Here is a 259983-nt window from a genome sequence, read left to right as displayed (position 1 = left end):
CAACATTTACATAATACAGCGTTTTTAAACGGCAAACAACAAAAGTGTGATCAGAAAAATCAGACTCTGAAGCAAATGACCAGTGCTTTTCGAGATGTTGCAGATGACTGCACAGATAAAGAACTCAGCAGCTACTAGTCATTTATACTATATGCAGTACGTCAACTCAGATATAACACATTATCAACCAATAACAATAAAAATTTCCGTATTATTGATCACATGACCTTTTTTTTAATTATGTTGTCCTCAGAGCAGGTGCGCAAAAGCATGTCCAGATGTGCGACCCTCTGTATCATACAGCTCGAGACTCTTTGCGACCTGGCTGCATTCACAGTTACAAAAGCAGCATGAATACACCCTATCTGTTAATCCAGGTGAGTTAAGTCAGGTGAATGCAGAGGCTATACAACTGGATCCATACATCTGAACCATCTCCCTGGAAAAGTTCTGTCTAAATACCATCATATATTAATTCTAAAGTGTACAGGCATACCATCGTATTGAAACCATAACCCCTGCCGAACATGAAGTTGAACAGCTTCCAATGTGTTAGCCAAATAGTTTGAGAGGAATGTATGATACATTCGTACAGTCAACTGGTCAGGCAACAAGTACGAACCCAGACTCCTGTCTCCAAATATTCCGACCCAGACGTTGATGCCACAGTGAACTTGATATCCATGGTATATTCCGATCCAGACGTTGATGCCAAAGTGAACTTGATATCCATGGCTGTTAGTGATGTGAGAGTTAACATCCAATAGTGGCCATTATGCACATTGAAGACGACTTACATCCGCAGACAGCAGTCTATAGGATGCAGGCGTTGCATTAAAGGATAATGATAGGGGTACAGCCCATGCTTGTGAAGCAAGTGCATTGCAAGACATGCAGGTGCCTTGATACACTACATGTACTGTGCCGAAATTCTTGGTATATGATCTCCAGAATAGCCTCCTCAGTACCTGTACCTCAGTGAGTACGTGGACGACCTTTGTCATGCAGTGGTGAAAGGCGAGAATCTGTCTCCCGAAGGCAAAACTTCACATGATGGAACATATTTTTATATGGATTACATCAACCAGGATATTTAGCATGAGCAGCAACACCAGCTCCGTTATCAGATGCACCAACGACCAGAAGCATATCCACATATATATTGTTTGTGTATGACATACATCTCCAACATTGGTTCAGGATGACACAAGAAGAAAATGCGATGTATGTGCAAATGTACATCGAGTCTGTTATGGGCACATTACTCCGCTCGCAACGATTTCCTGTATAATGAACAGCTAATACAATATAAACACATCATTAGTTGTAGATGACTGTTTCATCTCACACACATTACCTGTCTTACAGCTTTTGCTCTGCATAATTCATCCCAACACTACTAATTGTGAGATGTTCATGTTCGAATTACTCAATTTCCCTAACGGTAATGGACGTGATGTTTCCACATTTCCATCGATGATAATAATAATAATACATAGAGACAATTATTAAACAGCATACACTTATCAGTCTCAATGTTGAAAGGCATAATTAATGGTTCCATGATAATAATACATACAAATGTTAACGGAGTTTGAAAATTACTTGCAAAGCATGTTGCTATCAGGGGAGGGCATACAGAAAACAGGTTTCGAGTGTAGTAGGTGCAGCAACAGTTCATCCCCACAATTTGCAAAAGGCTGCTTTAAAAGCTGACCAGTGAAAACGATTGTACTTCCATTTCGGTATTCACAGTATGTCAGTGCAAATGTTTTGTAGAAGATCAGCTGGAATGGGCGTATGACGATTAAGACACCAGGAACTGTACCACGCAGACTACATTTAGCAAATAAAAACAGGTACACCTCGATCCAGGATTGAACCCTCGACATCTTGCATGCTAATCCAAAAAGCTGTCCACTGCACCAACTGCGCAGAACTTCTGTTCTCTCCTGATGGAGGTAGATAACATACATGTAATCACAGTGTTGCCAGATTACCAATCTTTCATGTTCATTTTATTGGAGGAAATATATGCAGGACCAAATTTTGTGAGAGACATTTTTGTGTTGCTAGTATGTGAGGAATCGCACTGCAAAATCCGAGTGTGCGAATTTTTCTTAATCCTATACACATATAGATATATATACAGTAAGTGTGTGTGTTTGTTTGTGTGTGTGTGTGTGTGTGTGTGTGTGTGTGTGTGTGTGTGTGTGTGTGTGTGTGTGTGTGTGTGTGTGTGTGAAAGAGAGAGATAATTGAAAGTAACCAAGAGGTTAAATATGTACCAATACGAACATGAAATGATGATCTGTGAATTATATAAAAGGAAGGTATGACGATCTGTACTGAGCGAGATTTCATTATTTATCTTAAATACATTTTTTGCACAAATCTTGCGCAGAACTTACAAGACTGGCATCCTCACATGTTTCAAAGTAAAAATTCAGATGCCTTTTTGAAATTAATTTCAAGTTATCATCTTTACTTTTTGATTAACAGGCATAAAATGTTAGTACGTAAGAGACCATCAAACTCCTTCATGTGTGTCACTGTCCACTTCCATTCATCCTGTTACATGATCTATGCTTCAGCAGATGACACCGAGGAGATAAAATGAATGTTATGGAGGCAACTGTATTGTAAATTCATGCAATATTCAATATTGAGGGCGGTGGGACGAGAAATGTGTCATACATATTTTTAACCAACGATGGAACATTTTTTTTCAGTTCTACTTAGTCTACGATGTAGGAGGAGTATATACATTAAAGGCAATAAAAAATATGTGAAATTGCTACCAGTAAGCCAAAGTGTGCTCTAGCCTACAAGAAAGAGGAAAATAAATATACAAAAACTGGAGAATAAACGACGAAAAGCAGATGGTAACTACTAAGCCGTTTTGGAGTGTTATGATAGCAAAAATGTACCTCAAAAATTAGGCAATATGATGAAGTTCAATAAAAAAAACCAAAGATAGTGATGACTGTTCCATATACCAAAACATGATTGCATTTGGTCTGTCACACTTTTTGCAAAGAAGCAAACATACCTCTTCAGAGATAGAGAGTCCACACGACCATAGTTTCTAGCTTAGCTGCATATGGTCCAGATAATGTTCCTGTAATTCCTGCATTTGAGCCTGCAGTGGCTTGAAAACTAGTTTATGTTACAGAAAATAGATCCTGTCAAAAATTTAAGAAATCTATATCAAAATAAATCGCTAAAATAAACGAATATCGAGGATTGTATTTCAGATCTGTCAACAAAATATTTTTCACTATATTCATTTGCTTTTTAATGTAATATATTTTCTTTTTATTCTATTTGTTGGTACGTGGTTCATGCCCTGACCCGGCAGTGAAACATCTGTCACTATGAGGTGGCAGTCAGCATGTTAAATAAGTTGTTATAAATACAAAGGATTTGTAATTTTTGTGCCTGAGGAATGATCACGTCTCTCTAAATTTATCAGATTATGTGCACAAAGCAGTGTAGATTTACAGGTTACAGGACATGTAATTTGACCCCCACTCTCTCTCTCTTTCTCTCTCTCTCTCTCTCTCTCTCTCTCTCTCTCTCTCTATCTATCTATCTATCTATCTATCTATCTCTCTCTGCTTCTCTCCCTATGTATAGTAGACACAATCTCTCTACTGATCATGACTGATGAGGAAGAGAAATATAATATTCTGATGTTCACTGAAAACAATATTGGTAAATAGAAATTTGCGATTGAGGTTCTTATAAGATTTTATAAATGAGATAGATCTGCTGGAATTTATTAGAATGAAATATTCTTAAGTGAGTAAGGAAAAATTGTATGGTAGAATTATGTTCAAAGAAAGACATAGTATTATTAACTTCAAAGAAACATGACAACAAATGAAATTCTCAAACCATACAAACAATTGGAGATAATCGCCTGTGGAATGCTAAAGACAAAATTATCTCCTTTGATCTGTGGTTGTAGTTGTGTGATGGTTTCAAGTGAGGAGGAATGGTGAGTCAGTTGTTACTTCGGAAAACTTCGCTAATGGTTAAATTTGACTCACTGAATAACTTGTTTATTGATCATCTTCTGCAGTTAGAGAGATTAATTCGAGAGGTACAATCATGTGAAGCAAGAATAGAAGAAACTGATGTTGTGTTCCATCTGTCATGGACAATGCAGCCTGATTATGATAACCTAGTCGCAACGCTAGATACAGTGTCGCCAGATACAGTAACTTTAGATTTCGCGAAGAATCGAATTATCGATGGAGAGATGACGAAGAAATATTTTGTCAAGAGCGATCACATGAAGCCATCAGCAGTTTTCTTTGTCACTATCAGGACAGAAATCGAAGTCTGACAGCAACATTAAATCAAATAACAGAGGTACTAATTGTTTTATTTTTCAGTTTTATAACTGTAAGATGAAAGATCATAAAAAGTCAGACTGACAAAAACAAACAAACAAACAAAAATCTCAGCACAAAAACTAAAACACAATTCTGTAGGTGCAGCCTCTGATGATCAAGATGGAAAAGAGAATAATTACTCTTTCCCTCCACATAGTGATGAAAATTAGGATATGTCAACTGGAGTTAAATGGTATTTGGATTCCAGAGCTACAGACCATTTTATAAATAGTAATATACAGTTAAAACCGTGAAAAGATTATCGGTGTTAATTAATGCTGTGAAGTCTGAAACTTTTATATTCGCTCAATGTGTTGGTGAAACTGAACTTGTGTAAGTGCCGAGAAAATTACTGTTTTGAGTGTAGATATTCTTAGATTCCAGGTCTCAGCAATAACCTGCTATCAATAGGTAAACTAAAATCAAAAGGTTTCAGAGTAGTTTTGAGAACAGTAAAGCTATTACTCAAAAGACAACATAAATCTTTCTGTTGCACAGAGAAGTGAGGCAAACATGTACACACTAAATTTTATGTTTAAGGAACTTCATTGTCATGGAACTTCACTGACACAGATGACTGAAGTGTGCTGCATAAGGTTGGTTCACAAGAGCTACGATAACACTCGTAAGTTGTTGATGCAAACTGATGGAATGAACCTCAAATCTAGCAAGTCAGATTATGATACTTGTAATACATGTTTTGAAGGGAAACCGACGTCACAGTCCCATAAAACACGAAGAGTAGAAACAACCAGACCACTAGAACTTAGTCATAGTGATATAATTGGACCAATTACTTCAAATTAATAAATGATAATAAAATATATGTTTTAATATTTACTGATGATTTTATGTTTTTTCTTGTGTGTATTTCCTAGAAACAAAGTCAGATGTGCCAAAGTTATTCAAAATTTTTGAAGCAATGTTTATAGTTCAGTTTAATTTGGAAATGAGCCACCTTTGTTGTAGAACTGGATGAGAGTATGTATCAAACGAGCTGAAGACTATCTGTGAACACGTGGGCATTCCGATGGTGTTTACAATGTGATACACACCACAGCAGAATGGAGTTTCTGAATGTGTAAATAGGACTATTTTCGATAAATGTGTTGTATGCATCTAAAAGGAAAACTTGACAAGAGGTTCTGGACAGAAGCAGCGTTCATTGCAGTCTATACCACAAAAAGGACTCCAACTGCAGCCTTGAGAGGAAAAGTTCCAATGGCTCAAATTGGGGCAAGTTAAGGTTTTTGGTTGCCTTTTTAACAATTCCAGGGGAAGTTGTAGTTGGACAGTTTTATTCTCACTCACTTAAATGTATTTTAATGGCTGATTACCAAATGGATTCAGATTTTGGGTCCAGAGATGAAGCAAATACACTCCTGAAAATTGAAATAAGAACACCGTGAATTCATTGTCCCAGGAAGGGGAAACTTTATTGACACATTCCTGGGGTCAGATACATCACATGATCACACTGACAGAACCACAGGCACATAGACACAGGCAACAGAGCATGCACAAGGTCGGCACTAGCACAGTGTATATCCACCTTTCGCAGCAATGCAGGCTGCTATTCTCCCATGGAGACGATCGTAGAGATGCTGGATGTAGTCCTGTGGAACGGCTTGCCATGCCATTTCCACCTGGCACCTCAGTGGGACCAGCGTTCGTGCTGGACGTGCAGACCGCGTGAGATGACGCTTCATCCAGTCCCAAACATGCTCAATGGGGGACAGATCCGGAGATCTTGCTGGCCAGGATAGTTGACTTATACCTTCTAGAGCACGTTGGGTGGCACGGGATACATGTGGACATGCATTGTCCTGTTGGAACAGCAAGTTTCCTTGCCAGTCTAGGAATGGTAGAAAGATGGGTTCGATGACGGTTTGGATGTACCGTGCACTATTCAGTGTCCCCTCGACGATCACCAGAGGTGTACGGCCAGTGTAGGAGATCGCTCCCCACGCCTTGATGCCGGGTGTTGGCCCTGTGTGCCTCGGTCTTATGCAGTCCTGATTGTGGCGCTCACCTGCACGGCGCCAAACACGCATACGACCATCATTGGCACCAAGGCAGAAGCGACTCTCATCGCTGAAGACGACACATCTCCATTCGTCCCTCCATTCATGCCTGTCGCGACACCACTGGAGGCGGGCTGCACGATGTTGGGGCGTGAACGGAAGACGGGCTAACGGTGTGCGGGACCGTAGCCCAGCTTCATGGAGACGGTTGCGAATGGTCCTCGCCGATACCCCAAGAGCAACAGTGTCCCTAATTTGCTGGGAAGTGGCGGTGCGGTCCCCTACGGCACTGCGTAGGATCCTACGGTCTTGGCGTGCATCCGTGCGTCGCTGTGGTCTGGTCCCAGGTCGACGGGCACATGCATCTTCCGCCGACCACTGGCGACAACATCGATGTACTGTGGAGACCTCACGCCCCACGTGTTGAGCAATTCGGCGGTACGTCCACCCGGCCTCCCGCATGCCCACTATACGCCCTCGCTCAAAGTCCGTCAACCGCACATACGGTTCACGTCCACGCTGTCGCGGCATGCTACCAGTGTTAAAGACTGCGATGGAGCTCCGTATGCCACAGCAAACTGGCTGACACTGACGGCGGCGGTGCACAAATGCTGCGCAGCTAGCGCCATTCGACGGCCAACACCGCGGTTCCTGGTGTGTCTGCTGTGCCGTGCGTGTGATCATTGCTTGTACAGCCATCTCGCAGTGTCTGGAGCAAGTATGGTGGGTCGGACACACCGGTGTCAATGTGTTCTTTTTTCCATTTCCAGGAGAGTAGCTTCAGGAAATTTTAGAAGAAAAGAAATTCACTTTCGATGGGACAACTAGTGAACAATATTTTCAAGAAGTATAAGAAAACAGTATAGACGAATACAAGACAGATGAAATCAAGAAATCAGAAAAGAAAACAGTAAATTCAAGAAAATTGGTCAGGAAGCCTGAGAAGGTACAAACTCTTCGATAAAGCGACAAGGAATGAAGAATACCTGCATTATTTTCCAATTCTGCAGTATTGGCTTTGAATGCTGCATCATTTGGTGATGAAATTTCCGAATGTTATGAAGGTATACAAGGGCGAGACGAACAGGAATCGAGGGAAGTAATCAATGAAGAAATAAAGTAATTGGAACTTAATGAGACATGGCAGTTGACTGAATGCCATTCAGGTGGTCATCGACAGCATTGATGTTCTGACACTTCAGCAGGTCATGCAAAATTTCGCTATTCGTCTACGCCACATAATCGACAATGATGGCAGGCATATTGAACACGTCATAACCTAAACTCAAATATCTGTGTTGAAGTTTACATGTTGAATAAAGTCTGTGCACCCCACAGTTTGTGAGTAACTCATGTCTTTTTTCATATAGTTCAATAACTGTCACCCTGTACATGCCAAATGGATAACAAAAATGCTTTTCTACATTGGGAACTATAAGAAGATGTCTGCATGAAGACACCTCAAGTGATACAAATCAAAAGAATCAAATCTTCGAATTAAAAATGGCATTCTATGGACTGAAACAGGTTCCTCATATGTAGAGTGAACATTTGATAGTTTTCTCAAAAGTATTGGACTCTGGCGTCAAATATGGACACATACTCATATTTATGCAATTTGGAAGACATTAGAGTCTATCTTCTATTATATGAGGATTATGATATAATTGCTTCAATTTGCTTTGATGAGATCCACTGAGATATAAAGGGCTTCGCAAAATCAATTTTTCATGCAAAATATGGGAAAAGTTACAAAATTTCTTGGCATTTATTTCGAAAGGTCGAATGATGGAATGATTATAAGTCAAGGTATGTACTTGCAAAAAATACTAAAAAGTTAAACAAGAACAGCTGTGACCCAGTTAAGACACCAGGGTCGAACAAACACACGATGGAGAGCAAAGCAGAGCTGAATAATGATCAGGTATAAACAGCAAATGCAAACCGTTTTGTCAAATTGTATGCTATGTTTGCAAAAAAACTGGAACTGTGTATAGTAGTAAGTTATTTCAGCAGATACCAGTCAGAACCAACGAAGTACCATTGGAAGGGACTTTAATAAATACTAAGATTCATTAAATATGAATTAAAGAAATGCTAGATATTGATTTGCATTGTGGAAGAGGAGGAGTGGAGATGGTTTTCTACTACACAAAAGTACGTTTTTGGCAGTGGAGAAGATAGGAAGTCTACAATAGCATTCCTTTTGCAAATGCCTGAAAATACTGTGTAACAGTTTCGGCGACAAGAGAAGTGGTGCAAAACTGGATTGTGAACTTCACACTTCTCTTACTACAGTTGACTTACCTGAAACGTTTAGCCGATCCCCTTCTATGGATATGCGGGCTGTGTCGATCTCCATAACTTTTCTCCAAAGAAGTAATGCTGGTTAAAGGAACCAAAAAAATACTGTCTCTCTCACTTGAAATAACTCGGTACTCTCATACTTCCAGTTCAGCTCAGGTGTATTTTCCTTTCCACAAATTTCATATAAGCATACAAACTCTTACAAGTCAACTACATCGATACCCATTAGATACAATTAAATATAATCACAATTGCCTGGTTTTAACAACCAAATAACTTATAGACGTTCCACACCTTGCTTCATTCAGAGCTAAGATATGAAGTAAGTTAAAAGTCTATAGTCAAATGTTTGTTTTTCTTTTTTTTCAACAATCACATTCACTAACATAACAAAGAATAGCATTTAATTACTCTGTGTCCTCTCACACAGCGTCTGTGGCTCTTGCAGCAAACACTTGTCGTCGTCTATTGACTGCCCTGCTTATCGTCTTCTGATTACAAATTTCCAACCTGCACACAGAAACCGGCGGCGCAGTAGATATGTTTCCAATCTCTTACTTACTTTTAAAATATCGGGTGTTCGAGATGGTGGAAGGCTAAGTGTTTCTAGAATTTATACCGAAATTGTCGAGTCACTACATATCCATTCCCTTAGGCCGGACACTCGAAATTTTATACATATTCATTAAGTACTTTAATATCTCACATAGCGCTAATTTATATTTTAATCAGTATACATTACATTTCTTTTAGTTATCATGAACTTAATATCTAGCATTTCTTTTTGTGTTTTGATAATAACCATCTGAATATTTCACCTAATGTTGGATTTAGTAATTTTATATCTAGGGATCGTGCTCACAACGTTCTTAATATTCAGTCACAAGCTCCGGGTGTCATATACACTTAATTATTTCTTTCTTCATTCTAATTCTCTGTACTAGTTTTTCTTTTGTACATAATAGCTTCATTAGCTACAGTAACTCGCAGTCTGGAGGAACTCTGGGCAAATGAAATTGTTCTTTCTGACACTCATGAACATAAAATATAATAATGCTAGTGGAATACAGAATTCAAATTTACCAGAAAATTCCCACAAAATGTGTGACTTCTGCCACAATACTGTCCTTTTCTGTTTAGGAACAATACCTATACCTTACATACGGGTTGACCCTATAAGCACACATTCCTCCTTCTGTTTCAGTAGATACGCCCCTCTTAATTCCTATTTTCCTATGGCACAGGTCAATCTCCTTCTGCGTGCCCCTGTCTCCACAGTATAGGTCAGCCTTTCTCAGGTCTTCCTATCTGCCCTTTATGTTCATTAAATGCAGGGTGCGCCCCTGCTTAGCCTTCCTTAGTAGGACTCATGGTTCATTCCCCAAGTATACATCTTTATGTAGTCTATAATTAAATATCCTCTGGAAAAGAAAACCTATTTCACACTTAACACTCACTTCCTAAATCTTCACTTAATCCCCTAGAGTCCTTCACTATTCTTCCACTTCTATGTTTCCAGTAGACACCACATTTATATACACTATTCAATGTATCATAATTTACTTATGCTACACTTGTCCCAATATCCTACAAATCATCAGAACAGATTTTAGACTGACATTCCTTCATCATTATTACAATTAGTTCCTCCTTAGCTTATGCTCTCCTTAGTTACTCACCCTTCCTTCTTATGTATACTCGATGTAAAATTAGCATACTTCTTCTATTCTTATGCACATAGGCGATATGGAATGATCATTGTTCTTATATATATAAATATAAACATACATGTCCACTGTAGAAAGGTCATAATAAACGATAATATGTGCATATTTCCCCAATGTGTCCCTGTATAACCATGTGTGCGATGTAGAACCGTCACAGTAAACGACAATGTGAGCATCCTTTCCTGATGTATACATTCCTTTCCCCCTACAACACTTGATAGTTCTCCACTTTTGATGTGTAAGATCATTGTGCCTAATCGTATTTTTTGTGTGTATGTGTAAGTGTGTTTGTGTAGCCTGATTTTCGGCCTACTTTTATAAAATAAGTTGAAGGTTACTGGAAAACACGGGAAATGAGGACATCTGCGATAGAAATATATAAATATGTAAAGAGGGAAATAGACAGGTACTCAAATGAGAAGTAAGAAGAGAAAAAGTAGAAATGGTTGCTAAGATCGAAGAAGAGGAAGAAGCTAGCCCCAAAGAAAATAAAACCTCCCTGTCCCCTTCCCCAGGATCCCTACCTCGCCGGAACTTAAGGGAGGAGCAGGAGGAGGTATGGTGTTAATCGTCTCTAACAGAATGGACATACTCACTGTCACCCTTGAAGTCCCCAAAGAAAAATCTTAGCAACACCTATAGAACGGCAAATGGTGAAGAATGAGTCACACTTGTTTGCAATGGTCGTTTGGGAGGTGTGGTGTGTGTTCTGTGTTAGCCATGTTTGTACTTACACTATCCACCCCTCCAAAAAGTAATATAAAGCGTCCAATATACATCAAATCTCATAAAAGATTAAAAAAAACATTCTGCATTTCGTATAAAATTATGTATCATATTATCACAATTAGTTAATGATTCATACAAAATCATATTTTCTATTAATCTAATATTCTTTGCAGTTTATTAATCTGCGCCCAGGTTTGAATAGACCAACTAGATAAGAGATTACTTTCAAAGAATAGCTTGGGCAAAAGTAAGACTTAACTATTCGTGGATGGCGGGAGAGACTGGCTGGCTAGGCAAAAAGTAGACCTAACTATATGCAAATGGTGGGAGAGACTGGCTGGCTAGGCAAAAATAAGAGCTAACTATGCATGGAGAGCATCGACTGCTGTCGACATAACCATCGAGACCACCGCTGACTAGAGTGGAGCATGAAGGCGACTTAACAGGCACAATCCTCTATCAACCAAGGATGACTTGTCCTAATGTTGGATGATAGGATAGCATAAGAAGTAGAGTGATAGCGTAAGAAGAAGGGAGATAGTGTAAGAAGTTGGAGGAATTCGGTGCAGCTAAATTTTATTGCAGAAGAAACACCGGAAACAACTAGGGATCAGACGGTCGTCAATCCACCAATTAAACAGAATGTTAACGTCCTCGGGAGATATACAATTTTATATCCTTAACATTGTGTTTTCCTTTTTCTGATCCTATTATAGGATTTACTAAAAATAAGGCTTTGGGATGTATTACCGCTTGTACTCGGTAAGGTCCTTCATACTTCTGAAAAATATATGTGTTTCCTTCTTCAGGGCAGAGCTTTGAGGATGCTGTTTTAGGAGAACTAGGTATCGACCTTGTACTGTGGTTCGATAGCCTTCTCATTATGTCCACTCACTCGTTGTTGTGCCTTGTCAACTAGATTATTTGAGGCTATGTCCTGTTTAAGTTGGTAATTGTCAGTAGGTTGTTCAGGCCAAATGAAACATTTAATAATAGCTTCCCCTATAAAAGGTTTGCCTACTACTTATAAAGGTGTGAATCCAGTTGATAAATGTGGTAGTTCATTTAAAATAAGTTCAAAGTCTTTGATCTTCACTGCCCGTTTGTAAGTAGGCTGTTTAGGTTTTTTTATTGGTAACGCCGCCGCCACGTAGCGCTCTGTATAAAAATCACTGGCTGTGCCGTGTGCAGTCTGTGGCTGGTTTGCATTGTTGTCTGCCATTGTAGTGTTGGGCAGCGGCAGCTGGATGCTAACAGCGCGTAGCGTTGCGCAGTTGGAGGTGAGCCGCCAGCAGTGGTGGACGTGGGGAGAGAGATGGCGGAGTTTTGAAATTTGTAAGAATTGGTGTCACGAACTGATATATATATATTATGACTATTAAGGTAAATACATTGTTTGTTCAGTATTAAAATCTTTCATTTGCTAACTATGCCCATCAGTAGTTAGTACCTTCAGTAGTTTGAATCTTTTATTTAGCTGGCAGTAGTGGCGCTCGCTGTATTGCAGTAGCTTGAGTAACGAAGATTTTTGTGAGGTAAGTGATTTGTGAAACGTATAGGTTAATGTTAGTCAGGGCCATTCTTTCGTAGGGATTTTTGAAAGTCAGATTGCGTTGAGCTAAAAACTATCGTGTGTCAGCTTAAGCACAGTCTTGTATAAATTTTTCTAAGGGGACGTTTCATACGTTGTATGTTTTTCATGGCGAAGGGCCAGCATAATTTCCCAATCTCTTTCATTACTCGTTGACATGGATTTGACTATGGGTTATAGTTGGATATTAATACTTGACGAATATACTCCCATGCCAGAAATTTTTTAAATTAATTACTGACAAATTGTGGCCCATTATTGGAGAGAAATCGTTTTGATTTACCTACCTTAAGAAAGTATTGTTGCAGACAATGTATCATGGTTGGTACATTTGCTAATAGGATCAACCTAACATACTTCGACCAACACTCTATGAGGACAAATATGTACGACAATCCTCCCTTTCCTTTCGGAAGTGGTCCAAAGAAATCTGCTGCTGTAAAATCGTGTAATGTCTTAGGAATGACTGAAGACATTTTGTATTTAATATGAGTGTTACTCTCTTTCACCTTCTGACAGATTTCACAACTCCTAATTAAAGATGCTACCATATGTCCTAGCTTCTTAAAATAATAGAACTTATTCATATGAACTATATATATGTTTATCCTGAAATGTCCATATCCAGTATGAACATACCACCCAATCTCATCCTCCATTAACTTCGGGATGCATAAACGCCAATGTTGGGATGTTATACTGTCTCTCCAAAACAAATTATTCCCTATAACCTTCCGTTTCTCTGCTTGATTAGATGGTACAGCCATTCTAAAACACATAGCAAATATTTCTGTAAAGTAGTGTTCATGATGGATGTTTTTTGTTATTCTTCGAGCCATTTCTTGTAGCTTGTTATGTGGATATCCTACTGTCAAAAAGTTAATCGCAAAAATCACGCCGGGCCCTTCCATACATTTTAACTCTTTCATGCCTGCAGGTAACCTAGACAAAGCATCAGGTACAATATTTTCAGAACCTTTTATATACTGTATTCTAATGTCATATTCCTGTACGAACAACATTCACTGCATTAATCTACTATGTAATATCCAACTATCAATTAAAAAGATAGAGCTTGGTGATCCGTATAAAAGTGACCTCCATACTAGGGTTTGGAATTTTTGGATACCCCATACTATTGCTAATAGTTTTTTTCTGTGGCTGTATAGTTTAATTTATGTTTGTTGAGGCCCCCGCTAGCAAAAGCTACAGATCTGTGATTTGTACTTTACAGCCCCCATTCTCCTTGGTTAAGTTCTGGTGCTGTACCATAGTTGGATGCATCTATTAAAATTTTGAGTGGCTCACCCATAAGCAGATGGTGTAATATGGGTGATTCGACCAGTGCTCTGTTTATATTTTCAAACACATCATTGGCTTCCTGGTCCCAAAACCCATAGTATTCCCTTTCTTTTATGTATCGTCTATAGTACCCGGCCATTCCAATAAATCCATTCAATTGTCACCCATAATCAGATGGTGTAATATGGGTGATTCAACCAGTGCTCTATTTATATTTTCAAACACATCATTGGCCTCTTGGTCCCAAAACTCACAGTATTCCCTTCCTTGTATATATCGTCTATAGTCCGGTCATTCCATTGAATCCCTTCAATTGTCTTATGTTTTTAGGGGATGGACACTCCTTAATGGCCTTTATACGTTCCGGATCTGGTCTGATTCCTTGCACTCCTACACTATGCCCTAAAAAGTTAAGCTATTGCCTCGCAAAAGGCGATTTAGACAATTTTACTATAATAATTTTTTCTTTAAAGCCATTCAGAGTTTTACTCAAGATCAGGCAATGCTCTTCCCAGGTACATGAGACTACTAGTATATCATCTACATATATTTTTAGGTCCTTTAACAATTCCCTTTCTAATGCCTCATCCAGTGCATGTTTAAACACAGATACTGAGATATTTGGTCCGAACGGTAACACATTAAAATGATACTATTTCCCGTCAAATAGAAACACTGTATACTTCTTTGATCAGGATGTAACCAAATTTGTCAAAATCCAGCAGTCAGGTCCATCTTGCTAAAATACTGTGCTTTCTCAAATTGGTACAATAATTCATTGATGTTAATGTGTCTGTGTCTTTCCGTACCTATATGCTTATTCAAAGTATGGGTGTCCAGTACTAACTGCACTTGTCCTGTAGCCTTTTTTACTACTGCCAAGGTGTTATTCATGACGCTAGAGCTATGTTCTATTATGTTATTGACAATCATTTTGTCAATTTCTTCCTAACTGCTTCTTTTAAACTTACTGGTATTGTATAAGGCTTACAGAAAAATAGAGTAGTAACTTTGATTTTAAACTTACGTACATAGTCACTAATACTACCTGGACCATCAGAAAATACCATTTTATCTATCAGTAGAATTTTAGATGAATCAAATTTTTGGTCATTAGTTAATATTGGAGATTCATTTACTTTGGGTTCTATGTCAGCGCGGTGTGATATGTGACTTACATTATCAATAACTGGTGACAATCTTGCTGTATCAATTAATCTCAGACATCGACTCTCAGTTGTTTGTTTACCAATATAGCTGTCTGTCACAAACTTTACACAATATTTGTAGTCACCTTTTCCAAAATAAAGAAAACTCTCCTCAAAATTCAATATGACGTTAAATTCTGATAGCCATTCTAGGCCAAATAACTCATCCCTATTGATATTTTCTCCTACTAAAAGTGTCTGACGAAATGGGATATTCTCAATGTTGCAGTTCATCTGGGTCTCGTGTTTTACAACTTTGCTCTTTGTTCCAGTAATACCGACTATGTACACTCCTGTTACTGGTAATATCGGTAAGTGATATTTCGTTCGTAATGTGTTAAAGAAAGTGCTAGAAATAAGTGACACTTCACTCCCCGAATCTATAAATATGTTAACTTCACAATCCTCCACATTTCCTATTATTATTGGTTGTCGATTAATGGTAATTAAGCTCGGTTCTTCCAGTAACAACCATTCTTTGGTTGGTATTTTAAGCATGAAATTAACAGACCTATTATAAGCCAGGCCTCCTAATGTATTTCTACGAACTGGACCCAGGGCCTGGATCCAGATCACACTATGTTTTCCTCATTATTGGAGATCACTGGTTGGTTACCAAATCGGGGTATTACATTACCATTTTGTACTCTATTACTACTTGATTGAAGTTCTTGTGAAGTAAATGGATCTAAATTCGGGGAGGATGCTTCTTATGGTAATCTTCGTTACCCTTATTCTGGTTACACTGATATACTCTAGTTAAGTTGGCCTCATGTCTCTTAAAATTGCTATTACCGTTATTACTACCACTTCTGAAATTATGATTTTCATTTTGACGTACATTCTCATTGCGGTCTTTGAATAAGGCAGCAAGTGCGTCTTCAAAGGATAATAATTCTTCTACGGTTTTTCACCCACTACATAATATATAACTCATTGCATACGTGGATAAATGTCTTATTTAAAATTCGCACCAACCCTTCTTCCTCCATGAGCTTATCTAAGTACTTCGGTCTCGTTAAATGCCAGTCAAAATACTTTGGGTACCGCAGGTCGGATATTAGTTTCTCCTGGGCTCTTGCTGACCAATACATCTCCTTAAACTTTTTCTGGAAGTCTGCCCAAGACGAAAAATTCTCTATGTTCATTGTGCCCCACTCTGAAGCTTCTCCTAAAAGGTCCCCCACCGCAAATTCAATCTTTTTTTTAATCTTCCCAAGTCTTGGGCAAGGCTTGATTGAGTCTTCGCAAAAAATGAGTAGGATGTACGTCCGAATCTGGCTTAAACTTAGAGAACTGTCTAGATAACCCTGAATTTGCTCCCCATTGTAAATCTGTCATTTCTTCACTAGTTAATACTACATTGGGAGAAGTCACTCTATTATCTATGTTGTCCTGCATAAGTTTGAATTCTTTCCACGTTTAATCTACATATCTCTTGGTATTACTAAGTTCAGAAGATAAAATTGGAGACATGTTGTTGGACGATACTTTTCGGTCTATCATCACTTCTACTTGTTCCTCCAGACTGCTTAAATTTATTGTGTTTGATGTTGCTAGTTTCTCTTTAAAATTCCTATCCACGTTATCAACACAAGTGTTAACGCCTGCAGTTTGCGATTGGACTACACGAAATAGCTTATCCTGTTTCTCAGATTCTACATTATTACATTTATCACCAATATCAAATTCTAGTTTTCTAGCTGCGTCCTGAAATTGGTTACTCTGGGTCTGACTAAAGGCAGTGAAAAGTTCGTTTAGATGGAAAGTCAGGGAATTACTTAATTCATTTTTTAAATCTAATTGCAAATTCTCCATTTTATCATTTAAGGCACTGAACTTAGCATTTAAAACCTCATCCTGTGCTTCTAGTTTTTCACTTAACGTACCACTAAGTTCCTTTCTTATAGCAGCTGATTATGCCTTCTGTATATCTAATCTATCATTTACCCGAGTATTTACTGAATCTAACTTAAGACTTAGTTCTTGTCTTAAAGTAGCTGAATTTGCACTCTGTGACCCTAATATTTCACTTAAAGTTGCGATTTGAGCATTTGCAACTGCACTTTGGTCATCTAATCTAGCATTTATTTGAGTATCCACTGAGTCTAATTTACGACATAGTGATTTAATTAAATTTGATGCTTCAGTCCACTCTGGCATTTCTTTTGTCACTGTCATGGCCAAGGCTGGTTCTGATTTTCCTCAGTTTCTCGAGTATTATCCATATTTTTCTTACTTTTATATCGAGTTATCATTAAAAAATTCACCTCTGAGTACAATAACTATACTAACAGTCTATTATTGAATAGTTTCCTTAACTTCACACTCAATTAATTGTCTTCCGCTCACCCGGCATAGAGTTTTAGGCTGTGTCGGTGAGCAGGTGTGGAATCAGCGCCGGTGAACTGCACGGGCGCTGGCAGCATCAAAGGTTGGTTTCAGCGTCTGTGTTGGTGAACGGATCCGTAGTCAGCACCGGTGAACAGCAGCTGGCGTCGGCGGCGTTCGTTGCTGGTTGCAGGGTCCATGCCCCCGCAGTGTGTGTGAGGGCTGCTTACTCTCCACATTGGATCTTCGTCGTCGAATAGATCGTCGTAATTCTTCTTAGTCTAAACTGTTGAGATTTTCCTTGCGCCTTTTCTTGTATGGTATTTATTAATTTTCACCCCTTTTTTAGCATTTATGAAGAATCCAACTCTGCGAAACAATTTCCCTGGTTTGTTACTATTGGGTGCTATAGCAACTCACAGTATCTTTTTATTTTGGTTTCGTTTGAAAATTCCTCTTTCTTTGAGTCCTGATCACTGCGGTCGCCACGTTCCAACGGTTTTGGCGACAAGAGAAGCGGTGCAAAGCTGGATTGCGAACTTCAAACTTCTCTTACTACAGATATAATTAAATATAATCACAACTGCCTGGTTTTAAAAACCAAATAATTTATAGACGTCCCACACATCTTGCTTCATTCAGAGCTAAGACTTGAAGTAAGTGAAAAGTCTATAGTCACATGTTCGTTTTTCTTTTTTTCAACAATCACATCACTAACACAACAAAGAATAGCATTTAGTTACTCTGTGTCGTCTCACACAGCGTCTGTGGCTCTTGTGGCAAACGCTTGTCGGCGTCGTTCGACTGCCCCCCTTATCGTCTTCTCATTACAAACTTCCAACCTGCACACAGGAGCCGGCGGCGCAATGGATACTATTCCGCTCTCGTACTTACTTGTAAGATATCAGGTGTTCGAGACGGCGGAACGCCGAGTGTCTCTAGAATTTACACCGAAATTCTCGAGTCACTACTACTTACTATCTGTTGAATGACACTGTCAAAGTTGGGTTTCCTTATCTTTAACTGAAGCTGAATATGTAGTCTTGGCCACAGCAGCAGCTGAACTTCTGTGGTTAGCTCAACTGTTGACTGAGATACGTCTCAAGGTCAGTTACGCAGCAAGGATTCTTGAAGATACAGTTCTTGAGATTCATGGCAGCACTGGAATATGAAACAAATTTATATTAAATACAGTTTTGTCATGGATTACAATTTGGAAAGGGTCTACAATCTGGAAAGTCATAAGATATTCTAAATGTTATCAGAGCAGGTCGAGATTTACTTGAATAGCGGAGGAGTGTCAGTGGCAGTTGCAGTTTAAATCTCTCATCGTAATTTTTTTGAGTCAGCTTCTTTCCTTCTCGATGGTAGCTGTGTGATATATTACCTTTTTATCCTGCTTGTTGATATGTGATTGCTATGTGATTCAATATCTTCTTGCTCATTCAGAAGCTACTAAATGTAATTAAAATATTGTCATTACATGTGACATAATTAGATTGCCTGAGAAATGTCCACAACTCTAAATTTATCGGAAGTTAACAGAACAGAAACAGGGCAATATGTAGATGTGTGGACATCCCATAGACACATATAAAGCCAACGAATTTTAGTAATAGGTCACACACTTAGTTGATCTCTTTGACACACGGAGACAGTGTGAGAATAGACTTTAGAATGTTGCAAGAACTATGTTAGTGCTAAAATGAGTCAAAGCAGTGGCATAACTAAGGTTTTGCCCCCTCCCACTCTGCAAATAAATTTTGGGACTCTTGTTCACTAATACACCTTCAAAGAACAATTCACATACCGTAAATCAGGTTAAAAGGCAAACAAAATCATCTATTGATGTACTCATTAATTTGTCCATCACGCCAATCATTTTTTCCATCTCTGAATAATCAACACACTACACATCACACTGCCTTAAAGAAGGGAATTTCATTGCCCCAGTTTTCTGATCTGTTTGGAACAATTATAATAATAATCGCAGTTAAACGATCTTTTGCTATTAGGGTGTCTAGGGAAAGGACACTGTTGCTTGTAGGACCTGCTACTTATAATTTTTAATTTAATCTCTCTATCAGTTTCTCTTGAAATAATCAGTGCTAATAGGTGCATTTGACAGATTATCTAGTAGTTGAGAAGAACTGCCTGTTTGTGGTGAATCGGCATCTGTTGCTGATGGTCCAGTTTCAAATTGCAGATTAACAGATTTCACACCCAATTAATTTTTGTAGCTGGTATCATGTCCTCTACAAACATGCAATATGTTACAAACTTCCCCTGTTTCGTTTTTGCAACTTTACTGACTTCCAGTTTCAACTTTTAAATTGTCACACTTTCTCCAACTTCAGTTTCATTACTAAGTTTAGTACTTGTCTGTTCTGGACGTGTAGCTGATCGCTGCAAGATTGTGTATGTCTTGATTGACCTTTCAACTTCTTCATCTCATTAGGTATTAATTTTCTCTTTTGAGCAACACTTAAATAAGACCTATTTCTAGACATTGTGGTTTTAACTTAATGCAGACATATAAGAGCAGGCCTTTTAAGAAAAACCAGCAAGACGTTTTACATTAATGCAAATACAACTTAGATGAAGAGGAAATAAACTTCATTACAGATATACACAGTTGTAATGTCCGAGTTACATTGTATTAGCAGTTTACTTGCTCTGTAACACTATATCCGCCAAAAGCATAAAAAAACTTGAGAGATTGTTAGTATGGTGAGCTTGTTGTTGTCAACATCAATTGAAGGAAATGTACACTGAAGGATGTATCACACCTTAGAGTGTTATCTCTTATGATATCCAATGCCTGTGAAAGATGGCAAGTCATGAAGGGTTGCTTCGTTTCATTTTTATTAATTCACTTACAAGTTTATATGTATTTAATGCACAATTAACTAACTAGAAAGGCACTTGGACAGTATGACATTTAATAAATTGGCTCATCAGTGAGTATGTAGTGCTTACCTCGGCACTGGCTAATTAGAGGTGATGAGTCTTTCTTTCTGCGAATAATTTTGATAACTGCTCTTGTTGGCACCGTGTGAAGAGAAAGACGCTGCTCAGTGAGGATGCCTTAATAGGCCGCAGTTCTGGGAACATGGAAGTGCTAGGATGCAAATGCAGTGTCAGGGTTAGTGAAGGAGCCGTACACTGCTTTCACATCATGGGTGTGGCTAGCAGAAGATCCATGCTGACAGGGAGTCAGTCAGCCTCTGAGGAACGTCCTGTCATTAATACACTAAAGTGCATTGTTCCCAGCGATAGCCGCAGCGCATCTTTTAACACTTTCAGTCCCAACAGAAAGAACTTCTTCAGAATTTCCAGACTTTTCTCCTCAGAGTCTGAAATAGTCCCACACTACTGGCTGCCCAACACTGAGTAGCCAATACAGCATGTGTATTTTTGGGTCTCTTTAGTTTCACACACAAAGCAATTTTCTAGATGTCATGATCGGAAATCAGACGGCGATGTCAGAAGACGTACTGTGAGCGTCTGTAATTTTTGGCGGCAAGCCACTCTATTGGGGGGAGTGATTCTGCCTGTTTCATGGAGGAAGGCTGTTCATTGGAACATGTTTTCGTGATTGGTGCAGAGAGGGACTGTCGTGTGTATATTGGTAGTGTGTCTATGCCGTGTTGCTCCAGGTGGAGCGTATTTTGGGTGAGTAAGTTTTTTGAGAGAATTTTGGAGAGTTTGTGTGGCTATGCGAATCAGAGGAGTTCGACTGAGGATGGCATGGAGAGGGCATCGAAATTTACAGCAGTCACCCAGGGTGCAGCGATCGCAGTGGGGTCCATCGTTCAAATGTGATCAGGCACACGCTAGTTACACACTTGCCAATTTGCGTGGCGAGCATGGTACTACTCATGAGGGGCAGTTGTGTACGGTGAGCTTTGTTGTAGCCTAGCATGTTGGAAATTTTCCAGTTGTTCTATTACACTGTATAGCATGTTCTTTCCGCCTGCAACTGCAGCCGCTTAGTTAGCGCATGTACTATACACTTACAGCTAAATATAGAAACAATAAGATAGAGTTAACACTGATATTCTAAAATGGGAAAGTGTTATACATGCCAACTTGGTCGATCTCATAGGTACTTATTTGATTTTGATATACAGGTGTTTCAAATCTACATTGTGTTTTTGTTGTTGTGTTTAAATGTCAAGTTGGTCCATGATTTATTCATTAAATCCATTTTAATAACAAATAAGCTTTCATTTTAAGTCAATTATTATACCTTGATAACTTAACAAATTTTAGTCTTTTTCTGTGAGATATTTGATGTTATTTATTGTTTTATCACAAGTTTGCCAACTTAAAATTCGGTGCTAGGCCCATACATTTGTTTATTTCTACATCTACATTTATACTAGGTATGCCACCCAACGGTGTGTGGCGGAGGGCACTTTACGTGCCACTGTCATTACCTCCCTTTTCTGTTCCAGTCGCGTATGGTTCGCGGGAAGAACGACTGTCTGAAAGCCTCCCTGCGCGCTCAAATCTCTCTAATTTTACATTCGTGATCTCCTTGGGAGGTATAAGTAGGGGGAAGCAATATATTCGATACCTCATCCAGAAACGCACCCACTCGAAACCTGGCGAGCAAGCTACACCGCGATGCACAGTGCCTCTCTTGCCGAGTCTGCCACTTGAGTTTGATAAACATCTCCGTAACGCTATCACGGTTACCAAATAACCCTGTGATGAAACGCGTCGCTCTTTGGATCTTCTCTATCTTCTCCGTCAACCCGATCTGGTACAGATCCAACACTGATGAGCAATACTCAAGTATAGGTCGAACGAATGTTTTGTAAGTCACCTCCTTTGTTGATGGACACATTTTCTAGGGGCTCTCCCAATGAATCTCAACCTTGTACCCGCCTTACCAACAATTAATTTTATATGATCATTCCACTTCAAATAGTTCCGCACACATACTCCCAGATATTTTACAGAAGTAACTGCTACCAGTGTTTGTTCCGCTATCATATAATCATACAATAAAGGATCCTTCTTTCTATATATTCGCAATACATTACATTTGTCTATTTTAAGGGTACGTTGCTACTCCCTGCACCAAGTGTCTATCCGCTGCAGATCTTCCTGCATTTCGCTACAATTTTCTAATGCTGCAACTTCTCTGTATACTACAGCATCATCCACGAAAAGCCACATGGAACTTCCCACACTATCTACTAGGGCATTTATATATATTGTGAAAAGCAATGGTCCCATAACACTCCCCTGTGGCACGCCAGAGGTTACTTTAACGTCTGGAGACGTCTCTCCATTGATAACAACATGCTGTGTTCTGTTTGCTAAAAACTCTTCAATCTAGCCACATAGCTGGTCTGATATTCCGTAGGCTCTTACTTTGTTTATCAGGCGACAGTGTGGATTTGTATCAAACGCCTTCCAGAAGTCAAGGAAAATAGCATCTACCTGAGAGCCTGTATATATTTTCTGGGTCTCATGAACAAATAAAGCGAGTTGGGCCTCACACGATCGCTGTTTCCGGAATCCATGTTGATTCCTACTGAGTTGATTCTGGGTTTCCAAAAGCGACATGATACTCGAGCAAAAAACATGTTCTAAAGTTCTACAACAGATCTATGTCAGAGATATAGGTCTATAGTTTTGCGCATCTGCTCGACAACCCTTCTTGAAAACTGGAACTACCTATGCTCTTTTCAATTATTTGGAACCTTCCGTTCCTCTAGAGACTTGCGGTACATGGCTGTTAGAAGGGGGGCAAGTTCTTTCGCGTGCTCTGTGTAGAATCGAATTGGTATCCCGTCAGGTCCAGTGGACTTGCCTCTGTTGAGTGATTCCAGTTGCTTTTCTATTCCTTGGACACTTATTTCGATGTCAGCCATGTTTTCGTTTGTGCGAGGATTTAGAGAAGGAAGTGCAGTGCGGTCTTCCTCTGTGAAACAGTTTTGGAAAAAGGTGTTTAGTATTTCAGCTTTACGCGTGTCATCCTTTGTTCCAATGCCATCATCATCCCAGAGTGTCTGGATATGCTGTTTCGAGCCTTTTACTGATTTAACATAAGACCAGAACTTCCTAGGATTTTCTGTCAAGTCGGTACATAGAATTTTACTTTCGAATTCACTGAATGCTTCACGCATAGCCCTCCTTACGCTAACTTTGACATCGTTTAGCTTCTGTTTGTCTGAGAGGTTTTGGCTGGGTTTGCACTTGGAGTGAAGCTCTCTTTGCTTTCGCAGTAGTTTCCTAACTTTGTTGTTGAACCACGGTGGGTTTTTCCCGTTCCTCACAGTTTTACTCTGCACGTGCCTGTCTAAAACCTATTTTACGATTGCCTTGATCTTTTTCCATAAACACTCAACATTGTCAGTGTTGGAATAGAAGTTTTCGTTTTGATCTGTTAGGTAGTCTGAAATCTGCCTTCTATTACTCTTGCTAAACAGATAAACCTTCCTCCCTTTTTTTATATTCTTATTAACTTCCATATTCAGGGATGTTGCAACGAGATAATATAATCCATTGTGCACATATTACAGTAGTGTTTGTTAGGGGGGGGGGGTTCTGGGTTGAGGGTCATTCCAGGGCAGGGATTAGGGCAGACCACGTGCCGGGATTGTTCACAAATCGAAACTTTCTCTGATTTGCAATCAGATAAAACTTTTGCCACAATAATAATTAATATTTTAAAGACATTAAAGGTTTAGTTTTAGATCTGCAATAGTTTTAGTAAGACACCTTGTGCATCATAACTAATACATACATTTATTTCAGAATTCTTCCTCTGGTTTCGTGCATTCTGTTCTATGACTATTTGATATAACTGTGTCGAGATCGGCAATCGATTTCCTAAACGTTTCAGCAGTGGATTACGATGGGTTGGTCACGACACTTGAGTGCTGTTCCACAGAGCATTCATGTGCCTTGTCACCAGAATAGACTATGGGGGGAAATGCTCAGAAGGACACTGTCCATGTATTCTTTAAGCATTTAAAGGAGGCAGAAAGAAACTAAGGTCTCAGAACATCTACATCATACTCTGCAAGCCACCTAATGGTGCGCGATAGAGGGAATTTTTAGTACCACTGATCGATCTCCCCTAACCTTTTCCACTCGCGAATGGCGCATGGGAAGAATGATTGTCAGTAATCCTTTGTGTTGGATCTAGTTTTTCGAATGTTCTCGTTGTGGTCATAAAAGAAACTAAGGACTTTGAAACGAGACTGTCAGAAAAAAGTGGTAGAAAGAATTACACCTAGATAATTTAAAGAAGTCATAGGAAGATTGGCACAAGACATGAACAAAATCAAAAGAGAGATGATGCGAGTTAAGAGGACGGAAGTTAAGATGATGTCAGCTGAGGCGAAACAAGTAGCGAAACATGCAAAGCGATCTGACAGTGCTGCAAGTCAGACTAAGAAAGTTACAGCTAAATTACAAGAATGGGGTCAGAAGATAGTGGAAGAAACTCTGGAAGAAACATCAAACAACATGGAGAGAGTAGACAAGATAGATACACAGCAAATAGAAGCACATAACAATGTTATAGAAACGAGAGGTCGACTAGAGTATGTGTAAGATGAAGTGGGAAAAAGATCCAAAGAGAATGTCGCCTGACTGAAGCGTACGGAGCAGGAAACTAGAAAGAGAGGATCGCAGCCCGATGCAATAGAGCAGTTGCAAAGGTAGGGTCCCTGGTAGGTCGATCTATATAATACGTATCTCCCACAAGTCAGCGCACCACAAGCTCTAACCGGTCGCACAATTGTGTACCACTCACAGTCAGACGATGTGACAGCCATGTCAGCTACGAAAACAGTGCAAGATAATGTTGTATCAACCCAAGTCACAAGGTTGCACACCATCTGGAGGAGACAAGAGCATCCGAAATGGGAGTGAGAATGAGTGCAAGAGAGGACATGGCATTCGACGACAAACACTTTATATCAGTGCACAACTTCTAAAATTAATAGGATAGTGGGCAAACACTACATCCAAAGGTTTGAATCACTCGATTTGTTAGATCAGTACCAGCATCCTGGCCACTGGAATATAACTTAGAATTTATTTGCAGATACAAGGAATGGTCGGTAGCGGAGAAGATGGGAAGTATCATGGTCACCTCCAAGTCACACAATGTGTTCCTAGTAGTTTTCCTCAACAGCTATTGGTTGTGTGAGATGCAGGATCGAATTAAACAAGAAATTATGATGTGTAGAGATTTGGAATCGTCAGGATTCAGAAGCCCAGAGAAACTTCTAGAGTCTTTGGTTAAGAAGAATAAGTTCCTGGACGCACTGTGTAGCGCAAGTGAAATTATCAGGTTTTGCTGTAAGAAGCTACCCATTAACCACCGAGAGGTAATCGCAGGCAGATGGGGAGAAAATAGAAGCTTTCTAGTGTGTTCTCCATGAGTCACAGTTCGCGCATATTTCAAATAATGCGAGAAAGAAGGGGAGAAAGATGAAGAAAACTTTAGCGAACCATCACACAGAAATATGGCAGATGGAATGACAGGAATGGGCCACCGGGAGCATATAACCACGTCCGACCGCAGTCAGAGAGGACACGCCACTTTAACAATTTTCACAGGAAAAACTACAATCGTCAATTTGGAGGTCACTGATGAGAACCTGACAGGATCAATCAACTGGCATAAATCGGAGAGATTCCACCACCAAATTCAACAAGGGAGTGATGCAGTGATAGCCCTTCTTGTAGTTGACAGAATGTAGATGCAGATAAGGGTCACAATACACCCATGACAGTAATTGGGATGAGTATAATCAACATTCTGGATTATGAAGATATATGCTGCAGTGCCTATACTGGTTTGCGTGTTATGATCTTTCAAGAGTATGAAGAAAATGGAAGCATTATAGATAAATGATTTCTTTGGGCATCCGAATTTTAACTGTGTATGGGAAGAATTATTCATTCACCGAGCTGGAGGCTCTGACTGTGGTCTGGGGGTTTCAGAAGTTTAGTATTTTTTTGTTTGGTAGAAAGATGACAACATTCATAGAACATAAAGTACTGAAGATCCTATTAACAGCAAAACTGACACATAATACATACTCAGCTGGGTACTTTACCTACATGAATTTGAGCTTACTATCACACTTATATCAGCAAATACTAACATAGAAGATATCTTGTCAGATTGGTAGAGGAAGAGATTGTGAGGAATCATTTCAGCGTATTTTATATGAATAAGGCCATGACAATTATATGACCACCAGTGTGGAAGAAATTGGTGAAGAGAAGGACAGGGATGCAGCAATTCTTGCATTAAAGCTTAAGTGGAAAGACGGAAGCAAAGTAGCCATTAGACAGTTTTATCTATTGCACAAAGGAATTTTATTGCACTGGAGCTTTGTGAAGATTCGTCTTTGCACCTGCGTATAGCTGAAGATCTGCTGAACAAAGTCATCTGGTACCCACATCTTAGTTATGGTCGTTTCAGACCCAGAGACTTTCTTAAAGCTCAGGACGCTTAGTTATTTTAATAATATGGAGAGAATAATTCAGAGATCTTTTCTGTTTGTAAATCCTGCCAGAAGGTGAATTATTCGACGAATAACACTACAAGTACCATTGTAAACAAGAAACTAAAACAATTAGCCATGACTGACTTAATGGAACGTCTCCCATGCACACCCAGAGGATTCTGCTACATGATAGTAGTTGAGGAGCTAACACCTAAATTCGTCACTCTCATGCAACTGAAGGAGGCCATGGCTTTGACTGTGTCAAGAGTTTTACACAAGTACTTCTTGCCACAAGTAGAATACGTGGATAACATGAGTTCAGAGAACAATCCTCAATTTCGTTCAGAGAGACGGAAGGCTACATCGAAGAGGCACAGCACAGAACTTATGTACATAGCTTCACGTCAGCCGTCCTTGTAGAGCAGAGTGAATAATGAAAGGACTAGGGTATTTATGTAGAATATATCGTGCAAAGTTGCACACTGTGTTGGATATGTTCTTGAGATATTTCTGTGTTATTTTGAATGAGGTGCCCCATGATGATGCTGGCACAAGTTAAAGAATTAAGGAACCATTACCTGAGAGATCTTATCAGAGCAATATTAGGCTAAACCATGTTTACTTTAAGTGGTAATAACATAGCATGCAATGCTCTCTTTGCAGGTAATGGTTGTAATTAAACATAAGGTATCTTGTGACCATGTATAAACGCTGCTTCAAAGACAGTAGTTTGACCCAGAAGGATTATTTGCGTCTGTTAAGATATTGACTTACATTAACATGTCACACACTAACTGCAACACTTAATGCATACTCTCTTTGAACTTGTGGCCACAGATTTACATGTAGTAATCAATATACGTTACATACGAGGATCATTTCAAAAGTTTTGTGCGCTGTAGGATAAAACTTAAAAAATGATTTATTTTACAAGATACCTTTACAAACTTTCAATATAATCTTCATTCTTGCCTATGACTGCTTCCACCCGTTTGGCACTTCTGTATTCCGGATAGGGTACCTTCATTGTTAAGCTGTCTGATTACTTGGTCACCTCACTGGAAGCTTCATTAAAACGTTTTCCACATAGTCGTTTCTTCAATTTAGGAAACAAATTACAGTGTGATAGGCTAATAATGGAACTGTATGGTGGGTGGGGTCGTATTTTCCATCCACTATTATCAAGCTTTCTGCCACTGTGAGTGCAGTATGCGGCCTTGCATTACCGTGCGCAATTAGGACTCCAGCTACAAGCAGGTTAGTCTTCTTTGACGAATCTTCAGTAGCAGAAACAGCTTGTATTATGCACGTGTTACAGATGGCAACTGGACACTTTATTTGGAGCTACGACTCCACTCATGTCATATGCAAAGATCATCATCAGTTTCACCTGAGAGGTGGAGTCTGTTACAGCTCTTACCCAACCTGGTCACTACATATAATCCGACCTGACTCGATTTCAGCTTCCGTCTAAAAACTGAATTACTCACGCCACAGCAAGGCAAACTAGCAAACACATATATGACCATCACCCTTAAAGTCTCTCTCAGAACTGACATGAATTTCTACACGATCATGCCACTATAATGGTAGCACATGCACAGTCCAGGACTTTTGAAATGACATTCATATAACACAGGAAAAATTTTGTAGAGTGACTTGTATCTATGTATATTAGAAAATATGTTATTGTTCATGTCGATTATGTGTGTTGTTATCTTACCATACTTCATGTGCCTCTTGTACAGAGTTTTGGACGATCATTGATTTGGCACATATGAGGCATATGGAGAGATAACGACCTATATTCTAATTGGGTTACGGAAACCGTCGGAGCAGCGGGAGTCCCCTGGGGTGGGGGCTCGCCGACCTGGCTGGTTTCACAGAGGAATGACCAAATGATGGAGAACACCAAGTCATGGCGACTGGGTGTTTGTAAACATGAAAGGCGGCAGATAGCCTGACATCTGGATGGGTGCTCATTCAATGCACCACTCCAAGCTTCACCAGCAAATAGGAAATACAAACGAGGTTTGACTCCTCTTTGACATTAGCTACCACTAACGGTCCTCTGGGGGAACATTTCCCAAGCAGCTCTCGCGTGTAATCGGTTTGAATAGACACCCTATGGTGATCCAACTACTACACGGAATTTTTGGAGTAAATAATGACAATGGCGCGTAACAAACTTATTTTTACGTCTATATTTGATTATTAGTAGCACTGATAATTTCTTTGAGGTGACGGAACAGGGAGCACTTAATTCTGTATCTTTGATATTGCCTATCAGGAGGACATTATTCATTTAAAACAATACCACAGCCTGAAATCGTTTCACAATACAGAAACACACATGATAAACACTTGAACTTGTTTTAGGTTAGTGTAAACTACACAAACTGTAATAACTGAATTTAATGTTATTGAGCTTGCATTGTGCTGCAGGCACAACGTGTACTCTGGTGGCAGTAATTTCCTTGAACGCTTAATTAAAGAACTATATAGATCTGCTTGTCAATATACACTCCTAGAAATGGAAAAAAGAACACATTGACACCGGTGTGTCAGACCCCCCATACTTGCTCCGGCACTGCGAGAGGGCTGTACAAGCAATGATCACACGTACGGCACAGCGGACACACCAGGAACAGCGGTGTTGGCCGTCGAATGGCGCTAGCTGCGCAGCATTTGTACACCGCCGCCGTCAGTGTCAGCCAGTTTGCCGTGGCATACGGAGCTCCATCGCAGTCTTTAACACTGGTAGCATGTCGTGACAGCGTGGACGTGAACCGTATGTGCAGTTGACGGACTTTGAGCGAGGGCGTATAGTGGACATGCGGGAGGCCGGGTGGACGTACCGCCGAATTGCTCAACACGTGGGGCGTGAGGTCTCCACAGTTCATCGATGTTGTCGCCAGTGGTCGGCGGAAGGTGCACGTGCCCATCGACCTGGGACCGGACCGCAGCGACGCATGGATGCACGCCAAGACCGTAGGATCCTACGCAGTGCCGTAGGGGACCGCACCGCCACTTCCCAGCAAATTAGGGACACTGTTGCTCTTGGGGTATCGGCGAGGACCATTCGCAACCGTCTCCATGAAGCTGGGCTATGGTCCCACACACCGTTAGGCCGTCTTCCGCTCACGCCCCAAAATCGTGCAGCCCGCCTCCAGTGGTGTCGCGACAGGCGTGAATGGAGGGACGAATGGAGACGTGTCGTCTTCAGCGATGAGAGTCGCTTCTGCCTTGGTGCCAATGATGGTCGTATGCGTGTTTGGCGCCGTGCAGGTGAGTGCCACAATCAGGACTGCATACGACCGAGGCACACAGGGCCAACACCCGGCATCATGGTGTGGGGAGCGATCTCCTACACTGGCCGTAAACCTCTGGTGATCGTCGAGGGGACACTGAATAGTGCACGGTACATCCAAACCGTCATCGAACCCATCTTTCTACCATTCCTAGACCGGCAAGGGAACTTGCTGTTCCAACAGGACAATGCACGTCTGCATGTATCCCGTGCCACCCAACGTGCTCTAGAAGGAGTAAGTCAACTACCCTGGCCAGCAAGATCTCCGGATCTGTCCCCCATTGAGCATGTTTGGAACTGGATGAAGCGTCGTCTCACGCGGTCTGCACGTCCAGCACGAACGCTGGTCCAACTGAGGCGCCAGGTGGAAATGGCATGGCAAGCCGTTCCACAGGACTACATCCAGCATCTCTACGATCGTCTCCATGGGAGAATAGCAGCCTGCATTGCTGCGAAAGGTGGATATACACTGTACTAGTGCCGACATTGTGCATGTTCTGTTGCCTGTGTCTATGTGCCTGTGGTTCTGTCAGTGTGATCATGTGATGTATCTGACCCCAGGAATGTGTCAATAAAGTTTCCCCTTCTTGGGACAATGAATTGATGGTGCTCTTAATTCAATTTTCGGAGTGTAGTTACTGAAATCACTAATTGAGAATCACTTTGCTCGGACGGAACCGAGTAATTTTTGACTATGGCAATGTACTGAAAAGCTACCACATCGAGCTGGACATTAATTAAGGTGGCACAGTACCTGGCATCCGTTGCATGAAGCGGCGTCTGCTGGCAATTTCGGCGTTAATTACGATTATTTTCTCTTGTAATATAGCTACGCCGACTCTCAAGCACCATAACTTTTCACTGATGTTGCAGCACATAGATATCACTGGATGTGGGGTAATAATGAGCTATTTCCTTTAAATAATTGATTACACTCAGGGAATGCAATTTAAACCACAAAATTATTATTGCCGTCAAACTTTACGCACTGTAGAGAACATGGTTTGACTATTACACAAATGGAGTCACAAAATATAAATGTACTAGTCATGGCGTTGGTGTAACAACCACTGTTCATAATACTACTCTTGTAAGAAAACTTCTAGTTCGTTGCTACCGAAGTGAGCTCACCAATGGACCTCATCAGTTATTAAGAACACAATACGCCGTTGGATGCGGCTACTGGTCCCTTCAGACCACATTGTTGGCACAGGCAACTCGTCGCAATTAACACAACATTGCACCATGCCATGCCATGTACCTCAGAGCGGGAAACCGTACTATTTTGCCGCTCACAGCCCATCTCCGACGAAACACCGCGTCTTACAAGCCTTAGTGTCCATTTAGCTTGTAGCCATACGATAAACGAAGTCCATATATGTTTTCAGCTCACTTCTAAATGGTCTGTTAGCAACACTTTTACGCCACTTAACACTTGTTACACTTGTTCTGTCTCAGAGCTACACCAACTTACTTCTACTGCCAATATTACGTGCCAGGCTGTACACTGTTCTCATTCTTGGGGATTCCCCCTACACCTAAACATTATTTTACATTACGCCAAGTTCTCTATTTACAATTAAACATACCATAGCATTACAATATTCAATTACAGTCATTTTCATATATTAAAGTAATATTACACTTATATTTTTACTACATGTAACAATATAATTTAGTTTAATTCTTTTGTTATTTCGCTGTCAGAGTGAAGCACAAGCCAGACACTGTCTCCCACATAGTGTTCTTTAATTTAGCTGCCACCAGGCGGAAGCACTTCCGCTTTGCCTTTGCTTCCAGCCCACAAATGGCATAAGGGTCCATGTTCCCTACCATTGCGCCTTGACTATGCCTGACATTCACTAGACAGCACATTGTCACATTACAAGTGACACTTTGCGATGCACTGTAATACCTTCTTGATTCTCGAGTTCACATTACTCGACCATTTGGTCTGACTGTTGCCATACAGTTTTTTACTGTGGAATCATCTATCAAATTTACCTCTTTTTCTTCTCCTCCTGAAAATGACAATCCGCTGTTGTCCATAATCACAATATTGATCAACATTTCCTGATCTTCAATCAGCCTGTTGATGGTACGACAGACCAGTTGTGCTATTCCATTTTCCACCTCCACTTCGTCACAATAAAGCCACACACATCTCACTGTCTCCAGACAGTTGAGCAACAATATTGCTATGTAAAACCAGAGTCAATGGTGCCCTCATTAACAACATCACCTCCAAATAGCTTATGAGTCATGCAACCCCTGCTGTCCACCAGGTTCTTAGTATCATGTTCCTTTCTTCACTGATTCTCTGTAGAACCTCCTTATTCCTTACCTTACTAGTCTATCTAATTTTTAACATTCTTTTGCAGCGCCACATTCCAAATGCTTCCATTCTCTTCTTTTCCGACTTTCCCACCGTTCATGTTTCATTATCATACAATACTGTGCACCAAACACACGTTCTTAGAAATTTCTTCCTCAAATTAAGGCCTATATGTGATACTAGTAGACTTCTTGGTAAGGCATGGACTTTTTGCCAGTGTTAGTTTGCTTTTGATGTCCTCCTTGCTCTGGACATCATGAGTTATTTTGCTGCTTAAGTAGCAGAATACCTTAATTCATCTACTTCATGATCATCAAGCCTGATGTTAATTTTCTCACTATTCTCATTTCTGCCTGTTTTCATTAATTTTGTCTTTCTTCGATTTACACTTAATCTATATTCTGTGCTCATTAGACTGTAATTCTTCTTAACTTTCACTGAGGATAGCAATGTCATCAGCACACCTTATCATTGATATCCTTTCACATTGAATTTTAATTCCAGTCTTGAACATGTCTTTTACTGCCATCATTGCTTCTTGAGTGTATGGATTTAACGGGAGGGGTGAAAGACAACAGCCCTGTCTTATACCATTTTTAATCTGAGTGCTTTGTTCTTGGTCATTCACTCTTATTATTTCCTCTGGGTTTTGCACATATTGTCTATTGCTTGTCTCTCCCTATAGCATACTCCTATTTGTCTCAGAATTTCGAACATTGTGCAACATTTGAAATTATCAAACGCTTTTTCCAGGTCAACAAAACCAATCAACGTCTCTTGATTTTTCTTGTCTCAGTTGTGTATAATACTATTTGTGATTATGTAGCAATTTGTCTTTATATGTCATTCTTCTTTCAATAAACACTAAGTAAGTTTTCATATTTGGTAACTCATCTGACACATGGTATATTTTTATGTTTACATTTTGTCCACACAGAATCTGCATCCAAGACACTTTACTGATAAATTATTTTATATTCTTGTGGTTTCTGACTAGCCTTGGGGACCAAAGAATTAATAAGTTTCATAACTTGTCACTGTTGTCACACAATTAAAAATATACTTTTATTCTGTTGTCACAGTGTATTGAAAACAAGTAATACATATTTTGGTCTGTTGAAGATATTCAAAAATTTCATAACTTGTCACAATTATTCCTTTTTTGTTGATACAATGTATCTTCACACATATCTCAGTCTGTTGTAGATTATTAACAAATTTCTTGACTTGACACTCTTGTCACATAATTAAAATTATTCTTTCGTTCTGTTGACACAATGTACCTTCACACGTGTAGCACATGTTTTTGTCTGTTGAAGATTATTCACAAATTTCATACATTGTCACTGTTGCCACATAGCTGAAATTACTCTTTTTTCTATTTAAAGAATGTGTCTTCACACATGTAACACATATGTTTGTCTGTTGAAGTTTATTTGCAGATTTCTTAACTTGTCACTGTTTCCACACTATTAAATGTATTCTTTTGACACCACGTACTATCACACATATAAATAATATTTTTGCTGCTGTAGATCATTCGCAAATTCCATATCTTGTCCCTGTTGCCACACATTTAAAATTATTTTTATGTTTGTTCCTTGTATGTACCTTCACTCATGTTACACATATTTTTGTCTGTTTCAGATTATCTGCGAATTTCATATCTTGTCACTGTTGCCATACAGTTATAAGTATTCTTTTTTCTGATAAAATGTAACTTCACACTTATACCACATATTTGTTGTGATAGTAATTTATTCGCATGTTCATTCTTGTCCCACCACATACTTTGGCTCCATTTTTTTTTTCACAGTCACTTGTTCATTTGTGTTTTATTGCCACAGTCGGCAATGAGCGGTGTTTGGAATGGTCCCCAAGAGTAATAGCATAACCAACTCGACCAGCAACCATCGAACCGTCGGTATAGGCCACTCAGAGCCGTGAAGCGCAGCAAGGACGGAAAGAAAGCGTCGGCGGATGGCCTCAGGAGGGACTGAGTCCTTCGGGCCCTGTGCCAAGTCCAGCCAAAGGCATGGGCGAGGCACACGCCATGAGGGTATATGTATACGGGCCCAGAAAAGAGGTGGGAGAGGGAAAAACTTAAGCCCAGAGAAGAGCCCAAACACGAACCGTGATCATTCACCCTGACCTGGGCCGCCGTTCTGGAAGATGGACGACCGAGTTGGGGAACAGCAGACAGTAATTTGGATGCCCGAGCAAGCTACAAACATGAGCAGCATAAGCGGCCACTAAATGTAGGCGCTGGATCCGCAATGGAGGGACATTAGCCTCCATAAGTATGCTGTTTAAGGGCTTGTGTGGACAGCTCCAGATAACGAGACAGGACTAAATCAACGCCTGATACAGTTGTAGAAGGGTAGGCTGATCGGCACCCCAGCTGGTGTGACTCAAGCACCGAAGACTGTTAAGCTGGCGCCATCACGTTTGTTTAAGCTGCCGAGCCAAGTCAACCGGGTATCAAAAAGCAAACCCAAAAAACGGTGCATCTACTCTACAGTAAGAGGTTCACTTCCAAGATAAATCCATGGCTCAGGGTGAACAGTGTGATACTAGCAGAAATGCATGAGGTAGGTCTTGATGGCTGAGAATTGGAAGCCGTGTTTGGTGGCCCAAGACTGCACCCACTGGATAGCGTCCTGTAGCTGCTGTTCAGCAACCGCAAATGCCAGTGGAGCTATAGTACAGGCAAAAATCATCAGCATACAAAGAAGCCGATATGGACGTTCCCACAGCTGGAGCTAGCCCATTGATAGCAACTAATAAGATGCAGACACTCAAGACATAGCCTTGTGGGACCCAATTCTCCTGGACTTGGGAGGAACTATGGGAGGAACTTGCATTTGGAAGGAATGAAGCAACAGAAAAGTTTGAATAAAAATCGAGAGTTTGCCCAAAGACCCCACCCATGAAGCGTGGTGAGCATGTGATGTTGCTGTGTGGTAACGTATGCCTTCCACATGTCAAAAAATATGGCAACCAAATGTTAACGGTGGGCAAATGCTGTATGGACGGCAGTCTCCAGGCAAAGCACATTATCGGTGGCAGAGTGGCCCTTATGAAATCCACTCTGAGACGGAGCCAGAAGGCCCCGAGTCTCAAGTAGCCAACTCAGCCTCCTTCTCACCATGTGTTTGAGCAACTTGCACAGAACGTTGATGAGGCTAATGGGATGGTAGCTGTCCACCTCCAGTGTGTTCTTGCCAGGCTTCAACGCTGGTGTGGTAATTCTTTCCTGCCACTGAGACAGGAACTCACCCTCAACCCGGATACAGTTGAAAAGGTCTATGAGGTGTCGCTGGCAGTTCACCAAGAGGTGGGCATCAGATAGTGGATGCGATCTGGCCTGGCCTGGGAGCTGTATCAGGACAAGTGGCTAGGGCACTTTGGAATTCCCACTCACTGAATGGAGCATTGTACGATACCCCATCGGGTAATTCATAGAAGCAGAACTCTGAGCATAATGCTCCACTGAGCGTTTTGCAATTGTGTTGGAGTCAGTAAACACTGCTCCATTCAGGGAAAGCCCAGGTAAGCTGATGATGAGGGTCCAATAGCCATAGAGTCACCTAATCTTAGCCCAAACCTGCGATAGAGAGGTATGGAGGCCAATGGTAGAGACATACCTATCCCAGCACTCCTGCTTGCATTGGCGAATAAGGCAGCTGGCTCAGGCACAGAGTCATTTAAAGGCGATGAGGTATTCCAATGATTGGTGCCGCTTATGACGTTGGAGGGCCCACCTGCAATCTCTAATCGTCTCAGCGCTCTCGGGTGACCACCAAGGCACAGTCCACCACTGAGGGGACCCAGAAGAACAGGGAATTGTAGATTCCGCGGCAGAAACGATGCTGATGGTGATAGTGTGAACCATTACATCAATACCATCATTAGGAAGAGGCTCAATTGTGGCAATGGAAGCGACCAAGTCCAAGTCAGCCTTATACATAGCCCACCTGGAGGGGTACACAGAAGAGTGACGCTGTGGCAGTGACAGAAAGATCGGAAAGTGATCATACAGCACAAGACATCATGCATCCTCCATTGGACGATGGTAGAAGGCTAGGACCGCAGACAGAAAGATCGATGGCTGAGTACATGCCATGTGCCACATTGAAATGTGTGGAGGCACCATTATTTAAGAGGGAAAGTTCGAGCTGTGCCAACACTTGCTCAACATCAGTGCCTTGAAGCCACCCCACAAAGGGTTATGGGCGTTAAAATCGCCCAGTAACAGAAAAGGTGTCGGTAGTTGGTCTACCAGCACAACCAATACATGCTGTGGGACATCACCATCCAGTGGAAGATATATACTGCAGACAGTAATAGCCTGAGGCGTCCACACCCAAACAGCGACAGCCTCTAAAGCTGTTTGAAGAGGTACACATTCGCTGTAAAGAGAGTTAAGGATGTAGATGCAAACATCACCAGATACCCTCTCATATGCTACCTAATTCTTATAATAACTATGATAGCCATGGAGGGCGGGGGTTCATATCGCCAGAAACCAAGTTTCCTGGAGAGCAATGCAGAAGAAAGGATGTAGTCTGAGAAGTAGTTGGCGCTCAGCAAGTTGATGGAAAAAAACCTGCAATTCCACAGGAGAATGACATTGTCCGTGGCCGAAAAAGGCGTGAAGGGACCAAGGAGGCAGATTACGCTTCTGGGTCACCTGCTGCCACCAACTGAGTATGTGTGCAACTGACATCCTTTGTGTCTGAGGGTCCGGCGAGATCTATGTCCTCAGCAGATGCCAAAATGTCCCCCTCATCCCCAGATGCACAGCCTGTAGCGAGTGGTGGGGTGGGTGCCACTGTAAGTTCCTTGGTCTTAGAGGTCTTCTTCTTGGACTTGTCTCGCTGCTCCTTGGGTTTCATTGGATGGGAGGGCTTCACTGATTCAGTCTCCATGATGGAGGAGGATGGTGAAGCTCTACGACCAGCTGCTTGTGGGCACTTCAGCCACTGGTGGCTGTCATCTTCCCCACTGGTGGAAACCTGGGAAGGGAGGAGGAATACAAAAAGCAAGCAAGAAGAGCCAAAGAAATTGGACGCTTCTCCAGCTTAGAAGTGGGGATGGGTGTCCCAGATGGGAGGGGTGGAGTTGCTCCTGAAGTATGTGGTGCAGGATCAACTTCCGCTTAGCCTCGGTGTAGTTCAGTTGGTCCAGGATCTTATATTCCATTATTTTCCGCTCTTTCTGTAAAATCCTGCAGCCTGGTGAGCAAGGTGAATGATGCTCTCCGCAGTTGACACAGATGGGAAGCGAGGCACATGGAGTATTGGGATGTGATGGGCATCCACAATCTCGTTATGTGGAGCTGGAAGTACAGTGGGAAGACATATGGCCAAACTTCCGGCACTTTAAAGCACCGCATCAGGGGAGGGATATATGGCTTGATGACACAGCGGTAGACCATCACCTTGACCTTCTCAGGCAATGTATCACCCTTGAAGGCCAAGATGAAGGCACTGGTGGCAACCTGATTATCCCTCGGACTTCAATGAACGCGCGGACAAAATGAAAGCCTCGCGGATCTCCAAATTGGCGTGCAGCACGTCATCAGACTGCAAAAGAAGGTCCCTGGAGAATATAATACTCTGGACCATTTTTAAACTCTTATGGGGCGTGATGGTAACAGAAACATCCCCTGACTTGTCAGAGGCGAGTAATGCCCATGGGCAGAGGATGCTGTTTTTATTAAGACTGGCCCAGAGCGCATTTTGGACAAGCCCTCCACCTCCCCAAACTTGTCTTCTAAATGCTCGACAAAGAACTGGAGCTTTATCATGGTGAAAGACTCCCCGTCAGCTCTCGCACGTACTAGGTACCAGGGTGAATAAGCTTCACTGCCAACCTTAGCCTTTTGATACTGCCATGGTGTGGCCAGGGAGAGGAACGATTTGGGATCATATGTGTTTGCATTAAATTGAGCTCTCGAACGCTTAGAGACTACTGGTGGCGAACCACCAGCAAGATATGATGCACCACGCTTCATTACGTGTCATCTGCCCTGATGTCACCCACTGTGACCAAGGACCCTTCCCACAGGTGCCAACCAGCAGCAGCGAGGACCACCTGGCAGGATGGTCATTGCCAGGAGTCCCAATGCCCCAGTGAGATAGGCATCTACTCCTTGGCATACTTGGGGAGTTAATGTCGCAGGCATCAGCAGAGCGATCCCCATGTTGTCAGGGGGCTACAACCAACAGGGTACATGGCGGCCCCACCACAACAGACTGGCTACAGTGCTGGATATCAGGTGCAAAGAAGTACATGGTCGTCATCGGCGCAGAAACCGACACTGCATAGTGCACAGCTTATCCTCACTCAAGAGATGGAGAATGGGCGGGACTGGAATGTGACGAAGAGAAAGGGGGCTAAAGATTTCAATACACGATGGACACAATGCACCAAGTAAGGCACCCTTCCCAATTGGCTCGCTCTTCAGAATAACTTTGAAGGTCAAACCCGAGAAGGGACCATCACGTAAGTGCCGAAACGTCTGAGACTCCTCTTAGTCGCCTCTTACGACAGGCAGGAATACCGTGGGCCAATTCTAACATCCGAACTCGCAAGGGGGTTTGTACAGATATGAAAGAAATGGCTCTGAGCGCTATGGGACTTAACATCTGTGGTCATCAGTTCCCTAGAACTTAGAACTACTTAAACCTAACTAACCTAAGGACATCACATACATCCATGCCCCGGCAGGATTCGAACCTGCGACCGTAGCAGTCCCGTGGTTCCGGACTGTAGCGCATAGAACCGCAAGACCACCGCGGCCGGCTACAGTTATGAGGTAATGGGAAGACGGGGTAGTAATATTGACGAGTTATTAACTACAAACTGCAAATTAGATAACTTACAAAATAACGTGGAACATGTAGTAACAGAAGGATTAAATGGAGAGAACGTTACAGTGTCACAGGCAATGGTTGATTCCGTATCTGCTGACCTTGAAAACGGTACACAAGGTGTCGTGATAACGTTCTAAAGTCACCTTCACTGGCGTCGACGACATACTGCCATTATTTCTTGCAGAGTCGGATGAGATGGGCAAAAAGGTGGGTGAGTGAGACATGAAGACATACTTGAAAAATGTGTGGCGCACTTTAAAAATATTGAAGATCAATTTAAGAATACAGTTATCAGCATAAGACTAGAACAACAGTTTAGCGGTCATGTACAAGAGTGTGCTGAACGGATGGAAAAACTAGACAAAAAGATCTGGGAAGAAATCAGGAGACAGGGAGAAATGAGCCTTTGAGGATCAGGTTAGCTGTTTCGGGGATAAATTAAGTATGGCAACTCTAGGGGTGAAGAAACGATCGTTGAGTTACTTACGCAGGTTGACATCATTAAAGAATGAAAGGATGTAATCATATGTTTCACAAGTTAGAAGCAGAGTAGTCATCATGTGATAATGCGATTACAGATGAATTCCAGTTAGTCTAAAAGATTAAGGAGATATTGAAATTCTGTTCCAATTCAAAGAAATTCAAGCCGACTTCAACCGCTGTAATCGTGAAGCGTTGGTGTAATTATTTAAGCAGATTCAGTGTAACAGTGGTTCGGTCAACAGTGCGTATATCGGAGAAGCATTAATGAGCGAAGAAAACAAGTCCAAAGAGGAACAAGTGTTTCAGGATTTAACTGAGAAGCTCTGTCGCACTCGCAATGATCTGGTACCACCTCCAGAGAACATGGAATCATCGCCAACCATATGCATAAATTATCGAGACATGTACGAGTATGGAATACAAAACCTTTTCCGCTCAGTTCAGAATTATGCATTGTTTCCAGACTGATCGAATAGTCTACATCCCAAAATTTGAACTGAACAGTTCCAAGAACTTCTGCCCAGATCCTGATGCGAAGGCTAACATCAATTTCACTTGCACACACTTACGCGAAAAAGTAGCTGCGACTATGCTTGTGATTGCGCCGAATTGCAAAACGTTTCAGAAATTTACAGATGCGTGTAAATATGCTTTTATGGTCATAGATCCCAAGTCATATTTGAGCATAATTTAAAAAAAGTCATATTTAAAAGCCTAAGAATCCCATTTCTTAATATATTGTAAATTGTTGAAGTATGTAATGTATCTTATTATTATTATTTTCTCTCTCGTTCTTTTGTACTATAGATAAAATAAGCGTAGAAACAAAACATGTAGAGATATGCTCTTCAATTTTTAATATTCATCTGTTCATCTCTATAACTGATAGCGGGCGGTTGTATGAAGAGTTCCGCCGCATTAAAATTGTTCAAAAATATGTATTCTCGTGGTATATTAAAGAAGTGTTCTGTTCATCATTCCGGGACGCAGCGAGAATCCTGCCTCAAGAGGAAAGAAGCAAACAAGAGGAATTTGCGTGAGCAGCGGAGAGGTAATCGTCATAACCAGCTCTATGCACAATCTCGGTAATGAGAAGTACGTAATTTTAAATGGTGAAAGTTGATCTTAAATGTATTGAATTTTGAAGGTCTGTTGATATTAGTGCCAGTTAAACTTCACTCAGGATATGTGTATCTTCCAATTTCTTTCAATTATTCTTAAAACTTCCCTTTAATTATTTAAGCAGAAATCAGTTTTCCATTATATATTACATTTTACCCCCACCCCCAGTCACTATTCAAGTCACAAAGCCATCAACTGAACTTCATTTCCAAATCTGTTTATGATTAGAAGCTCTTGCAAGGCTATGGGACCCAGAGTCGTACTGTAGATATTTTGTCAATTGTTAGACTATTCATAGGCCATAGGCCAACTTCAGAGTTTTATCGCCAAAGTACTTTTTTATTTTTAAGTTTTGTGGGTTTTGAGACCACCTAACCATAATTGGTGCTGTTGTGTCACGCCTGTGATTAAAATTATCTTTTTCTGCATTCTTATTCAAATGTAAAATTATTGCTGGCCACAGAGCCATTATTAGCATCACATCCAATTTGTTTGTTAGGATTGAGGGCACATGGTTTTTCTGTGCAATGGGGTTATATAAACATTCTATACTGTATATGTAATATTAAGTTGCACAACTCTTCAAAGCCGATTGTACCCAACGCCAGGATACGGAGACTAGAGGCTTGAGTTGGGTCAGCGAATGCTAATGGAAGCATGCAGCTCTGAGAAAGTGGTGGAGGACGCCCTGCTGAGAGAATTTCATTGGGCACACTATGCGCTGGCACCAGCCCCTCCTTAGACTGGAAAGACTTTTCCTTAGCCTATACGTGCTAGAACCAGGTAGAGATGAGCCACTGGAACGACCAGTTTTTCTCCACTCCAAGGGATGACTCCTCCACTCAAGGTGACACCAGACTCCATGGAATGTATGGGCACTTGATTAGTTTATGGCCACCGCCATGCCTTTCTGTCCTGCATGCTCGTCGCTACAGAGGTCATCAACCCCAAAACCATTTGACAATGTCTTTCACGATGTTCTGCTACAGGTGATCTTTAGCACAAATTCATCAACGTTCAGTTTCATTCCCGACAAGGGTGTGATGTAACATGACCATTTTTCTCTGAAACTGTCCACTACCATATTTCGGAGGGTGATATACAAATTCCCCTCATCACGTAATAGTTCAATTACACTGCTCTGTGACTGCAGACACTAACAGAGATTAGTGTCCTGAGATGCTGTTTTCATTTCACTGATTGTTTTTTTCTGCTTTCACTATGTAGTTTGGTGGAGGTTTCGAATACTTGAAAGCTTACAGCTGGATGTACAAGGCAGGAATTGTTTCAAGAGGAGACTGCTCGCATGAAAACGTTGAGCTCTGGGCGGAAACGCTGCCACAGGTGGCCAGATTGGCATTCCTATCCTTTGTCGTCGTCGTCCCACTCCCCCCCCCCCCCCCCATTCCCTGGCTCGCTCTCCAGGAGGATTACAGAACATACCTTTTTCTGTTGAAAGGAACATGGGATTCTTCACAGTAGACTTTTTAGTAAGATAAAGACCTTTAGCCAGATATTTCCGTCAGGCTGTTCGAATTTTCGTTGAGACCTCTCGGTTTAATATTCGGTTTAAGCTTTCAGTATCCATCTCTCTGAACAGGTTACACTTTTAAATTTGGAAGAGACCGCTCTTTTTCGTTTTGCTTACATGGAGAGATTTGGCTCCGTTTTATAGCACTGTGCCATGGAATGGGGGCTATTTTCTGCCTTCCTCCACACTGTTGGTTCAACCCAGAGAAAATATACGAAAGTGGGAACTGTTTAACATCTTCGCTGGAGTTTTACTGGCAAGCACTCGCCATCTTTGCCAACACTAGCCACCGAGTTCCTGGTTGCAAGCTTTTGTAGAGTAAAGACTTCACATTAGATTTCCAGAGAGTTACAAACATTGGTACCACAAGAAAGAGTCTGTACTTAAGCACTAAGTACAAAGATAGAATGGAAACTATATTCTCCAATTACTGTAGCAGCTATCTACTTTGTTCACAATCTGCAAGTTTTGGTAAGATGAGTGATTAATGTACATGAAGTCGTCGTTCAGATGTGAAGTTATTTAATGCCTTTCAGGAGCTGAATACGCAATGTTAAAGTCACACATCCACATTGATGTTCTCAAGGCACATTTTGGCAATCTTATAGTGTTCATATTTGTTTTCTAAATAAAACTGCCTTTTCCTGCTGCTAGTTACTTTATTTATCCCATACACGTTTCGCCTTCTACTGTTCTAAGCATCAGTGGGGTTTATAACGATACAGTTTTGTTAGTTATAGATTATCAAACAGTTCACTTCTCGATTTTTTGTAAAAAAAATTTGCTGATCTGCGTTTCCTCACATCTGGTCTGGAGGTCGCACTACCACTTTTATCACTGCCATATAATCACATCTTTATGTTCTCGCCTTCCACACACTGTTCACCATGTTTCCCACACTTTTTTGTGGTGGACTCTTGTTCTTTTGTCAGTCGATGCAACTATTTCGTCGTACACTGCTTTTCACAATGTAAATATTGCAACTCCATGACGTGTTTCATCTTCTTTGGTACGTTTACCTATTTGTTGCCAATCTAACGTAGTATATGTTCGATACTAACTTCTATTTATGATGTTTATAATGTGTGTGTGTGTGTGTGTGTGTGTGTGTGTGTGTGTGTGTGTGTGTGTGTGTGTGTGTGAGTGAGAGAGAGAGGGGGGGATAGAGCCGATGTTTTTTTTTTGGGGGGGGGGGGGGGCAGGTTGTTGCCTGTGTACTAGCTGTTAGCGAGCGGCTGAAAACTTTAGTGACAGCTGTTTTGAGTTTTCTTTTCAATATTCTGTGCAGGGGTCCATGGATGAGTGAGCGTAAAAATGTTGGGTTCTATTATTATTACTACATTGGACAGTAATATTATATTAATATTTCTTGTGAACATTATTCTATTATTTTATCTATTAGTGTAAACAATGAATTGCTTGGCAAGTGTACTTGGTCACTCAACAGATTTTTCCCTTCTGCTTTGGTTTTATATATGTGATAATTTTTTATTGTTGATTCTAATTATTTTCATGTCATATTCTGTATTTGTTGGTTTGTGGTCATTTTCTCTTAGGTGTTCAGCAAATGTGGAGTGATTTGTCCCATATTTCCAGCCTCTCATGTGTTCCTTGTATCTGACATCAAATGTTCTCCCTGTTTGCCCTATGTATGTGGCTTCACAAGAGCTTCACTGTAGCTGATATATACCTGCTTTCTGATATATTTCTCTGTTTTTTTGTCAGTTTTGGGGTATATTTTTGTATAGAATTGTTTGTTGTGTATGCTGTGTTTATTACCTGTCTTATGAAAATGTTGGTGATTTTATGGGTGAGTTTGTGTTTTATGTCATTGTTTACCATCTCGTGTTTTCTTTCATCTTTTTCTGATTATCCTGTGTAGTTGTTATGGGACTGCGTGTTTGTGTTTGATTCTGTTGTGTTGTTCTTCTTATGGTGTACACTCCTATCTTTCTGTATTCTTTTTACATCTAACTGACAACATATGCGTACACTGGCACTACACACTAATTATCAATGTAACTGTATTTCATCTTCCCTACCCTCCAGTGTCATGGATATTCTTTAGAGCTATAATTCCTCCCTATTTGTCAATTGTTCTCTATGAATATCAGTAGGCAATTCTCATGTTTCAAGAGAATAAATCCGTTTGTTATAGTGGCCTCTTGTTTGCATTTATAGCTAGAAGCTCCCACCTACCATTAATACGTCTATTTGAGTCTTGTGGTACCCTGTTGTTTCATACTTAATTGGGTCATTCCTATTAATATTCATTTAAACAAGATGTTTTTCGCTGCATGATAGTATCCTTACTATAAATTAAATTGCACGATCGTTTGAGGTGGTTCCTCACTCTGTTGGTCACCAGAATTTGGTTGTGTACGTCATAGGGATGTACTCCAACCACAACTGACACACCACGTAAGGTTCTGGCGCCCGGTGCTAGGATTAATTACAGAAATCACGCGGTTTTCTGATTTTCGTAATCAAATTTCCTTCTAACTGATTTTAACTGGATAAGTAAGACAAACTTCCAATAATAACTGAACATCGTCAAATCCAAACTAATTTTATATGCATGCAAGTTTTCTAATTTGGATTTCCTCCCAGCTGACAACAAAATGCTGATGAGTAAATGTCCATCATTGTCCTGAGTTCTCATCGTTGAAATTTTGGGGGATTTAGCTTTATATGTTTATGGTTAGGAGCTGCATTGTGTTTTGTGAAGTGTAGGGTAGAATTTTGGTTACTTGGAGAAAAGAGTGAGATCTCCATGTCAACATTTGGTAACGCCAACTTCAACGCGTGCGTGTCCACACAGTTTAGGAAGAATGGGCTCAGTAGATAGACAGTAAACGAGTGATTCTGTATATCTCGAACTTAACATTTATATCGAACAAAGCAGTTTGTAGATTTATGAGGCAATGGGAAGTCAGGATAGTAATACTGACGAGTCATTAGCGAAAAACCGCGAATCAGATAACTTACAGAATAACTCGATGGCATACTGTCATTATCACTTGCAAGGTTGGATGAGATGGACAGAAAGGTGGTTGAGTGAGACAAGAAGGCAGACAAGAAAAATGAGGCTTGTTTTAAAAATATTGGAGATCAATATAAGGAATACAGTGATCACGTTAAGAGTTTAGAACAACATGTTACTGTTCATGTGCAAAGGTGTGTCGAACGGATGGAAAAACAACAAAAAGATCGGGGAAGCAGTTAAGAAATCGGAAGAGAGGACGAAATCGGTCATTGTGCATCAGTTTTACAGTTGCGAGAATAAATAAAGCCCCGCAACTCGAGAGGTAAAGAAACAACAGTTGAGTTACGTAAGACTGTTGACAGCAGGAAGGAATGGAAAGTCTCAGCCTATGTTACACAAGTTAAGGAGCAGGAAGAATGGCACAAGTTCAGGTGGAAACATTCCAGTTAGTCTAGAAGATCGAGGAGAAATTAAAGTTATGTTCCAAGTGAAGGAAGTTCAAGCCGATACGAATCGTGGCAATCGTGAAGCATTGGTGAAGGTATTTAAGCAGTTGGCGAATCAGTGGATCGGCTATCAGTACGTGAATCGGAGAAATATTAATGAGCGAAGAAAGCAGGTGCAAGGAAGAACAAGAATTGCAGGATTTAACTGAAGAACAAGAATTGCAGGATTTAACTGATAGACTCTGTCACATTTAGTACCACCTCCAGTGAACCTGGAATCGTCGGTGATCGTAGGCATAAATTATCAGCACATCTTAGTTTAAAGTTCTGCGCTGTTTCCGGACAGATCGAATAGTCTATATCCCAACATTTGGACTGAGCAGCTACAAGACGTTCTGCTCAGTATATAGTGTGAATGTTACAACATTTTTTAACAAAAAAAAACCTGTCTGTAAAAGCGAATCTAGGAATCGATTTTCTCAAATTCTACAATGTGGTGTTTACATGAAACGGAGATGTGCACTAGTACATGCAGGCGGAAAAGAATGCAAGTTAAAATTCAAGGATAATCAGAATTATTAGTGGATTGGAAAATTTGAACTACTAGAATCAGTTTAACTTATGAGGGAACGACTTTACTACGAAATGCAGGCATTTGGATAAATGAAATAAACGAAGATAAAAGAGTGGTGGAAGGCAGAAACACGACCTGTAAAGAAACTTCCTTGCCCCAAAGCGTAGACGCTAAATTAGTAGAAATGAAGGATTTAAGACCGGAAGAAGAAAGGAATGAGCTGCATGTGGCAGCTGGCGTACATTTTTTCTGATGGACTTCCCTCCTGATCCCTTCCTTCTCGCCCTGCCACTACCTCTCTTGGTCGCGGTTCCTATTTTCATTTTCTTCTATGCATTCCCCTTGTTCGTAGCGATCTTCAAACAGCTCGCTGGTGTCTGCACTTGAATCGCCTGTTACTCGAAAAGAACGACTATTTTATTTCCTTTTTCTAGAATGACCTCTTCTGTGCCAACATCCAATATGTTTGGTTACTATTCAAGACGTCCACTGTGATAATTAGGTCGGTGGCTGATTTAGGTATCACCAAGAAATTCCCTGTTAACATGTGTCCCTGACAAACAAAATCTAGCCTAATCTGGCGATTTACTTTGGTGAATTTACCCGCTGTTGTTCCTTTTATTCCGGTTTTCTTTTACAACAGCACTGGCCAATGAACCCTCCTGATGCATCTTTGAAATTCTGTGTCCTCTACTGCAGAAATTTTGTTTCCACCGTTAAATATTCCTTTCAACTGTACATCTCCTACAGTGACCTTAATTACTGGATGCAAATCATGTTCCATGATGGCTTCCTTTTCCTCCAATAGGAACTTTATGTCGTCATACCTGAGTAAATTTACTCAGCTGATTCCGACTTGTCAGTGTTGTGCTGTGCTACTACCACTATACTCACTCACTCCTTGGATTTGATGGGATGATTTCGGCGATTTTTGCTCCTTCTCTCTTTTGTAGTGGAGTGGGCCCATTACGTATAAAAACGGTGGGCATTGTTATGACTCTGACAGTTGTAGCAATCTCTTCTTAGGTTGTGTGATTACGGTAACGATTTCGTCCTACTGGCGGACCAATGAAATTACACTACAGCCCATTAAAATTGCTACACCACGAAGATGACGTGCTACAGACGCGAAATTTAACCGACAGGAAGATGATGCTGTGATATGCAAATGAGTAGCTTTTCGGAGCATTCACACAAGGTTGGCGCCGGTGGCGACACCTACAACGTGCTGACATGAGGAAAATTTCCAATCAATTTCTCATACACAAACAGCAGTTGACCGGCGTTGCCTGGTGAAACGTTGCCGTGAAGGAAGAGAAATGCGTAGCATTACGTTTCGGACTTTGATAAAGGTCGGATTGTAGCCTATCGCGAATGCGGTTTATCGTATCGCGACATTGCTGCTCGCGTTGGTCAAGATCCAATGACTGTTAGCAGAATATGGAATCGGTGGGTTCAGGAGGGTAATACGGAACACCGTGCTGGATCTCACTAGCAGTCGAGATGAGAGGCATTTTATCCATATGGCTGTAACGGATCTTGCACCCACGTCTCGATCCCTGAGTCAATAGATGGGGACGTTTGAAAGCCAACAACCATCTGCACGAACAGTTCGACGACGTTTGCAGCAGCATGGACTATCAGCTCGGAGACCATGGCTGCGGTTACCCTTGACGCTGCATCACAGATAGGAGCGCGTGAGATGGTGTACTCGACGAAAACTGGGTCCACGAGTGGCAAATCGTCATTTTTTCGGATGAATCCAGGTTTTGTTTCAGCATCATGATGGTCGCATCCGTGTTTGGCACCAACGCGGTGAACGCATATTGGAAGCGTTTATTTGTCATCGCCATACTGGCGTATCACCCGATGTGATGGTATGGGGTGCCATTGGTTACACGTCTCGGTCACCTCTAGTTCGCATTGACGGCGCTTTGAACAGTGGACGTTACATTTCAGATGTGTTACGACCCGTGGCTCTACCCTTCATTCGATCCCTGCGAAAACCTACATTTGAGCAGGATAATGCACGACCGCATGTTGCAGGTCCTGTACGGTCTTTTCTGGGTACAGAAAATGTTCGATGGCAGCCCTGGCCAGCACATTCTCCAGATCTCTCACCAATTGAAATCCTCACAATACACCAGTCACTACTCTTGATGAACTGTAGTATCGTGTTGAAGCTGCATAGGCAGCTGTACCTGTACACGCCATCCAAGCTCTGTTTGACTCAATGCGCAGGCATATCAAGGCCGTTATTACGGCCAGAGGTGGTTCTTCTGGATCTATGCACCCAATCGAGTGAAAATATAACCACATGTCAGTTGTAGTATAATATATTTGTTCTATGAATACCCGTTTACCATCTGCATGTCTTATTGGTTCAGCAATTTTAATGGCCAGTAGTGTTATTTCCTTCTCTGGGCGCTGTCTTTCTGTTATTGTTCCTATTATTATTAAAGCATCACAGAGGTCCGTTCAAGTTATTTTCGTGCCCTCTGTTTCGTTACCTAGCATTACTTTCATCAAAAGCGAATCCACGTTCATGCAGTATGTTCTTAAATGCTTCGATATCTTCATTGCATCGACCTGCTGGGTCCTGTTGGTAATTTATCGACAGTTTCCTATAGCAGTACTGAATGATTACACTTTGGCTACAAGAAATGTTTAAGAATTGATTCTTTCTAACCATAGCTTCGTAAAACTTCCTGGACTTCTGCATGCTATGCTACTAAATTCTTGCACATGACCATCCTGTGCTTAACATGTTCTTCCATTTCTTGTGACCAGTAATTTGTGAGGAAAGCGTCTCTAAATTCCTGAAATGTAATGCAAGTCGCAGCTATTCCCTTCATTCTTCCTGCTGTTGCCCCTTCATGGTGTGCACAGACAAATCAAAATTTATATGACAAAGGTCAAAAAGGTAGTAAATTGCATAAGCCAAGTTTCAGGGTGAAGTGTTTTCTCATTATTATTATTATAGTTTTGGAACTTCTGGACTGATATTAAGTGTTTGAAACTGAAGGAGCTTTTCTCTCTTATAGACGAGCTAACAGCTGTTTCTGCTTTTCTCGTTGTTCCCCTCGTCGGCGCTCTGCGTGAAAGTTTTCACTGTTGCTGTGTTGAGACTTTCATTCGCTTTCGCCAGGTGCATGACTTTTGCTCAGGGGCATCCAGTTACTGAATTTTGCTAGAGTCTGTTTCTATTCCTATCACCCGCGAACGTTTCCTTAAAGTCATCTGCGAACGCTATTGAACTTCTCGTTCCTTCTCTGCTTCCTTTCGTTTATCTTTTCCTGTACTTCCTGGCATACATATCAGTAACATGCTAGCCTAAACCCCTTGTCGTATTTCCTCCTTGATTATCTCATTATGTGAACTTTTAATTGACTTGTAGTGGCTTCTTCTATAGGCTTTTTGATCTGTATTTCGATCCTTTCAAACCGCTCTTCTGTCTTGTCTAATTACTTCTCTACTTTTTCTTGATGCTCATGCTACTTCGTTTCATTTTGTCACAGACTCATAAACTCATTTTGCACCTACTCTAGATCTGCTTCATCTGTTGATTTTTTCTAGCTTCCTGTCCTTCTTTCTGTATTTCAGCTGTCTATTTCTGCATTTCATCTGTTGGTTTTTTCTAGCTTCCTGTCCTTCTTTCTGTATTTCAGCTGTCCATTTCTGCATTTCTTTGATTTCTTTCCTAATCTGAACTGTCATCCTACGTGCATCGTCATTCCTTTTCTTTGAAAATTCAAGAATTTCGAAATTATCTCCACTATTTACTGTCTGTTAATTTGTAGAAGTCGTTTGTGAATTCATCTGAACATCCCATCTCACTGGCCGCTTCTGGCCTATTGCTTTCTTATACCTCATAACTGTGAGTAATTGCTACTACCTCAGCATGTCAGGAAAAGACCTCGTCTTCCTCCTTGTAATTCTTGCCATGCGCACTGTTTAACTCATCACTCTAGTATAAGTGATCTAAGTCAACTTCTTCATTATCACTGATGTTCGAACTTGTCTGTTCCATGGGAAAGATCAACTTTTCCGCTCCTAAATCACCATCTTCCGTATCTTACCTGTGCTCCATGATATTAACCGTTTTATCTTTGTCTTGTATTGTACTTTTTGCACTTAACTCCACGTTATCATTCACATGATGTACTGTACAAGTTATCATTCACATTATGTACTGTACTCTACTGTTAACAAGAAAAAGAACTAAACCTAATTACAGTTAATCTCTCTACCTACCACATTAGTTAACAAATCCTGTGTACATATATCAGCATTATTGCCATTCAAAAATTTTTGATGCTGATATTACAACTCAGGTAACCATTCAGACATGGAACAAAATTCACGAAATATATAGGCAGAAAGCAGAAATAAATACTGTTAACAAGAAAAAGAACTAAACCTAATTACAGTTAATCTCTCTACCTACCACATTAGTTAACAAATCCTGTGTACATATATCAGCATTATTGCCATTCAAAAATTTTTGATGCTGATATTACAACTCAGGTAACCATTCAGACATGGAACAAAATTCACGAAATATATAGGCAGAAAGCAGAAATAAATACATGTATTATTTATTCGCATCAGCAAAATGTCCTATAGACCACCACACTTTTGAATGATCCTCATTAATGAACCATTAAAACAAAAGACGTTTGCTACCTGATTACTTCCTAGAATATCCTATTTTAAAGCGAGTCTCTGAATGGCAATCCAATTTATGCAAAATTCCTGAATTCCGGTGTTGAATTTAATGCAAACAACAAAATTAATAAAGCTTTAATTAATTGGCCTTTGCAGTGAATCTGCAGGTGGGGAACTGACACAATATTTATCATTTAGAGGACTATGTTTATTATAAAAGACACATTAATAATATTACAGAAAAATACAATTGTATGGACAAAAACTTTGAAGAGCTGTAGAGCTGCAAACTAAAGGTTGGCAAAGTTACCTAAAAGGATGGAGGTGCATAAAATTCTAATTGTGTAAGCTAGGTACAGTAAGCTGACTATGACAATCACAATGACTGTTTGTCTGTAAACAACATCCAAGAATGCTAAAGGTCTGAGGAAGCATTGAAAGATCTGAGCCAGGGATTGCTACCTTGCAACTGAACTGCAATTCTCTCACTTGTCCTAATATACTGGAGTTGTAAAAGATGTTTACCACAATATTCAATGTACTGTGTGCACAGGGAGACACAGCGACTCTTGTGACTTGACTGTGCAGCCGCAACGTACCTTCCGTCACCAGTCTGCAACTCCTGCCCAGAATCCCTCCAACTTCCCCGTGTCTTCACCCTCTGTTACTGACTATATGTATTTATTTTTTTCAAGTCTTCTCCCAACAGATTGTTGCTGTCTTTCCTCCAACAAAACACGACCACTAATCGTCTTAAAATATGCTACAGTCTGCTAATGGCGTGATTGTTTCTTTGACAATATTTCGTGTCCAAAATCAATGAAACGTCAAGAAGCCAATGAATCGAATTTCTTCCCGTCTTTTATAAAAAGCTTTCCGCCTAGTGTTACGTCTTCATGACATCACTACTAACACACCAATTAGTGCTAATTCAGCCACCAGCTAGCCACACATTACAGGTCCAACTAAATGTTAAAAAATTTTCTACAAGGATAGTAGCTAACCCTTCTCCATTATCCGACCATTAAGTAGGTCATGTTGCTTTGATAAGGGGAAAAACACATTAGGAGGTTCAAAAAAAATCTTTTTTTGCATAAATCGTTAGCTTAACTATCCAAGAACACGCTATCAAAATTTCAAAGCGAAATTCGCATTCGTTTGGATTTTATGAGTATAGCACTGAGTGCACATCATTCTTCAAATATATGAAGATTTACCAAGGGATGAATTATTGAAGAGATGTTTAGGTGGCCACACACAAATTGCGAATGAAAGTTTGAATTCCACTATTTGGCGATTAGCTCCTAAACACTTACACTCCGGACTAAAAGTCGTTGACTTGGCATCGTATGAGCAGCTGGCTTATTCAGTGAAGGAAATTCATCCCTTCTGATGGTCATAAACAAGGGAGGAATTGTAGCAGGCACGCAAAGCTTCAATTATGGCGAACAAATGGATAACCAGGGCGTGAGCTGGCAGAATCGACGTAGTTCATTGGAATCAAAGGAAGGTCGGACAGCTCGGAAAGCACTGCAGCAAGCGCGAAATGTAGCCTATGAGGAAGAAGAATTATTATATGGTGCTGGAATCGCAGATTAATCGGTAGGCATTTTACATTATTATTCATTGAATTTCTAGTTTCCGAAAATTTATTTTTCAGACGCTTTTATCTCGAAATGACTTTTTCCACATTTGCATACAGTTTAATTCAAAAAGCATAGAACCGATCATTATGAAAACTGATAATACGATTCTTTATAAAATTACGGATTTATGAATCAACTTGTGAGATGGTATCATGATTTTAAGGGTATTTTTCTTTGCATAATTAGAGAAAAATCGTGAAAGACGAAGTTAATTGTTCCAACGTCTGCAAAAGTTTTAATTTTCATTATTTTCTCCTGCATTGAGGTTCATATTCTAAGAAAATTAGTTATTAATGTAAAATCAAAACCTTTTTGATTTCAGATGAAAATCAGAATGGCTACACTGTACGCAATTGGAAAACTATACTCACAACCTTCAGCGGACATCACAGTATAACTTTGAAATTATTCAAGAAAATTCACGAAAACTATTCGAAATATGAATGCAATTATTTCAAAATTTGATTAAATTCTAATTATTTCTTCTCACCCAAAAAAGTCCGTGTCTAACAGCTGGTTTCCCCCTTAAGTTATTAGGACAGCCAGGAGGTGTTTATCTTCCCAAGTATGCCACATAACAAGCTCCTACCTCGTACCTACTACTGACAGAATTCCATCTTCTAGGACGAAAGTTTTTTCTTTGTCATCAGTCTTTTGACTGCTTTGGTGTGGCCCGCCACTAATCCACCTGCTGTGCCAACCTGAACATATCAGAGTAGTACTTACAACCTGCGTTCTCAATTATTTGCTTGATGTATTCCAATCTCTGTCTTCCTCTACCGTTTTTCCCTCTGCAGCTCCCTCTAGTACCATGGAAGTCATTCCCTGATGTCTTAACAGAAGCCATATCATCCTGTCCCTTCTCCTTGTCAGTGTTTTCCACATATTCCTTTCCTCTCCAATTCTTCACAGAGCCTCCTCACTCCTTACCCTATCAGTCCACCTAATTTTCAACATTCTTCTGTTGCACCACATATCAAATGCTTCGATATTCTTCTGTTCCGGTTTTCCCACAGTCCATACTTCAGTACCATACAGTGATGTGCTACAGATGTACATTCTCAGAAATTTCTTCCTCAAATTACATCTACATCTACATCTACATGACTACTCTGCAATTCACATTTAAGTGCTTGGCAGAGGGTTCATCGAACCACAATCATACTATCTCTCTACTATTCCACTCCCGAACAGCGAGCGGGAAAAACGAACACCTAAACCTTTCTGTTCGAGCTCTGATTTCTCTTATTTTATTTTGATGATCATTCCTACCTATGTAGGTTGGGCTCAACAAAATATTTTCGCATTCGGAAGAGAAAGTTGGTGACTGAAATTTTGTAAAAAGCTCTCGCCGTGACGAAAAACGTCTATGCTGTAATGACTTCCATCCCAACTCGTGTATCATATCTGCCACACTCTCTCCTCTATAACGCGATAATACAAAACGAGCTGCCCTTCTTTGCACCCTCTCGATGTCCTCCGTCAATCCCACCTGGTAAGGATCCCACACCGCGCAGCAATATTCTAACAGAGGACGAACGAGTGTAGTGTAAGCTGTCTCTTTAGTGGACTTGTTGCATCTTCTAAGTGTCCTGCCAATGAAACGCAACCTTTGGCTCGCCTTCCCGACAATATTATCTATGTGGTCCTTCCAAATGAAGTTGTTCGTAATTTTAACACCCAGGTACTTAGTTGAATTGACAGCCTTGAGAATTGTACTATTTATCGAGTAATCGAATTCCAACGGATTTCTTTTGGAACTCATGTGGATCATCTCACACTTTTCGTTATTTAGCGTCAACTGCCACCTGACACACCATACAGCAATCTTTTCTAAATCGCTTTGCAGCTGATACTGGTCTTCGGATGACCTTACTAGACGGTAAATTACAGCATCATCTGCGAACAGTCTAAGAGAACTGCTCAGATTGTCACCCAGGTCATTTATATAGATCAGGAACAGTAGATTAAGGGATATCTTTGATACTAGTAGACTTCTCTTAGCCAGGAGTGCCCTTTCTGCGAGTGCTGGTCTGCTTCTGATGTCCTCCTTCATCCATCCGTCATTGGTTGATGCCTAGGTAGCAGGAATCCTTAAGTTCATCTACTTCGTGACAATCAATCCTGAAGTTAAGTATCTCGCTGTTCTCATCCTTGATGCTTCTCATTACTTTCGTCTTTCTTCGACCTACTGTCCATCCATATTCTGTACTTATTAGACTGTTCATTCCATTCAACAGATCATGTAATTCTGCCGGCCGTAGTGGCCGAGCGGTTCTAGGCGCTTCAGTCTGGAACCGTGTGACCGCTACAGTAGCAGGTTCGAATCCTGCCTCGGGCAAGAATGTGTGTGGTGTCCTTAGGTTACTTAGGTTTAAGTAGTTCTAAGGTCTAGGGGACTAATGACCTCAGATGTTAAGTCCCATAGTGCTCAGAGCCATTTGAACCATGTAATTCTTCTTCAGTTTACTCAGGACAGCAATGTCATCAGCGATCCGTATCATTGATATCCTTCCACCTTGAATTTGAATTCCACTCCTGAAGCTTTCTTTTATTTGCATCATTGCTTCTTCAGTCTGCAGATTGAACAGTAGGGGCGAAAGACTACATCCCTAGCTTACACCCTTTTTAATCCCAGCACTTTGTTCTTGCCCGTCCACTCTTGTTACTACCTCTTGTCTCTAGTACAAATTGTATACATCACTGGCCATTAAAATTGCTACACCAAGAAGAACTGCAGATGATAAACGGGTATTCATTGGACAAATATATTATACTAGACATGTGATTACATTTTCACGCAATTTGGGTGCATATATCCTGAGAAATCAGTACCCAAAACAACCACCTCTGGCCGTAATAACGGCCTTGATACGCCTGCGCATTGAGTCAAACAGAGCTTGGATGGCGTGTACAGGTACAGCTGCCTATGCAGCTTCAACACGATACCACAGTTCATCAAGAATAGTGACTGGTGTTTTGATGTGAACCAGTTGCTCGGCCACCATTGACCAGACGATTTCAATTGGTGAGAGATCTGGAGAATGTGCTGGCCATAGCATCAGTCGAACATTTTCTGTACCCAGAAAGGCCCGTACAGGACCTGCAACATGCGATAGTGCATTATCCTGCTCAAATGTAGGCTTTCGCAGGGATCGAATGAAGGGTAGAGCCACGGGTCGTAACACATCTGAAATGTAACTTCCATTGTTCAAAGCGCCGTCAATGCGAACTAGAGTTGACAGAGACGTGTAACCAATGGCACCCCATACCATCACGCCGGGTGATGCGCCAGTATGGCGATGACGAATACACGCTTCCAATGTGCGTTCACCGCGATGTAGCCAAACACGGATGCGACCATCATGATGCTCAAACAGAACCTGGATTCATCCGGGAAAATGACGATTTGCCATTCGTGCACCCAGTTTCGTCGTCGAGTACACCATCGCAGGCGCTCCTGTCTGTGATGCAGCGTCAAGGGTAACCGCAGCCATGGTCTCCGAGCTGATAGTCCATGCTGCTGCAAACGTCGTTGAATTGTTCGTGCAGAAGGTTGTTGTATTTCAAACGTCCCCATCTGTTTGACTCAGGGATCGAGACGTGGGTGCAAGATCCTTACAGTCGTGCGGATAAGATGCCTGTCATCTCGACTGTTAGTGATACGAGGCCGATGGGATCCAGCACGGCGTTCCGCATTACCCTCCTGAACTCACCGATTCCATATTCTGCTAAGTCATTGGATCTTGACCAACGCGAGCAGCAATGTCGCGATGCGATAAACCGCAATCGCGATAGGCTACAATCCGATCTTTATCGAAATTCGAAACGTGATGGTGCGCATTTCTCCTCCTTACACAAGGCATCACAATAACGTTTTATCAGGCAACTCCGGTCAACTGCTGTTTGTGTATGATAAATCGGTTGGAAACTTTCCTCATGGCAGCACGTTGTAGGTGTCGCCACCGGCGCCAGCCTTGCGTGAATGGCCTGAAAAGCTACTCATTTGCATATCACAGCATCTTTTTCCTGTCGGTTAAATTTCGCGTCTGTAGTACATCTTCGTGGTGTAGCAATTTTAATAACCAGTAGTGTATTACCAGTCCCTCCCTAAAGCTTACCACTATTGTTCTCAGAATTATGAACTTCTTGCACCATTTAACAATATTGAATGCTTTTTGCAGCTCGACGAAACCTATAAATGTGTCTTGATTTTTTTTTTAGTGTTGCTTCCACTATCATCCACAACGTTAGTATTGCCTCTCTGGTCCCTTTACCTTTCCTAAAGCCAAACTGATCATCATCTAACACATCCTCAATATTCTTTTCCATTCTTCTGTATATTACTTCCCCTAACGATTTTAGTAATTCTGATGGAACTTTATCTGTCCCTTTTGCCTTATTTGATCTTAAGTCCTCATAAGCTCTCTTAAATTCTGATCCTGATACTAGACCACCTATCTCTTCTATATCGGCTCGTTCTTCTTCTGTCACATCAGACAAGTCTTCCCCCTGATAGAGACTTTCAGATACCTTCAGTGTACTCTTTCCACCTATCAGCTCTCTCCTCTGCATTTAACAGTGGAATTGCCGTTGCATCGTCCTGTAAATGGTCAATGGCCTATCGCCTGCTCTACATGTGACATCTGGCCTACATCCCTGGTAAACAGGCAGGCGTCCTACATGCTACATCCCCTCCGTTTCTGCGAAGGCCATTGTGGCCATGGCCCTGTATGGCACATTCCACAGGGCCTCACATTGTGTTACCTGTCTCATATTCACAGCACTCCTCACTTACAAAGTCAGACCATGAAGCAAATGAATGTACCCAGAGCTGTGTTAGACTGTAACAGGTTAAGAAGAGGAAATGAAATCATTTCATACAATCACTGTGAATATGATAACTCCCATCAAACTAATTCAAATCCCCTCATTTGGTTTCATTAAAGTTGAACAAACATGGAAAGAGGCTATCTGAAAGGCTTGCCACGTTTCTCAGTGAATGTATATAACCTGTTGTGTGTTGTGGGCATTGCAATAAACTTCATGTTGCGCTAGCTTATATCTGACGATCTCCACTGCAGACATTTGCGACATAAGAAACGAAAAATATGAAGTCACATTTGCAATAACTGATTAATAATGAAGCAAACATTTATTTGGAAACAATACATACAAGTGAGCTTTCAGTTGATTTCAATACACACTTTGACCTCAGGAATGTCATAAGAAAAATCTACGACATAATATAATATTTTATTGACTTTAACACTCCACTTTCTTTCTTGGAACTACCATCGAAAAAAATGATGTTTCTGTAACCGAGCCAAATTCTTCTCCTCCTCTTCTCGGCATACACATTTCCTTTTTTCTTCTGGATTATACCTTGTTGAAGACTGTGCCTTTCCTAAATATGATGGAAAACCAGGAATTAATTTTGGCACAACTTCTGGTAAAAGCAGTGGTATTTGATGAAGGAACATTTGATAATTCCAGTCAGAGCTTATAAGGGCAGCAGTGGCAGATTATGCAGGTACCAAAGCAGAGATAAGAGGCTTGAACTTTCACTCATGACACATCATGTTCCTCATGTTCAATATAAATAACTTTTCTGTTGAATTGATTCCAGTCACTTCTGTGGATGTTTTTGTCCTGCGTTTTCTGTTTTTCTCTTGTGCAGGGAATGTAAACGCTGATACATTACCCTCTGCCTTGCTGGATTTGTAATTGCTGTAGCAACCAGAAACACAACATCTTTCTGGCATCTGCAAATAGAATAATGCATTAATTGATAATATTTTAAATCAGACTGCTATCACATATGAAGAGCAACTGAGAATTTCAATAGACGTTTCTGTTGTACTACCTGGGCATCACAAAACTAAGTCTATGAATCAAGGCGCATGTTCATAATATTAATGCAGAATCGCTTATGATAGGATCAAGATACTGACTTTATGAATCCAAATTATTATTTTCAGATTCCATGCAAAGTTTAGTATCAATTCTGCAGCTGAAAGTCGTTTAATAGTACAGCTGCAAGTATATGTGTAAAACGACTATAATATTTGCAGAATTCTATTCTTAGATTTGTGTTTAATCTTCGGCTGTAGTCACAACTGCCCGCATCTAGTGGTCGTGCGGTAGCGTTCTCGCTTCCCACGCCCGGGTTCCTGGGTTCGATTCCCGGCGGGGTCAGGGATTTTCTCTGCCTCGTGATGGCTGGGTGTTGTGTGATGTCCTTAGGTTAGTTAGGTTTAAGTAGTTCTAAGTTCTAGGGGACTGATGACCATAGATGTTAAGTCCCATAGTGCTCAGAGCCTTTTTTTTTTTTGTAGTCACAACTATACGCTACAATTTTAGCAGAGTCGAGTATGCCACAGTTACACTCTAAAGTTGGGTTAAACAGAAGACAAAAAAGTACACAAACAGTTCAGTACACTACCACATGGCCGCATCCATGCGTCTGGGCTCACAAGCCCTCTTATCTCTGCTTTGGTACCTGTATAATCTGCCACTGCTGCCCTTATAAGACTACGATCCTTGTGGGTGTCTGTGGTGTATGGGCATCCAGAATCACAGCTACAAGTGTGAGAATGTTCACCTGGCTGCTGATACCAGTATCATTGCACAGCTGACATAGTGCATCCAACTCACGTGGCAGTTCTCTGAAAGGACTAGCCCACCTCTCTGAAGAACATAAATTTACCCCTTTCAAATCCGCTCATTTGGCTGCAGAAAGCACGAGTGTGTCTCCATGGCATGGTTGCCTGCTTGCTTCACATGCTTGCTCCACACTGAGCCTTCTGGCTGTAAGTATACCCTATTAAAGAGTGGACAAAGATGGCCCTTTGGTGGCTATGCCACAGCGCTATCTGTTGGCAAATGACGTTGAAACGATTAACAGTATATCTGCTGTCCCCCATGTGGTATATACCACCATGGGATCAGAATCGATGTTGTCTTTCCAGGTGCACTGATTTTTTCGGCTCCATCAGCAGTTGACCTTCAGTAGAGGAGGACTGTCCCCACACTAGTACTGTTCTCTTTTGTGATGTCGCAGTAGGCAGCAACAGCAGACCACAGCTGTGGTTTGTGTCTGGCCGGCTGTGTCTTTGTGTTGAAGTTAACAAGTGACCAAGAAATACACCATCTTCGATCAGCTTGTCATGGTTTCACTGAAACTCAGTAGACCATAATTCTATCTAGTTCTAGGGATATGGACAGAATGGCGGCACAAATGGATGTGTCTTTGAGCTCAGAAAGTCCTGTGATTTACAGAGATGAGCCCATGTCTAGGACGAGGTTTGTCCACATTTTTTGTCCGTTGCTTTACTGTTGTGATTCAATAATTATTCTCAGGCACTGAACTCAATTATTTCTACTCTGTCTGGCTATTACAGTGGCGCTCTGGCGCTGAAGTTATGGAGTGTTACTCCATACTCTCCTGTCATGTAGCACTCCAGTACTGGTATTTCTGCTTCTCTTATTCGGGTACTGTGTGCCAATTCTTGCCTGCTGACTTGCCATCCGCTACATAGACGGTACACCTGGTTGACGTTCCAATCTGCTCACCAGCTCTGACTTAGCCTCCTTGGCTCTGAGCTCCCAGAGCAGGATTAGAAAAAATTAAGCATGTACAACAAACTCATTCAGCAGCTTTAAACTATTATAGCTTGCAAATTAATTGTCTGACACATGTTCCCCTTAAATTTCTAGATAAACGCAATTTCTTGGCTGTTCTACTAAACTGATGAACTAAGTTCAAAAATGGTTCAAATGGCTCTGAGCATTATGGGACTTAACTTCTGGGGTCATCAGTCCCCTAGGACCTAGAACTACTTAAACCTAACTCACCTAGGGACACCACACACATCCATGGCCGAGGCAGGATTCAGCAGTACGACCGCAGTGGTCCCATGGTTCCAGACTGTGGTGCCTAGAACCGCTCAGCCACTCTGGCCGGCGATGAACTAAGTCTTGACATAAACAAATTACTATTATATTACAACATTTTTAAAATTTTATTATTAACATTATTAAAATCGTAGTCAGCTGTGGCATGTTAGAACAGTGGGTGACTGCAAGTAATACTTGTGGAAAAGTGGGGGAGGGAGGGACAGTAATAAACTCTGATGCCCCCTTCCGCCCCCCCTTCCCCCTGCAGAACCGAAATCTGGATCTGCTCCTCCTCAGTACTATACACATATTAAACGTATATACTCAATCACAATCTGTGACATGATCTCAATGTTAAAATGGAACAGTGATCCTGAAAGTGTAGAATAAATTTCTTTACCTACATCTATGATACAAAATCTTGTTAGGTCCTCATACTAACAGTTTTGGTCAGCAATGACTATCTTCAGATCTGTTTTAACAAACAACGTGTTTAATATAATGGAACCACAACAGCACCGCCAAAAGATAAACACAAAATCATTTATGTGTGATGATGCTGAACTGAATTTGTGTTTATCTTTTAGCACTGCCACTATGGCTCCATTATATTAGGACATGTTGTTAATACAAATCTGAAGATCGTCATTGATAACTGAAACGGGTAGTCTGAGGACCTAACAAGTTTGTAATCAAAGATGGAAATACATAAAGGTGTACTGCAACACATGAGAGAAAGTCTTAAGTACACAAGGAGTGGTAAGGTTAAAGGAGGTTTGATAAACATATCGATTAATTATGAAGGACTTTGTGGCAGTTTATTAGGAAGTTAGAATTAGTTAATGTTGCTATTGCAAGTAAACAAAATAACGCTAAAGAAATTTGATATGAAGAATAACAATACCAAAATAAACTTCTTCACAGTAAACAATCCCACTAAAAAGTTAAACCTAAGATACATAGAGTACACAATAGAGAAGTTTACCTATTTTGGATGCTGATTAATGCTACAATGTACAATAGATTATTTGTTATTTAATTCTACGTGGGGTGAAATCCTTACTGGTGTAATTTAGAGCCTAATCAGGAAACGATATTTCACTAATAAGAATGGTGCTATTGGTTGATGGCCGGCCGCGGTGGTCTCGCGGTTCTAGGCGCTCAGTCCGGAACCGCGCGACTGCTACGGTAGCAGGTTCGAATCCTGCCGTGAGCATGGATGTGTGTGATGTCCTTAGGTTAGTTAGGTTTAATTAGTTCTAAGTTCTAGGTGACTGATGACCAAAGATGTTAAGTCGCATAGTGCTCAGAGCCATTTGAAGCATTATTGGTTGATGTGTGCATCTATATAGAGTATATTCTGTGTAAAAGCCGATTCATGCCAGACAACAACAGAACTGAATGGAACAGTAGGCAATGTCATCGTGAAATGGTGGAGTGTTCACAGTAGATGAAGTATCAACAGGATATCAATTCTCTTAGCCCAGCACTGAATGGTGAAAAGTAAGGTTATGAGGCACCGTTTGTGACACAAAAAGTTGGAGTGTACAATCGAAATTAAGCAACTAATATCCATTAAGTGTATTGATGGCCAAAGGGCACTACGTAATGGATTTTATCGATCATTTTTGTGTCGTAAATTACTGAAAATTGAAACAACATTTCAAGCCATCGACATTTATTTGCTAGAGAACATTTGTACATAGAAACACATCAAACAATATTCATAAGAGAATGGGTAGAACCTGTCCACTTTATCCATTACTTTTTTGTTCCTGTGTAGCAAATAACACCATAAACCACCACTTTATTTTTCTTCTTCAGTAGAACGTACTTTTTCGCTTAGTAAAAAAAAATTACTTAATGAAAATTGTTTTATCAGTTTATATTCTCATTCGTACACAGTGTAGGTGTCAGCTTTGTTCAGTTATTGCAAAACTCAGGTAATTTTTCCTTCTCAGATAGCTAGCTTCTCTTACAGAAGAACACTCGTTGTAAAAAATATCCAAATCGTCATGGAACAGTTGCAGTTTGTCACGAAAACAAAGCAAAATTATAAAGTGAAGACTAAGAATATACAAAAGAACGAAATATATTACTATGTTATAACTTATGTGAGTGCGGCGAAAACAGATTAACTTTCGATGTTAGTAGACGACGAAATGGTTCCCTCACTAATGTCAATGTCAAAACCTTCTTATCAAGAAACCTTGACAGTAACTTTTCATTCTTTCCCACCCTGTTCCATTCCATTGATGGTCTGTGTAAATGCCACCATCTTAAATTCATTATGGAATGTTTTGATGTTTAGTGCTGTCCCACTCCATCAAGTGTGAATCAGCCTCGACTGACGTGTTTCATTTAAGAATGTTTCTTCTGTTAATTTTCTCAACTGGTATCAGTTACTTTCAAGTATAGAAAAGACTGCTGAAGCAAGTGTAACAAAGAAAGAATCGAAGTGAATAAGGTGGAGCGGATGCAGAGAAAGAGGCGGTGTTCAAATTTACATGTGTGTGTTTGGGTATGATTTAGATACATTTTGTAATATATAAATACAAAAAGTACCTGTCAATATCATAAATTATTTTCTTTGTGTTGGTAGTTATCAGTTTTGATTACAATGACCATCAATAGATGACAATTAATTTCCCAAGACTACATGGAGTATCGATGCTCAGAGTTGCTGAGTATTACCATGAGTATATATAATTATGTGTGACTTTTCACATCGAAATTTGTTTTGTAAAAAGGTCTAGAGTCAAATAAATGCTACTAATGAAACTTTCTGACAGATTAAAGCTGAGTGCTAGACCAGGCTTTGAACTTCTTGAGTAGTTTAAAACTTAGTGATATGAAGCCTAGGCAATTACTAAGAAGAATGCTGCACTATGCCTGTAGTAATATATCAGACAAGATCTTAAAAACACTTTGGCTTGAGAAACTTCCTAGTAGCAGTCGAAGTATTTTAGTTATATCTGACAAAACGGTGGATAAGATTTCTTAAATGGCATATAGTATGGATAGTATGGTCTAAATGTACTCAGCTGAAGAGGTTCAAATTTCATCAGTTTAATTCATTCCATCAAAACCATTGGCCATGACAGCCCTAGATCTTCTCTTAATAATTGAAGAATTGGAAAATGAGATTAAGATGCTTCGAAAACCAAGTAGGCAAAGGAGATACAGTAGAACTGGAAGCAGAGGAAAATTCGATAAGAACAGAAAATATTGTTATCACTTTAAATTTGGGGCTTGATATAAGCCTGAAAAGTTTGTCCAGCCTTGCTGTGGCCAAATAAGAAAAACTAGAAAGGGTAGACACAGCAGCGACTGAGTGTTCTACCCCAGTACCCACCTCAAGCCGCCATTATAACCTTGTTTATTAAAAATCGGAATTGTGGAAGACCTTTCTGTTAGATAGCGATGCAGAATATCTGTTAGAACAGTTCAAAAGACAAGAAAGTTAAACTCACCGATTCAGTCTTCATGTAGCAAACAGGTCAGAGATAAAAACTTATGTTTCAAAGCTGTTAACCATTTGTGGCGTCTATCGATAAATGAAAAGTGTGTTTCATCGATGAATACCTTTCTTTGGACTAATCCGATGCCTGCTTTCTTACGTGCTGTAACACTTATGTTTTCTGCCACACTGTGTCTGGTCATTCAGTGTTTAATAAATGTAATGGGTGATCAAAAAGTCAGTATAAATTTGAAAACTGAATAAATCACAGAATAATGTAGATAGAGAGGTACAAATTGACACACATGCTTGGAATGACATGGAGTTTTATTAGAACCAAAAAGATACAAAAGTTCAAAAAATGTTCGACAGATGGCGCTTCATCTGATCTGAATAGCAATAATTAGCATAGCAAAGTAAGACAAAGCAAATATGATGTTATTTGCAGGAAATGCTCAATATGTCCACCATCATTCCTCAACAATAGCTGTAGTCGAAGAATAATGTTGTGAACAGCACTGTAAAGCATGTCCGGAGCTATGGTGAGGCACTGGCGTCGGATGTTGTCTTTCAGCATCCCTAGCGATGTTGGTCGATCACGATATACTTGCGACTTCAGGTAACCCTAAAGCCAATAATCGCACGGACTGACGTCTGGGGACCTGGGAGGCCAAGCATGACGATAGTGGTGGCTGAGCACATGATCATCACCAAACGACGCGCGCAAGAGATTTTTCACATGTCTAGCAATATGGGGTGGAGCGCCATCCTGCATAAACATCATACGTTCTGGCAGGTGTTTGTCAGCCAGGCTGGGGATGATGCAATTCTGTAACATATCGGCCTACCTCTCACCCATCATGGTAGCACTTACAAAACCAGAATCACGCATTTCCTTGAAGAAAAAAGGCTCGATAACGGTAGATGTGGTAAATCCAACCCATACCTTGACTTTCTCGTGGTGCAGTGGAGTTTCCACGACAGTTCTAGGATTTTTAGTAGCCCAAGTTCTGCAGTTGTGGGCATTGACAGGCCCTCAGAGCGTGAAATGAGCTTCGTCGGTCCATAGCATGTTACTCAACCAATCGTCATCTTCCGCCATCTTTTGAGACGCCCACACCGCAAATGCCCTACACTTCACTAAATCGCCCGGTAACAGTTCATGATGCCGATGGAGTTTGTACAGATAGCTTTGGATGGTACGCCTAAGTGCCAATCAAACAGTAGTGTATGGAATGCCAGTGCGATGTGTGACTGGACGAGTGCTGACTTCCCCATGCATAGATGAACCCGCTACAGTCTCCATTTCTTCCTGAACTGTCTCAGCAGCATTATGCCTTGTGCTCGGTCGGCCACTACGGGGTCTATCGTCCAAACTTCGAAATCATTCTCGCCACATCTGCATTTTTCAATGGACCTTTACCTGTTCGAACCCCCTTCCTATAGCGATAGGATCGTAAGGCTGAACTAGCACATTCCCTATTCTGATAATACAGCTTCACTAAAAGCGCCTTTTTAGGTAAAGTAAACATTCTGCGACTGCTGGCGCATCTGATTCTCTCTCTCATTACAGCTCCTTTTATACATGATTGTCACGCGCAGTCACTGACATTTTGCTGTCCAGTGCCATCTGTCAGACATTTTGTGAACTTTGTTTTTTTTTTTTGTTCTATTAAAACCCCATGTCATTCCAAGCATGTGTGTCAATTTTTACCTCTCAATCTACATTATTCCGTGGTTTATTAAGTTTTCAAATTTATACTGACTTTTTGATCACCCAGTATTTCCATCAAAATGTATATTATTAGTGATGCACATTACCTTAACTGCATTAATAACCACAGTGGTAGTAACATTAAAAACTGCCAGTGCCTATCACCTTTGTTTCATGTGCTTTGGTTAGCATTGTTCATCACCAACATGGATCGTATCATTCCTTTGTGTTAGGTCTTCTCCATGCCTGCAGTCAAGTTCGAATGTGAATCTGCTATTGTACCTACCTCGTCACTCATGGCTAAGGCAGAATTATGTGATTTTCTATCGGAGGTTTTGAATACGACCAAGCCAGCCTCGCATGACACAATATGGCTGAATTAGCATGCTGACCATACTGTGTCGAGTGGCCTGCTCACCAACCGCATCCCTGTACAGGATGTCGCCTCGCCATTCAATGCCACATGGACAAGGTTGGAGCTACACGGCCCATTCAGTGAGTCTGCAGCATGCTGCCTCATTCCAATCGGCTACTCATTTTGCAGTGTTCTCACCGTTTACATCGACGACTCTCGCCCATTCCCTCCCCCCTCTCTACCGCGACTGTTTAATTTTCGCACTCTTATTCGACGATGCCAGTCGCCTCCAATACATCTGTTCGCTTTCGTGCACACCTGGTATTGCATTTCGCCTCTTCCATGTCTCCTATACCGTGCGCTTTATCGTCGACGTCGGTCGCCTCTGCCGCGTCGGATGCCCGCACCTCAGCGCATCTGACCTCCAACTATCAAGGATTTTTGGTGGTGCTGGTCGCTCCTACCACGCCAGACGACTTCGCTCTCGTGCCTTCTGTGCATCTTGCTCCCCTCCCGCACAGATTTTTGGCGACGCCGTTCGCTTCTGCTGCGCCAGACACCTTCGCTCTTGCGCGTTCCGCGCCATTTCCTGTGGCACTAACCTACAGCACCCATACTCTGCTAGTGCCCACTCCAAGCGGACTAGCTCATAGTGCTGCAGCATCTTTCCATCCATTTCACTCGCGCTCACTACTGCTGCTATGGACCACAATGTCCTTTCCTTGTTCGTACCTGCTGCCTCCAAGTACAGCGCCACTGCCTCACCCACGTCAGCTCGCCTCTCCAGTGTTGTCCACGCGCCTGGTCCTACTGTTGTGGACATCACCCATGCCCTGCCCACGCCTGCTCCTCCTGTGCCACCCTCTGAAGCCTCCATCGCTAGCACACCTGTTCTGACCGCCCCCATTCTGGACATCAGCAGATTTCAACACGTGCCTGACTACAAGAAAGGCCAGGCTTCTGCTGCTTCAGTCACCAGACCAATAACGACCATTGGCCGCTCAATCACTATTTCACACCACAGGCCAGTACAGCTTCCCTGCCTTAGTGCACATCGACTGTTCCCACTCATAATACTACCCCTCTGAGGTTTCCCAAGCTGCCATGCCTGCAAAAAGACAATCCTAAGATGTAGTATACTGTAGTGGACAATAACCTCGATTTCCATTGTATCTCAGATGATAGCACAAAGTTCATTTTATGTAAGTCTGCAGGCTTTAACTTCAAAGTTCATTTGCTTAATCAGTTATCTGCATGAACGCATCGACATCACCAGTGATCTGCTGCTTTCGCTGCCTATGGACTGCAGACATACATTGACTGGAAGTTGCCTCATCGAGCGCCCCTTCTGCCCATCCACTGAGACCATACACAACATTATTCACAACGAACTATTAGCCGAGCACACGCTTCCTAGCTCTGGCAACACCTTCACTCCCCAAATCGACAGTGAAGTAATGCCTGACATCGCTTTCTGAACCCTTTGGTTTGTCAAACATCCTTACAAGCTATAGCTGCAATTACTTCCACACTTCATGGCCCCTCTAGAGTCAAACCTCTGTTTCACTGACCAAGGATTCCTTATTATTCACCACTGCCACCTCATGTCTCGAGCACTGGCGCCAACCGCACTGGTGAGGCAAACTCTCACGTGCGGCCACCACTGTGGCCACCAAGCCCAGCGCCAACTGCACTGGTGAGGCAAACTCTCACGTGCGGCCATCACTGTGGCCACCAAGCCCAGTCTTCTGTTGTTACGCTGCTGCTGCCGGGTGGCCTCCAGCCTGCACTGCCTGCGTCAACAACCTGACACGCACCATCTTCAGCTGAAGCTTCGCCTGACCATCCCTCAAGCACTCAGCAACGACCCATCCCATCTTCCGAACTGCCTCCCTGCCAGCTCTCCCTACCTATTTGCATTGTTGTTTCACACAGCGTTCGGCTACGCTACTCGCAACTGCAGGCCTCCGTACAGTCTCCCAAATGCCAATGGTGGACACGTTTGGGCTCCATATCCCGCCTTAATGAGACATGGCGCCTACCAGCCCAGGTCTCACAGTGTCTGCCTTGGGCCCACACTCATCTCTTCTGGCCTCTGCTTCCTCATGGGCACAAAAGCCGACGTCACTGTTGTCCCAGCCACTGTGATGTCTATTGATCCCTCTCCAGCTTCTTTACCTCTCGCCGCTGCAAACAGGGCACATGTGCTGTTCACAACTCCGTCAGCTTATCACTCTGCCTTTCCCACAACAAGCTTTTTGTATGGACTTTTTATGTGGCAGAAATCGATGAACGCGTTAGGGTTGGACTCCTGCGCCACTGTAACTTTTCGCCTTACCTTCAACCCACCACAGTTCGTCACTGTTCAGGTGCCTTCATCTCCTGTGACGACAGCTACGTGCCGCACCCAATGCCTGTTCCTTCAGCTCCGCAACTGTCAATCCTCACAAAAAGTGCATCACCAGCCTCACATGTCGTGACCATGTTCTCTGAGCTCTCAAAAGCACTCTACGACATCAGAGCTCTGCGTACAAAAGTCGTAACTGCCCTCACACATAATGGTTACGTCCTTTGAATTGTCACATGTACAGGCCTCTCTACCGATGCATGGGTTTCTGAGTGCGATCTCGACCCACAGTTACGACTCAGGCTGGCACTTCACTCCCTCCACCCACAGTAACTGCACAGACGCCACAACACGAAGCCCAGCAAGTGCACCCACTTCTACCTATACATCTACAAAGTTATTCCACAAGCCACCATATGGGGCGTGGTGGAGGGTACCCTGTACAGCTACTCGTCATTTCTCAGAGCTAGGTAGAAACTACTGCCTGTACACCTACATATGAGCCCTAGTTTCTCGTATCTTATCTTTGTGGTCATTACGCATTATGTATGTTGGCGGCAGGAGGATCATTCGGCAGTCAGCTTCAAAGGACAGGTCTCTAAATTTTCTCAACAGTGTTTCCCTCCAGGGAATTCCATATGGGTTCCCAAAGCATGTTCGTAATGCGTACATGTTGTTTGAACCTACTGGGACCAAATCTACCAGCCCTCCTCTGAATTGCTTCGGTCTTCCTTCAATCCGACCTGCTACAGACCCAAAACACTCATACAGTATTCAAGAATATGTCGCACCAGCGTCCTATATGCGGCCTTCTTTACATGTGAACCGCTCTTTCCTAAAATTCTCCCTATAAACCGAAGTCGACCATTTGCCCTCCCAATCACAGTTTTTACATGCTTGTTCCACCTCATGTCGCTTTGTAAAGTAATGCTCAGATACTTCAACGACTTCACTGTGTCAAGAAGCTCTCTAGTAATACTGTATCCAATCATTACAGGTTTGCTCTTCCTACTCATCCGCATTAACTTACATTTTTCTATACTTAGGGCTAGCTACCATTCATCACACCAACTGGAAATTTTGTCCAAGTCGTCTTGTATCTTCCTATAGTCATTCAACTTCTACACCTAACCGTACGCCATGGCATAATCAGCAAATTATTGCAGATTGCTGTCCACCCTGCCTCCAAGTCATTTATGTATATAGAGAACAACAGTCGTCCTATCTTACTTCCCTGGGGCACACGTAACAATATTGTTGTCTCTGATGAACACTCGCCATTAACGGCAACAAACTAGGTTCTATTATTTAAGAAGTCTTCGAGCACTCACATATCTGTGAACTTATTCCATACGCTCATACCTTCATTAACAGCCTGCAATGTGGCAGCGTGTCAAATGCATTCCAGAAATCTAGAAATATGGAATGTGCCTCTTGCCTTTCATCCATAGTTCTCAGTATATCATACCAGAAAAGGACAAGCTGAGTTTCGCGCTAGTGATGCTTTCTAAAACGATGTTTATTTGTGGACATAAGTTTCTTAGTCTCTCAAGGAAGTTCATTATATTCGAACTGAGAATGTGTTCAAGGATTCTGCAGCAAACAGAATTTAGGGATATTGGTCTGTAATTTTGCTGGTCCATTCTTTTACCTTTCTTATATACTGGATTCACCTGCACATTTTCCATTCGCTTGGGACTTTGTACTGAACGAGAGATTCACGATAAGTGCAAGCTACATAAGGGGATAACGTCATACAGTACTCGTTGTAAGATCAAACTACGATTTCATCTGGACCTGGTGACTTATTTGTTTTCAAATGTTTCAGTTGTTTCTCTAAGCCAAGTATGCTTGTTTCTATGTCGTCCATAAGGGAGTCTGCCTGACGGTCGAATGATGGTACATTTGTACTGTTCTCCTGTGTGAACGATTTCTTGAATGTGAAATTTGGTTATCTTCAACTGCCTCACCAGACTGGTCAACAAGGGACTGAATAGAAGCCTCAGGCCAACTTAGCGATTTTACATGCAACCAAAATTTTCTCAGCTTCTGTACCAGATCTTTTGCTACCCAAATAGCTGCTTCCTTTGTATACAGCACCACTGACTTATCAAAGGGAGTGATACAAATCCCCACACTATAACGCAGGTCTATAAATCAGCTGTCAAGACCGCCACAGAGCCAATGAAGCCTTTGTTTGAGATCTCCACTCTGCTCCAAACCTAAGGACCCCAATCAACTCTGGGAACGATGCTGCAAATTGCAAGCTCTGCTTCCAGGTTGCATGCAAGGCCAACAGTCTTCACCACCTACGCCAGCTGCCAGTACAAACTGAGGATTGCCTCAGAATCCACATGACAGGTGTCGTTGGTGCCAACATGAACCACAACTAGCAGGTGACTGCACACTCTATAGCAAGGCCACCTCCATATATCAGATAAGGCCCCCCTGGCAGACATACCAAGTGCATATTGGATTTCTTTCCAGCCCTGAAAGCCATGTACCTAAGGTGCTTAAGAAGCTCCATAAAGCGCCTAACTTTGGAGCTCCCAATAACTAATAAACCCCTCCATTGAGGTGTCTCATGCGACGCACCAGATTCTCCACCAGAGCTACACCCTGAGGCAGCAGCCTGCAACATCACTTTCAACTGTTGCGAACTGCCGCCAGCTCCTCCTGTGTCTGTACACAGCATGCGCACATCATACCCATCCAAGCAAGACTAACTGAAGAAGTGAACTGTTGTTGTTGTTGTGGTCTTCAGTCCTGAGACTGGTTTGATGCAGCTCTCCATGCTACTCTATTCTGTGCAAGCTTCTTCATCTCCCAGTACCTACTGCAACATACATCCTTCTGAATCTGCTTAGTGTATTCGTCTCTTGGTCTCCCTCTACGATTGTCACCCTCCACGCTACCCTCCAATACTAAATTGGTGATCCCTTGATGCCTCAGAACATGTCCTACCAACCGATCTCTTCTTCTGGTCAAGTTGTGCCACAAACTTCTCTTCTCCCCAATCCTATTCAATACTTCCTCATTAGTTATGTGATCTACCCATCTAATCTTCAGCATTCTTCTGTAGCACCACAATTCGAAAGCTTCTATTTTCTTCTTGTCCAAAATATTTATCGTCCACGTTTCACTTCCATACATGGCTACACTCCATACTTCCTGACACTTAAATCTATACTCGATGTTAACAAATTTCTCTTCTTCAGAAACGCTTTCCTTGCCATTGCCAGTCTACATTTTATATCCCCTCTACTTCGACCATCATCAGTTAGCCGGGCACGGTGGTCTAGTGGTTCTAGGCGCTCAGTCCAGAACCGCGCGACTGCTACGGTTCCAGGTTCGAATCCTGCCTCGGGCATGGATGTGTGTGATGTCCTTATGTTAGTTAGGTTTACGTATTTCTAAGTTCTAGGGGACTGATGACCACAGATATTAAGTCCCATAGTGCTCAGAGACATTTGAACCATCATCAGTTATTTTGCTCCCCAAATTGCAAAACTCTTTTACTACTTTAAGTGTCTCGTTTCCTAATCTAATTCCCTCAGCATCACCTGACTTAATTCGACTACATTCCATTATACTTATTTTGCTTTTGTTGATGTTCATCTTATATCCTCCTTTCAAAACTGCTCTTCCAAGTCCTTTGCTGTCTCTGACAGAATTACAATGTCATCGGCGAAACTCAAAGTTTCTATTTCTTCTCCCTGGATTTTAATACCTACTCCAAATTTTTCTTTTGTTTCCTTTACTGCTTGCTCAATATACAGATTGAATAACATCGGGGACAGGCTACAACCCTATCTCAATCCCTTCCCAACCACTGCTTCCCCTTCATGCCCCTCGAGTCTTATAACTGCCATCTGGTTTCTGTACAAATTGTAAACAGCCTTTCGCTCCCTGTATTTTACCCCTGCCACCTTTAGAATTTGAAAGAGAGTATTCCAGTCAACATTGTCAAAAGCTTTCTCAAAGTCTACAAATGCTAGAAACGTAGGTTTGCCTTTCCTTAATCTTTCTTCTAAGATAAGTCGTAGGGTGAGTATTGCCTCACGTGTTGCAATATTTCTACAGAGTCCAAACTGATCTTCCCCGTGGTCGGCTTCTACTAGTTTTTCCATTCGTCTGTAAAGAATTCGTGTTAGTATTTTGCAGCTGTGGCTTATTAAACCGATAGTTCGGTAATTTTCACATCTGTCAACACCTGCTTTCTTTGGGATTGGATTTATTATATTGTTCTTGAAGTCTGAGGGTATTTCGCCCGTTTCGTACATCTTGCTCACCATATGGTAGAGTTTTGTCAGGACTGGCTCTCCCAAGGCCGTCAGTAGTTCCAATGGAATGTTGTCTACTCCGGGGGCCTTGTTTCGACTCAGGTCTTTCAGTGCTCTGTCAAACTCTTCACGCAGTATCGTATCTCCCATTTCATCTTCATCTACATCCTCTTCCATTTCCATAATACTGTCCTGAAGTGCATCACCCTTGTATAGACCCTCTGTATACTCCTTTCACCTTTCTGCTTTCCCTTCTTTGCTTATCCAGGTCCCATCTCCTTAAATTCCCACATTTTTGCAGTTTCTTCAGTTTTAACCTACAAGTCATAACCAATAGATTGTGGCCAGAGTCCACATCTGCCCCTGGAAACGTCTTACAATTTAAAACCTGGTTCCTAAATCTCTGTCTTACCATTATATAATCTATCTGATACCTTTTAGTATCTCCAGGGTTCTTCCATGTATACAACCTTCTTTCATGATTCTTAAACCAAGTGTTAGCTATGATTAAGTTGTGCTCTGTGCAAAATTCTACGAGGCGGCTTCCTCTTTCATTTCTTAGCCCCAATCCATATTCACCTACTACGTTTCCTTCTCTTCCTTTTCCTACACTCGAATTCCAGTCACCCATGACTATTAAATTTTCGTCTCCCTTCACTATCTGAATAATTTCTTTTATCTCATCATACATTTCTTCAATTTCATCATCATCTGCAGAGCTAGTTGGCATATTACTTGTACTACTGTAGTAGTCATGGGCTTTGTGTCTATCTTGGCCACAATAATGCGTTCACTATGCTGTTTGTAGTAGCTTACCCGCATTCCTATTTTCCTATTCATTATTAAACCTACTCCTGCATTACCCCTATTTGATTTTGTGTTTATAACCCTGTAGTCACCTGACCAAACTTCACTAATTCCCACTATGTCTAACTTTAACCTATCCATTTCCTTTTTAAATTTTCTAACCTACCTGCCCGATTAAGGGATCTGACATTCCACGCTCCAATCTGTAGAATGCCAGTTTTCTTTCTCCTGATAACGACATCCTCTTGAGTAGTCCCCGCCCGGAGATCCGAATGGGGGACTATTTTACTTCCTGAATATTTTACCCAGGAGGACGCCATCATCATTTAATCATACAGTAAAGCTGCATGCCCTCGGGAAAAATTACGGCCGTAGTTTCCTCTTGCTTTCAGCCTTTCGCAGTACCAACACAGCAAAGCCGTTTTGGTTATTGTTCAAGGCCAGATCAGTCAATCATCCACACTGTTGCCCTTGCAACTACTGAAAAGGCTGCTGTCCTGCTGCCCCTCTTCAGGAACCAGACGTTTGTCTGGCCTCTCAACAGATACCCCTTCGTTGTGGTTGTACCTACGGTACGGCTATCTGTATCACTGAGGCACGCAAGCCTCCCCACCAACGGCAAGGTCCATGGTTCATGGGGGGGGGGGGGTAGAAGTGAACTATGAAAGCAGAAAATCTTAGGTATTCGACTTGCTACTCTCCTGATGTGTCACCAATGGACGCTGTTGCATTACAGAGCTACGTAGCTGGCTGTTCAATGAGCAGCTATTAGGATAAAGACTGAATGAGTTTACACTTACCAAAACCCGAGATCAACACTCTTGAACAGGGAAAAGTGCACGAAATTTAATAAATATACTATGTGAAAAACACAGAAGAGGATAAGCACTTAACTTGCCACTCTGTCGACGCACTCGTATCGCAATTGAAACCTGGTGCCTGCTGGGGAAAATGATTGCAAAATCGCCCTTGCTCTTATCAAGCCACCAACCTCACCGCCCACTGTCGCAGTAAGCCTCTCCTGGAATCTCCCAGTAGCAGCTGACGCACCACTCGCATCACCTGCAGACCCACCCCGCCGTTTCCCGTCAGTGCTATGTTTCAACGGCTACCAGCGACCCCCCCCCCCCCCGACCCCTCCTCCCGCCCCACCTGCTGCTTAGGAGCCAACACCAGTGGCACCTATCCTAAAAGAAATACCATGGACGGGGGTTCCAGTTCGACACAAGGCTTGGCACCTTAAAACGTTCATGCTATGTCGCTCTAAAGACATTGCCAAAGACTTACTCAATGTGGGTGTCCTATGGTCCTCGCTAATACACATCGTGTTAAAGAAAGATGGCACGTTCCATATGTGCAGTGATTACAGAACCTAAATTCCTGCACAATCATCGAAACCTACCCTATTCTCCACACAGTTGCTGCATGGCACCCAATTGTTTACAGTCCTCAATTGCCGTAAGGCATACCTCCAAATTCTCACCCGACGTATCATTACTGCTATCATTGCAGTGTTTGGGCTTTTTGAATACCAATTCATGCCTTACCACCTTAAAAACGCGGCCGAAATGTGGCAACGTTTTATCGACTTAGTATTGTTTAACTTTCCCTTTATCTATGCATACCTTGGCAATATTAACGTGTTCTTATCGTCTGTCAGCACGCATCAGCAGACCTTGAACAAGTTTGCACAGCAGTGGACTCGAATGGCACTGAGATGAATCATGAAAAATCGCAGCTTAGTAGCACCACCATCACATTTCTGACTCATACAATTTCGTCTGATGGCGTGCACCCAACTTTGGATCGGGTAGACCTCATTCGCAGCCTGCCTCCCCTGGAATATTATTCTGAACTAAGATGCATGGTCAGTTTTTTTCGCCGACACCTCCCACACACAGCTTCCACGCAGAAAGCTTTGACCAAGGCAAGAGCCAGGGAGAATATGTAAGGAAAACGATGTCTCCATTGGCCAAACGACATGATCGTCACGTTCAACAGTCTGAAGACTGTACTTTTCAAGGCCATTACCCTGCCTGCAGGTTTCGCCTCCTTGACCTCATCTGTCAATATGCTACAGTCACAAGGTACATCCATGGAGCAGGGAACACGGTGGCGGACTACCTCTGACAGGTCAGTATCATCGCCACACCTATTGACCTCAAAGATATCGCATACTGGCAGGACGCCATCACATCAATCCGACAGCTAATCACCGACCGATAGAGTTCACTGACGCTTGAAATGCGCCACTTTCCTGGAGCAATGACACCAGTGCTCTGTGACATGTCGACAGACAGGATCTGACCAGTCATCTTGACAGAACGACTACGTGACATCTTTGATGCCATGCACAATTTGGCCCTCCTGGGGATAAAAGCAACTACCATACTGGTAACCGAACATCACGTGTGGCCGGGAGCCAAGCACAACTGCTGCACATAGGCAAGAGTGTGCACCCCTTGCCAATGCAGCAAGGTTGGCAGGCATGCATGACACGCCTCCCCTGTCAGCCCTTTCCCTATTCCCCCCGAATGGTTGAGGCAAGTCCACATTGATCTTATGGGTCCGCTCACTTTATTTGAGGGTTTCAGATACCTACTGTCTGCGGTATACTGGTGCACCCGGTGGTTCGAGGTTGTTCCTCCGGAGGTCATTATGCTTGACATCATTGCCCGCACGTTTGTCAACATGTGGATCTCCTGATTTGGCTGTACTTCATACCTGACAATGGACCAAGTCCACCAGTTCAAGTCTAACCTGTTCGACTGGCTGTGAGCTCTGAATGGTGTGTCATAGTTCCACATTATGCCCTAACACCTGAAGAGCAACGACCTGGTTGAACACTGGCACAGGACACTCACTATAGGTTGTGCACATTTGTCATGGCAGGCTCTGGTCCGAGACACTTCCCTTGATACTTCTAGGCATACGTGCAGTGCACAAGGAGGGCCTGCACATCACTAGCATAATTCCTGTACGTTAAGACATAAATGCTGCCCACTGAGTTTGTGAACGACATCCCACCACCCTCCCAAGACTCACTACTTATCCTGGTCCATGTGCACATCTCTAAAATTCGGACAGCACCACCTAAGGCTCACACCACTCCATGTGTGTTGCTCCATAAGGACTTGGAAGCATGTTGCTTCATTATGTTACAGGACGATTCTGTACATGTGGCTCTTCAAGCCACCTACTCAGAGCCACATAAAGTGCTCGTGTGCGACACCAGTACTATGAGCATCAGTTTCAATGGCAAGCTTCAAACAGTATCAGGGCACTGTGTAAAACCCACTTGGGCTCTAGAAGACTCCCTGAGGCACTGGTTCCCCCATCTCTCCAAGATGACACCTCTCCACTATGCTTTGCACTTCCAGGGGAGGAGGAGGGGGAGTGCTCTGTGGCTCCTATCGATAAATGAAAAGTGTGTTTTATCTGTGAATTACTTTCTATAGACCAGTCCAATGCCATCTTTCTCATGTGCTGTAACACTTATGTTTTCTGATGCATTGTGTCTGGTTATTCAGTGTTTAATAAATGTATTTCTATTGAAAAGTGTATTATTAGTGATGTACATTACCTTAACTGCATTAATAACCACTCATTAATATAGGGCTCAAACACAATTTTGAATGGTCATCATTGTAGAAGGTGTATCAAAAGTGGTACTGGGGGCTGACTTCCTTCATCATTATCGTTTACTTGTTGATCTCAAAACTAAAAAGTTGATGGACAAAATCACTAAATCAAAAATTTCGGTACAGGTAATCACTGTGAATACTAATAATTCAGTAAGTTCACTCTATGCAACATGCCAGATTTCCAAACTTTTGGAGAAATTTTCTGAACTAACAAAACCATTCATAGTAAAAAAGATGTTGAAGCACACAATGCAACACTACATTACTGTGTCTGGTGGGCCACCAGTAGACAGTAAAGTCATGGTCACACACGCAACTAATGTGGAGCCACAGCTTGTGTCTATCTGCATTGGAGTCGTTAGCTACCGTTCACACAGGACACCACAAATTCTGTGTGTGTTGCACAACTTTCAGCATGGTGTGGGCGGGTGTGAATGTTGTAGTGCAGGTTGTGGCATTAGAGCTGTGATAAGAGTTGTACAAAGAAGACGAAACCCAGATGTTGGATCCTAAAACAGATGTCGCTCACAGATAAATCAAAAGGCCACAAACACATTTATAATACAAATAACACTTAAAGAAGAAAATTCTATCTGCAACAGCAAACTAACCGAAAACTGGCATGTAAATATCATCACACCCCTCTTCCAAGATTTTAGGGTCCTATTGTATTCGTTGATATAGACATTTCGAATAACTAATTTCTAGTTTAACAGCTGCCACATCACACCTAGGAGCTGTTTTCTGCATACAATCCACAATTTATACTATGCTGGTCTCACAAATCACGAAGTATAATCGACTAACTTTTTTGCTTACTTATACTAAGTTTATTTATTTATTCATTCAAAAACCTTTTAAGATAGTGGGATATGTCATTGGTTCCCACAAACACACACACACACACACACACACACACACACACACACACACACACACACACACACACGCACGCACACATGCACAGCTGCAGAAAATCAAACGTGGGTTGCTGTTCTTGTAGTTCTAGAAGTTGTGAAAATGTACCTGCTGAACACTGGTTTCGTTTTTATTTTGCAATAAAATGAAAACACAGTGAAATCTAATGAAGTACAGGAGCAATTACTTCAAGATAAATGCGACAGAATTCTCGTGTTTCGACATACTGCCATCAGGGAGCACTGGTTGAAGGAAAGTGGCATTATAATTAAGTTGAACTTGTTGTGGCGCTCCCAAGTAGCGCCACTAAAAACTGGGAGTTCACACATGCAACTGCAGTATGCCACTAGCTGTGGCGACACTTTTGTTACGTGCGTGAACCCGGCTTAAGGGTTGTAGACTGGACCCATGTAAATCGCAAACTATCGCCAACTACAAGAAAGAATTTTAGTTTCTGTTAAATAATTGCATTATACATAAATCACAATAACAATGGGCTTGTCCACTACACCTTGTTATGAAGCCTAATGGTGAGTGGTAGAGTTTTTGGAGATTATCGTCATCTGAATGACCGAATGCTACCAGACTGGTATCTAATTCCATGAGCTGACGATGTAAATTTTATGCTTCAAAATAAAAAGATTTTCTTAAAGATTGACTACTGATAGCACATTGCCAAATTCCGTTAGCTGACAAAGACAAATCAAAAGTAGCTATTATTACATCTTTTGTTCTTTATTAATTTAATTATATGTTCTTTAGACTTCGTAACGCAATTATCACATTTCATATATTTCTACATGTAGTGTAAGAGAACTAGATTTCCGTTTTCCGCGGTTTGATGATATTTTAATAGCATCGGACTCTGAAGGGTAACATGTCAAGCGTCTAAATTTACTCTTTAAACAGTTAAATAATTATGGTCTCGTAATAAATGTTAGATAATCGGTATCTGATGTACAATAGCTAACATTCTTAGAGCATTTAATTACATCTGCAGGAACAAAGGCAGATTCAGAAAGGGATACGACAATAATGAACTACAAATTACTCAAAACTGTTTGTGAACCTAGAGTTTACTTAGGGACCATCAGTTTCTATCATCAGCATTTGTAACATGCTGCTGAACACCAAGCTTTGCTGAATAGTTACCTAAAAAAAAAGCACTCAGTCTTCAGGTCATGAGTGGACTACTGGGCCCATGCGACCGCCGTGTCATCCTCAGGGGAGGATGCGGATAGGAGGGGCGTGGGGTCAGCACACCATTCTCCCGGTCACTATGATGGTATTCTTGACCGAAGCCGCTACTATTCGGTCGAGTAACTCCTCAATTGCCATCACAAGGCTGATTGCAAACCCGAAAACAGTTCTGGATGAATATCTTTGTTCTTGTTCAAGATTGTCCCAGCAGCTTTTTTGCAATGTAAATATTCTTTTTTTTTATTTTTGCTGGTCCCCAAACAGTAATTCCCTGTTGTGGGTATGGCTCAAATAGAGCATGGTACCCGGTACATAGAAGCTACTTGTTGGCATAATGTGCAAGATGTTTTATAACAAATATTGAATTCTTATTTTACAGCAAACATTATCTATATGCTGACCACTGGAGCTAATTGTAAACTGTAATCCCCCAAAATTTAATAGTTTTAACTTCTTCCAGTCTTGCGTCAGCTACAAATATATCTATATGTTCTTCCTTTTCTATATTTGTGAACACCATGAACATTGTCTTTTTTAGATTTTGTATAGGCCACTGTTCTGTGTTATTTGTTGACATAAAAGCACATATTTCCCGTGTTTCCAGATTTTTTCTACTTTCATTAGTGTTATGTCATCTGCATATAATGTTTTTTTTTATCTTGCTCATGGACATCAATATTGTTTTCAAATAGGTTGAACAGAAGATCCTTGAGGCATTCCATACTTAATATTTCTGATTTCAGATCTGCATGCCGTTTCTGTTTGTACATACTGCTTTAGGCTGCTGATGTATTATTTTAGCCACTTGGCTGCATGTCCACGAATACCATAGCTTTCACGTTTTTCCATAAGTGTAGTATGGGTGATTGTGTCAAACATGACAAATTCAGAAACATAGCAGACACAGAGTTTCTTTTATCTAATCCATCTATAACGGATTCTGTGAGGCTTGAGATGGCGGTTTCTGTAGATTTCCCTTTTTTGGAAACCATGTTGTGCTGGAAGTAGAATACTTTGTTTCTCTGGGAATGTGGACAACTTATTATGCATGAGCATCTGTAGCATTTTTCAGAAACTAGAGATTAAAGACACTGGGCTGTAGTTATCTGGATCATTTTTGTCTCCTTTCTTAAATATTGGTACTACTTTGCTTACTTTTAATTTTTCTGGGAAAACACCTTCTCTCAATGAGCAATTTGCAATATACAGAAGAGGTTTGATTATTTTTTCGTTCACATGTTTTATTAAATAATTTCATACTTCATCATATCCTGCAGACTTTTTGTGTTTCAATTTCTGGATTATTTTTATGTGTTCTGTTTTTGTCACTAGTTCCAGGAACGTTGAGTGGGATGGTTGACCAAGTGTTTATGCATCCTTCGACCATTGATGGTTTGTTTTTCCTTTCGGACTTTTGTAGAGCATCTATAAAGTTATTGTTTAGTATATTAGCTATTTCTGTTCCATCTGTAACTATGTTGTCATCAACCTATATAGAAAAAACGAAATGTATTAATTCATACATGCGCCAGTTGTATGCGCAAAATAAATATTAATTCATATTATGCCGCATTAATGTAATCTGAGGGGGCGATGGAAATATTAAAAACAATGAAACTTCACATTTTTTGCACCATCTTTCTTGTTCTAATGCATGCACCATAGTTCTTCTGTTCTCATCCACTGTGGTGTACAGACGTGTCTTCTTCTGAATGTGCTTAACAAATAAGAAATGAGTAGCTCGTGAAAGGAGAGTATTTTATTTCTACAAGTTTCAAGTGCACCTGTTCCCCTCTATGCGCATCAACAACCATTAAGTCAACCTTCAGATGCACGAATAATCTTCAAGTGACGACCGCCGTATCGTCATCGGCGTTGTCGTGCTGCAAGAGAGAAGAGGTAATTATCATTAATAGGGAAAAAAGCTTTCGAATTTTATTCTTCTTAGCGCGTGTTACAGAAGATTGAAAGCGGCACCTACCGTCACGTTCTGTATGGTGCTTACATAAAGAAGAAAACTATCGACAGGCGTTGTGAATGTGATGTCATATCTCTCTCTCTCGCCAAATTAATTGTACTTTTATACATACTCTAAAATTTGCATTTAAGTAAAGGACTGAGAAAGTAATGCCAATCAAAGTACGTATTTCGCAGTTTTCTACTGATTTGTGACATATATCTCGTGAAGAAAATGTTACTGCTGGTAGCTTATCAAGGCTTGAGTAAATAATTAAATAAAATTGCAGAAATGGTTTATGGCCCGTCCATCAGGATACCAGTTGATTCTTTTTCAAGAGTATGGCACACAAAGGTGTGCAGAGTTACCTCAATTTGTGTCACAGTAGATACAGTACATGACTCATCTGAAACCTGTATAATATTCCCAAAAAGCAAAGGAAACACTATTCGTACACAAGGACCTAATCAACTCAACACATGTGTTGATAAGCTGCCTGAAGACACTCGAGTTCTGCCGTCAGCCCGAGACCAACAACTAGACTCTTCAGAGGGTGAAAAACCAAGAGCAACAAGCAACAAGATCTGGAAGTGAAATTCTATTTTCAGCTCAGTTAACGTCCTAAACTAAATATGCTACTGAGAAAAGGGTCATGAGGGAACATGACAAATTATTATTTGTATTTGTATGTGTTTGTAAAATGTTTGCAGAGATTATGCTAAAATAATAGCCTCATTATTCTTTGGGATTTAACATAAAAAGAAGTTTGTTACTATCGTTTTGTTGTAATCAAGATTCATTGTGTGATCGATAAGAGAATAAAATAAATGAAGAAGTCCAGATTAAATTGAGTCCTTAATGAACTTAGGTTGCAACATTGATTTAGACATTGTATGTATGGAGCTATTTTACGACGGACTGAGTTAAAAAAATAAAAGAAGAGGCCATTTCCGTATGTTCGAAAATATTAACGACGAACCATGTTTGGCGTGTAATGTTAAGAAACAAGAATCTGCTAAATAAGCCATGAGTGCCCGCGTTTGAATGAGTCGGTGAGGTAAAGGCCGAGAAGGAAATAAGGTGGAAAATTTTATGGGATCTCAGGCGTAGAAGTCACATTGAACTCAAGTAACTTCCCAGAACTTACTCATACTTCCATGCCTCAAGACGGACGTCTTGTCATTACCATGAGGCAAGTTCATAAATGTTTATTTCCAAATATGTTGACTATTTTTTAGGGTTCTATGAGACCATCGAGACTTCTTTCTGAGTTTACATAATACACGGCGGTTGACTCACAAATAACATGGACTCGTTGGGGCAAAGAGCCTAAATGATTGTATTTTACCCCCATGTCATATGGGATACGTTGTCATGGTGACGTTGCGGGCGAAGTAGGGGTTTCTGAATGTTGTTTCGTCTCCTTCATCACTAACAAGGTAGCAAAATATGACAATTGGTAGGATCGCCAATGCCTGGATCAGTTGGTGTCGTCAGACTCTGCTGTTTCAAAAAACAAATATAAATGTTGAGGGTTAATACCACTAACTTCCAGTTAGAAATTTTAATAATATATTATTCCTACCATTCTACTGCAGCAAAGTAACGAGAAGCCAATGAATCTTAGAAGATGTGTGTTGATTGTCGTGTTGTTTTGTGTGAGTGTTGGATGTTGGGACACGGAGGAGCTGGAGATATTCGATTTAGTGGAGGAAGTTGACACGAATTTCTATTCTTTATTAGATGTTCCACAGGTACGTATATTTTAAAATGTCAGAGACGCTTTTGACTTTTATATGTTAGATGACAGTGAAATTGCAAGTGTGTAGGGTATGATTGCAGGATGCAGACGCCGCGGTCATACGTAAGGCTTACAGAAGATTGTCGCTACAGATTCACCCAGATAAGAATGATGCACCAGACGCAGAAATTAAGTTTCGGCAGGTACGTATTCCATACAGTCCTATAAAATATACGCATAAAAAAAACATAAAGGTACACGTAACAACTACGAACAGTTCCTGCTTCATATGCTGTATGTGAGATTTCTGTCACAAAAAACGGTGATTGTTGGTACGCTCGCAGATGTATTATTTGCAAGGCATAATACTTGTTAAGAAATTGCGAAAATTTATTCTTGGATTACGGATAGAAGGGAAAGTGTCAATGCAGTTCAGTTGAACCTCAAAGTTTCCACTAAGTTTTCTACACATCTATGTTTCCTGATTCTGAAGAACTCATAAATGTAAATTAACTGTGTTGTGACAATAATTTGATTCCATGAAAATCCAAAAATACAGATGATGTTAGTTGGTCATAGTTATTTCCACAGTTGTGGGCTATTAACGCATATAGTGGTAATACTTGCACTGCTATATGCCAGTTATTCCATTTAAACAATGTAAAATCCAAAAATTATTGAAGGTTTGGTAAGAAGCAATATTATTTTATTTACAGCTTGTGGCAGTTTATGAAGTTCTTCGTGATCAAAGGAAGCGTGCATTGTACGATCGAGTGCTGGAGAATGGGCTTCCAGATTGGAAGCATGCAGTGTATTATTACAGACGTGTACGGAAGATGGGCCTTGCTGAAATGTCATTCATACTGTTTGTGATAGTAACAGTTGGACAGTACATTGTGGCATGGGCTGCATATCTGGAGAAGAAGTATACAGCAGTGAGTGATACTATAGATGTTTAACCTATAGTGTTACTAAAATATTGAAGCTTTGTATTAATACAGAAGCATTTAATGGCGACTTGTGATCGGTGACTAATCTACTAGTAGAGAAACAGCAATATGCTTTGCTAAAGTTAACAATATTTTATTCAACCATAATTACACTGTAGGGTTTTTAAGGTCCATTGTATCATATATATTCAAACAAACCTCTTGTAGGTAGTTGTGGGCGCATGAGGAGTTGATTGGGTGTCATAGCTTAAGCTGAGTTCCTACAGTATACTAGTCCCACCCAGTGTTCTTTCATCTTAGCTGGAATACTGACATCCCAGAAAACAAATGAAATTTTTTATAGATTTAAAGAATTTCTGCCGATGAGTATTTATTTTGCATTTCCTTAAAATCCTTCTGGAGAACTGTTCCATCCATGAAATGAGTATGTTTAACAATAGAAGTGCTCTGTTTTTGTTTTGTTGTAGATTCATATTCGCACTTATCAACATGTAAAGTATAGATTTTTATTCAGTGGAATGTGTTAGGTTCTTGTAATGTGTTTTATACTGTCATAAATTTTCACAAGATCCCAGGAATTCATTACTGGATATTTGTTTTGTGAGACTGAGTAGAACCCTATGTCTGTGGTGGACCCTTAATGAATTATAGCAATTAGCTAACAAATTCTTTGTTGTAATGAGGCAAAAGGAGTGTCAGAAGAGGGTCAGTCATGTTTCAAGAACAATAATGTTTTGGTTCATATCCAAATTCCAATAAAGAAATGTAATAGCAGCTCCCAATCTAACTCATTGTTCTTTGTTTCGATGAGTTGTACCTTACTTCTAATACTTGACACAAGCTGCTCATTTCATTTTTTATGTTGGTAATGATCCATCGATGATGGGACAAGGGCAACTGTCCTCAGAGCTGTAAAGAAACTGCTTTAAAAAGATACTGAATTCATCATTTGTTTATTTGTTGAACACAATTTCAGTTTCATTATTTCTTATACATAAGGGTTCACAATAGGATGGCATGAACTTTTGTGCACTTTGCGTACCTAATTTGAGTGGTGTGACTCAAATATTATATTGGAAAGTTGTAAAGCTCCACTGAACATAATGATGAGACGATTCAATATTAATGTGTGTGTTTGTGTAGACTCTTACTCATGCTAGAACCAGTTGCACTAATAGTTACCAGATTATGAAAATAGACATGATGTGGGCAGTCTCTGTGAGGAGATGACTCTGACTTCTTGGGTGTTCTGAATTTTATGTTATTTCAATGACTGGAGTTCTGCACAGTTAACCTTAATAATTTATTACATATTTGGGTGTACATGAGTGAATAGAAACAGTGAATCTGCTCTTCCGCAAGTACTCTTTTACTGCCAGTGCCAGTGTGCAGGGCACATCATGAACTGGCACACAAGATGCCTTTAGGAAGCCCAAATTGTGGCAAGGTGATATCACTGAAAAAGATCGTGTGTAATTGAAAGGTAATGTGACGTGGTTGAAGTTAGATCTTAACATTTCAGTCAGTGTTCTGCTATCACAGACCAGTGTAAGTTGCACGGTCCAAACAGTGTGGATAGAGTGTTTAAAACATTTGGTTATTACAGTGAATGTGCTACCATGGTGCAAATGATGTCAGTACTATGTAAGGACCAATGGTGATTGGAACTGAATAAAAAATCCATTGAGTCAACCTTCATTAATTGTTTGCACTAAACTGAGCAACGTGAACAATAAGACACTGGACTTGCACTTGGGAGTAAGACAGTTCAGGTCTCTACCCAGCTCTCTGAAATATCAGGAAAGTTCCTTTAAAAGGGACGTGGCCAATTTCCTTAGTCATTGTCCTCCTGTCAGAGATTGTGCCCCATCTTTTAATGATCTTGTCAATAATGGGATCTTATATCCTAATCTTTCTTCATCTTTTAATGAATTCAGCAATGATGAATGTTAAAACACAATCTTCCATTTTTTTCCAATATCGTTTCGACACCGTATTGTGTGTGTGCCTGTAGACATGAAGGTGGATGTGTGAAAATGTGGTCTGTCAAGACTGCTTCCAATTTACAATGCTAACTTTGTTTGCATGTAGTACCACAAACTTGCATATCATTTTCAGTGTGAGGCCTGTCCGATCTGATCTGGATGTTTTTTAGCTTTGTACTATGTAAGTCATCATAGACTGTGTGGTGGAGGTTACGTAGTGTAGTAATACAATTTCATTCCATTAATATTGGAAATGTATTGAAGCTGTCTGCAGATTATGCTGTTTTCTTTCTATAGAGAGTTTAATGAAAAGGATAGCTTGCTACTCGCCATGTAGGGTAGATACTATAAGATATTGCATTGCCTGTGTTATTCCGAATTATGATGCAATGTTCCTTTGGACATGCTTGCATGTTCGAAGGAACAGGCACTGCAGCAACTACGGCAGTGCGAAATACATGACACAATTGCAAATATGGACATAATGGCTGTAGTCGCTGCAGTGCCTGTTCTTTGCATTGCATCGTAATTCAGAATAACATAGGCGCTGCAATATTGTATTTATCCACCGAAACTGGACAAGTGACTTCCCTGTAGGGAGTGTACTTAATGGATGTACAAAAACAGGTTGTAGGTACATGGTAGACAACATATGGACGTTTGGGTCTGACGGTCATCATCGGATAGCCAGATGGTAAGGTGACCACTTGTGATAAGCAGGAAATCCAGTTTCAGGTCCCAGTCCGGCACAAATTTTAATTGTTGTCATTCCATTATACAACTGATGATTGTCCATATTCACAACTGAGAATAATGTCATGTATATAGAGAAGCTGTTGAGTCACAGACAGGCACAACAAAAAAACTGCTAAACATTTGAACATTTGGCCAAAAGGCCCTCTTCTAAAGCAGAATACACAAGCACAACCCACACACGACTGATATCTCTGGCCACAGACACTTAGCCGAAAGTGGAAGTCACAGATGCCCAAGCATTTAGAAAAAAAAATAGCATTTTTGACATGGGTCAAATATGGCCAAAACCATTTATATTGGCATAGTATCCAGGTAGCAGTTGGTGCGGCATAGCATAATGAGTGCATAACTGTGATCCAAAAGCCTTGGGGTTGAATCACTCATTGGAAACTTATTTATTTTCAGTTTTTGCAGTGCTTGCACTGCAAATAAACTGAACTAATGCTCAAAATGTCGCTTTTATTAATATTTTCGTAAGAGGTACCAAAAGGAAAGGCAAAGGAAAATTAGGTTTGCAAGTAAACATCCAAGGAAAGATAGTACTTGCATTGTCCTTGAGAACTCTGCAAATAACTTTCCAAGAAAGGATTGTAATTGAAATGCACAGTCTTTCATATCCTGTTAATGTCATTTTGACCTTCGAGCAGCCCTTAGTGGCCGCACATGAAGAATAGTTTACTGATACAGGTAGAATTGGTCGATTGAGAGGGAAAAGAAACTACATCCCCAGGAGAATGCACCAATATGTATTTCATTGTACATCACCATCTATCCTTGTTAATATTTGGTGAAATAGTGAATTAAGCAGGGATTGATGTCAAGTCGTGTGAGGAGAGAGAACCTTTTATGAATATAAACAAAGTTGTTTTTCTATAGCAATTTTGAAACAATAACATAATTGTAAAATGTGCACCACTTATAATGTGTGGAAGACGCCAAGACAATTACTGCTTCCCCTGTTGTTGTTGTTGGTTTTTTTTTTAATGTCCCTGTGAAACAAGGCTCTGGAAGTAGACGACATTCCATTAGAACGACTGATACTGTAGGGAGACAGATCTCTTCCATCTGGTGTATAAGAGAAGCAAAATACCCTCACACTTCAAGAAGAATGTTATTATTCCAGTTCCAAAGAAAGCAGGTGCTGCCGGTCTAATAAATCATGGGTAGAAAAATACTAATATGAATTCTTTACAGAAGAATGGATGAAGTTGTAGAAGTGGACCTCAAAGATCAGTGTGGATTTTGGAGAAATGAAGGAACATGCAAGGCAATTCTGTTCCTATAACTCGTAAAAAATATGTTAAGGGAAGGCAAACCTAAGTTTGTAGCATTTGTAGACTTAGAAAAAGCTTTTGGCAATGTTGATTGCAATACTTTCATTAAAATTCTAGTGATAGGTGGGGTAAAGTGCAGGAGCAAAAGGACATGTACAACTTGTACAGAAACGAGGTGGCAGTTAAGAGTTTAGGCGCATGAAAGGGAAGCAGCAGTTGAGAAGTGTGTGATGCAGGGTTGTAGCCTGTCACTGATGTTATTCAATCGTACTAAGCAGTAAAGGAAACAAATGAAAATTTTTGAGGAGGAATTAAAGTACAGGGAGAAGAAATGAAAACCTTGAAGTTTCCCAATGACATTTTAATTCAGTTGGAGATGGCAAACTAGTTGGAAGAGTGGGATACTGTATTGAAAGAAGGATGTAAAATGAACTTCAACAAGGGAATGAGACTCACAAGTAAATCACATACAGTAGTAGATGAGTTTAGTTGCTTGAGCAGCAAAATAACTGATGATGTCTGAAGTAGAGAGGATATAAAATGTAGACTGGCAATGGCAAGGATAGCATTTATGTGGAAGAGAAATTTATTAGCATTGTATATAGATTTAAGTATGAGGAAGTCTTTTCTAGAAGTATTTGTAAGGAGTGTAGCTATGTATGCAAATGAAACATGGATGATAAACAGTTTAGACAAGAAGAGAATGGAGACATTTGAAATATGGTGCTACAGAAGAATGCAGATTATTAGGTAGGCAGATAACGTAACTAATTAGGAGGTATTGGATAGAATTGGGGAGAAAAGGAATTTGTGGTACAATGTGAGTAGAAGAAGGGATCAGTTGGTAATACACATTGAGACGTCAAGGGATCACCAGTTTAGTGTTGAGGAGCAAAAATTGTAGGAGGAGGCCAAGAGGTGAATACAGTAAGCAGATTCAGAAGGTGTAAATTGCAGTAGTTACTCACACGTGAAGAGGCTCGCACATGATAGAATAGCAAGAAGAGCTGCATCAAACCAGTCTTTTGCCTGAAGACCACAACAATAACATTCTTTCTGCTGTACGAACCACTGCCTGGCAGCTACACTAGCTCAGATGGTTCATTTCTCATCTGACCTGCACCAGAATTTCTATTTTTTTCTAATTGGTTAGCCATCTGGACCTTCTATTTCTGTAACTTATATTTCAGGCCAAGCCCTACATGCACTGTAAATGTGGAGGAAACTGGTGATAAGTAGATGCAGTCCACTTGTTACTCAAATATTCACAGTTCTTTGACATTGAGAGTAAAACCAAGAATTCTTTGCTTAAGAAATATAATCTTACCTTTTGTTCATTATGCCAGCAGATATTTGCCCCATTATTAGAGGCATACCTGTCCATTATACACAGTCTATATAGCAAACAATATGAGGACCAAATTGTATATCCCAAGCAAGGTACTTTATAATGCAAAGACTAGCTTATGTTTGTGATATTTTTATTTATCTAAACTTGTAATTTTTTTCAAGTATTGTAATATTCTATTTTCAGCAACAGTTTTTAGAAGCAAAACTAAAGAGACTACAGAAAAAACAGAAGAAAGGAAAATATGATGGGCCTGCTCTTCCAGATACAATAGTTTTAGAGATTCCTTCACCAAGGTTTGTACTATCTATTATCAATCTCTTAAATGTATTCATCATTATTTCTTCACAATTAATAATAAAAAAAAAGATTTGTGCAACATGTGAGATGAATGCAAGAATAAGCCTTACATGGAAGGACTAAATAATAATGAAGTAACATTATTTAGACTTGCACTCTCAATGTTACATTAGTTGCAGGGTATTTGACTAGGCGATTTTACCAGGTTCCAGTTATAACGCATGTTTATCTTTTTCTGTTACCTTATATGCAAAAGTGGCATATTGGAATTTTGTTGGTAGTGGCTTGGTCAGCGAGACCCTTTATACATTATAAAGGGAAAAAAGTGAAAATCTATCATGGAGTGGAACACTGTGCTGAATAAAGATTTAGAGTAGTGATGGCGACCAGTCGCCTTTAAGATGGTACAACTTTTATTTTCCCACTACTGGTTTCAAGTCACCTAGCGACTCATCAGTTGGTACTGTTTCTGTATATGTTTGTAACAGTGTGGGGGACGTTGTTCAGAGCAATTAGATCCTGTAGGGCTATATGTGATGCATGTATCACTTTGGAACCCAATGTTTCACCAGCTATGTTAATTACACAACACACACTTTGTCATAGGTTACAAACTCCTTAGTGTGTAGCATGTGAGAGGACATTTTTTGTTTCAGTGGTGAGGGACCATTTCGTAACTGCAATCAAATCTAACCATGTGTGTCCATACACTGATGGGTCAGAAAATTATGAGCTCTAGCTTAATAGTATGTTGGTCCCTCTTTCAAATGCAGTGTAGCATAAGTTCAGCCTGGTATGGATTCAACAAGTCTTTGATAGGTTTCCAGTGGTATGTGGCAACACGTATCAATGTGCAGGTCACGCATTTCCCATAAATATCGGGCCAGTCTTCGTAGATGCGGAGCATACCAGATGGATTCCATCGGGTTCAGATCAGGTGAATTTTTTGGCCAAGACATCAACATTAGTTCACTATTCTGCTCCTCAAACCAATGTTGCATAATTCTGGTCTTTTGACGTAGACAGTAATGTTAGAAAATGCCATTACCACCAGGGAAGACATCATCTGTGAAGGGATTCAGATGACCTGCAACAATGTTAATGGAGTCCACAGCTCTCATACTGCCTTCTAGTACTGAACAGGTCTCATGAAAGCCCTGGTAAATGCCCCCACTCACCAAATGACATAATGCTGCCCTCCACCACCTGCATCCATGGCGTAGTGCATGTTTTGAGCAGCTGTTCGCCTGCATCATGCCTATCCAGGTACAACCATGTTCATCTGGCCAAGTGACATATTTCTGCTGATTAGTGGTCCAACCTTGACATTCTCATGCTCACTGCTGTCGTAATTGATGATTCCTTTGGGTGAACGTGGAAACACGTTGGGTCATCTGCTGCAGAGCTCCATGCTCAGTAATATACAGGGTGTACAAAAAGTCCGGGAACACTTTTAATTATTTATTGCTCCAGAACTAAACATTGTACAGATATCATACATATTGCATTTTGAAGTTTTTTTTACAAACATTTGTTATGGGAGCCATGAGTGGCCTGGCAGAAGTCAATACGGTAATCAAATTCTGGACATACCCGTCCCAGCATGGCATTGTCGACTTTGGCAGTCACTTCCCGTATTCTCTCCTGGAGCTGTGCTACATCACGTGATAGAGGTGCTACATATACCAGATCTTTAACATGTCCCCACAGAAAAAAGTAACACGGAGAATGAGATCTGGTGATCGGGCAGACCATTTCATGAAATAGCTTTCCCCTTGATGTGGCAGCTCCATGTTTGCGAGTAGTGCTGGCTATTGGCAAATTACCAAACTCCGCTGTGGCAGTATACATGGGGAAAAAAAGCTTTCAGGGTTTTTCTTCAAAATGACATATGTATGATATCTGTACAGTGCTTGGTTCTTATGCAGTAAATAATTGAAAGTGTTCCCGAACTTTATGTACACCCTGTACTTCAAAACATGGTCCCCCACCACCTTTGTACTCTGTTATCAGATCTGCCACAGACCGTTGCCTATCTCGTTTTACTTTCTCCCTTAATTTAATTGACAAGTCAAAATTGTGCATCATTACAACAGAAACAAACTTTCAAATGAGCCAGCATTCCTTGCTTCATGCTTAGTACTTCACAAGACTGTCTGTACCCTCAGCAATGAATACTGAGGCACATAAAAAATTTGAACACTTACATCCTGTCGATACGACATCCAATCATCCAGAAGTTACAGCCATTAATTTCCACCGCATCAAATTTTTCTAAACCAGTTCTCCCACTGACCACCTCTCTTGTGGGGCCCATGGTACTGTTTTTGAGAATAACTTCCCACACCTGGTTGGAGGAGCAGCAGCTTCCTCCTCCAGTGTCCACCCATGGCACTTGGGACATGTCTACCCAGAAACCCGCAGATCAAAGGGCCAGTGCCAGCCAAGGGCTGTAGGAACTGAGATATGTCAGTACTCTCTTCATCTGGCCCCACACTTGTCAAGGATGGGCTCTCACAAGAATCCCAGCCACCAAAGGCTGCGGAGGAGAAAGAGGAGAAGAATCAGAATGAGGACAAGGCTATTCTGGTGACCTGGAGGAGCTAGATCCCCCCGTGCCATCGGATTTTGAACCAATGCTCATTGATGTGGTCAGATTCCTATTGGTTACACACAGTGATCTTGGGACATGACGAGTCCTCGTAAGCCCTTGACACCTAATCTGAACATGTGTAACATGATCATTGGAAATGTAGTGGATATTACCATCACCTGTACCTGTTGGAATTACACACCTTATTTCCCTCTCTTCTGCCATTTGCATTGCCCTACAAGAAATGCACTTCACAGATGACTATTCTCCAATGCATCATGGTTATCATACATTCTGTCAGTCCTGTTGGCCATGACAGGGTTGCTGCAGGAGTCTGTAATTGGTTTGCATAGATGTGATCAGTGAGTAGGTTCTCTTTGTATCACATAGGAAGCAATAGCGATGATAGTGCAAGAGACATCAGCGATCACCATTTGCAACATTTACATACCTTCACACAGGACTTTATTTACCTTTGACCATCTTAATCCAACAACACCCCCTCCTTTTCTCCTACTTGGGCATTTCAGTGCACACCACCAATGGACTCCCTGTGGGGAAGTACCACTTTGTCTGGTAGAAGCCTTCTAGTTGGCCAGTTTCTTACGGACCAGTAATTGTACCGCCTCAATGATGGAACTCCTATCCCCTTCAACACCCCCCAGGGCATCCTTCAGCTATCGATCTTCCTTAATTTGTTAACATTGCCTAGTGTGCCTTAGATTCAAAGAAGTAGTATCGATGGCAGTTGTGAGTTTTATACACATATAGAGAGAAATGACTGTCATAATAAAATAAGAGATTGCACAAAAAATTGAGGTGTTTACTGTTCCTAAATGCATTTTGAGAGTGGAACAGTAGGGCAATACTCGGATAGTGGTTGTATGCGCCCTCCGCCAAACACTTAAGTGTAAATTGCAGAGTAGTCGATTACATGTAGTTGTTTTCTCACTTCCCTTGCAGTACAAACCACTAGTTTCTGATGCTCAGAGTTTAGCTTCCTATTCCACTTGGCAATGGTTTTGCTTTCTTTTCTTCATTTACTCTCTACGTTTCTAGATGGAGATGTCATAAATGATACAGAAATGTATCATGAGACCTCATTAGCGAGCTCACAGAACTACTTTTGTGGATATGGTGTTTTGTTTTAAATATTATGTACTAGTTATTTAGGGTTAGAAGCATAATTGAAGTTAACTATAAAAATATTTTTTAAAAATTTGCAAAGAAGCAGATAAACTGTCCAAGTAGTTGTCTTTGCCAATTTAACACTTGTTTTTGAATTGGTTTTCCATTTTTATTTATTATTAGTGTACTAGCTAAAAGTAATGTCTTGTTTTGATGACAGGGTTTGGGACACCTTGCCATTCCAGTTACCAAGGATGCTGTGGTTCGTCCTGACATTGTGTCCACAGAGTGTGCTGCTAATAAAGAACATGCTCGCAAGACGGCAGCAGAGGAAAGAGGAAGACACAGCTGAGTGAGTAACAATATTTTAATAGAGAGTCAAAAAATCATGCAAAGTGTGGTAGGGGTGGGAAAAACTTACTGGTTAAAACTGATACTGGTATTTTGGTTCTGAATAACTGCTATTTTTTGTATTTCTTTGGCCTTGGTTGTAACAGGTCTTTCAATTTTTTTACTAATATCCATGTAAAAACAGGCACATAAGTTTCATGTAACAGCGTGCAAAATTCTTTGTTTTTTAAATCAAACTTTTTGTAAAAAGAGCAATGTTTGTTTGTAAAATTTCCATTGCTTTGAAATATTTGGTTATTGTAGAAAATGGGAATAGCAATTAGTGTTATTTTAATAGTCACACCTAAACGAGAAACAAACATATGTCATAAGAATTGGTACTCCACTGGTGAGACAATAATGTACCTAGTGCCATGTGGTGAAGCCTGGCCTATTAGGTGGCATGCATATACATGCATTGTTAAAGGCTTGCCCACACTTGGTCTGTATGATAATTCCTCACCTTTGTCGTTGGACATTGGTTGTATTGCAGAATAGCATCATTCTTAATTTGGGAGTATTTGATGAAGAATGGTAGGAATGAAGTGCAGTGTTCCATTTGTGTTAAAAGATTGAAAATGGGGTGCACAAATGAAACAGTGGCACTTTACAAGGAGAGCAGGTAAATTTGATTGACATACATATAATTCTGTTGACGTACTGTAAACTTGGCATAATAACTGAATCCTTAATTTTGTGATTGCTTTGGGCTGAAAAATTGATTCCATCAAAGAGTGATGATGCAGGAAAATAATCGGCATGTGACCTTTTGCACTCTGTTACCACACCTGTCTCCTTCACTTTTGCCATCTTTGCTAGAGATACTGAGGCAGATTTCTGCTACAGCCTCAACCCCGTATCAATTGAGATCTTATACTCTTCACCTGAATTTTAATTTTTTAATCTTTGTTTGACATCGTCATTGATTATGGAAATAACAGCTATAAAGAAAGGCTATTTCAGAAACTGGTTATTCTGATCTGTTTTAACTGTCAGGTTAAACTGCAGATGAAAATATTGATATAACTGAAAACTGGTTGTTACAGTGACAGACCACCACCCCAAAAGTGTTGCCCAGTACATAGCTGCAGCGCCTCACATGTAGTGAGACTTGTCTATCTGCAATCACATAGTCACTGTTCATTCCTTACTGCAGTACAAGTGTTAGCAAACTTCCATGTGAAAATAGTCAATTAAATGCTTGCTAGGAGCTTCCAAGTGGAAAGACATTCAGATGTGTTCTATGGACTATGAGTTTATTAACGTTTGTAATGTGTTACCTCCATCATGTGTAGTTATATGAGTATATGTTTCTACAGTTTTATGAGTATTTGCCTTGTACGTTGTGAAAGTATCAGTAGTACATTATTCCAGATAATGCAGTATGAGCAGTCAAAAATTGTAAGGGGAACAGTGAATGTACAGACTCAGGAGTCCATGAAGGTACTATGGAGAGATATAGTATAACCCTGCTTTTACATTCCTGGAATTAATGTTTTCTCGCCGTTTGACATTTTTTTCTCATTGCCACCAAATTTCATATTTCCACAATGCTAATTAACATCTGATTTTGTGTCAACATATTAATAATTTTCCCCTGATTTACGCATTGTGAAAACAGGTTCATGAAGACAGAATATGATGCTGGCTTGATGTTGGCCATCCAGTAGAGATTACAAATATTACATGGCTAAGTTTTTTGGTACCAGAGCACTCTACTCCGCCAATTTGAAATGGTAAACATGTAAGAGTTGGAACAATTCGTGCCGTATCTCCTGCCGCCACTAAGCTCTACTTGGCACGGTGGCTCATGGGTGTAACTAGGTTCGTTTGAATAAAGATGTCATGACCAATCATAACCATTTCCAAACTCTCTCTACTGTGCAATTTCCTGATTGTTGACACACCTTTGTCGAACCATTTTAACACGTTTTGGCATTTGACCACTTGGAACACTAGTAGACACTGTTATTCACTTTGCATTCCTCAAATGTTTTTACTTTAACACAGCACTGGTTATGTGTTGTTTGCATGATGAGTAAAAAGTGTTTCAAGAATTTATTCTTGTTGTCAAGTGCAGTATTTACATATGTATTTTTTTGTGATCTTGCACAAACAGAGTGTAGTTTGTATGTGTGTGGTGTGCGACATTAGCAAGGAGGCACAGTACCTGATAACATCAAAAAGATGACTACAGTGCAAGAGATGCAGACTAACACGTATTCAAGTAACTAGTGCAGTATTTTTATTATTTAAATAATGAATGACAGTTGCAGGCTTTCAAAATCATCGATTATGGCTTATGTAATTGAGGCAAACATTCCTACTTCCCAAACAGTTGTCAGTTACAGTTACATCAGCGGTTTTCATTAGATAATAAACAAGACACTGAAAGCCTTTTGATGCCTGTTATGTGTACATATCATACATAAAGTGTGAAAATGCAAGGGGGTAAACCTATACCTAAATTTCGTAGCTTAAAATGTTATTTCCCACATTTTACACTTTCCTGCATTTTACACAATTTTTTTGAAGTCTCTTGAAACGTGTAAAAACGGGGTTTCACTGTATGTGCTTAAATATGCCTGCCATCGTAAAATACTGTTTGTGACAAAATTATTTTCGTTCTTCATTCCATAGCTTATTGGTTACAATATTGTGCTCATATATTTCACATTTATGTATCATAGTAACATTTTATTTCACATTTATTTAAAGCTGTAAAGCTATGTTACATCATTTACAAGCCTTAGTTAACATGTTCATTTTGCTAATAGCACCTGCTCCATGCAGTAATAAACTAAAACTCTAGCAGGACATATGTGTATAATGCTTTTAAGAACTTTCTAATTAACAGCAGTGGGAACAGAATCTCCTCGTGTGTCTACAATTCTGGCAACTAATTACACATGTCCCCTGCAGTTTCATAAATAGGGACCTGAAAAGTCTGTAATTTGTGATAAATGTGAATACAGATGTGAATTTTACTTCAAAATAAGAAAATGCTAAATTACCTTATAAATACTGTTTCATAGTGAGTTCAACCCAGATGAACTGTTTTATCAGAGATAGTTCGCAATAGCTTTATTTTCTGCATATAAATACCGAAAAATTACTTAGTTTTCAGTCACTAGTAGTGAAGATCATCTAGTGAAGCCCAATTTCTAAAGATAAACATGTAAGACCATGATTGCAAAATAAAAAGTGCACAAATGTGATGCTGTATTGGTGCACTTGATGCTCTGCTCTCATGCGAGTTGTGGGCAGTGGAATGGTCTGTATAGGGTAAAAGTGCTGTAATGCAACACAAGGACTCGAGTGTTGAGCGTAGTATCTTAGAGGAAAGAAACTCGCGTTTTTTGTTTTTTTTTCTCCTAGCAAAAGTTTAGAAGTTAATAAATGGCGACAGTTTAATGTGGCAGTTCTAGGTGACAGATGTTTTATACTGTGGTTGCATCAAGTACTGGTTGAGGTTGACCTGGACTACCTTGTTTACCACACTGTCAGCATCAGGAAACAATTGTGTGGTAGCCATTACTTATTGCTTTGTGTTGCGCATTGCTCAACATTTTCTTAATTTGAAATGAGTGAAGGAACTAATCTTGGCCCATCACATTTTCAGTAATGTCCATTGAAACACCAGAAGCGATTGGCATTTCGTTATAGGGCCGTGTGTCAAGTTCTGGCTTTGTAGAAACCCAGAACACAGGTATAGGCTGGCTGCCCTGCAAGAGGGCTTGTTTCCCTGCACCACTCGTCCCCTCTACCAGTCAAAATTCTTGTTTGTGTATACTCACGGCTGACAGCTAGTTCATAGCGCTCACATCCAGCACTATAGTGTTTTGACTGGAAAACAAACCTTGTTAACATATTTTGACCATATCAAAGCTCTTCTGCTAATGTGCAAATAGTTATTTTTTGTTTTACTTCTGCACAATTCATCCCTCATTTCCTGTGTCGAATTCCAGTCTGAAAAAGCACCTGCCCTATGGTAGTTTTTGTTTGTCCAAATGTTTTGTGAAGCATCCTGCGGAAGTGAGATAGTCTACCTCCAGCCTCGGTTTCCTTCAGCAGAATTATAGCATGCTTTCCGGAATTGCATTATGGGACTACAGATCATGATAAAAACTGAATGAAAGTCCGTTGCTTTTAAAATCCTGCAGTGGAGACGGGTGTGAGGTTAAGCGTCCGTGCCTTTGCAAACCCAGGGTCCCTATCTGAAAATGTTTGCTAGATCTCATAAATTGTTTTTATTTGTACTTACCTTCAGGAGCCAAATGTATAATGCTGCTGATAGACATATACAAAAGTAAAGTTGATGCACTATCCTACTAGCTTTCAGAACTAACAGCTCCTTCGTCACGGAGGAGGACACGTTGGGGAACATAAAAAAGGAATGGCTGGCCACTCGAACTGCAGGATGAGAGGGGCCTTCTGATAAGGACAAGGGTAGACAAAGATGGGGAGGGGGGGGGGGGGGGGAGAGAGAGAGAGAGAGAGAGAGAGAGAGAGAGAGAGAGAGAGAGAGAGATGATTCACTAGATTATGTCTCATTTAATTTTTACTTGCTTTGACAGAATCAAACTTTTTATAGTAGTGGGGTTACTTATAATTCTTCTTCATAATATAATAAGAACTCGTATATATATTTGATTGTAGGATTCATAGTACCATCACAGCTACATGTACTTTAGAGCATCACTACACAGTTACACTTAGTCCAAGATCATTTTTCCGCCTCTGTGGGCTATATTTTTTCATGTCACTATTCGGAAATAATGGATTTTCTTTGCATTCTCACATATGGATTATCAGATTGACATTACTACAGATGATGTCCGCCCACGGTAGCTGAGTGGTGAGCGCAACAGAATGTCAATCCTAAGGGCCTGGGTTTGATTCCCGGCTGGGTCGGAGATTTTTTCCACTCAGGGACTGGGTGTTGTGTTGTCCTAATCATAGTCATTTCACCCCCATGGATGCACAAGTCGTCGAAGTGACATCAAATCGAAAGACTTGCCCCCCCCCCCCCCCCCCCCCCCTGCGAACAGTCTATCCAACGGGAGGCCCTAGTCACATGACATTATACATTTCCTATACAAGATGTTGCTGGCAGCCCCCCATACCACCTGTGCCTCTCTCTCTCTCTCTCTCTCTCTCTCTCTCTCTCTCTCTCTCTCTCTCTCTCTCTCTCTCTCTGTGTGTGTGTGTGTGTGTGTGTGTGTGTGTGTGTGTGTGTGTGTGTGTGTGTGTGTGTGTGTGTGTCACCCACTATATATCTGCATATGTGTGATTAAGTGCCTTCATTTACGTATACTGTATGATTTTTATATTTGTTGGCTGTCTGCATCAAGTCTATACTAATTTAAAGAATGGTAAAATGTTGGCTGCATTTGAATGCCTTGAGAGATAGGTGTCCACAAATGGGAATCGGACACACATTGGTCTGGATATGAAACAATTGAAAGGAATTATTGGAGCATATATTTTACTGAGATTTTACCGAGTAACACAGTCAGAAAAAAAATTTCACTGTAGTGTCGTTGTGAATGATGTTAATTTTCACAGTTCACCAGATTTTAATACTATTCTCCAGTGCAACATTTTGTCTTTGTTTCAAAAAGATCTGAGGAAGAGGACGAAGAACCTGTTATGCAAGTACGTGAAGTTGCTGCGAGGGGCCCACGTCGCCGCAAGCCCAAATTTGCCCCGCCTGAGGTACTGGCTGCTGAAAATGAACTGCCACATGATTTGAGCACAGCTCAATCTTCTGGGTCAGTTGATGACTTGTCAGCCCCGGAAGAAGATACAGTAGCTCCTTACATATCAGGTGGCCTGTGGACAGATGACGATCTAGCTGAGCTGTCTCGTCAGCTTAAACGATATCCACAAGGCACTCCACAGCGTTGGGAAAAAGTGGCCGCTGCGATGCACAGGCCGGCAGCAGAGGTAAGCTTCAACGAGGTACTTGTTTAGTGAAAAAGAAGGGTGCATAATCTATAACTCTTCTTAAAATGTTTTATAAAGACCTGAATAACAGCTCAGTATTTTCAGACATTCATGAACCAATATCATTTCATTTGTAAGTGACTGAGGTAAGAGAGACTGCTTGTTGCCTGCAAGAGGTGATTTTTGTACACAGTGACCCTACAGAGCAACACACCTGTGGCTGATTTTATAAAATCTGTTCTTAGGAGGATGGCATGGTGCTTCGTTTTCTTGCCAGTCTGATCTCCTCTTAGAAAAAGTTTTCTATTATTGATGTAAACTGGCTCATTATTATGACTCAAATTACTTACTTTATTTTAAAACCCTAAGAGCCAAACAATAGTGTATCACTTACAAGGGAACAATCACAGCGTGTTGGATAGCTGGCGAAATGGCGGCTAGATATCTGGTCTTTGTTAAGGATAAGTTGTAAAATTTAAGAATAAGTCCAAAAGAGATTTCATAGCATGGACGTACATTGTACAGATATTTGATACTAAAATGTAGACAAAAATTGTCATAGTAGGAAATAAAATTGAAATCATAATTTCAGAATAAGCAGCTGACAGAGATCTGCTGCAACTGCACTGCTTAGTGGTTTGAATGCGTCATTACTGTCTCTTTAACACTTGTCCTTGGCAACAGAGAGTTATAGTGAAAATTTATTTCATTATTGTTTAATAAAACAATAGTTTAGCTCATATTATGAAAGTTTATTTTCTTCTTGTTTAAATAAACTAAGATTAAACTGTGATTTTGACCATACATGACTTACCTTGGTAACATAAGGAAACCTTTTCTTTTCATGTGTACAAGGTGCACCGCACTCCCGCTCATGTTATGAGGCAATTCTGTACATGTCCTGCTGGAATTGCCCAAGTCTGTCAGAATGCACAATGAACAGGAATGGGTGCAGTTGATCAGACTGAATGCTTGCGTATGTGTCACCTGTCAGTCATATCTAGACGTATCAGGGGTCCCACACCACTCCAACTGCACATGCCCCACACCATTACCGAGTCTCCACCAGCTTTAACAGTCCCCTGCTGACATGCGGTGTCCATGGATTCATGAGGTTGTCTCTGTACACTTACATGTCCGTCCGCTTGATAAAATTTGAAACAAGTCTTGTCCAACCAGGCAACATGTTTCCTGTTACTAAGAGTCATATGTTGGTGTTGGAGGCCCCAGCATAAAGCTTTGTGTTGTGCAGTCATTAAGGGTACCTGAGTGAGTCTTTGGCTCCAAAAGCCCACATTGATGATGTTTCGTTGAATAGTTTGCACCTGATACATGGAACAATTCTCTTCAGTCGTTGTTGGACGTGTCCTTGCAGGATTTGTTTCGGGCCACAGCAATGTTGGAGATTTGATGTTTTACCAGATTTCTGATATTCACGGTATACTCGTGAAATGATCGTACAGGAAAATCCCCACTTCATCACTATCTCGCGGATGCTGTGTCCCATTCCTCGGGTGCCAACTAAAACACCACGTTCAAACTCATTTAAATCTTGATAATCTGACATCACAGCAGCAGTAACAGATCTAACAACTGCGCAAGACACTTGTTGTCTTATATAGGCATTGCCCACTACAGTGCCATATTCTGCCTGTTTACATATGTCTGTATTTGAATATGCATGCCTGTACCAGTTTCTTTGGAACTTCAGTGTCTAATGCTGTAGCATGTAAAGCAGGAGGGATAATACAGAATAAAGTGAAACATATGGAACCTCTAGCCACTCAATATTTTCTGAATGAGTGCTTGAATTTTTTTAGTAATTATCCACACTTCTTCTCATGGTATTGTGATCCTAGGGTTTGTCAACTAACAAAGTAACTATTAGCTTTCAATCTGACATAGATTTCAGGCTTCCTTACGGATCAATCTGCACACATACCTACACATGCATGGCAGTGTGGCGGTGGGGGGAGGGGGGGGGGGGGGAGGGTGGATGACGTCTGTCCGTACGTCTGAAGATCTCTGTCTGATGGCTTATTATTTCTAACAGACTTCTTTCAATGTGCTTTTCTGCTTCTTCACACCTCCTCCGTGTTAAGTAATCTATCCATTTCTTATTGTTGTTAAACAAGGGCTAGCCATGGTTTGCCAAACTTCACACATGCAGCCTGTGCAGGCTGTAGGTGGGCCCTGCCTGTCACTTGGCATTGCTCGGTCCTTCTTGGAAGTACGCAGAACAATGTGACATTTCATTTAGCCATGTTGTGCATCATTTTTCGGTCGGTGCAACTCTTTTGAGTTTGACAGAATCGTACTGTCAGTGCTGTTTAATCTTAGCTATTTGTTGATGGTGTGAAGGTCCAGTGGCTGTTTGCCCGAGGAGGCGGCAGTCTAGTGATCGACTTTGCAATTGTTTAAAATGAGTGGGAATGACAGAAGGGAGGGATGAGAATTCTTGATTTGTACAAGTGTCAGGTACTATATATTTGCTAAGAAATAGCATTACAATACTATGCAGAAAGAATTTAAAGATTTAGTTGGCAATGAAAGAGCAAACAATTACAATGACCGACAATCCGGATTGCTTGTTCTATAGATCAAAAAGCACTTTGTGCTAAATTTGCAAACTTGGAGTACATGGAGTAATCAATGATACAAATAGTAAAATTCCTCCAGTCTCGTGCATTGCTCCATTGTTAGTTGCAACAGTTTTCAGTGGAACTGAACAGAGAGTATGGAGACGTTATATGTTACTGCAAAGTATGTTGGTTAAGTTATGGGGGATGCCTGAAATGTTCTTTTGATTTAAAACTTGTAATTGTTGAATATATGAAGGACAAAGGTAGCTGACAATGAAAATTAGAACACCTGGAAAGAGTGTAGACTTTGCATTTTAAGTGGACTTGATTGCACACTGCCCACAGTAAGACACTGCAAGATAACTTCTTTATGATATGATAGGGATGCATTTAAAAAGAAAATTGCCTTGTAGATGGTTTTGAAGAACACATTGTTGCCTTGAAAGAATTACAAGAGTAGTTTTATAAAGGTTTTGAGGACTCTGTCAATCTCAAATCCTTTTCCAAGCTATTTTTGAGACTGCCGTTTGTTGAGATTGTCACTGTGCATGTGCAGATGTAACTGATTGGCCTACAAGGTAACTCCAATTATATTGACAAATCTTTTTACATTAAAACTGTCCCGGGTTCTCTACATTGCTTTCCTCAAGTGGAGTTTCCAAGTCTCCATAGTGAGGTTACAAAAGTGATACTATATTTCAATAGAAATATTCACGTGAAAAATCGTTTTTCATTTATGAAACTATGTAAGTCAAGATTACATGGCAACTTGTGTGCAAAACTCTGTGAAATTGTCTGTGTCTGTCTGTATGCCTACTGTTTGTACCAGATAAAAATTATGTCTTCAGCACACCAAAAATAATTAATTAATCTTAATAATTTGTTTTGTTTTGTGACCTGTGTTACAGAGAAACGTAAAATATAAAACTAAGTGGTATGCAGTGCGACTGTACTGCGATTTAAATGGTGTGCGTTTGCAGTTCTTCCTTTCCTGCTCCTTGAGATCAGACGGTGTGGTGTGGTGTGGTGTGGCAGTGGAAGAAAAGATGAAGCAAGGCTCAGTGCTGTGGCACTTGTGCCCATGAGCCAAAAGCTTGACCCCTGTGTTAAGCCATCCTGGATTTTCCATTGTTTGATTTTATGAGGGATGTTCGTTCATAGTGATTCTCCACACCTGCACCCCACACCAAGCCCGGCCTCAAATTCCTCGTATGTAAATGTTTCATTTACCCCTTTACACCTTCTTTGCTTTCTGTCTAATCATATTAATGTGACAGTGTTTATGGCAAAGGACTCGTTTCAAGTCCGAGGAAAAGGTATTTCATATGTTAGGACTGACTATGATGATGGTAGCCCAGAAGTTATTGTGTAGTGCTGCCTGAAAAATGGCATTATTGGACCTTTCTGTATTGAATTCACAGTGATCTGTGTGCCACATTCTTAAAGTACTTAAATAAGTTGGAAAATTAAGGTATTGCACAATTGTGTTCCAACTATCCATGATGGGAAAAGAACATAGCAAAATGCCAATTTATATAATATTACCTTTGTTACAGTTACACTGTTACACGGTAGTTTATCAGGGTCAGGGTGGTTTGAGTTAGGACCTGTCCCATTGCCAGCTAGGGTTGGAGCAGCCTCGACCCTACCTCCTTTGCCAATTGCCTTGGTCATCTGTCTTTTACACTGTTCTAATTGCTTTTAAATGTAACTAGCCCCATTTTCTGCCACACCCTATTTTCCATTTTTTTTGCTTGGCATTCTGATTTAGTACTTGAGCTCAGACAGTGTGGCGTGGCATCTTCTTCAACTGGGAGGGGGAGGGGGGGGGTTGGTTGGATGTAGGTGGGATCTTTGTTGTCATGAATGAGCCCTGGGAGATCTCTTATCTGCTCTGTCCTAATTACTGGCCCAAACCACATACTTTCACTTCTCCTTAGATTATTGTTCAGCTCAGTACCTCGATTTCATAGTTATAATTAGTTTTGCCCAGCTGCTGCATATATGATTTCTGAGACTGTATTAGTTATCAAACCAGGGATGTGCAAGAACTGCAAAATCACTTCTGTCTAATTGAACCTGGTTTTTTGTTATAATAATCATCTGTCTGGCATCCACTGTTGAATTAAAGCCTCTTATACATTTTTCCATTGATTATAATCATCAGCTGTAAGCATCAAACCACTCCTATATATTTTTGAATCTCATGTACTCAACTTCCATTATGTTATTGCCTCAGTCTTTTCTTACCTTTCGAAATCCAACAAAGAATTACTTGCAGAAAAACTGCAGTGAGCTGCTTTTTGTATAGTTTGATGTATGACAAGACGTGTTTCTGAGCTTTCACCCATCTTCAACTGACAAAGTATATCTTCATAAATACAGTATTTAAAAGTCTGCATTTTGAACGCTGCAGCTGCCTTTTGTTCTCTGACTTGTAGATCTTCTTTCAGCCTCTATATGTGTAGCACAAACAGTTTTTGTTATTTTAATTGATTAAATTGTGGATTCTTGTTCAAACATAGTATATTGTGTTCACATCCCACTACAGGAACCAAAGCAAAATGACCCAGCCCATTGGTAAAGTGGAGCAGTGTGCTATAATTCATTTTCGGCAGCAATGGAAAACAAATAACATCACGGTATGCTGCTGTATCAGTAAGGTGCACCAATTTGTTGTGGCTGCTCCAGCAGTGTGCCATGGTATGGTGCCACAGGGATTTCATTGTGCACAACCAACTGCATACACGTACCTTAAATTTATCAAAAAATAAATTACATAATTTGTTCTGCCAAGTTCTTCCATTCTCTCATCCTGGGGCCTTTCCTTTTTAACCTTCCCCAATGTAAATCTCTTGCAATCCTGAGAAGGAAACTATTAGTGCTGAAAAGAACAGTTGCTACCCACCGTATAGCAGAGATGCTTAGTCGCAGATACGCACAACAAAAAGACTGTCAGAAAATGAGTTTCGGCCAACAAGGCCTTTATCGGAAACAGAAAACACAAATGCAATCTCTGCTGAAAACTCAATTTTCGGGCAGTCTTGTTGTTGTGCCTCTCTCCAATTCAACATCTCTGCTATATGGCAAGTAGCAACTATCATTTTCATAATATTGTTAAATTCCATCCTGAATTTTTCCATTGTTGAAACTATTACTTCTGAAAGCTAGGACAGTAGATATACTTTCATGGGGGCCTGTTGGCAGTACTGACTTTTCTCCTGGCTGGCAAGTCAAGGCCAGCGTGTCTGCCCCGTAATTTGATAGTTTTACGAAGAGAATTTTTCTTTTTTGTTTAGGTTATGTTCTGGTTCAGAATGAAGTTAAAAAAAGATGTTCGGCATACATTATACAGGCTGTTTGATTTATATCCCTTCTATTTCAGGTGGCACATATGGCAAAGAAGGTGAAAGAAGAGGGTTATCGTCCTCCACAGGTCACAACAGAAGAGCTCCCTCGGAAAACAAAAACGCGTGCTGCAGAATCAGCACTGCCAGCTGCCTCAGAGTGGAGTCAGCCACAACAAAAAGCTCTTGAAAATGCTCTTACAAAATTCCCTAAAGGAGGATCAGGAGATCGTTGGGAGAAAATTGCGAAATGTGTTCCAGGAAAGACGAAAGTGAGTCTTTTAATGTTTGAGCAGTAGGTTACACAATCTTTCTGACTTTTTATTTATTTATTTATTTATTTTCAGAAAAATGTCTCTCTAGGTAGCTGTTGGCACATAGGACTTAATTGATTACTACTCCTGGTTGTTTTGTTTGTTGTCATAGTCATACAATTCCATATTTGGTTTAGCATTACCTTGAAAAATTTTACATTTTATTTTAAAACAGTTTCTTTAAGACTTGTATTTTGATGGCTTTTCACTCCCTGTTTTTACTCTTATTTGGGAAAAACTGATTACTCTGTTTTTGCAGATTTCCTGTCTATATTGTTAACCACGTGATAAATTACTAATGCTGAATTTTTATTTACTCTTGTTGCACTGTTTTTCGACATTGATGGGGAAAAAGCCTTGAAGGATGCTACTAATTTCATTGCTGATACTTATGTCTTCACCTGACGTTTTCTTATTTTTGGGGGTTGAGATTGTGTTCAGAAATTGCAATTTCCTAAAAAGGTGTCTATACTACCATTACGTGCTCAGTATGAGAGGATTGCCTTTAAAGTTCCTACAAAAATTGGGAAAGGAAAATATCCTTTTATAAATTGTTTTATTATTTTTCAAAATGTTCACCTTCAAAATTTACACACTTATGAATGCATTTGAATGAGTTTTAGAAACCTTCTTTCTACTGATGTTGGTAACTTGAACACATGGTTTCGGAAGGATTCTTCATATTTTTTAGGTGATGAAAATTGCTATCCACTAAATTTTGTTAGACATAAGAAAACAAAAAGATGTCATTAGGCAATGAATCAAGTGAATAGGGCAGTGATACGTTAATTCAGTATTATCTTCTTAGATAATCAGTTCTTTGACAAGAGTGGCAGCTGGCACTGTCATGATGTTGAGCGATTTTTTGTTGTTGTTGTTTTTCCTGATTTCATTAGTAACTTGTGGCAAACAAACTGTACACTATTTGGCATTAACTGTCCTTTGATCCTCCAAAGCTGTGGTCACATGTCTGGTGTATGCAAACAAACAGGTAGTCTTCTGTTAGAACTCCCAAACAAACGGTTATTGATTAGTTTCCAGTGTATACAATCACATCAAAATTCTATGTCCTGTTACACTGTTGCATACGGATTTTGCATTGCCTCTGTCATTACCTTATATCAATTGACAAGAGCCTGTTTTTGAGCATCGGTCAGATAGTGTGGCACCAATCGGGAACAGATACAAGCATCTTTCATAGCGAAATGTTTGTGCAAAGTCTGTGTCCTGCTGTTAATAACATGCGTTAGGATGTTCCTAGCTCAAGGAAAATCACATGTTGATCCTCTTCAGTCACATTGTGCACAGCTTCATGATTTTTAGACAACAGAATTTGGTCAAGCTTTTCGAAATTTGTCACTGATGGAAGCATGACCAAATAAAATTCTGCAAAACAATTGTAAACAGTTTTTTCTGAAGCTACATGAAACGGTTTTAGGCATTGATATTAAGGAGTGACAAAAATCACAAAAAAGAACAAAACTCTTAATTTGAAACTTCCACCAAAGGTCATTTTAAGTAAATTACTTAACTAATCGCTGAGCTGTCATTGCTTTTACAGTAACACATGGTAACAAACAGGCAGTTGTAAAACAGTAGTCAACGCCATCTAGTGGTCATTTGTAGAAACTTACGATATTGCTAATGCAAAAGATCCTTTATGATGATTTGAGTTCAGTGTCTGATATTTCAAAATATTTACCATCATTAACTATAGTAATGCCATCCCTTACTTTAAACTATGTTCAACAATATGTATTACAACCTGTCCAGATAGCGAAGCACTTAACATGCCACTTTAGCGAGATGGAGAGGTGGGCCTGACCCAGATGGAATCCATCTCACAGATTAATGATGAGGGCGGGTGAGCTGGCCAGCCTCGTTTGGTTTTTAGGTGGTTTCTCACACACGTTGTACAACCTAGTACTGCATCATCAAAATGGCACGTGAACTGGGCAAATACAGTTAATGTTGAAAACTAAGATGGCTTTTTGTAATTCTTGACTATGTTGAGCCTTATAAGAATAAGTTCTATTAAATCTCTTCTCATCTTATTCTATCAGACAACAAAGAAAGATTGAAGGGAGATGGTGTTCACATTTGTGTGTTGTATGATGTGTAGCCAAATGATCTTCAGTTCAACCATTCACCCAGTTCTCAGTGCATTTTGGATTGTATCTGGCAAGAAATTATGTTGTAGAATTGCTTAGTGCTAAAGTTCAAGATAAGCTAATTCTTTCTCAGTTTTGGCACACCTAATGTGATTTTAGCTCACTATTTTCTTTCCCTGTTTATCTAATTGGCAAATATTCTGTAAGGCATTGCTTATTCTCCCACATTAATACATGTTAGTTGCTCTAATACTGAAATGGAGAGAAAATACTCAGAATTGAGACCCACCTCAATTTAGGTGATGTGTGAAGCATATGGTGCAGCAGCTGGAGGGCTACTAACATAATGAAGCTGTTGTGTGATGGCTTTTACTTCACTTCACTGCATGTACATTTGTAATTTGTGTTATACTGAACTTTGTGGTATAATTCTTTAGTGGCCTTTTTTCTCTTAAGACTGTGGTGTGATTGTGATTAGTATTTGTGGAATGATGAAAAGAGGAGAGATAAGCAAAGCAAGTTAGTAGGGATGGAGGATGTGGTGGGTGGGAAACTCTAAGAAGAGGTGTCAAAGACAGACTAGAAAGAACCCTTGACAGCTAGAAAGTATAATATATGGTGTTTACTAGATCATACTTTATCATACAGTGTAAGCTTTCACAGCTGATGCTGACTGTATTTGAAACTTCCGGGCTGTTGAAAATGAGGAAGTAAGTTCTGTTTATAGGAGAGAGAAAATAACATTTGATTTTACATTTTCTCAATACACAACGATTTTTTTTAACTGCTCGTGGGTATGTGCTAGATGGCTTCATTCAGATGGTGCAATATTTTGGCAAGTCTTCTGTGCCGGCAAGATGAAAGCTGAAGTGGGCATTCAATGTCAAAATATAGCAAAGTTGCCCAGTTCTGAACGTCTATACTGGCTCCTTTATCATGGATGTTGTGATGTTGCTGGTTGTGACAAGGATGGTCATAATTAGAACACTTTCTTGGGGACAAGAACCATTCTGTTAGCACTTTTTTGACTGTGTCCGAAACATCACCAAAACAGGATGGGCCACACAAATACTGCTTAACATCCCCGGAAGCTCTTTTGGTGGGGCTATGTGATAATATTATGTCCCCTAATGGTATTATAGGCTTCCTCAAGCTAGTAAAGAAGGTAGTTTTTTGTGTATTAAAGCCTGTTGAATTTTCAACTTCAGTAAGGTTCAGTAATCAGTTGGGTCTGTCATCTCCTCAACCAGTACTAGAGTTGAATCTGCTGAAGGGCATACAATATTTACCAGATTATAAGGCAAGTTTGTTTTCCCAAATCCATCATTCAAAAAATACAAGGTTGCTTTATATTAGCAGATTAAACTATTGCTGCTGAGGTTATCGTGTTTAAATTGTTTAATAGAGTATATAGGGGTCTTCCTATATGTATAGATGAAGCTTTGTATATTGAAGTTGTGTGCAGATTTATTTTGAAGCATTCAAAAGGGCAGGGACCAACAAGTGAAACTGGCATATGAACAGGCCAAGGTTTCCCTATATGACGAAGCGCTTGATATATTACCAATGTTGCTTGAACAATCACGTGATATTTGAAGCTAATGACAGTAGTGCAAGGGATACATGAGAAATTATGAAACAGCCGCTACAACAATCTATTACTCTGCTTAAAAATCGACAATTTGTGAAATACAGGAGGAAATGGCACTAAATTCTAACTTACAAACTCTTGATATATTTGAAAAGGTTTGCAATAAAAGTTCTCATACACGTATGGATACCATTTATAAACATTATTGCTGCTCTTTAAGTGAAGGTAACATAAAAAAGTGGAAATGTTGTTCTTCAGGAAACATTACAAGATTCACAACTGAGATCAATATTTTATTTGATTATGAGAGACTAATGTTTTACTAAGTGGGTCTCAGGCAAGAAATTTGGTTACTTTCATGTATTGGAACACTGACTAAAATTGTTACCAAATTTTAATCAACATTATGATGGTGACATGCAGCTGAAACGAGAGCGTAAATTAATCCAGAGTTAAATGTCTAAAAAACAAATAAATGATATTAAACTGACTGACTTCTTGTCACAAGAAAAAATACAGCAGCAAGACCTGTCTGGAGATAGTCCAAAAGACATCACTAGATAGTGGAATGAGGGAAAATTTGGCAATTAGACTGAATTGTGATTGCGATCTTTTATTTGTGCATTAATTGCTGTTGCGATGTATGATTTCTATGGGAGAAGATATTGCAGCCAGTGTTTCACATTTGCACAAGTAAATACTACGGAAGTGTGGAGGGGCAGCAGTGATACCAGATTGGCTGAGAACTAGATGAGTGCACACTTCATACGTGACTGGAACAGGAAGAAACCTTAATAACTGCTATAATGGGGGGGGGGGTAGCTTCTGCCATGCACCTCACAATGCAGATGTAGACTGAGCTAGTAGCAAAGTGTGTCATGTTGCCAGTCTTGGGAATCTACACTGCTTGCTTTGATTTTTAGGAACATCTACCATGTTTATATTGCAGTGTGCCTTTATTGATTGTTGTTGAAACTGAATTGACTTTAAAATTGAACAAATACTCAACAATAGTATTCCTGTCTGCAGGATGCGGTAAAAGTCTAGATCAGGGCCGCACAAGGTGCATGCACCGGTGCATCGCACAGTGCAGAGTGCAGAAGACGTCTGCGCTATGTTGACGACAGTGGAGACTCCCCACTCCGCGGCTTTGCGCAAAAGCGCTGCCTCTCACTCCATTAGCTTGTGTCGCTCGCGCCGCCTGTCTCGACCTGTTTCAAAGCTTTTACCCTGTTGTCTTCGTCATTGCCAAATACTAATGTACGCTAGGGGGAGAGCTTAGTTTGGTGTTCTGGTACAAAAGAGATTTATATAATAACTGTAATGGTAACAATTTTAAATTTGGTTTCAACACAAATGTATCGTCTTATGAACTCTTTATTTTGTTTGCAATTATGCTACTAAGATCTGGAACAAGAGATTGGCTAACAGCAATTCTGAGCGAATTTTTTTAAATTACAATTAGAAATACTCGCACGCAATCTAGTTTGTGTACAAGACAAAACAGAAAAAAACCTTTCACATACACAAGTGGAACCAAACATAGAAATAATCTTCGCTGCTTCCTTCGACAAATTCTGGTAGAATTGGAGCAAACCTTTTGTATTGTAAAACACATCCTTTCGGTGAACATCGCTTTGAAAATCAATTAGTTCGAAATGTAAATCTGAAGGCGCACCTTCAATATCCATCGAAAAAGGTTTCACAAAAACATCTAGAATTGGCTGCAGGTAGGTAATATCCTGAAACAATAACAAAGCCAATGTTAATAAATTAAAGACATGTAAGCCGTTGTTTCGAAGTACTAAAATGCGATAGATTTTAATAAACGTGTAATGTGTACTATTGGTTTCAATGTAATGTTACACTTGCATACATAACGCAATCTCCTTTATTTACCTATGTCATATACCGGCACATTACCTGGAATCGGTTTTTAAACGCATTTTCAAGGGATTGTAGCACCTCGACGTATATTTTTCAAAGTGCGCTCCTTCCTGCACAGATGCTGTCAAACAAAAACATAGTACCATTTTGATTAGAGCGGTTATAAAAATCAGGCTGTTTTAATAAAGGTACAATTTATATCTCGCTTACCTAGTTCAGGAAAGTCTTGCGTATTTTTCTCTGAGAGGTTGTTTTTTAGGAGCTTCAGTTTATACTGGAAAACGTTTATTTTGCTGATCATATCGTTGATGAAATTGTTTTCTTTTTGGAGTTTCAGACTTAAATCATTTAGGAGAGCCATAATGTTTGCTAGAAATCGTAAATCAGCTACCCATTCAGGGTCATGAAAAATTGGCTCCTGACGTCCTTTGCTCTCCAAAAACTGAGCCACAGTGTGGCGTAGTCGAAAAATTCGGGAAATCACTTACCCTCTGCTCAGCCAGCGCAGCTCAGCATGGTACCGAATATCTGGATACACCTCTTCAAAGGCAATCAAAAATTCTTTGGATTGATGATGAATGAGTCCATGAGAACGAATGTAGTTCACAATACGCACCACTACTTTCATCACATCTTTAAGAACGATAACTTTCACACAAAGAGCCTAGCCTTTTGGTGTGCAAAACAATGAACGGAAGGTAAATTCGGCATGTTAAGTTTTTTCCGCAGTAGGCCAATAAACCCTTTTGCTTGACCGCACATTGCTGGTGCTCCGTCTGCGGTTATGGAAAACAGCTTTTCCCAAGGGAGTCCTATTCCTTCAGCTGCCATTTCAACAGCTGCTGAAATATCTGCCCCTGTAACAGTGTCCTTCAACGAAATCATATCCAGGAGCTCTTTCGTTACATGTAGGTCGTCGTCCATGCCACACAAAAATATCACTAACTGAGCTGTGTCGTTAATATCCGTGGACTCATCAAGTGCGATGGAGTACGCTAGGAGGTTTTAAATTTTGGCTGCCAGTTGTTCATGCAAATTCTCAGCAATGTTGTTCATTCCCCGATGTATTGTCATTTTGGAAAGTGGTATTCTGCTGTATGTGGGAGCTAATGTGGGATTCATTCTCTCTACTACGTCCAACATAATGGTTTTTATTAATGGCCCGTCCATAAATGGCCTACCAGCTCTTGCTAAACGTAGAGCAACTTTGTAACTAGCTCTGAGATTCCTTTTGCAACACCCCTCATCTTCTTCACCCTAAAGTAGAGAAAAAAAAGATTTGTTACAAATAATTTATGTGAAAACAAAAACTAAGGAAACTAAACAAATGTTATTTCGTTTCACATGATCTTTAACCAAAATATACATGCTAAAGTACTTGCAACAAACCTCGTTTGTAGATACAGAATTCTCTTCTCAAGAGTTTGCAACTTCCGTAATTCTTCCTCTCTGGCATCCCGTTATATCACTATACTTTTCTGAATGCAATTTGCTGTAGGTGCCTTTCAATAGATGAATTTCTGACACACGTAATTAGTGTACCGCAGATTAGACATTTAGCTTTATCGTCACACTGCACAAAAAAGTAGGAGAGTTCCCATTTCAGTTTAAATTGCGTTTTGGCAGTTTTCCCTTTTTTTTGGAGCAGATGGTTCCATTATTCCGGTAATTGTCTTGCGCTTACGTATTCCAATGTTGACTAAGCCGTCTGGCAGCGCATTCGGCAGCGCACAGCATCGGCCTCACGCAGCAAGCAGAGTTGAGGCGAAATATGCCGAGTTGAACCGATGCACTGTGCAGGCACTCGCTGCACCTCGCTTTGCACACGTGATGATTTCCGTGTTTGTGCGGCCCTGGTCTAGATAGTCACCAGTGGCGTTCTCACATGTTTTATGCTGCAATGTTGTCAACGCTCACTGTGAATGAAAGGGGTGAGTCCGCTGCTGATTCTACGCAGCCAATGGGCCGCCAATATGTTTGGAAGCAAGAAACATTGTAACATTCTCACATTAGTATAGAAGTGAAATCCGACATGTATTTGGATAAAATCAGCTGTGTTTCCAGGTCCCACAGTTAACCACGACATCAAAAATCGCAACATATTTGGAGAAAACATCCAAATGTTTGTGACAACGAGGATACTTCTTTCACGGCTGTGCTATTAGGCTGATGGTTAAAAATGGTGATACCACATATGACAGGATTAATAAGAGAAAAATGTGGAAAAGAAAATGGTGTGCAAATTAATGTAAACAATTTATTTTTGTTTACTTTATTTCTCCTCATGTTATCAAAATGAATAAATGGCATAAATTTAGAATACATATAATGTTAAGTGTTTTGGCAGATACTTTGTCAGTAAAACAGTTTGTAATTTTGATTAATCAGAATATGATAAAAATAAATTTTCTCAAGAAGCTTCTTGAAAACAGGGGGTTTGTCTTGTATGTGGGTAAATATGGTAGATGACGTGGGATTATCATCTACTCCAAGATATTGTATGCAAGCTATGAAGATAGGACCATGATGTTGACTTGGGCAAGTACTATCCTCTCTTTCTTCAGAATGACTGTTACAATGTCTTCCCTCCAGGAGTCAGGGAAGTAGTCCTATTTTGATTGGATTGAGGAAATCTTTTGCTACTTCTGGGAGCACTAGAAACATGCTGTAACTCACTTTCTCACGTATAGGTGGTGCATCACAAATAGCAGTCAATGCTGAATTGAGCTCTAGCATTGAGGATTTGCAGTTAAAAAACTATATCACATAGTTGGAAAAAGGCATATATTCAACAGTCAAGTCACTGTTGAAGTATATCATCTGGATGCAGGCTAAAAGTAGAAACATGTGCAATACATGTGATCATTGTCACTAGTCAGGTTACATCCTTAACAAATAAGTTAGCCAGCCATCCAGAAAAACCGAAACCTGTTTCATATTTTAATGTTCTGTCCGATACTTAAGAGAAATTGAAGAAAAATCTTGGAGCTCCTACAGCCTGAGAAAGGCTTAAGGCATGGGCTGTTCATATATGTAAGCAGCAGTAGGAATCTTAACTTGGATTGCTTATTCCTGTTTTCCAATGGTGCATCAATTATATGTCTAGAATCTGTTGTGTGTCTTTAAAAACAGTGTACAGTCTTCTTATTTTTCTGTATTGCTGTCAGTGTAGGATTCTTTATCTCCAGATGTGTAAATCATTTGCCCCTCCTCCACACCAGGTGAGTCGCACACCAGCATTGTGGACACAGGATGGACAGCAGGAGAGAGGGGTATAAAAGACAGAGCCCAGTGGAAGATAGTCATCATGATCACCTGAGAATGGTGACAAGTTAGCTTGTAGAAATATGACACCATCTTGTGACACCACCTAGCTGAATATCTGACAGCAGTTTATATCTTGTTAAATAGTATTTTATGAAAATCAATAGCATTACAGAGATAAAAGAATAATAATGAGCTCCATTGATAAATTAAGGTTATTCCCTTTTGGGTCACACTCTTCGAAATTTTGTGTGATAACTATTATTTAAAATTTCACCTTTTTGTTTTTACAGGAAGAATGCATGTATCGTTATAGACAACTGGTGGAGTTAGTAAAGAAGAAAAAGGAGAATACTGCAGAATGTGTGCCAATGGCAGAGCCTTAGGTTGCATCCATGGAGGCAGCCTATTGTTTAAGTATTATTTCAGGTGCTTCCTGTTTTGCGGGCATTTACATTTCTTTGTAAACTACAAAACAAAGTTAAGTTATACACAAATGATTGAATACTGTTTTATATTGTAGTACACCTTGAACTACGTTTGTATCACGTTTTATGAATGCTCTATTGAAAAAGTGTATCATTGTTCCTAATGTGTGGATGTATGTTGTGAACTTGCTGTCTGTGAAATTTTTCAAAGGTCAGAGATGTGTACATTTTAAGTGTGACTTTACTGCAAACTCCTAACAAAGAATAGTTAGGCTATGTACATAATGAACAAGGTGTAATTACCATTTATTTGTGTTAACTATTGAATGATTTGTTTTGAGGAAAGACCAAAAAGAAATAGCATATTTATAAAAAACTATGAATACATATATGAATTTATGATTGTTACTATTTTGCAGCATCAAAGAATAGTGAAAATGTAATGTGCTTGGGCTGCATGAAGAACTGTCAGATGTTTATACTTGTACAGAACAAAGATACACGTCACTAATGAACATGTAAACACTTTACATACCATATAGTGTTACTATTTGTTTTTGAAGTTTTCCCATTGCTCCACTGCAAAAATCTTCTTCTTAAACTTGATTTCTCAGCAATTGATATATCCATGTCCAGTTTGAAATTCCATCAGCTGTTGTTTCCTACTGCAGTGAAAGTCTGCTCATTTTAATGATCACAAAATTTCAGTTTTCACATTGTCCATAACCAGCTTTTGTCAACTGAACTGGAAATTTTTATGTTGTTTTCTATAAACAGAATCTGAGAGTTTAGTATAAAAGTATGCCAACATACTTTTGGAATAGCATTTTTTATTTAATACTATTTAATGATTTTTCTTGTGTGCTCCAAATAAAAAATAACAACATAAGTAGAAACCTGTGTACAAGAATTTTTTCAACAATACCTGACAACTATTTCTTAGTTTCTGAATTCAAAAGAAATCCAGCCCAGGCAACAGGCATCAATTTTCTTACATAACAATTAATATTTTATAGGAATTTAACTGGGATGGCTGCACTCACTGAAGATATTTTTCAGTGTCCCTGCTTACTGGAAGGTATGGTCAGAGTTTAAATCCAAACTACTACAGTACATACTTACGTGATATGTCTGATTGTGTGTAAACCACACTTGGAAGTTGATAAATCATTCATCATTATCAAATACAGAATCATCTTCTAAAAGCAGTACCACTGAAATGTCCAAACAATTGAATTCTTACTTTAACAGAGATCATGGTATATTAATGGATTTAAACACCAAACAGTAAAGTCAAAGAGCTCCCATATGTAAATCATAACCCTAAGAAATGATTTTATTCAGAACACTGGCTGCATTTTGTTGGTGCTAGGTGTGGACCTCTACAAGTGGCAGTGAATCTGAGAAGAATGTGGCATAAAATGTGTCCTCTTGCACACACGCGCGCACACACACACACACACACACACACACACACACACACACACACACACACACACACGTTTGCATCATGACCTCGATTCTCAAGTATGTGTTAGAGGATTGCCCCCTTATAATGTTGTCTGTAGCACTTAGAATGTTTGTGCCATCCTCATCTTCATAAGAGGAAAAGGTATCACAACAATAGGAAAAGGTATCATAACAATATCGACCTGTTTGTGAAAATGTGCAATATTAAATTTAGGTCTTAAATCTTGTAAAAGAAAGGTGCTAAAGTACTGAATGTGTGTGGAATTCCTATGATTTAAGGAACTGTTGGGTGAATTAATCCATTTGCATTTTGTGTCTGGCTGTTTGCTGCACTTCCCCATAGCCAGTCTTTTATTATATCTGCAAGTAGCATATGGTTAAATCATATTTAGAATTTCACACAAAGTTGTAGCCCCTATTGCAGCAGCTTCATCGTTTGTGGCCAAAAATTAAATTACTAGTGATCCTAAGTGAAGCTAACATTTGCCATCTCACATAGTTTCCAGCACTTCAGTAATCCTACATGCATAATGTTTTCAATCCTCCTGGCACTAGGTATAATGTATGCAGTCACTCTCGTTCAGCTGGAATGTAACACAACTTGTATGACCGTAAGTTCTACATTCATGTATGTATGCCTGAGCCTGACATAGTTTGTAACTGAAATGTTGTGTGTTTCTGACAGGAACTGGTTTTAGAGCCACCCATGTTGATAGATCTTCTTTTTGGATGCTACCTCAAAAACACCACCAAAATTCCTCATTGATTTGGCCATTGTTCTCAAAAAGAATGTCAATTATTGCCTTCACGTGGATTAATTTAAATGAGTATCATACATCAAAACTGTTTATAGGGATAGCCAATAGTTACACTTCCACAGATTATGTGATAACAATACTTGCGTTTGTAGTGCACGTTAATGCATTTAATCTATTGACAAATAGATCTGTATCATATCATTTGGTCAAATGTTGTTATAGTCTGTTAAAGTACCAAAACATACATAACAAATATTTGATTACTGTGACTATCATTGAAGAATAACAATTATGTATTCTATTTTGAAGGTGCCCTTGAAATGAACATTATTAATGAATAATACTATTTCATACCTTAGGCATGGGCCAGCATTGATGAAACAGACCCACTGAGTCTATCACCCCCCACCCCCACTCCGGGGACTCGCTGCTCTTTGACGGGTTCGTGCATGGCTATCATGGGACACCAGTGTTTGCAGCATTTTTTCCCCTTCCGTGCTGCATGTCTATCCTCTTCTGTTCTTTTTCCCGTCTTGTGGAACATGTCTGGGGTGTTCTTCAGAATTTGTTCAGCATTTTCAGCAGCTGACATGGGAACAGTCTTGTCATTGTTTTTCAGTCCTTTTTTTCTTCCTTCTTTCACCTTCTTTCATCTTCTCCTCCACTTCCTCCACTTTGGTGTTTGAGGTTCCCCTTTTTCTTCTTCTTCTTCCTCCCTGTGTGCTCTTGAAGGCTGACCCACGCGTCTGACGCATAACAGGTGACTGGGTAATGTGTAATTCCCAGCCCCAGTCGACAGGTAGGGTTTGCATTTACTTCCTGGTACAGGCCAGGCTTAGAGATGGGTGATTGCCTGAGCTGCTACCTTCCCAAATTGCTGATTGGTCCCCCAGTCAGGTGTTCGGTAGGTGTGACCAATCACCTAAGGCAGGTGCGCCTGTTTCTGAATGAGGCCCCCCCAGTTGGAAGGAGCGCGCCATCAGAGACGAGGGCAATTTTCTCACGAGCCAATCATCTTCTCAATCAATGGCTATGAAACGTAAATGGAATGAGGCTACTGATTCAAAGAGCCTCCCAGCTGCACCACTGTTCCTCATGGTTCCCCGTATGGAAGGAGGTCAGTCCTTTGCAACGGTAAATCCATTTATTAATCAGAAACGTGTTGATGCAATTGCTGCCCCTGTAAAATCCTGCTCTTGCTTACACAATGATGCTTTGCTTTTGGAGACTACTTCTGATTCTGAAGCACGACGACTGCTTGCAGCTTTGCTCTTCCACGGTTATCCTGTTTGTGTCAAGGCCCATTGAACATTAATTCTCTCCATGGTGGTATTTACACTAGGATTTTTGATTGTTTGACCGAGGCAGAAATCCAAACGTACTCTCTGATGAGGGAGTTATTGCCATCCATCGGGAGATGAAAAAAGTAGGTGCCTCCTTAGTGCCCACACGCCCTCTCTTTCTCAGTTTGAGTGGTTCTTTGCGGGCTGTCCAGGAGATTCAGGTAAAGGAAAAAGTGCGTTACCTGGTACCTCACAAGTCTTTTACTAGTCCGAAACCCTGTGTTCTACCACCTGGCACCTACAGTAACTGTCTTGCTACCTATCACTCCACGAAGGACATGGCCACACAGACATGCGATCTTAAATTTAGCACCACGATTGTGAAATCGCCAGTGTCGTAGTAGTGTCCCCATCTCCTCCTTCAGCTGTGCAACACACCACCAAGCTTTCTCCTCATGGGGCGAACACAAGCTACACAACCAGCAGTCTGGAAAGAATAGAAGGAATGCTCTTGTGAAGAAGTCCTATGTCCCTCTAGCCAACCAACATCTGAGTCTTCTGCTAACCGGAAAGGCTCGAAGAAGTCAAACAATGGCAAACGGTTTTCTCCTTCAATGACTTGAAGATCCTCTTTAACAGTGTCGCCATCTGATATCCTTGCCCAGCTGCCCTCTGTGTCACCGGTGTGCACTACCTACTGTTTTGCTGCACTGGACTCCGCAGGCTGACAGCAGAAAAATGGCAATGCCTCTGTAGACCTCATGGAGCAGGATCCTCCTGCTTCTGTGCCCTGTAGCAGCAAGTCTTTGTAGGCTGGCACCTGCCGTGCCGAGGCGACACCCCTACATTTTCTTCTTGTCATGACTCTCTTCCAGTGGAATGTTTACGGTCTTCGATCCAACAATGAGGATTTACAGCTGCTCTTAGCAACGCTGTGTCGACTTGTTTTCTGCTTCCAGGAAACAAAACTGCATCCTCATGACCACTTTGAGCTCTCATGTTTCTTCCCAGTCTCTTTTGACCTTGCCCCCGAGGTTGGCATTCGATCTTGTGGGAAAGTCATATGACATTCATCGTCAACCCACCTGCCTTCCCTGACTACCTGCCTTCAAGCTGTTGCAGTTCACATTTTCCTTCCTCACTTGACCTTTTCCTTTTTTACCGTTTACATCCTTCCATCATTCGATGTCACCAGGGCAGACTTTCTCCAGCTTATTGGGCAGCTGTCTCACCCCTTTCTGCTGCTCAGTGATGTTGATGCTTACCATCCACTTTGGGGTTCTCCTAGAACCTGTCGGAGAGGTGTCCTCTTTGCTGACCTTCTTAATCAAATTGACCTCTTCTGCCTTAACACTCTAACATTTTGATGACACATGGAGCGGAGTGAAACTGGATTGCACTCACAATTCACATCTCTTTCTCTCTCTCATCAGTTGACTTACATGATGGGTCTAGCCAACCCTTTTCTCTGGATAATCAGCTACGTCGATCTCCCAAAAGCTTCTTCTCTGAAGACTATGATTATAGGAATTTAAAAAACTCTACTTTTGGAATAATTGGGTACTCATAGAAAACTTTCAGTTCAATTGTGGAATATTTTGACTTCAACAGGAAACCACTTTACCCTTTCTTGTATAAACATTTAAACTCTTTTAAGCCAACTGAGTCATCAAACATTAGACTCCATTAATATACATTTATGTCATGGTTTAATAACCACCACAAATTATTAACATGTCTCGCCTCTAGCAAATCCCATACATGTAGTAAGAAAGAGTCTCTATTCAATCCATGCTTCATCTGTCTCATTAACAGTTATCACAGTACCATAAACCACAGAATATTACACAAACACTCCTTGTCCTTTGAATACAGCTTGCAAGGCGCGGCCGGCAAACACTTGTCGGTGCTCCTCGTCTGATGCAACTCCTGTCCTCTCATGAAAAACCTCAATCCTGCACGCACAGACATGTGTTGCGCAGTAAATAGGCTTTCTCACACTTATCTTTAAAACATCGCGTGTTCAAGGTGGCAGAAGGTCGAGTGGTTCCAGAATTTACATGGAAATTCTTGAACCACTACAACACATGAGCTCTCATTTTCCTTTCAGACTCTACAAACACCTATTTCTATTTGAACCTATCCTTCTGAACTGCCCAACTTGTCCGTCATCTCGGGTGGTCCGTTCTGTCTGACACACACTCAAGCGACTATTTCCCATGTGCTGTCATTTTACTGTCTCTTACCTCACCTATGTGCACACCCAAATGGCAGCTTGCTAAGGCTGACTGGAAGCTTTACTCCTCCCTGGTGACCTTCAACGAACAACATTTTCCCAGTTGTGATGACCAGGTAGAATACCTTACAAATGTTATCCTTACTGCCACAGAATGTTCCATTCCTTGCACTTTCTCTTTACTACACCATGTCTCAGTCCCTTGGTGGACTGAGGCATGCTGCAGCACAATTCGCTCACAGAGACGTCCTCTCTGTTTTTTCAACCATCATCCTACAATGGCAAACTGCATTCAATACAAACAGATGCATGCACAATGCCGTCGCTTCTTCGGTGTAGCAAAAAAGCTAGTTTGATTTAATTCACTAGTTCTTTTAACAGTTCCACTCCCTCTTACATTGTGTGGGCCAACCTCCAGTGGCTATCTGGGACCAAGATCTATTCCCCAATTTATGGCCTAAAGTGGCAGACAATGTCATTGAGGACCCTATTGCTATCTTCAACACCTTGGGCTGCAATTTTGTGGAGATTTCAAGCTCCTCTCACTATCACCCGGCCTTCTTGCATAGGAAACTAGCGGAGGAGGCTCGTGCAATACACTTCGCTTCTTTGAATTGTGAGTGCTACAATGCCTCCTTTACTATGAGGAAGCTAGATCATCCTCTCACTTCATCCTGATTCTCCACCCCAGGGCCAGACAGTGTTCACGTTCAGATGTTGCAGCACCTTTCTCTTGAGGGCAAGCACTTTCTGCTTAATACATACAACTGCATCTGGGTGCAGGGCACATTTCCCAGATGCTGGTGTGAAGCCACTTTCATAGCGCTACTTAAGTCCAGTAAGGACAAACACCTTCCTTCTAGCTACTGCCCCATTCCTCTCACCAGCTTTCTTTGCTGGGTGATGGAACATACGATTCATGTCCGGCTAGTATGGTGGCTTGAGTCTTGCAGTTTACTAACCAGTGCCCGGTGTGGCTTTAGAGTGCACCGTTCTGCAGTTGACCATTTTGTCACTTTATCCACCCTTGTCATGAATGGTTTTCTGCCGAAATCCCAGACTGTGGCCCTGTTAGCCAGCCGTAGTGGTGGAGCGATTCTAGATGCTGCAGTCTGGAACCGCGCGACCACTACTGGCTCAATTTTGAATCATGCCTCGGGCATGGATTTGTGTGATGTCCTTAGGTTAGTTAGGTTTAAGTAGTTCTAAGTTGTAGGGGACTGATGACCTCAGAAGTTAAGTCCCATGGTGCTCGGAGCCATTTGAACCATTTTGTGGCCATGTACAACATGGGGCTTCCATGGCCTCCTGCCCCTTTCCCTTAAGGAATTTTTAAATGACCTAGTTTTCAAGGTGTTCTGCCTTGTCAGACACCTTTATCCAGGAAAACAGTGTACCTCAAGGTTCCATGCTGAGCGTTATCCTTTCTGCTATCACTATTATCCTTATAATGGCATGTCTCCTGCCTGGCATCTCCGGCTCCATTTTCATTGATGATTTTGCCATCTAATGCAGTTCTCCATGGACTTGCCTCATTGAGCAGCGTCTTCAGCGATGTCTTGATCATTTTTACTCATGGAACATTGACAAGGGCTTTCGTTTTTCCACTGACAAAACTGTTTTTATGAATTTCTGGTGCGACAACTGGTTTTTTCCATCGTCCTTACATCTTGGGCCTGTTGCTCTTCCGTTCATTGAAACTACAAAATTCCTGGGTATCATGCTCAATAGGAATCTCTCTTGGTCCTCCCACGTGTCTTAGCTGGCCACTTGCTGTATGTGGTCCCTCAGCTTCCTACATGTCCACAATGGTACTTGGGTGCAGATCGAACCACAATCCTCCGCTTGTACTGATCCCTTGTCCATTCGAAAGTAGACTATGGGTGTTTCATTTATGCATCTGCATGTCTGTCCCTCTTACGCCGTCTCCATACTATCCACTATCATGGCATCCGTTTGGCCACTGGCACCTTTTACACTAGCCTGGTTGAGAGTCTGTATGCAGAAGCTTCTGAATTACTGCAGATATGTATGCCATTTGTTTCCGATGTGTTGCTATCCATCCTGTGTCTCCTTATTCAATGACTCCTTGATCATCAGTATGGGGTGCGTCCCTCTTCTCTGTTACCTCCTGGAATTTGCTTTCGGCTCTTGCTCCGGCAGCTTAACTCCATGGTACCTGCAACTTTCACGGTGGGTGTGAACCCCTTACCACCTTGGCTTCATGCTGCAGACTGTGTTCACCTTTACCTTCATTTGCTTCCTAAGGACACTACTCAAGCCTGGCTCTATCACCTTCAGTTTCACTAGCTTCGCCCAGAATTTGGCGCTAGTACTTTTATGTGTACTGATGGCTCTTGTACTGACCATGGTATCGAGTGTCCTCGTTATTGGCACCGAAATTTTTTGGTATTGGCTTGTGGAACACTGTTCAGTATTTACTGCAGAGCTCTTTGCCCTGTATCAGGCCACCCACTACTTCCTGCGACACCGGATTTTCAATTGTGTCATCTACTTGGCTCTCTCAGTGCCCTTCAAAGCTTGTGTGTGCTACACGCTGTCTATCCCTTAGTGCAACGGGTCCAGGAAAGCTGTCACTTGCTTATTCTAATGGGGCCACTGTGATGTTTATGTGGGTTCCTGGTCACATCGGTCTGACAGGAAATGAGGCTGATGATGCTGCTGCCAAGGTTGGTTTCCTTGTACCTCAGCCCCCTAGTTCTCACATTCCCTCAGATAGTCTGTGTGTTCCTGGGTGTCAGCAGGTTCTGTCACCACTGGTCCTCCCTTCATGGAAGCAAGCTTTGGGCTATTAAGCCTCTGCCAGCAGCTTGGACAACCTCCTCTGAGCTATCTTGCCATGAGGAGATCATCTGTGCACATTGCACCCAACTTTTAACTGTCTACCATTTCCTGATGGAATGCGCTTTTTATAGTTGCTTACCTTCCTGTTTTTATTTGCCATCTGAATTATCGAACAGAGTGTGGACTGTCAATCACGTTTCACTTTTTATATTTTGTAGCAATATCTCGAAGGAAATTTAACTTTTAGTTCTGGACCTCCACTTCTCTACGGTGTATTTTATAGACCTTTCTCCACTTCCCAGTTTCAGATGTCTTCTCTTAGGTTGTTTGAGGTTAATGTCTAGTCATTTTTAACTCCTCTCTGTCTTTGTGTTCTATGGTTTTGACATGGGAACATATGGCCCTAGTTGTTTTTGTGCCCTAAAACAAAACAAAACTGAGTCTTTCTGCCACTGTTAACCTACATTATCTCTACGTGCTGCCATGGTCCTCACCAGGAGAGGATATCAAGCTGATTTGTGTTTGGAGCAGTGACTATTGCTCTTCATCCTGAAACTTCATCTGTGATTGACTGCTTCCAGGTCACTCTAGCAGTGCAGTTGTCAGAGAAATGATTTCTTGCACTTCTACAACTCCATCTACATCCACACTTTGCAAACCACTATCAAGTGCATGGCAGTGGATACTTCTTATTGTGCCACAAATTAAAGTTTATTCACATTTAGATTGCGTATGGAACACTGGAAATATGATTTCTTATATGCCATGAGTTGGCTTCCACATCTGACAACTCTTAATATTTCAAAATGTTTTATATTTATTTTTATTTTTTAACCAGGATTAGGATTGTAATCCCATATTGGTGTCAGGAGGAGCAACACAGAATGTGAACTGAGTGAATTATATATATATAAACACAGATGATGAAACTTACCAAATGAAAGCATTGGTATGTTGATAGAGACACTAACAAACACCAACACACACACAAAATTCAAGCTTTCGCAACCCACAGTTGCATCATCAGGAAAGAGGGAAGGAAAGGGAAAGACGAAAGGATGGGGGTTTTAAGGGAGAGGGTAAGGAGTCATTCCAATCCCGGGGGCGGAAAGACTTACCTTAGGGGGAAAAAAGGACAGGTATACATACACTCACATACACACACATATCCGTCTGCACATACACACACACAAGCAGACGTTTGTAAAGGCAAAGAGTTTGGCAAAGAAGTCATTTGAGGCGGAAGTACAAAGGCAAAGATGTTGTTGAATGACAGGTGAGGTATGAGCAGTGGCAGCTTGAAATTAGCGGAGGTAGGGGCCTGGCGGGTAACGAGAAGAGAGGATATACTGAATGGCAAGTTCCCATCTCTGGAGTTCTGACAGGTTGGTGTTAGTGGGATGTATCCAGATAACCCGGACGGTGTAACACTGTGCCAAGATGTGCTGGCTGTCCACCAAGGCATGTTTAGCCACAGGGTGATCCTCATTACCAACAAACACTGTCTGCCTGTGTCCATTCATGCGAATGTACAGTTTGTTGCTGGTCATTCCCACATAGAAAGCTTCACAGTGTAGGCAGGTCAGTTGGTAAATCACGTGGGTGCTTTCACACGTGGCTCTGCCTTTGATCATGTACACCTTCTGGGTTACAGGACTGGAGTAGGTGGTGGTGGGAGGGTGCATGGGACAGGTTTTACACCAGGGGCGGCTACAAGGGTAGGAGCCAAAGGGTAGGGAAGGTGGTTTGGGGATTTCATAGGGATGAACTAAGAGGTTACGAAGGTTAGGTGGATGGCGGAAAGACACTCTTGGTGGAGTGGGAGGATTTCATGAAGGATGGATCTCATTTCAGGGCAGGATTTGAGGAAGTCGTATCCCTGCTGGAGAGCCACATTCAGAGTGAGATCCAGTCCTGGAATTTGGCTCTCCAGCAAAATAAGGTACAAAAGTTATGACTGAAGGATGTTGGCTATATCTGGTACTGAACTTCCTGTTTCAGCTTTAGGGGCTCTTGAATGGCCCATAGTTCCCACATTTTTGGCAGCTCTTGCTCAACAGTCTCGAGTTATCACGTTAAACCATTCTGTAGCTCTATTTTTTCAAGTGACAGGATACCTACCTATTGTCGCAATAAAGTAATGCGATCAGGCTTGTTTGTGGTCGCAGTTGCAGCATACAGAGCCGATTCCGTCCTCTCTGCTGATTGGTGAGGACATAAATCAGGCATGGTTACAAAATTGGGACTGAGACTGAACAGATGTATAAAAAAAAGAAGGTCTCACTCTATTCTAGGTAATGGAAAGATCCCTCAGCAGAAGTTCTCTGGAGATGTTAACTAGCAGAATTCATTGAAGCACCACTTACATCACATGGTGGTGAAGGCAGCAGCAGGATACACGAAGGCACTTGTGGCGAGGGCATCTGAATCGGGGGCGGCAAAAATGGCGGTGTCCAAGGTGGCAGAAGCAACTTTCCCATTACATTACATAGTGATGGTGCAGGATGCAGTGTGGCCTGCAGTCACCCTACTAATGCTGGCGGCTTGCCCCGGCGTGGGATGTGATGTAGTGGCGCATGGCCATTTAGTGTGCTCGAATCCTTAATTGGACTGTCATGGCCTAACACATTGTGGTGCATGCCCGAAGGCGCGTCTAGCGCAAACGGCTAAGCAGCCCGTGGTGGCAAACCAATAGGCATCACTATGATTGTCGACACATAGGATTGGCATAAAATTATTGATTTGGATTGAATGAAACTTTCTGGCAGATTAAAACTGTGTGCCGGACCGAGACTTGAACTCGAGACCTTTGCCTTTCGCGGGCAAGTGCTCTACCATTGAGCTACCCAAGCACGACTCACGCCCCCCCCCCCCCCCCCCTCTTACAGCTTTACTTCTGCCAGTATCTCGTCTCCTACCTTCCAAACTTTACAGAAGCTCTCCTGCGATCCGTGCAGAACTAGCACTCCTGAAAGAAAGGATATTGCGGAGACATGGCTTAGCCACAGCCTGGGGGAGTCATGCTTGGTTAGCTCAGTGGCAGAGCATTTGCCCGCGAAAGGCAAAGGTCCCGAGTTCGAGTCTCAGTCCGGCACACAGTTTTAATCTGCCAGGAAGTTCCGTATCAGCACACACTCCCCTGCAGAGCAAAAATCTCATTTTGGATTGAATGGTGAGAAAGAACCCATTCTCGGACACAAGTTTGTTCCAAGAACAGTTATAGCTTTCTACGTAGTGGTGCTCATGTGAAAAATAACATACTTGATGTCTGTGGCCAAGTACACCAAAATTTGCATCAGAAATTGAAAAAATGATGGAAACACTTTAATATTTTCATAAATGCACAATCTAAATTAGTTAACTCAATAACATCTGGGCTAGAAGAGCCATTATTACCAAAAATAGTTGTGCCAACTGTAGCGGTGGATAACAATAGGGTAAGATTGTAACTAATAAAAACTTTAATAGCTGCAGGAAAGTACACAATTATTCTATAAATAAAAGATGATTTCTATAGTAACATATAACATTTTATATTCTAATAATGATTTAGATCAATTAACAATTATTATTTTTATTACAGACCTCTTAATATGGAACATAGGAAGAGTGTATCTTTGTAGGTCAGTGGTACTACACTCTTTTATCAGACAAATGAAAATTAACAAAATCTATATTGTCTTTTTTAATCATTGTCTACAATAATAAATCATGCTTATTTTCTTTGTCCTTTTTACTCAATGCACTTCACATGAAAAAATATCGATGTTTTTTTTAAATGTTACAAACGAATATTAAGTCTTTTTTTTTTTTTTTTCTCCCAAGTATGTTGACAGGGAAAAAACATACCGAAATGGCACAGTTACTTTCTTTGACATCCAATATCAAATCTATAGGAGTGTGTTATGCATCACAAATAGGAAGATGGCATACTACCTGCTCAAACAAATCAAGATACTGCACCCAATGTGTGTTTTGATTATAGATAGAAGTATGTATTAACCTTATGGGTTAAAGTGTGATATTTAAATTGTATGTATCTTGCAAAAATTGTCTTCACTTACAGCCATTGAAGTAAGACGCGTTGTCTGTGAGCACTGACTTGCATTTTTCTACTATGGAAATATAATCATTTGCAATTCTTTTGACTATTACTGCAGACATAGCAGACTAAGCAGCGTATAGCTTTACAAACTTGGAAAAATGTCATACATTGTAACAATATATTGAATACCTTGATGGGATGTCGGGTGTGGACCAACAATATCAAGAGCTATGATTTCAAGTGGCTTACTAGACAAAATAGAGTGCATTTCAGTCTTACTAGTTTTCTTGATGGGATTTACTTTTTGACAAATGTCACAAGTGCATAGTAATCAATGTACTTTTCGTCGGATATAGGGAAAGTAGCAAAACAGGTTAAGTTTTTGTACACATTTTGTGGTACCATAATGTCCCTAGGCATGATTTGTATACCATATAAGTCTATCTACTTTCAGACACAATGCATACACACCAAATATTAGGATGTCTCCTGTGGAGCTACATCCCATGGTGTAAGATGTAATTGCTTCAAACTATCTGTGTTGTCCTATTTTAACTGTGTTCTCACCTTGTGCAAATGTGGACATGCTTCTTGTAATTCTTGCATGTTTCTTCACATGTCAGTGTAGTAATGTTTGTACTCTTTGTCTTTCAAGAGTAATGTGTGATAGTCTGTTACTTGTTTTAACATTTCTGCATTTTTGGTAAGACCTAGTGGCAGTTTAGCCAGTGGATCAGCTACAATGTTTTGTTGTCCTGCTATGTGAATGACTTCAAATGAATATTTTTATGAAAACAATGCCCAACATGCTAAGCATGGGTGTAATAGTTTACATGACATCAGAAAACTCAATGCTTGGTCATCAGTACATACCTTTACGTTTTTATCATAAATGTAATAATTGAACTTTTTGAATACCTACACAGTAGCTAGTGTTTCTAATTCTGCCGCTGAATAAAAATGCTTGCATTCTGTGAGTGCTCTACTTGCAAAATTAATCACTTTTACTTCATACTTACCTTGGTCTCAATCAATTTGAAACAGACATGAGCCCAAATCTGTGTTTCAAACACCTGTAGTGACACAAAAATCCTTGCTCATTACAGAATGATGTAAAATATCTGAATTAAGTTAATTCTTCTTTAACTTTAAAATTATTGGTGCATTTCTGTACCCAAAGCCATAGAGAATTCTTTTTAAGTGAACTTAGAAATGCTGTTCCATTTAATAATTGGTTTGGAACAAAATGTTAGAAGAATGAGCAGAGTCTAAAGAATTCCTTTGCTTACTTCTTGGTGTTTGGATATGGGAAATTCTTGATTGTGCTAATTTTATCAGGGTATGGTCATATTCCTTGTATCCCAAAAATTGGATCTCCTCTCTTGCAAACTTAGATTTTTGTAAATTTGTCATTACTCCAGCTTGAAAAAAACTTCTCTGTGCTCCTTCTAGAATGTGGAAGAATACTTCCAAGTGTCTCTCGCTATTAGAATGTTGTCAACATAGAGTGTTACATTTTTTAATAGATCTGGTACTAGTATTGTGTCTAAAGCAGTGGTGAACACTCCTGAACTAACATTAAGTCTGGAAGGTTGTGCACAAAACTTGTAACTACTACTGCCAAAAATAAAGGCTGTACACTTTCTAGAGTCTGGTGTTAGTTTAACTGGCTAGTATAAACTTTTGAAATCAACACTTGTAAGGTATTTGGCACCATGGAATTCTTGTAACTGCTCATCAAGGTTTTCAGGTCTTGTGCACACAGGTACAATTACTTAATTTCTACATCTACATAAAAAATAAAATAAAATAAAAAAAAACAAAAAAATGAAAAGATTGTATGGCATTTATTGACCAGGATATCGTTTTGGGGTTCAGCTGCCATATTGCAAGTCTTTTTAGTTGACACCACTTCGGCAACTTGGGTAACAATTGTAATAAAAATGATGATGGGCACACAACACCCAGTCCCCTGCTGGAAATCAAACCCGGGCCCCCTTGCCGGTAACACTACCACTGCACTATGGAGGTTGACTCTAAATCTACATAGATACTCTGCAAGCCGCTGTATGGTGCATTGTGAAGTGTACCCTCTACCCCAACTTGTCGTTTCCTTTCCTGTTCCTGTCACAAACAGAGCGAGGGAAAAATTACTATCTATGTAACTCCATACGAGCCCTAATTTCTTGTTTCTTATGTCTGTGGTCCTTATTTGCAGTGTATGTTGGGGACAGTAGACTCATTTAGCAGTCAGCTTGAAATGCTAGTTCTCTAAATTTTTTTTAGTGTTTCTTGAACAGAATGTTGCCTTCCCTTCAGAGATTCCCATTTGAGTTCCTGAACACTTACATGTTGTTTGTACCTACCAGTAACAAATCTAGCAGCCCACCTCTGAATTGCTTCCATGTCATGCTTCAATCCAGTCTGGTAAGAATCCTAAACACTTGAGTAGTACTCAAGAATAGGTTGCTCCAGTGTCCTATATGCTGTCTCCTTTACAGGTGAACCACTCTTTCCTAAAATCCCCCAATAAACCGAAGTTGACCAGTCACCTTTCCTACCACAGTTCTCACATGCTCATTGCACCTCATATCACTTTGCGAAGTTATGCCCAGATATTTAAAAGACTTGACTGTGTGAAGCAGGGCATTAGTAACAATGTATCTGAACATTACAGGTTTGTTCTTCCCATTAACTTACATTTTTCCACATTTAGGGCTAGCTGCCATTCATCACACCAACTGGAAATTTTGTCTAACTCATCTTGGATCTTCCTACAGTCACTCAACCTCGACACCTTACTGAATGGCTTGTGCATCCAAAACAAGACAAGTACTTCCATTAGGCTTGGTTATTGTTAACAGTGAACTACAGTATGGTGATATGTACTGAATATTGTGTAGGGCCCCATGGGAGCACACTGAAGTGCCGCAACACTATGTGCCATGAACTCAACTAATGTCTGAAGTAATGCTGGAGCGACTTGACACCACAAATCCTGCAGGGCTGTCCATAAAACTGTAAGAGTGTAAGTGGAGGTCTCTTCTGAACAGCACATTGCAAGGCATTTCAGACATGCTCAATAATGTTCACATCTGGGAAGTTTGGTGGCCAGCGGAAGTGTTTAAAGTAAGAAGAGTGTTCCTGGAATCACTCCATAGCAATTCTGTACATGTGGGGTGTCCCATTATCCTGCTGGAACTGCCCAAGTCTATCGGAATGCACAATGGACATGATCAGGTGATCAGACAGGATGCTTACCTATGTGTCACCTGTCAGAGTCATATCTAGATGTATCAGGAGTCCCATATCACTCCAACTGCACTTGCCCCACACCATTACGGAGCCTCCACAAACTTGAACAGCCTCTGCTGACATGCAGGGTCCATGGATTTGTGAAGTTCTCTCCATACACGTTCATGTCCATCTGCTCGATGCAATTTGAGATTAGACTTGTCTGACCAAGCAATATGTTTCCAGTCATCAACAGTCCAATGTCAGTGTTGACGGGACCAGGCAAAGCATAAAGCTTGGTGTCATGAAGTCCTCAAGGGTACACGAGTGGGCCCTCTGGTCCGAAAGCCCATATTGATAATGTTTCATTGAATTGTTTGCACCCTGACACTTGTCAATTGTTGATGGCCCATCACTTAAACCTGCAGCAATTTGTGGAAGGATTGCACTTCTGTCATGAGAATGATTCTCTTCAGTTGTCATTGGTCCCATTCATGCAAGATCGTTTTCCGGTCACTGCGATATCGGAGATTTGATGTTTTACTGAATTCCTGATATTCACGGTACACTTGTGAAGTGGTTGTATGGGAAAACCCCACTTCATCACTAACTCAGAGATGCTGTGTCCCATCGCTCATGCACCAACTGTAACACCACGTTCAAACTCACTTAAATCTTGATAACCTGCCGTTCTAGTAGTAGTAACCAATCTAACAGTTGTGCCAGACAGTTGTTGTCTTACACAGATGTTGCTGCCTGCAGTGCCATATTCTGTCTGTTTAGATATCTCTGTATTTGAATATGCATGCCTATACCAGATTCTCTGCTGCTTCACTGTAGATGGTTCAATTATGTTAAAACCAGTGATTCATGATCTGCTAGAACTCAAGCAGTCTGATATCATACATACAATTTGAGAAGATAACTGCTTATTCAAGCAATCATTATTCCTTGTGGAGCTGTGGTCTGTACAATGTAAATTCAGTGATCTTAAAACAGTAAACAAATTTTCTTGTGACATGTTCACCAGGCCAGATCTGGCGTCGGCAGCCAAGGACTGTAGTTGCATGTGTGCATATTGCATTTGTGTGTGTGTGTGTGTGTGTGTGTGTGTGTGTGTGTGTGTGTGTGTGTGTCTCTCTCTCTCTGCACGCATGCACATACTTGTGTTAGTTGTCTTATTCAGATGAAGACCTTCCTGGCTCAAAACATACGGGTTTGACTGTCTTTTTGTTGTGCATATCTGCGATTCAAGATCTCCACCATATGGTGAGTAGCTATCAATCCTTTTCATAATTCCACCCCGTATTTTCCAGTGCTTGAGTTCCTCAGTGTTTGTTATTTCTTCGTTGATATCTCCATGGATAATGACTTCTGTTTCAGTTTTTAGTATCTATGTCATAAGTAGCTCAAATACATCATCTGGAGATCTGTATAAGCTAACAGCCATGAAAGCAGAGGCTTTCAGTTTTATACATCTAAATTCTCTGGCCAGTTGTGCACAGTAAAAATAACATCCATACTTTTATCGTAGAAAATATGACATCATTTCTAGCAAATATTAAAGAACCTCCATTCTTCTGTTCATTTATACACCTGTTTTTTTCCATCAGAATGATTGTGAGGAACAAAAAATTCTACCAGATCTTCTGACAGCCAGTGTTGTACATATTTTTGACATGCTGTTTGTTGGAACAGCAATATGATCAGAAAGTGTTTTTAGCTCTAGTCTGTATTTACACGTTTAGTTTGTATACTGACTCAGTTTTGGTACCAGATACCAACATAAGGCCATCCTCTGGCATGCAGTCATCAAGGCTGCTTACCCAAGTAGGTGTGTCACATACACACATGTCTGAATGAGTGACCCAGCTTGATGACTGCATGCCAGGGGATGGCCTGATGACAGTACTTGGTCCAAAACCAATAGTCAGCAGGTAAAGTAAAAATGTGATTACAGACTACATCAAATAATTTTTTCTGGTTTTTCAGAAAATATAAAAATTCTAGTATCTTGTTTGTAATGTAGTGTATGTTCATTTTCATTATAATAAGGATTTTATTTTTATTGTTTATTGTCTGTAAACTGACTTCTATTATAAACATATTTAAATTCTTGTTAATACTCTGATTACTGTTTCCATAGACAGTTAATTTTGTTCAAGTCTTTCTTTGATTACTTTGTTGAGACAATCAAGCATAAACTTCTTTCATAATTTGAGTGGACCCATATTTGACATGCGGATTATGAGGCAGTTTACTTTCATCCAATACAGCATAATTAATGTACTCAGAACAAATTTTCTTTATTTTAGTATTAGCTGTTCAAATTTATTTATTCAAAAATGCTTCAAATGGCTCGAAGCACTATGCGACTTAACATCTGAGATCATCAGTCCCCATTTATTTATTGCCATGAATTATATATTAGAATATGTGTATGAGGCACTCTACCAACTACGGTATTTCTTAATTTGTTCTATTCTATCAAATTCAGCTTCAGGTTTTGGAACTTCATTCAAGCACACGGTAAATGATTTTCCGGGAGTAAATTATTTGTTTTATTTTCAGTTGAAAGTCAGCATCTACAATGTGTGTAGTTCCTACTCCTTGTTTTTTGACACTATTCACTGCTGTGTCTTTATTTCTCTCTCAGAACATGCTAGATAGTTTTCTGCTGTGGTTGTCTTTTAGAAAAACACACTGCTCTTCCTACTTGATGGTCCCACACCTTTTTCAAAATATGTATTTTTGTTCATAGATGTACCTGCTTTTACAAATTTTGGTGTAATTTTTGCTGCTTAAGTCCTACTTTCATACCTCATTTGCTTCCACTCAGAGAATTTATGACTTTTGTGTCATTTTGGATGATTTTTGTTTGAGTCATACTTTCCGGTTTTCATTCTTATATGTGTTACACAAAAGGTCAGTTCAGAAAACAAGAAACTCTGATTGCAGGCTGTAGAAAAGTAGGTGTTAAATATGGATCTTGCATTAATAAGCTATATGTTGAAAATAATTTATTGTCTGACACAGTCACAGTAATTTCAAGACAAGCAATAATAATTTCAGAATAAAATCCTTGTATTTTCTTGTACTGGTTTCAACAGATTAATCTGTCATTTTCAGAACCCTACTAAATTTGGAGCATTATAAACTATTAGACAATTACCATACAGTTATGTGAAGTATAAAAAAAAATATATTATAAAAATACCTTCTTTGCAGAAGCATAATGCCATGACATATCCAAAAATTTACTTGTTGTATGTGGTAATTATAAACACAGATTGAAAGATACTGATAATTTATGGTAAATGAATCACATTTATGTATATAGTCAAGTTGTGCTAGCAGCATGGGGGTTATATATTGCATTTGAAAAATATGGGCATGTATTCACATCTTTTGGTATTATAAATCTTAACACTGACAATCCAAAAGATGAAATGATCTGTATTATTGAAGACAATTTCACAATAAGCTGAACTTAGACAAAATAAAAGAATTCATAACATTTTTGAGAATCTGTTTTAAGAACAATCATTTCATTTCAGTGGTCAGCTGTAAGAAAAAGATGAAGGCTTTGATATCAGGAACTGCCTCGTGAGATATCTAGCTGACACCTTCATTACTAATTTTGAAATATATTTCTTAATTCCCACCTCACTCTGGATAATACATTTCTTTCTACAGATGATATGTTGATGATACTACCATTCTGTTGAAAGGAGATGTGAATTACATTATTTCACTTAATGAGTCCTTGAACAGCTTCCACTGGAAAATTAAATTTGCATATGAGACAGAAAATCAACTTGGTGAACTTAACTTTCTGGGCCTGAAGCTGCATATAATAGATGGTAAATTAACTTTGACATTTACAGGAAACCCACCACAACAAATAACAGCATCATTGCTGTTTCTTGTCAACCCTTGAAGCATGAACTGGCATTCTTTCGTGCTATGAAAAACTATATTGTTGAGGTCCCCTAACCTCTTCCTGTTATTGATACTAAACTTAATAACTTGAAGTATATAGCAGTGAAAATTAAATATCAAGCAAGCCTTGTAGAAAAACTTGATACAAATAAATCCAGTAAGAATAAAGTGACCTTACTGATTAGAAATACACTACAATCTCATTTTTAGGTGACATTTCATATCACATAACTAATTTGTTTTAAAATATGGCATCACTGTTCCTGTACCACCAATAATGTACTGGTAGCCAAGTTGCTCTTTATATATAGTGAGAAGCTTCCATTAGACAAATTTCTCAAATCTGGGTTATCGGTAATATGTGCCCAAGTTTTTTTATGTAGGACAGACAGGGAGGCCATTTAAGACCACTTTCATGAGTACCTGCTCAACAAAGATGGTGAAAATTTATATGTCAACTTTTGAAGAACATTTCAAAATCAAGAAGCATAGTCTTCCCCCTCCATTCTTGCTTAACATGCAAATTTTCCATATACTTGGCAAGGGATGCAAAATGAACCTTTTAAATGAGTTTGAAGCATATAAATGTTCCTACCTAAATTAAAAAGAGTTGTTGAAGAATCAGCTTACATTGAAAAAATAAGCACTGTTTTGACTGTGTAGCATCTCTTGTAAAATATTAATGTTAGCGCAATAGCTTTTGTGAAACTGTGCCATGTTTTGCAAATGTATGATACACTCTAAGACAAAAAAGAACACACCATTAAGGAATTATCTGAATGAGACAGAAATCAGTAGATGTGATGTGCTTGTACAGACATAGAAATGGTTACAATTAGAAAAATTGGATGATTTATTCAAAAGAGCTTCACAAATTGAGCAAGTCAATAATATGTTGGTCCATCTCTGGCACTCATGCAACCAGTTATTTACTTGTCATTGATTGATATAGTTGTTGGATGTCTTCCTGAGGAATATCTACATCTATTCTCTGAAAACCACTATGGGAGAGCGTATGTCCCATTGTATCATTTATTAGGGTTTCTTCCTGAATGCAGGAAGAACAATTGTATGAATGTCTTTGTTCATGCAGTAATTATTCTAATCTTATCCTCATGATTACTATGTGAGCAACATGTAAAGGGGTTGTAGTATATTCCTGGAGTAATCATTTAAAGCCAGTTCTTGAAAATCTTTTAATAGACTTTCTTGGGATAGTTTACATCTATCTTCAAGAGTCTTGCAGTTCAGTTCGTTCATTATCTTTGTGACACTCTTCCACAGATTAAACAACCCTGTGATCAATTAATCAACCCTGTGAACATTTGAGCTATTCTTGTCTGTATATGTTCAATATCTACTGTTAGTCCTGTCTGGTATGGGTCCCACACACTTAAGGAATATTCTAAAACTGGTCACAAGAGTGATTTGTAAGCAATCTCCTTTGTAGATTGATTGCACTTTCCCAGTAGTCTACTAATAAACCAAAGTCTGTCTTATCCATGACTGAATCTATGCAATCATTTCATTTCATATCCCTACAAAGTATTGCAGCCAGGTGTTTGTATGAGGTGGCCAATTACAACAGTAATTCACTGATGTTATAACCATAGGATACTACATTTTTAATTTTTTAAAGTGTAAAATTTTACATTTATGAACATTTAAAGCAAGTTGTCAATCTCTGCACCACTTTGAAATCTTATTAAGATCTGACTGAATCTTTATGCAGATTCTTTCAGACAGTACTTCATTACAGATAACAGCATCATCTGCAAAAAGCCTGATTTTACTATTAATATTGTCTGCAATGCAAGAGGATGTAGATGAAGATGAAATGGGAGATGTGATACTGCGTGAAGAGTTTGACAGAGCACTGAAAGACCTGATTCGAAACAATGCCCCGGGAGTAGACAACATTCCATTAGAACTACTGACGGCCTTGGGAGAGCCAGTCCTGACAAAACTCTACCATGTGGTGAGCAAGATGTATGAGACAGGCGAAATACCCTCAGACTTCAAGAAGAATATAATAATTCCAATCCCAAAGAACGCAGGTGTTGACAGGTGTGACAATTACCGAACTATTAGTTTAATAAGTCACAGCTGCAAAATACTTAAGTGATTTCTTTACAGACGAATGGAAAAACTAGCAGAAGCCGACCATGGGGAAGATCAGTTTGGATTCCATAGAAATATTGAAACACGTGAGGCAATACTGACCCTACGACTTATTTTAGAAGCTAGATTAAGAAAAGGCAAGCCTACATTTCTAGCATTTGTAGACTTAGAGAAAGTTTTTGACAATGTTGACTGGAATACTCTCTTTAAAATTTGGAAGGTGGCAGGGGTAAAATAGAGGGAGCGAAAGGCATTTACAATTTGTATAGAAACCAGATGGCAGTTATAACAGTTGAGGGGCATGAAAGGGAAGCAGTGGTTGGGAAGGGAGTGAGACAGGGTTGTAGCCTCTCCCTGATGTTATTCAATCTGTATATTGAGCAAGCAGTGAAGGAAACAAAAGAAAAATTTGGAGTAGGTATTAAAATCCGTGGAGAAGAAATAAAAACTTTGAGGTTCGCTGATGACATTGTAATTCTGTCAGAGACAGCAAAGAACTTGGAAGAGCAGTTGAACAGAATGGATAGTGTCTCGAAAGGAGGATATAAGATGAACATCAACAAAAGCAATACGAGGATAATGGAATGTAGCCAAATTAAGTCGGATGATGCCGAGGGAATTAGATTAGGAAATGAGACACTTGAAGAAGTAAAGGAGTTTTGCTATTTGGGGAGCAAAATAACTGACGATGGTCGAAGTAGAGAGGATATAAAATGTAGACTGGCAATGGGAAGGAAAGCGTTTCTGAAGAAGAGAAATTTGTTAACAATGAGTATAGATTTAAGTGTCAGGAAGTTGTTTCTGAAAATATTTGTATGGAGTATAGCCAATTATGGAAGCGAAACATGGATGATAAATAGTTTGGACAAGAAGAGAATTGAAGCTTTCAAAATGTGGTGCTACAGAAGAATGTTGAAGATTAGATGGGTAGATCATACAACTAATGATGAGGTGTTGAATAGGATTGGGGAGTAGAGAAGTTTCTGGCACAACTTGGCTAGAAGAATGGATCGGTTGGTAGGACATGTTCTGAGACATCGAGGGATCACCAATTTAGTATTGGAGGGCAGCGTGGAGGGTAAAAATCATAGAGGGAGACAAAGAGATGAATACACTAAGCAGATTCAGAAGGATGTAGGTTGCAGTAGGTACTTGGAGATGAAGAAGTTTGCAAAGGATAGAGTAGCATGAGTAGCATGGAGAGCTGCATCAAACCAGTCTCAGGACTGAAGACAACAACAACAACAACAACAACATTGTCTGCAAGATAATTAATATACAACATTGACAGCAAGGGTCCCAACACACTTCCCTGGAATACACGTGATGTTATTTCTATGTTTGATGATTCTGCATCCTCCCTAACAAAAAGTCCTCAACCCAGTCACAAATTTGCTTAATATCCCATGTGATCACACTTTTAACAATAAGCATAGGTGTGGTACTGATTCAAATGCTTTTTGGAAATCAAGAAATACTGCACCTACCTGACTGCCTTGATCCAAAGCTTTCAGTATGTCATATGAGTAAAGTGTGAGTTTGGTTTCACATGATCAATGTTTTTGAAATTCATGCTGGTTGGCATTGAAGAGGTCATTCTGTTCAAGATACCTCATTTTGTTTCAGCTCAGAATATGTTCTAAAATTCTACAACAAACCTAAGTCAGGGATATTGGATGGCAGTTTTGTGGATCACTTTTACTACCCTTCTTGTAGATGGGTGTGACTGTGCCATTTTCCATGCCAATTTCTGTCCAACTGGCGAGTTAATCATCAAAATCCTGAGATAGTTGGAGGGCCCTACCCATAATGCTTTTGTCTTAGACTGCAATGACATTCTTTATTTGTTTTTATTTACTGGATCTGTATGCAAAATACATTGTATGGATCAGGTACAGTTGGGCCTATATTATGTTCACTGATAAATATGGATTGATTATGAAGTAATCAGCAAGTATTGATTTTTTACAATAATATTCTACTTCTATTTCATGGTAAACTATGATTTTTGTTTACAACATCTGTGCTACCTGTACATATAATTGATATTTCTTTTTGATACAGTATTTGTATTGCAGTTTGTCTTACAGTTTAACTGTGGTGCACATAAAATCATTATGCTACAATAACAGATAAGTTTTGAGAGAGTTTTAAAAAATGTTTTTATTGTTTATTTCTCTCAAGTTTAAAGGTAGTTTTTCTAGGGGTTTCAGTCCTGCATATTTTACATTTCATGATGTTGTGTATGGATTCATGGAAGAAGTCCTATTTCCTTGTGTCATGGCTGTTTTCTGTCTTGTTATCTTGAGCGTCGGGAGCATATGAGAATCTTGTCCAATACACGAGCCTGTGTAGGTATATGTTTGGTAGTGTTAGGATCTTAATAGCTTTAAATGCTGGCCTACATGATAATCTCCATTTAAGGTTGGCAATCATTCTTATTCAGGGTGTATACAAGGAGAAGAAAAAAAAAATTCTTGGATTTTTCCCGACTAAAAAATATAATTTTATTTTTTCTTGGTGAAAATACACTTCCTCCATGTTAAGTGACAATATACTTTCCCATGGAAATGTAAAACTTATCAGTCCTTGAAATGGTTAACATTTTATACATTGGCATAGAACTTCCTGGCACTTTAGAAAACAAAATCCAGCAAAAAAAGTCTGGGAAAGATCTTTGATTTGCAGCAACATATGTTACATATTTTTGTATTATGATTCACTGCATATTTTTGTAATTACAAAAGTATAAATTCGATTTCCACTAAACACAGAATGTTAGTTTTCAAAGCATTGAAATCAAGATTGCAATGCCCTTTTGTGAGATAATCACAATTCACATCACATGATCTTGCCAGCTGATGACAGCATGTATCAGAGCATAGGACAATTAATGTAGTCAACTAGTAGCAACATCATTGTTAAGTAGAACAAACACATGAATAGGAAAAGTTAATTGTTTAAATTAATAAACATACTGTATCTGCAAGAAAAGCTAAGCTTTCTCATAGAGTGTAGATATTGAAGATTAATAAACTACAAGAGAAGCTAAGTCTTCACATGTAATATTGATCTTTTTTGGATGTGTTGCTCTTTAATATACATCATGCCAGTAAAATTTAAATTAATAACATAAATGTCTGGTCTTCTGGACTCGAAATCTTCTAACAAGGGGAACTCCCCATCACATTACCCCCCCCCCCCCCCCCCCCTCAGATTTGGAGATAAGGTGGCCCAATGGACAACCCATCAAAAACTGAACACAGATCAAGCATGAAAACACAAAGAAGGAGTACTTAATTCAGAAAAAAGCAAAATAGATAGAGTGAATGATTCAAGCTTAACAAGTACAATATTAAGTGCAGATAGACAGGTGCACATCATGGTAAAGTGGTCACAGTGTTGGACTGTGAAGTAGATGAGCTGTTTTCAAAACTCTCTCATGCCATTTGTTCTTATTTTACTTTTCCCAACTTTATGAACTGTCTGCTCGGCCATTGAAATGTTTATTCTCTCTCTGCAGTTTTGGTAGTTGTCATACTATTCATTGGTTATAAAATATGAGTCATGTGGTAAAAATACATAACTTTTGTAAGTAAATGTGATGAATAGTGAGAGGGGGTGAGATACCACAGAAATGGAAACAACAAATAAATGGGTGTGATTTATGTTACAACAAAGAAATTCAAGAGTCAAAACTTCCAAGCTGGAAAGTAACTACAGAAGCGTTAAGAACCTATGTTCTGATGGTGCACAGAGGAACTGTGTAATTGTGAAACAGTTGCAGTCATTTGTTTCAGCTTATGTGATAAACAATTATGTTTTCATCATATCTTTGGGAGTGATCACATTCACATTCATACGATCACCTAAACTGGGCAAGGAGGCATATCTCACTCACCAACTATGAGTACAAATTAGGTGTGTCACTGTGTCAGAAAGAGATTCCTATCATATGATACATGTGTTGTCACTAATGCCATGTATGACACACCAGATGTGCTTACCAGTGGAGGATTTGGTTGACCTGTCACCTTGTCATAAAAAGTTCGTGGTCCCCATTCAAAAGTCACTTCCTTCCGGCTGGTAGCAGAGTAGTTGTGCAGAATCAACTGTCATTATACGTCCTTTTATTACACCTCACTTTTGTAAGCAGACATTAGACCACAATACAGACACAAATTTCAATACAGTGAGCAGTAGGAAAAATAAATAAATAAATAAATCGGCATGTGAGAGGTCTGAACACGGCTCGCCTCTTTGATAGTCCAGCACCGTGACCACTTAACGATGACATGTTTAAAGTCATCTATATTGCATTTCTTTTCCTTGGACTGTTCACCCTATTTTGCTTTTTTCACAGTTCAGTACACCTTCTTCCTGTCTTCATGTTCATCTTTATTCAAGTTTTGACGGGCTGTCAGCTGGGCCACATTACCACAAAATCAGAGGGGATGGGATGGGGAGTAAGTGGCCGGTCGTCAATGTGTTACATTTTAAATGAGAGACAAACATTCTGTGCTTTAAGAACTTCATCGCATAATCTCACACACAATATAATTCATCTTGGGTAAAAGGAAATTTACTTTGAAAGTAACAGTTTTGAAACCACCATTTGCAATATTTTTCCGAGATCTGTCAGAAATGGGTTGGTTTCAACAGTTGCCAGAGAGCAACCAAAAACAGGCATTACAGTGTGTGCGCAGCTATGATGGCATAGGAAGCCTGTATGTTCCTACGTATAAAGCAGTAGGAGATGTTACATTAAGTCATAAGAGAAACAGGACATCAGAGGATGCTCCAAGAGCACTGGAATTTCATAAACCATACTAAAACGTATAATTTGGCTTGAAGTGCACATTTGTATGTCCAGATTCACAATTAAGTAGATCCCAACCTGATATTAAGCTTTTCAGTGTGGTTTTAGGGATGTATATTTTCTTGGAGTACCAGTACTGTACTATCTCATGTTTGGTTCTTTATTATGGCATAATGCCACACCTACCAGAAGATGAAATGTGCACTTGAAATTCAGGGAATAGTTGGAACTAGCCTATACCATGGAATGAAATGCTTCATTTCAAATCAATTGACTGCCTCAATGAAGAAGATTAATAAAAGCCAAATTTCTTTAGCAAACTGACAAAAAGAAGTTCATTGTTCCACAAGGCAAGTATTGCTTGACTGCCAAAAATTTGGAAATAAAATCAAATCAGAAAACTGAAAATAATAACATTTTTCAGCCTTTCATAATTATGTGAATGTATTTTAATTTGCTTGAGAGCACCCAGCTACAGAAATCCGTTTTGTTTTCATGTGACTTGGGAGTTGTGAGCAAAGAGGCAAAATCACTAAACGTAAACATGGATCACACGGAAACTACCCCTCTCGCCACTACACCTTGCAATGCTCTGTCCACGTGTTAATCTGGCAGCTTGGGAGTGCCAGAAAATTTTTTTCTGGTTAGCATCTAGTTTCAACTAGCCAGAAGCGTGAAGCTCATATGTGACTGAATTGTGCATGCACATGAGACTGCTGGCAACTGCTCGAACAAACAAGTACAAACAGTCATGATGTCACACTCATCAGAAGCAGTTTGTTATTACTATGTATTGCAGTTTCTTGTTACTATGTATTGCATAGCCTTCGTCCTAAGGCCTTTGACACATTTTGGTGTTGCCAGATGCTAACGTGTGCATGGTGTTATGTTGTTGTAAATGACACAATTACAGAAATGTAACTGAAAACTAATGCAATGAAAAATTCCCAGAATTCTGAAAAATTCCTTTTATTTTATTTTTTTTATTTATTTTTTATTTTTTTATTTTCTCTCAGATGAAAAAATTCCCTCGTTTTCCTGAATTTCTCTGTTGTCCTGTGGCACATACACCCTGTTATTGTTCTTTTTTGTGGTATAAATGTTCTGTTAATGTTTGTTTTGGAGGTGCCTCCCCATAAAACTATACCATAACTTAATGTTGTTGCGTAGTATATTATTTTCATAATATTTGTGTCTTTTGGTAGCTGTGTTCATATGATACATGCAAGTTTGAGCTGATTTTACCTCTTATATATTCAATGTGTTTATCCCAATTTACATTTTTATCAGTTAATATTCCAAGCAATTTAGTGTATTTGATGATTCCTGCTAAGAACTCTGCTCTGTCTACATTCTTTATTGACGACCTTTACGTACACAAAATTATGCTGGCTGATAACTGCATGCCAGATAATGACAAGGTTAGAGAAACGTTAACAACTATTAACTGTCCAAGTATAGAGTCCTGTCACTGACAATTACATGGACATTGGCAAGGAGGCGGTCTGACTCAAGAACTTTTGCATAGGAGGGTGAAAATATAAGTGGCCGAGGCGACACTTGCAGTTGCCTGACACTTTTACTTTTTCCAGTTGGGATGCTGGCTGGGGGCAACAGGGTGTGCTTGCTTTGTCCAGCCACTGCTGACATCAGATACAAATACTGTGGTGACGGATTGCACGGGTGTGCACCACATCCCACCTGTCTTCCGTGGAGCTGGCCCCATAGGCACCAGCATGTGTAAAAGCAGGACCATGCAGGCTCGATTGAGTGCTGGTGGAAGGTCAGCAGGGATGAGGGAGCCATCAAATCTTCCCAGGCGATCCAACAAAAATGGCAGCAGTAATGAAGGTGTCGCAACAGCACCTACACAGCAATGCCAGTGGCTTCCATTGGCTCATCAGTATCCAAAGTCATGTTGTCTCCGCAGGGATTGGCTGTCATTTGTCTCCAGCCCTGGCAGAGTGTGCAGACAGAAGTGGCCCAGATTAAGTTGCATTTGCTGTGGTCACACATCTGCACATGGGGGCTCTTTGGAGATGGAGGTAGCTACAACAGGAGAATGTTGCCCAGGGCTGTGATGCTTGGCAGAGCAGGTGTAGCAATGTCTGGGGTTGTTGGCCATGCAGAAACTCCGTTGGGATGCGGCCATTCAATGGGATGGTCCTGTAAGTGCTTAGGAACAGAGACATCGCTGTATTGGCACACAACTTCACCAAGCACTTTTCCAATTGCATCTTAAATTTACACACCATACATTCTGCTTCACCATTCAGTTGGGTGTGAAATGGTGCAGATGAGAGGTGGGTAATAAAGATCCAGATGCAGAAATCATGGAACAATGCTGTGGCAAACTGTGGGCCATTATTATCAGAGATGATCATCTGTGGTAATCCTTGGATTGCAAAAATTTGCATTAGAGCCTGCACAGTAGTGTCTGCCAAGGTGGAGACCATGTGCATGACACATGGATAATTTGACAGTGTATCCAACACTATTAGCCACATGGAACGACAGACAGGATCTGCAAAATTGATGTGGATGCAGTCACGTGGCTTGGAGTGGGACACAGAGTGAAAGTGGGCCTGGCTGCATGGGAAGCTATGAAAGACTGTAGCCACATGGCCATAGTTTCTGCAAGCAACACAGCTGTATACCTATGTGGATTGCAGCACTAGCATGTAAATGGAAGCAGGCATGACACAACAGGAAACCACATCAGAAAACAGCAACATCCGATTGTCACATGGCTGAATTAGAGGAACAAATTGAAAGCATCAGGGAATGCTGCCAATGTGGCAACATGCACAACAGACCTCACTGTCCACTGCAGAACAAACAACAATTTCATGAATCAGAGAAGTGGCATAGGAGTGTAGGCACTGGGCACACATAAATTTATATTTCCTACTTAGCCCACAGAGGGTGGCTGCCCATGCTTCATAGGACTGGTGTGGTTTCTTTTGCTGCTGGTGGAGCTCTATACAGGAAACACCACATTTGTTTGCTTAAGATAATAAACATAACCAAATAATACATTTCAGAAAATAACAATGCTGATGTGTTTTCAAGGGGGCAAGTTTTTGAAGCAAGTGAAACATTTCAATCACAGCCCATGAAAAGAAAAAAAAAGCTTTTTGTCACAATGGATCCTCTACCTGAAATGCTGCTACAGATGTCACACGTGTGTGTTCCAATATTCATCTGCTTATTGGAATGGTGGAAAAGCTTGGATGGGGGAGAGGGAGCAGTGAAGGGGACTACATCCATGAAATTATGTCAGCTGATAACTGCCCACCAAATAATAACAAGGTTAGAGAAACATTAACACAACTATTAACGGTCCAAGTACATAGCCCTGTCACTGACAACTGAATGCACACTGGCATGAAGCTAGTCTGATGTGAGAACATTTGCATGTGGCAGAGAAAATGCAAGTGACCAAGACCCTGCTGGCAACAGCCTTAGGTGTTGACATTTGTTGGCCAGGGCACTGGCTGTGGGCGATGATGGTGCACTTGTTTTTCCCAATCGCCACTGGCATGAGATAGAAATGCTGATGTGGCAGATTGCGCAAACACTCATCTATGTAATGGTGCTACGCAAATTTAATTCAGTAAATCTTTGGCCTTTATTTCTATAATTTCTTTGTTTTTATCCATAAACAGTAGAGTTGGGTTATCTGCTTAACTAACTGGATACCCTGGTTCTTTCGTTGTGGTTTTTCTATGTTCTGTTTCATTGGTTCTGTTAATTGTACACATCAGGTTTACTAGTCTTTCAAGCCCCCTCCCCCTCCTGCCCCACCTTCATGCCATATTAGTTTCCCTTATTTCTGATGATGTTTCATACATCTGTGAACATTCTAATGAATGTTAAAGGTCCAAATCTACTTAAATGTTTGCCATCCTTTCCCAGGCAGTTTTTAAATAGAAATTTGTTTGGGCCTATGTAGGTAACCCTAAGATGATCACATTGCTCTTTGATAGCAAAGTTTATTTTTGAGATATATATATCATTTGCTGACCTTATTTTCACAATTTTGCCTGGATACCTCATAGACACTTCTTGTGCATGAATCATGTTTATTCTTTCATTTCTCAATTCTTCTTCGCTACTGCTTCTTAATGAATTTGTTTCAACAGGTACAAAACCACCTTTGTAATTCCATGTTGTTCAGGATGCCAGTATTTAGACATTTGTTTTGAATTTTCAATATTTTTAAAATGTTTGCCGAGATGTCGTATTCTGATTCCATAGTTCTAAGTTTTATATACTTTTATATATATGTCCCTCACTACTAACACAACAATGTGACCCTAGATAAATGTGATTCATATGCTGTAAATTATGAGTTTCTGTCAATCTGCATTTATCATTACCACTTACAATGTGTACATTTTTGGACATCTCATGGCATTATTCTTCTGTGAAGATAATATTGACATCTATTAGGCCAATATGGTGCTAAGTATAAGTTTTTATGATATACTTCTTAAACTTCACAGAAAGATAAGGCCAATCTCTAATGATTTATAATGTCCCACATTTTTTAGGCTTCTGAAGGTGATAGATTAGTCTGCTGAAACTGGTAAAGTGAAATAAAAAAAATTGTGCAACTGATGAGTGAATTTTATTCTGAAATGTCTACTATAATTGTTGGGAAAATAACATTTATTAGTAAAATCATAAATCACTGTGTCTGCAGTTTCTCTGAAATGTCATTTTTCCATAAATAAAATATCTTTTGCACTTTGTGACTGATGCACTCTGAAATTGCTGTCACCACATTTTGATTTTTTCTTTAAAGCAAGTATGGATATTTAGGGACATGTTCTATGATCACATGTCAAACACAAGAATCCATCAAAATAAAAATAAATGAATCACTAATGTAATTAAACATAACAATGGTCTCACTTTCAATTAAAAAACTTTTCTTTTTAAAAATTGCTGTTCAGTAAATGTATTTTGTCACTAAGTGTTTATTTAATACTTTAAAAAAAAAATGAGATGAATATGAATTCAACAGTGGTTAGATCACAGGCTTCCAGAAAATTTCACAAGGGGCATATCTTGTTCTAGTGAAGGATTCTCCAACAGCAGTTCAGAATTCTTGATATCTTACACGAGGTATACAAGGAAATCTCTCATGACAATAAGTTGTGCAAATTGTGCTGTTGACAGCCTCATTATCTAAACCTAAGGGGTGACACCAACACAGTCCATAGGAGTGACCCTGACCCAGTCCACACCAAATGCATCATTTTTTTTTGATGTCTGAGTACCTCTTGTAAAGACTGAATCCATTGTAGCCAAAGGGACACACACAATACATATGCTCAAACAGATTGCCAGTTTAAGGTTTACAGGAACAAAAGTTGAGTTAATGTCAGTGTGAATCTAAAGCTTGTTCATTTCTTTCGAGACTGATGCTTCTGAATGTATGTAATACAATAATGTTAATCAATGAATTTGTTAATGCAGTTATATTTATCCCTATTTTACTTATAGGTGTGAATGTGGATTTAAACGCAAAGTAGGAAATACAGTTTATTTTCCAAAATGAAGACATGATGTGTTTTTTCTTTAAAGAGCTGTCTACTGATACATTGGAGATTAAATCATAATTATATAAGAGAAGCAACAACTCACCTTTTTATTACTAGCATGTGTCTATATTGTAGCATATATGGTAACACATTATATGCCAGGAAAGAATGTTTCAAATGACAGTAACTATTGTTAATAAAAATAAAATGTCAAAATTACACAGAGACAGAACATCTGGGAAACACTTTTCTTCAAGAAGTGAAATTCTTAGTATTACCTACTTACTGTATAGCAACACCAATGTGTGAAGCTACTGCATCTTCAGAAAGGAAAGAGGGTTCTCTCAAGGAAAGTTAGAAAGAGTGAATGGTTAAGTTATTTAGAACTTGGTGTGATGATTCTCGAATGCAAAAATGAAGGAGAAAGTGTAATACGCCAGCTTCAGTTTAGAGATGACAGAAGGCAGAGATTGAGAGGTATAGGTGTATTAAAAGAGGAAAAGAATGATGCAGTTAAAAAATAGGAAGAAAGGGAGAGAGGAAACTAGGGAAAATTAAAAAGAGAGGTAGAAAGTTTTTTCCCAATTTTTTTGGTGGGGAGGAGGGGGTAGGGGGGGGGGGGAGGGTGGAAGTTCATTGTTGGAGAGCAAGTTTCCATTTCAAAAGTTCCTCTTTAGTCATTATGTCTTGTAATTTTAACGGTGTTCTCAACTGTAACTTGTCTTTTAAACTGAATAACAATGCCTCATTTTAGGACATTATATATTTAAAACAATGTACAAACTTTTTTTAAATGTCATATTTTTTCTTAAGACATATTTTTTGTTCCATATACATAATTTTTTAGAACAGAAATTTTTCCACAGAAGTGCATTGATTTATATGACTATTCATGTGTGATAATATTTTATGCACTAAACTGCATCTCCAGCATCAATGTCTACCTGTCTTGTGGTCCTGTATTGCAGCAACCAATTCCTGTTCTTTGGATATGTTGTGCTCATCCTAATAAACCAAGACCATATGGTGATGAACTGGCAGTTTTCATGAAGTATACCCCTTTGGTATTGCTGTAACAAAGTATGTTTCCAACTAGTAGTATAGCACTGAGTTAGGGACTTACAAGTTAGTTAGTTATTTACTTGTGCTACAGATGATGTGGAACATGTCATCAGAACAAACACAGAATACGTACACTGTTGATACATAAGGAAAGGTCCAAGATAAAATAACAACAATATGGAAAGGATAAATTGCTACTCTCCACATAGAGGAGGCACTGTGTCCCAGAGAGGCACAATGTATAAGTCTGCTAAAATATTAAAAATTTTGGACAAAATCTTACTTCTGCAGTAGAAAACACATATACTAGCTCTGACCATATGACCTGATGACAGAGGCTTCACTGCTGTCTTTATGAACTGAAGTGATATCAGGTGTTCCCCAGGGAAGCATCCTGGGACCTCTGCTGTTCCTGATCTATATAAATGACCTGGGTGACAATCTGAGCAGTTCTCTTAGGTTGTTCGCAGATGATGCAGTAACTTACAATCTAGTAAGGTCAACCGAAGACCAGTATCAGTTGCAAAGTGATTTAGAACAGATTGCTGTACAGTGTGGCAGGTGACAGTTGACTTTAAGTAACGAAAAGTGTGAGGTGATCCACACGAGTTCCAAAAGAAATCTGTTGAAATTCGATTACTCGATAAATAGTACAATTCTCCAGGCTGTCAATTCAACTAAGTACCTGGGTGTTAACATTACAAACAACTTCAATTGGAAGGACCACATAGACAATATTGTGGGGAAGGTGAGCCAAAGGTTCCATTTCATTGGCAGGACACTTAGAAGATGCAACAATTCCACTAAAGAGACAGCTTACACTACACTCGTTTGTCATCTGTTAGAATATTGCTGTGCAATGTGGGATCTTTACCAGGAGGGGTTGATGGAGGACATCGAAAGGGTGCAAAAAAGGGCAGCTCGTTTTGTATTATCACGTAATAGGGGAGAGAGTGTGGCATCTACATCTACATCTACATCTACATCTACATGACTACTCTGCAATTCACATTTAAGTGCTTGGCAGAGGGTTCATCGAACCACAATCATACTATCTCTCTACTATTCCACTCCCGAACAGCGAGCGGGAAAAACGAACACCTAAACCTTTCTGTTCGAGCTCTGATTTCTCTTATTTTATTTTGATGATCATTCCTACCTATGTAGGTTGGGCTCAACAAAATATTTTCGCATTCGGAAGAGAAAGTTGGTGACTGAAATTTCGTAAAAAGGTCTCGCCGCGACGAAAAACGTCTATGCTGTAATGACTTCCATCCCAACTCGTGTATCATATCTGCCACACTCTCTCCCCTATAACGCGATAATACAAAACGAGCTGCCCTTCTTTGCACCCTCTCGATGTCCTCCGTCAATCCCACCTGGTAAGGATCCCACACCGCGCAGCAATATTCTAACAGAGGACGAACGAGTGTAGTGTAAGCTGTCTCTTTAGTGGACTTGTTGCATCTTCTAAGTGTCCTGCCAATGAAACGCAACCTTTGGCTCGCCTTCCCGACAATATTATCTATGTGGTCCTTCCAACTGAAGTTGTTTGTAATTTTAACACCCAGGTACTTAGTTGAATTGACAGCCTTGAGAATTGTACTATTTATCGAGTAATCGAATTCCAACGGATTTCTTTTGGAACTCATGTGGATCATCTCACACTTTTCGTTATTTAGCGTCAACTGCCACCTGACACACCATACAGCAATCTTTTCTAAATCGCTTTGCAGCTGATACTGGTCTTCGGATGACCTTACTAGACGGTAAATTACAGCATCATCTGCGAACAACCTAAGAGAACTGCTCAGATTGTCACCCAGGTCATTTATATAGATCAGGAACAGTAGAGGTCCCAGGACGCTTCCCTGGGGAACACCTGATATCACTTCAGTTTTACTCGATGATTTACCGTCTATTACTACGAACTGCGACCTTCCTGACAGGAAATCACGAATCCAGTCGCACAACTGAGACGATACCCCATAGCTCCGCAGCTTGATTAGAAGTCGCTTGTGAGGAACGGTGTCAAAAGCTTTCCGGAAATCTAGAAATACGGAATCAACTTGAGATCCCCTGTCGATAGCGGCCATTACTTCGTGCGAATAAAGAGCTAGCTGCGTTGCACAAGAGCGATGTTTTCTGAAGCCATGCTGATTACGTGTCAATAGATATGATACGCGAGTTGGGATGGAAGTCATTAAAGCAAAGACTTTTTTCGTAGTGGTGAGATCTATTTACGAAATTTCAGTCACCAACTTTCTCTTCTGAATGCAAAAATATTTTGTTGAGCCCAACCTACACAGGTAGGAATGATTATCAAAATAAAATAAGAGAAATCAGAGCTTGAACAGAAAGGTTTAGGTGTTCGTTTTTCCAGCACGCTGTTTGGGAGTGGAATGGTAACGAGATAGTACAATTGTGGTTTGATGAACCCTCTGCCAAGCACTTGAATGTGAATTGCAGAGTAGTCATGTAGATGTAGATGTAGAATATCCTGGTGGAGGGCTCCTGTTACAGTGACTCCATTCCAGAAACCCAACATGATCTCCAGCCCCTCCTCCAATCCTTAGGCCTATCCCAAAACTTCTCCATGAGTCTGTTCTCACTTCCACCATTCCCTGCAGTCCTACCCTCTACATGCTTCCTAAATTTCATAAGCCCAATCATCCAAGATGCCCCACTGAGGCTGACTACTGTACTCCCACAGAGGGAACCTCTGACTCTTCACAGTTCCTGTTTCTTTACCACCTGGTGCCTTGCTCATAACTATTGATGTCACCTCCCTCTTCACTAACTTCTCCAGCATTCCTGGCCGGATGGCTATTGAATACTACCTTTTCAAATGCCTGACTGACTCTAAACATACTATCTTATTCCTGATCACTATGACCAACTATATCCTCACCCACAATTACTTCTTCTTGCAGGCGTTATCTACAAACAAAACCGTGGGAAAGCAATGGATGGCCACATGGCACCATCCTATACCAACCTATTCATAGAGCATCTAGAGGAATTCTTCGTGTCTGCCCAGAATCCCAAACCACTCACCTCGTTCGGATCCCTTGACGATATCTTCGTGATCGTATGAGGACAACCTATCTGTATTACTGCAGAACTGCAACATCCACTCCAGCATTCACACTGCCTGACCCTGTTCGATCCAAGAAGCCACATTCCTCGATGCAGACTTCAGCTTCAAGGATATATACATAAGTACCTCCATCCACATAAAACCTACCAACCACACACAATACTTCCACTTTGATATAGCCTCACCACCTGTCATCATCTCATCTGTAATGATGAAAAGTCGATCGCCAAATATGCCAAATATGACATGGCTCTCATGGAGGTCTTCACAGACCAAAATTACTCTCCCAAGCTTGTCCAGAAACAGACCTTCTGTGTCTCTCCAGTCACATCTATCTTATCAATGCACTACAAGTCCTTTCCCCTTCTCTACCTCTCATCCCCCCCTCTCCCTCCCCTCAAAGCCTTCCGACACTGTTACTAGCAGCCCTATCCTGTTCTGTCCCTGTATCTTCCAACAGGCAGCACTAGAATCTTCCTCCACCCCTATCCTGCTATCACTGCCCCTTCCCATCTCATACCTCCTCCTTAGCCCCACTAAAGATCTTAACAGGTCGCTACTTAATCAGACAAAGTCACAGTCAGCCTTCAGTGCCCAAAAGAAGGACTTTGTCTAAAAGCTTTGGTAGGACAGCAGTCTTTTTCATTGTGCCTGTCTGTGATTCAACACCACCTCTATATGGTGAGTAGCAGTCTACCCTTTCCAGACACAAAGGGTGGTCAGAAAGTCTGTAAAGCCTGTATGTATGTTGCAGGTAGGTTGTGCAGAGAAATAATGTTTTAGAAAAAAAAGTTGCACTGTTACTGAGTTAATTATCATTGAACTTAGCCAGTCAGGTAATTGCACAAGCAAATTCAAGTGGCCAGCCAGAGATTGTGTCACCAAATGTGTTCTTCAAGCAATACGAAAACTGTATATGGGACAGTAGTAAGAATTGAATCTGAGCCACAGGTTATGCAGTCTCATGCAATATCATCAATGCTATGAGAACAGCTAAAACGAGCTGTATCTGGTGGGATACTTGAACTTTTTAGTGCAGTGGCCTGATTGGATAACTTAAATACCAACTAACTCAGAAAAGGCACAATGTATCAAATTTTTTTCTTAAATTATTTCTCAAGATAACCTAACATGCAACACCCTTACAATGTTTTCAGACTGCTTCTAACCACCCTGTATTGTAAGATGGAAAAATATTTATGAGGCTACATGCTGACCATTTACTGTTTTTTCTGTATGAGTTATTTATATTCATTATTTATATTCAAGAATTCCTCTAAGGTACAGAAGGAGATGGTGAGACAAAGCAATTTTAATCAATATTTTAAAAGCATCTACTATCTGTCAGACATTTTATTTCTATGGGCAGATTGTCAAAGAGTCTTATTGCTGCATATGTTCTTGCTTTCAGTGCCAAAGTTAGATATATTAAAGGGCAATAGAGATCATTTTTCTGTTATACTGTTGCACATGTGAATATCTCTCAGTCTCAAACTCGGATCAGTTGTTCATAAGAAGTGTGATAATTTAACAAATGTACTATGAAGCTCAGGTTTATATTGTGAACTGCTTAAAGAGATACCTGCAAGATGTATTTGTGTGAATCCCACACATAATTCTAATCACTTTTGTTTTTGCAAAAAATACTTTTTGTGTAAGTGAGGAGTACCCCAGACTATTATCCCATAAGATATCAGTGAATGAAAATACACAAAATACATTAGCTTATTTACTTCTGTATCCACAAAGTTGGTAATTATTCTTACATAAAAATAACCAAATCTAAACATGTTAGTGGGTCTACCATATAGTTTTTCCAGTTTAAGTTTTCATCAATGTGCACACCTTAGAAGTCAGAACTTTCTAGACTATTTACCATTACTATTGGTATGCTAGGTTAATAGGAAAGGGAATGTTTCTGAGAGTACGGAACTGGAGAAGCTATGATTTTTCAAAGTTTAAAGCCAGCCCGTTTGTGCAGAATCAATCAGTATCTTTCAGAAAATAACATTTACTACATGCAAACCATTCAACACTGATCACATCATCTTAAGTTACCAGTCGAGTGGCAGCATCATCGTGAATCAATGTTTCAATGAGTTGACTAATTCTCATCTTCAAGCAAAGAGTGTGGTTTCAGTCAGACATAATCTTTCATAACTACTGGTGTGCAGCCTCCTGTGACAATAAAGCATTGAGTGGGCCACCTGTATACCACCAGAAGATGGTGTCCAGCCCTGTGCTGGTGGGGGGGATTCCAGCCAACACATGGAAAATTATAGAGGAGATCTTTATCTAGCAGTAGATGTCAAATGATTGAAGATGACAATGAGAGAAGAGCAGAGTATACATGGGTATGAGGAAGCATACAAAAACAGATGGGCATCCATCTTCCCCAAAGATAAAACCTTGAGTGCACATGCAGATACAAATGATAAAAATAATCTTGTTATCTCTCTCTCTCTCTCTCTCTCTCTCTCTCTCTCTCTCTCTCTCTCTCTCTCTTCTCTCTCTCTCTCTCTCTCTCTCTCTCTCTGTGTGTGTGTGTGTGTGTGTGTGTGTGTGTGTCGGTGTGGGGTCATGCGCGCGCATATGCACAAAAGTGATATTTTACCTGGGGTCAACATGTGCTCCCATGGCAGCCCATGGTCGTCCATAGCAGCTGCTATATGTGTTCCAGTCATCGCATTGGTACCCAAGAAAGGCTGAAGGAGATGTTACAGATTCTGCAAAATATTGTGTAGATCTCATATGTGAACAGTCTCCTGTAAGAAAATGGATAATTCAGTAACAATGTATACCAAACACCTAACACTGTAGAAATAATCTAAAGCATGTATCATCCTTTTTCTCATTGTTTGATACATGAATAGAACAGGAGAGGGAGTGATTAATTTTGCTTCACAATATTTTGCACCATGCACTGTACAATGAATTTCCTGAAAAGAGAGAGGGGGTTGCATTAATAACCATAATTTTTTTTTCTGCGGTAACAAGGAAAAATATGGAATAAAAGAGAAAGCACACACATGAATAAGTGAAAATAGCTTACTCAGAAACAAAACTCTCACCAAAGCATTATGCACTAGGCAAATATTATTGTAGCTGGTATTATTGTAGCTGGTTTTATCTTCTCATGTGCATTGTCAGCACCATGGTAATTACAGAAGTTTCTTCTTGGATCTCAAGATACACTTGTTTTTCTTCATATTCAGGTTGGAATCAGTTCCAACTTGAAAAAGCCCTGTTGTATTTGTTCTGTCCACTTACGTACTGAATTATACAATAATTCAAGCGTTTTGAATGTTACAGCATCCCACAGATCTGAATAAAATGTTTCAAGAACAACTGATCAGAATGTAGTTGGCAAACATATACAGATAATTGTTCTGAAGTTTTTTACTGCTTTGCTGTAATGGTTGTAAATTTGAATCACTTACTGATTGCAATTCTAAAGATAGATTAGGCCTATAATTACATTTTCCAAAATCTGTATTTAGTTTTTTTCCTAATGTTAATCTTTTCCATTTTCTTATAATCATTCTTGCACTGTTGGCAAAACCTAGTCAAATCTTGGAATTTTTTTTTCCCACAAAGTCCGATACATTTTATTAACAAGTATTAATATTAATGACATACCTGTACACCGATGACCTTGCTGTCTGGTCTCCTCCCCCAAAACAACCCAAACAACATACCTATACAAGACTTTCCTATTTTTAAGACAAAGAGAGGAAACAGTCATTACATTTTAGAAATTATTTGGAGGGAAGCACAAGTTCTCCATGGTCTAGTGAAGAATAGCACACAAGATCTTTAAAATCTTTTTCCAGATTACATTTTGTTACTAACAATGGAAACTTCAAGTAGGAACATCAACAATATGAGGAAAAGGATAGACTGCTACTGACCAATAAAGATGGCATGTTGAGTTGCAGACAGGCACAATGAAAAGACTGTTACACATTTAGCATTGGCCAAAAGCTAAATGTGTGACAGCCTTTTCATTGTGTCTGTCTGTAGCTGAATGCATTATGTTTTTGGTGAGTAGCAATCTATCCTTTTCCTTATACCATTGTACTTAGTTACAGTCAATATTGCACAAAATTATCACTGTGCAATATACATATTTAGTCAAGGTTACACAATTGGTTGCATCTTAGCAAGGCAAAAGTTATCTGTTATTACACCCAGAGAAGAAGTAGTTGTGATTTTTTTTTCAGTAAATAAAGCTATATTAAACATTATGTTCAGAACTGATATTTCGCCTGACCACACAACAGGTTGTGGCTTGTTATATTCATACTTCCTGCCTGTTGCCTTTCCCTCCTTTCTCCATTTGAAATTAAAATTGTTTCAGATGCCCTGTGTGACCATCAGCCCTCTTTAAAATAGCTCACTTAAATCAGAAGGCAGCCTACTCATTTAGCTATAATGTTAGCAATATTTGGACTTGACATGCAAACTACACTCCCAAAAATCTCCAGACATATATTGATGTTTGATCTAAGACTGTCAGCCATGTGAGTAATAGTGTCTGTACCTCCTTTAACTACTATTACATTGTTTAATCCATGAGGAAGACTGTCCGCTAAGTTTCCATCCAATGGAAGTAGGTTGTACATTTGTGTATGTGTATGCATACACGCAAAACTTCACTATCACACACAAATAAATACTGTTCAAAAGGTATCAGCCATATGAAGACATTCATATCTGAGTTCCACAATGTGTATACCATAACTCATAATTCCATGATACCTCCTTTCACCCCTCCATTGGTTACTGAGACTATTGTTGGTGCTACAATGATTTAACTTATTTTTTCATACATTTAATGGTTGCTGAGCAGTAAAATCAAAAGGAAATGTTATCACCTCCTGATGTATCATTCTGCCTCTGGTAAGACATAGTGAATTAGATGATAAGGGTGTCTGTCGAATTATTCATGGTGTATACTTTTGTCCTTGAGAACTGGTATCAGTTACTTTGGAGAACTGACTGCCAGATGAGTAAGCAATATCACGAAGTAATTTGTGGGTTGCAGTGCAAAAATTTGGCATCAGTAATAAGTATGTCCAGGCAGTAAGAAACTTACACGATGGTTACAACAGTACGGTCAATGTAGATACTAAAATTTCCCAAGATTTCTCTGCAAACAAGGGTGCTCATTAGCATCAACTTTAAATAAAGTGTACTTAGAAGAAGTTTTGCAGAACTGGAAAAGAAAATGTCATGGAATGAGAACCCATGTAGGACAAGAAATACTGTACAGCAGCAGACAAAGATGACTCCAGTTATATGTCCAGCAAACTGCACGAAGAATATTGAAAATGGGGACTGAGAATAAACTTCAAAAATATGGAATACTTGGTAGTGAATGGAGACAAATGAGATGCCTTGCTTGCAAAATTAAAGATGTCTGTATATTTAAATACTTGAATTTCACTTTTATAATGAATGAAATAAGCTCACAAGACATTACAAGTAAAATTTGGCAAGGAAAAGACTAATTGACTAACTTACTCCTTGCTAAGGAATGACAGATTACAATAAAAACAAAAGTCTTGCTGTAAAAATCATTCATAGGCCATAGACAGCAAAATATTAACTCATATTGCCACTTGTAATGGATGGATAATGACCAATGGCCAAAAAGTATCCATGAATGAACACAGGCTGAGTGGATAAAATTTGGAAGTAGAAGATGGTCAAAAGATATTAAACTACTAACTGCTTATATGTGTTTTTGAAAAGTTTGATCTAGATTTTGTAGGCCCACCCAAACTGCACAATTATGAATGATAAAAGTGGATACTGCTATGTATTATGTAACCTGTGAGTGTTCCTGGTGGAGCACTGCAATAGGCTAGAAAAGGGAGTAGCACAGATATTCTTTTCAGAAAAGCAGAAAGCTTATTGAAATGGATTGCTCTTCAGCATAAGTCACAAATGAGGAATTTCGACAAAGCCAGTCTTGGTGGTAGAAGGGGGGAGGGGAGGGGGAGACAATGAAGGATGGAGAAAGGTAACAGGCAAAGAGTAAAAAGGGGTGATTAGCAGAACACACTGTTTACTAAACTGAAAATAGATGTGACCTATTACCTAAGCTAAGCAAGGAAAAGCTTCATCAAGCAGGCATCAATAAATAGTATAAATATTTGAGACACATTTTGTTGGAAACAAGATTTTTCTATTACTTGCGTCTCAGAGTAGATTATATGATGTGCTGTAGCAGAGCACTCTTATCATTTTATTTTCTCTTTGGTTTTCTGTATTGTTAATGTGCATTGCTGTGCTGGTACTGCGAACAGCTGAAAGCAAGGGGAAACGACAGCCGTAATTTTTCCCAAGGCCTTGCAGCTTTTCTCGATGGTTAAATAATGATGGCATCATCTTGGGTAAAATATTCTGGCGGTAAAATAGTCCCCCATTCGGATCTCCGCGTGGGGACTACTCAAGAGGACGTCATTATCAGGAGAGAGTTGAGGGACATGAAAGGGAAGCAGCAGTTGGTAAGGGAGTGAGACAGGGCTGTAGCCTCTCCTCAATGTTATTCAATCTGTATATCGAGCAAGCAGTAAAGGAAACAAAAGAAAAATTCAGAGTAGGTATTAAAATCCGTGGAGAAGAAATAAAAACTTTGAGGTTCGCTGATGACATTGTAATTCTGTCAGAGACAGCAAAGGACTTGGAAGAGCAGTTGAACAGAATGGACAGTGTCTTGAAAGGAGGATATAAGATGAACATCAACAAAAGCAAAATGAGGATAATGGAATGTAGTCGAATTAAGTTGAGTGATGCTGAGGGAATTAGATTAAGAAATGAGACACTTAAAGTAGTGAAGGAGTTTTGCTATTTGTGGAGCAAAATAACTGATGATGGTCAAAGTAGAGAGGATATAAAATGTAGGCTGGCAATGGCAAGGAAAGTGTTTCTGAAGAAGAGAAATTTGTTAACATCGAGTATTGATTTAAGTGTCAGGAAGTCGTTTCTGAAAGTACACTCCTGGAAATTGAAATAAGAACACCGTGAATTCATTGTCCCAGGAAGGGGAAACTTTATTGACACATTCCTGGGGTCAGATACATCACATGATCACACTGACAGAACCACAGGCACATAGACACAGGCAACAGAGCATGCACAATGTCGGCACTAGTACAGTGTATTCCACCTTTCGCAGCAATGCAGGCTGCTATTCTCCCATGGAGACGATCGTAGAGATGCTGGATGTAGTCCTGTGGAACGGCTTGCCATGCCATTTCCACCTGGCGCCTCAGTTGGACCAGCGTTTGTGCTGGACGTGCAGACCACGTGAGACAACGCTTCATCCAGTGCCAAACATGCTCAATGGGGGACAGATCCGGAGATCTTGCTGGCCAGGGTAGTTGACTTACACCTTCTAGAGCACGTTGGGTGGCACGGGATACATGCGGACGTGCATTGTCCTGTTGGAAGAGCAAGTTCCCTTGCCGGTCTAGGAATGGTAGAACGATGGGTTCGATGACGGTTTGGATGTACACTGCACTATTCAGTGTCCCCTCGACGATCACCAGAGGTGTACGGCCAGTGTAGGAGATCGCTCCCCACACCATGATGCCGGGTGTTGGCCCTGTGTGCCTCAGTCGTATGCAGTCCTGATTGTGGTGCTCACCTGCATGGCGCCAAACACGCATACGACCATCATTGGCACCAAGGCAGAAGCGACTCTCATCGCTGAAGACGACACGTCTTCATTCGTCCCTCCATTCACGCCTGTCGCGACACCACTGGAGGCGGGCTGCACGATATTGGGGCATGAGCGGAAGACGGCCTAACGGTGTGCGGGACTGTAGCCCAGCTTCATGGAGACGGTTGCGAATGGTCCTCGCCGATACCCCAGGAGCAACAGTGTCCCTAATTTGCTGGGAAGTGGTGGTGCAGTCCCCTACGGCACTGCGTAGGATCCTACGGTCTTGGCGTACATCCGTGCATCGCTGCGGTCCGGTCCCAGGTTGACGGGCACGTGCACCTTCCGCCGACCACTGGCGACAACATCGATGTACTGTGGAGACCTCACGCCCCACGTGTTGAGCAATTCGGCGGTACGTCCACCCGGCCTCCCGCATGCCCACTATACGCCCTCGCTCAAAGTCCGTCAACTGCACATACGGTCCACGTCCACGCTGTCGCGGCATGCTACCAGTGTTAAAGACTGCGATGGAGCTCCGTATGCCACGGCATACTGGCTGACACTGACGGTGGTGGTGCACAAATGCTGCGCAGCTAGCGCCATTCGACGGCCAACACCTCGGTTCCTGGTGTGTCCGCTGTGCCGTGCGTGTGATCATTGCTTGTACAGCCCTCTCGCAGTGTCCAGAGCAAGTATGGTGGGTCTGACACACCGGTGTCAATGTGTTCTTTTTTCCATTTCCAGGAGTGTATTTGTATGGAGTGTAGCCATGTATGGAAGTGAAACATGGGTGATAAATAGTTTAGACTAGAAGAGAATAGAAGCTTTCAAAATGTGGTGCTACAGAAGAATGCTGAAGATTAGATGGGTAGATCACATAACTAATGAGGAGGTGTTGAATAGGATTGGGGAGAAGAGAAGTTTGTGGCACAACTTGACTAGAAGAAGGGATCAGTTGGTAGGACATGTTCTGAGGCATCAAGGGATCACAAATTTAGCGCTGGAGGGCAGTGTGGAGGGTAAAAATTGTAGAGGAAGACAAGGCATGAATACACTGAACAGATTCAGAAGGATGTAGGTTGCAGTAAGTACTGGGAGATGAAGTAGCTTGCACAGGATAAAGTAGCATGGAGAACTGCATCAAACCAGTCTCAGGACTGAAGACCACAACAACAATGTGTCTGTTAAAAGTGTAACTTTGAAAATGTCACTGTTTGTTCATGTTGTTCTCCTATGTGAATAAATATTGAAGACAAATTATCTGTGTCATTTAACAATCAACTTCCAACCAGAAATCTGTTCATCAGGTTATGGGCAAAGATACAAAAAGTTAAAAGTGTCCTCATTCTGCAAGAATGTGTTTCCCAGTTTAAAAGACTGAAACAAAATTTTGTTGGAAATGTGAAAGTTTTTTGCCTGGAAGAATTTCAGAAACCAGAAATTATATATGGAAGCTTTGCTGGGTGAATTAGATTTGTTTCATCTCATCATAATTCAGTACATGGAACAAGGGAAATTTCTGGAAATTAATATGGTCTGGTAGTGGGTTAAAAAAGAATAACAATGTAACAACGACTATTTTTTACTATGCTTAACAACATATTAATTTGTAAACTACTATGAGGAGCCATTAAAAAGGCTCAAAAGTAGCTCTGTTTATAAGATTTACATATCTAGGTTTGATTTAATTTGATTGTTCAGGGAGAAAAAACCATTGCCCCACCAAAACTGAATTTATTGTGTTGTTTTACTCACTGTGGTTCTAGAAAGCCAACCAGTTCCCTTTAAGTGTTGTAGGGGACCTTCACTGGCTACTTATTAGACATGATGGCATAATTTCTTCAGGACTTAAAGAGCCAAATTTTGTGGCTTTTAACATCAAATGCTTTTCACTGGAAGATTAGATGTCATGTGTTTTCATCCCCCTTACCACATAGTCTACACTTATCAGCTTCTTTCTCTATACCCACTATGTGTAGATGTTGCTTGACGTTCACAGTGACAATTATTAGTCTTGCAAATAATGTAATCTGCCTCCTGTTCAAGTCTAAGATTACAGAATGTCTCTTGAAACACAGCTTTTGTATCATTAGAAAAGGAGTGGTACCTCACATAGTATGTGAAAACATTTTCAATGGAGGCACTTGGTATGCATTTATTGATTCATGGAGGCATGCACCTGATAGCAAAAGAGCACAGAAGAAGAATTCTTGCAGTTTACTGCCTGAAGCAAGGGATGGTTTGCAAGCAGCACTGGATAGAAAGTTCAAAAATGTTTATTGATATGGAGGGTGCCACCTCAGTATGTACCATTTCTGTGCTGTCATCATGATGTACTCTGGCTAATCAGATGCTGTCCTCTGGATAAGTGGGAGCCTCACCTGTTTTATGACATTCAGACTTAGCCCCTGTTGGCAAGGATTGAGGCATTCTTCAAAAGCTTAGGATTCCACCTGAATTTGATGCATCAATTATGCTGAAAACTTTTTATGCATTTGTAGACTGATTACATTTTACTAGTGCCTTATTAGTGAACCAAAGTCTTCACTATAGAGAACTGCATAATCTGCAAAAGGTATGAGGATACTGTTAATATTCTCTGCCTTATAATTAATTTACAACTTGAATAGCAAGAGTCCCAATACATTTTTCTGGCCCATACCTGAATTTACTTCTACCTCTGTTGATGACTTTCCATTCAAAATATCTTGCTGTGTCTTCCCTGCCAAGAAATCTACAGTGCAGTCCCAAATTTTGTTTGATGATGAACATCGTGTGAGAAAAAAGTGGGTTTCACACAACCAATGTTTTCAGGGTGTGGATGTATGGATCATTTCTGATACCCTTCTAGTAAATGGTTTTGACTTGTGCATCCTAATTACTGAGCACAGTTTTTTTTTTTTTTTCAGCGACAAATTCTGTATACAATCTAACAGGGATTTTATATCTCTATTAATCTTTTCAATAGTGTAAGAATTAAGCTGTAACAGTACTCCTGTATCTTATTTCGTAAAGGAGCATTTGGAAACTGAATTCAGTATTTCTATTTTTGCTTTGCTACTCTCAATTAATGTTCCTCTCTTATCTACAAATATCTGGACACTAACTTTGGCACCATTGGCAGTCTTTACACATGACCAGAAGTTGTCTGGTTTTTGTAAGAGATCTTTTGACAAGATTCTACTATAATAGCCATTGTAGGCCTCACACATTACCTTTTAGACAGCTAAAAATGTTTCATTCACCATTTTTCTAATTATACCTCTACACATATTTTTACACTTGTTATGCAGTAGTTGCTGTCTCTTTATTTTCTTTATAAGTTGCCTTGAATGACAGCAGTAGGTAGCAATCTGAAGTTTGTATTTACAAGTCACAAACTTTATACAACAAAAGAGTTTACAACAAGTCATATATTAGGAATCAGCATTACCGATCACCAATATAAACGTCTTGACTACATCAATTTCCAAGATTGCCACCACCCTGGTTAACCTCCATGGGATGATCAGCTGAACTGAGCATGCTATCTGCTGTCCTGCTGATATCTGCTGTCCTGCTGATGTGCACAGTATTATTTTCCTTATATTATTTTCTCTTCCTGTACACAAGTTTTTATTTTCCCTTTCCTCCAGACATGTCCTGTTCATTTGTCCTCTTGAACCAAAGCCAGATCATCAGGTCAGAAGTCAATACATCTTGCACATGTGTCTCTGACTTGCACAAAAGCTCATAAACTCTATGAGATATTCCATGGTCCATCTTTCCTGGGAGGCATGTGCTAGTTACTGCTGTAGCTAAATTATTTGGTCAAACAGTGTGTGACTGCAGTTTCTGGTCCAGTGCGAACATTTAACTGTCCTTTGGAAGTCATTAACAGAGATTGTGCATCATCTCTTGGAGAGGTAGCCCTTGAGTTCACTGCAGCTTCAGTACTGACCAAGGTGGTAAGAGCTGTTCTGCAGTTACTCTTGATTGTCTCAACCTTTCTGTAAGTATCAGTTGATGATGTCCATCACCTTCTTCCACCATCTTCTCTGGAAAGATATCCATGTTATATTAAACTTCCATGTGATTTTGTTTTTGGTGAGGAATGATAGGTCTCTGAGGTGGTCAGTGTGTTGCATAGCTCCAAAAATTCTTTGTTGTCAGCATGAAAAGTCTTTGCATTGGCAGTGTAGGATGTGTGTGGCAATCCACCTCTATTAGTTAAGCTCTGTAAAGCCATAAAGAAGTGTCAATATTCATGTTGGAGCAAAGTTCTAAATGTATTGTGTGGGTTTTTGCACAAGTGAAGACTGTTAAATAGGCTTTTTCCATGGTCATGCCTATACTCATGTAGAGAGGACCTGAAAAGTCTATGTCAGTGACAGTAAAAGGCTTCAACAATTTATTTGTTCTGTAAGTGGGGATCTTGGCTCTTTCCTCCAAACATGCACATATTAGATTTGATTGGCAAGAAGTCCCCATGTTTGATGATCTGTTGGGATACCACATCCGGGAGAATGTCCATGATGATGTAAATAAAATAGAAAGAAACTTCCACATGGGAAAAATATATTAAAAACAAAGATTCCAAGACTTACCAAGCGGGAAAGCGCCGGTAGATAGGCACAATAAATAAAACACACAAACACACACACAGAATTTCTAGCTTTTGCAAACCGACGGTTGCTTCTTCAGGAAAGAGGGAAGGAAAGGGAAAGACGAAAGGATGTGGGTTTTAAGGGAGAGGGTAAGGAGTCATTCCAGTCCCGGGAGAGGAAAGACTTCCCTTAGGGGGAAAAAAGGACAGGTGTACACTCACTCACACACACACACACATATCCATCCGCACATACACAGACACAAGCAGACATTTGTAAAGGCAAAGAGTTCGGGCAGAGATGTCAGTCGAGGCAGAAGTACAGAGGCAAAGAAGTTGTTGAAAGACAGGTGAGGTATGAGCGGCGGCAACTTGAAATTAGCGGAGGTTGAGGCCTGGCGGATATCGAGAAGAGAGGATATACTGAAGGGCGAGTTCCCATCTCCAGAGTTCAGATAGGTTGGTGTTGGTGGGAAGTATCCAGATAACCCGGACGGTGTAACACTGTGCCAAGATGTGCTGGCTAATATATATATATATATATATATATATATATATATATATATATATATATATGTGGGTTTTAAGGGAGAGGGTAAGGAGTCATTCCAATCCCGGGAGCGGAAAGACTTCCCTTAGGGGAAAAAAAGGACAGGTGTACACTCGCACACACACACACACACACATATCCATCCGCACATACACAGACACAAGCATATATATATATATATATATATATATATATATATATATATATATATATATATATATTAAAAACAAAGATTCCAAGACTTACCAAACGGGAAAGTGCCGGAGCGCCGGTAGATAGGCACAATGAATAAAACACACACACAGAATTTCGAGCTTTCGCAACAGGCGGCTGCTTCGTCAGGAAAGAGGGAAGGAAAAGGAAAGATGAAAGGATGGGGGTTTTAAGGGAGAGGGTAAGGAGTCATTCCAATCCCGGGAGCGGAAAGACTTACCTTAGGGTATATATATATATATTCCGAGACTTACCAAGCGGGAAAGCGCCAGTAGATAGGCACAATAAATAAAACGCACAAACACACACACAGAATTTTGAGCTGTCGCAACCGGTGGATGCTTCATCAGGAAAGAGGGAAGGAAAAGGAAAGATGAAAGGATGTGGGTTTTAAGGGAGAGGGTAAGGAGTCATTCCAATCCTGGGAGCGGAAAAACTTACCTTAGGGGGAAAAAAGGATAGGTATATACTCGCGCACACACACACACACACACACACGCTTTCCTTGCCATTGCCAGTCTACATTTTATATCCTTTCTACTTCGACCATCATCAGTTATTTTGCTCTCCAAATAGCAAAACTTCTTATAACTGCCATCTGCTTTCTGTACAAATTGTAAATAGCCTTTCACTTCCTGTATTTTACCCCGGCCACCTTTAGAATTTGAAAGAGAGTATTCCAGTCAACATTGTCCAAAGCTTTCTCTAAGCCTACAAATGCTAGAAACATAGGTTTGCCTTTCCTTAAACTGTTTTCTAAGATAAGTCGTAGGTCAGTATTGCCTCATGTATTCCAACATTTATACGGAATCCAATCTGATCTTCCCCAAGATCGGCTTCTACCAGTTTTTCCATTCATCTGTAAAGAATTTGCATTAGTATTTTGCAGCTGTGACTTATTAAACTGTATTAAACTGTATTAAACTGTAAAACTGTATTAAACTGTATTAAACTGATAGTTCGGTAATTTTCACATCTGTCAACACCTGCTTTCTTTGGGATTGGAATTATTATATTCTTCTTGAAGTCTGAAGGTATTTCGCCTGTCTCATACATCTATAATATTGCTCTGAAGTACATCGCCCTTGTATAGACACTCTATATACTCCTTTCACCTTTCTGCTTTCCCTTCTTTGCTTAGTACTGGGTTTCCATCTAAGCTCTTGATATTCATGCAAGTGGTTCTCTTTTCTCCAAAGGTCTCTTTACTTTTCCTGTAGGCAGTATCTATCTTACCCCTAGTGATATAAGCCTCTACATCCTTACATTTGTCCTCTAGCCATCCCTGCTTCGCCATTTTGCACCTCCTGTTGATCGCATTTTTGAGACATTTGTATTCCTTTTTGCCTGCTTCATTTACTGCATTTTTATATTTTCTTCTTTCATCAGTTAAATTCCATATTTCTTCTGTTACCCAAGGATTTCTGCTAGCCCTCGTCTTTTTACCTACTTGATCCTCTGCTGCCTTCACTACTTCATCCCTCAAAGCTACCCATTCTTCTTCTACTGTAATTCTTTCCCCCATTCTTGTCAATTGTTCCCTTATGCTCTCCCTGAAACTCTGTACAACCTCTGGTTTAGTCAGTTTATCCAGGTCCCATCTCCTTAAATTCCCACATTTTTGCAGTTTCTTCAGTTTTAATCTACAGTTCATACCAATAGATTGTGGTCAGAATCCACATCTGCCCCTGGAAATGCCTTACAATTTAAAACCTGGTTCCTAAATTTCTGTCTTACCATTATATAATCTATCTGAAACCTGTCAGTATCTCCAGGCTTCTTCCATGTATACAACCTTCTTTCCTTCTTTTATGATTCTTGAACCAAGTGTTAGCTATGATTAAGTTATGCTCTGTGCAAAATTCTACCAGGCGGCTTCCTCTTTCATTTCTTCCCCCCAATCCATATTCACCAACTACATTTCCTTCTCTTCCTTTTTGCTACTCTCGAATTCCAGTCACCAATGACTATTAAATTTTTGTCTCCCTTCACTACCTGAATAATTTCTTTTATCTCATCATACATTTCATCAATTTCATCATCATCTGCAGAGCTAGTTGGCATATAACTTGTACTACTGTAGTAGTCATGGGCTTTGTGTCTATCTTGGCCACAATAATGCGTTCACTATGCTGTTTGTAGTAGAATGCGTCCACTATGCTGTTTGTAGTAGCTTACCCACACTCGTATTTTTTTATTCATTATTAAACCTACTGCTGCATTACCCCTAATTGATTTTGTATTTATAATCCTGTATTGACCTGATCAAAAGTCTTGTTCCTCCTGCCACTGAACTTCACTAATTCCCACTATATCTAACTTTAATCTATCCATTTCCCTTTTTAAATTTTCTAACCTACCTGCCTGATTAAGGGATCTGACTTTCCACACTCCAATCCATAGAACGCCCGTTTTCTTTCTCCTGATAACGACGTCCTCTTGAGTAGTCCCCACCTGGAGATCCGAATGGGGAACTATTTTACCTCAGAGGAAGCCATCATCATTTAACTATGCAGTAAAACTGCATGCCCTTGGAAAAAATTACAGCTGTAGTTTCCCCTTGCTTTCAGCCATTTGCAGTACCAGCACAGCAAGGCCGTTTTGGTTAGTGTTACAAGGCCAGATCAGTAAATCATCCAGACTGTTGCCCATGCAACTACTGAAAAGGCTGCTGCCCCTCTTCAGGAACCACACATTTGTCTGGCCTCTCAACAGATACCCCTCCATTGTAGTTGCACCTATGGGGTACGGCCCTCTTGTATCGCTGAAGCACACAAGCCTCCCCACCAATGGCGAGGTCCTTGGTTCCTTGTGGGGTACAAAGTGTTACACACAGGTATTTGTATGAGTTTTCTGATTCCAACAGAGGCTCATTGATATTAAAATCATAAATACTATGTGTTTTTATTTTGAGAAGTGCAAAATTTTACATTTCTGAGCATTTACATCAAGTTTCCAGTTTCTGCACCATGCTGAAATCTTATCAAGATCTGACTGGATAATTATGCAGCTCCTCTTGGATAGTACTTCATTATAGATAACTGCATCATCTTCAAAAAACCTGATTTTACTATTAATGTTGTTTGCAAGGTCATTAATATACACCATGAACAACAAGGGCCCCAACACACTTTCTTGGGGCACACCCGAAGTTACTGACAATGACTCTCCATGCAAGGTAAAATGCTGTGTCCTCCCTACCAAAAATTTCTCAAGCCAATCACAAATTTCACTTGATATCTTACATAATCATACTTTTGATAATAAGCATAGGTGCTAACTGAGCCAAATGCCTTTTGTAAATCAAGCAACACTGCATCTATGAGACTGCCTTGATCCAAAGCTTGCAGAATGTCGTGGGGAAAAAGTGCGAGTTGGGTTCCACATGATTGATGTTTTCTAAATCCATGCTGGTTGGCAATGAGGAGGTCATTCTGTTCAAGATACCTCATTATGTTTGAGCTCAGAATATGTTCTAACATTCTACAACAAATCCATGTTAAGGATATTGGACGGTAGTTTTATGGATAACTTCCACTATCCTTCTTGTACACAGATGTGACTTACACCCTTTTCCAAGAAATGGGCATGTTTTTTTGTTCAAGGGATCTATGAAAGACCTTACTTAAAAGAGCTTCAAATTCAGTTTAGAATCTGACAGGGATTTCATTGGGGCCTGGAGCTTCATTCAGTTTTAAAGATTTCAGGTGCCTCTCAACACCACTGACATAAATACTTATTTCATTCGTCTTTTCAGTGGTACAATGATTAAATTGGTACAATTCTCCTGGTTTTCCTTTGTAAAGGAAATTTTGAAAATGGTGTTAAGCCTTTCAGATTTAGCTTTGTTACCCTCAATTTCAGTTCCTGTCCCATTAGCTAGGGACTGGGCACTAACTTTGGTGCCACTAACAGCCTTAACATACAATCTGAATTTCTTTGGATTTTGTGAAATGTCATTTGACAATATTCTGTTACAGCAGTCTTCGAAGGGATCACGAATTGCTCTCTTGACAGCTAAATGCATTTCATTCAGCAACTCTCTGTCTATAGCCCTATGCTTTGTTTTACACCTACTATGTGGTAATCTCTTTTTTTTCAGAAGTTTCTTTGCAGTGAGTGTATAATTTGAAGTTTCCCTCTCATTATGAACTGTTCTACTGGGTTCATCTCTACCCAGTGTGTGGTCAACTATTTTTTTAAACTTGAGTCAGAGTTCCTCTACATGCTCTTGACCTGTGGTGAAAGTTATAAGTTTCTTGCTGGGATATGACATTACTGATTTTTTATCTAGTTTACTGAACATACATATCTTTCTGCTTGCTTTAGTTGTCCTTTGTACTTTGCTGATCATTGTTGCCACAACCATGTCATGGTCACTGATACCAGTTTCAATGTTGACATCCTCAAAGAGATCAGGTCTATTCGTTGCCATTAGATCCAATTTTTCATTATGAGTGGGGTTTCTAACTATCTGTTCTAGATAGTTTTCAGAGACAGCTTTTTGCAAAGTTCCACAGGATGTCTTATTAGGCCCACCAATAACAAAAATGTAAATTTCCTAATTAATTTTTGGATGATTAAAGTCACCACCAATGATTACAGCATGATTGGGGAACTTACATACAAGTAAACTGAGGTTTTCTCTAAAGTTTTAGGTTACATCAGGAGATGAGTCTGGTGGGTGATAGAAGGGTCCAGTTATCATTTTATGCGCACCCCTGATACTGAGTCTTACCCAAACAGTCTCACATGCAGCTTCAATTTCTATCTCAGGGGATCTGAGTTTCTTGTTTGCAGCAACAAATACACCACCTCCATTCCCCATTTGCCTATTCATTTTACTTATGCTAAATTTTTCCCCAAAAATCTCACTGCTATCAATTTCAGGTTTCAAACAGCTTTCTGTACCTAATATTATATGAGCTTCACTCCTTCTCATGAGCACTTCAAGCTCTGGTGCTTCATTGTGAATGCTTCAGCAGTTTACCATTAGGATTTTAATACTCTCACCTGTGGGAGGCATTTCTTTCAGCCTTACACTAATACTTCTGGGTTTCCTACAGCTGTCATTATTTGGATTAGATGGAGAGTTGCCTAATCTAAAAAAAAAACCTTGTGTGCACCCCACACACAGTCAGCTACCTATTTACAGAGATCCTACAGTTCTCAACTTTATGGCACAACTCCAGGAAGTCCCAGCCTAGCTTGTCACAGAACCTTCAAAGTCTCTGGGTTAGTCCTTCCGCTAGACTCAGAACCAAAGGGCAACGATGAGTTCTGGGGGTGATGCTGCAAAATTATGGGCTTTTTTGAAACTCTATGCCCAAGATTGGTCTTCTCAACCTCCTCTGCCATTTGCTGGAATGACACAAGAATGACTTCAGAACCCAGAGAACAGGCATCATTTGTTCCAACTTGCACCCACAGTCTGCAACTGATTGCACTCTATTCCCTCCATTGCTGCCAGAATAGCCTCTACAACATGTTGAATGAGGCCCCCCGGCATAGACACTGAGTGCACTTTGTCCTTTCCTGTCCCTTGCTGCCGTTTCCCTAAAGGGTATCATTATTTGCCATACGCTTGAACTGCCAGTCATTAATAGATACCTATCCTTTTGCGTTTTCCACCTCCTGACACTGGACAAAACGGTTTCCATAAGCAGGTGTAGTGAGTCCCACTGGCTCAGTTTCAGTTTCAGTGAAAGACAGGACCTCAAACTTGTCAGTTAGGGGGATCGATACAACACCCTGCATCCTCCAAGATCCCTGTCCAACCTTGCAGGATACCTAGATTTACCACTGACATGCCACTCACAGTCAAGTGGATGGGTAATGACAGATCCTGTACTTTCTGCAGAGGAGGCAGGATCCACAGGAGATGATAGTACTTGAGGTACTGGTACCTCTGATACACGTATCACAGGTACATGACTCTTGGAAGCTCTTCCAACAAACTGATTCACAGCAACTGACAGTAGTCAGGGCGATTTCTAGCTGCTTACAAACATCAACCAACTCATCCCATGTTTGAGTGGGTCTTCACTTTGGTTAGTGCAATATATTACATGGCAGTGAACAAATAACTTTAAATTAAACCTGCTGATTATCTTTTAATCTGTTGAGCTAAAACGTTGCTAATTTCATATAAAAAATTGAAGCAGGTACACACAACAAGATTTTTGTTAAGGCAACACAAAAACCTGCAGAAAAACTTACTAGTTTCCTAAAACATTCTGATTTTAATTATAGCTTTTAGCAAACACAAAAACAGAGTTAATTTATGATAAATGCAGATAATATATAGGGCTACTCCACTTTAAGGGAGAACTAGATGTAGCACAATATGTTAGATGGAAAATCTGCTGCAATAACTAAATCGCAAATGCCGAATTGTTACAACTTGCTCGTATATTATGAAAGGGCAATGGTTACTTCCTACAATTCTCAAAAATGCTCGTTTATTTACATTGATATACAATTAAATTCAAGGATGATGTATACTGATTTGTTATGAATTAAATTACGTATCCAAAACACCCGTACTTCTAACTTATGAAAATATAGTTTTGCAAGTGTCTGAAAATTCTGAAATTAACCTATTTCTCACATAATTGTAAATGAAATTAGAGCAAGATTGTTTTTGGACAAGAGTAGGCCTACTGTCCTCAAAAATTTTATAACTGCACTATTTAGTTTAACACTGCAATTGATGATAAGAGTACTAGTTTATCGTGGCACTAGTGAATGTCTGAAATTTCACAATATATCACAATACAACTGAGTATTGATACAATCAATGAAAGATTATGCAGAAGAAGTGATGCAAACAGTAAAATATGCGAATATGGAACTCCAAATTGACACACAATCTTGTACAAGCAGTCTCACACAAGGCAAAATTCCTATGTCAGCTTTTATACATAAATAAATGTGAGTATTGCACGGATTTTTCACTTAGCTGATTCTGTGCACACTGGCACATTTTGAGGATGATGAGAAGGTGATTCCCATAGTGAAGCACTGGCTCTGCCACCAGGACAAGGATTGGTACTGATAGGGCACATAAACCCTTGTTTTGCACTGGAGGAAGGCCATAGAATGGGATGGAGATTACATGGAAAAATAGGGTATGATTGTAAAACACTGTTCTTTTGTATGTTTAATTCTCATTATATTTAGTAAAGAATTGCTGAAGAAAAAAAATGTGGTGCATTACTTTCTGGGCAACCCTCGTACATAGCTGTTACATGCTTGGACAAGCAATCTTTCAAACTTGAGAAACAGATTTCTTTTTCTTATTATTTTATTATTTTTATCAACCATCAAGACACATGAGTACTAAAATATGAAATATGAGTAATAACACCTTCAGTCACAATTTGTTTGTGTTCACAAAATCACACAATGTCTTTCAGACTGTATAGATCCACTGTTAGATGCAAATCGTTTTAATCTGTTATCTTGAGTAAGGCAATGTGAAATGTATGTCTCCATTGTGAAAACGTTTTGTTAAATTTTGTAATTTGTGAATCAAATTATGGAAAATATGATGAGAAACAGTGGAGAACTTGGCAAAAAACCCAAAATGTTTATTTTTAACATATTAATGTCAGTAGACTTTAGTTTTTCCCATTCTGTAATCACACATCATGTCATTCAAGGTGCATACATGTTTATACTTTTCAAAACACTTCATAGATGTTGTTTATACTGAGATGACTGCAGATGATCTTTATTATGTAGTGTCAGAGATCGGAGTTTTAAATAAATTGACAGATGCAAGGAAATAAATTGAAAATAAGGCTTCAAAATTGCTAAAATAACTATGGCTAGTGAAAACATCACTTCATTTAACATGGACTCAGGCTTTTTGATTTTATAGCGATATATTTTCAGTTGTTCTAAGAGAGGTACAGTCTTACCACTGACTTTACTGTGTAGTGCCACCAAATTGTTTTCTAACCAGTTGATAATGTGTTTAGTTTCCAGCATATGTTGTGCAATGACATTTTTCAAAGTGGTTAAGACCGGAAGCATTCATATTTTCTTGGTGACAAGTTTTGAAATTTCTGGATGCTTTTCCTACGTATTAGGAAGGACAAATGGGGTGTGCACTTTATATACTCCACTGCTGCATTGAAATGTTTCTGCTCTAACAAACTTCTTTATAATCCAAATAAAACCCATCATCTTCTGTTAGCACTATATTATGTCTTTGAAAAAAAGTCAGCTAAATTTTTAAAAATGAGGTATGTATCTACTTATGAATATCTGAGACTGACATAGTTTGGTATGTTCCAATCCCACATTTCCTATGGGCTGCTGGCACTGGGGGACTCTTCACTGATATACTGGGAAAAAAATCCACACAAGAAATGTGTAGGGCTGGCCCAAGAGGCCAGTATTGACTTCTGGTTAGAAAACATTAAAAGCTCAAGACTGTAAACTGTACAAATATGTCTGATCACTATACATTAAACTGAATATAAAAGAATTTTACAAAAGAGGAGATATTCACTGGCACAATATTAGAGCCAAAATGAAAACTAATATTCCATGATATAGACTGGTGAAAGCACCCACTGACCCAGGAGTCAGCTCCCTAAAAATCTTTAATAAATTACCACCCTCAGTATGGTCTATGTCCCACAAATTATTTAAAAAATTATTGCTGCTGAGTGTAAATGCCATTTTATAATATAATAGAATTTTTTGAAGTACAGAATGTGAACATGACTAAATATCTGCAATTATGTACATTTGTGATTTAGTACACTGGTATGTCTGTAATTACGTGTAAGAGATGAAATGTCCTATTCCATTGTGTATATGTTAAAGATGAATAGACATTAACTGATTCATTCTACATGCTCCTTTCCAGTCATAAATGTTTTTAATTTGTCTTTGAGATATGACATAACAATCTCTTATCTCGCATACACAACAAGTAATTTAGGAGTAAAAGTAACAACTCGTATAATAGTAAATGAGTTGAGTTGTCAACAGACACATAAACAAGACTGAAAACTTTGCTAACTTTTGCATCAACCATTTTTTCAGCTAGAGTATACATAAACACACACACACACACACACACACACACACACACACACACACACAGCAGATGTGTGACTACAATGTCCTGACTGAACACACTAATACTTTGCCAGGACTGTAGTTCTGCAGCTTGACTGGGATGAGGGACTGTTTCACATGGATTGTGTTAGGGGAGAAAGGACTTGGGGAGAAGTAGGAGGTTTGGGAAAGGGTGGTTGATGGCTGGGGCATGTGTGAGGGAGGCAGCAAGTAGATTAAATGCAGGAGGTAGAGCCAGCAGGTGCATTGGATAGGAATGCAACAGGGCCTATATATATAACTTTTCCCCTTCCTAAGTCTGATTCACACTTTTCTTCCATCATTAATTATTCCAGTTTTACCACAAATATTTTCGTAGTGTTTAGCAAACACTTACTGACATAATTTACAATCATTCCCTCCTCCCTAGCAACATTTAATCCCAAATGGACTCCTGATCCATCTATCTTCATCAGTTCAAAAACATATACCACTCCCTAGCTATAACTGACTGAACACACTAATACTTTGCCAGGACTGTAGTTCTGCAGCTTGACTGGGACGAGGGACTGTTTCACATGGATTGTGTGAGGGGAGAAAGGGCTTGGGGAGAAGTACCTGCTGCCGCAATGTTATTCCATTTTCTTTTTTTTTTTTTTTTTTTTTTTTTGGTACCCCCTCATACTACAAAATTGAAGTAAATGAGACAGTATGATTGTTGTGGAAGTCTAAATTACATACAGGCTCTCTGTGAATTTCTGGTGGTATATGGATGAGACACAATGTTGCATGCACTCATAGTGGAATAATGCCAACAGTTTGACCAAGGCTGCATAGATATGGGTAATGCTGATCAGAAAGGAAAGCCACTGACATCAACCACAGATGACAATCTCCCGGCAGATTTTCAGATGATGATGACATTCACACAGCAGTTCTAGAATGACTCTATCATAGAGGAATTGAATGATTGGTAGAACGTTCTGACCATCATTTCCAGAAACTTGGTGACTTTGTTAAAAACAGTGTCATGCAACTGTGTCACCTGACTCTCAATCATCCCCATTCCAGTACCACATGCGTCACTACTTGCCACTGTTGCGCTACCTTCCTATACAGCAACATCCCTCGAACACACGGCCTTTCACTATCGAACACTACCTTCCCAACATCAATCCAATTCCAAAACCTATTCCTTGTACATCTAAGTAATTGCATCCTCTCAAAACTACTTCTTCTTCAAAGTGAAGATAAACAAACAAATGTATGGCATAGATATGAACACCCACATGACATGCTCCTGTGCCAACCTGTTTATAGGCCAAATAGAAAAAACCTTCCTAGTTTTCCAAAACCCCAAATCTCCTGGTGTGGTTCAGCTTCATTGAAGATACTTACAGGGTCTTCAGCTAGAGCCGAGATGCTCTTAATATCCACTAACATTTGGGATATTACAATAACGAACTATATTACACTTATTGCTAGCTGTCACAAAACTATCTTTTCTTCAGTTTACAGCAATTTTATGGCTATTTGACTTTGTTTTAGTTACTGCATTTAGTCAGATTCAATATTCTAACAGCTTCATGTTCAAAGCAAAAGATATTGACAGCAGAAAAGCTAGCTCTAAGTAGACAACTGGCTTTTACCACTGCGCTGAGGGTTGCACATACCGTAGCAAAAACTCTTTGATCCTGGTAATAGGCCAGGCCACAGTGTTCTTCACTTTCACTCTCTGCAGCCTTCCCCTGCTCTCCCACACATTCAGTCATAGCAGATTCATTGCAAAGTAAAAATACCACTACTCCAGGTCAACATGAGGTCTGAACATAATACACTGGCGAACAATGCTGGAACACTACTCTTTATTTCATGGAAGAAGCCAAGACCACTTATCAGTGATGAAATAACAAATATCAGTTCTTGATAATTTTACTGTTGAAATACTACTGAAATAAATTAGCATTTAAGGCTCCAGGAACTAGTCACAACAGCAACATTAGACAATTAAGTCTGTTTGCGATTACTATGGTCGTAATTCTAGGTAGACAGAAAATTCATTTACTTGTGATGTTTTCACAACATTGATTTTGGTATGATGACATCAGGTGTCTTCCTATCTATTCTGATACCATTCCTCACATAATGTTTTGGAAGAATGTTTATCTTGGACAGAATCAGTAGTATACAATGTATAAGAGGATAAAAATTCAGTGGTTCAAATATGTCTTATGATTCATGTATTCCCAGGAAATAAGATAATTTATGTAGAAGCCATTCTGAACCATCAATAAAGCAGTAATGTTAGTTAGTAAAAAGTTCTTTAGCAAGGCTTTGAATCTGCAGGAGTCATTCCACAACATGGTGGCTGTCCCACCTTTATAAGGCATAACAGATGGCAGCCACCTGTACCTCTGACCCAAGAACTAATGCAGCTTAAACATTAAAAGCAGACATAGCCTGCAATTCTGAACAGAGTCTCCAAAATGGCAGTGGAAGCAGTATCTCCAATGGTACTGTCATACAGAGTCGGGGTAATATCCTTTGCTGAGCCATGCTGTAGACCCTTGATGGCTGCACCAGGTGTCTCGAGGCTCACTCATACACCTTAGAGCTTCCACTTCCAGTAACCTTCTCCCTGCTTCTGTCTCACAAGGGGTGTACTATTCTGCCTTTCACCACTCTTACCCCATCAAGAAATGCTCTCATTCATTGTCTTTCAATATATCTATTTACATTAATGTTTTAGATCCTTCTGGGGTTCAGAATATTTTAAAAATCTTGTTATTAATCTTTTTAGTCTACAGTAAAACATTATACATTATGTCTGCTTGTGTCTGTATATGTATGTATGGATGGATGTGTGTGTGTGTGTGTGTGTGTGTGTGTGTGTGTGTGTGTGTGTGTGTGTGTGTGTGTGTGTGCATGCGAATGTATCTATCCTTTTTTCCCCTTAAGGTAAGTCTTTCCGCTCCCGGGATTGGAATGACTCCTTACCCTCTCCCTTAAAACCCACATCCTTTCGTCTTTCCCTCTCCTTCCCTCTTTCCTGAAGAAGCAACCGTTGGTTGCGAAAGCTAGAAATTTTGTGTGTGTGTTATTTTATTGTGCCTGTCTACCGGCGCTTTCCCGCTTGGTAAGTCTTGGATTTTTTTTTTGTAATATATTTTTCCCATGTGGAAGTTTCTTTCTATTTTATTTACATCATACTTTTAGTTAATAATAAATGAAACAGTATAAGAATCTACAGAATAACTTAAAACGTTTCTGTTTGGATTTGCCCCTCAGGTTTTCCACCAAAGACAGGCTTCATTGGTAATGTTAGTGATGGTGGCGTCTCCATGTCTTTGTTTGCTGCATAAAAGACTCAAAGGCATTCACCTTTGAACCCTTCAACAGTATTGCAACATATCTGGAAGCTCTGAGGAAAAAATGTTATTCCAGTATGTAGCAGAACAACACTCTTTCCTCATACCTCCACAGTTGGCTCTGGGCACTATGGGACGTAACATCAGAGGTCATCAGTCCCCTACCTCCACAGTCTCAACACCTTATCTCCCATGAACTTCATTTGGTCTTCCTCTGACCGAAGTGCCACTATCTGGGACGCTGACCTGTACCTCTCTGATTGCACTGTCCATACCATTATCCATATCAAGACCACTAACCATCAACATTTAGACTGCTGTCATGCCTTCCACACCAAACAAGCACTACCATACAGTCTGGCCGCCTGTGGATGGCACATCTGCAGTGACCAGAATTCCTCTGGCTAGTATGCTGACGGTCTCATTATGACCTTAACAGGCAAGCACTATCAACCAAACCTAGTCTGCAGACAGGTTTCTCATGCTACATTGTAACACATCGCTAAGCCTCTCATCACTCCCAAGAACCAGCTGCAAAGGAGAACCTCCTAATCATACAATTAATTCCTGAATTTGAACAACTGAACCATATCCTTTGCCAGTGCTTCACTAATTTATCATTGTGCCCAGAAATGAGGGATGTCCAATGTATCATCATTCTCACCCCTCCTAAAGACATAGTCAACTGCCTACCCAATTTCTTGATACTGTGGTCCATCCTTATGCCACACTCCCTCCCAACTCAGAGTCACATGGGTAATACAACGTGGAAGACCCAGATGCATGACATGCTTAATGGGCCAACCCAGCCCATCCTACACCAGTCTCACTGCAGTCTTATGTTGTCCCATCAGAGGCAGGGCCACCTATGAGAGCAGTCACATCTCTGCATAAATTTTTGAATGGTATTTCATGTGAGCATGAGCACCAACACACTGTCCACTGAGTGAATACCCACTGTCACATTGTGGTAAAGAACAGACCTGACCACCCAATACAGATTATGTTGTTGAGTGCATCATGCTAGATTTCAGTGGGTGCTTTGCAGCTTATGGCACTTGAGCCCTTACTCCAAACACCTGCTTCTCTTGGCTACATATACAGGAGTTGTCCTTGCAACACATCTTTTTCTCCAATTATCTTCCTGGCATCAACCTCTGCTCTCACCCTGTCCTACACCCACCTCCAACCTGACCCAGGACAGTAGTTTTACTTACCCTGCACCAACACCCTGTGTGTAGGTAGCTACAAGGTTTATCTGCATAGACAAATGAGATGTATTCATTCATGCAGGCACCAATTGAATGCACCAAAGGTACAATAATTCTTGTTATGATGTATTAATGTAAACTGAGAGGGCGGTGGAAGAATTAAAAATGACATACCTTCAGATTTTTACATCATCTTTCTTGTTTTAATTTTTCTAATATAACTCTTCTGTTCTTGTCTACCATGGTGTGTGGACATATGTTTGCTCTCTATGTGTCTAACAATTAAAAAGTGGATTACTAGTGGAAGAAAAGTATTTTATTTCTACAAGTTTCAAGTACACACATTCCCCTCTATGCATACCATGAACCATTGCAGCAAATCTTTGGTTGCACAGGAATAATCCTCAAGAACACAACTACCACTCATCATCAGCATTACCATGCTACAAGAGAGAAGAGGTAGTTTTCATTAATAGGAAGAGAACGTTCAAGACTAATCATTTCAAATTAATGCTAAGGAAAGTTTAAAACAATACCTACTGTCGTGTGCTGCATGATGTTTGTAAAAAAGAAAAAAAAAACCTTTCCAGTTGAAAGGTGCTACTGAGTACTATACTATCATCATACCTTTATCTCTCACCAAATTAATTGTATTTTTATACACCAGCATTCTCTTCCAGTCCAGCCTTCCATGCCAATCATGTCACTGCCACTGTACACTATTCAGATTCACCAGCACTGGTACCCATTCTTATATGTTGCACATGCCAACTTTCCCTGTTGTTTTACTGTACCAGACACTTGTTACCCCCCCCCCCCCCCCCCCCCCTTTTTCACCATCCCACTCACCTGCCCACCATTCCAGTCGTCAACCAGTCTTCCCCAACCTCTGTCCCTCTGTCCCTCCCTCCTCTTTCTCCTCACATATACACACCTGACAAAACCCATCACCCCATTCAAGTCATGGAACTGCCTGTTGAAGACTCAATGCCTCAACTGTTTGGAGAGTTTCTACCTTTACTCTTAAATAACTTAAATTCTACCATGACATTCCACTGTGATACTTATTCTACATGTTATCATTTCTAATTATTTAGTTGCCCTTTGTATTGATTCGTAAAGATTATTGCTCCAACTGCCTCATGGTCATTGACATCAGTTTCAGTGTGGATGACCTCAGTTGTCACAATCAGATCTAATACATATCCATCAAATGTATGCTTCTAAACAATGTGTTCCATGCAGTTTTCAGAGAAAGAGTTTAGTATTGTTTTGCAAGATATCTTGCCAGGTTGACCACTCATAAAACTGCAGTCATACAACTGATTGCTGGATAATTAAAATCTCCTTGACTGATGACAGTATGATAGAGAAACCTTCACACTAATGTACTGGGGTTTTCTATAAAGTTCACGGTTAAATCTGATGTGAGTCTTGTAGCCAGTACAAGGTTTCAACTACAAATATGAACCCATCCTTGATACTGAGCCCTGCCTAAACAATCTCACAAGTAGCTTGAATTTCTGACTTGTACCTCAGATGATTTGAATTTCTTGTATACAAATTCATAACGTAAAAAGACTCAATCAAAAATTGAAGTATACTTTTATTTTCAAGAATTCAGTGCAAAACCACACATACAAATAGAAATCATGTGTATGTTCTACTAATTCATAAATTATTGCTACAAATTTGTCAATAATAAATGAATTAGCGTTTCACTAATGAGACTGTAGTTAATGATGGATCAGTTACCAACATTTTTTTACAACTGAGGAGACCTATTTCTTATCACAGCTTGCACAGTGGCAAAATTTACCATTTAAATTAGCTTACCTGAATTTAATGTACGCAGTCTGCTTTCATAACTTCTGCTACTAACTGATACACAATGCGTGTATGTATTAAACCGGGAACCTAGAAATGAAGGAGAGGCTTCATCCCGATGGGATGTTTGAGTGAACAATGTGCAGCTGTGAAGTTTTGTTTTCTACAACCCCACAACAGGCCACAGCAGTCCACCAACCCCACTGCCACCCCACACCGAACCCAGCATTATTGTGCAGTTCAGCCCCCAGTGGACTCTCCAGGAACATCTCATACTAGATGAGTGTAACCCCAAATGTTTGCATGGTAGAGTAATTATGGTTTATGCATACTTGGAAATGTTGTTTGCACAGCAACTGTGTAACTGTGGTGGAATAAGGGAAACCAGTCCATATTCACCGAGGTAGATGGAAAACTGCCTTAAAACCATCCACAGGCTGGCTGGCACACTGGACCTCGACACTAATCCACTGGGTGGATTTGTGCCAGGGACAGGCATGCCTTCCTGCTCAGGAAGCAGTGCATTAGACCAAGCTGCCAGTTGGGCGGGCTATAAACAATGTACTAACCTTTCTTTCTGCTTCAGTGTATGGAACCCTGATAAACCAGTCAACTGAAGATACAAATCCAAGGGTAACATTTATCAACAGGATAATCACAATTCTGTCTGATAGAGGGTTTTATGTTTCTAGCACATTAAAACCTATTCTTTTTTCAAAGTGTATGATGTGATAAAATCTGTTTGTCTGTTATATATTACACTCCTATCTATTTAATCAGTCTCATACACCACTCACAGAAATATTACACATTCTTTTTGCCTCTGAATATTGTGGAATGGTAATAGTCAGTGGCAACTGAATCTAGCAAACATAATAATTGCAAATTTTGATAATGACAGATTCCAGGATGGCAAAAAGGAGGGGAACATGGGAAAGAATAGGGATGAGTTCTCTCCTTTTCTCTGTTCCTCCCCACTTTCTTTCTTCCATTCTCAATGTTTTAGCAAACACAACCAATAATATAAGTTGAAAGTAAAATGTTGTGCCCAAAAAACTCACCAAGCCAGTCACCACCACATCCTGCTTGCTTTGAACCTCCATTTGGAAAGAAGTCTGCATCTCCCAGGACAAATTCATATCCTAGAACAGCAGTGTTTGTATGGATGATCTGGACAAACTCTGCATCGCCTTTGTCCAGCATACTGTCATTGCCTGGCTTGAGGTCATCATCATATCCAGGCCCTGCTGGGTCTAGTCCTGATGAAGGTTTCGATTTGGTTGCACATTAGTATTCTGAAGTGTTAGCCTGTGATTTAACTCTAACTTCTACTTTTTAAAAACCTTAACATACAGCTGAGCAGTGTGAATTTAACATTTGCTGCAAGAAGAAAGAATACGTGCATATGTCATTATCTATATTGTTACAGTGCTATGTGAGCAGCTGAGTCTGTTACGACACTTCCAGCATATATCACAGTATAAGACAAAGCAAATATTAATTCATATTTTATAAGCTACTAATATTGTTTTAAATATTATTAAAGGGCTATGTGAGCAGCTTATACAGGTATACCTTCTCTGGTGAATTCCTCTGTGTGTAAGGTGGAAAAGTAGAATTCATATTTTATAAGCCACTGATATGGAAATAAATTGTAAAACATTTTAGATTAAATAGATGTTTATAAGTCTATAATTATAAAAACTGAAAAAGAGTGCAATAACAAACAAAAGAGCACTCAAAGACATAAGTAGATAACATTCCATTAGAGCTACTGATAACCTTGGCAGAGCCACCCATGATAAAACTCTTCCATATGGTAAGCAAGATATATCATACAGGCAAAATACCCTCAGACTTCAAGAAGAATACAATAATTCCTATCCGAAAAAAGCAGGTGTTGACAGGTGTGAAAATGACCAAACTATCAGTTTAATGAGTCACGGTTGCAAAATATTGACATTAATTCTTTACAGACAAATGGAAAAACTGGTAGGAGCCAACCTCGGGGAAGATCTGTTTGGATTTTGTAGACAATACTGACCCTACAACTTATTTTAGAAGATAGATTAAAGAAAGTCAAACATATGTTTTTAGCATTTGTAGACACACAGAAAGCTTTTGACAGTGTTGACTGGAATACTCTGTTTCAAATTCTGAAGGTGGCAGAGGTAAAATACAGGAAACGAAAGGCTATTTACAATTTGTACAGAAACCAGATCACTGTTATAAAAGTTGAGGGGCATGAAAGAGAAACAGTCGGTGAGAAGGGAGTGAGACAGGTTTGTAGACTATCCCCGATGTTGTCCAATCTGTGTATTGAGCAAGCAGCAAAGGAAACAAAAGAAAAATTTAGAGTACAAATTAAAATCCATGGAGAAGTAATAACAACTTTGAGGTTTCCAATGACATTGTAATTCTGTCAGAGACAGCAAAGGACCTGGAAGAGCAGCTGAACAGAATATACAGTGCCTTGAAAGAAGGATATAAGATGAACATCAACAGAAGCAAAATGAGGGTAATGGAATGTAGTCAAATTAAATCAGGAGATGCTGAGGGAATTAGATTAGGAAATGAGACACTTCAAGTAGTAGATGAGTTTTGCTATTTGAGAAACAAAATAAATGATGAATATCAAAGTATGGAGGATATAAAATGTAGACTGGCTGTGGCAAGGACAGCATTACTAAAGAAGAGAAATCTGTTCACATCAAGTATTGATTTAAGTATTAGGAAGTCTTTTCTGGAAGTATTTGTATGGAGTGTAGCCATGCATGGAAGTGAAACATGGATGATAAATAGTTTAGACATGACCAGAATAGAAGCTTTCGATATGTGGTGCTATGGAAGAATGCTGAAGATTAGATGGGTCACATGACTAATGAAGAGGCACTGAATAGAGTTAGGGAGAAGAGTAATTTGTGGCACAACTTGACTAGAAGAAGGGATCAAGGGATCAATTGGTAGGACACATTCTGAGGCATTAAGAGATCACCAATGTAGTATTGGAGGGAAGCGTGGAGGGTAAAAATCATAGAGGGAGACCAAGAGATGAATACTCTAAGCAGACTCAGGAGGATGTAGGTTGCAATAGTTATTCAGAGATGAAGAGGCCTGCACTGGATAGAGTAGCATGGAGAGCTGCATCAGTCCAGTCCCTCGACTGAAGACCAGAACAACAACAACAACTTTAATCCTAAATGGTACAATTTGTCAGACCAACAGAAAGCTTTCAAAGTAGGCTACTAAAATGAAAAACTAATGAGGTTAAAATGGTACACATACATGATATATTTAGCAAATGAAAAATTGTGATGAAAAATTGTGATGAAAAATTGTGATGAAAAATGCTTTCAAATACTGTAATATAATGCAACCAAACACTGAAGAGGAAAGTTCTGTATCTCCCTGGAATGTGGAACATGCAGGCTTATGGTTCAGTAACTGAAAAATTGGCTCTGACAAATGAGCTCTGACTATAAAACAATTCTGCCTAGTCATGAAATCTTATGAATGTCACTGGTGAAAATCTGTATGATTAATTATTTTTAAAGCAAAAAGCACTCATCGTATTAATTTCAAACATTGAACATTAGCCCAACATAGGCTACAGTTTGTAAGCATCGCAATGCTGGGAAGTAAACAATAGATGCAAATTAAATTTATTAGAAACAATATAGACTGCAAAATTTTGTCGTTAGGTACTGATTTTAGGTAAATTAAACTGTCTTCAGATGCTGAAACATTACGGCAGATTAAAACTATGAGCTGGACAGGGACTCAAACCAAGGACCTTTGCCATTAGTGGTCAAGTGCTCTACCAAGTGAGTCATACGAGGTGTGTCTTATGAGCTGCCCCTACACTTACACCTCCCATAGTACCTCTTCTCCTGTGTTTTAAACTTCACTGAAGTTCTTTCACATGTCTTGCAGGGTTAGCACTCCTGGAAGAAAAGATATTACAGACAATTGACTTAAACAGAGCCTACAGGATTCTTCCCAGAATGAATTTCCACTCTGCAACAGAGTGTGTGCTGTTTCGAAACTTCCAAACAGATTAAAACTGATATGTGATCGGAGGCTTTCCCAGCATATGTGTTGTTTCCAGGGCTCTCGGGTGTCCTGGCAGATGCAACCATTGAAGTCCACAATATTTTGGTGAATAACATTTCTGCTATTACCCAAGATTCACTTCCATATAGCAATTTTGGTACTGACACAACTTTATAAAATTTTAGATATGTTTCTGTTCTCAGATTACGTTGGAGGGCTCTTCTGATAGTGCCATTTAAGTAGTTAAATTTCTGTTTTGTCTTTTTGATCTAGGTCTCCCTTGTATGGCAGCATGGTTCCTAGAAATTTGAATGTATCTATTTTCTCTATAATCCTGTTGCCTATATATGCCTGGTGATCAAAAAGTCAGTATAAATTTGAAAACTAAATAAAGCATGGAGTAATGTAGATAGAGAGGTACAAATTGACACACATGCTTGGAATGACTGGGGTTTAATTAGAACCAAAAAAAAATACAAAAATTCAAAAAATGTCCAACAAATTGCACTTCATCTAATCAGAATAGCAATAATTAGCATAACAAAGTAAGACAATGCAAAGATAATGTTCTTTACAGGAAATGCTCAATATGTCCACCATCATTCCTCAACAATAGATGTAGTCGAGGAATAATGTGAACAGCACTGTAAAGCATGTCCGGAGTTATTGTGAGCTATTGGCATTGGATGTTGTCTTTCAGCATCCCTAGAGATGTCGGTCGATCATGATACACTTGCGACTTCAGGTAACCCCAAAGCCAATAATCGCATGGACTGAGGTCTGGGGACCTGGCAGGCGAAGCATGACGATAGTGGTGGCTGAGAACATAATCATCACCAAACGACATGCCCAAGAGATCTTTCACATGTCTAGCAATATGGGGTGGAGCGCCATCTTGCATAAACACAGTACGTTCCAGCAGGTGTTTATCAGCCAGGCTGGGATGACGCGATTCTGTAACCTATCGACGTACCTCTCACCCATCATGATAGCAGTTACAAAACCAAAATCATGCATTTCCTCCAAGAAAAAAGGCCTGATAATGGTAGATATGGTAAATCCAACCCATACCATGACTTTCTCGTCGTGGAATGGAGTTTCCACGACAGTTCTAGGATTTTCGGTAGCCCAAATTCTGCAGTTTTGGGCACTGATAGACCCTTGGAGCGTGAAATGAGCTTTGTCAGTCCACAACAAGTTACTAAACCAATTGTCATCTTCCGCAATCTTTTGAAATGCCCACATCGCAAATGCCCTCCACTGCACTAAATCGCCATTTAACAGTTCGTGATGCTGATGGATTTTGTACGGATAGCATTTGAGGGTATGCCTAAGTGCCAACCAAACAGTAGTGTATGGAATGCCAGGTCGATGTGCGAATTCATGAGCGCTGACTTTCCCATGCATAATGAACTCACTACAGTCTCCATTTCTTCTGGAACTGTCTCAGCAGCATTACGCCTTGTGCTCGGTCGGCCACTATGGGGTCTATCGTCTAAACAACCCGTGACTTCGAACTTTGAAATCTTTCTTGCCACAGCTGCATTTGTCAACGGACCTTTACCCATTGGAGTCCCCTTCCTATGGCAATAGGATTGTAAAGCTGAACTAGCACATTCCCCATTCTGATAATACAGCTTCACTAAAATTTCAGCGTCATGATCGGCCTCACCTTAATGCGGCTGTTAGGTGCCTTAATGTGGGGCTGGGGAGGACACTGATGGCGGAGGGCATGCCTCCCCTTAATGTGGCTGTTAGGTGCATTAATGTGGGGCTGGGGAGGTCACTGATGGTGGAGGGCATGGATCACATCTCAGTGGTGCGAGTTGGGTCTATCAGTAGATAGGGTTTCACTAGGCATGGACTGCACCTCAATAGGTATGGGAAGGAGAGGCTGGATAAGCTTATAGGTGACAGTGTAGTGGGTGGTGGTGGTGGTAGTGGTATCACTCATGGAAAAATTCCTGTAGTAGTTGGTGTTAGAGCTGAACCTTTTTTAGACTAAAGTCAGCTTATAGGTATACCTGCTTAAAGGAAGTGCTTCTAACTAAGGGCTCACCTCCAGAGGATGTAATGCTTCCAAGTAGAGAAGGAATTAGCATATTTCATCAAAATATAAGAGGTATTAGAGATAAAGTTAGTGAACTGCTAATAGATGTTAACTCTGAAATTATTGGTATATCAGAGCACCACTTAAATAATTTGATAATTCAGAGGCTTCCTTTAACCAGGCTACAGATTAGCTGGCTGTTTCTCGAGGAGTTCCTTGAGGGGTGAGGGAGTGGCTCTGTACGTAAAAAACAGTATTTCATTTGAGTCCATAGACGTATCACGACACTGCACTGAACAGATATTTGAAAGTTGTGCAGCATTAGTTGAATTTAGTGAAGCTAAGCTTCTAATTGCTGTTGTTTATAGGTCCCATAACTCTGACTTCAGAGCATTTTTGCTTAAGCTAGAGAGGGTTCTTGATTCACTTTGTAGGAAGTACCAGAAAGTAGTTATATGTGGTGACTTCAATATTAATTTTGTACATGGTTGTTTAAGAATAAGGATGTTGGTAGATCTCCTAAATTCATATGATCTGAAGCAAACTGTGTTTTTCCAACTAGGGTGCAGGGGATCAGTAGCACAGTCATAGACAATATTTTTATTCATTCTTCATTACTAGATGGGCATTCTGTTACTAAAAGGGCGAATGGCCTTTCAGACCATGATGCACAAATTTTAACACTAAAAGGTTTTTGTATTCAAACCAATGTTGTATTTAATTACAAACTATGTAGGAAAGTTAATCCAACATCAATAGAGAGTTTTTCAAAACTTGTCAAGGAACAAGAGTGGCAAGATGTTTATAGTGCCGATAATATAGATGATAAATACGATGCTTTCCATAACACATTTCTCATGCTCTTTGAGAGTTGCTTTCCATTAGAACATTCTAAATGGGGTACTAGCAGTAATGGAGAGCCCGATTGGCTGACTAGTGGGATAAGGATATCATGTAGAACAAAGCGGGAATTATATCAAAATGTTAGAAGTAGTCACAATCAATCTACAGTAGCTCATTACAAACAGTATTGTAAGGTGCTTAAAAATTTTATTAGCAAGGCAAAAAGTATGTGGTATGCAAATAGAATAGCTAATTCACAGGATAAAATTAAAGCCGTATGGTCAGTTGTGAAGGAAGTGTCTGGTCTGCAGCACAAGGTTGATGATATAAAGTCAGTTCACAGTAATAATATTTCTGTTACTGATGAATCATATATATGTACAGTATTTAACAACCATTTTCTGAGCATTGCTGGTGAATTAAATAAAAATTTAGTTTCTACAGAAAATCATATAAATTTCTTAGCAAATGCCTTTCCGAGACTGACATCTGAAATACTCCTCTGTGATACAGACAAGAGGGAGATTGAGTCAATAATTAAATCACTGAAGACTAAGGACTCTCATGGTTATGATGGAATGTCTAGTAGAATATTAAAGTTCTGTGCTGCACATGTTAGCCCTGTATTTAGCCATATTTGTAATTTTTCCTTTAGGAATGGTCATTTTCCTGAGCGATTAAAGTACTCAGTAGTAAAGCCGCTTTATAAAAGGGAGAAAGGGATAATGTAGATAATTTTAGACCTATTTCTATGCCATCAGTGTTTGCAAAAGTTATCGAAAAGGCTGTGTATGTAAGGTTAATTGATCATTTTATATCACACGATTTGCTATCACATGTACAGTTTGGCTTTAGAAGTCGTTTGACAACTGAAAATGCTATATTCTCTTTTTCTCTTTGAGGTACTGGATGGGCTAAACAAAAAGTTTCGAACGCTTGGCGTATTTTTTGATTTAACAAAGGCATTTGACTGTGTTGATCTCACAATATTGCTCCAGAAGTTGGACCATTACAGAATAAGGGGAGTAGCTCACAATTGGTTCATCTCTTACTCTAGCAACAGGCAGCAAAAGGTCATTATTCACAATGTTGATAATGGCTGTGATGTGGGATCTGAGTGGGGTACTGTCAAGTGGGGGGTGCCCCAGGGATCAGTGTTGGGGCTGCTCCTGTTCCTTATTTATATAAATGATATGCCCTCTAGTATTATGGGTAACTCTAAAATATTTCTGTTTTCTGATGACACTAGCTTGATAGTAAAGGTTGTTGTGTGCAACATTGACTCGGTTTCAAGTAGTGCAGTACATGACCTCAGTTCATGGCTTGTAGAAAATAAACTAACGTTAAATCACAGTAAGACTCAGTTTTTACAGTTTCTAACACACAATTCAACAAAACCTGACGTTTTAATCTCACAGAACGGTCATATGATTAGTGAAACTGAACAGTTCAAATTCCTAGATGTTCAAATAGATAGTAAGCTGTCGTGGAAAGCCCACGTTCAGGATCTTGTTCAAAGACTTAATACTGCCATTTTCACTATTCAAACGGTATCGAAAGTGAGTGATACTTTGACACATAAATTAGTCTACTTTGCTTATTTTCATTCACTTATGTCATATGGTATTATGTTTTGTGGTAACTCTTCCCATTCTAGAAGGATATTTTTGGCTCAGAAATGAGCGGTTCAGGCAATAAGTGGTGTGAGTTCACGAACCCCTTGTCGACCTCTGTTCATGAGTCTGGGTATTTTGACATTGGCCTCTCTTTATTTATATTCCTTATTGTTGTTTCTTGTTACCAATATTAGTTTATTTCCAACAATAAGCATCTTTCACTCGGTTAATACTCAGCAGAAATCAAACCTCCATTTGGATCGGACTTCCTTAACCCTTGTGCAAAAAGGTGTGCAGTATACTGGTGCTTCCATTTTCAATAAGCTGCGACTCAAATTCAAAAATCTTTGCAGTAATCCACGCGCTTTCAAATTGAAACTGGAGAGTTTCCTCATGGGTCACTCCTTCTATTCTGTCGAGGAGTTCCTTGAAAAATTAAGCTGATTCTCATTGTATAGCTGAGAGCGTTTGCTTAAACTTGTTACCCTCTCCCTTAAAACCCACATCCTTTTGTAGTTCCTTCCCTTCCCTCTTTCCTGATGAAGCAACCTTGGGTTGCGAAAGGTTGAAATTTGTGTGTGTGTTTTTTATTGTCTCCTATCAACATACCAACGCTTTCATTTGGTAAGTTACATCATCTTTGATTTTTGATATATTTTTCCTGCTTGGAATGTTTCCCTCTATTATATAAATATATATAAATTATTTAGATAAAGATAAAATAAGATTACAAGGCAATGAAATGAAATTCCTCAGGTGTATAGCAGGTTACATCAAGCTAGACTACAAAAGAAATATGGATATCCAGAAGGAATTAAATATTATTGATATAAACAGTAAGGTTGACAAATACCGACAGAAATGGATATCCCATCTGTTACGAATGGACAAATCAAGATTACCACTACATTTTTGACGATGTGCTCTGCAAGGTAAATGATGCATTGGAAGACCGGCAAAACGATGGAAGGACCAGGTGTAGCTGCAATGGGCTGAGGGAAAGCGTACTGCATGACAGAAGAAGAAGAAGAAGAAGAAGAAGATCTTTCCACTATCATCATGTGGTTCTGATGGAATGGTTGGTCTGCTCATTGTTGTAGTATATGAGCAGCCAACGGTGTGGCTATGGGGAGCCCTCTCTCACCAGTGGTAGCCAACTTATTCCTGGAGAGTTTCGATGAAGAGGCACTACAAGCGGCCGAATGGAAAACTGTGTATTTTTCCCGATACGTGCATGACATGTTTGTCATCTGGCCCCATAGACATGATCATCTACAGATGTCCATCTACAACAACATACGGTTCACCATGGAAATTGAGAAGGAAGGGAAATTACTCTTTCTTGATGTACTTGTAGAGTGGAGATCAAATGGCACACTGGGTCATAGTGTGCAATACAGCTCTCCACATATGGACTCATATTTAGAAGCCTCAAGTTGCCACCATCCTGCACAACTCTATGCAATGGTCAACACACTGGTTCACAGGGCATACTCGATATCAGACAAACTAATTTACACAAAGAACTTAAACACCTAGAAAATGTGTTCTGCAGGAACGGGTACAACAATCGACAGATGCGACAGCCGTCATACTACAGAAACACAATAGAAACCCAGGTGAAGACCAGTGTAAAGATGAGGAAACAAGCCTTGCTTTTCTACCATTTGCAGGCAACATGAGGTCAAAAATTGCTAGGCTGCTAAAACAACACAAAATTGAGACACTCTTTTGACCACCGTCCAAGATACGTGCCTTACTGGGACAGTGAAAGACGGATTTGGCCTCAAGAAAGTGGGCGTATATTATATTCCATGTGGTTGCAGCAAATCCTACATCAGTCAAACAACCTGAACAGTTGAAGACTGCTGAAAAGAACACCAATGACGTATGCCTAGGTCAGCCCAACAAATTGTTTGTGGCACAACACTGCTTGGAAACTGGACACAACGCGAAATATGAAGAGACTAAGATTCTGGCCCCTACCAGCTTCTAATGGGACAGCATCTTCAAGGAGGCCATTGAAATTTGTGTAATGGACAATCTCATGAACTGAGACAAGGGTTTTCAATTCAGTAAGGCATGGAAACTCTTACTTAGGCTCATCAAGGATTCATGCCTCAAGCGGACACAAGATCCTTCCATGATGACTGCCGGGGACATTGAATGGGATTCTGCATCTTCTATCGCCAGGGATGGCGTGGACCTGGGTCGGTGCCCACAATTGAAGCATCGGCATTCGCAATCAGAATGTCAGTGGCCACAATGGGACCATCAGGCAGGGAATCAAAGCCTGACTATCAGACATAAATAACACAGACAGTGAGCAGACCGACCATTCCATCAGACCCACCTGATGATGGTGGAAACGTTATTCACCAAAATATTGTGGGACTTCAATGATTGCATCCATCTGGACTCCTGAGATCCCTGAAAACAGATTAAAACTGTGTGCTACATTGGAACTCAAACATGGAAGATTCTTCTTTTGGTCATCATGGTTTGTGCTGGCTGTGATGTGGATAGCTCAGTTGGTAGAGCACTCCATTACAGAGCAAAAACTCACTCTGTCTTCAGGTGGATCTATCCCATTAAAAGTACAGTATGGATCATGTGAACAAACATAAAACGATCTGAAAAAATTAAAAAACTTATAAATTATGAAATATCCTGATAAGCATGTTCTTCAATGTAGCACCTGCATGAAAACACAATATTAGTAGCACTTATCATGAACTTCAGGATAATTGCTGCTCCAGCATATGGCATTATTATAAATATATATTGTACACCAGAAGACCACATCCACTATGGCTGTAATATAGAAGTAATTCAGGCTTTTAGTCTTCTGAATTATGCCAACACTGACCGCAGAGTATGTTGTATTCTAGTGTATGCCATATCCACATCGTGTGCTGGAGCAACAATCATCAAGGATCTCTTGAGCTCCTGACAAGTGCTAAAACTATGAGATTGATTAATTCATGTGCTGCACAGATGAACATGAGTGCAGTGTGTACATTTTATGAAGGATCACAACTGTTTTAAATATCAACAGTACGATTTTCTTGCCAGTACCAGAGGTTCAAAATACTGCTACAGTTGTAAGGTTCTTTTATTTAGGAGATGACTGGTTTTGGGATCCTATAAACTCATCTTTGGGTGTCATAACTTGGTGCTGTGACTCCAAGTGCTGCAGTGGATGAATAAAAGACGCAGTGTGCTACCAGCAAGTGCTACCGTGGCACTCGGAGCCACAGCACCAAGTTATGACTCCTGAAAATGGGTGTCCTTAAAAGATGGGTGTCTTAAAAGAATCTTACAACTGTAGTGGCATTTTCAATCTCTGGTTTAATGCTTGGTTGCGGATGTTCCTCCTACAGGACTGTTTCTTGCCAGTGTTGGGTTTTCATCTTTGTCTTTTCTGTGACACTTGCACTGTAAAACTAAGATATTTTGTTTGTTTTGAGGTGGTTCAATTTGATAATTTGAGGTTTTAAATGCAGCTCTTCAGTGGTAGAAAATGAAGTATTCTCATGCAGAATGAATTTGGCAGTGTCTTATGTGAAGAAAAACTCATACAGAAAATGTGTTCACATTTTTACATATAAATTCCCTGACTCAACAGTCCCTACAAAGCCTTGCATATTTGTGAATTTTATGACATGTTTCAAAAATTCGACTGAAAAACTACTTTCTAGGTCATTAAATAACCAATCAAAGTAAAAAAAAACTACACTCATTCATTTTAGAGCGTATAAAAGTGCAACAGCTGAAGGAAGCAGAATATATGAAGGAAATGAATTTCTGTGATTGTTTTCTCAAAACTGTATGGATCCAAAAATAGTGTTTATAACTGAAGAGGACTGGTTCCATCTTTCTGGTAACTCTGTTCCATAAATGTGTAATGGCAGGGTGATGAGAACCTGGATGTCATAAAGGAAGTGACATTACATGGTCTGAAAGGGAAGTGGTGGTCGGGGCAGTGGGAGGTGGGTGGGAGAGTGGGTGTTGTTGTTGTGCAGGATGGGCTTGACAAATATTACTGTGCTTTTGTAAATCTATAACTTCTGCTATGTATTTCTGTCCGAACAGCTCTCAGAGGGCCCTATGTTACCAATTGACTGCATGTCATTCTCCGCTGATGGGCAATACTGCATGCGGAACTGGTGAGGCATGTGGTCAACACTCTGCTTTCCTGGCCATTGTCAGTTTTCGTTACTGGAGATGCCAATTCTAAGTTAAGTAGCTCCATTGAAGTGCTAGCCAAGCACAACAGTGTTGATCTTCTATGACCTGATAGGAACTGAAGTTACCACTGCAACAAGGCCATTGATTTCTGATGTGCAGATGAGAACAAAATTTATACTTTTTATTAACCAGTTAATAGATGCAGGACAGTACTACAGATTATATTGCTGTAAATTCCATGAACAGGCCTACTATGTATAAAATTTATATGTTCTGACTGGTGAAATTTAATGAAATATAAGTCCCATGTGCTGTAGCCAACAGCAATAGCAATGCCAATGACTGTGGGAGAGTGTGCTGTCATTAACTATTTGGAAACTGCTGAACAGAGGGCCTATACTGAAAATTGCACTGTTGTCAACAGGTGTGACCTCCACACACCACATCATATTATGTGCTATGAAGCTGTGGCTTCTGGGGCACTCACATATTATGTTTTATAAACTCCACCATGGAGAAACCCACATAGAGGTGTGTAATGAGTCAAGTTATACATTAACAGATAGAAACCACAGCTGGAAAACTAAATTAATAACAACTTATTCCCTGGCAGCCAGACACAGTGGTCACATATGTGAGAGTTACATTTGCTTGGAAATGGGTGTGTGTGTTTTTTCTACTTCAGAAGAAGGCTTTTTTGGCCAAAATTTACTTATTTAACATTCTTTTTGTTGTAACTGTCTACAACTCAAAATTTTCACCATATGATGAGTAACAATCTATAATTTTCATAATATTATTATGAAAAGAATAGTTGCTATATGCCATATAATGGAGATGCTAAGTCGCAGATAGGCACATCAAAAGGACTGTCACACAATAAGCTTTCTGCCAACAAGGTCTTTGTAAAAAAAGAAAACAGACACACACACACACACACACACACACACACACACACACACACACAGTCTCTGGCAGCTGAAGCCATAATACTGTCATTATTCCATCCAGAATTTTCCACTGTTTCAGTGTGAAATTATTTTTAAAGTTAAGCCTTTGAAACTTGGTATTTGGTTTCTTGGATGTAAATGAAAAATATATATATATATGTTCCAATGTTTTCAGAAATTCAACCCCTCTGAGGATGAAATAGGGCCAGACAGATTCACTGATTCATCATTGCTCAGCCCAAACCACTAGGGATAGAGGCTTGAAATTTGGAGGGGATGTTGATTTTACTTAAAGCATTATTTAAGAAGGGACTACTCAAAATTTCTCTCTTAAGGGTGTGAAACAGAGAATGAAAAGATTTATGAAAGTATTTCAGTAAGACAGTATTTTTAAAGCTATATCTATGAAAATTTGGCTACTCTGTAAGAAATAAAAGCAATATGCATTTGTTACCCCAGGGGACTGAAATAGAGGCTGAAAATATTTTGTTATATTAAAAAAAAATTTGATGCTAAACCTGTGAAAATTTGTATTTCCCTTTTCAGTTAGATATAAAGAAATATGTGTTAGAGGATGAAAGTTTCTATAAAGACACCAACAAATAACATAAAAACCATTACAAACAAAAACCTTGGACTCCAGCTATCAGAAGCACTCTTTGGTCAGAAGTACATCCAGAAAAGACCATGCTTCTATGGCCTTAATTAGCATGACAAGTTTAGAAGGTGCTGCAATTTGTGAATGACATAAAAATTCAGTTAAAGAAAACAAAAAAATCTGTACAGAGCATACAGTCCATGTGAGCAAAGCAGCAGGTGCTAAGGCAGTTCAGCGTAGTGGAAAAAAATATAATACCTAAATTTGCATGTGTTTTGGGAGAATACAATGTACAAAATTTATCACACAGGGCTGGCACATTTGGCAACAATAATGACTCTAATCTAGTAAGCCATCAAGTTGAATGAACCCCAGTTGTCAGATATGGGTGTGTCATATCATGCCATTTAAACTCTGTCCTAGACTTCACCAATCATAGTTATTAGTGAGTGATGATTTACCAGTCTATCAGCAACCTGAGATCAACTTTTTTTAATGGCTGAGAGATTTGAAGAGCATGTCACACTGGGCAAATGTCTAACACCATCTAAATCAAGATAGGTCATGATACCATGGGAAACAGACAGCTGAATTATTTTTCTGAAAAATAATGCTGTGGAGAAGTAAAAAATAGAGCACAGCCACCAGCCATAACATTTTATAAGTATAATGGGTGCTGTCCAAATTACTTGTTCAATTCCAGATAAAATGGGACAGTGCTTACAGAGATGGGTTAGATTTCTATCTCCTGTGCACTATCAGACTGCTTACAAGTCTACAACTCACCACGCAAATGCAGGTCCCCTTCTCTAGAATACCAGCAAGTCATATCTTGAATGTGACAAGCAAGAAGTTATGTGATTTAAAATTGACTTGTAAACAAGTTGCAATTCAAAAAATATTTCAAAGGTGAGTTAGATAGAACAAAATTTTCTACATCAACCAATGGCTACAACCCAGTCCTGATTGACCACTTCTTCCATAGGAAACAGAACCTGAAAATATACCCACTGTTCCTTCGAAATTTTGCGAGAGGTGATTTACATCCCATATCTCAGCCAGGTATCAAAGAATGTAGGTGAAACACTGAAACTCTGTAACCACTGGTTTTCCTACTGTCTGAGGAACACAACGATCCAGTGTATTTTAAAAGGCAAAGGCATGACCTAATTAATCCGCTATTTTATAATATGAACATATGTTTGCTTTATAATCATCTATTGTTTAAATTTAACATTTTCAATTACATTACCAGTATCATTTAATCTGTGTTTGTACCTCACTATAGGTGTGTAACATCTTTTTCAGTGTTGTTCACTAGCATTGTACCCTCTTTGAGCATGATAGTTAAAAGTCTGTTGATGGCCATGTAAGCCAAAAACTGGTAAATGAAATAATTTAATACTGTAGAACATTCAGTGGTTCTGTGGTTCTGACTGATCAACACCTGTTGGACTGAGTTATGTGTGACTTCTGGCAGAGAAAAAACATATATCAGGTGGCCCCAGTGTTCCAGAGAATGGTTACCATTTGGATGATCTAAGTTTTCATAAATCATCATGTAAATCAAATACAAAATGTTCACTTTTGGTTTTGTATAAATAAAAGCTTTATCCCTAGAAATCAACATACTAGTGTTCATCTGAACAGTTTCTGTTTCCCACAAGTCATCTACTACATGAAGCAGACAACATTCCCAAATTATTATTGAAATCCTTGGCTGAACCAATTACAACTAAACTTTAAACTTGGTAGTCAGTATATGTGAGACAGACCAAGCAGCCTAAGACTTCAAGGAGACTGAAATTGTACTAGCACAAAAGAAGGCACACTGTGAAAAATGTGAGTTTACCCAAGCTATCAGTACAGTAAAAAATCCAGGATGGAATGTAACAACATAATGAAAAGGATAGTTGCTGCAGAGATGCTGAGTTGCAGCTAGGCACAACAAAAAGACTGTCACCAAACAAACTTTCAGCCAACAAGACCTTTGTCAAAAATAGACGTCTATTATTGACAAATGTCTTGTTGGCTCTTATTTTGTGACTATTTTTTTGTTGTGCCTACTTGTGATTCAGCATCTCCAGTATATGGTGAGTAACAACTATCCTTTTCATAATTTTAATCAATACAATAAGTTATAACTGCAAAATGTTACTGCAAACTATCTACAGAGTAATGAAAATATTGGTAATAGATGACCTGAGGGAATATCAGTTTTGGTTATGAAGACTGTAGGAATGCATAGGCAATAATGACTTTATGACTTATGATAGAAAACAGGTTGAAGAAAGAAAAACAACATTCTACATCTAGCTATTGTGTGAAATGCAAGGCAGAGGGTATTTCCCATTATAGCACTTATCAGATTTTCTTCATGTTCCATTGATACATGGAGTGCAGGAAGAATGGTTGTTTAAATGTTACTGTGCATGCTATAATTAATCTAATCTTGTCCTCACAAACCCTATGTGAGCAATACATAGGAGTTTGTAATATATTCCCATTCATTGATTAAAGCTGTTCTTGAAACTCTGTAAGTAGGCTTTCTCAGGATAGTTTACTTCAATCATCAAGTGCCCACCAGTTCAGTTTCTTCAGCATCTCTGTGACACTCTCCCATGGATCAAACAAACGTATGACCATTCGTGTGTCCTTCACTGTATACATTCAATATCCCCTGTTTGTCTTATTTGGTATGGGCCCCACACACTTGAGAAATATCCAAAAATGTGTTGCACAAGTGCTATGTAAACCATCTCCTTTGTAGACTGACTTGCATAAACTGAAGCCTACCACCTGCCTTACCTATGACTAAGCCTATTTAATCATTCCATTTCATATCACCACAAAATATTACAGCAAGATATTTGTATCAGTTGGCTGAGTCCTATTATAGGATACTGCATTTTTTTCATTTTGTGAAGTGCACAGTTTTATATTTCTGAGCATTTAAAGCAAGTTGCCAGTCATTTTGCACCACCTTGAAATTTTATCAAGGCCTGACTGAATATTTATGCAGCTTCTTTTTGACAGCACTTCATTATAGATAATTGCATCATCTTCAATAAGTCTGATGTTTCTGTTAATATTGCCCACAAGGTCATTAATATACAACTTGAATGGCAAGGGACCCAACTCACTTTCTGGTTTGGTACTAGAAGTAAGAGTCTGGGGTAAAAGTTATGGTGGAGGACCAAGCTATGTGTAGAGGAGCAGGCTTTAATGGATGTATGCTGCCTTATTGAAGAAGAAATGAGGAGACTACACAGGACAGACTTGTGTGGAAAGTCACATGAAACCTGTATTTTCACTGAAGACAACAACAAATGAACAACAACTTGCTTCTTTTCAGATTATATTACTGCCATAAAAATTATGACATTTGACTTCATGCACATAAAAATGTAATAAGTCTTAAAATACTGCCATAGCAATTACATTGTCATGTGAGACTCACAATGATTTACTGATTTACTGTTGCAAGTTCAGTGTCATCAACATGAATTAACACTTCACAATGTAAGGATGATTACTAAGCACACAAAAAAAGAAAGAGGGAGCTGAACTGTCATCCCAGCAGATATTGCTCCTATTTGAACACACATAGAATATCCCTAGCACTACATAAATCGCATAAATAATGAACTCCCAGGACGTTGCAAAAAAGTAAAATGTTAAACAATAAATAAATGCAGGGAGAGGGAATCAAATCTGTGACCCACATGTCATCAGCTAACATTTTAACTGTTACAGCGTGATGGACAAACACAGCACATTACTATGTGATCTGAATATTTTTGTTGTGACAACCACGTTTGTGATACAGTGAAATGATTGTGAACCAGTAGGGTGAATAAACATTTCTCAAAGGTCAAAATTATATAGTAGACTTCTCCTTAGTGCCATAATGTTGTACTTTACAAAAACAGTATTTGTATACTGCTAATCATCATAAAGCTCTAACTCCATCTGTAATAAACTGAGACTGTTCAGTGGCATCTCTAAATTGATCATAAAAGCATTACCACATAGTGCTCTATATGTAGTAACAATTATTACCATAAATTCTGGAAATTTGGTTAAATTTAAAAGTTTTTATTTTGAGATAATATAATGTACATTGACCTCCCTGAAATTTATTTGCTGATTAACAAAGACAATAGTGTCACAGTGTGTGGAGGATTCCCTACTAGAGTAGCTTGTTAATGTAGATCCTGCTACTGAAATCAATTTTATATTATTATTTTATAGCCAAAGTTCATTAATGAAAAACATGGTCATTCAGATTAGAACAGAACAAACAATGGAAAATACAGGATGGAATCAGACAGTATTGGGAAAAGGATAGTTGCTGCTCACCATATAGTGGAGATGCTGAGTAGCAGATAGGCGTCGCAAAAAGACTGTCAGCAAGTGAGCTTTTGGCCAACAAGGCCTTCTTTGAAATTAGACAACGTACACACATACAAATGCACTCTCTTGCAAACACGACTCACACACATATGATCAAAGTCTCTGGCAGCTGAAGCCAGCTTCAGCAATCAGCGACTGTGGTTATGGGTGTGTGAATTCTGTTTGAATGGTGTGTGTGTGTGTGTGTGTGTACTTTTACTAGGAAGAGAGCAAGATCTTATAAGTTAATGTGAAAACTTTTTTCTGTTGCATGTTTCTATGCTTCTATGCTTCACACATCACCATGGATGTAGCTGAGTGATTGCATTTTCCTTATTTTATGTAACACATGAAACGAAGAACTCTAAGATCCATTAGCTTCTTCTGTTTTTTTTTTATTTAAAGAAATTTCTGAATAATCACTTGCCCTAAAAATATCTAAAACAGCTCTTGTTTGTGGCTTCTACATGCAGATAGCTGACCACTTATGAGATGACTTTTGGAGGCTTTCATCTTATGTGGAAGATGATTGGAAAGTTGTTCAGCACAACTAGTAGCAGATGTTTTTAAAACTGGTGTTCTTACTGACTGGACTTGGAACTCTCCTTCCTTTCTATTTCATATTGGTTTTGAATTTTGGTTTTAGTCAAATAGAGCTTGCCCTACTGCAATAGCAGATAAATTTAGCACCTTCCTTTTTCAAGCCTCTTGTATGATCTAAAAATTCTGCTGTTGTGTAGATGAAATGTTGTAATAAGAGTACTGCTATGATTTTATTAAACTGCGAGAATGATAAAATTGCTTTAATCCTATGTGAAAGAGTATTGGAAAGGTGTTCAGTGCAATTGGTAGCAGATGTTTTTAAAACTGATGTTCTTATTGACTGGATATGGGACTTTTCCTTTTGCGCCATATTTTGTGTATGGATAGAAATGTTTTCATTGATTTGTTTTGAAATCTGTCTCAGTTATTTACAAGGTTCCAGTATACAAATATAGACTGGAAACTTCTGAAAGAGGGGCCTGCAAGAATCTATTTGTTGAGCAAGTTGAAATGTTGTAACAGTTCATTTGTAAGACACCAGATAACTGAGCTAAGTGGCATATTATGCTGGATTATGTTTCCATACAAAAAATGCTTTGGAATTTGGCAAAATAAGTAATTCTGATGGTAGATAGGCTTGAAGCAGCTTATGTTAAAAAAATTTGTGTGAAATCTTATGGGACTTAAGTGCTAAGGTCATCAGTCCCTAAGCTTACACACTACTGAACCTAAATTATCCTAAGGACGAACACACACACCCATGCCCGAGGGAGGACTCGAAGCTCCGCCGGGACCAGCCGCACAGGCCATGACTGCAGCGCCTTAGACTGCTCGGCTAATCCCACGCGGTCGCAGAAGCAGCTTATGTCTCCAGTGTATATGTCATGGAAGTGAGTACTATATTTCTGTGATGTGTACTCTTTACAGCACACATTCTGCAATTTAAACATAATTAGGATTGTAATGAATGAGTATTTGGAACTGCTACAATGAGTAAGTTAGTACACATTGTCTGACTGAAATGTTATTTTACTTTTTAATAACTTCATTCATCTGGGTCCTATAAATATTATCTGAACCACCTTAGTTACTAATTTTGTGCTTTATATCTGTTTTTAGCTCAATAAAATTTTGAAACAACACTGTAGAGCTGTGACCTGAAATTTATCAAGGGTTACAAGAAACCACAACAATAGTTTGTTATGACTGCGCACACCACAATTTATACAAACCTAATTTTTAGCGTTACTTTATGTGAAAAAGATGATACACCTTTGTCACAGTGATCTAATTTCAGATATTAACAGTATTAAATACTGCACCTGTGAGAAACGCCACTTTCTTCTCCTCTGATAATGAACCTCCAATCACACCAACAACATGGGCACCCAGACTATGACCAACCAAGTGAACTCTTGACAGGTCCAGCCCATGTGTCTCCACTAAACAATCCAGAACTGTTGCCACATACCGACCAACAATGACTAGTTCTGCTGTTACTTGAGTGTATATTAAATTGTTTGCAATTGGTGACCAGTCTACAGAAATGACATTGTAATCACCTGCTGTCATATATGCTGTAAAAGAACAAACAAGATTTATAAGTGGCTCAACTTGGCATTAGTTTTTATGATAGAACAACTATCTTCTCATTAAATTTGTTCATTTATTCATACATCCATTTACTTGTTAATAATGCTCCATAGATCCAATCAAGAGCAAGAATTGTTAAGGATATGGAATGAGTGAAGATACATATTAACAAAACAGAAACAGCTCTTAGAAATTGGAATTGAACACTGTACTGACAATGGGCTATCACTATACTGCTCCACACCACTGAATATATTGGTATTTTTCAGAGAAAACCTCTGTAACAACTGAAGCCTGTTTACAATATATACAACTACTTAATGTATACCTTTACATGTATGTCACTAACAGGAATTTAATACCTATCAATTTAGACAATAATATAATTTTTGGAATGTGTGGTTAGTAAGATATTTTTAAATTTCATTCTGAATTTTTAGACATTCCCATTTTCACACTATGTTAGATAAGAGCTTGTTTTGCATCAGGATACATAACTCCACTCTGAACACTTGACAAGGAGGCAAAGCATACATGAAAATTATTTCACTGTCTTGTATTATGGCAACACAACTCACCATTCAATTGCAGGACATTACAGCACAGATGATAATAAGAGCATTTGTTGACACTGGATGTAACATTTTGGCTGTGTGCTCTCCATAACCACTGACCAAGGATGACAGTTTAAATCAGTTCTATTTAATGAACTATGCAACCTCTGCTGCATACAGTGTTGCCACACAATGGTCTGCCATCCACAAAGCAATGGCCTCAAATAATGATGGCATTGTGCACTAAAAGCTACCACCGTGGTCGCTGAATGGCAGCATTACCTTGGATGCTGTTACATGTATGCATTGCTCACAAAGATGATCTCAGCAGTTTCATCATTGAAGTACCCTGCGGTGAATTACCCACTCTACTTGCAGACTCTGTGCGACAAGTGCTGCCAATGAAGACCTCAGAACCAACATCCCTCATCAAAACAGTCAAACTACACATTGCACAGCTCAGGGTACCACCTTTACAGTTGCACAGTTCTCCCAGAATTTTCAGCAATAAGGCACTAGCAGATTGTAACTATGTCATGCTCTATGATGACATTATTTGTGCTGCACTACAGTTGCCATACACTGGCCCTCACAGAGTCATTAGATGAGGCACTAATACTTTCAACATAGATTTACAAACCCCTCCAACCAACACAGTTCCTTTGTTCCTTTCACAGTCCAATCACACATTACCCATCTGAACATAGACAATACCTTCAAGTTCCATCCAGACATGCAGCTCTTTCTGTCAGACAACAGACTAATCAATGATTTCCTCTGGTTGAGGGAAAGCATGAGGAACATTGAGTTGAGAATGAACTTATCACTCAACATTTATCTCATTGGGACAAAGTCTGAAGCAATGTGGACACACCCACCATCACATCATGACTCTTGCCTGAGGGTTTCCTTACCGTCATAGCACCCAAGACATAATGACAGCCTGTGGATTGTGACATCACCACCACCACTGATTTGCCAACCCACCATTCTATCCCCTGCAAAGTCAATAACCATCATTAATCATTCTTGTTATGACTGACCTCCACCTCAAATCAATGAATAGCGTCTACACATCTCTGTGTGGGATTCATGTCATCACATCCTTCCCCCATGTTGAATGAGAAATGATCCAACCACACCCTGCTTTGCAGATGGCCTTGGTGCATCTGATCATGTGCACATATGAGAATATGATCCCAACAGTGATGTTCCCTGGCTGTATCCTGCCCCTAATGTTCCTCACTCCTGGGAGGGTGCGAGGGGAGGGAGGAGGAGGGCTCTGTGAAGGCTCCACAGTGACAGTGGCTACCACAGAGAGGAAACTTCTGACTAATGAGTGACTTGGTGTGGAATGTCTAAGGAACTATGATTAATTGTGTTTTGTGGCTGCTATGAACTTTGACATTTATTCATCCTGTGTCAATTACAGAACAAAGTGCACATTATACATAACTGTGTCATTACAACTGTTACTTTTACCCATCCTAGGATAAAATCTGTGCAGACATTCATTAATATATTCATCATGTTCTGCACATCTTAATGAGAAGGAGAACCTTCACAGATATGCTGTTACTCTAGGCATAAATTAATGACAGACAAGCAATTCATAGACACTTAAATCTCTGTATGATATTAATGAGAAACTACCACTATCCTGCTTAGTGGTGTTCATGCTTATGGCAGCTAAATTTAATCAAGTAAGTCCAAAGAAGACTTCTACTTTCCACACAGTTGGTTTCTCCTTAGTTATATTAAGTCACTCCTGGTAGCTTAATATTTACTTGTTTACAAGGACATTTTTCAAAGAAAATACTTTACCACATTTTTTAATATTGCTTCATGTCTACAGTGTATTACTACTTGTAATTCAAATTTCCAATGATCAGTGCCATTTGCCATCTTGCTAACACAACATTTTAAACCATAACACTATATAGTCTTGTAATTTGTATAAAGTGTGGCTACTGATGTACGTTTATAAATTTTCTTTTGAACTGGATGAGATTCCCCATTTATTTCTTTGGTATTATTTTGCAATATATTTTGTCATTCTCTCTGCTTACAAAATTGTAATGTCCCCAATGAATTACTGATGATTACAGTCTTCTCCAGTGACAACAGTGTGATTCAGTGACATGTACTAGTGAGGTTTTGTTCTTAAGTGTTCAGCTAGGTCCTGGGTTGTGTCTGATGGCTGATCAAAGGACCCAGTTATAAGTTTGTGACCACATTTGATACTGATTCTTGCCCCAATAATCTTGCATGTGGCTTCAGTTTCTGTCTCAGTTGGTTTGAGTTTCCTTTCTACTGTAATTGTTGTGACAGTGCCACGACATTTAACAGTGCCGCCACGACAGTACGCGCAAACGGTGATAGAGGCGCTCCGCAACTCGGCTGAGCGCGGGAGCGCCACCTAGCTATGAACGGCGCTGGCCGCATGTCACGGCACAGCAGTCAGATACGACATACTGAGTTGTTATCATGTAATCAGCTATTGTTTCTAAGAGAGAGTGTTGAATATCCACGCAATTATTGGTGATTAAAGGTTATAACACTTTTGGTGACGAGGTCGGATATTTTCACTGCATTGTGGATTTGCGTGTTCGTGATGGGACAGACATGGAACAGCTTATGGAAGCGCTCATTGAACAACAAACACAGCTGATGGCTGCGATTCAGGTGTTGTCGACGTCGCTTACTCATCGTCTGTCTTCCTCTTCTCCGCCTCCATTCCCTCCTTATGACGAGGCCACTGAAGACTGGGAGGATTATGAGAAGCGTTTGCGGCAACACTTCTTGGCTTTTGGCGTTGTTGACGCTCCTATGTGTAAGTCGTAATTTCTATCTTGGATTTCCCCACGGATCTATCAGCTGCTATCTCAGTTAGCCCCTCTGCGGGAACCTGCCTCTCTGTCCTTCCAAGAAATGTGTGACTTATTGTCTTACTATTACCGAAAAAACACCCACGTCATTGCCGCCTGCGTGGCGTTCTACCAGTGTCGTAAACAGCCCCATCAATCTTACCGGGCTTGGGCGGCGGAACTACACGGTCAGAGTAGGAAATGTCAGTTTGTCACGGACACTCATCACGAGTCTTATGCTGATTCAACGGTTAGGGGTCCTATTCTACGGCTTGCTCCTGATAAAGAAGTTTGGCAATGTGCCCTACAACTGCCAGACCTGTTGTTGTCGGAAGTTCTAAGCATCGCTCAATCCTTTGAAGTGTCTCACGCTGCTGGCGCGCAATTAGATGTATGGTGTGATGTAGATGCTGCACAGTCAACTCTCAACACAGACAATTTGCCTGTTTCACAGGAGAATGAAGATGTGGCGGCGGTTCACTCGCGTAAACAACGTCGCTTTGGGCCGCAACGCTCGCAGTGAAACCAGCAACCACAGAATCCAGTTCGTTCCGCACTTCCTTCTTGCCCCCGTTGTTTCGTACAGCATGACAGGGATGCATGTCCAAAGCATTGGGCCACGTGTAATTCATGTAGGAAAAAAGGCCACATTGCCTCCGTGTGTCAGTCCCCTAAAGTTCCTGTCGACGAGGATGAGGCATTGGACATGGATGTTCACTGTGTGCTTTCTCAAACAAATAAGTTGGATGTTACTGTTCGTGTTCTGGATAAAGACATCCGCATGCAAGTGGACACTGGTTCTGCAGTAACTCTCATTAATTCTTGCACATATTTGGAGTTGGGCTCCCCTCCTTTGTCTCCAGTTACGCGAAATCTGAGAACTTATAATAAACAGAAAATTCCTATCATTGGCCAGTTTGATGCTTCCACTGCCTACAAGCCTGTTGTTTGGTTCCTCACGTTTTATGTGGTGGATTATGCGGGCACTGAAAACCTGTTCAGTTATGATGCTTTCCAGTTGTTCGGGTTCTCCATTGAGGATGATTTGCACCTCATATCAGAGGATATTCCGTATCAACAGCTGGATGGATTGTGTTCTGAATTTTCGTCCGTGTTCCCTGCTGGTCTGGGTTGTGCCAAGGAGTTTGAAGCCCACATTACTCTTAAACCTATGGCTCGCCCTAAGTTTTTTCGGGCACGCCCTATTCCGGTGGCGTTGCGTGCACCTGTCAAGGCTGAGATAGACAGTTTAACAGCTTCAGGGATTCTCCTTCCTGTTACCTCCAGCGAATGGGCATCGCCAATCGTGGTGGTTTCTAAACCAAATGGGAGTCTGCGATTGTGTGGTGATTTTAAAGCCACTGTCAACGCTCAGAGCCTCATTGACACTTATCCTCTTCCCCGTCCTGAGGAGTTGTTTAGCAAGCTTGCCGGGGGCCAGTTCTTTTCCAAACTTGACTTATTGGAGGCGTACCATCAGTTGCCATTGGATGCTACTTCCAAGGAATTTCTCGTTATCAACACTGCTTGTGGGTTGTATCAGTACCAGCGGTTACCATTTGGCGTCACTAGCGCACCGGCCATTTTTCAGCAGTTTTTGGAACAGCTCACGGCTTCCATTCCTGGCTACATAAACCATCTGGATGACATTGTTGTTACGGGAGCCTCCACTGAGGAGCACCTTCGTAATTTGCATTCACTGTTTCGGATTTTGCATTCGGCTGGGTTGAGGTGCAATCTGGACAAGTCACAGTTCTTCCAACGCTCCATTGTGTATCTTGGTTTCCACTTGTCCCGTGAGGGTATACATCCTCTACGTCAGCATGTTGCGGCCATTAATGCTCTACCCCGGCTGTCTACAGTCAAAGAACTTCAGGCGTTTCTAGACAAGATAGCTTATTATCACAAATTCATTCCATCCACAGTGGCGGTAGCTTATTCTCTGCATCAGCTGTTACGCAAAAACGTCCCTTTCTGTTGGTCTGACAAGTGTGAGCAGGCTTTTGTCTGCCTGAAGGCTCATTTGCAGTCGGCGCCTTGTCTTGCCACATTCCGTCCGGGTCAGCACTTGGTTCTGGCGACTGACGCATCACAGTATGGCCTAGGGGCTGTTCTCGCCCATCGGTAAGAGGATAGGTCGGAACGACCAAGACCCTCAACAAGGTGCAACGGCGTTACTCTCAAATCGAAAAGGAGGCGCTCGCTATCATTTATGCTCTAAAAAAGTTCAGTGTTTTTTTGTATGGTTCTAAGTTTCACCTCATCACCGACCACAAACCGCTGGTCTCTCTGTTCAGCCCATCGGCGTCGCTTCCAGATAAGGCAGCTCACCGCCTGCAACGTTGGGCCTTATACTTGTCTCGTTTTCACTATGAGATTCACTATCGGCCCACGGCCCAGCACGCCAATGCTGACGCATTGTCGCGATTGCCGATGGACCCCGACCTGGTTTTCGATTGTGATGAACTACTCTGTTTCCACATTGATGAGGAAGAACGTCATGCGGTCGAGGGTTTTCCACTTACAGGTTTGCAGGTCGCTTCGGCTACTGCGCGGGACCCGGTCCTGTGTCGGGTGATCGGTTTTGTTCAATGGGGTTGGACGGACAGGACCAAGGGCCGGGCATCGGATCCCCTTCACAATTACCATGCCTTGCGCCTTCGTCTGTCTGTTCGTGATGGTGTTGTTATTCTGCCACGGATGGCGCATCTCCACGGGTCGTGGTGCCAGCCTCTCTTTGCAAAGATGTTCTCAAACTTCCATCCACGATCGTCACGGACAATGGCCCTCAGTTCTCTTCTCAGGCCTTCCGTTATTTTTGTACTGGACAAGGGATTCATCATGTTACGGCACCTCCCTTCCATCAGCAATCAAATGGGGAGGTCGAGCGCCTTGTCCGCACTTCCAAATGCCGCTACAATTTCTGAGTTCTTATCGCTTCACGCCCCTGGATGATCGCAGCCCTGCTGAACTCTTGCATGGCCGCCAACTGCGCACTCTACTGCACCTGCTTCACCCTGTCAGGCCTTGTGCTGTGTCCCCTAGTGCGGGAAAATACTCGGTGGGCGCCGATGTGTAGGCACAAGGGTATGGATCTCGCCCTAAATGGATTCCAGGGGTGGTCAAGGCTCTTCGCGGCCACCGGTATTGTGAAATACGTACAGACGACGGCACGGTTGTTCGCCATTACAACCAGATGCGCCCACGAGTGGAGGCCAACCCCGTGCCACCACCCCTTCCTTGGCCTCCACCAGCCCGAGTAGCCAGTCCAGTCGCAACTGCCGATCTACCATACGTGTTGATGCAGCCGGCGTCGCTACCGCTTCAGAGTATGTCGGAAACGGCCCCAGTCACGACGACGCCTTCTCCGGGACCCATCTCGCTGGAGCACACTCCCAGGTCCATGACACCTATGGATGCTGCTCCGGAGTTTTCACCCATCATCTCATCCAGGAGGCACGTTCCACGCACGAGCTTCCGTCCTGGACATTTGTGACCATACTCTCGTGTCTCTCCACAGGATCTTCTCGGGGCCTCACAAGAGACCACGGATGTCTCCGCACTATCCAGGTCTCCAAGGAAGTGAGAGTTTTTTTTTTTCAAGGGGGGAAAAGTGTTGTGATAGTGCCACGACATTTAACAGTGCTGCCACGACAGTACGCGCAAACGGCGATAGAGGCGCTCCGCAACTTGGCTGAGCACGGGAGTGCCACCTAGCTACGAACGGTGCTGGTCGCATGTCACGGCATGGCAGTCGAATATGGCATACTGAGTTGTTATAATGTAATCAGCTATTGTTTCTAAGAGAGAGTGTTGAATATCCACGCAATTATTGGTGATTAAAGGTTATAACAGTAATATATACTTAATTTATCTCAAAAATCTCAAAGCTGTCTATTTCAAGTTAAAGCTAGCTTTCTGTATCCAATCTTTATTTACTGCTGAAGGCCGGCCGTGGTGGTCTCGCGGTTCTAGGCACGCAGTCCAGAACTGTGTGACTGCTACGGTCGCAGGTTCGAATCCTGCCTCGGGCATGGATGTGTGTGATGTCCTTAGGTTAGTTAGGTTTAAGTAGTTCTAAGTTCTAGGGGACTGATGACCACAGCAGTTGAGTCCCATAGTGCTCAGAGCCATTTGAACCATTTTTGAATTTCACTGCTGAAGAGGTCACTAAAATAACTGTTGACTTTGTTGTTCAGAAGTGATTTATTGACCCATTTTTTGCTCTGTTCATAATCACAAATATGTGAAGGAAGAATGGAAGACATAACCACAAATATAGTTAACAGCAAATCACTAAAAGTAGTTTGGTAGTTCCATTCCTTGTAGTAATGACTTTCCATTCTTCCTTGGCAGATATTCTGATGATGGGCAGAACTTGAGATGCATCAATAAATCACTTTTGACAACAAAGTGAATAGTTATTTTAGCAACCTATTCAGGAGTGTATAAGGGTTCAAGTTGGCATAATGGTCGCATGCTTCCAGCACAACTTCATATTGCATCCTATGTTTCTGTATCTAGTATCATTTGAGCACCAGTACTTCAACTCTAAGACTTTGTTGCAAATGTTTTGGCAGCTGATCATTAGGATTGTTACACCTGTGGGGATCATTTCTCTGAAACTAGTGCAAGTACTTCTGCAAGTCCCCTCAAGAAGAAGAGCCTTCAGTGTTATGAAATGAGTCAAGTTATACATTAACAATCACTGCTAGCTACTTCTGTAATATATACTCAACCTCATCAATATAGTAATTGCATCTAGATTTTTTATATATGTATAGTAGGAGAAAAACAACTATTTCAAAAGAAGCAACTACTCCTCCTGTAGTACTCAGCTGCTTTTATTATCTAATTCTTCATACAAAGCCTATATTTGTCTTTACACGGACTACAGCCAGATGTCTTTATACTGGCAGAATCAGAATTTATCTAAAACCAATATTAGAGCTATGACAAATTTATATTCCTGAGTACAAATTATGATTTTTGTATCCTTCCAGTGAGCCAGGTAGGATGTTTATGAACAATTTGCCTCAATTTTATTCTATCTTGATATACTTCTTGTCTAGATAATATTTCCTAGTTTTCTCCTCTAGTCTGATACAGCCATCTTTTTCACTGTTGTCTGCTAGTCTTTTCCCCTGCACATTTCTATTCAAGTATTGTTTTCACAGGAAGCTATCCTTCACCCTCTTCACATGTCCAAACCATGGGAGCTATACAGAGCTCAGTCTCACAGCCACTAACAGATCCATTTTCATCTCGCCCCTGATGTCTTCATTCTTAGTTTTATCTCTTCTAGCCTTCTGAAAGGCTGATCTCAGAAACTTCTGAATAGCTGTATGTCATCTTTTAAACATGGCCTGTTTGGCTCACATAGAAACTCCCTTGCACCACAACAAATTTAGATCCTTTGTTACTCTGTTCTGTATTTCTAGTTTGGTAGTTCCATTCCTTGATATTGTATTTCCCAGATAACTGAAAGCTTCCAAAAATTCAATTTTCTATCCATGTAGCATCAGGCTGCCCTGGGTAGATATCCTGCTCATAACCATTGCTACAGTGTTACTCTTGCTTGCTGTCAGCTGGTACTCTTTAAACTTGGGAGTTCCATTACTCCAATCTTCCCAGTACCTCTAATTCTGTTTCTCCCCAAATAGCTACACCATCAGCAGAGATTCAAGTCATGAGATCACCATTTCCTATCTTCTTGATTTCCTTGTACATAACTTTTGCACCTTTCATATAGCATTTACACCTTCCCTACTGGGGAGTTTCAAATTATTAGTTTTTCTCTTGCGACTTGGAACACTGTCATATACTTTTTACAAATCCAGAAATACTATTATGAGATTTTCATTCTTTTTCCAATACATTTCCATTAACTGTCCAAGTGCAAATATGATGTCTGTTGTTCCTCTGCTGCCTCTGAACCCATGTTGTTTCCCTTCAAACTGTTTTTCTAACAATGATTTTAATCTTTCCTCAATAATCTTTTCCTGTATCTCGAATATAATTATAACCCCCTTCTTACAGTCATCTGGTACTTTATTTTCTTTCAAAATGGTTCCCAGTGTTTGATGTAGCCATTGTATTCCTTGGATGCCTTTTGACTTGATCATGTCTGCTGTCAATTCATCTGACCTGGCCAACTTGCATACTTTAATCTGCTTCAAGGCATTCTCAGTCTCTGCCCAGGTAATATGTCGTTTTTCACTTCAGATTCTGGTAAATTCTTTATTTCCTGTTTTCCTTCTATTATGTCCTTATCGTTCACTAATGTGTTGAAATATTTTTTCATCTCATCTTCAACCCCTTCTGCATCCCAAAATATATTCCCATTTTCCTCTTTCTATCACTTTCATGCCTTCACTAGCTGATCTTTTGCATTTTACCAATCTGATTTCTTTTGTTTCCATTGCTGCCCTCCTCTAGCCTTTGGGTGAATATTTCTCAACTTCTCACCTTTTCTTTCTTCATAAACTTTTTAACTGTATGTTTGTTTTCCCTGTATGCTTGTTCCAATTTGGACAATCTTTGAGCATCTACTGGTTTGAGTCCATGGGTTTGTTTTTGTTTCTCATATTTCACTTTCTTTGCTATGTTCTATTTTTTAATGACTTTTTTTACCCTATAATTCCACCAGTTGGTTTCATTCTGTTTTACTTTACCACTTGTTTTACCACAGACTTGAGTACAATTACACTGATAATTGTTGAAGGATAATTATCAGTTTGAGGAAATTAGCAGCAGTAATAATTTGTTGTTAGTGCAATTTACACAAGTAGCCAGCATGAAAATGTTTGCTCAGATCGCAAGGAATGCATCATGCACTGTCAGTCAAACTTAATTTGCATATTCAGAGGTGGGTATAATAAGTGCATTTCCTATAGGTGACTTTAACACAGTAGCATGTGAGGAACAGCTGACTTGAAATCTTACAAAGGATGATACAGGCTGAGGAAAACAGCCACAGTCAACAGGGCAAGTGACATGCTCCAAGTGCTGCGACTTGGTGATAAAGTGTGTGCTCTGAGAAAAGCTGTTTACAGAGCTCATCTGACTGATCAACAGCGGCACATCACATAGAATGTACCTATAAAACCAGGTGGATTGCAGCCAACAAATGCAGATCCTTGTGCTTATGTGGGCACTGGAGGAAACGGTCTAGTCTTTCAACTTATTTCTGACTATGACATTACAATTGTTTCAGCAGACCCAAAAAGGACAAAGTGAATCAAGGACAAGTCCCCTTCCAGACTTTATGTCAAGGGGCTTTGGGGCATGAGGTATTACTTGACATTGAGGACAGTCAGCCAAATTAAATATTCATTTTATGTCAATGTGTAAATGAATACCACTAAGGAGTCCATTGGCAACTGAAAGCAAGTTGGTTTATGCGTAACAACAATCCCAACAATGTTTGCAGTCAAGTGTTATCTGAACTCTGAGAAAGGCTGGTTAGGGTATAAAAAAGGCGTGGTAAGTGTCAGACATTGAGTGATCTCTGTAAAGGACATGGGGATAGCTTTGTACACATAGGAGAGAGCATTGTTAGCACTTAACAGAATTTGAAAGAGACCTCACTGTGGATCTCCAATTGGCTGGCTGGTCAAGTTGTGCAACTTCCAAACTTGTGTGGCATTCAGATGAAACAGTGGCCTAGTGTTGGACTACATGGAAACATGAGGGCAGGCATATTTATCATCAAGGTTTTGGTCAACCAGAAGGGAAGATTGCAACATTGTGCAGCAAGCACTCAGGAACCCCATCACATATGTGCATGCCTTCTGAAAGTGCATAATGGTGGAATCCCTGTAACATCCTGTGTAATTCTGCATCATTAGTTGGCGACTAGCAAAAGCCAGACTACTAGCCCAAGCGTAGGCTGTAGTTAACACTGCAACACAAATGGCTTTATTTGGAATGGTGCTGTGGCCATGAATCATGAACTTCTAGTGAATGGTGTTGTGATGAATCACAGATGAGCACTACCATGAATTACTATCACTGACAAGTATGGTGGCAACCTGGGGAAAGGTCTCATTCTTGCAATGTTTGGAGTTCACACCAGTATCACTCCTGGTATCATCAGTTATGATTTCAGGTTATGGGTGACTCAGAGAACTCTGATGAGGCAGCAATACATCACCATATAATGGAAGTGTTCATTACACCTATTTTTGTTATGTATTGGAGAATATGATGCTCACATTAAATTACAACATGATGTAATGGCATATAAATGTTAATTTAGTGTTAATTGTAATTTTGCCTACATAATTAAAATGTCACTACAATCCTTTTTCTAAACGGAAATAACACATGTGATTAAAGTAAGATTTATTTTCAGAAAATATAATTATATTTCATATTTCCATTTTGATTTGAAATTACAATTAAATGATAATTAAATTGACACCCTAGCTGCAAACAGGCATTGATATACATCATTGTGGACATGTTGAAAATATGCGCCCTATTCAGGACTCAAGTGTGATGGGCAAACATCTATTAGGCGGTAGTGGTGTGGACATGTTGGGAACGTGGGTCTCACGGGGAGCATGGAAGGGATAAATCCCTGCAGGTGCACTATCCTCTGTGCCCTCGGTGGTGCAGATGGATAGAGTGTCTGCTATGTAAGCACGAGATCCCAGGTTCGAGTCCCGGTTGAGGTACACATTTTCAACATGTCCCCAATGATCTATATCAACACCTGTTTGCAGCTATGGTGTCAATTTAATTACCATTTAATTATAATTTCAAATCAAAATGGAAATATGAAATATAATTGTATTTTCTGAAAATAAATCTTATGTTAATCACATGTGTTATTTCCATTTAGAAAAAGGATTGTAGTGACATTTTAATTATGTAGCCAAAATTACACATTTAACACTAAATTAGACTAGAAGGTCGATATTCTACAGCTCACAAATAAACTGAACCCTGCTTACTTTGCTTTGTGTTTAATATGAAACATATGCACCACAGAATGTACAAAAGTTACACTTTTTTGTATTTACACTTTGTAGTTGTGTATAGGATCACACAATTAAGGCATGGTAAAACACACCACAATATTGTTTTTGTCTTACAAAAATGTTCTGTAAGAATAACAACAAATAGTTCCAGATTAACATGCTCCAAACAACTGTTTGTTCAGTGAAACATAACTCCTTTTTCTTGGATTTATATCCAAAGAAGTCTAATTAGCATAAAATTAGACTAAGCTGAGAATACTTAGGATTTGCAACAATACAAACAAAAAGACAAGTGACAATTTCCATGTAATAAGGGTAAATGAGGCCATAACACAAAAATATTTGACCATATTTGGTATCAGACTGTACAAAAATCTTCTTGACTCCATAAAAACAATTAAGATGACACCTGTGCTGGAAGACACAGATTTCAAATATCTCATGCTAAATTGCTTCTATGGTGTGAGTGATTACTTGCTTCAAATCCGATTAATAGTTGCTGAATCTTACAAGAAAGGGCTGTAATGTCATCATATACGTAAGATGTTAATGTTGTGTAATCACACAATAATTCCTTTCTGTTCATTATTCTATGCCTCATATATGGTACATTATTTTGGATCAGTTGAATTGTGATTAAATAAAACTGTATATTTCTTCCGCATTGTATCTTACAAAGCTTAATTTTACTCTATATACCAAAACATTGGAAAAATGACATACTGTCCATGGATATTATGTGACTGACTGATTACATGTTCTTTTATTTTTTATATTTTGTGTGACATGGGCATGTGAGAATTTCACATTGACACCTTTTAATAATTGGTTTTAACCAGATAGTGGTCATTGTCAGACTAAAGGCACATATGCTGTATGCACTTCCGTGTTGTCAATAATACCTCGCAATACTCTGAAGTGACAAATGTCATGGGATAGTGACATGCACATATACAAGTGGTGACATTATCATGTACACAAGGTATAAAAGCATAATGCCTTGGCAGAGCTGTCATTTGTACTCAGGTAATTCGTGTGAAAAGGTCTCCAGTGTGAAAATGGCCACATGATGGGAATTAACAGACTTTTAGTACAATATGGTAGTTGAAGCTAGGTGCATGGGACATTTCATTCCAGAAAACAGTAGGGAATTCAATATTCTGAGATCCACAGTGTGAAGACTGTGCCGAGAATACCAAATTTCAGACATTACCTATGACCACGTACAATGCATTGGTTGATGGCCTTCACTTAATGACTGAGAGCAGCAGTGTTTGTGTTGAGTTGTCAGAGCTAACAGACAAGCAACACTGCATGAAATAACTGCAGAAATCAATGCAGGACATACGACAAACATATCCGTTATGAATGTGCAGTGAAATTTGATGTTAATGAGCTATGGCAGTAGATGATTGAGTGCCTTTCCTAACAGCATGACATCACCTGCAGTGCCTCTCCTGGGCTCATGACCATATCGGTTGGACTCTAGACAACTGGAAAACCATGGACAGGTCTGATGCGTCCCAATTTTGGTTTGTAAGAGCTGATGGTAGAGTTTGAGTGTGTTGGAGACCCCATGAAGCCATGGACCCAAGTTGTCAACAAGTCACAATGCAAGCTGGTGGTGGTCCCATAACGGTGTGGGGTGTGTTTCCATTGAAAGGATTGGATCTTTTGGTCCAACTGAACTGATCATAGACTGGAAATGCTTATGTGTGGCTCCTTGGAGACCATTTGCAGCCATTTATGGACTTCATATTCCAAAACAATGTTGGAATCTTTATGAATGGCCAATGTACCATGCCACTAGACCACAATTGTTTGCCATTGGTTTGAAGACCATTCTGCACAATTCAAGCTAATGATTTGGCCACCAAGATTGCCTGACATGAATCCCAATGAAAATTTATGGGACATAATTGAGAGGTCAGTTCATGCACAACATCCTGCCCTAGCAACACATTCACAATTATGGACAGCTATAGAGACTCAGTATTTCTGCACAGGAATTCAGATAACTTGTTGAGTCCATGCCATGTCGAGTTACTGCTCTATGCTGGGCGAAAGGAGGTCCAACATGATATTAGGAGTTATCCCATGATTTCTGTCACCTCAGTGGACAATGGAAACCGCTTGCAACAAGTGCTTTCTGTCTGGCCATGACTGCTGGTTGGTTATTGAAAGATAACATTGAGAAATGCTCATCTGACTGTCATAAAAAAAGGCAAAAGATTAATGAAAATATGGAGATATGTCTCAATAACTTTTATTGCACTTGGTATTATTTATCACAGCAAATTGTGCAAGTATTTAATGACATCCATATGATGTTGTGTTGTATCTGAGTGAATAAATGCTATGAAATGAAGGATAGTATAAATATTGAAATCCAATTGTGATGTTAAACTTGTCATAGACATATAAAAAAATCAAATGATTCCTTTTATGCTAAGCCTCAAATAAATGTTATTATTGGAGCTCTTTACCATTCTTGATGTGATCCAGATCACTACTTTCACTCATCCAACCATGGGAAAGCACCACAGTAGGCCATACAGTGTTAAAGCCTCCAATATTTTCACAGTCCATCTCACTTCCTTCATCATTCCTAGAAAGAAATGTATTAGTAAGTCAAATTAATTTTTCTCATAGTATCATGCAAAAGTTCCAGCAGCTATGAATGTTTCTAATTTGGACATACTCTTATGTCATAGGCACCTGAACAGCATTGGAAAACATTGAAAAAACTATACGTAGACTTTAGTTAATAATTTTTTAGAATGCTATGCGAAGAGGTGAGAATACTGTGAGCTTAGAAGTGCAGTGTTCTGTCTGACACATCATACAATCTCATGGTCTCATTCACAGGATTTGCAAAAAACAAAACAAAAAAAGATTCTTGTAAACTTTCATGGCAAACAAAGTCACATACCATATAAACTGACTTTTATGTTACACTGTTTTGATGATAACAACACCTCATGAAGTACTTTACCTATCCAGTTATTTGTGTGGAAACTACAACCAATTATGTATATCAATTTTTAAAGACAATTTGCCCCATTAGCCATGTTTTGAGCCACTGCAGACTCATCATTAGATGGTGAGCATTTACAAGAGCTTTATATTGTGCACTATGAGTGACGGAGTTTCCCAGAAGTTATAATTAATATTGGACCGTTATTTACTAGTATGGAAAACATACTATCTATTGTACATGAATTATCAAATAGCATACAAATCATGTATTTGTACACTGTATGTTAAATCATGTGCAAACCATGTAATTATAGACTGTGTGCTAAATCGTTTACATCTAAACATGGATTGCAATAATGTAGTGACTGACAGCTACTTGTTTACAGGACAGCTACCAGAACAACAACTGATCAGAGAATGAGCTTGCTTGATCATGCCTTCTGTGCTGTTCACAAATGTAATGTCACTCTGCTATTTCAGGTGTCAGTTGTCATAGTTAGTTGCAGATGGCACTTATGGCTAGTAAAGTAACAATCATGATCCATATTCACTTATTGCATTATTTCTCAATTAGGTGTCTTTATTTTATGTGGTACAATGTCCTTAACTAGTGGAGACAGTGCACAGGAAAGTGATAAGACTATACCTGCCCCACTAACCAAACCATTTACTACATGTCAGCTTGCAGTTTATGAATTATGCATAACAGAAAGGCTCAGCTATTGCTGCTACAACAATATGGTGTGCACAGGCAAATTTGAACATTACCCTTCCCCATTCTTGACTGTCAGTCACTTAAGTTATTTTGACCAAGGTATAAGTGTTCAATAATTTTTTAAATATCATATTCCTGTAAAAGCACACCATCAGATGATGACCTTCGAGTGGCTCAAAAACTGGATGATGTGGCAATAACAAGTTAAAAAAAATAAACTGACTGGTTTCTCTGCTGTAAATAATGCATATATGTATGTGGAGCCTGTGCAGGATATGGTGGTCAATGTGCAGAGACCAATTTTTGTCCAAAGCACTGAGCAAATTCATTCTTTTGTTTGGAATGGGAGGCCGACACTGTAGACTAACTTTTGGCTGGTCAGTGATGACAGAGTCAAGGCATATGCCCTGGAATCTTTTTCAAATGATTTCAAAAAATCTATTCATAAAAGAAACAAATTTCTGCTTTATATGTCAGGTTCATTATGATATGCCCATCATTTTCTTAATGGTCATGGTTATTATGATATTTATGTGGAAGAAAGAAACTGTGTAAAATTCAAAAAAGTTTGCAATGAAAAATAGTGGTCACTATGATTTTGCATTTGGTGTATATTGCATAATATGTTGCTGTATATGAAATTTAGCTAACACATTGAATTTTTCTTTAGACTTGGGTGGAGGTCTCTATCTGTTTGCAGTTTTGAGAAAACTGATCTGATGTAATACACTCTTTTGTGATCACACCACACCATCAATAAAGCCAGAGTGAAATGTCCACAACATTCCTCGTATTTCATAAATGGTTTGAGATATCGAAATGAGATTTTCACAAGTGACAGCATGCAAAGAGGAGAGTATTTTCCATGTGGCTATAATGCAAAACTTCATTATCTACCTTGTTAACTACAAACTTTTTTGATAAAAGAATATAATATTTAAGGGTCATCGATAGCTGGTGAAGTGAGAAATGCTATGGATTTAAGTAAAGGCATTATATATTTATTTGTTACTGAGGATGTGCTTCTGCATAGAGAGTGACCTTACTTTTCCTCACTTAGTAAACTGCTGTTTCAGAATTCTCTCACAATTGCATCTGCACAACATGTAAGTTAGGTGAGACTGTGTAAACATCACTGCATTTTGGCAAAAGAAGCAAATTTTATCCTGACAACAAGAGAAATGTGTAGCTTTTACTCAAAATTTGCCACTCATGACACTTCTCTGAAAGTTAAAAATGGTTAACAAGCCAGGTGAAAATAAATTGCTACATTTTTTGTGAAATTCCTTTAGATACTAACAAAAGCAGGGGACACAGATATTTTAGGTCACCGAGCATGTGTGGATGTGGAGGGGGCCCACTTCATACACTCCTGGAAATGGAAAAACGAACACATTGACACCGGTGTGTCAGACCCACCATACTTGCTCCGGACACTGCAAGAGGGCTGTACAAGCAATGATCACACGCACGGCACAGCGGACACACCAGGAACCGCGGTGTTGGCCGTCGAATGGCGCTAGCTGCGCAGCATTTGTGCACCGCTGCCGTCAGTGTCAGCCAGTTTGCCGTGGCATTCGAAGCTCCATCGCAGTCTTTAACACTGGTAGCATGCCGCGACAGTGTGGACGTGAACCGTATGTGCAGTTGACGGACTTTGAACGAGGGCGTATAGTGGGCATGCGGGAGGCCGGGTGGACGTACCGCCGAATTGCTCAACATGTGGGGCGTGAGGTCTCCACAGTACATCGATGTTGTCGCCAGTGGTCGGCGGAAGGTGCACGTGCCCATCGACCTGGGACCGGACCGCAGCGACGCACAGATGCACGCCAAGACCGTAGGATCCTACGCAGTGCCGTAGGGGACCGCACCGCCACTTCCCAGCAAATTAGGGACACTGTTGCTCCTGGGGTACCGGCAAGGACCATTCGCAACCGTCTCCATGAAGCTGGGCTACGGTCCCGCACACCGTTAGGCCGTCTTCCGCTCACGCCCCAACATCGTGCAGCCCGCCTCCAGTGGTGTCGCGACAGGCGTGAATGGAGGGACGAATGGAGACGTGTCGTCTTCAGCGATGAGAGTCGCTTCTGCCTTGGTGCCAATGATGGTCGTATGCGTGTTTGGCACCGTGCAGGTGAGCGCCACAATCAGGACTGCATACGACCGAGGCACACAGGGCCAGCACCTGGCATCATGGTGTGGGGAGCGATCTCCTACACTGGCCATACACCTCTGGTGATCGTCGAGGGGACACTGAATAGTGCACGGTACATCCAAACCGTCATCGAACCCATCGTTCTACCATTCCTAGACCGGCAAGGGAACTTGCTGTTCCAACAGGACAATGCACGTCCGCATGTATCCCGTGCCACCCAACGTGCTCTAGAAGGTGTAAGTCAACTACCCTGGCCAGCAAGATCTCCGAATCTGTCCCCCATTGAGCATGTTTGGCACTGGATGAAGCGTTGTCTCACGCGGTCTGCACGTTCAGAACAAACGCTGGTCCAACTGAGGCGCCAGGTGGAAATGGCATAGCAAGCCATTCCACAGGACTACATCCAGCATCTCTACGATCGTCTCCATGGGAGAATAGCAGCCTGCATTGTTGCGAAAGGTGGATATACACTGTACTAATGCCGACATTGTGCATGCTCTGTTGCCTGTGTCTATGTGCCTGTGGTTCTGTCAGTGTGATCATGTGATGTATCTGACCCCAGGAATGTGTCAATAAAGTTTCCCCTTCCTGGGACAATGAATAGACGGTGTTCTTTTTTCAATTTCCAGGAGTGTATTTGCAAAGAATGCAAGTGTAGGCTTCAGTTAAGAATGGCACATCCCCTCCAGCCCTCAGCATTACCCCCTACATCACCTGCCAGCAGCCCCCACCACTACTGTTCTCCCTATGCATACCCTGCTATCCACACATCTACCGGTCACAGTATTTTGCACGGATTCTACAACAGTGACTTTCTTACAAAGAAATTTGTCTACAGATGAATGAATAAATAAATAGAAGTAAATAAACCATTAATCTTATAAAACTTATCAAATAATGAAAAAATTAGGATGTAACATAACAGTAGTATGGAAAGGAAGGTTGCTATTTTCCAAATAGCAGAGCAACTGGGTTGCAGATAGGCACAACAAAAAGACTGTCATAATATAATCTTTTGGCCATTATACTGTGACAGTATTTTTGTTGTGCTGATCTGCTACTCAGCATCTCTGCTACCATACAATGGTGTGAATAGAAACAGCAGGCTGAACAGAAACAAAACTTCATATGCACAACTACTTTAAAAACTGCAAGGTTGTACTGCACATTAATTTTAACTATTATTGTTTTTAGGTTGGCATCACTTCAAACTAACAAGGAAATTATGTTTAGTTGGGTTGGCATTATTGTAGGTTAATGTTTGTCGTTTTCAATAGTTTTTAATTTGTTTTCCTACCTGTTATGAACTTCTTTGGTAAGTAAACATGTATTCTACATATGACAGTTAATGGCATTGTAACTACTAGGTATAACATCTACATAAAACAGTAAGGGCTGGTTTTTGTTTCACTTTCAATGAAACCAGGTCTGTGAATTTTCAAATTTTTTAGGTTATGTTTATAAACTTTGTGGGGTGAATAGAAACATATGAAGTCTGGTGTTTCTATTCATCCCACAATAACAAAATCTATTAGTATGGCATATTAATACTATTTAATTTTCTAGTTATGTTAGCTGGCCACTGTGGCCGAGCGGTTCTAGGTGCTTCATTCCAGAACCATGCTGCTGCTACAGTCACAAGTTCGAATCCTGCCTCAGGCATCGATGTGTGTGATGTCCTTAGGTTAGTTAGGTTTAAGTAGTTCTAAGTCTAGGGGACTGATGACCTCAGATGTTAAGTCCCATAGTGCTTAGAGCCATTAGAACCATTTGGATCTAGTTATGTTACATGCACAACTAACATATCTTCCTTGTTTCACAGTTGCTTTTCAAATATGCAACAGAAATACGAACCCATCATAGGAGGTGGTTACAAAAAACACAGAGCTAATCATATAAACAATGCCCTCTTTGACAGCAGATAGGGGTTTAGCTTGTGGAAAGCAGCTGAAAAACACAGGATTCATTTTAGCATACTATACAGACACCTATAAACAGGCACCAACCATTAAACCTCAGGGCGGACAAAGTGCCTTGTCTTTTGAAGAAGAGAAGCTGCTTGTAGAGAGACTGAAAATATGCAGCAAGTGGGGCTATCCCATTGACTTTAAAACCTTCAGACTTCTAGTAAAGGATTCTTTGGACAGAAGGGGGAGGAAGTGAGAATGTTTATGAATAATCTCCCTGGTCATGATTTTGTGGAATCATTTATGAGGCGACACTTTAGCAGTGTAAATGTGCCAAAACATAAAACACTCCAGAAACTATCAACAGTTACTTTGATGAATTGTCAAAGGAACTGGAGACTGTGCTGCCTTCTAATATAATAAATTATGATGAGACAAACCTGACAGATGATCCAGGAAAATGAAAGGTAGTCACACCAAGGGGAACTAAATAACCCGAAAGGGTCATGAACTCCTCAAAGGCATCAATCTCTGTAATGTTTGCAGCTGCTGCAGGTGGCACTATACTACCCCCTTATATTGTGTATAAGGCTTTGCATTTATATTGAAGCTGGACTAAAGGTGGGCCAAAACATGCAAGTTACAACCGGACGAAATCTGGCTTGTTCCATTCATTCTGCTTTGATGATTGGGTCTTTACAGTTGCTGTTCCATACCTGAAAAAGCTGGAAGGTAAGAAATTTCTCATTGGAGACTATATTCTTCACATCTGTCCATAGAATCAGTTAAGCTGCCTCAGGACAATGACATAAGATTTATATTCCTACCAGCAAATTCAACACACCTGAGACAACCACTGGGTGTGGCATTTTTTGGGCTCTTAAAACTACTTGGCGACAAATATTGAAAGAATGGAAGAAAGGCCCAGGAAGAAATGAGGTGACAGTTCCAAAGGATAAATTTCCTCTGCTTTTGAAAAAGTTGTGTGACTCATTGAAGGAAAAAAAAATGTTATTGCAGGTTTTAGGAAATGTGGGATTGTGCCTCTAGACCACAATAAAGTGTTGTCAATGCTCCCAGGTACTGGTACTGGTACACCATTAAATAAAAACCAGGATAAGAACAGTCTTGAAGAATCCACTAATACTGTTGACAACAGTCTTAGACAAGACCAGACTCCTAAACAAACAAGAAAAATGACAAAATTTAATGTCCAACCTGTTGTGTGACTCCTTGAAGGGGAAAAAAATGTTATTGCAGGTTTTAGGAAATGTGGGATTGTGCCTCTAGACCACAATAAAGTGTTGTCAATGCTCCCAGGTACTGGTACTGGTACACCAGTAAATAAAAACCAGGATAAGAACAGTCTCGAAGAATCCACTAATACTGTTGACAACAGTCTTAGACAAGACCAGACTCCTAAACAAACAAGAAAAATGACAAAAGTTAATGTCCAACCTGGCAGAAGTGTTAGGATTGATGACTTTGAGGATATGGATGGGGAGGATGTAACCGCCAATTCTTCACTTTACTGTGATCCAACCTCTTGTACATCTAAACAAGCCAAGACAATGAAAAAAAAAAGAAATACCAAGAAAAACAGAAAATGTCTTGAGTCGTAATCAGAGGATGAAGATGTATACTAAGTGCAGGACAGTGATGAAGACTTGATTTTGTCCTCTTAGAATCCTTCAGATCAAGATGAAAATACTGGTAACTCCATAAGCCAAGGTGACTATATGGTGGTCAAAGTATATGGTAAAACATCATATTTTTGGATATTATGTTTGCAAAGTTAATTGCCTTATTGACAATGGTTTTGTTGGAACATTTTTAAAAAGAGTTCCTCAAACCAAAAAATTCACAATGACTGAAGAAGAATCTTTTGTCTCAAGAAATGATGTCATCCTAAAATTGTCATCACCGGTTCTCAGTTCAAGTGCTCATTTCAAAGACATGCTATGTTTTGAGGATAACCTGTCTGATTTAACAATTTATTAATAATATGGTACCATGCTCATGGTAAACAGCTGTGTTCTGTTTGTTCACCTTAGGTTTGAATAGATTAGCCATGAGACATGAACATATTTGTATATTTTACTTACATTTAATATTAATAAACCATTATCTTTTGAAATAAATGTTTATCTCTTTATTTTATATTAGAAAAAAATATATTTCATAGCTTTTAGCAACCTATCTTTGCTTTAAAAAAATGATAGTTTTATAACACTGTTTCTATTCACCCGTATCTGCAGGGTGATTAGAAACACCATGTTTAAATTTTTTTAATTTATTGAAAGAAAACAATTTGATAGTAATATCATGATACCAAATTTCAAATTTGTTGCTATTCACCTCATTTTATGGTATATGGTGGGTAGCAGCATTCCTTTTCATAATATTGTTACAAAACTCATATTATTCTACTTCCAATAAAAATGTATAACACACATGTACTAGACATAGAGATCAATGGGCATACAGAGGATTATGAGAGGCCATCTATACTGCTAATATACTGATGCGACCTCAGTATGTGAATAAGTGAACCAAAAAGCTCCATTTTGCCTGCTATGCTCTTAGAAACCCCTCTCTTTGTGTTGACATTGAGACATGATTGGTTGTGTATTTTGCATACTTGCACTCAAAACTGTTCTACAGCATTCTGCAGAAGCATACAATAATTTTGTGAAAGGTTCATAGAAGAATATCTTCCAGACACCTAGGGATTTTTACACATACCAATGTGTACACTTCCTAATGGTATCTCTTGTTAATAAAAATAGAGAATTTAAGATGGATCTCCAATTCACTACCACAGTAGCAGAAGTAAGAATAATCTTCATATAGCCTGAGAAGGTGGCCTTAAGTGAAGATCATTTCAGGATTGGGAGAAATGTAGGTGACTTTTCTTAGACCGTAGGATAAGGAAAGTCAAACCTACATTTACGAGGCCTGTCTAGAAAGTACCCTACCTTTGGCCAGAAAAAATATTTCGAATACCTGATGGGGTTGGGACTCTAATCCTCTTAAAAGTAGGCCCCTTGTGCTTGCACACACTTAGGCCACCGATCCTTCCACTGCTAGAAACACCTCTGAAAGTCTTCTTTTGGAATAGTGTTCAGTTTCATCATCATGATCTCCGCAAGGAGCCATGTCTGGAGTGTAGGGAGTTTGGCCAACAGTTGTAATTCCATGTTTGAATAAGAAATTTTGGATCAAGTGGCATGAATGTGTGGGTGCATTGTTGTGATGCAATTGCTAGTTTTTTGCCATAAACATGGCTGGTCCTTTCCGCTGAACTGTGTCACACAGTCGCCAGAGAACATCTTCATACTACTCCTTTGTCCAGGCCACAGCACAAATTATAATTCACTTCTTCAGCTTCTACAATATTATCCTTTGTCACTGTTTGTCTTTACAGTGTGTATTTCTGATGCACAATTCCATGGACATCAAAGAAGACAGTCAGCATCACCTTGATTTTGTTTCACACCTGCCCCACTTTCTTCAGCCTTGGAGACTGCCTTTTTGTTTCTGGGTCATAACCATACACCCATGACTCATCTCCATTTATCATAGTGAGTGTTCAGAAACCCAGGATCAGTGTTGGTGATGTCCAGAAGGTCCTGTGAGATGTCAAAACGGAGGTCTTTTTGTTCCAGCAACAACAACTTGGGCATAAATTTTGCAGCCAGTCAGTGCGTGTTCAAATCATCATGCAAAATTGCATGTGCAGAATATTTACTCCCTCCAACTTCTTTGGAAATCTCCTGCATGGTCAAACAATAATCTGCCATCACCAAATTTTGCACCCTCTCAACAACAGCTGCACTCCGAGCAGTATGTGTCCTACCAGAATGCTAATCAATCTCCACTGATGTGTGGCCATTTTTGACTTGGTTGAACCACTCCTTAATTTGTGTTACACCCATCACATCTTCTCCAAACACCTGCCAAATCTTGTGAATTGTTTTGCTTTGAGAATTACCAAGTATTTGACAAAATTTAATGCAGTATCTTTGCTCAACACATTCAGTCATCTTGATAGAAGCAATAACGTGACAAACGCGTTGTGTAGCACTTCACACAGCGATCAACAGGCAGTGACTGATGCATTGGAAGGTGTCATGCACATAAAGGTCTCTTTCTTTATTGTGTAGAGTGGTACCATGCTATCGTCTCTGTTTTGTGTGGGAAAATCAAAGGCCGGATACTTTTAGACAGACCTCATATAGCATTTGTAGATTTAGAGACATCATTTGACAATGTTGACTGGAATACAGCCTTTGAAACTCTAGGGGTAGCAGGGATAAATTGCAGGGAGTGAAAGGTTATTTAGAACTTGTACAGAAATCTGATGCTGTTACATAAAGACATGAAAGGAAAGCAGAGGTTGAGAAAGGAGTGAGACAGAGTTGTAGCCCATCCCCAATGTTATACAATCCCTATATTCAGCGCTGTGTGAAGGACACCAAGGAGAAATTTGGGAAAGTATTAAAATTTCTGGAAGAAGAAATAAAAATGTCAAGGTTTCTTTATAACAATATACTTTTCTCAGAGACAGCAGAGGACATTCAAGAATTGTTGAACTGAATGTCAATTTATTTTGAAAAATGTTATGAGATGAAAAATAACAAAAGCAAAACAAGGGTAAAAAGTTGTACCTTATACACCATCTGAGGTGGATCTTCAACAATTAGACCATGTCTAGTTAAAGTAAACAGATGTGCCACCATGCTTTTTATGGTGCACTGTGATTTTTATAATGTATCTATCATCTTTGAGTGCTACGTTTATGGACATGGCCATGTGCACAAGGTGCTTTTTGATTGTAAATGTTTTATTTGTGACAAACCTTTGCATTATGCACTGTATTTTATGCACTAATATGACAACTTGGTATGAGGTTTCAACTCAAAATGAAAATGTTTTATAACACAAATTTTTGAAGAACTGAAGGCAATAGCAAAGTCTGTAGGAACGGTTTTGTAAATAAAGAAATATTCATGTGACCTTTGCTTTAGAAAGTTTTTACCAAGAAAAACAAATTGTTCCTTCTGATTTCTAAACACGAAAAAATTGATTTAAACAAAGATAATGAAATATAGTTACTTTAAACCTGGCAATGTTGAAGGAGTGAGATAAGGAAAAGAGACATTAAAAGTAGTAAATGAGATTTGCTATTTTGACAGCAAAATAACTGATGATGGCCAAAGTAGAGAGGATATAAAATGCAAACTGGCCATAGTGTATTTCTGAAGAAGAGGAATTTGTTAAAAGTTAACAAAAATTTATTTACTGGGAAGTCTTCTCTGAAGGTGTTTGTTTGGAGTGTAGCCTTGTACAGAAGTGAAATCTGGACTGAAGCAGTTCAGACAAGAAGAGAATAGAAGCTTATAAAATGTGGGGCTACAAAGGACTGCTAAAGAAGATTAGATAGTGTAACTAATGAGGAGGTAAAAATAAATTTATGGCACAACTTGATCAAAAGAAGGGATTGTTTGATTGTTCATATCCTAGGGCATTAAGGAATGTTCAATTTCGTAATGGAAGGAAGTGTTAGTTATGAAAACTATAAATGGAAATCAAGGGGAGAATAGGACAGTAAGCAGGTTTAAATGGATGTAGGCTGTAGCAGTTATTAAAGATAAACAGGTAATATGTAGAGGTGCATGAAACTGAAGCCTGCAACAACAACAAAATGCTCTCTATGGTTTCATACTTAGGTGGAAATGTCTAAAACAGTTTCCAGGAGGTATCAGGCAGAAACTCGAAAATCCTCAAATAGAGAAAAACGAAGGTCGAGGATACCTCATTAGCCATCCCTTCAACAATTTATTGGAATATTTGGGTCTGTACTGTAAATTATGTGTAACTCTAATACAATAGAGTGTCAATTATCAAAACTAAGTGGGGGACATGGGTGTTTGGAAAACCAGTTTTTTCTCATAATCATACTGTACACTTTTATTTATCAGTTTACCAGTAAAAATTATGTATATTTATAAAAACATGGATCTCTATTATTATTAAAAAGGCAAATGCAATAGGAACATTTAGTGCAGCCTACTAATCAAAAAGTATGTAATACATATGCATTTTGCATGTACAGCACAAACATATAGAATCAATGCTTAAAAGTCATTAATTTTGCTCTGTCTAAGGGAGCCTACCCACTTACAAGCAGCCACTTCCACCTTGAGCTTCAAACTGTCACAAGGCAGTATCTATATCTAAACATGTAAGTGCTTCAGAAGCAGCTAGCATTTTTCCTCTTCATTTTCTGGACCACTAGTTGATAAGGTGCTGGCAGTGTCAGCTTTATCAATGAAAAGATTTACAGTTTCACTATCCTGCATGATTTGGCGCCCTAGCTCTGAATCATTGACACTCATCCATTCTTGAATGTCTTCTTCATCACATTCATGGCAATTGAGTTCTTTTAGCATATTGAGCATGTCAGACATATCATTCTGTTCATTATTTTCACTTAGACTTTTACTACTTTCCACTATATTGCAAATGTTATTCTAGGCTTTTTCCAAATTCTGTTCCTTTACACTATCCCATGCTGCTCCTATCATGTAACATGCATATTTCAAATCAACATTTTTTTGTGATTTCTTAACAGACATTTTCCTTCCTCCTCTTCTCTTTCTAACAATAATTTAAGTAACATATTTTCTCTGTAATGCCATTTGACAGCCTCAACAACCCCTTGATCCGTTAGGGGCAGGGGGGGCAGGGCGCATGAGAAAGGTAAATATGGTTAAGGGGTTGTTTGCTCTACTGTATCTGCATTAGATAGATCTTGAATTTATCATATTATAGCCAGCTGACAGTGACCAGTTTGGAGTTTGATAAGGGGATTATGTCAGGTGGACGAAACACCACTTTTATGGACTCATTCCTTTTGTTTATGATATCACATGGTGGATGAATTGGTGCATTGTCAAGAAGCAGGAGTAGTAATGTTTTCTCCCTTTTACCATTCTTTAACTGAGTAGGTGCTACAGAGGGCATTAAAACTTCCATAAATCATTCTATGAAAATTTTACTATGCACCCAGACTCTCTTTTCTAAGATGTAAACAATAGGCATCACATACGTACTAACATGTTGGCGAAGCTTTCCATCTAAGCCCAATTTCATCAGCATTGTAAATGTTTTTGAATGCACAATCTTCTTCCCTCAATACCACTAGCAGTTTTATCTGGAAGGAATCAGCAGCTAGTTTTTCTTCTTGTATTTGACTCACAAATGTCATGTCTTGACTGAAAGTCCACCTGGTGCTTTTTTAAAACTTCAAACAGCCCTCCAAGATTTTCATTAAATTTAATTGCCTTTTCACATAGAAGAGGACCAAATACAGGTTCTCCTTGTGATCTTTTTTGTGTAAACCACTTGTATTCAGCATCATCTAGATCCATGTTCATGATACACTTCAAAGTTTTATGACTCGTCAGTCCATCAGTAGAATGAAACTTAGATGTAAAATCAGTGACTTTTTTTTAAACATATATAAAAATTGATGCTTTGTTGTGTTACCAATCTCATATCATTAGATAACTTACTTGCTGATTCAATTCCCTCTAACCTCTTATTATCTCATATTTATCTCTCACAGAAAGGACAACACATTAATGTTTAGGTATTTTATATCACAAGTGTGACACAAGTGATTATAAAGAAGTGCAAATGGTTACCATTGGTGTGGAAGGGTGAGCAATGGTGAGGTGGTGGTGGTGGTGGTGGTGGGGAAAGGGGTCAGGTGCATAAGAAAGGTAAGTATGGATAATCAGTGCTCTACTGTATCTGTGTTACATAGATTTTGAATTTGTCATGTTATAGCCAGCAGAGAGTGACCAGTTTGGAGTCCGATAAATACTTTATCTGGAGCATTAGATGTAACCATCAGCTGAGCTGTGTTGGAGAAGGAGTAGTGGGTCTTCTCACAGTAGCTGTTTTTATCCTAACATATATACATAAAATAATTAAGAAGTAATTACTAATATTATTAGTGTGAATAGATTAGCACTAGTTGTGATTCATTCTTAGCACTCATTATAAAAGTAGCAGTGGTTGCTTCTGCATTGTCTACAAATACCTTGATTTGTTCCACATTCCTGGAGGCTCTTATGTATGATGAGATTTGCAGAACACAGTGTATGAATTAACAACTTGATAAAAGAAAGGATCATATGATACGACATGTCCTGAGACATCAAGGAATTGACATGTTGGCTATGCATGGAAGTGCTTGTCTAAAGAGACTTGGACAAGACAGACTAGCATGGAGACCAGTAATAGGGCTACTTGGGGTGAAGGCCTCAATACAGCATACTAGAGTATGCAATAAAAGAGCAGCAGGTGAGAAGTATAGTAGGAACAGCAGTAACCTTTTTTTTTTCAGTGTTGCTGTTTTTCTTCTCATACACATATAGAAAGTAATCTGGAAGTAGTTACTTTGAAAGTGCATGGATATGAAATACAATCTTTATGATTTGCAACTGTCATTCTAATTCTGTTTGGAGATGCAAAAACATGGAAGATCAGTTGAACAGAATGAATAAAGAATTTAAATGAGTTTATGTAATATATGAACGTCAGTACAAGCAAAATAAAGGTGACACTGTGTAGTTCAGTGAAGTTACGTGTTGTTTGGGGAATCTGATTAGGAAATGATACGCTAAAAGTAGTAGTTTTGCTATTTGGGCAGCAAAATAACTGATGACAGCTAGAGCAAAAATAATTTACAATGTCAACTGTTGATAGAAGAGCTTGTATGTTATATTGAATACACATTTAAGTATTAGGATTTCTTTTTCAAACACATTTATTATAGAGTGTAGCAGTATATGAGGGGAAATCAGAGTGATGAACAGCACAGACAAAAAGAGAACAGAAACTATGGAATATTCAATTTTGTAATGGAGGAAAGTATAGAGTGTATTAACTGTAGAGAGAATGTTTAAACACAACAAGCAGATTGATATAGATATAGGTTACAATAGTCATGCTGAGTTTAAGCACCTTACATAGGCTAGACTTGCATGCAGAGTTTTATCAAACCAGTCTATGTGGTTTTTACAACTGTAATAGCACAGTTTCTTGACACTTGTGCTCTTTGGTTTAGAATGTACTACCTGGTGAGCTTTACCAGCAAGTATCTTTTGTTGTTATGTATCTTTTATGGTGGCTGGAGCATTATCAAGTGTGCATGCAGAAGCAGCAGCAGTTCTGGATCAGCTGGCTTAACATCTGGGGAAAGAGTCATGGAAAACTGACTTACAAAAGTTAAAGTGGGAAGTATTTAAACAGTTACATCAATGAGTATAATTTTTTATATATATGTAATGATTAAAGAGGAGAGGAGTGATAGCTGTATACTCCCCGCACTGGATGTCCTTGGCTGAAGCGTTCTATGCATATTTCTTCTTAGAGAGATACGTCAAAACCTTCTTTGCTGTTTTATCATTGTGAACTTTTCATGTCTTCACTACTTTTCATCCAGATTTTGCTCTATTAGATACTTGAACATATTCCCATGTCTCAGAGTAAATCCCTTGCCATATTATGTTTGGTTGCTATGGCAACACACAGCAGCTTCTTTTCTCATTTTTGACTGAAAATTCCTGCTTTTTTGGTCCTTTCACACAGGTTGCCACATTATAATGTTTTGATAACTTAAAGTGTGCGTGTAGCTCTGGGTTATACTGATTTATTTCCCCAAACGACATTCCACTTCTTAACATGATGACTTACTTGGGGTTTGCAGCCACTTTTCTTTACTGGAGAGCTGGCTGCTGGAAATTCTCTTGACTTCTTCTCTGTCAAATAATGCTAGGTACAGGAACTTTCAAGCCTCTTTCTACTAGTGAAATAAGTAGCCATACAAACTTTACGTTTCATCAATCAATGATGTATTTGACTTTCAAGCACAATTAAAATTCTCACTTTCAATATAATTTGTAACTTCAGTAAGTCTCTCATACAGTCATATGTTAGAAACAAATTGATTTACATTCAGAAGAAAGTCTGCTTAGACACCATGACTTTCAGAAAAAACGTCCTGCCCCTAACAAGGCTGAGTCAAGAGTCTATATAAGTACTTTTTTCAACTGTTCTTGTTTCACATAACATTAGTCAGTGACACAATAAGCACATAGCTGCATATAGATTCCATGGTTCTTCCATTCACACTCACTAACACATCTATGGATTGCCCGACAGGTACTTGTTGGTGCCTTTTGACCCTGCGTCTACTTTCTTCCCATGACTGATTTTAAATCTGCTCACACAAACATGAGACATGCAGTAGTTAGCATTTTACCATTCTACACTTGTGTCTAGAATATCATGTGTTTCAGATGGTAGAAGGCTGAGTGGTTCTAGAATTTACACAAACTTTCAAATCACTACAGACTGTGTCCTAATATTCATGATTCCTTAAACTCAACAGTCTGTCCATAATCATAGTAATCTTCTGCAAGTGGTGCTCTGTCATATTGCCCAACTGAGTGAAGTACTCATGCTCTGCAATGCAGTTGCTAACAGACCTTCCAGTTTCCCCAATATAGGTGGCACTGTACTCACATTTTATTTCATATATGCATCTTTAGGAGACCCTATTAAACCCTGGGTCCCGTGGTCACTTCAAAGGACCAGTTTGATATCCATACTCAGTGAAGAACCTGGCCTATTTGATCACTGATGTCTCTGACATAAAGTAAGTGCAACAACAGAAATTATTCATTTAACTCCCCTAGTGAGCTTTTTTTCTTTTTTTTAAGTTGCTCTTCATATAATTTTACTGTCATATCTGTTGACTTGACAGGTGTTGCACAGCACCTTCTCTTCTTGTTTGATACCAATTTTATCAATGATATAGTGGACTTAAGCTGTGTGTGTAGGATGGAACACTTCTGAGCCAGATGGTGATGGGATTTGACATTTAGGTATTGGTTGTCCCAGTTTGCAATTGGGATTCTGTAGATATCCACAACCAGGAATAGGACTGAACCATTACTTTTTTGTTATAGGGTGAACTGGATGTTCTTATGTGGGCTGTTGATATGGTAAAGTAACTTACGAAGCTCTGTTTCTCCACATGTCCAGGTAACAAATGTGTTGTCCATATATCACATCAAACAGCACAGGTAGAATTGTGTAGAGCTTAATGCAATTTCTTCAAATGCTTGCACCGAGTGAGGTGGCACAGTGGCTAGCACGCTGGACTCCCATTCAGGAGGACGATGGTTCAATCCCGTGTCCAGCCATCCTGATTTAGGTTTTCTGTGTTTTCCCTAAATCACTCTAGGTAAATGCTGGGACGGTTCCTTTGAAAGGGCACAGCCAACTTCCTTCCCCATCCTTTCCTAATCTGATGAGACCGATGACCTTGCTGTCTGGCCTCCACACCCAAACAACTCAACACAATTGCTTGCATGAAGATGTCCACTGCTATTGAGTGAGAGGAGGAGCTCATTGCTGCTTTGTCCAACTACTCCGTCAATGCAATTGGATGATTTCAGGGTTGAAAAATTAGCACACTGCTACATCTACAGGCCTTGTATGGAAGATTATGTTACAGGAATGGATTGACAGTGTCCTTTTTGCCAGGCAAACCAGTTGGCAACACTCCAGTTTTTATCTTCATGACCAGACCAGACACAACCATGAGACTGAGTTCACACTTATTTTCCAGGCCCTTTCTTGGGGTTTGCATGGTTACTCATCATGGATTGCTTCTCCACTTCCTCTGTGTCATCCACCTACAGCTGACAACAATAGTGGCCACAAAGGAAACCTCGGAACAGATTTTTACAATAGAGGAACAATTACATATGCTCCATTCCAACAATTGTCCTCAGTTCACAACTATTAATTTCAGTAGGTTTTGTACCTTCATTGGAACTTACCCTTCCCCCCTCCTTTCCATTTCATCCACCCTGAAATGGGCTGGCAGAACAGATTGTCCATGAATTCAAAATTCAAATGTTAAAAGACTTAGGGTTTGTTAAATCATCTTCAGTGATAAATGCCTTCCTAGTTTCTTACAGATCAATGGCCATCAATGATCAAATCCCATTGGAGTTTCTATATGAGTGCCTTCAAAGAGTGCTTTTGGATCTATTGTGTAGTGTCCTTACTAGTGGTGGATAGAGAAAAATCTCAAGGAGGGGGCGCTAAATATATCTTGAGCTACCTATACTTTTACTGTAGTAAAAAAGAATCAAGTCACATGCAAAGTTGAAGAAAGTTTTATTTAAACTGATTATACAGATATACTAGACAATGTCATCTTATGATATAAAAAAATTACAATTGTGGTTCTCTTCTTTTAATGATCAATTATATGTGCCTATTCATCCTGGCAAATTGGTAATTACATCATCAGTAGGACAATCAATGTCTGGGTGAGTGTTCAACAGAGCTAAGCCATTAAGTCGATCCTCCTTCATTGTCAACCTCAGCCACATTACTATTACCAGAGATATATGCATCAATATGAGTTAGGTACGGGAAACTATTCTTCTGTTATTGGTAAAAATATTGTTACGAGCCTTGTAACAATATTTTTACTGAGAAATTACTAAATTACTGTTATTAATACTTTACACTTAACTGATCACTCTCTCTCTTGATTAATCTTCACACTTACACTTGCTACAGCTAGGACTTTTTGCTTATTCATTCTTCAGTCTTAATATTTCTGCTTCTGAATGTAACTAGCTTCCTATTTGGCAAATAGTACATATTTATAATCTATGTATTGAAGCTTTACTGTGCAAGGAAACAATAGGATATATGTGTATTTTCATGAACAAATGCCATACAGAATAATGTATTGATATCACTAGAATGGCCGCAACTTTTCTTGTAGGTATGTGTTAGCTATCTATGTGCCAGACAGAAGTGTATAAAATGTGATGACGTGGACACGCGTGTTACATAGGAAGGTGCAACTACTCGATAACTCAATTCAGTCGAGTTGACTGACGAAAGATACGAACGAATAGCATGCAGGTTGACTGGCGGGGGTGGCATAAGTGGCAATGTGGATGGCCCCTGCAAGGGGAGGCCATGCGCCCCGTCTGCTCCCCATATGTATCTCCCACTGGTCCCTACATTATTTTCGTATAACTTGGAATAATCTGTAAGGAGCTACAGGTAACACTGTGTCAAGTTACCACTGGGCAGTACAGTAAGCCTATTGGGGCATCATATAGGTCATAGCCACATACATGAAGAAGGATTGTGAAACAGGCTAGCAGCTCTCAGCAGAAAATTGCACCGTACAGCGGTAATAGCCAGAACAGGCAGGGTGGTGTCAACACATCAAGGGAATACTCTTGTTATGAGCTAGGTGGCTGGCTGCAGGGTTTTAATATAACAAGAGGACACCAGAGCCATTTAAAAAGTAGCGGATTTTGAGGCAGATGTAGTTGGAGTCCAGCAGCATGGAGATGACACAAGGGGTGCACCAGACGATGAGATGATAGCTTTGCCAGCTGCAGCCATGGGATCAAGATTGGGCAAGGACAACTGCTTCCTGTGCTGAATCTCCTTGCAGAGCTTGGTGCCACAGTGTTGCTGATTGTATTGTTCATGCCTAAGGCTGCGTCAACCTTCATGGCGGATGTTGCTGGGCCTGAGCCACCTAAGTTCAGGCATCCACCACTGTGGAATGCTGTCACAGCACAACAAAGTGTTGCTGATGTTAAGGCCATGGCCCACTTTAAGGGCATTGGCCATCACTTTGCCCAGTGTCAGCACTGATGCTGTAACATCTCATCTGGGCAGAAGTCACCATTTGCAAGTCTTCACTGGTTTGGTACATTGGAGTGGGGTGAGTATGTCTCACATTATTATCAATGAGATATGTATTTGAAGCTAATAAAGCATTGTTTCTCAGTCATCAGTGTATCTGCTAGAGCCCACTGGCCCATGACCAGACCAGTAACCCTAGTGAGTGTTGCTGGCGTTCATCATTCATCACTTGTTCCTGCCCTGGAACACGAAGAAGACACTGTCTCACCATTCTGTATGAGTGTCACAGTGTCTACACACACATTTGAGTGAAATCTGTGGTCAATCAGAGGATTTATTGTGGAACAGCATGTGATGCTGGTGCTTATGACACATGTGATGGTGCACCAGCACCTCAACCAACTGCAGTTGTAGCATCCTCGTCAGTGACTGATCTCACTGGGAGCTTCATTATTACCACTGTCACAACCACTCTTCAATCCTATGTTACAGAGGATGGCTACCTGGTTCATCCTTTCTGCAAGCTGAGGGGCACACACACTGGTGTTAATCTGGTGTCACCTGTAGTTGAATTACTGGATCTGCCACATTCCATACAGATACCTCCAATCCTGGAGATTTCCAGGCCTACACAGGATGCTCTGGATCCATCACTGTCATTACTGGAGATCCCAGACATCTATCAGGAGTCTTCCACCATGATATCAGCCAGCTCTCGACTGCTTCTGCCACATCATCTTCACCCACAAATCTACATTCTGGTTCAAGAGGGGAGCAGTTTAGCAGCACTGCCAGACATGCAAATGAAAGATACAGACATATCCAGGTATGTAACACTGCACACGTTCAATAAGGGCATCTGTGGTAGGGAAGTCACTGATACTGCAGGGCAGTCATGTGAAAATCTGCAGTGAAGATAAATAAGGGCACAAGGCTATGCTAGATGCTATTATCTAACTCTGCCTCTACAAAGTAACCATGACTCATGCTCCTGTTTACATGGACTGAACTGGACTTTTGTTTGCATAGTGACTGCTTTGTTTGCCGAATTACTGAATAACTAGAATGATGGACCTGTTACCTGTGCTCCCATAAGCAGTCAAAACATTTCTGTATAGTGCTTCTGTTTGATGAGCATGTCGTTTCCACCATAATAAGAATCGTTAGGAAGTAGTAATTCTTGGATTTATATTACTTTCAATCAGTAACAGTTATTGTTTGGATTTGTGGAATATCAAACAATTTTATCTGTTGTTACAGAGCACTAATTTTGTGATCAGTAAATGATTGTTTGGCCTAAAGAGAGTATTACAAAGCTTGCTGTGTTGGTACTGCAAACAACTGAAAGCAAGGGGAAACTAAATTCATTATATCTCCTGAGGATATATAGCTCTACTGTATGGCTTAAAGATGATAAGATCCTCTTGGATAAAATTTTCTGGAGTAATGTATCTCCCCCCTCCATTTTCCTCTGCTGATGACAACTACTCAAGAGGAAGCTATCATCAACAGAAACAACATTGGTGTTCTGTGGGTTGGAGTATGGAATGTTAGATACCTTAATTGAATTCAAAGGTTAGAGAATTTCATAGCGAGATGGATAGGTCAAAGAGAGATGTAGTTTGTATTAGTGAAGTGTTGGGGCAGGAAGAAGAGGACTTGTATCAGATCAGTGAAAGTGAAAAGTGGATAATAAACTGTTCGCACAAGAAAAGAGTTGAAATTTTTTTTAACGTGGTGCTACGGAAGATTGCTGAAGATTAGATTAGATTAATTGATGAAGAAGTACTGAATCAAACTGTGAAAATTTCTATGGTCAGTCTGCTTCTAAATAAGCTTTATAAATAGTGTCATTCTGCTTGTCCATAAACTTAAAACACCTTTTATATGTTCTGTACAGTGTTAGAGTCTCATTACTATTGTGAGGCAGATCATAAGAGTACCATTTCTCCTCTTGTGTTTATGATTAGAGGTAGTTTTCATGAATTGAGCAGAAGAGTACTACAAAAGACACCATATTATCAAAAACTCATACTGTTCCTCTTTCTCATTTCAGATATCAAATAAAAAGTCTCAGATCACACATTTTAAGCTTACAAGGCGGGCATTCACAGCCAGTTTTTACTTCAGTGAAATTTCCGATCTGAAAGGCTGTGTCTGATACATAAAACTATTCCCTGAAATATTGTCAAAGACTGTGGGAGATACCTTTGGAGGTAAAACACCATCTGCATCAACGGCCAGGGAGCTCTGAATTTATAGAGTTGAATAGAGAGCATTACCATTCACCATTAAAAGTAATCAATTTTCATTCCATTGGTGCATAGTTGCCCAAATTTACATGGTATCACTGGTGGATGCTCTCCATTTTTTGTCACTCAAAAGCATTATTTTATATTCTTGGTGTGTCTAAAGATCAACCCCACACTTGGCCAACACTTTCTCAGTGCAACCCATAACCTTCTTAATAAAAGGAAGAAAAACTTTCCAATTGGTGGCTGTTGTTCCTTATTGGTCCTGGCTTTCTCTCTTCTTAGAGGTACTGCTCAATCCACCACATTACTGAAGTAACCATTTTTATTGAAAGCCCAGTCATAAAGGAGATATTGTGGGCAGCATTGAAAACTACAGGCCAGTTTCACTGCTGTCTTCATTCTAAAAAATAACTCAAGCAATCATGAAACAGAGACTGATAACTTACTTGAACAAATACAATGTGTTTAACAAAGCACAGTTTGGTTCCAGAAGTGGGTGAGGTACAATATCAGCTACTGCAGAGTTCGCAAAAGTGGTATGTTAAGCTCTGGATGGGGATGATTGTATTACATACAATTTCGTGACTTATCCACTGCTTTTGACACTGTTGACCAAAAGGTGGAGATTATTTGCATGTCTGTTGATGATACATTTTTAGTAAATATAGGTGTTTCTCAAGGTAATGCATTGGGTCCAGTTCTGTTCTTAATATGTATAAATGACTTTCCAGACAGTGTAAGTCATAGAGAAGACATTCTCCTCACTAATGACTATAGCATCATAGTCACTGATAAAACATCAGAATTTCATTTAGACAAAGCAAATGAAATCCTCGAGTATGTTTACAATTGGGCAGTGAGCAATTAATTAGTGTTGAAGATAAAAAAACAAACAGTATGTACTTTAGGATTGTAGAAATTACAGGGAAGTCATACTGATACCACACTGTCCCCGAGTATGCGAAAAGATGCTAGAGAGCAGTATCCGAACAAGGGTTGAGAAAAAATTGAGAAAGAAACAGTATGGCTTCAGTCTCAGAGACCAACTGTTGACCTCATATTTGCATTGAGCCAGCTCCAGGAGCACCACCATGAATTTGGGGAAGACCTTGTGAAGTCTTTCTTGGTATAGAAAAGGCATTAGATAGCATGTGTAGAAGGAAGAGCTGGAAAGCAAAAGAAAGGAAGACAGTATAAAAAGAGACAACAAGCACAGTGGAGGAGATGTACAGTGGGAATCTGAGTTGTGTGAAAGTGGGAAATGAAGGGATAGATTGGTTCCAGCAAACAAGTCATGTGAATCAGGATACTGCACTATCACCTCTTCTCTTCATTGTAGTCTTGGTTGAGATAATGACTAAGGTCGCAGAAAAAACTGGAGAAGACAAAATGAAAAAATGATGTTCACAGATGACTTGATCATCTGGGGAAACAGGGAGGGAGATTCAGGAAAAGCTGGATGCCTGGGAAGAAATTATAAGAGTGCATAGGATGAAATGAAATTTAATGTCAACAAATGTGAAATCTTGGTTACAATAAAAAAGAAAGATAGACCAATTAATGAATAAGGACTGGAGGTTAACAACTGAAGAAGTTGGAAACTGTCAAGGACTTGTGAAGCATGTCAGAGGAAACTGGAAGAAATGAGAACGAGATCAGTGAAAGTGGCAGACAGGCAGAAGCATTCCTGCAAAGTGTTAGGAGCCTGCTTTAGAACAAAGACGTCCTTCAAAAAAACCAATGAAGTAACATACACAAATTGCTTCATCCCAATAATAACCGGTGTGTCTGAAACATGAGTAATGAAAGAAAAAAGATGTAAGCAGATTACAGATACGTGAAATGAAATTTGTCAGAAGTAGGACAAGATTAACAGGGATGGATATAGGGTGAGAAATGAAAGAGTATGCACTGCAGGTTAGAAACATTAAATCTAAGATGGCAGGGGCACATAAAGAGAATGGAAAACAAGAGGATCTGTATGAGGATACATGACATGGAGATACAAAGGACATGAAATGGAGATGTGTGGGAAATTACCAAGAGGCACACAGATCCTGCCTGAGGCTGGAAACTGTTCAGGATGATGATATTGTACTTCAGCATAAAAAGGGGAAGTAACTCTGTCGCTTTAAGAATAGATGATAAATCTATAGACTGCAGAGCAAACACAAAGTTTTTAGGAATGAACATCGATTGTCAGCTTACAATGAATGAATATACAAAAATACCGACAAATAGAATGTCACCAACATGTTACACTCTTAGAGTGTTAGCATCAGTTTGTACCAGCCAATGTCTTGTGGCAACATACTATGACTACATACACTAAGTTCTTAGCTATGGACTTCTGTTCTGGGTATCAAAGACACAAAACATTGACAAGGTTTTTAAACTGCAGAAAAGGATGATAAGAATAATAACTGAGTCAGACATAGTCATACTCATTGTAAAGAGCTATTTAAAAATTGGACATCCCTACTGCAGTAAGTGAGTACATCTAACACTCTGTGGTGTTTACCAGGGAAAATATCACTAAATACTGCACTAGTAGTTCTACACATAATCATGGAAGAAGAGCCAGTATGATGTTACATTTACCTAGGAAAAACAAACAAGCAAAACAGCATTTTATATCATAGTATAAAATTGTATAATAAATTGCCAATGGCCATTAAAAAGATTATTAAAATATATCTTTTTAAAAATGCAGCTAAAATGCTCTTCAAAAGTAATGCACATTACACAATTAAAGATAGGTTAGAGGACTCAGAGTAGTGGATAGTAATGTAAGGGACTAACTACAGCGCTGAGTTGCATTTCAGTATGAGATTATGATTCACTTTCACAAGGAAATAACGTATCAAGATGCATGATAGTAATGTCTGCTGGCATAGTTTTACAGAAGAATAGTGGCACATGGTGAATATGGAATCCAGAGCTCATGCAAGGTGGACATTGCCATCTTCATAGTCCTGCAGTCATTGGTAGGTGTCTTAGTGTTGTGGCAGTGGAAAGTGAAACTATGTTTTATACAGCAAGTAGCCAGAAACGATTCATGTCCTCAGTCTGTGTAGCCATGAAGAATGAAACTATGTTTTATTTGCAAGTTACCTGAAATGAACTGCTTGTAAATCAGTGAACATTATACAATAAGGACTTACTCAATGAGGCATTGCAACTGTTAAGAAACTGACCTCATATTTGGGAGACTGGAGTTGCTCTGTCTGGCCATCCTGAATTGGATATTCTGTAGTTTTCCTGAACTGCTACACCAAATACCAGGATGGTTCTTAATCAAGGCCATGGCTGATCACCTGTCCTGTCCCCACAGGCTACCTGTCCCAATCTTAAAAAGGATGTTATGTATGCTATGTCTTATATATACTGAGATGACAAAAATCCTGGAATAGCAACATGCACTTATACAGCTGGTTGTAGTATTGCATTCACAAAGTATAAGAGGGCAGTGCATTGGTGGAGCTGTTGCTCATATTCAGGTGATTCATGTGGAAAGGTTTCTGACATGTTTATGGCCACACAATGTAATTAACAGATTTTGAACATGGAACAGTAGTTGGAGGTAGATGGACATTCTGTTTCAGAAATCATTAAGGAATATAATATTCTGAAGTCCATAGTACCAAGAATGAGCCAAGAATATGAAATTTCAGGCATTACTTCTCACCACAGACAATGAAGTAGCCAATGGCCTTCATTTAACAATTGACAGCAGCGGCATTTGCTTAAAGTTGTCAGTACTAACAGACAAGCAACACTGCATAAAATAACCTCAGAAATTAATGTGAGATGTATGACAAACTTATATATTAGGATAGTGCAGTAAAATTTGCTATTAATGGGTTATGGTAGCAGATAACTGATTTGAGTGCCTTTGGTAACAGCTTGACACCACCTGCAGCATCTCTTCTGAGCTTGTCATGCTAGATGACTGAAAAGTTGTGGCCTGGTCAGATGAGACCCAATTTTAGTTGGTAAGACTTCATAGTAAGGTTTGAGTGTGGCACAGACCCCAAAAACCTGTGGACCCAGGTTATCACAACAGTGCAATATCGTGATCACTCCATAATGGAATTGAACGTTGACTGGAAATTGTTATGTTTGGCTACTTGGAGACCATTTACAGCCATTCATGGGAGTTAATGTTCCCAAATATGTCACCGGCCCACAATTGTTCATGATTGGCTGGAGGAACATTCTGGCCACTTCAAGCAAATGACTTGGCCACTCATATCGCCCAACATGAATACCATCAAATATTTAACGATATAATTGAGAGGCCAGTTTGTACACAATTCAGGCACTGGCAACACTTTTGCACTTTTGGGTGGCTATATTGGCAGCATGGGGACTTCCAACAATTTTTGGGTTCATGCCAGGTAAAAGTAGGTCCAACACAGTATTAGGAGGAAGTCCAAGACTTTTGTTGTCTCAATATATTTTGGCCTATTGATCAACACTGTATTAGATTGACAAATCCTATGTCATTGTGAGATTATCCTTGGATGAATAAAGAAGTAAATAAATAAATATATGAATTAGGTTATCTTACAAATAATCTGGTTTGCAAATTTTATTAGCCTGATCCACCAAGATTTTAATGACATTTCTTTTTTGTCTTGGATGATGGTTGGATTCTAATAGAGGTATTTATTACTTATTTTATTTATTTATATGGTCCTGTTGGTTACATATTATACAACCAGTGTAAAAGTAATATAGGACAAGTCAATTGATACAATTACAGTAGTACATGAACATTTATACATCAAATTACACAGACATTTGTTTATTTAACAAGAACAATTACTTGCATGCAGTATTAAAGCCTACATTATGCCAAAAACAGTTTAAGTGACTGTTTAAAATAGTAGAATAAGTGATAGTGCATATTTTTATGCTACTGACATATATGCAGGTAAATTTGCTTCCTGGTTCTGGTTTGGATTGAATACAAATTTTAACTGCATTCCTTAAGGAGAAGTTTAAGTGAATGCTCAAGAGAGTGGGATACATGGGAGTTCACATTTTCTCGTAATGACATAGATAAATTTACATTTTATCACCACAATTTCAGTTAAACTACAAGTAACAGCATCACATTTTATCTTTAAGGGACTGCTTTTCTTAGGCAGTTCCCTCACCCTTATAACTTATAACTCTAAGTATTCATTCATTTTACAGAAAGTTTGTTGGATGAGGAATTCATTTAGTTTCCTTTTGAAAAACTGTACATTATTTATTTCCTTTTTTTTATATTGATAGGGAGCTTATTGAAGACCTTTATACCCAACTTACTAACTCGCTTATGTACTTTAGTGAGAATTGCAGAGCCTTGGTGAAAATTTTTTACCTGTCTTGTGTCATGGTTGTGGATGTCACAATTTTTCTGAAACAGTTCCCTGTTGTTGGCTACAAATAAGAGCAGTGAGTATATATACTGACCTGTGATGGAAAATGTCCTGAGAGATTTGAAGAGACCTCTGCAAGATGCCCCATTAGGGACCCCACATATTAGCCTCACTGCTCATTTTTGTATTCTGAAGACTTTTTCAACATCTGCAGAATTTCGCCAGAGGATTATGCCATAGGAAAGAACAGAATGGAAATATGCAAAAGATGGCAGAAACATTAATTCTCTGTCCACTAACTGATGGAGAGCTCTTAGTGCAAAGCAAAATGAGCTATGTTTCTTGACCAGCTGATCAATTTGTTCTTTCCATATTAGGTGACTGTTTATCTGGACACCTAGGAATTTTGTATGTGTGGTTTCATTAATTTTGTGATTGCAAACATGTATTTCAGGAACTTTATTTTTTTTTGTCAGGAACTGTATCATATTGGTTTTTGAAAGATTTAAGGTTAGGCTATTCGCAGTGAACCATTTGTGTACTTGAGTAGAGACTGTCATGGCTGTATCCTGCGTTGTGGAGTTGAGTTCTTCTCCAAGGATACTTTTATCATTGGTAAACATTACTAATTTTTCTCTGTTATTAATTGTGATTGGTAGATCATTAATGTAGATCATTAATGTGATGCCCGAGAATCAAGCCCTGTGGGATTCCATGTTTTATATTTCCCCAGTCTGATTTTAATGCTGTACCTGTCCCCCTTAAGACAACCCTTTGCTTCCTGTTCTGTAAGTATGATTCTATCCAAGTCAAAGATTTGTCTTTAATGCCATAATGTGGAAGCTTTTTTAAAAGTGTGTTGTGATCTACACAATCAAATGCCTTGGCAAGGTCACAAAATATCCCCATTGGATACCTTCTATAATTTAGTTCACCTAAAATTTCATCTGTTAAGTTAAATATAGCTCTGTCTGTGGAGGAGCCCTTACGAAAGCCAAAGTGTGTAGGAGCCAGTAAGACCTTTTTTGTAGTGTGAGTATACATCCTATCATACACTATTCTCTCAAAAACCTTTGAGAACACTGGCAGCAGAGAGATGGGCTGATAGTTGGATATTTCATCCCTTGCTCCACTTTTGTGGATTGGCATCACTACTGCATGTTTTAATCTATCTGGGAACACACCAGTTTCCATTGATTGGTTACACAAGTAGCACAATGTGTAACTGATTAAGTCTGCATGTGATTTTAAAATCCTACTTGATATGCCATCGTATCCACAGGAATGAGTTTTCGAGTAATTTTATGGTTTTTTTCAATTTCTTTAGGGGTTGTACTTCTGAAATGAAATGCTACTTTAGATGTTATTTGCATGTGTTTAAGTAGTTCAATAGCTTCTGTGTGAGACTTTTTATTATGGTTCACTGTTTTTTTCAGCTATAGAGAGAAAAAAATTGATGAAATCTGAGTCTGCAACTTTGTGTTTATTATTGTCAGGTTTTATGTTCCTATCTGTCTCACTTTTTATGATGTGCCACATGATTTTTATTTTATTGTTTCAGTTTCTAATTTTTTGTGCATAGTGCAACTGTTTGGTTTTCTTGATTACACTTGTTAAAATTTTACAGTATTTCTTGTAATGTAACTTTATTAATCAGTGTGTATTTAGCTTTCCTGCCCACCTTGACTGATGACCACAGCAGTTGAGTCCCAGAGTGCTCAGAGCCATTTTTTGCCCACCTTGTTGTCACAACTCCCATCTACCCATTTGATAACTGATACATCCAGAGAACACTGGCAACAGAGAGATGGGCTGATAGATATTTCATCCCTTGCTCCACCTTTGTGGATTGGCATCACTACTGCATGTTTTAACCTATCTGGGAACACACCAGTTTCCATAGATTGGTTACACAAGTAGTGCAATTGTTCTCTTTCTCCAGTGCAAATCAGTTTTTGGGTTAACACTACCGAGATGTCTCAAGAATACATCTCTCAAGCTATCTATAACTAAATTAATAAACACCTCTTACCCACATAGCTTGAGGAGGAATCAGCTGATAGGACATATCCTGAGGCATCAATGAATCATTGGTTTGGTAATAGAGCGAAGTGAGTTTTTGGAAGGGGGGGGGGGGGAGGGAAGGACAGGGGGAGGGAGGCGGAGGTTGCTGTGGGTGTGGTTGAGGAGAAGGGGGAATTGTGGAGGGAGACTAAGGCTTGGGTACAGTTTGAAGGGATGTCAGTTGCAGCAGTACTGCCAAGGTGAAGAAATTTGCATAGGATAGTGTGGGGAGCTGCATCAAACTATTCTTCAGACTGAGAATAACAACATGATCTGCTAATTACTGATTTGAATCAGATACAGAAAGTGCATTTTCTGGTATTTTCGATCATGTTGCCAATGTTTATTGTATTTCTTTGGTTATCACTGTTCACTGACTGTCCTACTTTCTAAAATAAATCAGCAACTAGATACACTTTAGCAATTGGCTACTTTTTGAATCTAGTCTTTTGGAGATAATATCACATTTTCATCGATCTTGTATTTGATGCTATTGGTTCCAGCTATCTTTTTGTTCTTCAATGTCTAATCTTTCTTCCATTTTGTACAATGTTTTCTGTAATACAATGACCTTCAAATTTTTTAGTATGTGGCCTATCTCTAAGGGTTTATTTTAGTTTAACCTTTTCATTTACAAAAATTGGGAATCCAAAACCACCCATAGTATTGTATGGTTCATGAACAAGCTCTCTTTCAGAAAATACCAAACCTTTTGTGAGCTAGAATAATTGGTTGACATTTGTTAGGTAAATGTGCATTACTGTTAGTGTCATGAAGTAAAATGAGGTATGGCTGCAAGAAGTGCCACTTACCTTGTATAGAGATAAAGTGTTACATTAGACACAATACTAGATTCATCAATTTCTGTGGCCTTATGTAGCATATTCACAAGATGAATTCCATGTCCTCCATCATCTGGCATCAAATACCATGCCTTGTTCCCTGTTGGATATTGTTACATGTGGTGTTATTTCGTAATCTACTTATGAAGACTTACACAGATCAATAAAGTAATGAAACAGTATCAAAATTAGTTTACTGTCATGGTATTCCATGTATGAGTGAAAGTGTAGACCAGTGCTCAACTTTCAACTAGTACCACAATGCAACCAACAAAAAGTTTACTGCGACATTTAACAATTCCTGTGATAGTTTTCTGTTCATAACGCCCACTTTAATGCAAAATATTTCCTTAATTTGTTAGGAAAATTTATACAGGGTGCTTAAAAATTACACCATCAAACTTAGATGGAATGTAGAAGGCACTTGAGGATAGGAACCCATGTCTGGAAATGTCACCCAATGATGTTACAGGGAGCTGAAGCTATAGGTGTCAGCACCTGTATATGTATGTACATACAGAGTGACTCTGCAATGATGTTACGAACTTTTAGGAATGATAGAGAAGTTAATGTGTATGAAATTGAGGGAAGTGACCCTGACGTGGGAATGAACCAGTCAAAAGTTATAAGTGAAAATCATTCTGATACCTCAGGCAGTTGAATACATGTAACTGTACATTTGTTGCTAAGTCTGTAGAGTAGGCAAAATAAGAAAAACCTCTCCGGTAAACATGGGCTATAAAATCCATACCTGAGGAGCTACAAGCACCTCTTCATCTTCACATCTGTGAAACACATCTCCCCTACTGAACAACTGCTCGTAACTCCTAAAGTATGCATGCATTTTAGTGCCCATATTTACTGGACCTGTTTTTCTTGTTTTGGTTCATGCTACCACATCTGAATGTTGCCTGCCTTACAATCTTAGCAACAGCAAGACTGGCAGAAGTATTCCACAATACAATTTTTGATTATAACTTTTGACTTGTTTGTTTCCAGACCAGAGTCCCTCAAACTCATACATTTATCCCTCTCTATCAGCCTGAAAGTTTGTGACATCATCAAGGAATCACCTATATATACATGCATACAAATATACATGTGATGACATCTATAACTTTGACACTCTGTAGCATCATTGAATGACATTTCCAAATGTGAGTTCCTACCCTTATTTTGTTCCTCAAGACACCTTCTACATACCCTCCGAGTTTGTTGGTGTAATTTTGGAACTCTCTGTGCATGTAAATGCTGAGTGCACCAACCACGAAAAAAAGCTTCCACCATGACATTCTGTTGCTATATTTATAAAATGGGAAGGTATTACTCTCTTGGGTAATTTTAGTAAATCTACCAATGTATGAGACACAAACTAAATAAATGTATCAGTCTCTAGTTATGTTCCATTGTTTTTATGGGCAAAAAAGAAGTTACACAAGAAGTGTAGCGTGCATAAGTTATTGTTTAACCTCAAACTTTCTCACTGCTCTGAGCTGATACATTGTTGTGATGTCAAACAAAATAAAATTTCTTTGACTTTGAAAACACTAGCTTAAATGCAACAGACAAAAATTTGAAGCAAGCAGAATCTCTGTATCAATACACCTAAAATATGAGGGTCATCCAGAATGTAAAGAGCACTTGTGTACCACACCCAATGCCAATCTCCATCGCTGCAGTCATAAGCATGTCAGTTAGATCTTTTCCCAATTTTTTGCGAGCCAAGTTTCGTTGCTGAGCAATAGTCTCTTTGTTCTGTAACCTTTTCAAACAGCAATGCCCACAGAAAATCCTGCCAAATGCAAAATGTATAGTGCCACTTGTTTTATGGATGTACAAAATGTTTGATCTATGGAAAGTTATAAGCAAATAAATATTGTTTATGGTGATAGTGAAATGGCTGACTTTTCTGTGACATGGAATGTTGTTGGGGAAGGTATTCATGGCACTACACAGCCTGGTGCATTGGCTCAAGCACAGCAAGAACTCCAGCATCTTATGTGGGAAATTTTTGTTTACCCCCCCTTAAAGCCCTGGCTTGACACCAACTAATTTTCACTTTTTCCTGAAACTAAATGGGTTTTTGTTGGTAAACAGTTTGCAAATAATGAAGACTTTTAATAATCAGTGATATCCTGTGGCTCAGGTATTTGGTGGTAGAAGAGTATGACATATGAATTTAAAAAAAAACTGGTCCTGTGTTACAATAAGTGCCTTGACAGTTATGCTGACTACATTGAAAAATAAAGTGTGGTAATCTAACTTTGTAAATAAGATTTTGTGTTGAGATCTTGCTTTTTTATTTATTTATTCCAAAATATTCTCTACTTTCTGTATGACCCATGTATGACATCAACATTATTAACTACAGAAACCATTATAAATCTTAGCTTTATAAACATCTTAGAGGCCATGGACCAAGCACACTGGGGGGATTTTATTGAAGATTTTTAAAGATATTATTTCATACAAGATATTGGCTTTCTCCTGACTGTTTCTCAAGATAACATTTCTTGTCTGCCCCTAGTGCAATGAATGGTCAACCTGGTGCGAAGGCAAACCCCTTAAAAGTAGAATTTAATATTTGTGTGAAACTTCAGCTTGATAAAGAGGCAATGACATAGTTGCTTAATACGAACTTTGCGCATCAGTCTGATTACTTCGTTTTTGACAACATAAGTAATTATAAGACCATATGACAAGGAGTTCACATATCAGTGAGCTATCAAAATGTGTGGGTGGAGAAATAGAAAGTACAGATACATGTAGACATGCACAGTATGAGCCTTCTAAGTTAATTGAAAGTCAATATTGAAGCTCAACTGTTCTGATGATATTTTGCTGCTGATACCTCTTTGCTAGATCATAAAATGAGATTCTGTATTTAATGTGAGTTACACCAGAGCTAATTACATTAAAAAGAATCTATTGTTAGTTCTAATGCTTCTATGTTGTATTTTTATTTTTTTGAGATGTGAACTAAAAATTATGATTTAAGTCATACTTGTCACATCTTCAAAATAGTTAGCATGCATCAATGAGCATACCTAATCTAAAACTCTTACTAAGGAGCCAAAATACAATATAGTTCTATCTGAGAAAAAAGAAGGCTCTAGTTGACTGGATGGAAGTAAGAATGGATAATCATCAAATGTAACAGCCAAAGTTACCTACCATCTGCACACACACGATATATCAATAAGGAAAGTTAGTGAAAACAATCAGTGAAATGGAACTAGATAGGCAGAGTGATACAGAAGAATCTGAGGATGAATAGGTACTTAAATGGAAGTGATTAGTGAAGCTATAACTCTCTATAGATAGAGAGATGCTCAATGAGAGATGCTCAAGAGAGCAATGTGTGATGCCTTCAGTGACTACCATAGCAGAATATTGTCAAGTGATCTTTCACAGAACCAAAAGAAATTCTGGTCATATGTAAAGAAGATAGGAAATGAAATTGAGAGTAGCAAAGAAAAAGCTGAAATGCTTAACTCCATTCTCAAATGTTTCTTTTCAGAGGAAAACCCTGAAGGACTCTGACAATTTAATCCTTGTACCACTGCAAAGAATTTAATCCTCGTGCCACTGCAAAGATGAACAAAATAGCTATTATGGTCAGTAGTGTTGAGAAACAGCTGAAATCATTAAAATTGAAAAAAAAAGACCCAGGCTCTGACAGAATCCCTGTCAGATTCTATACTGAATTTGTGACTGAGTTACCCCATCTTCTGACTATAATCTGACATAGATCCCTTGAACAAAGAACCATACCCAGTTATTGGAAAAAGGCACAGGTCACATGCTTACACAAGAAGGGTAGTTTAAGTGATCCATAAAACTACCGTCCAATATCCTTGGCATCAATTTGTTGTAGAATCATAGAACATATTCTGACCTCAAACATAAGGAATAATCTTGAACAGAATGATCTCCTCAATGCTAACCAGCAAGGATTTCGAAAACATCAGTAACGTGAGACCCAACTTGCACTTTTCTCACATGACATACTGAAAGCTTTGGATGAAGGCAACAAGGTAGATGCACTATTTCTTTATTTCCAAAAAGCACTTGACTCGGTACTGTACCTACCTACACTTATTGTCAAAAGTATGGTCATATGGGATATCAGGTGAAATTTCTGACAGGACTGAGGACTTTTTGGTAGGGAGGGCACAGCATGTTATCTTGGATGGAGAGTTGTTGTCAGATGTAGAAGAAACCACATGTGTGCTCCAGAGAAATGTGTTGGGACCCTTGCTGTTCATATTGTACATTGATGACCGTGCAGACATTATTAATATTAAAATCACCTGAAAGAAGCACCATAAATATTCAGTCAGATTTTGATATGATTTTAACATGGTGCAGACATTGGCAACTTGCTCTAAAATTTCAGAAATGTAAAATTTTGCTTTTCACAAAACAAAAAAAAAGTTGTATCCTGTGACTCTAATATCTATGAGTCACTGCTGGAATCAGCCAACTGATATAAATACCTGGATGTAACAGTTTGTAGGGATATGAAATGGAATGATCACATAGGTTCAGCTGTGGGTAAAGCAGATGGTAGACTTCCGTTTATTGGGGAAGTGCAATCAATCTACAAAGGAGATTGCTAACAAATTACTCATGTGACGGGTACTAGAATATTGGTCAAGTGTGTGGGACTCTTGCCAGATAGGAGTAACAGGGGATATTGAACATATGCAGAGAAGGGCAACACTAATGGTCACAGGTTTGTTTAATCCATGTGAGAGTGTCACAGAGATACTGGAGGAACTGAAGATAGGCATAAACTATCCCAAGAAATCATAATGTGTAGGCTATTATGGCTGTCATCTTCATTAATTAAAACTTTCAGGCTTAGAGTCTGTGGCCGAACAGTAGAAATTCTTCCTCTTGATGTTTCATTGCCAAATGCTGATCATCTTCCAAGGTGAGCCAATGACTAACTGCTAGGCCATAGTGGTCCTGTTTATGCAGAGCACATAGAGAGCACCATCATTCATCATATGCTGTTGAGTGTAAAACTATCTCTGACAAATATCATTACTCTCAATCAAAGCTAATTAATTGTGACCTCGTTGGTACAAAGTCAACTGCCATATTGAATCTAACTTTAAGCCTTCTTCTTTTCTGTTAAAATTATTGTGGTGTTTATAAATCTGTATGGCTTCTCTGTACATGCATGTGTAGTAATGCAATCTCTAAACTAGCAAGCTTGTCTCACTAAATTTTATTTCCCGATCACCATCTTCAAAAACATGTCCCACTACAGCCTATTTGTCAATGTGACCCAGATGACAATTCCTTTGATGTTCAGTTAAGCAGGTACAAACACTTTTCTTCTTCTTCTTCTTCTTCTTCTTCTTCTTCTTTTCCTCTCTCTCTCTCTCTTTCATTTTTTTATTTTTTGCCCCACCCCCTCCAATATAAACCTCCCCACAACTCACAGAATTTTATATACCTCAGGGATTGCAAAAGGGTATCATGTATCTTTCACCAATCTTCAACATTCACTCATCTTCTTGGTTAGTCTGAAGATTGTTTCAACTTAAAAACTTGCTCAGTACTTTCCCATTTCTGTCTGTAATATTGTGGATAAATGGAAGAAAAACTTTCCCAGCTGACGGTTGTTTTTTTGTATGTTTTGGGAGACTTTTCTTCTGGGATGGAGTAGTCAATCCATCTCATTATCAGTGTATCCATTTTTCTTAACAGCTGTTCACTAACAATTTAGTTTCTTTTGCAAATAAACTGATGCACAGATTCTACTGGCTCTGTCCACCAATGTTTTAATGTTTTTAATGTTTTTAATATATGTTTATTGTTTTTAATATATGTTAATGACTTGCCTAATTATATTCATGAAGATGCAAACTTGGTTCTCTTTGCAGATGACACAAGTATTGTAATCAAGCCTAAAAAGCAAGAATCAGCTGAGGAAAATGCAAATAATGTTTTTCAAAGAGTTATTAGGTGATTTTCCGCAAATGGACTTTCATTGAACTTTGAAAAAACACTGTACATACAGTTCAGTACAGGGAAAGGCATAACACCGGAAATAAATATAGAGTGTGGGGGAAAATCTTTAGCTAAAGCAGATTGTTCAAAATTTCTGGGTGTCTGTATTGATCAGAATTTAAACTGGAAGACACACATTGACAATCTACTTAAACAATTGAGCTCAGCTACCTAAGCTATTAGTGTCATTGCAAATTTTGGAGACAAGCATATCAGTAAGTTAGCTTACCATGCATATTTTCATTCGTTGCTTTCTTACGGAATCATCTTTTGGGGCAATTCATCACTAAGAAAGAAGGTATTTATTGCACAAAAACGTGTTATCAGAATAATGTCTGGGGCTCATCCAAGATCATCTTGTAGACAATTATTTAAAGAATTAGGGATATTGCCAGTAGCTTCACAATATATATACAGCCTAATGAAATTTGTTGTTAGTAACCCAGATCACTTCAGAATTAATAGCACAGTCCACAGCTACAATACTAGGAGACAGGGTGACCTTCACTACCGTTCATTGAATTTGACATTGGCACAAAAGGGGGTGAATTATACTGCCACAAAGATTTTTGGTCACTTGCCAAACAATATCAAAAGTCTGACAGACAACCAATCGGCATTCAAAAGTAAGTTAAGGGAATTCCTGAATGACAACTCCTTCTACTCCATAGATGAATTTTTAGACATAGGCTAAAGAAATACAGTAAGTATTAACAATTGTACTGTATATAAGACTAACAAAGATTATTTGGGATAAATGAATCTTTTGTACTTTGACACGTTCCACATCATTACGAAAGAATCGTGTTCATGATCCATGGAACAAGTAATATAACTAACTAACTAACTAACTAACACCTCTCTTTTGCCTGGGATGATGGTTCGAATCCTTATGGAGGTAATGGTCACTATGTGTATCTTTCCTATATACCTTATGACACAAAGTCCCATCTGTCTGTTTGCTTACTGAAACATCCAAAAAATTAAGCTGTCCATTACTCTCTGTCTATACAGTAAATTGCATCTTTGGATTAATACTGTTCAACTGCATCAAGAAAACATTCAATTCCTCTTCACCATAATTCCGTATCACAAAAGTTGTCATCCACATGCCAATACCTCTTCAAAGGACTTTTAATGGCTGGTTGCAGTGCCTGGTATTCAAAACATTCCATAAAAATGTTATCAACATTCTATGAACAAATTGAAGGAGTGGCAATACGGAGTCCAGCCATTGCTAACATTTTTATGTAATTTTGTGAACACCAGGCACTGCAATCAGCCAATAAAAGTCATTTGAAGAGGTATCAGTATGTGGATGACACATATGTGATATTGAATCACAGTGAAGAGGAACTGAATGGTTTCTTGGTGCATTTAAAAAGTATTAATCCAAATATACAATTTACTGTAGAGTCATGGATAGTCAACGTCTAAAAAAAGCTACTGTGTCAGTGGGAATGATATCAGATATGTAAGACAGAGCTTCATTAATCACATCCACAGTGAACAGGGATCCACATCAAAACTGACAAGGATATCACTTGGGCTGGCAGTACTCTCCTTCAATTTTTCAATATAGTGTATACAGTTTTTAATATGATGATCAGTTTTTCCAATATATGGCTGAACAAGGAGGCCAGATGTCTAGCCAGCTCTAGAGTAGGGTATCCAATAGCACTCACTATCAATCTTAGTGGAACATTAGACTTTCCTTCTCATAATATTGTTACATTCCATTCTGGTTTTTCCATTGTTTGATTGTAGGGATGGAAGAATTTTTTATTAATCAATTGATAGCTGTTAACACTTTCATTGTAGGGTCCTTTTTCAACTTTTTATAAGTGATAGGATTGAAGAAGTTTCTTCCTGTGGTAGTTCCACTCTTCAACACAGCGGTAGCATTACACTTATCAGCAGTAAGTTTGATAATATTCTTTTCTTTGATTTATAAAAAAGTCTTCCATCCCTAAAGAGGATAAAAAATATCTTTGGAAATGGATGCTTACCCTCCTTCATTATATGGTCCACCTAAGGTTCCCAAGCCTAATGTTCCACTGAGAATGATATGAGTGCTACTGGATCCCCTACTCAAGAATTGGCCAGATATCTTGTCTCCTTGTTACAATAACGTATTGGAAAAACTGTTTATCATATAAAAAACTTTATGCACTTTATCAAAAAATTGGAGGAGATCACTGTCAACCGAAGTGATAGCCTTGTCAATTTTGATGTGGTATCCCTGTTCACCCTGGTTCCAATTAACAAACCTCTTTCTCATATAGGTGACACGTTTCCCACTGATATAGTAGCTTTTTTTTGACTCTGCCTATCGACGACTTATTTCCAGTGTTATAATGAGTTCTAAGAACAAATTGAAGGGATGCCAATGGGGAGTCATCTAAGTACAATTGTTGATAAAGTTTTTATGGAATTTTTTGAACATCAGGCACTGCAATCAGCCAATAAAAATCCTTTGCAAAGGTATCGGTATGCGGTGGAACTTTTGTGATATGCAGTATTGGTAAAGGGGAACTGAATGGTTTCTGAGTGAATTTAAATAGTATTAATCAAAAGATACAATTTGGTATGGACACAGAGAGTAATGGACACCTTAATTTTTTGGATGTTTCAGTAATTAAACAGGCAGGTGGGACTCAAGGTCATAAGGTATATAGGAAAGATACACAAGCCAATCATTACCTCCATAAGAATTTGAACCATCATCCCAGTCAAGAGAGAGGTGTCATTAAAACATAGGTTAACAGAGAAAATAAAATCTGTGAGTCAGTTTATTTACAAGAGGAATTAAATCATTTGTGAACAGCTTTTAAGAAAAGTGGATACACTGATAATGAGATAGATCAAGCACTCCATCACAGAAGAAAAGTCTTCCAAAACATGCAACAACAACAATCATCAACTGGGAAAGTTTTTCTTCCATTTATCCACAATATTACATAAAGTACTTGGAAAGTTCTGGCCAAGTTTCTGGTTGAAACAACCTGTGAATGTTTAAGATTGGTGAAAGATAAACGCCACCCTTTTGCAAAACCTGGGATGTATAAAATTCCATGTGGTTGTGGGAAGGTTTATATTGGAACAATGGAAATGAGTGTTAATACCTGCCTAACCAAACACAAAAGGAACTGTCATCTGGAAATCATTGACAAATCGGCTGTAGCCGAGCATGTTTTTGAAGATTGTGATCATGAAATAAAATTTAGTGAGACAAGCTTGCTAGCTAAGACATTGCATTATTATTATGCACATATGTACAGAGAAGCTATAGAGATTTATTAACACCACAATAATTTTAACAGAAAAGAAGAAGGACTAAAGCTAGATAAAATATAATGATTGACTTTGTACCAATGATGTGACAATTGATTACTTTTGATCAAGGGTAATGATCTCAGTCAGAGATAGTTTCACTGTTGACAGCACGTGACAAGTGGAGGCGCCTTCTATGAGCTCTATATAAATGTGACCTTCATTGCCTAGCAGCCAGTCATTGGCTCACCTTGGAATATGGTTCTCACATTTGGCAATGAAACTTGAGGAGGAAGAATTTCTACTTTTCAACCATGGCCTCTTAGCCCAGAAGTTTTAATTAATATCCTGAGAAAGTCTAAAAGTTTGAAGAACCAGCTTTGCATGATGAGTCAAGGAATATACTACAATCTCCTATGTATCAGTCTCACAGGAATTGTGAAGAGAAGATTAAAATAATTATTGCATGCACAGAGGCATTCAGACAATAATTCTCTCCACATGCCATATGTGAAGGGAATGGGAAGAAACACCAATAATTGGTACAATGGGATGTACCCTCTGCCATGCATCTTACAATGGTTTGCAGAGTATAGATGTGAATGTGTATGTAGACTAGTTAAGCTGTTTTTCACCTTACCATCGAAATTTAATACAATGAATCATGAAGTTGTAGAAGATAGCAAATCAAATAACTAACTTACTTTGTTTTTTGTATATCTGAAATACTGGTAACTGAGGAGTGCTGATATTTTGTGCTACCATTGCCGCTGATGTTGTTGCTGCCTACATCACTGCGACTTTATCACCATTGTGCTGGGCAGCTTTGCTAGTAGTTGCAATGTCATCTTCCACCCCCCACACCCCATCCCTGCACATCCACCACGGCCCTTTTCAACAATGGTATGCAATCCATTTATAGCTAAATCTGCTGCCACTGCTCATGAAATGTTGCATCATGTTTGCTGGAACACTGTACCAACATTGTATCAAAAAAATTTAGTCAAGAATATTTGTATTATTTACAAGTTGCTGCTAACAAGCTAGTCAACATGGAAATTAAGGAAGAACTTGACTTAGCTTTGGTAATATTATGAGTAATGGAATAGTTTTAATGATTCACAAATACCTTTGAGTCAATGATTGTATGAAACACCGGTAGCAATTGAATGTACCGTGTGGAAAGAAGGGCAGTACAAATGGCAAAAGGTTTGCCTGAGCCTTGGGAGAGCATTGTAGAGATGCTGAAAAACTTGAACTGGCAGATGCCTAAGAATAAGGTGTAGCTATGCTACAGAAGTGTAGTTACAAACTTCCAAGAACCAGAATAAAGTGAGAAATCTAGCAATACACCAAAACACCTTATGCATCATTACTATAAGGATCATGTCGAAACTAGACTAATTACAGCATCCACAGAAGCATTTAACCAATCATTCTTCCCACACTATATTCACAAATGGACAGGAAGAACCACTAATAATATGGTACAATGAGAAGTAGACTGTGCCACAGACTTTACAGTGATCACTTTACAGTTGTTTGGAGAGTGTTAATGTATATGCAAATATGACATGGTCTTTACTGCCCAAAGCAACTTCTTGTTGGAAGATAAATAAACTTTCTGTATGATGATACCACAGATAGGGTGCGGCATTGGTTTTCATTGACCTATTTCAAATGTCAGATGAAAACAATGCATCCTAATTCATGCTGCAATGAAATTTTGTGAATGAGGAAATATAGGAGGGCTTTTCCCACATAGTACTCTACACTACAAGTTTGGATAGTAAATAATGGGCAACAGTTATGCTTGATTTAAGTAGAGGTGCAATGATGATTAAGTCAGCCTTCTTAAACACCAGGAACTGTAAATACAAGAATTTTTAATACTTTAAGTCAGAAGATATATATTAAAGCAAGCAGCTTTTCCATTTCATATAATCAATCTATGGAACTTCTAGTTTGAAGCTGTGTTCTATTTGGAAAGATAATTATGTTCTTAATATTGTAAACATCTTTATGATGCCAGCAGTGTAAGACACTAGGAACTGTTGTTCAACAAATAGGACTTACACCAATATGGTTCGTGCATAATATCATACTAAGTAATTTGTATGAACTTTGAACATTAAACAGAGTCTCTAGATATTGAAGGTCAATCATACTGTATCCAAAACCTGGAAATCAATAATTAAATTTAGAATCACATGTGACTGACAATTTTCTGAAGCAACAGAAAAAGTATTACACCTACTAACTTCATGAGAAAAAGTAGCAGGCAGATTTGGCAAGTTAACTAATTCTCCGAAAAGGAAAATCGGCGTCCTATATAGTTTGAAGATTCAGCTCGTAAAATTTTACCCAAGGAATATAATTTTAAATAACATTTTAAAAGATATCCAAATTTTAAAAGTTTTAATTTCTTTGTGCAGTATTCTGTAGCTGTGGTCCTTTCAAGTAACTTACTGAAATGCAGCTAATAGAAAACAACAAAATGTTAGCTAAATATTGACTGGATTTCTTAGCAGTAAAAATGTGTATTTAAAAAAGGCAAAATATAAATTTTTTTTCTTCCCTGAAAGAGGTTGATGAACCATTAGTATTTAATGAAACATTTGTGGGCTACAAAATATAACATTCATTAGTAGTAGGAAAAATTCTTATTCTTTTAAATGTACAAAAATAGGTGCTAATTTGGCAAATAATATATGCTAAGTTTTCATGTTCCAAGTAACTATAGAGTGTTACTGCATATAACTATCTTCAGCACCAGACAGTTATTAATAATTAGTGGTACCATATAGTCTGGATACTTCTAAGATCAATAAATACTTACTTTTTGCTGAAGCAAATGTGACACAGGTGAACAACAAAATATGGAGAAACAGCATGATGAATTCTTTGAACTCCAAACAGTAAATGTACTCTTACAAGAAAAAAGCTACCTGCAATAACTGATTATCTATTGAGGTTGGCTATTTGTTACCTTGGAATTTGAGCACTGATCTTTATCAAGGTATTATCAGCTACTGGAAAAATGAAAAGCAATGTGCACTGATAATGTGCTATCAAAATACTTTCACAATATCAATGGGTATGACTAAAAAATGAATAACTGACATGTTCTAGCATTGGACATATGCTCATATATGTGCACTACATATATCTTGTGCATAAGATTAAACAGCTAAAGAGACAAAGAAATGTAAAACTTGGTAAAAAAAAACAATGATTAATTTGTAACTTTGTAGGAAAGAGTTCTGTAACATTCTACTAAGTTTTTTTGTATTGTGTGCATATATACACTACTGGCCATGAAAATTGCTACACTAAGAAGAAATGCAGATGATAAATGGGTATTCACTGGACAAATATATTATACTAAATCTGACATTGCTTACATTTTCATGCAATTTGGGTGCATAGATCCTGAGAAATAAGTACCCAGAACAACCACCTCTGGCCGTAGTAACGGCCTTGAAAGGCACCACCCGTTCTCCACTTGTATATGAAGTGATTGGATTTTTGTATAGGCCTCTTAAAGTGTTCTCCTTCTTTCAATAAGCCCCACAGTTTTTCTCTGTTAACTTTATCTTTCTATATCAATGAAAGCTAAATGGGTCTCTTGATTAAATTCTGTGTGTTTTTCAACGATCTGTTTCATAACAAATACCACAGCTGTTGTCAGTTTTCCTCTAGGGAAACACAAATCCTGCACCCACTGCCAGTCCTTCTCTATAGAAATCCATCTGTTCTTCACTTAATAGCACACTTTTATTAGTTCCCATCTACGGCAGGATCTTAGCATAAGCCTTGCATGCTGCATGTTTACTTCTGACTCCTTTTTTAAGCAGTGACATAACTATTGCTTGTGCCATCCTCTTGGTGTGAAAATTATTTTGTGTTACATATTGAATATATTTAGTAGTCTTTAATGAAAAGAGAGTCCACCATAACTTAGGAGTTCTTTGCTTATGCTGTTTGTGCCTGTAGCTTTCCTGTTTCTCAAGGCCATCATAGTCTTTGCCACTGCTTCTGTGCATAAATTATCCACATCTAATGAGTCTATATATTTCATATCCCCATTTTCTGTCACCCTATCTGCACACTAAAGGGTTTTGTAGTGTTTGACCCTTTGCCATAATTCTAAATTATTTATTTGTGTTGTTCCTCTGTCTTTCCTGTTAACCATTTTCACTGTCTTACAGGTTAGTGCTTGTCTTTTTTTTTTTTTTTTTTTTTTTTTTTTTTTTTTACGCCATCTTCAATTATACTTATAAACCATTCCCAAGATTATTGGTGAGCACCTTCTACCACTGTCTGTGAATCTGATGATTTTATTTTGTTGGGTCATTAAGATAATCAAGATGGGCTTTATGTTTGAGCTTTATGGTCACGTCAAGATTTGGTGTCCAGACTTTGATGCCTCCTTTCTATCATATATTTTTCTTCTTATCCAGTGTTTCATCAGCAGCATTCATTATCATTTTTCTTACAGTGTTCCATTTCTGCTTTGTATCTTCTGCTGCTTTTGTCTGCTGCAGGTACCTATTTAGCCATTATTGATACAGATCTCTGATACTGTCTTCATTAAACAAAAACACTTTATTTTAAATGTTGTTAGGATAACTTCCTATAGCTGTTCCATTTTGTGAGCTTGTTTATTTGGAATATTACAAAAAAATAATCTGATCCCATGTTATATGCTACAAAAACAATGCTTTATCTAAATATTCCCTCTAGTTTGTTACTGATTATTACATAATTCGTGATAGACTATATTCCCTCTCTGGCCATACAAATTTGTGAATGCCTTTT

The 259983-nt window shown here is 39.6% G+C and overlaps 2 protein-coding genes across 2 annotated transcripts; one reads left to right on the top strand and one right to left on the bottom strand.

Moving 5' to 3' along the window:
- Positions 1–82444: 82444 nt before the first annotated feature.
- Positions 82445–116516, top strand: LOC126353885 (dnaJ homolog subfamily C member 1). The gene is made up of 8 exons (XM_050003089.1): positions 82445–83436; positions 83525–83626; positions 84140–84358; positions 89923–90032; positions 93978–94109; positions 99772–100096; positions 106064–106297; positions 115486–116516. The coding sequence occupies exons 1-8, from the start codon at positions 83299–83301 to the stop codon at positions 115576–115578; spliced, it is 1353 nt and encodes a 450-aa protein (XP_049859046.1). The 5' UTR covers positions 82445–83298; the 3' UTR covers positions 115579–116516.
- Positions 116517–148630: 32114 nt separating this feature from the next.
- On the bottom strand, positions 148631–258157 carry LOC126356029 (phospholipase A1-like). Its single transcript, XM_050006683.1, has 7 exons — positions 258002–258157; positions 245833–245962; positions 216281–216402; positions 201116–201370; positions 181616–181813; positions 154662–154812; positions 148631–148955 (listed from the first exon to the last, which is right to left on the bottom strand). The coding sequence occupies exons 1-7, from the start codon at positions 258054–258056 to the stop codon at positions 148886–148888; spliced, it is 981 nt and encodes a 326-aa protein (XP_049862640.1). The 5' UTR covers positions 258057–258157; the 3' UTR covers positions 148631–148885.
- Positions 258158–259983: the final 1826 nt, after the last annotated feature.

This window comes from Schistocerca gregaria, chromosome 3 (genome assembly GCF_023897955.1).
Source record: "Schistocerca gregaria isolate iqSchGreg1 chromosome 3, iqSchGreg1.2, whole genome shotgun sequence".
In the NCBI taxonomy this organism is placed as follows: Eukaryota; Metazoa; Arthropoda; class Insecta; order Orthoptera; family Acrididae; genus Schistocerca; species Schistocerca gregaria.
The sequence above is the reverse complement of the archived record's forward strand: the minus strand, read 5'-3'. Positions and strand labels throughout refer to the sequence as shown.

Bases quoted from the DNA above. Each gene is read 5' to 3' on its own strand.
- LOC126353885 (XM_050003089.1), top strand. From the start codon at position 83,299: ATGAATCTTAGAAGATGTGTGTTGATTGTCGTGTTGTTTTGTGTGAGT. The intron at 90,033-93,977 runs GTTTGTACTATC...TTTTGATGACAG, and splicing joins TTAGAGATTCCTTCACCAAG to GGTTTGGGACACCTTGCCAT. The intron at 94,110-99,771 runs GTGAGTAACAAT...TGTTTCAAAAAG, and splicing joins AAAGAGGAAGACACAGCTGA to ATCTGAGGAAGAGGACGAAG.
- LOC126356029 (XM_050006683.1), bottom strand. From the start codon at position 258,056: ATGCTGTTTCTCCATATTTTGTTGTTCACCTGTGTCACATTTGCTTCA. The intron at 216,403-245,832 runs GTAAGTGGCACT...ATTTCTTTCTAG, and splicing joins ACACTTTATCTCTATACAAG to GAATGATGAAGGAAGTGAGA. The intron at 154,813-181,615 runs GTGAGTTTTTTG...ATTTTCTTACAG, and splicing joins ATGTGGTGGTGACTGGCTTG to GAGACTGTTCACATATGAGA.